General features: G+C 39.8%; 1 long non-coding RNA gene and 1 pseudogene across 1 annotated transcript; one reads left to right on the forward strand and one right to left on the reverse strand.

The window, feature by feature from the left end:
* Positions 1–72,517: 72,517 nt before the first annotated feature.
* On the forward strand, positions 72,518–214,774 carry LOC122238015. The gene is made up of 4 exons (XR_006216942.1): positions 72,518–72,715; positions 181,753–181,826; positions 213,721–213,896; positions 214,214–214,774. It is a non-coding gene; the product is annotated as an uncharacterized LOC122238015 (long non-coding RNA).
* Positions 214,775–267,381: 52,607 nt separating this feature from the next.
* Positions 267,382–267,735, reverse strand: LOC122238087 (annotated as a pseudogene).
* Positions 267,736–288,358: the final 20,623 nt, after the last annotated feature.

Genomic DNA, 288,358 nt, shown 5'->3' on the forward strand with positions numbered 1-288,358 from the left:
CCTCTCTCTGCCCCTTCCCCAGCTCACACGCTGTTTCTCTCTCTCTCAAAAATAAATAAACATTAACAAATTTTTAAAAATGCTTTGTAAAAGTGTTTTAAAAATGTTTTGGGCCTGAACAATTCACTATGGAAAGGACCCATAGTGAATGTTTATTTGCTGTGTAAAGAACGATTACGTTTGTAGAAAGGAAGTTTCTAAGCTTTCAGATGAAACCCCAGTGTTTTTTGGACCAGGAGTTAGCAGTCACTTTGGGGTGATTTAAGCACCTTTGTCCTTCTGACCATCCCGTTTAAAGTTTTGTGACTTGCAACCACTCAGTGCACAATGCAATTTACATCACAATCCAGTATGCATATACGACTGAAAAAAATGTTTTCGTGACACAAGACCCTTCATAGGTTAGCCTTACTCAGATGTCTTCTATCCTTTTCATTATCTCATTTCAAAACTGCTAGTTGCTACCCGTTGAGTTAATTATTTGACGAGGAATTCCATTTTGGTAACATCACTGCTGTCTTGGAGCTTGGATGATTCCATCTCATACCCAACTTCACTTCATATTTCTCGTATCTTGTGCTGTAGGGATGGATTTAGCACCTGGAGTTGGCACCAGGGATGGAGGGTGGGTGACCTCCGTGAAGTGAAAGATTTAGGAGCATGGGCACAGGACCATTTCACTCAAGCGAAACCCTTTTGGCTGAACGTACATAGTCGATCACAGAATGAGTTCCTCCCCATTTTTAAAGCAAGAATTTTTCCTCCCCTCTCCTCCCCTCACTTTTACATTGAGAATATGCTTTTGGCTTTTAAACAAAAAAACAAAAACAGAAAAAAGGCCTTTTGCTTTTGAAACACTTGCCTTTCATTTATGGAGACACAAGTGCCCTTGACAGGCCCAAAGGAAAGTGCTGCTCGTACGCTAAAGCAGACCAGGAGCTGATGGGCGGGCTGTCCTCCTCGGCCTGCTGTTCCCAGACACTTAGCATCACCTGTCAGATGCTCTGGGAATGCATTCCCATAGAATATATTGAAATTGGCAGGTTCCCTCCGGCCGCTGTTCAGTGCCACCTCACGCTTACCGCTGACCCTGGCAGCCATTTTCCTGCTTGCAGTGGAGTGCAAGGAGAGGGAGATAATTGTGAGTCTCAGCTCCTCATTATGTTAAGTGTTTTCTGCTCTGGTGCTTGCAAATTATCTATCTGTGCTGAAAGCATGCAGTAGCTCCAGTTAGAAGGCCAGGTATTTTCTCTACATCGATGGGTACACTTGTGGAGTCACATTGCTCTTGTCAAGAAAGATTTTCCATGCCTCTTCCTCTATGGTCAACGCGTAATTCTTGATTATGACTCTGGCCTTGGATGGGTCCTTGGACTACCTCTATGGAGATATTTGGATTTTGCAGAAGGAGGCATCAACCTTTCCTTGCCATCCACCACCCACCTGTCACCCCCTTCAACCCCATGAACCCCAGACACTCATCTCTTCCTTTAACTGTTCAGTAAGCACTTATTGATTTTCCACTGCATGCAGAATGCTATACTCAAGGCATTGAGGACTCCAATGGAGTCCAGATTGGGGTCTCCAGAAAAATGAAGGAAGGAGGGATGAAACAAAGGACTACAGGTGGTTCTTGTCTTTGGAGAAAGCCAATGATCTAGTTGGAGAACTAAAATGTGTGTGTAAAATTTCCATAGCAAATTAGCAGTGTCTTAGGACAGTTAGAAGGCCAGGTATTTTCTCTACATCGATCGGTACACTTGTGGTGTCACATTGCTCTCGTCAAGAAAGATTTTCCTTGGTTGGCATAAGTTTGAATTTTGCCTAGAAAGTGACAGGTAATCGGTCACACCTATTTATCAGGTATTTACTGTGGGCAGGCACCGTTCTAGGCACTAAGAACATAGTAGTCAGAGGTGGCCCCTACTTTTAAGAGGCTTATATTCTGTGGGGAAGATAAATAATAAACACAGAAGTATGTAGTGATAAGTGTTATGAAGAAAAAACAGAGTATGGTGAAGGACTCTTTCTTAGGTGGCGACATTTGAGGTGAGAACTGAAAAACGGGAAGGAGGAAACGCATGCCAACAGGAGGAATGGCAGATGCAAAGGGCCCAAGACAGAAGCAAGTCTGGCATCTTCAGAGAGAAAAAGGGCAGAGTGGTTGGAGCATGGGGGCTGGGCTATGGATAGTGTGACATGTGTCTGTGGGTTTAAAGGGTGGCCACGTCATGTAGGGCTCTGAGTGCGGTGGTAAGAAGTGCAGATATTTCTGGAAAACTTTGGAACGTTTCAGGTAAGATACTTCCTCTAGTGTATAGTTTTAAAGAATGTTCTCATTGTTGCATGAAGGATAAACTGTAATGGGGCAAGACACGGGGAGACCAGTTAAGAGGCTGTTGCAGGCCAGGGATGAGATTAGAGTGGCTTGAATTGGGGGTGGTAGCAGAGGGTCACATGGCCAGGAAGCGGTAGGTGGAAACTCGCTTATGTCCCGACCTGTTCCCCCACCAGGTCAGGGCAGCAACCTGCGGGAACTCACACGGATGATGGAGAAGAACAGTGCTTACAATGGAAGGCGCTACTGGTTATCTGAGGCTGGATCTCCTTTAGTTTCCCATTTCCTTTCATTTGTCTCTCATTTCTGAGGCTTACTCTCACTTTAACTCATGATCATATGATTGCATGTGAAAAATTTTGAAAGGCTAGAGGGAATGTTTATTTCCCAGGAAAGTATAAATAATCACAATTGAACAGAGAACACATGGAAAATTATTGACAAGTATGGAAAGGTGATGCCAGATCTGTTAGAAACACCCAGGAACAGATGTGTTCAGAACGATCATCTAATCTTTAAAAAATGAATAATTCTAATGTTTTTCAAAGGATTCCAGGCCATGTAAAAACACAGCTATGTCTCCAAATGAGTTTATGAGATTATCATACTAATGATAATACTTTAATACTAAAGCCTGAGATAGGGAAAAAATAGAGACAAATCTCATTTATGAATATAGATGCAAAAAATTATAAAGTATCAGTAAAAATAATCTGGCAATGAATCAAAAGAATCATACATTTGATCAAGTATTTTTATTTTAGAAATTTAAGGATAATCAATAATAAGAAATCTAGTAACATACTTTATTATATAGCAAATCATGTGATCATTTCAATAGACGTGAAGGAATATTTGATAAAGGTTAACATCCATTCCCAATTAAATTCTAAATAAAATAGCAGAAGGGAATTCTTTGGGGTGGTACATTTTATGTGACAACCGTTATTTGTCCCTTTATTTATTTTATTTTATTATTATTTTTTTTAATGTTTATTTTTGAGAGAAAGAGGGAGAGTGTGTGTAAGCAGGGGCAGGGGAGGGGCAGAGAGAGAGAAGGAGACACAGAATCCGAAGCAGGCTCCAGGCTCTGAGCTGTCAACACAGAGCCCCACGTGGGGCTTGAACTCACAAACTTTGAGATCATGACCTGAGCTGAAATCGGACGCTCAACCGACTGAGCCACCCAGTCGCCCCTATTAGTTTTAAATGTTTTTTATTTATTTTGAGAGTGCATGAGTGAGCAGGGGCGGGGTGCAGAGAGAGAGGGAGAGAGAGAATCCCAAGCAGATTCTGCCCTGTCAGCACAGAGCCCGACATGGGGATCAATCTCATGAATCGTGAGATCATGACCTGAGCTGACATCAGGAGTCAGATGCTTAACTGACTGAGCCACCCAGGCACCCCTGTCCCATTATTTTAAAAAGTAAACTTTGTTACCTGTGTGATAAAATATAAATATTCTGAACTTTCTAACCAGCTCACTGCGAACAACTGTCCAGCTAACCTCGTACGTTTCCAGAGAACTAGCTAGCTAGACAGATTTTCCTTAAATTAATCCCCAAATTCCTTTGTTACAAAATGCTCATGACATCCTCCTAATTCCTGTGATAGATACGAGAAGTTATGAGACCACCGTTGTTTACTTGACAGTAGAAAACTGTGTAACGGTCACAGGGATAAAGGCAGGCTAACCTGATGACTGACTCCTCCCCGTAGGCCTGTCTTTGTTTACACACTAATTCTCAGTATGGTTGGTGATTTCCAGTTCTACTACAAAATTAATTAAAATAAAGGCTAGGTATGAAACCCTGACAGTAAATATTATCCTAAAATCCTAAAATTGGGGACTAATCGGGATGTCCACTATCACCATTATTATTTAATACTGACTGGGAGGTATTAGTGATGTAGTAAACCAACAAAACACAGTAATTAATGTAAATATTGGAAAAGAATGAAAACTGTCACTTTTTGCTGATGATATGATTTTATATTTAGAAAAACCAAGATACCAATAAATTAAAATGGACAAAGATTAGTAAGAAAATTTGGGGGGGGGCACCTGGGTGGCTCAGTTGGTTAAGCATCTGACCTCAGTTCAGGTCATGATCTTGTGGTTTGTGAGTTCGAGCCCGGCATAGAGTTCTGTGCTGACAGCTCGGACCCTGGAGCCTGCGTCAGAGTCTGTGTCTCCCGATCTCTCTCTGCCCTTTCCCTGCTCACTCTCTCTCTCTCTCTCTCTCTCAAAAATAAATAAACATTAAAAACATTTTTTTTAAATTACAGTAAGAAAATTTGGTTACGCGACTGCTTACAAGATTCTTGTACAAGAATGAGTCATTTCCTCTATTTTAATAATAAACATTGTGTAAAAGTAGCATTTACATAGGTGACAAACGCTATAAAGTATAGCACTTAGAAATAATTTTTAAAAGAAATTAAAGCATAGGGGCGCCTGGATGGCTCAGCTGGTTAAGCATTTGACTCTTGGTTTCGGCTCAGGTCATGATCTCGCAGTTTTGTGAGTTTGATCCCTGGCGCCTGGGATTCTCTCTCTCCCTCTCTGTCTGCCCCTCTTCCTCTCTCTGCCCCTCTCCCAATCGCACTATCCCTGTCTCTCTCAAAATAAATAAATAAACTTAAAACAAAAACACAGAACCATATGAAGAAAACCACAAATCTTACTGTATGACATAAAACAAGATTTGATCAAATGGTAAGAAAATGTTTTCAAGCGAGAAGACAATATAATAAAAATGTCAATTTCCCCTGAATTAATATAAATTTGATGACATTTAGATTAGAACAATAGGAACTTTAAAAAAAATCTTTTTGGGACTGAGTATAATTATTTAAGAGTAAGAATAGGTGACTAATAAATAGTCAAGAAAACTTTGAAGACGTAGACTAGCAAAGGAAGGACTTTCTTATCAGTTATTAGAATATACTACGAAGCCATTCAAGTAAAAAAAAATATGGCAGTGGCATAGGAATAGAGAAATGGACAAATGGGTCAAAGGGGAGTACAGAAATAGATTTTGACATCTAAAAGAATTTAAAATGCAAGAAATTGATATTTTACTATGTTGGGAGAAGGTAGAAGTATTTAATAAATACCAAATCTATAAGAGATCTAGAATATTTGGCCCCCATATTATACCACATACAAATATAACCTTAAGAGCATTTAATAATGTAAATGAAGAATAGAAACTGCAATGAAAATTCTGCAAGAGAATTGCAGGAAAATAATCTAGGGATGGAAAATATCTCCAGTAGGACTGGGAATCCAAAAGTTATATTGTATATGTGTATGTGTGTGTGTGTGTTTTTCTCAAATGGCCACGATCTTATGAAAGATGGTGGAACTCACAAGGACTCAGGAGATGCAAATTAAAGTAACAGCGAGATATCACTTAATATCTATCATACTGCAAATATAAAAAGTGAAGTCAATAACACTTATTACTGACAGGGATGCAGGGAACTCAGCAGTTTTACATACTATTTATTTTCAAAGAACAAGGAAATTCTCCAAGGTACCCACAACACAGCTATCCAATTCATGAAAATAACATTGCCATATGACTACCCCGTCCATCCACAGACTCCATTCAAGTTTCACAAACTGTCCCAATAACGTGCTTTTATGATAAAAGGGTCCTGTGTATAATCATGTGCTGCATTCAATGGTCTTGTCTCTTTATAGTTGACCCTTAAATAAAACAGGGGTTAGGCATGCCGACCCCTGTGCAGTGGAAAATCCATGTATAACTTTGGACTCCCCCCAAACTTAACTCCTAATAGCTTTACCGGTAACAAAAATAGTCAACCAACATGTATTTTCCATGTTATATGTATTATGTACTGTATTATTACAATGAGATCAGCTAGAGAAAAGAAATATTGTTGAGAAAATCATAAGGAAAACACATTTACAATACTATACTGTTTTTATTAAAAAATAAATCCACGTATGAATGGACCAGCACAGTTTAAATTTGCATCATTCAAGGGTCAGCTATAGTCTTGAACAGTTCCTTAGTTTCTCCTTGACTTTCATATTCCCGGCACTTCTTGAGATTACAGGCCAGGTTTTTGTTGTTGTTGTTTTTTGGTTATTTTTGTAGAACGTCCTTCGGTTTGGATTTACATGATGTTTCTTCATGATTACATTCAGGTTATGCACCTTTGGCAGGAACACCACTGCACTGGCGTTGTGTTCTCCTTTGGATCTTACCAGGTGGCACATGACTGATATTTGTCGCGATACTCATTTTGTGAATTTTGATTGCGAGATTAATCCGGTGTCTGCCGCACTTGTTCACTGTGAATTTATTCTTCCTCCCATTGTATTCGATAAATATCTGTTGGAGATACTGAAGCTACGCAAACATTCCATTTTCCATCAAACTTTCAGCTTATTTACGCTCTTAAATCTGTATGCAGTAATGTTGCCTAGTTGTTGAGATAGAATTTTCTCCGTCATTGTTTAGTTCAATGTTCCAAATGTGCCCAAGTGGCCAGGGGGAGCCCTCTCAAGATAGCACATGTGTTCTTTCAACATATTCCCATCATTTTTTGAGGACTTACTTACTTTCTGGTACAACAATATGATCTAGGGTCAACTTTATATTTATCTTGTCCCAGCCTGAATTAGCCATTTCTCCAAAAAGACCCAGTTTCTTTTACTGGAGAATGGTGTCATCTGAGTACTAGGTGTGCCCATTGATTTGGGGGTACCACTGCTTCTAGCCTAGTTAATGGACACTGTTAGAGGGAATATTTGTATTTAAAAAAACCTTTTTTTTTTAATGTTTATTTATTTTTGAGACAGAGAGAAACACGGCATGAGCAGGTAAGGGGCAGAGAGAGAGGGAGACACAGAATGTGAAGCAGGCTCTAGGCTCTGAGCTGTCAGCACAGAGCCCGATGTGGGGCTCGAACCCACGGACCGCGAGATCATGACCTGGGCCGAAGTCGGACGCTTAACCGACTGAGCCACTCAGGCACCCCAGAATATTTGTATTTTTTGCTCTCTCTCTCTCTCTCTCACACACACACACACATCTATTAATATCTGAACTTATAAGTTAAAAACCATGATTTTGCATCAATGTCTTCATTTGCAATCTCACCTCCCAGGTATAATCTAGTTTTCTCCCCCCTTTCCATCATCATTTGAGAGTTTAATTACTTAAATTCCTTTTACACTTGTTTATTTTTGTGAAGGGTCAATAATACGTTTTACATTTTATCCTGTTTCAGTCAACACTTGCCACCTTCAATCAGAGAGACTGAAACAAAATTTTATATGAAATATTTATCACTCACATCTAAATAAGTATAGAAGAAATTTAAATATCTAGCATTCAAATTAATTTGTTATGTTTGGTGGTACCTGGGTGGCTCAGACCATTAAGCACCCTCTTGATTTTGGCTCAGGTCATGGTCTCACGGTTAGTGGGATTCAGCCCCATGACAGGCTCTGCACTCAGAGCGTGGAGGCTGCTTGGGATTCTCCGCCCCTCTCCCTCTCACACGCATGCTCTCTCTCCCTCTCTCTCTCTCTCTCAAAATAAATAAATAAGCTTAAAAAAATTTGCCATGCTTGTAGGATTTATGGTTCTGAAGTTATTAAAGCTTAAAATTGCAGGAAGACTTTTGGGACACCCTTTATTTACTTATTCGATTAGTCCCCTGTGTATAATCAGTTTCTCATCCCTGCCACCATACCCTTCCCTGTGTGGTACCCTCCTCACTGTGCCCATCCTTTCAAACTCCCATGCCAACTCTCCCTCCCACAGGGATGATGTGCTCACCCTGTTCGGGCTCTGACTCCCTGTGTCATCTGGGTGGAGGTGACCTCTTACCTGGCTTGGCTATGTTGGTCCGCTGCCCTTTGTGGACATCTTTATTACCTTTCTCAGATGACAACTCTAAGCTCTTGGCTGCCATGGCTTACCATCTCCCCTTCCTATGGTGTAGATGCCTACATATCTTAGAAGTGGGCTCATCTAGGACTGAATTGTTCAGGAGAGGAAGGCAGGAAAAAGAATGGAAGGGAAAGGAAGAGGAAGAAGAGAAATAGTTAACTTGTTTTAATCTTCTTTCAATATATTCAAAGATATAAATTTCCCTCTAAGTATTATTTAGGTACATCTCACAGATTTTAATATATAGTACTTTCATTGTCATTCAGTTCTAAGTAGCTTATAATTTCCCTCATGATTTTCTGTTTAACCCAAGCATTATTCATTTATTTCAATGAGACTTTCAATCAAACTCTAAAATGGAAATCTAAAAGCCATTTTACTTGTTTTCTCTAGGCATTTTAAGTGCCAATGATCTCTTTCTGGCTTAACAAAGAAAGTCAACAAGTATATCTTTAAGATGCCATTTTAAATATTATCACCAGGGCAACGCATTGTAAAACAGCCAATCAGCATTATAAGCCTCTTAGAGATGAGGAATTCTTTCCCCAGGATATAACAACAGTTTCTGAAATCTGGATGTCTTACAAATCTTTGTTAGAATTAACGTTGTCAGGTCAGTTTTATGATGCAGAATATTTTGCACTTTTCTGGCAGCTCCAGGAGGAAGTGGAAATATTTGCTTCTTATCTTGCAAAGACTTTTCACCAGAGTTAGAACAGTCTCTAGGTTTTCAAGGCCAAATGTTAAAATATATGAAACGAAAAAGAGGCAGCTCTGAAAAGCCCAGAGTTTTGCCTGGAATGGGTCACATACATTTTGCACGTATTTTTAGTAACATGCTTTTTAGTTTGAGTTTGGGAATGAAATGTGCGACACTTTTGCTCTTTCTTTTTCTACTTAGGTTATCAGTTTCTGAAAATGGTAACTTAAACATTTCCAAGTAGAAGATTAATTTATTTCATGGTCCTGTCAGTTATTCCATATATTTTAAAGCTTACATTATTAAATACATATGTTCATGATCATCAAATCTTCTTCATTTCCTCTTCCTAATGCCTGTATAAAATAGTCCTATTTATCCCATATGATGTTTTTCATTTTAAATATCCTTTTTTTTGTCTAGTCTTAAAATGGCTATACTGATTTCTTCTGGTTTATATCTAATTAGTTTTGTCTTTTTTCATCCCTTTAAAAAATAGATTAAAAAAAATATTTTTTAACCCCCAGCCTGACTCAAGAACTCAAACAGTAACAATGACATCAACCTATGTGCTTCTGTTTCTGCCACCCCTCCCCCACCATTTGCCTGTTTTTCTCAAAGGTAATAGCTAACCTAAATTTTGTATATTTCATTGCCCTGCTTTAAAAAATTGTTTTATTGTGTATCTATATCTATATCTATATCTATATCTATATCTGTATCTATCCACACACACATATATGTCTCAACTATATGTAAACAAAATATTGTTTTTCATTGGCTGCTTTTAAACTTTAAAAAGAGTGTACATGCTGTGCCTAAGTGTTTTGGGACTTGCTTTTATCACTTAACCTTATGCTACTTGTATTCATCCATGTTCTGTGTTCTCGCAGTTTGTTCATTTTTACCTCTGTAAAGTATTTCACCGTTTGAATATATCATTCTATCAAAGGATTTTAACTTTTTTGCTATTACAAACAGTGCTGCCATGAACATTCCTGTATGTTTCCTGGCGCTCATGGGCAAGAGTTTCTTTGGGAATACACATAAGAGTGGAATTGCTAAAGCATAGACTATGCAAATGTTCAACTTGACGAGAGAATTTTATTTTGTTCTTATCTCTTTATATCTATCTATCTATCTATCTATCACCTCTGCTGCACACATAATCACTTTATTTTCAATCATCCACATCATTTTAAGTTTGGCTTTTGTAAACAACAGTTGTTGGATATTTTTTTTGTTTGTTTGTTTTCATCATCCAAACCAAGAGTTTGATTTACCTTTGTTATAATTAGTGTTATTTACAATTTATTGTTGCTATTTTGTGTCCTGTTTTTGCTATTTTTAATTTTACTCTTTTTGGTAAGTATGTAGCGATATCTGATTGCGCTTTTAGTTTATATTTTCTTTCTTTTTTTAATTTTAGAAAGAGAGAGATTGAGAGGGGTGGGGGAGAAAGGCAAAGGGAGAGAGGGAGAGAACCTCAAGCAGGCTCCACACTCAGTGCAAGCCCAACATGGGGCTCAATCCTATGACCCTGGGATCATGACCTGAGCCAAAACCAAAAGTCAGATGCTCAATTGACTGAGCCACCCAGGCACCCCTCAGTTTATATTTTCTTAACGGCTAATTATATTAAACATCTTTTCATTTGTTTATTTGCCATTTGTGTATCTTCTTTGGTAAAATATCTCTTCATGTCTTTTTTCCCATGTTCCAACTAGATAGTTTTTTTTATTGTTGAGTTTTGTGTCTTCTTTGTATATCCTAGGTACTTGTCTTTTGTCAGATATGTGATTTTCAAATATTTTCTCCCAGTTTGTAGCTTATCTTTTTATCTTCTTAGGTGGGCCTTTCATAGAGCAACAATTTTAGACTTTGATAAAGTATAGGTTATCAATTTTTTCTTTTATGGACTGTGCTTTTGGTGTCAGGTCTAAGAATTTGTTGCCTAATCCTAGATTCCAAGGATTTCTCCTAATTTTTCCTGTAAGTATAACTTATAAGTTTCATGTCTCATCTATTTAGGTTAATTTTGTGTAAGTTGTGAAAAGTAGGTCATGATTTATGTTTTGCCTATGAATGTCTAATTTCTCCAGTGCCATTTGGTCAAAAGACTATCTTACCATATTAAATTGCTTTTTTTGCCTTTATAAAAACTCAATGAGATGTATTTGTTTGAGTCTATTGCTGGATTCTGTATTCTGTTCCATCGATCGATGTGCCTATTCCTTTGCTAATACCATAGTCCCGATTAATGTAGCTATATAATAAATCTTGAAATTGGGTAGACTGATTTCTCCCACTTCCTTCTTCTTTTTTTATTTTTTTTTATTAAAAAAATTTTTTTTTAACGTTTATTTATTTTTGAGACAGAGAGAGACTGAGCATGAACGGGGGAGGGTCAGAGAGAGGGAGACACAGAATCTGAAACAGGCTCCAGGCTCTGAGCTGTCAGCACAGAGCCCAACGTGGGGCTCGAACTCACGGACCGCGAGATCATGACCTGAGCCAAAGTCTACCGCTTAACCGACTGAGCCACCCAGGCGCCCCTATAATGGGTTTTTTAAACAATACTCAACTGTCTTACTAAGTGGGCAACTGTGTTTATTTTTATTATTTTATTTTAATTTTTTAAATGTGAGAGAGAGATACAGTGTGAGTGGGGGAGAGGCAGTGAGAGAGGGAGACACAGAATCCGAAGCAGGCTCCAGGCTCTGAGCTGTCAGCACAGAGCCTGACGCGGGACTTGAACTCACGGACCGCGAGATCATGACCTGAGCCGAAATCGGCGGCTTAACCAACTGAGCCACCCAGGCGCCCCTCCTTCTTCTTTTTCAAATTGCTTTAGCTGTTCCACTTTCTCTACCTTTACATATAATTTTTTAATAATCTTGTGTATAGATCTTTCTGAGATTTTGATAAGAATAGTTTCAATTTTACTATCTATTTGTGGAAAATTGACATGTTTACCATGTTGAGTCTTCCAATCTATGAACACAGTATGTCTCTACATTTCTTTGTGTCTACTCTGCTTTCTTTCATTAGTGTTGTATAGTTTTCAACATATAATTCCCAGACATGGTTTCCTATATTTATACCTAAATGTTTAATTGAGTGACTGTAAGTGATATCGTATGTTTAAATTTTGGTGTCGCCATGTGTGTTCATGTTAGACTATAGAAATAAAATTGATTTTTGTATGTTTATTCTGTATTCTCTGACCTTGATGAAATAATTTATTAATTCTGAGAGATTTTTTTCATTTTTCTTTCTTTCTTTTTCTTCCTTTCTTTCTCTCTTTCTTTCTTTCTAGATTCCTTGAGATTTTCTATATAGACAATTATGTCATGTTCAAATAGGGGACAGTTTTATTTCCTCTTTTTCAGTCTGTGTGCCTTTGATTTTCTTTTCTTACCTTATTGCAGTGGTTAGAACTTTCATAACTATGATGAATAAAAGTGGTATACATAGACGTTCTTGCCTTGCTTCTAATCTTAGGTAAAAGCATTCAATCTGATACTATTGAATATAAGGTTAGTGTGGGTTTTGTTAGGTGTTTTCTGTTTGTTATTATTATTTTTTTATCAAGTTAAGGAAGTTTCCCTCTATTTCTGTTTTTCTGAGAGTTTTTTTAATCATGAATGAGTATTGAATTTTGTCAAATACCTTTATGCATGGATCAATATGATTAATCATATGATTTTCCTTCCTTAGCTTGTTAGTCTGCTGGTCTACATTAAATGATTTTTGAATGTTGAACAAATGTCACATTATCTGGAATAAAATCCACTTAACCATGGTATATAATTCTTTTTACATATTTCTTAATTCTAAACGCTAATATTTTATTAAGAGTTTTATCTCTATATTCATGAGCAAAATTAGTGTCTGGTGTTCTTTTTTTGTTCTTTGTCTGGTGTTGGTATTAACATAACACCAAAATGAATTGGGAAGTATTGCCCTTTCTTCTATATTCCAGAAGAAATTGTATGGAGTTGGTGTTACTTTTTCTTTAAAATTTGGTAGAATTCTCTAGTGAACCCATCTGTTTTGTTTTTTTAAAAATAGACTTCATGGGGCGCCTGGGTGGCTCCGTCGGTTAAGCGTCCGACTTCAGCTCAGGTCACGATCTCGGGGTCTGTGAGTTCGAGCCCCGTGTCGGGCTCTGGGCAGATGGCTTGGAGCCTGGAGCCTACTTCCGATTCTGTGTCTCCCTCTCTCTCTGCCCCTCCTCCATTCATGCTCTGTCTCTCTCTCTCTCTGTCTCAAAAATAAATAAAACGTTAAAAAATTAAAAAAAAATAGACTTCATTAATTTAAAATTAGGCTTTATTTTTAAGAGCAGTTTTGAGTTCATAGAAATATTGTACAGAAGGTACAGAGATTTCTCATATACCCCCTGCCTCACGTATGCATAGCCTCCCCCATTATTGACATCTCCCACCAGAGGCTTTTTACAATTGATAAAGCTTCATTGACACATAATCATCATTTAGAGCCCATAGTTTACACTAGGGTTCATTCATGTGCTATAGATTCTATGAGTTTAGACAAATTTATAATGATATGTATCTCCAATTGTGGTATCATACAGAATAGTTTCATTGCCCTAAATTCCACACCCTCCCCACTCCGGGAGACAGTCACATCTCTTCCCAGCATTTATGCAGCACATAAGGTCACAGAACTAACTCTGGTGGCTCTTTCTTTTCTTTCTTTCTTTCTTTCTTTAAATCTACAAACTCATTTCATTTCTTTATTTATTTATAATTAATTTTTGGTTAAGTTTAAAAAAAATTCCAATATAGTTAACATACATCGTTATATTGGTTTCAGGTGTATAAATTGATTCAACAATTGTATACATTACTCAGTGCTCATCATGATAAGTGTACTCCTTAATCCCCATCACCCATTTCACCTATCCCTCCAACCTCCTCCCCTCTGGTAACCCTCTGTTTGTTCTCTATAGTTAAGAGTCTCTTTCTTGATTTATCTCTTTTTTTAATTCCCTTGCTCCATTGTTGTTTCTTAAATTCCACATATGAGTGAAATTATATGATATTGTCTTTCTCTGACTTATTTTACTTAGCATTATATTCTCTAGCTCTAATCATGTTGTTGTAAATGGCAAGATTTCATTCCTTTTTAAGGCTGAGTAATATTTCATTATATATATATATGCATATATATATATATATATATATACACACACACACACACACACACACCCCACATCTTCTTTATCCATTCATGCATTAATGGACACTTGGGCTGCTTCTGTAATTTGGCTACTGTAAACAACGCTGCTATAATCATAGGATTATCCCTTTGAATTAGTGTTCCTGAATATTTTTGGTACTTGAATATTTTGGATAAATAGCCAGTAGTCATTGCCCTTCCATGATTCCATGGGGTTCCTCCCATGATTAGATTACAGAAGGGTATATTATGTGCTCCACCTATTCATCCTTCCTCCCCGCTTAACTCGAGACAACCATTGATCTCTTTACTGTTACCATAGTTTTGCTTTTTCCAGAATGTCCTATAGCTGGATTCACATAATATTTTTTCAGGTTGGCTTATTTCACTTTATAATAAACATTTAAATCTCTTCCATGTCTTTTCATGGCTTGATAACTCATTTCTGTTTTAGCACTAAATAATATTCCACTGTCTGGATGTACCATAGTTTATCCATTCACCTATGGAAGGATATCTTGGTTGCTTTCAAATACTGGCAATAGTGAATAATGCTGCCATAAATTGTGTGCAGCTTGTTCTGTGGCCATGTTTTCAACTCCTTTGGATAAATACCAAGGAATGTGATTGCTGGATCACATGGTAAGAGGATGTTTAGTTTTGTAAGAAACCACCAAACTGTTTTCCAAAATGGTGATATTTCTTCCTGTTTTCTTTTTCTTTCTTTCTTTTTTCTTTCTTTCTTTCTTTCTTTCTTTCTTTCTTTCTTTCTTTCTTTCTTTCTTTCTCTTTCTTTCTTTCTTTCTTTCTTTCTTTCTTTCTTTCTTTCTTTCATTTCTTTAATAAATCACTTACACACAAATCCTCATCTCAAGGCCTGCATCTGGGAAAGCTGGCTAAGAAATGCATCAAAGAAGTTCAGAGGTAAACACTTGCCTATCTGGAACTTGAGGGTGTATAGCATAGTTACTGTAGTCACTGCTGAGGAGGAAGAGGGAGGAGTCATGGCCATGTTGCCATGATCTTGTCGTTATGGAGACAGACGTGCTGGGCTTCATCACAAGGCTGCTTCCCTCCAGGTATGATGTTGCTGTGGAAACACAGAGTCTGAAACCTCAAAGAACACTCTGTTCTAATCCCAGCTGCTTTATCCATCTGCTTTGGGTCTCATTAGAGAAGGAGCCTAACAAGACAAGAGGCTTTGACCACATCTCTGTTCAATCCAGTTCTCTAGAGAAGGGCCCCACCTCTGGACTTTTTCCTGGGTGAGTGGGAATCTTGGGGTATTTTTAGGTAAGGTTTGCTAAATTAGGTGGAAACAAAATCTTGTGCTGCATCGTTTTCAAAACGACTGCTGGGAATTGCACTTACTACATATTTATTACAATTAAGATCAGGTGGGTCTACCTTAGTTTCAGACTTATTTTGAAATTAGATTCTTTCAGGGGCGCCTGGGTGTCTCAGTCAATTGGGCGTCAGACTTTGGCTCAGGTCATGATCTCACAGCTTGTGAGTTCGAGCCCCACGTCAGGCTCTGTAGCTCAGAACCTGGAGCCTGCTTCAGATTCTGTGCCTTCCTCTCTCTGTGTCCCTCCCCTGCTCTCTCTCTCTCAAAAATAAATAAAGATTTAAAAAATTAAAAAAAAAAAAGAAATTGTAGATTCTTTCAGCATTTACCTCTCTGTTTCCAGAAATGGGAATGATTATGTTAACTCATGGTTAATGTCTTCTGCGGTCAAGGAAGCAAGATTTTAAATAGAGTTTTTATAGGATATGGGTATCTCTCATGGTGATGCCACTGATGCTACAGTGTGAGCATAAGTATTAATGTGGCCCAAGGTTAACTCCCTAGAGGGTGACAATGGTTCTCAATTACATGCAATTTAGTAGATACAATTTCCTGGTTAAGAGCATGGGCTTTAGTATTACATTTAATCTTCATGAGGGAATCTATAACAAAATACTACAGACTGGGTTGTAAACAACAAACATTTATTTCCCACAGTTCTGGAGGCCAGGAAGTCCAAGATCAAGGTGTGGGCAGATGTGGTGTTTGATGAGGGCTCTCTTCTTGGTTTGCAGATGGTCCCTTCTTGCCATATTCTCACATGGAAGAGAATGAGTGAGCTCTGGTCTCTTCCTCTTCTTATAAATCCCATCATGAGGAATACATCCTCATGACTTCATCTCAGCCTAATTACCACCCAAAGGTCCCACATCCAAATATCATCATATTGAGGACTAGAGCTTCACTATATGAATTTTTAGGGGGAGGCGGAACAAACATTCAATCTATACCAGGTGGTTTTAGGTTGAATTTTAAGGCAGGAAAAGAGTCATAAAAAAGAAGTCTGTTTTATTGTAAAGAGTTATTTATTCTGCCATTTAGAAATGGCAATGGCTTTTGCTTTTTGTTATTATTGTTACTCTTGTTGAAATTAAAATTTGCCAATGAATTAGAATTTCTAAATTTAATTCCTGACATTTTACTGCCTGCATTTCTGAGGGGCATCAGCTAGATTTGGGAGTCAAAATCAATTTTCAGAGAAAAGCCACAATATCAGTCCGGGTTCCAGCAGGAAAACAGAAATCACTCTAGGTATCTCAAACACTCTAGGTAACCAAATTCAATATGGGCAGTGAAGTACCTACAAAAATCACTGAGAAGACTGAAGGAGCAAAAGTCAAGAGGACAGTAACAGCCATGGTCCATCCAAGGAGGCAGAGAGATTCTGATGCCACTCACAGGTCAGAAACTGGTAGGAAACCACAGCTAGCCTATGTAGATCCTTGAAGCCCAAGGAAGTGAATTTCAAGGGAACATGGAAGCTATTATCAATCCCCCTTTTGTAAAACCCACCTATCTGCTGATGCTAGCAGAGTCTTGCATGAGTCTATCTCTGTGTTCTAGATTAAACCCTACCCAGTTTCCTGCGGGCAATTGGGTAGGTGAACATTTAGTTCTCAGGCTTCCTTCAGCCCTCGTGATATACAAGAGAACAGAGAAGGGGATGGAAGAGTATGCAGGGCCAGTAGACAATATCAGATTATCGTTCATTTTATATGCCCAATCCCCAGCATCCTACTTTTATTTCACACCACTTGTAATTATGAATTGGATTGTGATATTTGCAAGCCAGATATTTCTAACTGGTCTGTTATAATTATGCTTTTGCCCTTGTGTGACTGTATACATTGAACAGAGAAAATTCGTGATTATATGCACAACAGATTGTTTGATTTGGGGTTAACTAAAAGTCAGCATGTATTTAGTGAAAGCTGAGGACCAGAGACGCAGTGATTACAATGCTATTTATTAACTGTCCAGGATGGTAGAATGACAATAGCAATAGTGATGATGATAAAAATGATGGTGATGATAATGATATGCGGTAGATGCCATCACTCTTCACATTTTCCAGATGAAGGCAAGGTAGAATCAAGTGGTTAAATAAATTTCCCAATTTCATGCATCTAGTAAGTGACAGGGCTAGGATTGGAATCTCACGCTAGCTCATAAGCCCTACAATACACACAGAAATTCTAATAGTCAAGATAGAATTTTTGTTCATTTGATACTTCATTCTAAATTATTTTACTGAGTGCCACCAAAGTATACATTTTCTCTGATTATCCCTTCTGTTTACCCTTGTATTTTGTGATAATATTAGTGGTTAAAATTTGAGAGATTTCTATGTGCCAGACACTCTGCTAAAGGAATTTGCAGGTAATATATCACTGAATATGCAAAAACAACTTCACGGATCCTAGGGAGGTTAAGTAATCTATCCAGTGTCGCGCAATAGGGAAATGGTAGAGCCTGGATTCAAACTGTAGAGCCACACTGGCCGATATGATGGCTACAAGCCAAATGTCATGACTGAGCACTCAAAATATGGCTAGTTGGAATTACGATATAATGCATATTGGATTTCAAAGACCCTTCACACTGGTACATTTGGGAGATGGTGCAGAGTGAAGTAAAACTTAAAACTACATTTCCAGTCTTGATTTCCTAGGAGTTCATCTCAAAGGTATTGAGGCATGTTAGCTACAGTGATGGAAGAAGACTTTACTGAGTGCAAGAGACTTGAGTAGTGTGGGACTCTGAAAGGATAGTAGAAATTTACATTTGTTAGAAACGCCAATGGCATTTTGAGGTTAGTTTACAGGTCAGTCTTGCTGGAGGAATGTGTTGCAGTCAGAGATTATTTGTAACCAATCTCTCACCCTGGTTGGGGCTCCTGGGTAGCTCAGTTGGTTAAGTGTCCAACTCTTTTTTATTTTTAATGTTTATTTATTTGTTTAGAGAGAGAGAGAGTGCAAGAGAGAGTGGGGGAGGGGCAGAGAGAGAGAGAGAGAGAGAGAGAAAGAGAGAGTCCCAAGCAGGCTCCATGCTGTCAGTACAGAGCCCAAGGCAGGGCTCGATCCCCATGAAACTTGAGATCATGACCTGAGCCTAAATCAAGAGTGGAAAGCTTAACTGACTGAGCCACCCAGGGGCCCGTTCCCATCTTTTGTGTATAAAACTTGATTAGACTCCATAGTTTCGTTCTATTTTCCCACTACTCCAATACTCCTATATATGTTTACGTATATAGTTTTATAATGTTTTATCAGTTTGACTTGAGACAGAGTGGACCCTGAGGTTCTGAAAGGCAAGGAGTATGTTTTGCTTGTCTCTACCTTCCTAATGCTGGTGCATGATACACTTTCCATAAACACGTGTTGAATGAAAGAATGGCTAACATTGCCTTTTCCACACAAACAAACAAAAAGAAAGGTTTTGTATTTTTATAATCCATTAGCACTTGTTGCGAGACCCTTTCTAACCTACCGGTATAGCTTTTTAAATAAGTTGTGCTTTGGACTTTCTTAGAAGGGGAAAATAGTCACTTAAGGTGATTTTTAAATACCCAAAACTCATTCACGTGACTGATGAGACTTGGCAGTTGAATTGCACATTTCCTCTGGAAGGACTTTTCTCAGTAGGGATCACCTCTACAGAAATGCTTTACAAATGGTTTCTCTGAAGGGAGCCGCCAAACTAGAGAATACTGATGCAGTCCCCTGTAGATCTCTGTCTTGTGAAGATTTCTGAACCGAATCATGCAGCCATCTCTCACTGTCTGACCTGGCTACTCTAAGCCTTCTCAGCCATGTTCCTGGGCATGAAAATTGCCCAGAAAAATTCAGAATGAAGTGGCCAATTCAAAGTCTGCTGCCATAGGGTTAGCTACAGAAGTGGGTGTTTTTGGCTTATTTTAGCCGTCTACAGGGTCAGATTTCCTGAACAGTAGCCAAATCTCTGCTCCATACGATGCTATGGAACTAAAGCTCAAGAGTAAAATAACACCCCTGCCAATTTTGGAGCTTTGAAACCTTGACAGTAATTATTAAAAACTGTTAACAGTCCAAATTCTCTAGCAGTTTAATGCCACAAAAATTAAGCCAAACCTTCAGTCAAGGGTTTCTAATATAATTTTTCTGTGCTAAGCTTTGTTATTAAAGAATGAGTTTAACTGATTCGCTTATTATATATAAATTAACCAGGTGGGGATTGCTATAGTATTATGAGAAATTGGCTTATTTTGTCCTCAAAATGAGGAAATGTCCCTCTAGACCAGTAAACTGAATTGTTTTCCTGCTTTATACCAAACACACAATATTGATAATTGCCAGCACTCATTTTATGTTGAAAGACTCGGCTCGGTTGCTTACCTGGTGAAAAAAAATAATCTAGATAACATGTATTGAATGTTTCCTATGAGTGAGGAGCTTAATACACTTTATACTGTCTAACATTCAACAACTCACAAGATCGTCCCGTTTTACAGATGAAGAGACCAATATGTCCAAGGCTACCAGTTTGTAAGTAGCATAGCTGGTATTTGAACTCCCATCTATATGGTTTGAAAGCCTCTGCTCTTTCTAGTCTCCTAAATTGCCCCCTTTCCACTTCTTCAGCCCCTTTTCTTTGTAAATCCTTTAAATATTGAAATACAGAGATATAATATATTTATGTATATAACAAAGCCTGAGAGTAATTTTCTTTGGATATGATGAAGATAATGATATATTTATAAAATATAACTCGAATTACAGTGATAGGAGTCTCTGCTGGCTTCATGGCCAAGGCCATGGTCTCCCCAGGCTAGTTCTGAGTGCCCTGGGGCTGTATCGTGTGTCCTCAGGAACAGCAAGGGGCCCACAGGTCCTTCTGCACCACGTCCTGCCAGGTCCCCACGCAGAGTCTCTACCACACCTGGAGACCACCCCCTCCTTCCCCCCCCCCCCCGCCCCCCCCATCAGGGCCCTGACTTCAGGAGAGGAGACCTGTTGAGTTTGTGCATTCAATTTTCTTTGTAGCTCTGTTACACTTGCAGTTCAACCCTAGCTCTGGTTTTCAGCACAGACCACAGGATTAAGGGTCTCTTTAAACTCTGCCGGGAGACTATGACTTTCACAGTGTGTCTTCAATTGCTAATTAGCCCACCTGAGCCTGTCTTTTGTCAAGGTTTCTAAATCCATTAAATAGAAGTGGACAGCTTCCCAGTCATTATAGTTCTCATACTGGGCATACTGTTCAAGTGCCACATACTTCAATGCTTCGCTTTCCTTTGCTCCTTTCTACAGTCCACCACAGGAACATCTTGGTGTTTGTGATGTCGCTGCACCCTGGGGTCATTACCTCCTGAAATACCAACACGTATGTGGTCCTTATCTTTGACCACAAGGGACTCAGATCCAGAATCCCATCCAGAGGGTCTGTTTTCTAGGGACACTTTTGCTGACAGCTATTTTGACCTCGGTTCCTCCTGAAAGCAGTGCCTGAGACAAGGTCTTGCTTTCCAGATGTTGATATTGGGAAGCATGAAAAGTGGGAAGAGGAGAAAGCCAATCCAAGGTGCATTATGGTCTCCAGTATGGGACACCAGAGCTTGATGCTCCCAGGGATGCTTTGAGGGGCTGTGTAAAATGTGAGGGTCAGACAGGAGAGACTATATCTACTGCTTCTCATCCCCCATTGGCCAACGGTTGCTCCCTGGTGTTAACTTCCTCCCACTTTTAGCTGTCTGTGTGATTGGAATGGTTGGTCTGCAGGTATCTCACATGGTTTGACAGAGAAGCCTGGGCGGTATATTTGCAGCAGTTGACATAATGTGTGGTCAGGTTACATATGAGTACAGTTGATTGTATCAGTAATGATGAATCAAAAGATGGGCTGAGAGGATGTAAACTGGGGCATTAGAGGTGTAAAATCCAGATACGATCTTGTTCTGTGCCTCCAACAAATCATCACATAATAGTCACACAATAGGACATTTCTTAAAGTCTGGATTAGTCACTCTCAAATTTCACCATATATGGGGCATTACTGACCTTGTTTGGTTGGGGTGCTCCAGTCCTCTTCAGTCCCTCTCATCAAGCATTCACAGATGTTGGGGTACAGACTTGAGGTCATACTGAGCACAAATATCCAGCGCTTTTTCTTTTTTTTTTTTAAATTAAGACTTTTTTATAATGTTTTTATTTATTTTTGAGAGAGAGAGAGAGAGAGACAGACAGACAGACAGACAAACTGTGGACAAGGGAGGGACAGAGAGAGAGGGAGATGCAGACTCCAAAGGAGGCTCCAGGCTCTGAGCTGTCAGTCCCAACGTGGGGCTCGAACTAGTGAACTATGAGATCATGACCCGAGCCAAAGTTGGCCACTCAACCGACTGAGCCACCCAGGCGTCCCTCCAGTGCTTTTTCTAAACAAATGCTTAATGACATTTCTGGCTAGTGCCACATACGTGGATATATTTTTGGTGTAAGACCCATGTAGTTGCTGATGTTTTCTGAGGACTGTGGTAGCATAACAGGCACTCTTCTGTGGGTCAGGGAAAGTGGAAATAGGCTTAATTTATGAGTTGTGGGAGCAAATATGTATGGCTCCAATGATGGGAGTGAATTCAATCAGATCTGCTTGGGAAGACTTCCCCACAATATCATGGCCTTGGCAGGGGGGAGTGGGAAGGGGACGGAGAGGGAGAATATATGTTGCTTGGAGATGGTCAACAGGTGATTCTCTAACACTACCAACCCATTTTCCTTTGAGAATATTGAAGTGAGTTCACTACTCAGTGGTTCATTGGAGTTTCGTGGGATTGTTGGCATCTTTCCCACTGTGCTCCATCAGGTTCCTACAGCAATATCCAAGGCCAGGAGGGGTCATGTGGAGTGAGGGTGGCTGTGGACGGAGCTCCCAGAACAAAGAAGTGATGCAATTTGATGGAGAAGCCAGCAGAATCAAAAAGAACGAACTCTTGCCATTTGCAATGACGGGGGTGGAGCTAGAGTGTATTATGCGAAACGAAATAAGTTAGTCAGAGAAAGACAAATACCATATGATTTCACTTGTATGGGGAATATAAGAAACAAAACAGATGGGAAGGGGAAAAAGAGAGAGGGAGGCAAACCATAAGAGGCTCTTAAATATAGAGAACAAACAGGGTTGCTGGAGGGAAGGTGGTGGGAGGATGGGCTAAATGGTTGATGGGCCTTGAGAAGGGCACTTGTGATGAGCACTGGGTGTTATACGTAAGTGATGAATCACTAAATTCTACTCCTGAAACCAATATCACCCTATATGTTCATTAGCTCGAGTTTAAATAAAAACTTGAAACAAACAAATAAATAAAGAAGCCGACAGAATCCTTGTACAGACTTCTGTGTCATATCAGCTCTTGAAAACCCACAGCGGCTCTCTTAGCCTCTTGGCCACATATACTAAAGGTCTCCTCAATCCCCACCACTAGAGGGTCTGAAAGTGCTTTCCTAAACCGGATCTTGCAGCTGGCAGCAGGCTGTTCCTATACCACAGACCATCTGCATGCATGGGGAGCCGGCCTGCCACCTACCCAGCCAGGGAGGCCTCCTGGGATGCTGCTCTTGGCAGGATTGTCTTACAGCTGGACCAATTATTAGTGAGTTTCTGAATTATTCATGGAAGCGCTTCCTTTCATTGGTGTGAATTGTCATGAATTGGTTGTAATCAAAGTGATTTAGGCTCGAGAAGCAGAGAGTGAGGTACATTATTTTAGTTTAATGTGATAACTTGTTGGGTCTTCTTGCCCTTTGAGCTCCTCACAACATTGTTAGGAGAAGGAGTTTGGTGTGTTTGAAGAAGCCCTGAACTTGGAGTCCGGAAATCATGGTTCTTCCACCTGCTCTCTAGCCAGAGACTCAGCCTTGCGGTACCTTGGTGATCACCTTGCCTGACACCTTGATTCTTCAGTTGAACAAACAGAGCTTACTGGTAGAACCAGAATTAGAAGCCAGCTGGCTGAATTTCCTCTTTGCTCTGATCTACATGATCTCATTGACCTGTTGGGTATTTACTGAACTTGTGAGGACATGGCAAGAAGGCAGCTGTTCGCAAGCAGGGAGAGAACTCTCACCAGAAAGGCTGGCACCCTGGTCTTGGCAATTCCAGCCTCTACACCTGCAAGAAAATAAAAGTCTGTTGTTTAAGCCACCCTGTCTATGGTATTTTTGTTATGGCAGCCTGAGCAGACTAATACAAAGAGCTGGAATAGAAACAAAGGCTATAAGGAGTGGAAGAGACAACTTGTATTAGTTTGAGTTCTTCCAAAAGCAGACCCCGAGACAGGGATGTGTGAACATGATTTGCTCGGGAGGTGATTCCAGGAAGCAATTCTGAGAGTGTGAGGGCGTGAGAGTGGAATATAGGAAAGGCAATATGGGTTATCATTGCGGGCGACTGGAGTTCAACATCCCTGGGGACCCTCTGAAAAACTGTGTGGAATATGCCTCAGAATTTTCCTATCAGAGGTCGGGAAAACTGTGATGCTCATATACCAACTCACTGTCCCCATGTCGGCGTTAAGTTCACAGCACTTTTGGCTGATCTGAAACATGCCAGCCTAACCACGGGTTTCCTGGGTCTGAGAGTGCCGTCAGAGAGAGATGTGCGGCAAGGTGTGCGCAAGAATGTCTCAAGTCACCTCCTGAGCGGACTCACGGTACATGAGTGCAGCAGAGATAGTGTCTACTATAGCGGAACTCTCACACTTCAAGGTGAACACCAAACATCTGAGGGTCTTGTTCAAAGCAAGATTCTCATTTGGTGGGTGGGTCTGGAGCGGGGCCCAAGGTTCCTTATTTCTGTTCCCTGTGATGCCAACATAGCTAGTCTATGGCCTAGACTTCGAATAGAAAGAGTTCCACAGTGTTTCATGCATTCAGCTCAGTTCAACACGTATTTATAGGATACCTGCTGAGCTGGACACTGTGCTCAACATAGGGAATAGTGAGAACATAGGGAAAAGTTGTTGCGTCCACTTTGCAGATGATCTCAGGGTCTGTCCTGTGTCAACCTTCGAAAAGAAAAAGGTAAGGCAGTTCAGCCGGCAAAATCCTTTTTTTTTTTTTTCCAGGAATAGTGGAGGAATTGCAATTTGGGACAAACAAACAATCTGAGCTACAGGCAAGTCTGGAGAACAAAAGAGGACAGCGTCCTTTTATAGAAGACAGGAGGAAGTTGGGGGGCTGTTGTTTTGAACTTAGTTCATTGGAGTGATACTGGACCAAAGTGGGTCCGCTCCTTGGTGAGTTATAGACAGAGACTATACCAGGTGGAGTTACCCCACAAGAGTGATCTTTATTTGTGCAAATAAGGAGATCTTGGGGAATAATTTTCAAAGCCGTGACTCCCCCAACCGGGGTAAGCAGGCTCCTTTTATTAGGGTGGAGATGAATATTCAGAGGGGGAGGCCTCTGAATAGGCATGCATAAACTTGTGCATGTGCACTCAGAAAATATTCCTAGGTACACACTGTATGTTATGCTAATGAAAATTGTGCTAATGAAACATTATAATGAAGCTGAAGTGACTGTTGACAATTTATGATTTATCTGCGCAGGCCATACTCACGATGTGTCTTTTCCTGTTCCAGCAATTCATCAGTTCATTTCTAAAGTTTTTTTTTTTTTTAATTTTTTTTTTTAACGTTTATTTATTTTTGAGACAGAGAGAGACAGAGCATGAATGGGGGAGGGTCAGAGAGAGGGAGACACAGAATCTGAAACAGGCTCCAGGCTCTGAGCCGTCAGCACAGAGTCCGACGCGGGGCTCGAACCCACGGACAGTGAGATCGTGACCTGAGCCGAAGTCGGACGCTTAGCCGACTGAGCCACCCAGGTGCCCCCTAAAGTTTTTTTTAATGTTTATTTATTTCCGAGAGAGAGACAGAGCACGAGCAGGGGAGGGGCAGAGAGAGGAGACATACAATCTGAAACAGGCTCCAGGCTCTGAGCTGTCAGCACAGAGCCTGATGTGGGGGCTCAAACTCGGAAACCGGGAGATCGTGACCTGAGCCGAAGTTGGAAGCTTAACCCAGGTACCCCTTTTGGTTTGTTTCTAAAAGACAAAACTAAGACAAAACTTCTAGGAGTTTTCCTAGTTCAGGGGGGTCTCACTGGTGACAGGAGAAAAATGAGGAGCTGGAGGTGGTGCCTTCTCAGTGGCTGCAGGTGACAGCAGCTTGCTGTTGCCCCTGGGGGAGGAAATCTTCCTTCTTCCTGCTGGACCATGCGAGCCACAAGCAGCGGTATGTGTGTGAGAGCCCTCCTTTCGTGGCGTCTCCACTCTAATTTGAGTTAGGTTTCCTTCACACATTTCCCCACCGGCTTTAATTGTTCAGGATTGGAAGTTCTCACTACATATCTATTTGTTTTAAGAAACAAAGGAAGGTGGGATTCCTGAACGATTTCTGTCTCTTGGACAGAATTTTAGCCTGGAAAAATGGTAGAAACCATTAGCACAGATCTACCTGTAGGAATGTGTCCCAGTGTCTTAAAAGCAGCAATCTGGGATCAAGAGAGGGTTTTTATAAAGCCATTGCTCCCTTTAACATTTTAAAATTAAAAAAAAATCTAGAGTTGTAATAAAAATAGCAACATTTTTATAGTACCTCACCGATTACCGAGTGCTTTCCACCACATTATCTCATTATGTCCTTTGCAGGCTTGAGAGAATCTACAAATGGCATTTTAAAATAAATGTGTTGCACATTAGGGCAGGTACATTACACAGCTGGGTACATGATATTCCAGATCCAATGATAATGAAAAATGACTGTGAAGAAGGCTGCATATAAATATATGCTATGTCCTAGGGCACTCAGAAGAACTCTACATTAGCTGGGAAAAAGCAGTTCAGACTCGTTGTTAGTTTCTCACAAATTTTCCAAGGTACAAGTTGAAACATTTCAACAAGGGTATTAGGAAAACCTTCGCTCTCCATGCAGATCTTCCAGTTTGACCACTTGGCTTTTCATTCTGCTGAGAGGCTTTGGGGCATCTCTAACCCCACTCTCAGGTCAAGCCCCAAAAGTGTGGTTCATACACAATGAGTGTACCCCATGGCTATCAACCTCTTTGGGTGGGCAGCCAATGGGTTCAACCAGTCAGATAAAGTAATGAAAATGAGATGGTAAAGACATTGCAAAATGACCTGGCTGTGATGACCTTCATAAAGATTCAGGTTCATGTGTCTGCAAGGTCTGATTACATCTGTCAAATATTATTAATATGATTATGAATTATGTCTAATTTATAGTTATGCCTAACTAAAAGTGAAGATTCTATTTATAATAATATTCAATAATTTTATTTATAATAACTTCAATAACCTTGAAATATTGAATGAAAGGGAAGCAAATGGATGTCATTCATGAATATTTTATCAGTTAGGATGCTTTTTGCTATAAGAGATGGGATGTTGAATAGAGCCTAAAAATAAAAGTTTATTGTTTACATAACAGAAATCTGGAACTAAGTGGTTCCAAGGTTTGTTAATTCAGCAGCACAGTTGATATCTGCGTTCTGGGTCAGCTTCTCTGTGATTCTTCTGGTTTTCATTTCATGGTCACAAAATGACTGTCATAGCTCCAAGCATCATGTCCTCACATAACTGAACTCAAACAGGAAGGAGAGTGCTTCCTTTATGCTGCTGCTGCTTCTCCTTCTTCCCCCCTTCGTCCTCCACCTTCTTCTCCCTTCTCCTTCTCATCCTGCTCCCCCTCCCTCTCATCCCCCATCCCCCCCTTCTCCTTCTTCATCATGGAGAAAAGTCATTCCGAGAAGTTCCTAGTAAGCTCCTCTCAGGCCCTTTTGAACAGAAGTGGGTCATACACCCACACTCACACCAATCATTGGTAAAGGAAATGGAATCAGCATGGCTGGCTTGGCTAATTATGTTTAATCTTCTAGGGCTGGGGTAGAGTCCAAACTTCCTTGAGCACATTGCTTCCTCAAATCTGAACAAAATAAGTGTTTATTAGTAAGGACAAAAGGGAAATGGCTTGGAGGGCAAGCAATGTTTCCTGATCTGCACATATTTTCTATTGTTTCTTTAGAGGTTTTGCTTATTGAAAGAGAGACACATTGGGGGTTAGAATCAAAGACTAGCATTGGAAACATTACCTTTTAATAGATTCTGCAGAAGGATGAAAATATTTTGTGAGACAAGTTATGTGTCTTGCTGTTTGGGTTCCTCATGCAATGGAAGTTTTCCTGTCTGGAGCTCAGCTCCCATGTGATGGCATGTGTCCCCACCATACTGCTGCGTGCCTGGGGTCTTCAGAGGGATACAAGGAGAAATGGCATAGCTAAAGTTACTGGAGGAGCTGTTTGAAGGAAATTTTCAGGGAAATTTAGAGATTGAAAGAGAGAAAAAGTGTAGGGAGGGCAGTAGATATGAGGGGAAGGAGGATTTAAACACATGTTGCTGTGAGCAGGTACCCATCCCTTTCAGGTATTCAAAAAACACAGCTAAGAATATGTGTTAATCTAGAATTGATGTCTGTTTGGTGGCCCATGTTTCTCTTCAACATCGCTCGGTAGGGCACAGTCTCATTGTAGATCTCAAGGAGCAGGCATAGTATTCTCTCTACTGACCCCATTCCCAATTGAAGAGCCAATCTAGACCAGTGAGAAGTTTCTATGGAAATTATAGGATGTTGGAACCTCCAACATGATGCCTAAGCTCATCTCAAATTTCAAGATGGCTGCTCAAGAGTTCCCTACTACCTCACGTTCCTACATGCAGGAAGGAAGCAAAGGAAAGTGGAAGAGGCCAGGGACATTTCTGACTGGTTTCTTAAGGATGATTCTCAGTTGCAAGGCACCTGGGTGGCTCATTCAGTTGGATTTCTGACTTAGGCTCAGGTCATGACCTCATGGTTCATGAGTTCGAGCGCTGCAAGGGCTCTCTGCTGTCAGCAAGGAGCCCACTTTGGATCCTCTGTCTCCCTCCCCTCTCCCACCCCTTCTCTGATCATTCTGTCTTTCTTTCAAAAATAAATACACAAACTTAAAAAAATTAAAAAGAAGATGATTCTCAGTTGCTATTTCTTTTAAAAAATTTTTTAAGTTTATTTATTTATTTTGAGAGAGAGAGAGAGTGAGCAGGGGAGGGGCAGAGAGAAGAGAGAGAGAGAGAGAGAGAGAGAGAGAATCCCAAGCAGGCTCCATGCTATCAGCACAGACCCTGACATGGGGCTCAAATCCACAAACCATGAGATCATGACCTGAGCCAGAACCAAGAGTTGGTTGCTTAACTGACTGAGCCACCCAGGTGCCTCTCAGTTGCTATTTCATGATACATGTGTATACATCCCATCATTCAGAATTTAGTCATGTGGTCAGACTAGCTATATGGGAGTCTGGAAATGTAGTCTTTATTTTGAGTGGCCATGTCCTTTGCTAAAGATTCTATTTTTGTTAAATAATTTTTTTTTGGTAGTGTTTATTTTATTTTTGGGAGAGAGAGAGAGAGAGAGAGAGAGACATAGTGTGAGCGGGAGAGGGTCAGAAAGAGAGGGAGACACAGAATCCGAAGCAGGCTCCGGACGTGGGGCTCAAACTCATGAACTGCAAGATCATAACCCGAGTCAAAGTCTGACACTTAACTGACGGAACCACCCAGGTGCCTCTAAAGGTTCTATTTCTATAGAAGAAAGGAAGGATGGATATTGGGGGAACAACAACAAAAAAAGGAGCCTTTTCCAGACGTAAGCCCCTCTCTATAAATGGGAAATGGACTAGCACTTTTATGACACTTTGCTTTTATTCATGTTATTTATTCAGTACAGAATGTCCTTTTTTCCCCCTTGCATCTTAAATATTTCCCTGACTCCTTTGTTGTCTACTGAAAATTTTCTCACCTTCAAAGCTTAATTCAATGTTACTTCCTCAAAGGAATCTTCTTGGATTTACCAATTAGAACGAACTTCCTCTTTGCTCCTCAGCCCTTTCCTCCAATTTTTATTATAGCAAAGTGTGCATTCTGTTTCACATTATCAGCAGTTGTTTATTTTTTCCTTTAGATTGTAAATTTCCTGAGGGCCGGGTCCTGGATTTAATCATGTCCAAATCCATACAGGGCCTACTGAAAGAGAAGTAAACTCATATCTTGTTTAAGTAAATGTTATTTTACAATTTTTATCACTCACAGCCAAGTGTACTCCTAACTAATATAAGATCCCTTTACTGAAGTTAGGCATCATTCTATTTATAAACTGGTGATTAGATAAATACCACCAAAAAGGGCTAGAACGTTAAAAGAATGTGAATGAATGGAAGAAGACTGGGAAATACTCTTAAATCAGTGCTGTGATGTGTTCTTAATTTTCATGTTAGAGGGGTTGTTAGGATGTGGAGGAAAGGAGGTGGGGTATAATCTTACATACCTGATTTAAAATCTTGGTTGAGTGACTTATGGATTTGTGACCTCAGCTTGGGAAATTATTCCTCCTAAGTCAGAGTTTCCAGATCTATAAAATGGAAATGAAAATACTTACTTTGCAGGGTCGTTTTAGAATTAGGTGAGATGTTTGCAAAGAGCCTGACACTTAGTGGATACTCGTTCTTGGGCATTATTATAATCATTGTACTGCAGATTTGGAATGATTAGGGGGAAAAGCTCTGTGTTGTCCTCTCCCAGAGCCACAGAGCTGCTTATACATGGGTCAGGGGTTCTTGGAAGGAGATTTGCCACAGAAGGCAAGGAATGTTATTACTGGTAACAGAGATTGATGGCATATCATTTATACCCCTGTAATTGTGATGAAATTTGACATATCGACATGGACAATGTCCCCCCAACCTCATTTTAAAAGTCTCCGGAAGGAAAACTTAGACACAAAGTATAAGCACTTTTGATGCTCTTAATACTCACAGCAACAAGTAGGGTCATAGTAAAAATGATGAAAGTGGCAATTCCACTGAAATGTGGGCTGATGCATACCTATTAAATGGGATCCGTAGTTAAAATAGCCTGGGCTTTCATAGTTCTCTGAGGAGGAACAGTTAAATCCCAGATTTTGTCACTATTGACAGGAATAGAAGTTCAGACCGAAAGTGATTAGCGACACAGTTGTCAGAACTTCAAGGTCAGAATAAAAGATGCTGTAATTTTAAGGAAAATTGGAAAAATTTATGTGAAGACTTGGTTAAAAAATGACCTATGGACCCCCTCATCCCTAAAACATATGAGTAACTTTTTAAACTTTTGTGTCATGTAGAGTGTTCATGAAGTTTTTGGTGAACTTTGAGGCTACTACCTAACAGATAGTTAGCACTTGTCAGTTTATTATAAATGCTTTGACATAACTCCGTTGATTATTGTGTTCATTTTCTTTTTCTTTTCTTTTCTGTTCTCTTTCCTTTCTTTTTCATTTCTCTTTCTCTTTTCTTTCTTTCTTTCTTTCTTTCTTTCTTTCTAGACAGAAAGAGGGTGCAAGTGAGTGAGGGGCAGGGAGAGAGAGAATCCCAGGAAGGACAGAGAAAGAAAGCAGGGCTCACCTGAAGCGGGGCATGAGCTCATCTGATGCAGAGCTCCAGCTCACTGTAAGCAGGCTCCAGCTCATCTGCTGTGGAACGCAAACTCACAAACCATCAGATCATGACCTGAGCCAAAGTCAGATGCTTAAAGACTGAGCCACCCAAGCACCATATTGTATTCACTTTCTATTGCTGCATAATAAATTACTACAAATGTAACAGCTTAAACAGCACACATTTATTTTCTCATGGTTTCTGTGGGTCACAAGTCTGGGCACCGTTCAGCTGGGTCCTCTGCTTAGAGTCTCACAAGGCTGTGATTAAGACATCAGCTAGGCTGTGTTCCCACCTAGAGGACCAGCTGGAAGGGAATCTGCTTTCAAGATCATTTAAGTTATTGGAAGAATTAACTTCCTGTGGTTGTACGACTGAGAACTCTGGTTTCTTGCTGGATCCTCAGCTACTGGACACTCAGGTCCCGGAGGCCACTATTAGCTCCTGGAGGCTGCCTATTGTTTCTTGGTATGTGGGCTTTCTCAGCTTGCACACTGAATTCTAATAAGTCTGGCAAAAAGTTTCTAGAGAGAGTCCACTAGCAAGATAGTCTTACACAAAACAACATAATCATAGAATGAGTTGTAACTTTCACCATATTCTATGGGTTAGAAGTAAGTCACTTGTCCTGCCCACACTCAAGGGGAGGGGATTTGGCACCAGAAGTAGGGATCATAATGGGCTACCTGGAGTCTGTTGGCCACAGTTGTCAACATAGTCCTTGAGAAGGCTGGGGAGATGTTCTTTCCTCTGTTGTACAGATGGAGACACTAATGTTCTATGAGAGAGGTTAAATGAACTGGTGTTCAAGAGCATACAGTTAATAGAACAGATTAAAGCCAGAATCCCTAGTTCTGTGCTACGACCATCAGTACCTATCTTGTATATCTTTGTATCCATCCATCCACCTATTCTCACATCCAACCGTCCTAGTCCAGTGTTCTTTTCACTACATCATGATACTTGTGTAAATGTAGGTACTATTCAGCAAATTCATCTCTTTGAACCCAGCAGAATTACCTCTTTGTCACTGTATTAGACAGGTTAGGTAAGATTCCCCTATGGTAACAAATAACTCCAAAATCTCAATGGCCTTACAAAATAAAGGTTTATTTCTTGCTATTACATATCTATTACAGGTCATCTAGGTGCTTTGCTCCACTTTTCCTTTCCTTTCCTTTCTTTTCCTTTCCTTCCTTTTCTTTTTTCAATGTTGTTGACACACAATGTTACATTAGTTTCAGGTGTACAACTTTGTGATTAGAAAAGCTTATACATTATGCTATGTTTGCTGCAAGTGTAGCTGCCATCTATCCCATTACTATTGCAACATGCTCCATAGTTTCTTACCTGAGGAACCAGGCTGATGTTGCAATCACCGTCTTGAAGGTTGGCAACCCTCATTCCGGAGGAAAAAGAGAGCTCTGGTGAGTCTGCAATGGCAATTAAATGCTTTGACCTGGAAGGGAAACTATGGCATTTGCTTAAAACTCAGGGCCCAGAACCAGTAAAATGGCTCTATCCAACCATAAGAGAGGCAGGAAGTCCAATACAGCACTATTCCCAGGAATAAGGAAACCTAGAAGTAATCGGCATATAATTGGTGAAATAATTATTAACGATAGCCATGAATCTAGTCTATCATGAAATGAGTCCCTTTCACCTTTGTATTATTCGTGGCCTTAGTCCAAAAGACCTCACCCAACCTAACAATCTGCTTCTAGACCTGTTTTTTTTTTTTTTAATTTTTAATGTTTATTTATTTTTGAGAGAGAGAGAGAGAGAGGGCAGGGAAGGGTCAGGGTGAGAGGGAGACACAATCCGAAGCAGGCTCCAGGTTCTGAACTGTCAGCGCATAGCCTGATGCGGGACCTGAACCCACGAATCCTGAGATCATGACCTGAGCTGAATTTGGACACTTAACCAACTGAGCCACCCAGGAGCCCCTAGACCTGTTTCTGATAGCCTCAACTTTTGACTCTTAACTTATTTACATCCTCAGAGTTGTATCTCCCCTAAAGCTTAAGGCTTGCAACTGCCTGTCCAGCTCTGGTTTCTAGTTTTCTTCTTGATCACAATTTTTACTTTGTATTCTTAATGACATTGTTTTTGGCCATTGTTTTCTGGATAAACAACTCACCAAATCTTGCTGCGCTCCTGAGGCCCTACACCCAGACCCAGGCCTTACAAGCTAATGTCTCTGTGAAGTTGGCAAGTCATTGAGAACACCATAATGAATGCCACATGGGGAGAAAAATATGATTATCTTCTTAAGTCTTCCCCTGAGCTCTTTTCTTCAGAGATACTGTAGGCACTGATCTAAATTCAATTAGTGAGTGTTTTAAGAAAGGGCAACATCAATGGAAGAAGTGGATCAAAGCATTAGACATGACTGAACCCAGCAGGAAAGCAGAGCTGGCCATTCTCAAGGTGAATAATTATCTGAAGAAAGGTGAACAATAACAACACAACCTGTCAGTTGCACGCCCATTTTGGCTCAACAGGAAAGCTGCAACAAGTGAGCTAAAATATTAATGCCACAGTAAACTGTCTCAGAAGAATGTTGTATTAGCACAACATTCTCAGTGGGTGCCCAACGCTGTTGGAACAAAGTACTAAAGAATACAGAAGCAGCTGGATTAAATATATGTTCACAGCAGAAGAAACGTTTTTCATCCTATAGCTGTATTCTATCTTATCATTTTAAGCATTTCTGTCAACTCAAAAACTAAATTGCACTCAACCTTGTTGTGTATACATTTTATGACTCCGATAGCCCGAGAAGAAGGAAAGTTGTGGGTTAGGGGAAACAACATCTGGGAGATGTCTCCATTATAAAGGTAAAACCCACCTTTATATATGGGGGCTTAAGATTTAGCCCCCAATAGATTATTTGCTTGTCAGGAGGCGACTGGATCAAGTAAACCTCTTTCTGCCTCTGAAAGGCTCCCACTGTCACACCATGCAGCAGAGACCTGTCTCCGCAGCAGTTCTGGGTCAGCTTTTAGGGTCTCATTCAGACCTAAGCAAAAGTTCCTTCCCTTGGTTTCCCCCAGCATGGCCAAGGTAGTCTGGAACTTATTAAAAGGTTTAAAAGAGCAAAGAAATACATAAACCTTCTTTAACAAGTTGAAGTCTAGTTGGCACAGTGTTATATTTGTTTCAGTGTACAGCATAGTGACTTGACAAGTTTATATGTTAGAGATACACAAACCTTTATAAGTTATCTTATAAATAGAGGTTTCTGTCTTTTCCATAATGTGCTCGTTGCTAGAGCTTATCAGTCCTGTTGCCGTCCACTCACTGCCTAGCTGACTTGTCTGAGTTTCCCCCAAAGCAGACCCTGCATCATGGCTCTGTGTTTGATTTTATTTGGGAGGTTACCCCAGGAAGCAGTGAGAGGGTGGAGAAGCGAGGCGGGCATGAGAGGGAAGCCGAGTTAAGGAGTGGGTTGCTACAGCAGACAACCAGGGTTTAATCCCACAGCGGCGCTCTAAGACCATGTAGAGCATGCCTCAGAACTGTCCTACCGGAAAGAGAGGAAGATGGGATGTTTATCCACCAGCTCCCATCACTCACTGTTAAGAGTTGGGTCTGGGGGTGTTAACTCTCCACTTTCTTGCTTGCCCAGCACGTATGCTGAGCACATTTCCAGAGAAAAACTTCAGGCAGAGAGGTGGAGGTGTTTGAGGAAGGGAGCCAGCAGGAGAGTGCTCAGGAACTCACCATGAAGGTGCAGGTAACCTCCAGGGTAGGCCCCCGGGGAATGCGTGGGCACTAGGAGCATCAGCTTCAAGGAGCCCTAACAGGTTAGCACAACTTCACAGGCTCCCCCCATCTCCCTGCCCTGCTCCTGATCTCTCTTCCAGCTATCTTCTCTATCTCACAAGATGTAGTTTCTGGCAATAGTTCTCTTCTCAACGAATGGTGTGTGTGCATGTGTGTGAGTGTGTGTGTACACATCACACATGCACACACACTTTGTAGTTTATATGACACTCCAGATTTTACTTTCTCAGAATTTCCCATTTCCCTGCTGCTAGAATGTATCTTTGATATGGCATAATGATGAACTTTACTCCTGCAAACACTGCTACAGCTGTTTGCATTTTTAAAAATTCACTGTAAATGAAACTATAATGATAAAATGCCTATAAACATAGACACTTTTTCTTGTAATGGGGTTGGAAATTCGTTTACACTACAGATGTGTGTAAAGTAAACAAAGAACTGATCTGATGGCTCTCATCAGTTCTCCACCCTATTGGGTAGAGGGTGAAAACAAAATTTTAGGTCAATAGGGTACAGTCAGGCTGATCTTATAACAGAAACAGTCTCTTTAAATTAGCTCGGTCTCTATGGATGATTCAGGCTTTCAGATTTTCTTCATCTACCTGTTCCTCTCCAAGATGGAAGCAAAGGTGATTTCCTCATGTTGGTGACTCGGGGCGGTCCTTGCTGTGCTCTGGCTGGTGGGCCCGATCCCATCTCTGGGCATCCTGCCAATTTCTGCTTCTGATGTCATTCATTTGTCGGTATCAGCTTTGTTGGGACCAGAGGTCCTCCCAGCTATGAGTCCTACCCAGTACCTGGCTCAAACCATTTGCCCGGTAGCCCTCAGGCCAGGATCACTCTGCCTTTGTCATAGTAACCTCTTTGGAAGCCTGGCCAGTTGGCACCCACCAGTGCTACCCTCCATGGAGCGTATGGAATCATCTGTACATCTTCCAGGCTGCCTGGAAATTACAGGAGACTTTAAATTGCCCATATCAGGCCTTCCCTTTCTATATCACACTTCACTGCCTATTTTTTACTTAAAAAAATTTTTTTAATGTTTATTTTTGAGAGAGAGAGACAGAGCATGAGTGGGGGAGGGGCAGAGAGAGAGGAGACACAGAATCAGGCTCCAGGCTTTGAGCTGTCAGCACAGAGCCCGACACAGGGCTTGAGCTCACAAACTGTGAGATCATGACCTGAGCCAATGTCAGATGCTTAACTGACTGAGCCACCCGGGCAGTTCTATTTTATACTTTTTAATACCCACCTTAGATGTCTCTGTGGACGATCATGGACAAAGAAAACTCTCCGAGAACATAAAGCCAGTAGCATTGAGGACAGTAGACCAGAACATTATTTTCAGAGAGCAGAGCAAGAGGACTGCTAGACTAGATGAACTGTCAGGTGTCAGGGCTCTCCAGAGAAACAGAACCTATAGGATAGATATAGATATATAGAAAGAGATTTATTATTGAAGGATTGGCTCATGGAGTTATGGATCCTGAGAAGTCCCACAATTTGTCATCTACAAGCTGGAGGCCCAGGAAAGCTGGTGGTACAGTTCCAGTCCAAACTCAAAGACCTGAGAACTAGGGAAGCCAATGGCCAAAAACCCAGTAGCAGGGATATTTAAAGAATCAGCCTGAGTCCAAAGGTTTGAGGATCAGGAGCACCATTGTCTAAGGGCAGGAGAAGATGGATGTCCAGCTCAAGCAGAGAGTAAACTCACCTTTCCTTCATCTTTTTGTTCTATTCAGGATCTCATCAGAGAGAGCGATGCCCACTTGCATTGGTAAGAAGGATCTTCTTTACTCAGTCTACCCATTCAAATGCTAATCTCTTCCAGAAACACCCTCATGGACACATCCACAAGTAATGTTTTCCCAGTTATCCAGGGATCCCTTAGTCCAGTCAAGCTGACGTAAAATTACCCATCACACTAACCAAGGACATCACTCCACCTCCAGGGCAGGGATAACAATTGCTGTCTCATTCTCCAACACTGTGCACTGGGCACGTTGGAAGTAGCTAACTTGATTTCTGGTTTGGAGGTTGCCAGACCATTTAAATATGATCGAGAAGATTGCATAGCATTCAGAGATCCTGGAGTTTGAGCTGGATGATAACTCAGTTAGATTTTGTGGTTATCTCCTTTGAGGTGCTCATTACTCCTAGAAATTTGGATGGTGAAGGGCAGACTGACAGATATTGCTAGTTTCCTCCCATTGTTACAGGGCCTATATCATTTATAGTCTAAGCTGGGACACTTCTGAGGGTGAAAGGGAATTCTCAAAACAATTAGCCTGTGCAATTACAATTAATTCAAAACAAAAAAATCATTACCAAACGATAAAATCAATAGTTGCATATTTACCCCAGACATTAAATGACAAAACGGCTATAGGAAGTGGTATACCCCACATCAAAACCGCTCAGCCTCTATTTCTGCACATTTATTTCATGTGCATCCATTCTATTGTTTTCTATGGACTCCACTGACTGGTGGCCTATGGCACAGGTCACAACACAACTGGTTGATCCACCAAGTGCCTGGCAGGGACAGCATCACCAAATACTTTGCCCACATCACCCAAGACCAAGAGGAGTTGGTTGTCAGAGCTGCTTTTGTCTGAACACACTGTGTGTTATCACTGAGTTCCCTGTATCTAGACACTTACAGGGAGGTGTTAGCTCTGTTGCATCTGGAAAGGTGAAGAAAAGAGAGAAGTGTTATGATTGCTAGTTGTCTTCTGGGTTTTACGACGTGTTTATGTGAGACTTCATGTGTATCTCACACATTACCAGACAGGCCCATAGCACAGAAATGAAAAGTGCAGGTCTACCAAACCCTTCCCAGCTTATTTTAATACATTTGATAATTAAATTTCATGAAAATGAAAATCCAGGCCAAATATTAAAGTGTTAGGAACACAAGAACTAATGGGCAATGGACACCGCCTGGGAGAATTCCAGGCCAACCAGTCAGATTATTCCAAGTTCACTCTTTCCTCATTCTTAGGGGTAGAGTCCTCACTTTTCAGCTGAACACATGGCCACCAGGAAGACTCTTTCTAGTGGGTTGGCAATTGAGCCATCCAGTTTCTGGGCACAGAGTGCCAGTGGCAACAGTGGCGACATTCAGGGTCCAGTGCAGAAACACCAGCTATAGTATTCAGCATTTGGCAATGGCTTTATTGCATGACGTCAGCTTTGGTTCTGAGCCTTATTCTCTGGTTTTCCTGGAATGCTGTTAGTTTTCTAACATTATTTCCCCTCAAATCAGTCTCCTTAATTCTGTTCTGTTCAAATAAGTGCATTGACTGGTTTACGGAACAGACCTAGATGACATTTTCTGATGAGTAAAAAAATTTCCCTAACATTCCTTAAGTCCAGTATATGAACATTTGCTATTTTAGTCCCTTTAGCGTCCACACCCCCTTGGCATGTAACCCGGGTCCGGCCAATCACACATAACACTTCATTCTCTGGCCATGGAAGTTTGCCCAAGATGGACATGTATTTAGGCCAGGCCAACCAAAGTCTTTCCCAGGAACTAGGAATTTCATCCATGAAAGTAGGATTGATGAACACATGCTTTCTCTCTGCTCTTGGACCATGAGCTTCACAGGGTCTAGAGTGTTGGCAACAATGTCTCTGGCAAACTGATAAAGACTCTCTGTGGCATTTACTCTTGATGGATAGAGTGTGTTGGGGGAGGGGGCTCGCAGGGGAGAGGAGGGAAATGAAGGGAAAGGAAGGGAAGGGATGGGAAGGGAAGGAAAAGGAAGAGAGTTTTGACAATCTCATTTGAATCCCTGGGCCCAGATGAGTCTGAGGCCCAGAGCCAACCCTATTCTTCCTCATTCTGTGGACGAATGTTTTCCCTTTTTGTCTTAAGCCATTTGAATTTAGTTTCTGTAATTCACAATGGAAAGAACTCTGAGTTAAGGGTATATATTTTTTTCCAGTTTTATTAGCAGAATGAAGCAAAGGAGGTCTTTTTCTCTTTTAAAAATAGCTTTATCGAGTTATAATTCATATACCATACAATTCACCTATTAAAGTATAAATGATTTTTAGTATTCACAGATACATGCAACTATCACTATAATCAATTTTAGAGCATTTTAATCACCTCAGAAAGAAACTTCTTTACATATCATCGCTCATGTCTCTTATTCCCCTCCTCAGCCCTAAGCAACCTACTAATCTACTTTTTGTCTATAGATTTCCTTATTCTGGACTTTTATATGAAAGGAACCATACAGTATGTGGTCTTTTGTGACTCACTCCTTTCACTTAGCAAAATATTTTCAAGGTTCATCCATGTTGTAGCGTGTATCAGTACTTCATTCCTTTTCATAACTGAATAATACTCTGTGGTATGGATATAGCACATTTTATTTGCCCATTCATGTGTTGATGGATATTTGGGTTGTTTCCACCTTTTGGCTACTATGAATAATGCTGCCATAGATATTTGTTTACCAGGTTTTTGCTTGGCATATGTTTTCATTTCTCATAGGTGTGCACCTTAGAGAGGAATTACTGCTTCCTGTGGTAATTCTAAATCTAATCATTTGAGTAAATGCTAGCCCGATTGTTTTCCAAATGGCTGCATCATTTTACATTCTTATCTTGCAGTGTATGAGATTTCATTACTCCACATGCTTGCCAATACTCATTGTTATCTGACTTTTTTTGATTCTAGCTATTCTAGTAGGTATGAAGTGGTATTTCACTGTGGTTTTGATTTGCATTTTGTTGAGCATTTTTTCACGTGCTTACTGGATATTTGTATCTCTTCCTTAGAGAAATGTCTATTCAGACCACTTGTCCATTTAAAAATTGAGATATTTGTATTTTTTATTATTGAGTTGTAAGGATTCTTTATATATTTTGGATACACGTTCCTTATCAGATATATGATTTGCAAATATTTTCTCCCATTTTGTGTGTTGACTTTTCACTTGATGATGTCCTGTATTTTCCTGTTCTTAATGGTATAATTAAGCAGAATAGGTCTTAATGTCCTTGGTTTCATCTTTTTTTAGTATATTTTTCTACCCTTGGAGTCTAGAGTCAAGCCTTTAAGCCAAAAAATACTTAATCATTTTTTTTTTAACTCAGGAAAAGTGTAAAACCTATAGGACAAACTGTGGGATAAAAATCATCCCAGGCTGGTGCTTGGCATAGGTCTTCTAGGCTGGGAAGGGACACGGCAGGGGGGAAAAACCCAAAACATATTCAGTATCCTTCCCATTTTATCCTCACAACATGGAGAATTTCCTAGTGTGTTCAGATCACTTGTTCATAAGTGATATTTAGAAAACTTCTGGGTTGTTACCAGATTAAAATGGACAATCACCACTTGATAGCATGAACAGTGAGGAAAAGGAAGGCGACAAATCTCAAGATAAAACCCCAGGATAAAAGAGTAAGCCCAATGACTCTGTCAACGCAGTTACCTACCTTATAATGTAGCTCAATATAGAGGATGTGAGAAGCCTTGCTTGCTGTTGTGGTGGTGGTGGGTGGTGGGTGGGATGGGGGGGGAAGAACATGCAGGAAAATCTGACTTTGAACTGAGTGTTAATAAAGGAAGTCAGAAGACAGCATAGGTGACTCTAGAGCTGTGAATGCTACGAGGGCAGTAACAGAGGCACAACCTCTGTTGTGCATGGAGTCACAGCAATTGGAAAAATCCTGTGCAGGATGGGGAATCAGGAGAGAACTCATGAAGGCAGTTCTGAAAAGATTCAGCCTTTGAGCTGAGTCTTGAGGTGGTGTTGGAACTTCTGTGTACGGAAATGGAGAGGGAAAACACTGCCAGCATTTCAGGTCTGGAGGAGTGGACTCAGCTGGTCTTGAGGGCTGGAGATGAGGCTGGAAAACTGCTTGGAGCAGAATAAGAAGGTCTGTAAATGTGAGACAAGGACCCTTTTCCATAATGATTGAGACAATGAGGAGCCACTGAAAGTTATCGAGTAAGATGCATTTGGGAACTGGATGAAAAGTGAGTGGAGAGTGGAGAGACCCTGGCTCTGGGAGGAAAGAAAGACTTCTTCTGGGATGGTGTGGCCAGCTGGACTCAGACTTTGGTTTAAAGGACAGCCCTCATGGAATGACGGCTGCCCAAAGCCAGCACCGAACTCGCTATTCTCGCTGACTGAAGTTACCACTGTTGTTTCAGGAAGGTTGTGGGTCCAGAAGAAAAGATGACATCTGATAGGAGATAGGCAGCGTCTATTGTCCCCACACTCAAAACTAATCAAACGTATTAAGTCACACAGGGGCTTTACAATCAGTTCTGGGGCTTTGGAAGCGCTGGTTGGCAGAGCACAACAGGTGATGGAATAAAAGATTGCATGCAAGTGGCTTGCTGAAACAGAGTCACCTCCCAGGAGGACCCTCCCAGGGAAACATGAGAAGGGGGTGGTGGTGGTGGTGGTGGGAGGCAGGGGGCCCTCCTGCCATCTGAGCTGTTTACACATCACATCAAAGCTGCAGGAGTGGAATGGGCAACTCCAGCTAACCGGATCTCTGTGAGAGGACCACAGAGCAGAGCCCCAGCTTCTTCCCCTATAAAATGGCAGGTATTTTGAGGATTAAATTAAATCATTCATGTGCAGCACTTGGCAGAGGGCCTGGAACATAGCAAACTGTTTTCATTCCCTATGGATGCTCCTAGGACAGCATGCCTGTCGAGTTATGGGATGACTCTTTGCTTCAGAGCCGTGTGCTGCTGTCCCCAGAAGGTGTTGGGACACCTGGTTGTTTTGCATTTGAGGTCGTAGCTCAGAGGCAGCCGTGTGAATTGATTTGATGCCTCTACTTCACAGTTCTGCACAGCACTCTCTGTGGTGAGACTTCCCCTCCCTTCCCCAGACTGGCTTGACTCCTCCTAAATGTTCTGCCCTGTTCCTGGCTTCCCCTTCCTGGCCACCAAGAAATTGTGGGCCCTCTGCTGAAGGCTCAGGGATCTGGCAACCTAATCTGGGAAGGTTTTTAGGTAGTTAATCAGGGGAGAAGAAGAAAGTAGAGAACATAACTGCGCCACATTTTAGAAAGATGAGGAAAGTCTAGGGAGGCAGTAAAGCAGGAACTAAATTTGTCGGGAGGACTACTCAGGGCATTTGGGCTGTTTAGCTGTCAGGTCAGGTTACTAGCAAAGCTCCTTCTTTCCCTCTCTTGCTCGCCTCCTTCCTTCCTTCCATAGTGTAAGGAAGAAGACAGATCTTGCCTTGAGGTAAGCTGTAAGAGGGAGAGAGGCATACACACAAATGACCCCAACCGGGAGTAGTATCGGAGACTCACTTAATGGGACCTGTGAGTTCAAAGTGAGGAGCAATGATTGTGCATTGGAAGAGTTGTGGAGAGCTTCAAGGAGGACGTGGCAAAGAGGCTCATTCGAAGGATTTGTAAGATTGAAACGTTGGAAATAAAGGGAGAAGGCAACAGCTCAAATAAGGTACAGAAAGGAAGAAATGGTAGTTGTGTAAAAGAATGAATCCTTTATTTTGGTCAGAGTTCTAAGTGTCTGAAGGGAACAGTGGGCCAGATTGGGGAGGAGTCTCAACGCTAAGGTGGGGATTTGGGACTTTAGTCCATTGCATAAGGGAGTAGGTGAGTGATATCACAGCAGTGTTTTAGGAAGATTAATCCATTGGCATCGTGTAGAGTGGATGGGCGAGGGTGGGGGAGCAGGGACATGGCTTGTAAATATTGCAATGGTCCAGATAGAGCTATTGCTATACTCGGTAGCATCAGGGAAATGAAGAGGCATTAGAAATGAATGCTGTGGAGTTAAATTAGTAGAAATTAGTAACTGATTGAATATAAGGCCTTAACAGGAAAGAAGGATCAAGAATGACTTTTCTGTCTTTTCTCATCTGGGGTTGTCCAATTCTACTTGTTTCTCAGAGCTACTGGCCTCTATTGGCTGAACAAATAATCTTACATGCATCCCCTTCATTGGGCTTTGTTCTGCTCCCCTCCCCCCCCCCCCCACCCCGACACCTATTGTGATGATGGTGTACAAATCTTTGTCATTTATCATCGTGGCTATATACAAAGAGGTATTCTGGTTTTCTGGTGTACCGTGACACTTTTTAATGCCACTGTTCCCAAGGATTTCACATTTAGAAAGGTTTTCGTAATGCATTTATGCTATGGGAAAAGAATCAAGTTTTCTAGAGAGTCTTTATGCTGACATACAGATTATTAGGGTGAGCTTTTGGTGGTGTGGCAAGGGGAGGGAAGAGGTTGCTTGGGGGTATTGCTGACAAAAGGCTTGTAAGTGTGATGATTTTTCACTTGTTCACTGGATGTCTCCTTCAGAACTATAACCAATTGGGCTTGGGGCAGCAGCTGCTTGTTTCTATTGAAATTCTTGCATTTTCTCACTTCATCTAGGTCTTGTTTGAGTCTGATTGGTGACAGACAATGTGCCAAACATCCTTCTTCTTTTAAAATTTCTCTTGTCCTTGACATTCGGAATATGTTTTTCCTCCTGCCCTCTCTTCCTCTCTCTCCCTTCCTCCTTTTCTCCTGCAGATATGAAGATGTATAAATGTATCATTTCAAACTTTTTTTGGGGTACCTAAAACAACAAATGTGCATTCCTCAGTCCATGTCATGGCCATGGCTCTGTGGTTGGTCCCATGTGTCTTCCTCGTTCTGGAATCTAGGCTGAAGAGCTGCTCCAATCTTGGTCTTGTGGTGGAGGAAAAAAAGCAATGATAGATGAATCCATGCAATGACTTTATAGTTTCTACTTAGAGGTGGCACATATCACTTCAAAAATATTTTCTTTCCACTCAAAGAAAATGCCACATAGTTTAAGTTTTTCATCATTCCTATCTATTTGTCAGCCTTTTCTAAGTTATACTACAGTGGAAACAACCCCCATGTCTTGTGGGTTACAACAGCAAATCTCTAGTTCTTGCTACATACTAGCTGTGCCAGTATGCCAGCTCTGGGTCAAAGGCAGCTCTGTGAGTCTGTTCAAGTGTCTTCATTCTGGCTTCCAGGCTGAAGGAATAGCCTTTCTTTTGGCAGAGAGAAAAGAACCTCAAACTTACTCTTTTTTTTTTCTCTTTGGAATAAAACTCTTTGTCTAAAGTGTGGTAGGGCACAGTTCTCCTCTTTTATCTTCTTTTCTTTTGAGATCTTCATACTGCAACATTGGCCTATATCAGGTTAGGATAATGGAAAAGGGTATTTGCCAAAGGTGAAAAGATTTAGAGCCCCTGTTGGCAGAATACTGCCTTTATTTTTGCTATAGAAGTGAATAACTCTTGCAGAACAAGGTTTATCTTGTGGACATTTCACTTGGAGTCTGGAAGCATAGAGTGCTTTGCTCTTCCTATGCTCTATCTCCAGAAGGACTGGATGTGCAATGCCCCCTTCACACCCCCACCCCTTTCTCCAGAGGTGAGGAGAAGAAGAGGTAGACTTCTAAGTAGAGGGAAGTTGAACAATTCTAAGTAGAGGGTTGAAGAGATAGATGGAGGCAGGCAGTGAGGGGAGAAGAAGATTAAGGGGGAAGACCAGAGAGGCTGGGTTCTCTGACACCCACCCTTTGGTGGGCTTAGGATTCAGGGCATAACTAAAGAGCTGTTTTTGCCCAGCCTGAGTCTTAGTGTGTGAGTGATTATCTAATAGTATGGATTCTGTTTGGGAATTTAGAAGTGGTTGTACCTCATTGCCTTCCAGTAAATAAGGGCATAGCTACATAACCCCAGTGCATTACACAGAGAAAAGTAGGGTTGCTTTGGTGTGGGAATGGAAGACACCACCATATCCCCACCCAACCACTCTGCAGAATCCTAGGACTCTGAGAAATATAGTTTGAACACCTAAAGGATAAAGTCATAATCCTATGGTCCAAGATGACATTAAAAAAGATGACTTCTAGAAAAAAGTATTAGGGCTTTTGTTGTGGTTGCTGGAAGATGAGGTGAATTATAACACTATCCCTTGAAGAATCCCAGAAGAGGGAGGACATAGGCTAGAAGGCAAGGATTATCTTATATGCATTTGATGCTTTGGTAAAGATAAGTACAATGAGAAAATTTTGTTATTTTTGCCTTATCAAAAGGAACTGCAGCCACTAAAGGGGTCTATACACTCAGCGGGCTCAGAGAGTCAGCTGTTTGTAGAGGTGGCAGATTTGGAAAAGAACTGGGAGGAGATCAGCCAGGACACTGGGCAGAGAGGAGAGAAGCCACTCTTCCCATGCTGAGGAAGGCTTTGTGGGCAGCTGCAGCGAATAAAGCCAAGCTAGGCCTAAGCTTGTTTTTGTGGACTTATATGTAATGAAAAGGGGTCCTAGTTTCTTGTAAGTAGGTCACTCTGTATCATGTACCGTGAACTTCATAAAGTGAACCAACATGTAATGGTGTAGAGTTGTAATCCTTTACCTCACAATGGCCCTTGATGAGGTGTGTGGTCTGGGAAACACGGGACAGGGGCAAGGTAGCCTGGAGGATTGAAGAATTTCTTAGCCTTCCTGCCAGCTGTCAACTCTGGGGAAACAGGGCCTGTTCTTTCCCACCGAGTCTCCTTCAGAGAAGCATGTCTATTGTGTTTGTAGAGGGGAAAAAAAAGAACATTCATTTCTATTACTTGCTTCTGTGAAGATGTGTTAACGAGCGAGGAGGAGGAGGTGGCTTCTTTTTATGAGGATTATACTGGCAGCTGAGGGGCAGCACATAATGAAGGAGGTTTACAGATTTGCTGTTGAAAGCTGTAGATATCTATGCATACTGTTCCCAGATGAGAGAAAGCTAGGGCTGGCTGCTACAAAGGTCAATGCCAAATTTAAATGCATTTTTTTAGATCATTTCCATAGCATTTTATTCACAAACATTGAGTGACTTTCATTTTCTCAGGAAAAATAGCCATTAACATTTTTATTTCTCTCAAACGGGTTATAATTATGTTGTTATAAATATGGACACTCTAAAGAGATCCTGCTGAGGAAAAATGGGCTTTTTTTTTCTCATAATGAGGAGAAAATAGGGGTGACTGATCCTACTCAGAAATAGTTTCAAACAACTGGTTTTGCACTCGAGGTGTGTAGAAGAAGATTCCACCCAAGTTCACTTAGTAGTAGTTTTGAGCTATTAAAAAGAATAAAAAGCAACCATAGAGTTAAAAAAAACTGAATTCAAATTGGTTGTAATTATTTACACGGAGAAGTTTAAGCAGTGGATTGGAAACCAAAAAAATGGAAACTTTCCTTTAAGTAAAATCATATGGGAATAGCAAACATGCAAGACAGATCAAATAGGAGCTGCTCTGGGTGAAGGGAGGCTAGATGGACCAGGGCCCATCTTATTTGTCACCCTTCCTTGAGTCTGGAGTGACCACTGTGGGACCATTGTGGCATCCCTGGAGTTCTGAGGATTCCAGTTTGACCATGGGTTGGAGAGCATGTTTTCCTTGAATCCCAAGCCCATAGGATTTGTCCAATAGCCTCCAGGTCCTGAGAAGTAACATGACACATTTGGTGTCTGGGCATAGCCAGTGTGAACATTCCTGTGCAGCTGGTAGGGAGTTCTGGGGTTCTGGTGCAGATGGGTATTCTGGAGCTGGGTGTGGATGTGAAGTGGGACTGATACATGGTAGCAGTTGGGGAGCAAAAGGGAATGGAGATCATGTCTTGGGTGAAGGACAGTCCAAGGTCCACAGGAACTGTCCAGAATTCAGAGTCTAAATAGAGTTGGCAATGAATCAAGGGCAGAGTCTGTAGCAAAGGGTCTTCAGCTGAAGTCAGACAAGATTGGACTAGGGTCTGAAAGTGGGGACAGAGGCAGAAGCTAGATTTTGAGATATAAAGAGAAAGGCTTTATGGGGTCCTGTGGTCTTGATTGTGGGCAGAGAGGGAGATGCAAAGGCCCAGGGGGTCTGGAGAAGACCATGGCTTTGGATGGATGGGGGTTGAGCTTCTTACCCTAGAGTTTTGCTTGGGATCTTGAACACGATGTGAGTTAACAGCCTTGGGTGCCTATACCATGGGTCTGTTGCACCCTGTTTCTCTATCTTATTGAGAATGGGGATCTTATCAAAGATGGGCTTTAGAACTACTTTTGACAAGGATTCAAAGTAATTTATCTTCCTAAAACTTAATTTAAAAATCCTGAATAGTTCAAGTGAACATGTGCACCACTCATTGTATACCATATATGCCTGTGCCATTGGGATTTTAGTCTTTTGGCACTTTTTCTTTTTCATATTTTTCTGAGGACTCTGTGGGTCCTAGTGCTGTGGAGCAAGCAAGAATCTTACAGCCTAAAGTCATTCACACTCAATGACTTCTTCCAAGGCTGAGGGTAAGGGGAACACTTGCTGCTAAGTAAAAAAGTTAGTACTGCCCACCCTGTTGTGTGCCTGGGAGGGTCATTGCCTAGGATAGCCAGAGATGGCAAAAATCGTTGAATGAGGAGAAACAAAAGCTTAAGAATTATTGTTTTCTTTGTACTTAAGGTTTATGAATTATTTCCTTTTGAAAATGTGTTCAAAAAGCAGATCCTCCACTGAGGCCCAACATGAAAAGCTCTGGGATAGGTGAAAACGTGAATGTCTGAAATACAACCTCACGCCACTGCGATGGGCTCAAGCTACTCTTAGTTTTTTATCCCTCCTGCTGCCTGTGACTTACATCAAGCTGTGGAGAGAACCCCCAAAACCAATAGGTCATTTTAACATAAGACGAGAAAACACTAAATAGAAGTTTAAATTTAAAGGGAAATTATAGGGGTGCCTGGGTGGTTTAGGTGGTGAAGCATCTGACTCTTGATTTCTGCTCAGGTCATGATACCAGGGTTCTGGGATCAAGCCCTGTAGCCAGATTTATGTTGGCTGTGGAGCCTACTTGAGATTCTCTCTCTCCCTCGGTCCCTCTCCCCTACTCATACTTGCTCTTCCTCTCTCTTTCTAAAATAGATTAATATATATATATATATATATACACATATATGTATATGTACATATATATGTATATATGGAAATTATAGATCTTTTGGCAGTTTAGAGAATGGGAGCCCAAATCCCAGAAGCTGATATTTCCTTTTATTCAGGTCTGAGGCCATCTATTTTGAGGTTTCTAGGGTTGTTTTTCAAAACCCTCTGGGATACTAGGGGGACAGAAGGGTATCTGAATAAGGAGCTAGATCCTTTTGGCAAGGAGCTGGCAAGGAGATTTGACTGGCCTTTGGCAAGTTGGGGTTACATTTCTGAGACACAGGTGCTATAGGAAAGCTTGGGTAGAAGCCCCAAATCTCAGGGATACTCTGGAGTTGATCGACACAGATCTGTCCAGAGAGAAAAAAAACATTACCTAAAATCAGTTAAGCTCTAGAAAACTCATAAGACAAGAGGGTCCAGCTGACCCTGATGAAATCTGGATTCCATTTCTCAGACCTTGAGATCTACTAAGAGACTTGGGGCAGAATGTCTTTTTTTTTTTTTTAACATTTATTTATTTATTTATTTATTTATTTAGAGAGAGCAAAGGGGAAGTGCAGAGAGAGAGGGAGAGAGAAGCCCAAGCAGGCTGTGCACCATCAGTGTGGAGCCCGACCTGGGGCTCAAATTCACAAACTGAGATCATGACCTGAGCTGAAATCAAGAGTTGGACACTTAACCAACTGAGCCACCCAGGTGTCCCAGAATGTCTTAAAGTCATGTGGCAAGTTGGTGGTGGAGTCAGGTTTATAGTTCCTGCTTCCTGACTCCTAGTTCAGTGATTTTTCACTTCTACAGTGCTACCTCTACCTCCACCTGATTCTATTATGTGCCAAAAATCTGCCTTTGTAGGAACTAATCTCCCTTCCTCCATCCCTTTCCTTCCTTCCTCCCTCCCCCTTCCTTCCTTCCTACCTTCCTTCCTTCCTTCCTTCCTTCCCTTCCTCCCCCATCCCTCCCTACTTCCTTCCTTCCTTCCCTTCCTCTCTCATTCCTCCTTCCTTCCTTCCTTCATTCCTTCCTTCCTTCCTCCCTTCCTCCCTTCCTCCTTCCCTCCCCTCTCCCTTAAAATATTTGGTGCTCAATGTGTGCCTGGAAATATGCCATTTTTAGAAAGACAAAAATGAGTGATAATCAGTCTTTCTTAAAATCTTAAGCTTTAAATAATCATCCATTAATAAAGCAGAGAAAACTTCACTGAAGGAATTATGAGATCAAGCATCTTTTTAGTCATACATTTTATTGTCATTTACCAAGGGTTATCTCCAAAAGTCTAGAATCAAGTCTAGAACCAAGCACATATGTATTTGCATACTTGATAAGGTTGGCCAAATCTAATCTCAGCTGAGGGAAATATCTCAGCAGCATACTTATTCCATCCATGGGGTGGTGTGAACTTCTTCACTCACCCATTATCATGGCCCTAGCAGAAGTAGGTAATTGGCAGAGGCAAGGAATGAATGGGGGATGGAGGGAGTTGAGGGTGAGAGGGATATGGGCAAAATGGCCTGGGCAGCCATAAGTCAGAGGAGGTAGGCTGGAGCCAGGACCAAGAGTATCATGGCAGACCCTGGGAACCTAGGGTAGGGCATTCTGGGTAAGGGCTTAGTGTGAAGTCAGAGAACAATGAAGGGCAAGTGGGAGCCATAGTCAGAAGCCAAAGAAGAAATAGAAGCCGATAAGCCTGACAAACCTGGGTCAAAGACAAATCTGTAGCAGCCATGGTAGTCTCTGAGTAAGAGTGACCATGTTGAGGAAAGATTGGCTTCAGGAAACACTTGTATTCTTGCCTGTGGCTCAGCCAGATACAGACCTGAATCCTCTGTGTGGAGGCCCATGGAGCAAAGCAGATGGCACATACAGGTAGCCTCCAAGCTGTCTGAGGCTCCCTGGAGGTTGTCATGGCTACTGACTTATTAAGAAGGAGATGGAGATGCGGGTCCTGGGAAACATCACTCTCACAAAGTTGCTTTTGCTTTCTTTCCCTCTGACTGTCCAAGGCAAAGAAAATTTTCTCCATGGACATTTCATCAGAGAATCCACTTACAAAAGCCAACAGAAGAACAAATGCATAGCATGGTGACAGGCCTACAATTTGAGAGTTTTATGTAAAAAAAAAAAAAGATTCTGCAGTGTCTTCCTCATATAATAAATAAAAATCTGTATAGCTGGATATGGTGATGAAAAACAGCCCATCACAGAAGAGCACTGAAGAAAGGGAATTTTCTTAAAAAGGAATTTCCTTAGGTTTTAACTGATATTCAGGGTTGAGAGGTGTACGTGACAATGTTCTCTTATGATTCCAGGTGTTTTAAACACCATAGTCTTGATATACCCACTTTCTGGATATTAGAACCCAGAATTCAGAGCCCCAAATCTAGGGCTCATTTATTTGTTTGTTCACCGAACACTGGTTAAGCATCTAAAAGCTGGGTGCCAGGAATGCAGAGGTGAATATAATATGACTTCTGACCTTAAAGAGCATACAATCCACTTGAAGAGACAGATACGTGCATTAATAATAGTGATGAGGTATGCAAATCTAGGTAAGCCTAGGGTAAAGTTCTGGGCAAAATACCCTAAGAGTATAAAAAAAGAAATGCCAAAGAGAGAGGGAGAGGGAGAGAAATGCCTAACTCCATCTATGATGGAGTGGGTGGGGAGGGGAGGGGAACTTCTAGGAGAAGGGGATTCTTGAGCTGAATCTTGAAGGGTATCAGGGAGACAAAAAGAGAACGATGTTCCAGGCAGAAGGAAGGAAATTTGGAAAGGCAGAGGTATGGAAAAAGCCTGTCATTTTTTAGAGAGTATGGTTTGGTTGAAATCCGGGAAAATTGTGGACATGGCTGAGGGACAACCCTTTCTTAGTATCATGTTGATGTATGTGAATTTTATTGTAATGGTCATGCTGTGTTCCCCCCAAAATTTATATATTGAAGCCATAACCCCCGACCCAATGTAATGATATTTGGAAATAGATTTTTGGGATGCAATTAGGATTAGATGAGGTCATGAAGGTGGAGCCATGATAATGATATTAGTGCCCTTATAATAAAGGGAAGGAAGAGAGAAAGAGAGAGAGAGAGGGACATTGTCCTTTTCCATGTGAGGATACAGTGAGAAGGCAATCATCCAAAAGTCAGGAAGAGAGCTCTCGCCAGAAACCAACCATGTTGGTAACCTGATTTCAGACTTCCAGACTCCAGAATTGTGAGAAAATAAATTTCTGTTTTTTTAAGCCAAATAGCTGATGGTATTTTGTTAGGGTAGCTCAAGCAGACTAAGACAGATCAGTTGGCTTAAAATATTTCTTAGGGTAAACTTCACTTTTCAAAACCCTCTCAAAACTTATGCAGAACTCTAAATATAAATTTATTTTAGGTTATGAGCCTCTCTGCTGTCTAAGTTGTTGACCAAGTCAAGCAATCTCATGGAGAGAGTAGAAGAATGAATTCTTTCATTTATTTGATAAATATTTATCAAGTGCCTGTTTAATGCTAGGCATTTTTTATAGTGCTGGAGTTTCAGTGGTGACTAGGACAGACTAGCCACTGCCCCCATGTAGCTTACTTCCTAATGGAGAAGGTAAGAAGAAAAAGACAAGAACAAGGGAATTTCAGGCACTGCAAATACCATGAAAACAGTAAAACTGGGTCACATGGCAGGGGTAGGAGCTAGTTTTTTTTTTTTTTTTTTTTTAACGTTATTTATTTTTGAGACAGAGAGAGACAGAGCATGAACAGGGGAGGGTCAGAGAGAGAGGGAGACACAGAATCGGAAACAGGCTCCAGGCTCTGAGCTGCCAGCACGGAGCCCAACACAGGGCTTGAACTCACAGACCGCAAGATCATGACCTGAGCCAAAGTGGATGCTTAACTGACTGAGCCATCCAGGCACCCCAGGAGCTAGTTTTCAATGGTGGCCAGGAAAGGCTCTCTGAGGACACACCATTGGCACTGAGAGATAGATAATGAAAGAGCTGCCATGGGGCACCTGGGTGGCTCAGTTGGTTAAGCCTCGGAGTTCGGCTCAGGTCATGATCTCACAGTTCTTGAGTTCGAGCCCCATGTCAGGCTCTGCGCTGACAGCTCAGAGCCTGGAGTCTGCTTCAGATTCTGTCTCCCTCTCTCTGCCCCTCCCCCGCTCGTTCTCTCTCTTTCTCTCTCACTTAAAAAATAGACAAACATAAAAAAGAAAAAAGAGTTGCCATATAAGCCTTGTGGGGAGAGGAGGCTGGGAGTGAGGGGTAGATGGGAGGATGGGAGCAGGTCAGGGGTTGAGAGGCCATTTGTTGTGGTTTGGGGGAGAGATGAAAGTGAGTAGGACTAGGGGTGGAGATGGAGAGGAGTTTGGATGAAGGATGTGTGGATTTGGAATATCTTTTGAGGGCTGGGCCATCAGGGGGATTGGTTGGAGGAAAAGAGAAAGAAGAGTCAAGTATGACCCCCCACCCTCCCAAGTTTCTGGCTAAATTAACTGGATGATAATGCTGTCACTGAAGAACAATGAAATTAGTTTGATATTATGAGATTAAAAGAACCAATTGGTGCATTTAATGAATTTAGAAAATTCCCAACATTTGTTTGGGTGTTGGGTAGACTTGTTTTGAAGTTTGACTTCCTTCCAAATCTGCAATCACTATCATCTCCATCAATAAGAATTAGTTGCTGTCTGGTTCTAGAAGAGACTTGTAGCTTCTACGAAAAATCCATCACAGTGACAACAGTTAGGGACCCTGCCCTCTGGTTGTGTCCCGGAGTCATATGTCCACACAGATGGAATCAGATAGACAAACAAACAAACAAACAAACCACAACTTGCCGGAGAATTGCATGGCTAGACTAGATGGAGGCAGGGGGAATTTCCTATTCCTCTTAGAGTTGACCTATATGCCCGCCATTTACCTGTTTTCTCTCAGATGTAATTTGCACCCTTCCCTTGCTCTGCTCTATATCACAGGGAATTATATTTCTAGGTAGGTTTGACCAGTTGCATTCTAGGCAGGTTTGGCCAGTGGAAGGCACTGGCAGAAGATTGCAGGACAGGAAGAGGGGGGAAGTCGTGTTCAGGTATTTCCCTGCTTTTCAAAATTTCGCATTATGCCACTTTGCTTTTATGAAAGCAAACTTTTGCTTTCTGAAGGAAAGCTAACTGAAGTTTTTTTGCTAACTGAAGGAAATCTAAAGAGAATTTTCACTGTTATGAAGAAAAGGAAGTGAAAATAGCATTCAACATTTGTTTTGCAGCAAGCTATTATAGAGACAGAACACCCCAAGCAGGGAGAGGGGCCCTGCCAAGCTCCTTCTCTGGGAAGCATCTCAGCCTCTCAACATCCAGCCACCATAGCTGTGAACTGTGTCTATGAGCATCTGGGCTTTAACTGGATTTGTTTTGTGCATCCATTAGCAACATGTGTCCCTAAGGTATCAGAAAAGCCCAAGAGAGGTTATTTTTCGGGTCTGGGAATACTCACAAATTTTTCCGTAGAAAGTGATGGGAATTGCTTCTTTACAGCATTTTGACTTATGAAAGATTTGGTAGGAATGCTCTAGCAAGAGAAATCTGTATTTCTTTGTCTTTTGCTCTGTCTAGGGTAAGACTCCTCTCTCATGAGACAGATTTCTTCACAATGCCCAGCTTCTGCATGGGGGCCCCTGCCCTGGTCCTAACTCTTCTAACGTCCTGTGTTTCTGGACACTGATGATGCCACTTCCTTGTCCAATTCCTCCTGCCCCAGGTGGCAGTGAATTCCTGCTGTGGCCTCGCCATATTTTCTTTGCTTTCTGGGCTCTTCAATTACCTGTTTACTCATTCCTTCAACTTTAGTCAAATTCAGTTCCCTGTATTTTTAAGATCCAGAGCGGTTTCTGGTTTCTTAAGAGGATCTTGACTGATTATTTTGCATGTTGGGTTCTGAGAACTCTAGATGTTAGGTGATCAGCTTGTAGAGTCTGCATTTTCTGGCTATTTTCTAGCACTCTTATTTCCTCACCCATAACTTTCCATCTTGCTCTTTCCTTGTCTGTCCATTAATCTTCTTTTTGTTGTATGAGTTTGATGAGAAGTCAAACTCATACACAGTGTGAAGCATATTCACTGTTGTCTTCTCTTCTTAGAAAGCTTTACCAGATCTATACAGGGACCTCATTCCTAAACCAACCGGATGTCTGGCTTCACAGTTTCTTTCTTTTTAATGCTTACTTTATTTTTGAGAGAGTGATGGGGGAGGGGCAGAGAGAGAGGGAGACAGAGAATCACTGACAACAGAGAGCCTGACTTGGGGCTTGAACCCACGAACCTTGATATCATGACCTGAGCCAAAGTCAGACTCTTAACTGACTGAGTCCCTCAGGTGCCCCTCTGGCTTCATAGTTTCAATGTATCTACTCTGATGCTCTTCTCTAATGGATGGGTTAGTCAAGAATTCCCCAAATTAGTTTCTTCGTATGTCCTGTTTCCAAAGGGCAAACCCACAGGCACTTTCTTTTTGAGGATCTACTAGGGGTATTTGAAAGTTCCATTTAGTTTTATGATCCTTTCATAGCATAGGCCTTACAAAGTTACACACCAGGGAGAGCTGTCAAAGTTCATGCAGGCATTAACTGATTTTGCTCAGCAGTTAAGGAAAAAAAATCTCTATTTTGTTTTGGGCTTATGACATTTTCGGGATGCATTGTGGAATGTTTTTGTTTTGGTCAAGTGCCTTAGTTAGAGAACAGTAAAAACATTTGACAAAGCTCTTTTTTTTTTTTTTTTTTTTTTTTTTTTTTTTTTTAATAAGTAGAGAAAGCTATGATTAGAGACCAGAAAGGCCCTCTGATACAGCGTATTTTGCCTGAAGGTCTACTAATAGATTTCCATATGTCTGGCATAATTTTAAAGTGCAACTACCCCTTGGGGAAGGTGTAAATAGTATAATTAGCTTTTTTTCCTGGCTTCTGGATAGATCAGACTCTGAGGACACTAAGAGTTTAGAAGAAATGGTAAATGAAAGTAAGTTGATTTTTTGGGAACAGGGGTTTATCCAAAAAAGGCTGCCCAGAGAATGTTGGAATGTGTGTGTGTGTGTACATGTGTGCATGTACGTGTGTGTGTTTGCATGCCCTTTGAGTAAGCAGGTGCCAAAAAAGGATGGTGGGATGCAGTCAGGGCCTTTTAAAAACCATGTTACTGTCTCTGGAGTATGGTGTCCTTTTCAGAGGACTAAACATTCTGGCCTATGGAAGATGTATTTTATTTTATTGCTTCTTGCCTTCCTACCTCAAACAGAAATACTGCTCTTGAAATTCTTAACTTTGATAACGAGAATAATAACTTCCTGGAATGAGAGGAGTCAGGTTTCTCAACTTGTTTACACATCCCAATGAACATTTATGTACATTAATATAGTAATTTCCTCAGGGGGTTGAATGTTAATGAATCATTAATAATAAATATTCAAATCTCATTCCTGGATTTACAGGGGATGGTGGGAAACATTTAAGGGGTAACCTTGTTATCTAGGAAAAACCCCACTCTCTTACATTTAATACGCATAAATAAAATATCTTTCATCTGGGGAAATCAGGATGCTGTGATATCAGCAAGCCCCAGACTAGATGGCTGTTTCAATATCTAGCCTGTTTACTTTGGGGGAAGGACCAGCTGTTCATAAAGCAATTTACATTCAACAGGTGAACCATGACTCTAATGGATGTGAAAGATACAGTGGAGATAATCTGTAGAATGCCATTCCTTTACTGCTTCCTGGACCACCCATGGCTTTTAAAGAAAATGCCATTTACAAATTAGTTTTTAGATTTTTTAACATGTTTAATGACCGTTTGCTTGATTTTCTAGAATTAAGAAATGATTTACATCCAGCTAGCAATCAACACTGTATTTTTATTCTTTTTCCTAACCTCTGTAATAGCTGGATGGAGATTGGAGGGAGAATGGCCTTATATATTTTTGGTACTTACCCTCCTCGTTGGATTAACGCATTTCATAGAATTGTTGATTTTTGTTAGACTGGGATTTAGGAGACTCATTACAGTGATTAAAGAGGGATGACAAATGACATTTTAATAAAATAGCTGACATATATCCTGGAATAACAGGAGGTAACAAGCACAAGGACAAAATGCCCACATGCCAAGAATGGTGGAATAAGAGATGGAATGAGCCTGCATCCTTGATGGTATTGTTGAAACACTGCACTGGCCTGGACTGCATTTTTCCAGATTTCATGTTGTGGTAATTAAATGTCTATTACTTAAATTCTGCTGGTTGAGGTTGTTTCTTATAGCCAAAGGCATTCTTAACTGACCTGCTATCTCAAACCAAACTCCTTGGGGCACCTGGATGGCTCAGTCGGCCAAGCGTCTGACTCTTGATTTTGGCTCAGGTTCTTGATTTTGGTCTTGATTTTGATCTTACGGTTCCTGAGTTTGAGCCCTGTGTGGAGCTCTGTGCTGACAGCTCAGAGCCTACTTGGGATTCTCTCTCTGCCTCTCTCTCTGTACACCCCCCACCCCTGCTGTGCACTCTCTCAAAATAAATAAACTTAAAAAAAATAACCAAACAAACTCCTTCTGTCTCGTCTCCTCTCCCATCCTGTTCCTCTTCTTATATTCCCCAGTTAATGGTATCCATACAGTTGCCCAAGTCAGAATCTCAGGGATCTTTTTCAACTTCTTTCTCTTGTTCACCTGTCTTCTTGAATATAGGGACTAATTCTTACTCATCTTTTTATTACCAGTTCCTGGTACAATGTCTGGTACACAGAAGACACTCAAAACATATTTGTTGAACTAAAAAAATTAATGTGATTAGGTATTGAATGTCGTGGATTAGTACACAGATACTGAGTAAAGTGAAAAGGATGACCTTGGGAAATATTTTTTATTAGGCTAGCGTGAATTTTGATGAGCCAACCTTGCCCCTCATCATAGACTATCTTTCTACTGACTAAAATTCTTTTGTCCCCCTGATTGCTTGTTTCTTTCACATAGACATTATTGGATAAGCATTATCATATTTTTCCTCTTGAACCCTTTAAAATATTTTTATGTAAAAACCCTCTTTTGTGACATTTCTGTCTCTTAAATCACTATTATTAGGTTACAGTCCTACCTTTAACCTGGTAGACATTCTGCATCTTTGTAATGACTTCTGCTAATGTCTGCTCTATTCTTTTACATTGGTTGGTTATATTAATCTTATTCGCAGAATCTTGGGTAGGCTCTCTGTCTTTTTATGTACAGGGGATATAATGGCAATGTCATGAGGTTCATAATCTTGTGGTGAAATGAAAAGAAGACCAGATTTGAAATGCAAAAAAACCGTAGGGTTTGTGTCATAGCAGTTCCTATATGTATAATTTTAATCAAGTCAAGAAGCCTAATCAATTTTGTTTTCTTACATTTATAATGGGAAGAAGAGTTATACCTATCCTGTCCCTCTCACAATACTGCTGTGAGAATTAAGAATCCTGCAAGTGTAAGGCTTATATCATGTGTCCATTATGGGGTGTAGTTACTTGCATTTGAACTGCAAGTGCATAGACTGAACAAGGTTATTATAGATTGGGAAAAGGTGAATCTTCAATAGAAGAAAGATTAGGCAAACAATAAATATCCAAAGAGCTAGCTTATAGAATCCAGGCATACTGCAAGATCTTTTGTACTTGAGAAGTTTCCAGTTTTCTCTTTTCTATACAATGTAGGAGCAGTTACTGGAAGAAGTAATAGAAAGATAAGTTGTTTTCAGAGATATGAAGCTCTAAGTCTTGTTTGGCTTTTCCCAGGATTGCCGTATTTAGCTCCTAACCTCAGAATCTGAGGAGGGCTTTCAACCAGACCTCAGTAGAGTAATTAGAACTGAAGTGTGACTCTTGTTCAAGCTTCTCATGTTACAATAAAGAAATTGAGATGTAATAAAGAGAAATTACTTGCTTTAGATCATACAGCTAAGACCTAGAACCCAGGTCTCTTGGCTGCTGTGCTGAGAGATCCAGCCATGTTGAAATCAGTTGCAAAAAGGGTGCCTGGGTGGCTCAGTTGGTAAAGCATCCAACTTTGGCTCAGGTCATGATCTCATAGTTCGTGGGTTCAAGCCCTGCACCAGGCTCTGTGCTGACAGGCTCTGGCCTGGATCCTGCTTCAGATTCTGTCTCTCTCTCTCTCTCTCTCTATGCCCCTCCCCTGCTCACACTCTTTCTCTCAAAAAATAAATAAACATAAAAAATGTAAAAATCAGTTGCAATGTATATTGATAATGATGATGATGATAATAGTGATCACAGTGACAAGGATGAAGTAACCATGGTACCTTGAAATTTGTGGTAAACAATGGCAATTACATAGCGACTTTTGTTGTTGTCTTCTAGACAAGTGCGTGAAAACATTAATTAACTGGAGGGATTGCTGCGAAGTCTCTTGGTAACAGGCAGCCTTTAATCCAGGCAAACAGTGGAAATCAGCAGTAGCTGGATGTCTGGAATAAACCATTAATTGTATGAATTACAGTGTTTCATGGTAATTATAAACCTCTGAAGAGGTACCTATGGGATGAATATTTTTGGAGGATTTTCAGGTGAGGTCAACATGGTAATGAGAACTGGACAGGGTCATAGTGGACTTTGGTGTTTGACTCAGCAGCCATTAGCTGTATCTTTGCAGAATTATGATGGCTTTGGATACCTGTGGTTCTATGCATTGTTGTTGTTGTTAGCTACTTTGAGGCCATGGGTAATTTGTACCAGGATTGTGAGTCAAGTGCAAAGGAAGAGTAGCTACTGTAATAATGTTGTTCAAGAACCTGGATCCATTGCAAAACCTGGTGCTCATCTTTTCCCATCTCAAATTATTTATTGCTTGTTTCTCAGATTACTAGGGTAATATAATCTTTGGCCAGCCTAATAGACTCAGATTTTATTCACAAATTTTTAAATCTTATACAATATATCCTGACATGACATTTTTGCTAGGCTCGGTTTCTTTATACTCTAAATTACTTTGCAGAGGACGTTACTTTGTTACTTATTTATTTATTTATTTTAAAAGTTTATTTATTTTGAGAGAGACAGAGAAAGCACAAGTGAGGGAGGGGCAGAGAGAGAGAGAGAGGGAGAGAGAGAATCCCAAGCAGTTTCTGAACTGTCAGTGCAGAGCAGAGGGGTCTACTTTAAATCATATGTCAAGCAAACCAAAGCCACTTGATATGAATCTTTCTAAGTCTTAGGCAAGAACACACTCTCCTCAGAGGTGGGCCTTTGGAGTATTTATTTCAAATGAAGACTTGAATGAAGATGTGAATCATTATCAATATTGTTATTATTTGCTATACCTGCCTTCTGTGGGGGTAGCCATGGCTAGAGAAAATGAGGGGTGAAGATTGAAGAAGTGGGAAATAATCAGTTTTTTGGGAGGACAGAGAGATATGAGCTGAACTTTGTGTTGGCATGGACTCAACTCACTGAGCTGAGAAGACAATGTAAAAAGGTCCAGGCTTCTATCCGTAGGAAAGGGAAGAATGGCCAGACCCAAATTGTAACACAAGGTTAATATCCAAAACATATGAAGAATTCATACAACTCAAAAGCAAAACCAAACCAAAACAAACAATAAAAATTCCAATTAAAAATGAGCAAAGGACTTGGATAGACATTTCTCCAAAGAAGATATATGAAAGGTCAACAGGTACATGAAAAGATGCTCAACATTACTCGTTAGGGAAATGCAAATTAAAACTGCAATGAGATATCTCTTCACAGCTGCTAGAATGCCTGTCATCAAAAAGATAAGAGATAACAAATGCTAGTGAGGATGTGGGGAAAAGGGAACCCTTGTGCCCTGTTGGTAGGAATGTACATTGGCACAGCCATTGTGGAAAACAGTATGGAGGATACCCCCTGCCCCCAATAAAAATAGAACTATTATATGATCCAGCAATTCTATTTCTGGGAATATACCCAAAAGTAATGAAAACACTAACTTGAAAAGATATCTGCACCCCTATGTTCATGGCAACATTGTTTATAATAGGCAAGACATGGAAACAACCTAATGTCCATCAGTGGATGAATGGATAAAGAAGATGTGATATATATACCACACAACGGAATAAACACACACAATGGAATATTATTCATCCATGAACAAGAACTCCTGGCATTTTTAACAACATGGATGGAATGTGAGGGCATTGTGCTAAGTGAAATAAGTCAGACAGAGAAAGGCAAACACTATATGATCTCACTTATATATGGAATCTTAAAAAAAAAACAAAACCTCATGTAACCAAAATTATAGAGAAAGAGATCAGGCTTGTGCTTACCAGAGGCAGGGGTTGGTGGGAGGACGAACTGGAGGTAGGTAGTCAAAAAGTACAAACTTAGTTATAAGATAAATAAGTCCTAGGGATGTAATGTATAGCATAATGACTATAGCTATTGCTGCTGTATGTAAGATAGGAAAGTTGTTAAGAGGGTAAATCCTAAGAGCTCTCATCACAAGGGGAATTTTTTTCTTTATTCTTTTCTTTTTATTGTATCTATACAAGAAGATGGATCTTTGCTGAACTTACTGTAATCATTTCACAATATATGTCAGGCAAACCATCGTGCTGTAGGCCTTAAACTTTTACAGTGATGATGTCAATTATTTCTCAGTAAAACTGGAAAAAATTATAAGCAATATCTTTTTTACTGGAAAAAGAAATTATTTTACATTTATGTCATGCTTTACCACAGCTCAGGCATGCAGACCTAATCCAATCAACTCCAACAGCTGCCTGGAGAAGGCAGCTAATTTTCACACCAACCTTTTAAGGCAGGGAGTTTGTACCCCTTTCCAGAGGTGATAATAATTGATAAGAGACTTTACAAGTGCTTTGCATGAATGATAATCTCTTTTAATCCTCAAACTATACCCATGAATCAAGTGGGTTACTATCTTCATTTTACGCAGGGCAGACTGAGGCTTAGGAGTTGTTATGTCAATTGCCTGAAGGTTCACAGGCACCTGGGACAGTTTTCCTAACAGCCCGTGTGTAGAGCCCGTGTGTATGTATCGTGCTGATCCTTGGTGGATCCAGATGAGGAAATGAGGCTCAGAAAGGTTCAGTGAGTGACTCAAGATCACACTGTAAATAGCAGAGTTAGGATCAAACATAGGCCAAATATTTCTAAGTTTAATGAAGTAGTGTTCTACTTTTCTCATCCTTGTAAACTTGAAGCCCACAATACCCCTTATCAAAGGGGTATTTATTGTGGCATACTTGTCATTTGAAACAGTTCCCTAAGTGAATTTGATATACACCATCTTTTTCGACCCATATTTCCTAGAAAACAGAAACTTAGGCAAAGCTTATGTGCTAGTAATGCATTATTGGGGGTGTAGTTGAAGGATGTTAAGAGGGAAAAAGAGATGTAGGTGTGGCAGGAGGTGAAGCAGCCACGGCTTCATGAAAGAACACACCCAGGTGCTCACTTATGTGGCATACTTCCCGCTAACCCATACAGGACCATAGCACCTCAGAGAAAGGAAGGGAGAAGAATCTTTCTGACAGCTCTTTCCCATTTTCTGTCTCTTGCCATATAACATTTGTTCCATAGGGCATCAACTCCCTTGCAGTTTTGGGTTTGTTCCCTGGCTTTTGAGGACAGCTGCTGGAGGAGCCAGAGCTTCTGTGGATCTGGTTGTGTTAGGTCTGGGTGCCTGAGCTGCTGTGGCTTCTACCAGACTCTGGCCTTCACCTGACAGAAGGGGGTACAAGGGGGATGGGCAAGGTAGCTTGCAGAGCTAGAAGATTAAGTGGTCATGGACCCAAGAGGCAGACAAAGATGAACAGATCTGGAGAGCTGCATAAGCTGTGTCTGACACATTGCTCAGACCATCCTTGGAGATCTGGCTCTCAGGCTATGGTTGTGGGCTTTTGGTCTTATAAGACCAAGATGCCCTCATTTTGTTGAGAAGGGAGGTGCAAAATCAGTGCATCACAGAATCCACTTTACTTGAAATCTGCTAAAAACCCTTTAAGTGGGTTAGTGAATTAAGGTGCAGTCCCTATTGCTATAACTGATCCCAAGGACATAGCTGATATTCACCACCAGCCTTTTTTACCACTAATTTTAGATTTCCTTTTCCCTGGGCAAGTGCATTGGCTTCTTTTGGTTGCTACTCTGGTAGGAATTCTAGACCTTCCATCCTAAGTGGTCTGAGCATGTAGTTGCTTTGTCTGTCTTTTTTGCTTATTTTTTTTAATGTTTACCTATTTTCAAGAGAGAGGGGGAGAGACAGAGTGTGAGTGGGAAGGGGCAGAGAGAGAGGGAGACACAAAATCCAAAGCAGGCTCCAGGCTCCCAGCTGTCAGCACAGAGCCCAACACGGGTTTTGAACATGAACCGTGAGATCATGACCTGAGCTGAAGTCAGTCGCTCAACCAACTGAGCCACCCAGGTCTTTTTTTTTTTTTTTTTAATGTTTATTTATTTTTGAGAGAGAGAAAGCACACATGCAAGAGCAAGGGAGAGGCAGAGAGATAGGGAGACAATGGTCTGAAGCAGGCTCTGAGCTGAGAACACAGATCCTGATGAGGGGCTTGATGAGATCATGATCTGAGGCGAAGTCGGATGCTTAACCAACTGAGCCATCCAGGTGCCCAGTTACTTTGTCTTTCTGGTCTGTAAAAGTTACTGTAACTGTCCATGAACAGTTATAACTAAGCAATGCCAGTGTTAAAAGATGACCAATGTAAAAAGATTCTATAAAGAATCTTTACTGTCTTACTGTGTAGTAGCAACCAGAACTCCTCATGATAATTACTGTTGATTACCTCAGCAGGAAGTGACTTTTTCTTTGCCTGCTGGTTCATGGGCCTAAGGACCCCAGAGTGGCCAGGCAGTAACAATCATAGCTCTCCAATTCAGTGGGATCCTTACTGTGTCACTTGGTGGGAGTTTTCTCTACTCCCCCTGACTCCCCACCCCCAATGAGATATAGAAACTCTAACTTGGTTTAGCTTACCTTTTCAAGACAGGAAATATAAATCATGCTAGGGAAAGTAAGGGTTAGAAGAACTACCGCTGTTTCTACATGGCTCCTAGATCCATGTAGCCTAGCTGTGGAGATGCAGCACCATCCATATTGAATCCTGGAGAACAGTGCCCCAACAGTGTATCCCAAGCGGACTCTTAAAGTGAGTCTTCAGTAGGCTCTGCCATTATTCTTTCATGTCCCTTTCTTCTGGTAAAGGGATATGGAATAGAACTAGTGTATCCTTCAATGGAATACTACTTGGAAATGAGAAAGAATGAAATATGACCTTTTGTAGCAACATGGATGGAACTGGAGAGTGTTATGCTTAGTGAAATAAGTCATACAGAGAAAGACAGATACTGTATGTTTTCGTTCTTATGTGGATCCTGAGAAACTTAACAGAAGACCATGGGGGAGGGGAAGGAAAAAAAAAGTTAGAGAGGGAGGGAGGCAAACCATAAGAGACTCTTAAAAGCTGAGAAGAAACTGAGGGTTGATGGGGGCTGGGAGGAAGGGGAAAGTGGGTGATGTGCATTGAGGAGGGCACCTGTTGGGATGAGCACTGGGTGTTGTATGGAAACCAATTTGACAATAAGTTTCATAAAAAAAAAAAGAACTAGTGTATCCTGGGGTCATAGGCCCATTGTCACACCTCCTTTGCCTTAAAATGGATTCTTTCATTCAAGATAATATAGTGTGAAGTACCATGTTGATGGATTAGGCATCCTATAAACCCCCAGATGCTGGAACTGGCAGAGACAATGCAGTCAGGGAAGGTGATCTGGAGTAGATATTCATTCTGATAAAGATGAATTGCTGTCTTTTTAAGGTAGATGGTGTTTAATGATGAATGGTGCCATACAGAGGATTCAGCATTGGTCTGTGCATCTGGAGGGGGGTGGTAAGCATTCAGAAATGACAGTAGCTAGATTAGCTGTGGTGGGAGAGAGTCTGTGTTGTTGGGCCCATGCAGAGCTTCCATCCCTGAGACCAAAGCCACTCTTGGTTCATGGGCCCATTGAGGTATTCCCCAGAGGCTGATTGAGAAACAGAGATTGGCTGACATCCATAGGTTCATCATCTTGTCCATCTGGTCTTTGAGCTCCTTCTCTGAGGTAGATAATTTCCAGTAAACATTCATATGAGACACAAGCATCCACATTTTGAGTTCACTCCCATCAGTCTATCTGTAGAACTTTTCACAGACCTCACTGTATGTGATCTTTCAGACCTATTGCTGTCAGGGCTCTGAACAATTAACCAAACCATTTGTTAATGTTCAAGTGACTGTTTATATCCATATCTCAGGCCAATTCTCCAATCAAGCATACTGCTTGGAAATCCACCCACTGGCATGATTTCCCTTCTCCAGTGTTTTCTGGGATACCCCTGAGTAGTGCTGCAATGTGGCAGCAGTATGTTTCCAGCTAGCACCAATGGATCATGCAGACTTATCTGTGAGCTGGGTCTCACAGTGTTCATAGAGAACTCCTTGTGAAGCTGTATATGTGGATGAAGAGAAAGGCATCCAATACCAACAGGAATCTGAGTTTCCTGTTCATGTGAGTTACTCACACCTTCTGGACCTGCCTATGCCTATTCCCCAAGTACCGCTGAATTGTGACTCAGTGGGTCACACATTCCCCCTAGTCAGTAGAATGTCAAGAGTTTGTTTTCAAACAGAGAGCAATTCTCTGCTAGAGGTCATAGTCTTGCTCTAGGGCAGTAGTGATTTGTACTTCAGTGTCCTGGTTTCTTTCATCCCTCTTCAATTTATCTTAATTGTGTTTATAACTGGCTTGCTCCTTTGAACATGTCATCATCCTGTATAACATTATTGTAATTATTGGAAAAGTCCAGGGCCTTTTATTGGTAACTATTTATAGGGTGCTGGCACTTTATTTTAGATCAATTTTGTTAAGGCCATCAAATAAATTAACATATACATTTCATTTGGAGGAAACAATATATTTGCATGTCAACACAAACAGAAAAGGGGAGAGGGGACTGGGAAAGAGAAAAAGGGAAGAGATGTTTTCTAGCTTAAGATATAACATCTTTTACATTGCTCTTAACCTTGGAAGGCCATGGTGATAGACAGCATTACTTGGGGGTAAGTCTTTGATCCAGGTGATGTGTAGGCTGATCTTTACAGCAGGCTAAAGTCAGTGGCCATCCATGTTAAGATTCCCCTTAGGATGAGAAAGAACTATGAGTGGTATGTTTACTTTGTTCAGCTTATTCCACCCCATCCTGAATGTGTACAGTACTCCTTCACTAGATACTGTGTGATCCTGAATGCTACCACCCTCTTCCCATCCAGTCCAAGAGGATCTGTCTTGTGGGTTCACCCTCTTAGTTTGATCCACCCTATTTCCCCAAAGCCCTTGTCCCATAATCCCAATTCTTAATCCCTACAGTTTTTTTTTTTGTGTTTTTGTTTTTGTTTTGGCCCTGAGTATTAGTCATTGAGCTACATTTAGTTTTCTCCAGGATGAAGCTGGAATAAGAAAGGAGGGCTGGAAATGCTACTCATTGGTCCATCCTCAGGATCAAGCATCTATACTATCATTGGAGTTTTCAAAATCTCAACATGGTGCCTGGGTGTTTTATGGAGAGACAGTACAATGTAGTGATGAAATTGATGAGTTCTGGAACCAGATCACCTGGGTCCAAATCCCAGATCCACCATTTAGTTCTGTGACCTGAGGTAAGCCTTTAACCTCTGCTCCTCAGTCTTCTCATCTATAAAATGAGGAAAATAACACACCCATATTTATAGAATTGTATGAGCATTAATAAATTTATGTGTGTAAACTACTCAGAAGAGTGCCTGGCACATTCTAAGTGACTTATAAGTATTTGCTCCCATATCTTATTATATTATGCTAATAGCTAATATGTCCTTTCTGTTTTTCCAGTTGCATTTCAGAAGATCCTCTTCTCCCAGCCCACATGGTATGGAGTCAGTGTTTAGAAAGCAGGTGCGCATGAGTGGCTCAGTTGGTTGAGCATTAGACTCTTGATTTTGCCTCAGGTCATGATCTCATGGTTGTGAGATTGAGTCCCACATTGGGCTCCATGCTGAGCATGGATTCTCTCTCTCCCTTTCTCTCTGCCCCTACTCTGCTTGAGCATGCTCTCTTTCTCTCTCAAAATATATAAACCTAAAAAAAGAAAAAGAAAGCAGGGGAATATATACTCTGCTCAAAATTGGGGGTGGAGGAGAGAAACAAATCCACTTAATAGAAAAGTATTGGCAAAAATTATGGAAAGAGCCTAAATGTCCATCAACTGATGAATGGATAAAGAAATTGTGGTTTATATACACAATGGAATACTACGTGGCAATGAGAAAGAATGAAATATGGCCCTTTGTAGCAACGTGGATGGAACTGGAGAGTGTGATGCTAAGTGAAGTAAGCCATACAGACAAAGACAGATACCATATGTTTTTTTACTCTTATGTGAATCCTGAGAAACTTAACAGGAACCCATCAGGGAGGGGAAGGAAAAAAAAAAAGAGAGGTTAGGGTGGGAGAGAGCCAAAGCATAAGAGACTTTTAAAAATTGAGAACAAACTGAGGGCTGATGGGGGGTGGGATGGTGGGGAGGGTGGGTGATAGGTATTGAAGAGGGCATTTTTTTTTGAAATTTATTGCCAAATTGGTTTCCATACAACACCCAGTGCTCATCCCAAAAGGTGTGAAGAGGGCATCTTTTGAGATGAGCACTGGGTGTTGTATGGAAACCAATTTGACAATAAATTTCATATATTAAAAAAACACAAAAAAACCAAAAAACAACATTAATAAATATACAGGTCACCCCCCCCCCAAAAAAAAAAAAAAAAAAGAAAAAGCATTGGCAAGTCAGTATGTAAAGTAATAGGAGAGACTATAACACTTTGTTAGGCCTGGGAACGTGAAGACATATTAATTTGCTTAAGAGCACTAATGAATCTAGATAGCCAAGGGTAGACATATAAGTAATTTATTCTTGTAAGCTTGATCATCACTATATTAGTCATTAAATACTTGATGATTTACACATTTGGAGAAAGGAAGGCTGGGAGGTCCCAGAACATTGATAGATTCTTCCCTAATTCTCATCATTATTTATTGTTTCTATTTTCAAGCAGAGGAGAAAAGTCAAATTACTCTTATTTTTGAAGATGATGTTATTGGTATGTTGCAGTGTTTGGTTTAGTACTTTGTGAGATGTTCATGACAAGTTAAAAAATTAGGAGATCAAATTGCCTTTTACTTTATGCATTTAAAACAAAATTAGAATTTTATTTCTAGTTTTATTTAAAGAGGAATTAAAATTCAAGAATTAACTCAGCATTTTGCTGTAGTTGGAAAAGACTGAGGGTCAACCAACTAAATTTGATGGTTTATTATTACATGCATTCAGATGTGCTCCCACAAACACACAATTACTAAGAGCAAAAGAACTTATTTTTTTCTTTCTAAAAGGCTGCTGTTCAAATAAAGTTTTGAATTTCAAAAGGAAAGAGAAAAGCAAAGCCATTTCATATAGTATTGGCATTTAGCAAGTACTTAAATATTTGTTTGATATTTGAATTTATGTTAAGGTGTACATATATTATATATTAGTTAATTATAACAATTAATGATTTAGATATTAGTTAATATATATTAATATATATAATGTGTATTAATATATAAGGTGTATATTTATTAATATATATTAAAACATGTATATCTTAAGCTTATATATATATATATATACCTTATACATATATATATTAAAAATATATATATATCTTAAGTTTATTTAGAGAGCATGAAGGGTGGGGAGGGGCAGAGAGAGAGGGAGAGAGAATCCCAAGCAGGATTGTCAGCGCAGAGCTCAACTTGGTGCTCGATCTCACCAACTATGGGGTCATGATCTGAGCCAAAGTCAAGAGCCGATTCTTAGCTGACTGAGCCACCCACATGCCCTTAAGATATATTAACCTGATGTTGTAGATTGTTTACATAAATGACTGCAATTTTTCTTCCCTGTGTGCATGCCCCCTTGCAAAGTGACTCTGTGAGTCCTCCCATCAGAAGTGAAATTTATTTCCCCATCCTTTGAATATGAGCTGGTCTTGTGATTTGTCTGACCAATAAAATATAGTGGAGGTGGTGCTGTTCCACTTCAGGCTTAAGCCTTAAGAAGCCTTCCTCACTTTAGTCTCTTTGGAACCCTCTTATCACTATGTGAAAAGCCAGGCTAGTTTGCTGGGGAATAAGAGACTAACTGCCACATGGGCAGTTGTCCTGGTGACAGCTGGCCAACTGCTAGACATGTGAATGGGACCATTCTGGACCAGGAAACCTGAAGTAGAATAGCCTAAATCTGACCTATTTAGCTATGGCTATTTGGAGCTGCAAGATAAATTCTGGCCAATATCAGAAGACACATCCTGCTGAACTCAGACCAAATTGCCTGTCTACACAACAGTGTGCTAAGTAAATGGTAGTTGGTATCAGGTTTGGAATAAGAGCTAACATTTACTGAGTGCTTACTATGTGCCAGGCAGCACTCTAAGTGCTTTACGGTTATTGACTCAACTTTCATAACAACTCTGTGATAAGGTTGTAAGTGAAGGAAGTGACAAGCAGAAGTAACATCTCAGCCAAACTCATCAGCCTGATCTCCTCCCCCTGCTTGCTGATAATGGGGCAAAGGTCAAGATAGACAAAGCCAAGTCTCTTCTTAATGAGGTTTCTTTAGAGTGGTGTTGACTAACATTTCCTGTAAAGGTCCAGATAGTAAATATTTTAGATTTTTTTGGACCATCTCCGTCACAGCTACTGAGCTCTGCCTTTGTAGTGTGAAAGTAGCCATAGGCAATATGTAAACAAATAAACCTGGGGTTCCAAAAAAACAGGTAGCAAGTTGGATTTGGCCTGTAGATCATAGTGTGTTGACCCCCACTCTAGAAATTAAGCTCTAATGACATAAGACATCCATTGAATGTAATAAATAAGTTTACACTCTATGCATCTAGCATGGTACCTAGCTCTGAATCATCCTTGGGAGAACTGAGAAATAGTCACACAAGTTATTCTCAGTAGGCCTTAATTCTTCTGCAGAATCCCAGTTAAGAAAAGCACTGTAGGTGTTAGTTTCGTCTTAAATCTGGTTCTTTTTGTAGCTGTGGGGTAACTGCTATAGCCATGGACAATATTTTCACATGTTCACTCTAGTAGGAAGAAGAGATCCAGCCCAAGGAGAATAAGGAGGGACTTCTCCCGAGGCCCAACAAATTTCTCTGGTGTCTCAGCTGGAATGTGTCACTATTCATTTCTGATCCAAGCCCTAGCAAAAGAATAGGGTTTTTCTAACTGGCCTGGAACTAATCAGGTTCTGCAGCAGTTGGATCAACAGTTACTGTGCTGCTGATATTTTTAATTTGCCCTCTCACTTGAATTATAGTTTTTCTCCGTTCAAAAATAATTTTCCCTTGGGCACCTGGGTGGCTCAGTAGGTTGAGCGTCCAGTTCTTGATTTCAGCTCAGGTCATGATCCCAGGGTCATGGGATCCAGCCTCATGATAGGCTCTGTGCTGAGCAGGGAACCTGCTTAAGGTTCTCTCTCTCTCTCTCTCTCTCTCTCCCTCTCTCTCTCTCTCTCCCTCTCTTCCTGGCTTGCACTCTCTTTCTCTCTTTCTCTAAAAAAAAGAAAAGAAAAAAAATTTCCCTTAAAACTTTGAGCATATTGCTCCAGTGTTTTCTTGCCTCTGGTCATATTGATACGAAGTCAATGTCTATCTAATTTTTGTTGTTTTGAAGTATAATTTTTACTTTTTATTTTGGACACTTAAAAATTTTGTCTTTATTCTTGCCAAATTTTATCATGATTTGAGGACTAGGTTTTTTTTCATTTATCTTTCCCAGTACTCAATGGAGTCTTTCTACATACAGACTCATATCATTGTTCAGCTCAGGAAATTTTTCTGCCATTATTAAAAAAAAATACTGCATTTCTCAATTCTGTCTCTTCTCACCTGTAAACAGTATTACTAGTGTTTCTATAAAAAGTGGATATCTGGACACAGACACACAGGGAGAATGCCATGTGAACATGAATGTAGAGATTGTGGTGATGCATCTGTAAGCCAAAAAAAGGCCAAAAGTTGCCAATAAACCAATAGAAGCTAGGAGAGATGCATAGAATATATTATTCCCCATAACCCTCAGAATAAACAATCTTTGCCAAAACTTTGATCTTGGACTTCTAGCTTCCAGAACTGAAACAATAAATTCCTGTTCTTTCAGACATCTAGTTTGTGGTACTTTGTTACTACAGCCCTAGGAAACTAATACAACTCTGTTCATACTCTCCATTTGTTTTGTCATTTCAGACATTGTATTCCATAGTTAAGAAGAATTTCTCAACATCCTCTCATAGACCATTAATTTGTTCTGTAGCTATGTCCATTTGATTTGTTTTTAAACCATTTATATTTTCATTATAAGGATCTAAAATTGGTTCATTTTCATTAACAGCCTATTCTTATTTCATGGATACAACAAGCAAATTTTGTTTTTCTGTATCAGCTTTATTTCCTTTGAGATGTACTAGATAGGATTGTATTAAATTTCAAGTAACAGAAATCACAACAAACTATAACTTACACAAGTAGTGAGTTTATTTTTCCCATGAATTAAAAAGTCCAGAAATGAACATGCAGAGTTGTCATCTAGGGACTAGGCTCCTTCCGTATGTTTTTTTTAAATTAAATTTTATTTTTTTTCTTCTTTTTATCCTGCCATTTTGAGCATGTGGCTTCACCCTTGTGGATGTAAGATGACTACAAAGCATTGGGTATATATTACAGACCAGAAGAGGAAAGACATAGTAAAGAGGAAGGAAGGATTGGTATCCATGTTAGTATGACAGATGCATTTGACAAAATCCAAAATTATAGTGATTTAAAGATGAAGTTTATCGATCTCTTATATTAATTAAATCTGGAGGTCCAGAGCTGATATTCCACCACACGGTGTCAGGAACCTAGGCAGCTTTTCTTTTTGTTCTGTCATTGAAAATATGCGGCTTCTTTAATGTGATCCAACATGATTGCTCAAGATTCAGCCATCATTTCTTTATCCCAGCTAGCAAGAAAATGGAACAAGGAGGACATGAACTTACATCTCCTGGCCAGAACTTAGTCATGTGACCACACTTAGCTGCTAGGGAGATGCCACTGAATTTCCCAGTGGAGTCTCCCCCTACCCCTTAGGAAGCCATAGACTGGGCTAAAATCAGAGCTCATAACAAGACTAAAGAAAAGAAGAATGAATATTAGGAGACAACTGGCCAGCTCTGTTACAATTAGGAAAGCAAAACTTACCCTTAAATACCCAACAGACTTCTATCTCAGTGGCCAGATCTGTTTTTCCTCTTACATGATTGAGAGGTAGAGTTTTGCTAAATCATTCATCAAAATTCTGGTAGTAAGGAAGAAAAGGAGAATGGATCTTGGGTAGGCAACTAGCAAGTCAGTCACACTTGTGTATAAGTTTTTCAATTTAAACAGTGATGCTTCTTTCATGCTATTTGTTTTCCTTAAATTATTAGTGATACCTGGTTATATGATCCTGCCTTTTTTTTTTTTTTTTAAATCTTTTTGTTGTTTCTGGTGGTGGTGGTGGTGGCAATTACTCCAAGGATAACTTCCAGACTCCTTAGGTGAAAGAAATGTCACAGAACAGTACAGGAAGAACGAGGTGACACTGTTTAGATGGCCATAGCACAGGCGGCAAAGGCCACAGGCTGGAGGTGGGGGCACAGGGAAAGGCCCCCAGGGTGGCCAGGGGACACAGCAAGGACACAGGCAGGGTGGCCAAGTCTAGGGGACTCTCGCTCATCTGCATTGTTTGAATTCTTCCAGACAGAATGCCTCCAGGTGACACTTGGCAGACCATAACATCTGAATAATCATCATTATAGCGAGACTAAGGTAGGAAAGAAGCAAGTGGAGCAGGCGCTGAGGTATATTCAGAGGCTAAACCAGACGCAACCGAGCGGTGGAAAGCAGACCTGTGTGGTTAACATGGGTGGGACGGAGGCCTCTGGAGGCCCAGAGGCTGGTCTGGGGGTGTGTGGCAAGCCGGGGTCTGGGGCTGAGCAAGTCACTGGCGTGGGTGCCTTCGTTCAGTGAAGATGCCCAGGTGCTTCCAGGCTGGAGGAGGATCTTGGCAAAAGGCAGCAGGCTCGCGAATGGTGAGAGCGCCAGCGAAAGCTCTCGGGCACCCCTCCGGGTGCATACCCCCGGTACTTCCGCAGATGCGGTTACAGGAGAGTCCCTCTTGCCGGATGCAATCGTCTTCGCCCGCCTGCCTCACGTGGTCCGACTTCACGGAGCTCACACCAGGTCCGCCAGGAGGCTGCCCTTGCGGTACGAGTCCACTCCAGCTGCCCTGCGGTCTCAGTGCTGCAGACCCCGGAGAGCCTGCAGGTCTCTGACATGGACAGGTCCCTGACATCCAGCTATCGCTGCCTCAAAGCAAGGAGGCCACAACGGGGGACTGGTGACGGTCACTCACACAAGCGCAGCACGGGAACACAGGACTTTGGCAACCGCCGCAATCCACGTCACACGCAGGAAGATCACGCGAGAACGTGCTGGAGGCGGGACAGGGAGCCGCTGGTGAAGATGCGCATGTGCGGTCTCTCAGCTTCGCGTCTCGTGGTGTCCTCCTCGTGTTCCACTACCGCCGGGCTCAGGTTCTTGTCGTCGGCCAGCTTGCTGAGGCGTGAGGACGCCATGGGGTCAGAAAGCGCCATATTCTTTTCTTCAGAGAAACTGCCTCGCCACCTATGCATTGTTGAAGTGAGGGCGGTTTTCTTTCCAGTTTCTATCCCTCGGGCTCGGACGTCGGGCAGTCGGGCTTGCCCCGCTGCGGGGTATGTGTGTGGGGGGGGGAGGGGCTTGGCCACCTTGTCCGCCTCGTCTTGTCCGATGTCCACCGCACTTCCCGGGAGCACCACTGGTGGTTGCGGCATTCCGGCCTGAGCCCACATGACCCCCTCCTCTTACAGTAGTGGGTGCTGGTTTCTGAATGTGCAAGTTCCTGTTCCTGAATGTTGCATCTGCTTATCACAGACTGCTTCTAGCGACTGCAAGGAGGTTGGGAGGGTTCCGGTAAGGCAGAGAGTAGCCTGGTCTTCTGAGTGTGGAGACTTCATCTTCTAACCAGCATCCTGCCCAAGAACCCACACTCACTGCGCTTCCTGGGGCTAATGACTTCACGATTTTACTACCTGCTTAGAGGGAAGGACAGATCTCTTGGATGGTCCTTTGGAGGGCCTTGACAAATTACCCCAAGAGTTCGTTTCCGGTCCCTTTAGGGTTCTCCTTATTCGCTAACTCAGAACTGAGAGCATCCCAGGAGCAGCTGCCGCTTTTTGCAGAAGTTTTCTGATGAACAGACTTGGGGCTTTGGATGTATGTATGTATGTATGTATGTACATATGGATTTATTTTTATTTTTGTTTTTGTTTTTTAGAGAGAGAGTACAAGTAGGGGAGAGGGGCAGTGGGAGACAGGGAATCTTAAGCAGGCTCCATGCTCAGTGTAGAACTCAGTGCCGGCTCCGATCTCACGACCCTGGGATCATGACATGAGTGGAAATTAAGAGTATGGCACTCAACCTGTGGACCTACCCAAGCACCTCTATATGTATTTATTTAACCTTTATTGGAATACAGTTGACAAATAACATTGTGTAAGCTTAAGGTACACAGTATGTTGACTTGATACACTTAAATTGCAAAATGATTATGATCACAGTGTTTGGCTAACACTTGCATCATGTCCCATAATTACCATTTCCTTTTTGTGGTGAGAAGATTGAAGATATCTCTTCAGGATCCTGTTTTAATTATATTTGAATATATATCTAGAAGTGGAATTGCTGGATCACATGTTCTAGTTTTAATTATTTAAAAAAAACGTTTATTTGTTTATTTTTAAGAGCAAGAAAGAGCACAAGTAGGGAAGGGGCAGAGAGAGAAAGAGAGAGACAGAGAGAGAGAGACAGAATCTGAAGCAGGCTCCAGGCTCAGAGCTGTCAATGCAGAGCCCGCCTGGGGACTTGAATCCATGAACCATGAGATCATGACCTGAGCCCAAGTCAAGAGTCAGACACTTAACTGACTGAGCCACCCAGGTACCCCTCTAGTTTTAATTTTTTGAGGGACCTCCATGGTGACTGTGCAATTTATATTCCAATCAGGTGCACAGAATTTCCTGTCTCCACATCCTCTCCAACACTTGTTATCTCTTGTCTTTTGGATAATAGCCATTCTGACAGGTGTGAGGTGATATCCCATTGTGATTTTGATTTGCAGTTTCTTGATGATTAGTGAAGTTGAGTACCCTTTTATATACCTGTTGGCTGTATGTATGTTTTCTTTGGAAAAATGTCTTTTGATTCCACGGCTCATTTTTCAAGTCAGATTTTCCCCCCTCTATTGAGTTATATGAATTCTTCACGCATTTTAGATATTAACTCTTTATCTTAGATACAATTACAAATGTTTTCTCTCATTCCATAGGTTGCCTTTTCATTTTTTTGATTGTTTGCTTTGTTATGCAGAAGCTTTTTCATTTGATATACTCCTACTATTAATGTTTTGCTTTTGTTGCTTGTACTTTGGTGTCATATGCAAAAAATTGTTGCCAAGACCAATGTCAAGACCTAATGCTTTCTTCTTAAAGGTTTATGGTTTAAGTTTTATGTTTAAGTCTTTATTCCATTTTTTTTAAACATTTTTTTTTCAAAGTATTTTTAAGTTTATTTTTGAGACAGAGAGAGACAGAGCATGAATGGGGGAGGGTCAGAGAGAGAGGGAGACACAGAATCGGAAGCAGGCTCCAGGCTCTGAGCCATCAGCCCAGAGCCCGACGCGGGGCTTGAACTCACGGACCGCGAGATCGTGACCTGAGCCGAAGTCGGACGCTTAACCGACTGAGCCACCCAGGCGCCCCAGTCTTTATTCCATTTTGATTTATTTTTTGTGAATAGTATAAAATAGAGGTCCAGTTTCAGTCTTCTGCATGTGGTTTTCCAGATTTGCCAACACCACTTATTAAAGAGACTGTCCTTTTCTGATTGAGTATTCTTGGCTCCCTTTTCTTTCTTTCTTTTTAAAAAATTTTTTAAAAATGTTTATTTTTGAGAGAGATAGAGACAGAGTGCAAGCAGGGGAGGGGCAGACACACACACACACACACACACACACACACACACAGAATCTGAAGAGGCTCCAGGCTCCGAGCTGTCAGCACAGAGCCCAATGCAGGGCTCGAACTCCCCAACTGCTAGATCATGACCTGAGCTGAAGTCAGACGCTTAATGGACTGAGCCACCCAGGCGCCCCTCTTGGCTCCCTTTTCAGCTATTAGTTGACCATATGTGCAAGGGTTTATTTCTGGTCTCTTGATTCTGTTCCATTGGTCTATGTGAGTGTTTTTATGACATTACAATACTGTTTTGATCACTATAGCTTTACAGTTTGAATCCAGAAGCATGATGTCTCCAGCTTTACTCTTTCTCAAGATTGCTTCGGCTATTTGGGGTCTTTTGTGGTTCCATACAAATTTTAGGATTGTATTTTCTATTTCTGTGAAAAGTGGCATTGGAATTTTGATAACAATTGCATTGAATTGATAGATGGCTTTGGGTGGTATGGATGTTTTAACAATATTCTTCTAATTTATGAAGATAGGTTATCTTTCCATTTGTTTATGCCTTCGTCATTGTTTTGTTAAAATCTGTGGTTTTCAGGGTACAGATCTTTTATCTCCTTGGTCAAATTTATTCCTAAGCATTTTATTCTTTTTTATGCTGTTGTGAATGGCATTATTTTATTGTTTCTTTTTCAGATACTTTGTTGTTAATATGTACAAATGCAACTATCTTGTTGAATTACTCCTTTTGCTCTTGTATTGTTTACTTGATATTTTTAAATTGTTTACTTGTGTTCTCTGGTAGCTCTCTGAGCATCTTTGGAAAAATTAGTTTGAATTTTTTGTTGGGTAATTCCTGTATCTTTGTTTCTTTGGGGCCAGTTAATGGAGTTTTACTGTATTCCTTTGGTGGAGTCATATTTCCTTGATTTGTCATGATCCCTGTAGCTTTGTGTAAGTACACATTTGAAGAAGCAGTGACCTCTTCCAGACTTTAAGAACTAACTTCTGTAAGGGTAGACTTTCACCTGTGGGCACAGACATGCTGAAGCTTGCTGTGACTTGGGTCTCGTGGCACAGAGTAGCAAGTACAGGAGCATGTGATGGCACCGGGTCTGGAGGAGTGTGTTACCTCTTTGGCTCAGGCCGCTGGGATCCACAACTTAAACAACTGTGTGGTCCTTTGTGACTGTTGTGGGAATGGGCATGCTGCAGTGGCTGCAAGAGCTGTTGGGGTCCTCAGTAGCATCTCCAGGTCCAGTGGCTAGGGACCAGGTCAGGCAGTGGTGATGGCTGGAGCCAGTGGTGTGCACACATTCAGTTGCAGGGACCAGCTGTAGGTGCCTACGTAGTGACAGAGGCCAGATGCAGACAGACATGTTTTGATGGGGCCAGGACAAACAGCAAGGGCCAAGGCCAGCTATGGGCTCACTGGCAGCCTACGGGGCTCTGGCTGTCAGTGTGCTATCCTTTGGCTGTACAGTATCCCCCTGGACATTCATACTGTGAGAGGCTGGTGTTGGGGGTTGCACCAGGGGTGTGCAGGTACTTAGCTAGAGGATCTAGCTCTGAGTGTGCACATGGCAGTAGGTGTCAGCTGTGGGGGTCTAGGCTGGAGTCTGGTACTCACGTAGACACAGAGTCCTGGGCAGTCTAGATCCCAGGTTCATTGGGGGTTGGGGGGAAGGCAGAGTAGGAATAAGGGAAGGACCCAGGCAGCTGCTGGCATCAGCAAACATGAATACCTGTGGGGCAAAAGCTGGGGGAATATGCAGGTTGTTGACAGAGCAGGTCACTGTGAACTGTGGTCACTCCCACTGGCTGTTCTTGGTAGTCTCTGCCTTCACCCTCTTGTTCCTAACCCTCTCTGTTTGTCTCAGCTTTGCCCCCTGGGTGGGGTGAGATCAAAGCAAGACCTTTGTGTAGCACCCCAAACAATGGAGAAGCTGGTGGCCCACCCTACTCTTTCCTGGTGAAAGGAACTCTTTCCAGCTGGGAAGTTCCTGTTGGCAGTGAGCAGTGGGATTGATGAAGGAGGCAAAATAAAAGTGTCTTCCTTCTCTTCTTGTGTGGTTATTCTCAGGATTTTTGTTCCACTGTTTTGCTAATGTTTCTTAAGTGGACTCCAGAAGCTCTCTCTCAGAGCTCTTTTTGTTCATGGATAGCTGTCTATTACTGAGCTTTGTGGGACAGAGGCTAGGATCTCCTATGTGGGTTGTCATTTTGGTGATGTCACTCCTCTTGGGGCTTTAGTTTTCATTCTATTTTATTTTTTTTTATAATTTTTTTTAATGTTTATTTTTGAGGGACAGAGAGACCGAGTGAGAGCGGGGGAGGGGCAGAGACAGAGGGAGACAGAATTTGAAGCAGGCTCCAGGCTCTGAACTGTCAGCACAGGAGCCCGACATGGGGCTTGAACCCATGAACTGTGAAATCATGACCTGAGCTGAAGTCAGACGCTTAACTGACTGAGCCACCTAGGCGCCCCTAGTTTTCATTTTAAATCCAATCTAATTTTACTTTTACACACAGGTAATATATAGGTAATTTGTGGTTTCCTGAGAGTATCTCTATGCTTGATAAAAAACACAAAAGTTTTCTGTCATTTCTAGGGATTTGGGGGCAGGCCTGCATACATACTCAGCTTCTTATGTACTCAGCTTCATATGTGCCCATCTTCTTAATCCAATCCTCCAATATAATTCTCTACTATATAATAAACTAAATAATCTATGTAGTAATAAATAGGTCAGTAATAATCGACTAAATAAAACGCTGATGTCCTGTGGGGTGTATTTATTTCCTTTGGATGATATAACAAATGGCCTCAAACTCGGTGGCTTGAAACAGCAGAACTTTATTTTCTCACAGTTCTGGAGTCCAGAGGTCTGAAATCACATTATGTTCCCTCCAAAGGATTTTTGGAAGAATCCTTCTTTGCCTCTTTCAACTTCTGGTGGCTCCAGGTATTCCTTGGCTTGTGGCCACATCCCTGCAATCTCTGTGTCCATCTTCACATGGACTTCTGCTCTTTGTCTTTGGGTGTCTGTGTGTTTCCCTCTTCTGTCTCTTATAGGGACACTTGTCGTTGGATTTAGGGCCCACCTGGTTAACTGGGATAATCTTATCTTAAGATCCTTAACCTAGCTGCAAAGATCCATTTTCCCAATAATGTCGTATTTAAAAGGCTGGGGTGTTAGCATGTGGACATAACTTTTGGGGGCCACCATTCAACCAAGCAGAACATCTGGAAGTCACATTTAGAAATATTCTGGTGTTATAAATTGCAGCATTTGGTATCTTGTGGAGTAGGTAAACATTACTGTTATATAATGCATATCTGCTCCCACAGATTCTTTTAAACTTTTCTCCAATTTCTTCCCCTTTGCTACCTTATCTGTAGGGGAGGCTTACAAAAAAGCAAAAGAAAAGTGTACTCACCAGAAATCTTTAACTGCCAGTATTTGCTGTACCCTTATGTCCTGAGAAGAATAGATAATAGTAATCAAACCACCTATTCTTTTCCTAAGTCCTGCACCAGTATTCACTCCATAATCTCACACATGGTTTTCTTTTGTGAGGCTAGGGTGAAATCCATAAAATAAATTAAATAATAGTGAACCCGAGTTGGACCTTTGCAATGCAGGTGACTCAGTTACAAGTAAAGCATTTCAAATTCTTGAGGTAAAATCACAGTGGATAATGCCAAGCTGCCATTCTTTTCCCAGCAGTTGATTCTCTAGGCATTAGGTTCTCTGAGGCTTTGGCTTAACTCTGCTTGGGGGTCATTTCTTTCTTTGTAAAAAAATTTTTAACATTTATTCAATTTTGAGAGAGACAGAATACAAGTAGGGGAGGGGCAGAGAGAGATAGGGAGACAGAATCCAAAGCAGGCTCCAGGTTCTGAGCTGTCAACACAGAGCCCAATGTGGGGCTTGAACCCATGAACTGTGAGATCTTGATGTGAGCCAAAGTGGGACACTTAACTGACTGAGCCACCCAGGCACCCCCATTTCTTTCTTTTGTAAGAGGCAGTCAGAATCCTCCTGTGAACATTTCTTTTAAGTGGCCTGGATTATCGGCTTTCCTCATATACCATTTCGCGAGGTGCTTTTTTCTCTGGGGTAACTTGCAGGTAGAAGGAGTGAGATGATGGGGATAAGGTGTGACAGAAAACCTTAGGGACATGTGAAGCCCCCTCAGGGAACTGGAGATTTGGTTTGGTGTGTTCAGACCGCTTGGCAGGGTCTGATTTCCTTTCCAGGCCCTAAATACTTACTGAGTTATTTTTAACCCCTAGCCCCAGGAGGTTTAGATCCCTTAGTAGATGGAACCCGGCATTTCTGACCTAACAGTGTGGCTAGTGTGGTGATAACATGCTATGGGACAGGAAGATGAAACCATTCCTGACTAAAGAACCTGTTTTAGCAAGAGTATTAGTGCTTCCCTCTCTTCTCTCTCAGGGACACTGCCATGCAGACGCAAGGAATGCGGCGACTGTGAAGGTTGACCATAGACAAGGATTAGTAAGACTTAAAATTCTGGAGAGACAGGGAAACTGGATCTCAGGTCTATTTCTTTGTTCAAGGTTTAATGAGCTTTGAATTCAGGGAGAGAATCAGAGTGAACTCCATTGTTTAGGGAGATGATGCAGAACTTAATGGAGAAACCATTATATATTTGTAACAGGATGTTAAATGGGACTTTTCCCCTTGGGTTAGAATTTTAGCCAAAGCACAAAATGGAGAACATTAGAAAAAGGGCCACCTCTGTAGGGTGTCCTAAACATGGCATATCTTGCACAATTACCAACTGCCACCCCACTGTCCTGTCTCAGCCTGTGTAAGAAGAGGACTGGGAGAGGGAGGGAGTCATCTGAGAATTGGGTCTTTTGGAGGATGCAGTATTTGTGGTAAAAAGTTTAGCATCTTCTAGAAGCCCTGGGGTAGGGACAATAATAAGACAGTCTTTCTTGAAGATTGGGAGGTGCCTGTTAGTGGAGGAGGCTAGCTTTTCATTTCCTGTTTGGACACCTGCTTGGGCAGTGGAACTGACGACCTGCCCATATTCTTAGTCCAGTGGAGGAGAAGAGAATTATAAAGACATGACAGGACCAGGTGGGGTGGGGAGTGGCTGCACAGTAGGCTAGTGAGGTACCTGTGGGTCATCTGGACTTTGAGGAGGGTCCTTGAGCTATTTGCTGGTTTTTAGTCACCCAAGAGGCTGCAAGCTAGACCTTCCAGAATCCCAGCAGCAGAGGCCATGGGATGGGTTGCTGGTGTTTAGAGCCAAGGAAAGGGTCTTGTGACAGATTTTGAGGCTGAGCTTGATTTCCCACAGCAGGGAACAATAGTAGGGTGGGGAGGCCTTGGTTAGCATTTAAATGTTTGCTTTCTGAAGGCATAGTGGGTCAGAGGAGTTGTAACAAGAAAGAATAGTAACCTCTTCCAATCAGGTCAGGAGACATTCTTTGTTCCCCCTGGTGTTCTTTCTTGCCTCAGCCCTGGAGGAGGTAGAAGGTTTAAAAGGGTAGACAGGAGATGTGTAAAGAACAGGCCATGTCCCTTCCCTGTTCCAAGTGCCTGGAGCCACAGTACAACATGTTTTGGGGAAAGAGAAAACTTTAAGTTATAGATGAAATTGACACTTTCAGTTGGGACTGGACTGAGTTAACAAATGAAAATATTTGGAAGCCTGTGGAATCTGACCAAGATGTCATTAGGCACCAGAAAGGGGGCATCCATCCCACAGGGTTGGAAGCAGTGGCTGGGACTCTCCATGCACAGATTAAAAATTTTTTTTTTAACGTTTATTTATTTTTGAGACAGAGAGAGACAGAGCATGAACGGGGGAGGGGCAGAGAGAGAGGGAGACACAGAACCGGGAAGCAGGCTCCAGGCTCTGAGCCATCAGCCCAGAGCCTGACGCGGGGCTCGAACTCACAGACAGTGAGATCGTGACCTGAGCTGAAGTCGGACGCTTAACTGACTGAGCCACCCAGGCACCCCTCCATGCACAGATTAAACTGAATAGCTTACTACTTCTGTCCATTTCTAAGTCAATAGTGGATTCAAGTCAGGGACAAGACTCACACTCAAAACTCTTTGGAAAGCATAAAGCACTTTTTAATGTAGCAGTTAATAATAGATTTCACTTATGATTGGGTGGATGGGTAATAGTATTGATGCAGGTGGCAAGGAATATTTTTCACTTAGAACCTGATGGTTAAAAATAATATAGCATTTTCAGAACTCTTCATAAGTTGTTTGTTATTTTTAAGAAAATTACTAAACTAGTTTAAAACCTAGAAACATCTCATGTAGTACTGGAACATATCGTTTTATTTTCTATGTTATTTGTATTTTCAAAGAAGTAGCTCTTGATTGTTTCCACTGTTTTACTAATTCAATTCATTAATTTCTACTCTTATGAATTCCTTTCTTTATTTTACATTGATTTTGGTTTTTCTTTGCTTTAATACTTAATTTATTACAAGCAGTTTTCCTTTATCAGTACGCAACTTTAGTGGTATAAATTTCTTTTAGATAACAGCTTTGACTGTTTTTGTACATTTTAGGATATAATGGTATTATTATTATTTAGTATTAAACATTATATAAGAGTTAATTTTTCTCTTTGATCTAAGAATTACTTAGGAGACTGGCCTTTAATTTCTAAGTGTTTAACTTTTGTTTCTTTTAATTTCAAATCTTTATCAGTTTATTGCTTTGGGAACAGAGAGGGTAACTTACACAATTTCTGCTTTTTGGAATTTATAGACTCTCTTTGTAGCATAATATGTGACAAATGTTTATATTTTTTATAGGTGTTGGAAAATAAGTTCTGTTTTCTGTAGAGTTGAGAGTTAGCTACTAGCACTTAAATCAGACTTACTAATGACAGGATTCAGAGTCTCCTTACCATTGTTTTTGACCAGTTAATCTGTTGAAGATTAGAATGGTGAGTGAAATCCTTCCACTACTATTATACTTATATGACTTTATTCTTGCCTTATTAGATGTTTTTGCTGTATATAAAGAAGTTCATGGAAATAATATCCCTAATTTGAATTATATTCTTCATCAATGTGAAATAATTCTACTTTCCCTTGAATTATTTAAAAACACTTGTGCAGCAGATTTTTTTATTATAATAAGTATTTGTTGTAAAATTCTAAAATAATATAAACTTGCATAAGTAAAAGCCAAGGTCTTCTTGGTCTCTTCCAAGAATTTCATTCCCACTCTGTACCATTATTAAAAGTTTGTTGTATAGTCTTCCAGACTTAAAAAAAATCTCTCTCTTTCTCTGTATGTGTGTGTGTGTGTGTGTGTGTGTGTGTGTGTGTGTGTATATGTAATTTTAGATATGTAATCTTTTGAAATTCAATAATATGATATGGATAGCTGTGTCATCTTTTAATGGCTACCCATTACTTAATTGTATAAATTTACCATAATTTATTTAACAATTCTCCTTTTTAATAAGTCTTTGAATTAGTGGTTTTTGCTCTTATATGCAATTTTAGATCTTGAATTCTCTTTTTATCTGATACAGTTTTGTGAAATTCTGTTCTTTATTTTTCATGAACCTGATATACCTTTGCCCATTCATTTGAAAAATACTGCTTTTGAAAGTATGTTTTTTTAAAAGTTTTCTGTCCAAATGTTTCCTTAACCATGAGGACTTCCCTAAGCATGCTTTAAAAAATAGCACTTTCCTCCTCCACTTCACCTACTCTTCCTGATTCTTCTTCCTAGCTTTATTTCTCCATAGAGCATTTATCACCACCTGATACTTGTTTGTATATTTATTATTATTGTTTGTTCCTTCCCACCTCTCTAAACTAAAATGTAAATTCTGTGAGGACAGGAACTTGTATCTGTTTGGTTCATTACTTTATCCTCAGTTCCTGACATAATGTATGGCATGTAGTAAATACTCAATACGAATTTGTTGAATGGATATATTAATCCCTTTAGTTTAAACTTTGTCTCTTTATTTTTTTGATTATTTTATTAAAGTTGACTGATGCTCCAAAGTTTAGCTTTGGCCTCACTCTTTACCTAAAATTGTGCCATTCAAGCTGTGGCTTTGTTTTCAAGTTTTAGAAGACCAAATCACCAAATGCCTACTCTAGTGTCATTTCTGGAGTCCCTAAACTGACTGCTTCTGGTTTCCTAGCCTGTTGAGAGATATCTGAGTGATTATTGATAGATATGAATTTAGTGCTTTTGTGTTGCCTGTAAAATTGGTGTTTCTGGTGATGTTCTCTGTTCCTTTCTAGTCTTTGTTGCTTTTGGTCTTTCTTTCCCACTCAAGGAGTCCCCTTTAATATTTCTTGCAGGGCTGGTTCAGTGGTCACAAACTACTTTAGTTTTTGTTTGTCTGAGAAACTCTATCTTTTCTACTATTCTGAATGACAGCCTTGCTTCATAGAATATTCTTGGCTGCAGGTTTTTCCCATTCAGCACTTTCAATATATCCTGCCACTCCTTTCTAGCCTGCCAAGTTTCTCTGGACAGATCTGCTGCAAACCTGATCTCTCTTCCATTTTGGGTGATGGAATTTTTTTCCTTTGCTGCTTTCAAGATTCCTTCCTTGTCTGTGTATTTTGTGAATGTGACTATGGTATGTCTTGGTGATGGTCATCTTTTGTTGAATATAATGAGAGTTCTCTGTGCTTCTTGGATTTCCCAGATTGGGGAAGTTTTCAGCTATAATTTGCTCAAATAAACCTGCCCCCTTTTCTCTCTCTTCATCTTCTGGGACTCCTGTGATTATGCTTTAAGGAGTTGCAGAGTTCTCTAAGTCTACCTTTGTGATCCATTGCCTTCCTTTCCCTTTTCTTTTCAGCTTCATTACTTTCCATGATTTTATCTTCTGTATCACTGATTCGTTTCTCTGCTTTGTCCATCTTCATTGTCATGGCATCCATTTGGGTTTCATCTTGGTTGTAGCATTTTAAATTTCGGCCTGACTAGTTCTTAGTTCTTTTATCTCTGCAGTAAGGGATTCTCCAGTGTCTTCTGTGCTTTTTGTTTCAAGCCCAGCTAGTATCCTTATAATTGTTTTAAATTCTAGTTCAGACATGTTACTTGTATCTGTATTGACTAAATCCCTGGCCATTACTTCTTCCTGTTCTTTCTTTTGGAATGAATTCCTCTGTCTTGTCATTTTGTCAAGGTAACTGTTTTTTGTGTGTGATTGTTAGGAAAAGCTGTTATATTGCTGTTCCTGAGAGTAATGGCTATATTAAGAAGAGGTCCAAAAAGAAATAAAAGGAAGCTAGATCTTAGATGTGTTTTGGTCTGCTTGTTAAAAGAAGCTAGAGCCGGGGTGCCTGGGTGGCTCAGTTAGTTGGGTGTCTGACTTCAGTTCAGGTCATGATCTCATGGATCATGGGTTGCAGGCCTGTGTTGGGCTCTGTACCAACAGCTCACAGCATGGAGCCTCCTTGAGATTCTGTGTCTCCCTCTCTCTCTGCCCCTCCCCTGCTCATGCTCTGTCTCTTCTCAAAAATAATAATAATAATAAAGGGTAGAGCCAAACTAAATAAAGAAATAAGTAAATAGTAACTTTTTCTGTATCCACCCCCCCCACCCCCCCCCACCCCCCCCCACCCCCCCCACCCCCCCCAACCCCCCCCCCCCCCCGCACAAAACAAAGGAAGCTAGATCCTGTTTTCCTTAAAGCTGAAGATTTGCAACACTCTGTGATCAGTAGACTTGGCGCGTATGACAGGTCTGTGCTGGCCTTCTGGGGGTGGGGCCTGCTGCACTGATTCTCCTGTAGACTTGCCCCAGTGGAGATGTACCTGCAAGGCACAGACGGGTGGGGCTTGGTGTGAGTGGCTCTGGCCTCCACTTGGTGGCACTGTTATGCTCACTAAAGTCAGTAAGTGTTGAGGGGCAGGGGCTGGGGGGTGGGAAAGGAAATAGCATTGCCCAGCTCTCTCCAGAGCAGGGAGTTTATGCCTGCCACTCCTTAGGAAACCCTCGCAGAAGAGCAGTCACCCTTCCTGTTCCATTAGATCCCGGCCTTCACTCAGTGTTTGAGCTGTCGCCTGCCAGGCAGCACAGCACTCTTGTGTTTTATCTCAGGTGCACCTGGGTTTTGAGACTCCAAACTTAAGACATACCTGGGGCGCAGACCTGTGCTGATCCTCTGGGGGAGGGTCTCACTGTGCTGTGGCCTGGAGCCGGTTTGTCCCAGAAAACAGTCACAGGACCGTGCAGCAGCTTAGAGTTTATGGTAGAGTGCAGCAGTAGCCGGCACCAAGGCTTGTTGCCCTCAGTCGGTGTCTTTGTTCCTATGCCAGTGAACAAGGCAGCTCAGTAGTGCCCACAGGGTCTTTTGTCCCTGGAGAGGTCATGCTGGCATTCCCAAATGCATTCCAAGAAGGGGAACTGTTTCTCCTTGTGCAACCTAGGGTAGCCTCAAACCATGTTGCCTGCTCCTGGGTCGCCATGCTCCTTCCCCAGTGGAGCACCATGAAGTGCACCAGGCATGACCCTAGTCCTGGCACAGACCTCTAAAACTCCAGACTTTGTGCTCCATTGCTTATAAAAACTTGTGGTATTCAGCCCCTCTCCTTTTCCCAGTCAGTGGTTTTGGGGAACAGATTTTCTTGTGGAATCCCCTGCACATATTTGCTCTCTTTCTCTTTCTTTCTCTCTCGCTCCTATCTCCATGATCAGGGGTCTCTCCCCTCCAAGTGTCTGCACCTCTTTTCTCCCCCAAATCAACTCTCTGTAGCTCTAGCTTCTAAGAGGTGGTCGTTTTCTATTTGTACATGTGCAGTTTTGTTCTCTCAGTACTCAGATTGATTTCTTGGGTGTTCAGAATGAATTGATATATATACATCTGTGTTCAAGGGATGAGGTAAGCTTAGAGTCCCCCCTACTCCTCTCTATCTGAACTCCTCTTTCTGAGAGATGTCTGGATCTCAAAACAGCCAATAACAGTAAATCAATTTAAAGAAATATTTTAAACTTAAAAAGGAAAATCAGTGCAATGTCATGTATTATCATTGCCATTGCAAAACAACAACAACAACAACAACAACAACAACAACACCCCAACATTGTGAAGGGTATGAATAACTTCAGGCTTGAAAGATATGATATTATGTTCACACCCTTTACTTGTAGGTTCAGAAAGGAATCGCAGCGTGAGGTACCATGGTAAGATTACTGGCTGTAAGGTATCAGACCACTTATTATTGTTCCTCAGCCAAAGACAAGCACCATAATATCCAAGAGGTTTTAAAATTGCCTTGTCAAATAGTCATACAAAATATTCAAATAGGATGAAGGAGTAGCAACTACATGTTTAAAGTCTTCCTGAATACTTAGTAATACCTACAAGCCAGGACTGAGAATCTGTGGGCCTCTTGAAGATAAAATAGTTCATTTGCTGGAACCTGCTGAAAAAGTACCTTAACTGATGAACTTGAAGGTGCATGATATCTACTAGAAGGATTCATTTCTTACACTGCTCCAGGAAAGATAGTGAAATCATTGTGCATCTAATGAAAGCTAAGATGCAAATAGGAATTCAGACTGTTTTTCTCTCTTGGAAGTCATTTAGGTGCCCTATTGTCATGTTTGTAGATCTAAGGATTAAGGACACATTAAAATAGTACGTTTTTGCATAATATTAAAAAAATATATAAATGAGGGCAAAAAACTGCATTTGCTCCTGAAAATATTCTGAAAACAGCTTCTTCCAGCAATGCACAGAGATTCCATTTGTTAGGTTGCTTCAGTGAAATTGCACAATCACTATTGACTAGAGCTTAAGTCCTGAAAGAGAAGAGTAGGCAAAATTCCTTTAAGCCAGTTGCTGCTAGAGTGGAAGGGCAGCATTACTATCAGCAGTAGTCTATTTTGACTAGATTTGGCAAAAAAAAAAAAAAAAAAGTTCCTTTTGCTAACTTCAGTTGAAAGGAAGGGTCTATTGGATTTTGTAAATACGTGGTACATTGACCATGCATGGAAGGTGAATCACTGGCGGTTAATGAAGCTGAGAAATGATTATTCCTGCACTATAATGTCAACTTTAATATTTGAGAAATAATATATTAAATAATCAGATCAAACTGATGATTCAGTTTATTTTCTGGGAAAATTTTCAGATTTATCCTGTCTCAAGAATTTCATCCAATGGTAGTGAGCTTCAGCATTGGTTTTGGCCTCATTTGAATGTTGAGTTCAAACTTGACCCTTCACTATTGGGCCAATTCATATATTTGTTACATTTCTATTAAATTTTAAGTAGATACAAAATAACAAAATACAAAGCATCACTTACCTACTCCTTGATTTAAGAAAAAGAACAACACACTGTTACTGTTAAGTACCTTGTGTGCCTTCCCCAGGTCCATCCTTTTTCCCTAGAAGTATCCCACTCTTCTGAATTTTGCATCTAACAGTTCCTTACTTGTATTTACAGATTCATGGCCTGCACGCTTGCATTGTTGAATACTATATTTTTAATATATTTGTAGTTTTTCTATAACAAAATTTTTAATGTTTTTAAACATTATGTCCATGTTGTAATATTCATTTTGGCACTATCGTAATGTTGTAATGTATGTCCATGTTGTAATATTCATGGCACTATTATATTTCATGATGTGAACGTTCTACATGTTTATTTATTCATTCTACTCTTTATGTACATGTGTTGTTTTGATTTTTTAAAATTTTACTCTTTCACACAGTATTTCATGAATATGCTTACGTCATGTGTGCCAATGCATAAAGGCAAGGGTTTTTCTGATATGTGTGTGTGTGTGTGTGTGTGTGTGTGTGTGTGTGTAAATGGAGGGGGGTGGGCATGGGTAATGATGGAGTGTGAGGTTGGAAGTCAAGTTTCATTTTCTTCATGCAGATGTCCAGTTGTCTCAACCATTTTTTCCCCAATCCCGTAGGTGTCACCTCTATATCAAGTGCCATTTGTGACTTAGCCTATGTCTAGTCACTCTATTCCGTTCCATAGGCTTCTTTGTTTCTTGGGGTATTGATACAGTATTGAGTCTTCCAAGCCATGAACAGTGACATTTCTTTCCATTTATTTAGGTCACTTCTACTGTCTTTTAGTGAAGCTTTATAACTTTCCTATCAGAGGTACCACACATTTTTTCCCTGTGGCCCTTTGAAGATGTCAGAAGCACTGCTCAGCCTCTGAGCTGCCTCTTGTTGATTGGCCATTGTGCTTTTGGCAAAATTCCAGACTCTCATCTTTGGCTTTCTATTTTCTTATAGATCCTGGCCCAGTAATTTCATACTGTCTTTTTAGCTTGATACTTTAAATAACATGATTTTTTATATTCTCTCTGGGTATTTTAGTTTTCTTCAGCAGGAGAGTTGGCCCAAATTACTTAGTGTACCACCCCTGGGAGGAAGTCCCCAGATCTTCTTCTACTTGCATCCTCTAGATCTTTCCAATTTATCTCCTCTTCCTTTTCCCTTCTCTCATATCTCTTCTGCACCAAGCTTCACTTTACTCTTTGCTTCTTTCTTCCTGTTGGCTTCATTTCTTTCAGCTTCTCTGATGGCCCCTCCTTTCCCCCTGTCTTTGTATTTCAATTAAAATTATAGCATGTTTCATGATCGAGACAAACAGAAATGAGCTTGGTGGAAACCACAAGCATTATTAGCACATCCCTCAAAACAAAACAACACAACAGTCCCGCTAGGATTCAGCCATTAAGCACATTTACTTATCATGTACAGGATTCAGAAAGCTCATAGAGGCAAATCAGGAGGCAGTGTGGCAGTGTTGAGAGAACTTGGCTTCAGATTAAGATAGACTTGCACTTTAGTCTCTCTCTACCACTTGGTAACTGTGGAAACGGGCACATTGAGGGACTGTGATTAATTAATGTAAGCTGACCTCTTTTTTTCCTTTTGGTTAGTCAGTAGATCTATATTTTGTCTAAGCTGCACAATTGCCCTGATGCTCTTTATATTCCACAGTAGACAGAAGAGTTCATTTTTTCATTAAAAGAAGAGATCACTGTAGATCCTTTATCTGAAGTCCCAATAGGTAAATATTATGGGCTGTCAAATGTTTCAGGTACTTTGAATCATTTTGAAATTTGAATTGTCCAATTCTCTGGATTAGCTGATGGCGTCACATTACCTAATTAAGTAAATGTCTATTCTTTGGTATTTCTTTGGTTGACACTAAGAAAAAGAGTATGGTTTTGATGTAGGAGACTTTGGGGAGAGGTCACTGAAGATTAATAACAAAGGATTTAGGGCAGGGAGGAGGAGAGGGCTTTTGAGAGATTAACGTTTCAGGAGTTGGAAATGAATATAGCCCTTGCCAGAGATGTGTATCTCAATTTACACAAAAGATCAATTTATGAAAATTTGTATATGCATTAACTTTTAATAAGTGTAATCACATTAGAATTTCCCAAAGGGTATTAGCACATAATGAAACCTGGTTATGAAACCTTTTGTAAAATGAAATGTGTTCTTTTCCTTTTTTTAAAATATCAAATTATATTAAAATAAATATTACCTGGGCTTTGAAATGTTAACTATTAAAAATATCCTTGAAGTATAAACATCTTATTCACTTATGAAGGAGCAGGTTTTTCTAAAATAGACCAGAGTAAAAAGTAGCATATTTTCACCTACTTGAATCCTAACATATGTATTTTTCTAAGGAATATATTTTAGGTTTAAATTTTAGCAGATTGAGTATTTAGGTTTCTCTCTCTCTTTGTCTCTCTCTCTCTCTCTCTTGGTTTTTCCTTAATATAGCAGTTAGTTTTCAAAGCTGAGAACTTCTACATTTTGCTTCTTTCACTTGTACAACCTGTACATGTAGTACCATGTTCAGATAGCTGTACAAGAAACACAGATGTCATTATATTCTTACATAATATCTTATTTTTTCCTAATAATCTAATTATTTCTCCCTTCTACTCCCCTAAGATCACTGGGGAATTTGTACAATCTAGAGTCAGTAATATACCAGGATTTAAAGTATAATTTTGTTATTTTGGGAAGCTTAATTCCAAATTCTAACTCACTATCCAGTATCCCCTTTGGGTGATGTGTCCCAGTCCACAATACTAGCAAGTTTCATTCAGAGCCAAGTTGACAAGAGATGTGCTCAAATAAATTACCATCCCTGTTTCAACTAATGTGTTAGTAGGAAAATGAAATGATAAATTAATGGAAATATGAAAGGGGAAATGGGTGTGGATAGAAGGATGGGGTAGAAGGAATATTTTATATCTTATTAAGACAGGAGTATGGATGATTCAGTGCCTGAATGAAAAGCTTGCCCTTGAAGCTGGCCTTGGAAATTTGAAGCTCTCCAGAAAAGAAAATATAAACCCTGGAATCTCACTGTGTTGAAATTAACAGATAAAGTTTTGGTCCTCCCTGGTGTTTACAAAGAACAGATATTCATGGTTAATGACAGTTCTTTTTTAGGAAGTCACTTCTCTGCCTCCAAGAAAGTAATATTTATCTTAGAGAAGTTTCATCTCCACAATATCCTGTCTTGTGTAGTCCATCTGTTAAATTAGGAGTTTTTGTTACAAAGATCCATCAAGAAAAAATGACAAGGATAATCATGCAGCCAAGAATAATGTTCATTTACTTATTTTCTCCAGATCTCAAAGTGCTAATAAATGGGATAAATTGGTGAAAGAATGTTGATGATTTACACATTAACTGCACTTGAGGGTAGATGACAGTTTTCTTTGGAGCCCCTTTAAGGCCAAACTATGCAGATTTATCACATCTGGTTGCATTATTTACATCAAATAGTATCATACAATTTTATAGGCATTATAAACTCAGTTTTGGTATGACCCGATGCAGTCCATTTCTTTGAAGGTAGCATGAAATGCTAGGGAAGAAGGTGTTTCAACTCATAATGAGGATCAGGGAACACAGGAAGAATTTTCTGCCTTACGATTAGTGAAGCTAACCTCTGAAGTCCTCATGCTCCCAGAAGTAAGTGTTCCTCTTGGAGTTGGTTCATAGCAGTGGGGTGTTTGGGACTGGAGGTCTCTCAATGACTTGTAAGGGCCAGGGATTCTGAAAGTCCTGTACGACATGAGACAGTCCCACAAGTGAGGAACTGTGCTGCCTAAGTGCAAATAACACTCCTTTTTGAGAAACGCCGCAGGAAAAATGTAAGGGCCACCGGAACTCTCTGGGTACACGTTGTCTCAGTTACTAATGCTGTGTTATAAACTGCCCTGAAACTTAGAGGATTAAAACAAAAATGGTTGTTATTTCTCATGATTCTGTGGGTTGACTGGGCTCAGTTGGGGTGTTCCTCTGCTTCATGTGGTGCAGCTGAGGACATTTGTGGAGCTGTCTTCAGCTGAGGGCACAGTTAGTCTTAGAACATTAAAGATGGCTTCCATTCTCCAGGGTCTGTCGGTATGTGGCTTCTTCTTTTTCTGTAGTCTAGCCAGAGCTTCTTTATGGCACGGTGGCTGGCTTTCAAGAGGGAGTTTTCCAAAAGTGCAAAAATGGAAGCTACAAGACTTCTTACAGTCTAACCTTGGAAATCACCCATCACTTCTGCCTCATTCTGTTGGACAAAGCAACTCCCAGGGCCAGCTGGGATTCAAAAGGGGAGGGTAAATAGAGAAGAGGAGAGGCAAAGTCTCATTGCAACAGCTACCTGGATGGGAGGGTTTGTTGCAGCATATTAAGAAATGATCCTTATGCAAATGATTACATTTAATTCCGTGTGAGGTAGGAATTATTATTAATCCCATTTTATAGAAGATGGAACTGAGGTTTTGTGGGGTTAAGTGACATGCCTAAGATCAGGCCACTGTTAAGTGATGGAGCTCAAAGCCAGCTTGCCTGATCCTAAATCCTTTTGTCTTCTTTTTTTTTTAAATTAAAAAAATTTTTTTGTGTGTTTATTTATTTTTGAGAGAGAGAGAGAGCGAGAGAGAGAGAGCGTGAACAGGGGAGGAGCAGAGAGATAGGGAGACACAGAATCGGAAGCAGGCTCCAGGCTCCAAGCTGTCAGCACAGAGCCCGACGCGGAGCCCGAACTCACAAACTGCGAGATCATGACCTGAGCCGAAGTGGGATGCTTAACCGACTGAGCCACCCAGGTGCCCCTGTTTTTTTTTGTTTTGTTTTATTTTATTTTATTTTATTTTATTTTATTTTATTTTATTTTATTTTATTTATTTTATTTTTTTAATCCTGTCTTATTTTTTATTTTCTTAACTTAGAAGTTATTTCAGTGTTAGGCAAAATGAATGAGGCTTGTGAATTTGGTAAGTCTTCTCCTTTTGGTGATTGTTAAATGTCTTCTGGACTTTCAAAGGTCATGCAGATTGCCCATGGTCCCTGTACTGTAGTATCTCATCTAAGTCTCATTTCCTCAGACTGTAGTTTAAGCTTTGAATATTCCTCAATACCTTCTTCATTCAATTTATTTATTTATTTATTTATTTATTTATTTAACTTTCAAATTGCTAATTTCTTTTTCTTTCTTTTCTTTTCTTTTTTTTTTAAATATGAAATTTATTGTCAAATTGGTTTCCATACAACACCCAGTGCTCATCCCAAAAGGTGCCCTCCTCAATACCCATCACCCACCTTCCCCTCCCTCCCACCCCCCATCAACTCTCAGTTTGTTCTCAGTTTTTAAGAGTCTCTTATGTTTTGGCTCCCTCCCTCTCTAACCTCTTTTGTTTTTTTTTTCCTTCCCCTCCTCCATGGGTTTCTGTTAAGTTTCTCAGCATCCACCTAAGAGTGAAAACATATGGTATCTGTCTTTCTCTGTATGACTTATTTCACTTAGCATAACACTCTCCAGTTCCATCCACGTTGCTACAAAAGGCCATTTCATTCTTTCTCATTGCCAAGTAGTATTCCATTGTGTATATAGAGCATACTTTCTTTATCCATTCATCAGTTGATGGACATTTAGGCTCTTTCCATAATTTGGCTATTGTTGAGAGTGCTGCTATAAACATTGGGGTACAAGTGCCCCTATGCATCAGCACTCCTGTATCCCTTGGGTAAATGCCTAGCAGTGCTATTGCTGGGTCATAGGGTAGATCTATTTTTAATTTTTGAGGAACCTCCACACTGTTTTCCAGAGCGGCTGCACCAGTTTGCATTCCCACCAACAGTGCAAGAGGGTTTACGTTTCTCCACATCCTCGCCAGCATCTATAGTCTCCTAATTTGTTCATTTTAGCCACTCTGACTGGCGTGAGGTGGTATCTGAGTGTGGTTTTGATTTGTATTTCCTTGATGAGGAGTGACGTTGAGCATCTTTTCATGTGCCTGTTGGCCATCCGGATGTCTTCTTTAGAGAAGTGTCTATTCATGTTTTCTGCCCATTTCTTCACTGGATTACTTGTTTTTCGGGTGTGGAGTTTGGTGAGCTCTTTATAGATTTTGGATACTAGCCCTTTGTCTGATATGTCATTTGCAAATATCTTTCCCATTCCATTGGTTGCCTTTTAGTTTTGTTGATTGTTTCCTTTGCAGTACAGAAGCTTTTTATCTTCATGAGGTCCCAATAGTTCATTTTTGCTTTTAATTCCCTCACCTTTGGGATGTGTCGAGTAAGAGATTGCTACGGCTCTGGTCAGAGAGGTCTTTTCCTGCTTTCTCCTCTAGGGTTTTGATGGTTTCCTGGCTCACATTCAGGTCCTTTCTCCATTTTGAGTTTATTTTTGTGAATGGTATAAGAAAGTGGTCTAGTTTCATCCTTCTGCATGCTGTTGTCCAGTTCTCCCAGCACCATTTGTTAAAGAGACTGTCTTTTTTCCATTGGATACTCTTTCCTGCTTTGTCAAAGATTAGTTGGCCATACGTTTGTGGGTCTAGTTCTCGGGTTTCTGTTCTATTCCATTGGTCTATGTGTCTGTTTTTGTGCCAGTACCATGCTGTCTTGATGATGACAGCTTTGTAGTAGAGGCTAAAGTCTGGGATTATGATGCCTCCTGCTTTGGTCTTCTTCTTCAAAATTACTTTGGCTATTCGGGGTCTTTTGTGGTTCCATACAAATTTTAGGATTGCTTGTTCTAGCTTCAAGAAAAATGCTGGTGCAATTTTGATTGGGATTGCATTGAATGTGTAGATAGCTTTGGGTAGTATTGACATTTTGACAATATTTATTCTTCCAGTCCATGAGCACGGAATGTTTTTCCATTTCTTTATATCTTCAATTTCCTCCCTAAGCTTTCTATAGTTTTCAGCATACAGATCTTTTACATCTTTGGTTAGATTTATCCCTAGGTATTTTATGCTTATTGGTGCAATTGTGAATGGGATCAGTTTCTTTATTTGTCTTTCTGTTGCTTCATTATTAGTGTATAAGAATGCAACTGGTTTCTGTACATTGATTTTGTATCCTGCAACTTTGCTGAATTCATGTATCAGTTCTAGCAAACTTTTGGTGGAGTCTATCGGGTTTTCCATGTAGAATATCATATCATCTGCAAAAAGTGAAAGCTTGACTTCATCTTTGCCAATTTTGATGCCTTTGATTTCCTTTTGTTGCCCTATTGCTGATGCTAGCACTTCTAACACTATGTTAAACAACAGTGGTGAGAGTGGACATCCCTGTCGTGTTCCTGATCTCAGGGGGAAAGCTCTCAGTTTTTCCCCATTTAGGATGATATTAGCTGTGGGCTTTTCATAAATGGCTTTTATGATGTTTAAGTATGTTCCTACTATCCCGACTTTCTCGAGGGTTTTTATTAAGAAAGGATGCTGAATTTTATCAAATGCTTTTTCTGCATCGATTGACAGGATCATATGGTTCTTTTCTTTTATTGATGTGATGTATCATGTGGATTGATTTGCAAATGTTGAACCAGCCCTGCATCCCAGGAATGAATCCCACTTGATCATGGTGTATAATTCTTTTTATATGCTGTTGAATTCGATTTGCTAGTGTCTTCTTGAGAATTTTTGCATCCATATTCATCAGGGATATTGGCCTGTAGTTCTCTTTTTATGCTGGGTCTCTGTCTGGTTTAGGAATCAGAGTAATGCTGTCTTCATAGAATGAGTCTGGAAGTTTTCCTTCCCTTTCTATTTTTGGAATAGCTTGAGAAGGATAGGTATTATCTCTGCTTTAATGTCTGGTAGAATTCCCCTGGGAAGCCATCTGGTCCTGGACTTTTATTTGTTGGGAGATTTTTGATAACTGATTCAATTTCTTCACTGGTTATGGGTCTATTCAAGTTTTCTATTTCTTCCTGTTTGAGTTTTGAAAGTATGTGGGTGCTTCGGAATTTGTCCATTTCTTCCAGGTTGTCCAGTTTGTTGGCATATAATTTTTCATAGTATTCCCTGATAATTGCTTGTATGTATGAGGGATTGGTTGTAATAATTCCATTTTCATTCATGACTTTATCTATTTGGGTCATCTCCCTTTTCTTTTTGAGAAGCCTGGCTAGAGGTTTATCAATTTTGTTTATTTTTTCAAGAAACCAACTCTTGGTTTCATTGATCTGCTCTACAGTTTTTTTTTTAGATTCTATATTGTTTATTTCTGCTCTGATCTTTATTATTTCTCTTCTTCTGCTGGGTTTGGGGTTGCTGTTCTGCTTCTAGTTCCTTTAGGTGTGCTGTTAGAGTTTGTGTTTGGGATTTTTCTTGTTTCTTGAGATAGGCCTGGATTGCAATGTATTTTCCTCTCAGGACTGCCTTCACTGCATCCCAAAGCATTTGGATTATTGTATTTTCATTTTCATTTGTTTCCATATATTTTAAATTTCTTCTCTAATTGCCTGGTTGACCCATTCATTCTTTAGTAGGGTGTTCTTTAACGTCCATGCTTTTGGAAGGTTTCCAGACGTTTTCCTGTGGTTGATTTCAAGCTTCATAGAATTGTGGTCTGAAAGTATGCGTGGTATGATCTCAATTCTTGCATACTTATGAAGGGCTGTTTTGTGACCCAGTATGTGGTCTATCTTGGAGAATGTTCCATGTGTTCTTGAGAAGAAAGTATATTCTGTTGCTTTGGGATGCAGAGTTCTAAATATATCTGTCAAGTCCATCTGATCCAATGTATCATTCAGGGTCCTTGTTTCCTTATTGATCCTGTGTCTAGATGATGTATCCATTGTTGTAAGTGGAGTATTAAAGTCCCCTGCACTTACCACAATATTATCAATAAGGTTGCTTATATTTGTGATTAATTGTTTTATATATTTGGGGGTTCCCGTATTCGGTGCATAGACATTTATAATTGTTAGCTCTTTCTGATGGATAGACCCTGTAATTATTATATAATGCCCTTCTTCATCTCTTGTTACAGCCTTTAATTTAAAGTCTAGTTTGTCTGATGGAAGTATGGCTACTCCAGGTTTCTTTTGACTTCCAGTAGCATGATAGTTCTCCATCCCCTCACTTTCAATCTGAAGGTGTCCTCAGATCTAAAATGAGCCTCTTGTAGACAGAAAATAGATGGGTCTTGTTTTCTATCCATTCTGATACCCTATGTCTTTTGGTTGGAGCATTTAGCCCATTTACATTCAGTGTTATTATAGAAAGATATGGGTTTAGAGTCATTGTTATGTCTGTAGGTTTCATGCTTGTAGTGATATCTCTGGTACTTTGTGGTCCTTGCAACATTTTACTCACAGAATCGTCGTTAGTATCTCTTGTAGGGCTGGTTTAGTGGTGATGAATTCCTTCAGTTTTTGTTTGTTTGGGAAGACCTTTATCTCTCCTTCTATTCTGAATGACAGACTTGCTGGATAAAGGATTCTCGGCTGCATATTTTTTTCTGTTCATCACATTGAAGATTTCCTGCCAGTCCTTTCTGACCTGCCAAGTTTCATTAGATAGGTCTGCCACTAGTATTATCGGTCTCCCTTTATATGTTAGAGCGTGTTTATCCCTAGCTGCTTTCAGAATTTTGTCTTTATCCTTGTATTTTGCCAGTTTCACTATGATATTTTTGCAGAAGATTAAGTTACATCTGAAGGGAGTTCTCTGTGCCTCTTGGCTTCCAATGCCTTTTTCCTTCCCCAGATCAGGGAAGTTGTCAGCTATGATTTGTTCAAGTACACCTTCAGCCCTTTTCTCTCTCTCTCTTCCTCTACTGGAATTCCTATTATACGGTTATTGTTCCATTTCATTGCATCACTTAGTTCTCTAATTCTCCCCTCATATTCCTGGATTTTTTTAATTTTTTTCTCAGCTTCCTCTTTTTCCATAGTTTTATCTTCTAATTCACCTATTCTCTCCTCTGCCTCTTCAATCCAAGCCGTGGTCACCTCCATTTTATTTTGCACCTCATTTATAGCATTTTTTAGCTCTTCATGACTATTTCTTAGTCCCTTGATCTCTGTAGCAATAGATTCTCTGCTGTTCTCTATACTTTTTTCAAGCCCAGCGATTAATTTTATGACTATTATTTTAAATTCATTTTCTGTTACATTGATTAAGTCGTTTTTGATTAGTTCATTAGCTGTTGCTACTTCCTGGAGTTTCTTTTGAGGAGAATTCTTTTGTTTCATCATTTTGGATAGTTCCTGGAGTGGCACAGAACTGCAGGGCTCTTCCTCTGTGCTGTCTGAAGTAACTTGCATTGGTGGGTGGGGCCACAGTCAGACCTGATGTCTCCCCCCAGCCCACCACTGGGGCCACAGTCAGACTGGTGTGTACCTTCTCTTCCCCTCTCCCAGGGGCAGGACTCACTGTGGAGTGGTGTGGCCCCTGTCTGGGCTGCTTGCACAATGCCAGGCTTGTGGTGCTGCTTCTATGGGATCTGGAGTATTAGCCAGGGTGGATCCACAAGGTGCACAGGGGTGGGAAGGGCAGGCTTAGCTTGCTTTGCCGTCGGTGGTCCCCTGCAGGAGGGGACCTGCAGCCCTGGGAGGGAGGCAGGCAGACCCTGCGGAGGGATGGATCCACAGAAGCACAGTGCTGGGTGTTTGTGCAGTACAAGCAAGTTCGGTGATGGGAACTGGTTCCCTTTGGGATTTCGGCTGGGGGATGGGAGAGGGAGATGTTTCTGTCCAGTGCCTTTGTTCCCTGCCGAGCTCAGCTCTGTCTTCGGGGCTCAACACCTCTCCCTCCCAGAGTCCTCTTGCCCTCCCTGCTCTATGAGAGCAGAGCTGTTGACTTTTAAGATTGCAGATGTTAAGTCCCACTGGCTGTCCAAACTCATGGGGTCCAGCCCCTCTGCTTTTGCAAGCCAGATCCAGAGGCTCTGCCTTGCGGGCGGGCCGCCTTTCCACCGCCCCGGCTCCCTCCCGCCAGTCCACGTAGCGTGCACTGCCTCTCTGCCCTTCCTACCCTCTTCCGTGGGCCTCTTGTCTATGCTTGGTTCCGGAGAGTCCGTTCTGCTAGTCTTCTGGCGGTTTTCTGGGTTATTTAGGCAGATGTGGGTGGAATGTAAGTGATCAGCAGGATGAGGTGGTCCCGGTGTCCTCCTACACTGCCATCTTCTCCCTCCTATTCAATTTTTTTAAACGTTTATTCGTTTTTGAGAGACAGAGACAGAATGTGAGTGGGGGAGGGGCAGAGAGAGAGGGAGACAGAATCCAAACCAGACTCCAGGCTTTGAGCTGTCAGCACAGAGCCTGATGATGGGCTCGAACCCATGGACTGCGAGATCATGACCCAAACTGAAGGAGGATGCTTAACAGACTGAGCCACCCAGGTACCTCCCTTCTCCTATTTAAATGATGACATTCTTTTCCCTGTCCTGCTGTCAGCTAATACAGAACCAAAGAGCAGCTAATAACATAACTCACGTTCATCCAAGTATAGTGATTGCCTGATATTTCTGCCTACCTAGCATCCATTTTCACATCTGGTATCAGAATCCCGATTTTCTTTGGGAAATCCATTTCTTTTATTTAAAATGGTGCTGAATGCAATCCCTACTTGAGGATTTGGCAGGTGTTGAGGGCTGGGTAATCAGAGGCCGTTATTTCTCTTGTTATGGTGATTGGTTCACAGATGGGCACGTGATCTGAGCTAAGTCAATGATAAACCTCTAAATTTCAGTCTGGGACTTTTTTCTTTAAAAAAGAATAAAATATTTATTTTATTTTGAGAGAGAGTGTGAGTAGGGGAGGGGCAGAGAGAGAGGGAGAGAATCTCAAGCAGGCTCCAGGCTGTCAGCACAGAGCCTGATGTGGGGCTTGATCTCATGACTCTGAGGTCATGACCTGAGCCAAAATCAAGAGTCAGACACTTAACCCACTGAGTCACCCAGGCACCCTCAGTCTAGGAGTTTCTGAGAAGATGTGAGGTAAGCCTGGCGCAATTGGGAGCTCTCTTGTTCTGTGTAAGGCAAGAGCATGCAGGAGAATAAGGTCAAGAAGGGGAAACAGAGGGGGAGCGGTGCTGGGGGCGAAGTGGTCCCATAGCATCATTTGGGACTCTGGAAAGGGCCAATGCCAGATCTGCCCCTGGATTTTTCAGGATGTTAGTCAATAAATTCCTTTTTTTTTTTTTTTTTAACTAGTTCTAATAGACTTTTCTATCAACTACAATGGAAAGAATCCTGACTGATAGACCATTTATGGTGACCAAAAGGACTCTCAGAAAGACACCTCACATAAATAAGCCTATGAAAAGAAATTATAATAATTCACAATTCCACTGTGATTCAAACAATGGAGATCCTAAGGTTGTGTAATGATAAAACTTCAGGTATGTAGGGTTGACCCTTGAACAATAGGGGTTTGAACTGTACAGGTCCATTTACTTGCAGATTTTTTTTTCAATAAATACAGTATGGTACTGTAAATGTATTCTCTTCTCTATGATTTTCTTGATAACATTTCCTTTCCTCTGGCATGCTTTGTTGTAAGGGTTATAGCATGTAATATATATAATATGTAACATTTATGTTAATCAGCTTTATATTATCAGTATATTATCAGTAAGCTATTATTATTCAACTTTGGGGGAATCAAAAGTTATGTGTGGATTTTTGACTGTGTGTGTGGGGGGTGGCACCCCTAACTCTTGTGTTATCAACTGTATAGACAAGTGTGATGTGAGATCAGGAATTCTATCAATTAGAAACAAAATAGCAATAAGTGCTGCTAGATCATATTCCTTAGCCAGCTGAGATTATGAATTGTACACTGTATTTCTGAATGCAAGATTTCTGGTTCATTGCCCTATACATAGTAATTACTAAAGCAATAACAACAACCGGAACACCGAAGTCACTGAACGGAGTCTTTCCTGAAGAGAAGGGAAATAAGGTTTTTCTCATGTTCCAGCTCTGATAATTGCTAGTGCCTGCTTGGGGCACAGACTGAAGAAGCCTCGTGAAGCCTCTCATAGGCTGTGGGAAAGGACGAAGGAATGGTAGGGTCTGCTGTGGGTGAGGGGAGGGTGCATGGAAGCGGCCCTGGGTCTCTCATATATGTGGTGATGACAAAAGAAGATAGAGGAGAGCTGCCTTTTTATTTTTCCTGTCTTACTTCTACCCTACCAATTTTGGAGGCTTCCTTGTTAATTATAGTTAATTTCTTTGCTAACTTACCTAAGCCTGAAGTCCCAAGGTGAATATTTGGAGGTCACTTGGGTGATTTGGTATCCCATATCAAGAGGTAAAATATACCAAACAGAAATATTTTCTTTAAAAGTTGATTTATTTATTTTGAGAGAGAGAGAAAGAGTGAGAGTGAGCACACAGGTGGGGCAGAGAGAGAAGAGGGAGAGAAGGAGAATCTGAAGCAGGCTGTATGCTGTCAAGCACAGAGCCCAACATGGGGTTTGATCCCACGAAGAGATGAGATCATGATCTGAGCTGAGATCAAGAGCTGAACCTTAACCGACTGAGCCACCCAGGCACCCTGCCAGCAAAATATTTTCTGTCATTTTATTTGGTTGGCTTGAGTTTGATATAGACTGAGTCTCAAGTGACCAGTGGTGGCCTGGTTACTTGCCAAATCCTTTTCTTCTCCACTCTGATCTTTGGGGGAGGCAAAGAGTCACATGCCAGCTTGAACTGGTAGAATGTACTGGCAGCTTTTGTTAGAAGCTCACTGGAGCAGTAAGAATAAGTTTCCCTCATCTCCCCAAGACATCCATGTTCTAATCCCTGGGACCTGTGGATATGTTATGTTACATTGCAAAGGGGAATTAAGGGTGCACATGGAATTAAGATTGTTAATAATTAACATAGACTACTTTGGGTTATCTGGGTGGGCCCAATGTGATCTCAAGGGATCTTAAAATGGAGAAGGAGCAAATGAAGGGGTTGGGATGATGTGGTATGAGAGGGACTCAGCCTACCATTGTGGCTTTGAAGATGGAGGAAGGGGGCCATGAGCCAAGAAGCTGGAAAAAGCAAGGAAATAGATTCTTCCCTAGAGCCTACATAAAGGAAGGCAGTCCTGCTGAGACCTTGGTTTTAGCCCAAGGAGTCCTCTGTCAGAGTTCTAACCGGCAGAATGGTGAGATGATAAATTTGTATTGTTTTAAGCCACTAAGTTTGTGGTAATTTGTTAGGGCAGTGACAGGTAATGAGTACAGATTTCCTTGCAATGAGAGAAAACTCTCTTACATGCAGTTGGAATTGAAGATCAGGGTTAAATGGGACTTCGGAGGACTTTAGCCCATACTTAATTCCCCACATATGAATTTCCTCTACCATATATTTGATAAATGGTCTTCCAGGCTGTGTGAACCTGTCAACAATGAGAATTGGCAATTTCCAGAAATGGTTTGTTCCAATTTTGGATGGTTTGAACTGTCAAAGTTCTTCTGTACAGCAAAAGCATAAATGAGCTTTCTTATAGCATAACTTCTTTATTTTGATTTTATTTTCTAGAATTGTACAGAGATCATCTAATTATCTTGTTCATAAAAGATAGCCCTTTACGTCTTTGAAGATTTAACCATGATCCTTAAAGGGTTCTCTTTTTCGGACAGAATACCCTCATGCTGTTCTTGTGGATCCCACAGTACACAACCTCTGTTGACTAAAACTGCAACAAACACTACAGGTGTGGTTTGATCAGAGAGTCTGTGGAGGCCTAATTATCTCCTTTGTTCTGGATCTCAAACCTCTATGTTGCATGTGCTTTGTCAGGAGCATCTCTACCACATGCCCAGAGGTGTATAAATGGCTCTTTCTCTCACCATACTGTAATCCCCCCTTTGGTATCTCCAAAGCTCTGAGTGGTCTGTTCTATAACTAATAGATGCCTGATATGATGTTTATTCTTGAAACATGCCATGGTTTTCATATCTTTCATCTTCCTGATCTCATTTCTTGCATGACCTGTGCAAGAGAGGAGATAAAACTGATTCGGCAATGTACAGGAAAGAGCAAGAGTTGCGTAGTCAGAGACCTGGGTCCAAATTGATTTTATGTTTTCCTGGCTCTGAACTGTTGGTAAGTTTCTTAGTCTCTCATGAACCTCAGTTTCCTCATCTGGAAAAAGGTGAAGAATAATTCTTACAGTGCTGTGGCGAGGATTAAATGAGATTGCTTATGTAATATACATGTATGCCCTAGTCCCTGGGCGTAATTTACTCACTTTATCTCCTGCTTCTGAGGCTCCCTTCCACTTTGTTCCTCCTTTTACCTTATACAGTCATAAAACAGTACAAAATTGAACTGCATAGGTTCATCCAAGAGAGTTCAGGATGATTATTGTGAGCTGGAGCAATGGCTGACTTCTGGAGGGTGGCAGAAACCAAATGGAACCTTGCAGATTGGGCGGGGCTGACTGGGGAAGTGTGTTCTCTGACTTTGAAAGGTATGTTCATTTTCAAGCTTTCTCATAGATGAAGACAAAGCCCTGAGCATTCCCCGTAGGAAGGAATGTTTTGTTTATAACTCATTAGTTTTGAAATCTGGCTGAAAAAAGGTAGGGCATGGTTTACATGCTGTGATGAGACAAACAAAACCGAAGAAAAACAGGCTAAGGCTTAAATTGCCTAGGGCCTGAACCAAGACTTTCTCAAACATATGCAAATGAGGAAGAGTTCCTTTTTTTTTAAAATATGTTAATTTATTTATTTTTGGGAGAGACAGAGCATGAGGGGGGGGAGGGGCAGAGAGAGAGAGGGAGACACAGAATCCGAAGCAGGCTCCAGGCTCCAAGCTGTCAGCACAGAGCCCCACACGGGGCTTGAACCCACGAAGAGAGCATGACCTGAGCTGAAGTCTGATAATCAACCAGCTGAACCACCCAGGTGCCCGGAGGAAGAGTTCATTTTCCATTTCCTTAAGGCAAGTTTTGTTTGTTTGTTTGTTGTTGTTGTTTTTAAATTTAGCAGGTCTGGTTTAGGTAATGAAGACCACATCACCAGAATGATGGGAAATCAGACTAGGGAACAATCAGCATGGCAGGGAAATGAGTTCTGGGAAAGTTCTAGGTTGTTGAGAGAAGCTAGACCCTGTAGGCCTGTCAGTGTTTTGTTTTTGAGTTCTCCAAAAAATCATCCTTTTTAGATGGCTTGGCAAGCAATTATTTTATTTTTTTTCTCATAAAATCATAATCTGGGACATCATTTTGGAAGGCATGCCAGTAGCTATTCTTTGGGCTGCTCTGCCTCCGCTAGTTTTATTTTTAACCCTCTCATGATTATTTCTAAACCCCTTAATCATGAAATCTCATTTTCTTTTATTAGGAGGGATTTATTCACAAGGCTAACTCAGACCTACACAGCATCCTTTAATACACATTACTGAATGCTGACACGGTTCTTCAAGCATTAAGAAATGCTTTCTGATACAAGATACACAAAGTATGTGGAAAAATGGAGACACTCATGCCTGAGATCATAATCTGACATATCAATTCAGTTTTATATATGCTAAAGAAATCCTTCTGACTATAGCAGTGAATTCGACAACAATGGGATGGACAGTTACCTCCTACTAGGTGCCAGGTAATGTGTTAGGTGCTATGACAAAACAGTGAACATACTAGGCAAGGTCCCTGACCTCAGGAAATTATGTTTCAGTATGAGAGATCACTGCCCCCCACCCCCGACATACGCACTAGTAAATTGATAAACAATTGAAGTAATTGCAAATTGTATACATACTATGATGAAAGCAAAAAAGAAAAAAGGTTGAGATTAATTGGCTGTGCTATAGACTGTTTGAGTCCCCCTCAGATTCAAATGTTGAAGCCTAATCTCCAGTGTGATGCTATTTATTTGGAGGTGATTAGGTTGAAAGGGTGGAGTCCTCATGAATGGGATTAGTACCCTTATAAAAGAGACCCAGCAACTTCCCTTGCCCCTTCCACCATGTGAGGACACAGCCAGAAGATGCCCATCTATGAACCAGGAAGCAAGCCTTCACTGGACACTGAGTCTGCCAGCACCTTGATCTTGGACTTCTAGCCTCAATTGTGAGAAATAAATTTCTGTTGTTTCTAAGCTACCTAGCCTGTGGTACTTTCTTATAGTAGCCCAAACAGACTAAAACAGTGTGTGAAGGTGGGGGGGGGGGCACCTACTTGTAATACAGTGGCCAAAAAAAGCTTCGTGAAGATTAATATTTAAACTAAAACTCAAAGAAAAGGGTTTATCTTTTAAAGTATGGGTAGAAGGATATTCAGGGTAGAAAAAATAGCATATCCTGAGGCCCAGAGGCAGGAGAGATCTTGGCATATTCAACAAAACTGAGAAAAGGCCGAGGGGTCTGGAATGCACTGAGGAAGGAAAAAAAAATTAGGTTGACGGGATTTCATTAGATCAATGGTACTTGCACTAATTCCACCCCCAGTAACAAATGCCACTTTGCTCTTCTTCTGTCCATCTGCCACTTCCAAATTTTCCCCGACCCCTGCCAACCCAGGGAAACGAAAGAATCAGCCCACTGCAAATGCTGTCAGCCTGCTTGGCTTCTATCTCTGCCACCCAGGGTCGAGGCTGTGGGACTTCGATCTATAAACTGAATTTCCTCTCAAAACCTTAGACCAGTGTTGACTTCTGGTAGCAGAGTTTTAAGGAACAATTGCCCAGGACTTTGACATAACTATCCATTGATAGTCCAGCTCTAGTTTTATGTCTACTCTGATAAATATCTTCTGCCTTCTCTTGAAGATCTGGTTCCAAACAACTCTTGTAAGTGCATTCATTCATTCATTCACTTCGTTGATTTGGTTTTTATTGAGGGACTTCCTCAAGCAAGGCACTGTCTTAGGGCCTGGGAGTATATAAAGAGAAGTAAGATGGGTTCCTCCATGGGTCCCTCCTCTGGGTCCTTTCAGAGTAGCAGGGAGGCAGGCATTATGGTAAGTGCGGTGACAGGGAGAATAGTCTTTAGGGTTCAAGGAAGCCTTGCTAGAAGAGAAGCACAGGGGACAAGGTGAGAGGTACTGGGTAGCGACTGGGTAAGAGCATTCAGGCAGAAATGATGGCAGGAACCGAGGAGATAAGAAGTAGCAATGGTGTGTGTGAAGAAATCTTAGCGTGACCAGATCCTTGCCACATGTCTTTCATGCAGGATTTGGACTTTCATTGTTCTTCTTAGGCAGCAGTTGTACCCCTGAACTCGGGTCCTCTTATCCGTGCAGATGTTTCTTGTGCAGACTCTGTGCCCCTGGGAACCTGCTCTGGTGTCCCCAGCAAAGTGTTCTGCCCACTTATTGGAGCACAGTGGCCCGTCTTCTGCTGTGGTCTCCAGACCCTACATTGCTCTTCCTCCATACACTTAGCGGGAGGTTTTCTGACTCCTGGGGTGTTCTGTCCTCTTCTTGCTATTATTAGGTCATCTGGGGGTTGAGTCAGAGGGGCTCTGGCCTGATTGCACCCCAGAGGACGTTTTCCTTGGCTCCTTGCTGTGGGAAGAACACAGCTTGTTAAGAGCTGGTTTCCATTGGCCTCCTCTCATCTCTGCTCTTGGGCAGGGTCATCTTCCTTGGAGAGTGATGAGGTCAAGAGGAGCGAGAGGCAAGGAGGACATGTAGGTGACAGAGAGCATCTCTGCCTTTCACAACAAAAAAAGGGTTATTGTTAGAAGCTAAAGAAGGAAACTGAAAGGCCACAATTAAACTACCAGTGCTGCCTCCTCCTGTGTGTACTCCCTACAAAACAAACAAAATGACACTGGGCACAGCCCGCTGGAACTAGTGCACAGATACAGAGGACAGAAATCCCGAGGACACTCTGTGCATTTGACTTGTACATTTTTCTTCCCAGAAAAGCCTAGGCAGGAGATGCTGGAGAGCAAGATTTGGAATAATCACCCTGAAGGAAACACAGCAGGGAGAAGGGACTAGGACCTCTGAGAAAAAGTAGACTTTCAGGCAGATTTTAGCAACAGCATATGTTTTCACTTCCCTTGATTCATTTATTCATTCGTTCACTCATTAGTTCATTTAACAAAAATGTATTCGTTAACTTTTATGCCAGGCACTATGCTAGGTTTGGGGAATATATTTCCTAGCAAAAAAGCAAATTTCTTGACCTCTCAGTGCTGATAGATTGAATGGTGCGTGCACATGTGCATATGTGCATGTGTGTGTTTGCATATGTATGTATGAGTGTGATTAGAGGAACAGATGTTTTAAAAAATGCAATAAATAGCAAAAATAAGCCATACAGTGTTCCTTAGGTACACATATCTTGGGCAGATGACCTCCCCTAGAGGTGAGGGCAAGCTTCTTGGAGCGCAAAATTACTACGCTGTGTCCAGACAGCAAAGTAGGAGGGGGGAAGAGCAGGGAGGGAGAGTATTTTAAACATCAGAAGTAACATGTGCCAAGGCCTGGAGTTCTGTGAAAGGACTTGATTCTTCAGGGAGAAATCATCCCTGGCATTATAGTTTATAAGGAAAGTGATGCTCAGGTGTTGTTTAACACCTTTGAGGATGCAATAAGCGAGGGTGTACTGTGAGAGAGCCTTAGGTTGGTACAGGAAACACTCAGACGCCCACATCCATGTTCACCAGACCCCACTGATTTTAGCCTTAGCTGTGGTAGCTGCTCCATGGGAATGCACATGCACTGTGGGCTGCCGGACTCCCTGCTCTCAACTTGGGTTTCTCCTTTTTCTAACCGAGGTCCGTCTCTGGGTCCAGGTGCAGCAGGAGCTTGCTAGAGTTGGTGTCCCTGGGGCCAGGCCTCAGCCACTGGGGACTGGAATGTGTGCCACAATCCAGCTGGCCCTTTCCAGAAGGCATTCTTTACCCTTCTTGGGAATCCTGGTCCAACTGAGCCCAGGTTGCTCACATCGGTGACCTTGATAATGAACCATTGTGTTGGCTCTCTCTCCTTTTATGACTATCCCCAGTCTCTGTCGCCTGCTTCCTGCGATCATAGGCCAGGTAAGACACCTGTGCCCAAGGTCTCATCTTTGCTGTGCCTTTGAGGCAGCCTCAACTTAAGATAGTTGGCCACCTAAATAAAGTTAAGTGAAACTTTCCTCAACTTTTGATTGGGTCTTCTCTTTATCAAGTGCTATATCATAGCTGTGTTCCTCAAGTAACTGTAAGGCCACTTTCTCTAAGGAATGCTCCACTGAGCCCTCCCATTTTTGTAGGTAGGTGAAGCTAAGGCTGAGCTCACCTCAAGAGAAGTCCAGGGGGCACCTGGATGGCTCAGTCAGTTGAGTGTCTGACTTTGGCTCAGATCATGATCTTATGGTTCGTGAGTTCAAACCCGAATCAGGCTCACTGCTTGTCAGCATGGAGCCTGCTTCAGATCCTCTGTCCCCATCTCTGTCTGCGCCTCCCCATCTTCTGCTCTTTCAACAATAAATAAAACACTAAAAAAAAAAGCCCATGATAAAAGCTCAGGATTTCTGATTTCAAATTAAATACCTTCTGTACTGCTCTATTTTGGGATATCATACTTCTCCTCAAGGGAGTGACTAATTCTGCATACCATTCCCTGAGTTTTATTCAGCATCTTTTATCAAATGTCATTTCCTTATAGGAATAATCCAGTCAAACATGAAGCATTTGAAAACACTATCTGGTCCCCATTCCTAATGTTTTGGAGTTATCTATACACAAAACACAGCACTATGTTTTGGAGAACTCTAAACGAGAGAATCCGGAAATCATCTTGTTTCAGATGTGCTGGCTTTCACCACAAAGTCCATGTACTGAGACTCAAGGTCATTGCCTGCCATTTCAGAATAAGACTCAGCAGTGTAGTGACACATTTTTAACACATCCTTCTCCAGTTTAGAGAGATGCTCTAGGTTTCAAATGGCGTCTTTCCATTTATATTTTGCAGGAGAAATGCAGTAGTTTCCCCACTGTTGAAAACATGCTAAACTCCTGGGCTGACTGCAATTTGACTGGGTGTGCATTATCCAGCTTCTTGTAAATTCCCATCAGTAGCATAGCAGTGAGATATGTGGGGTCTGCTCTCTCCTTTCTGAAGTCTACCTTAAGTGCCTGATTTGTACTAAAGGGAAAAGAAAATCCCCTGGCCTAACTAGTATATCAGAGAGAAGAATAAAATAGAATTTTTGGCTCTTAGGGCCATTCCAGTTTGTCATTTTGTGAAATTAGAGACATATGCGTGATGTCTGTGTGTTGTGGGAAATTCTGTCCCATATTCCAGCCAACGCTGGGAGTTCTGGAAGAGGACAGAGAGGAGAAAGAGAAAGCTATTTGGACAAGTCAGAATATATGCTAATTCTGTGACAAAAATAGCATCAATCTGCACACATTAATTCTAGGCAAGTCTCATTCTTAGCCTGTTTTCTTTTCTTTCCTGGCTTTCATAGTAGTAAATGAATTTTAAACTGGTTGCTAATGGAAGAATATTCAGAGGTCATGTGGCTTGTCTCTTACTGCAGAATATCATTTTTATCACAAGCACTAGGGGGTAGAAAGGACTACTGTTGGCCAAATAATCAACCTGTATTTCAGGGAGATCATAACTAATTTTGATCTACTCGGATTGTTGCCTAAAAGACTCAAGTGGTGTGGAAGGGGGTAGGTGGTCATTTGTAGGAAAGGGACTATTGTATGGAAAGTGTTGGAATTTGAAGAATGGGGTCCACACTCCAGGGTTTCCATAATCTAATGGGTTTCTCTTCAACTAATTGTATCCCTTATGGGTATCCTGAGACTTCTGTGATCAAGTTCTAGGGCTGAGCTTAAAGAAATAAGGTTGGGGGGTGCCTGGGTAGCTTAGTCAGTTAAGCATCTGACTCTGGCTCACGTCAAGATCTCACAGTTTGTGAGTTCGAGCCCCGCGTTGGGCTCTGTGCTGACAGCTCAGAGCCTGGAGCCTGCTTCAGATTCAGTCTCCCTCTGTCTCTGCTCCTCCCCCACTTGTGCTCTGTCTCTCTCTCAAAAATAAAAAAAAAACATTAAAAAAAAGGAATTAGGTGGATCACTATGTCAGAGTGGAGAAAGATATAGATAGTGGGGTGTTGTAGGGTGACTGGCAAAGTATTGAGGAGGCTCAAGAGGGGTTCAAGTGGAAGCACATAAAAAGGATCTAGGTACTAAATGTTGAAGATTCAGGAGCTTTTAAGTCATTGAGGCACGGCCTGGGATGGCTTAGCCTGGTCCTGCCATGTACATGGCAGTTAGATTTCAGATGAGAGAGTCAGAAAGTGGAGTAAAAACCAATCAAGATCTGAGGAATCTGGGAGTACTGACTGAAAGAAGGCAAAGGAAAGCCTTAGCAGGAAAAGACAGAGAGTCAGTTTAAGGTCAAATTACAGACAAAAGAGAGTGAGTCAATTTTCATGGCAGGGAAGTGGAATGTAGCCTTGTGTTCTTGGTCCAAATTCTTTTCTTCTTCAAGCCTCAGTTCCTCATTTGTGAAACAGAGATAAAAATTCTTCCTACATCTTATGTTGGGAATGAAATTTAAGTGGAATCATAAGGTGAAAGCATTTTGTAAACAATAAAAAAAGATGGTTATTGGGGCACCAGAATTTGGCTTAGGTCATGATCTTGTGGCTCATGAATTCGAGCCCTGCGTCCGACTCTGTGCTGATAGCTGAGTCTGGAGCCTGTTTCAGATTCTGTCTCTTTTTCTCTCAATGCTCCTCCCCTACTCGTCTCTCTCTCTCTCAAAAATAAACTTAAAAAAAAAAACCCGAAAAGATGGTTATAATGGAACTTGGTGATACTCTCTCACAGGACTAATACGCAGGGCGTAGGTGAACATTCCTTTGGTGAACCACACATTTTGATGGCTAGAGGAAGGACTCCCCACTCCCCACTTCCCACTCCCTACTACACTATGGTAGATCCTGAAAGGGGCTTATTGGCTGGCTACTCTGAAGTTCCAAAATAAGATACCTTCTAATATTTGCATTTTTGCTTATTCATATTAATTTTTCTTCATAATATCCCATTATAAAGTTTTAAAAAATAACTTCAAGGACAAGGACTTCAGAATGGGATAAAAACTGTTGGTCTTTTTCCCAGAAAAATACCTGGACAGGGTCATCCCTACTTTACTGTCACTGATGCTTCGGTTGGGCAAAACTAAGCAAATAGCTTCCTTTGCAGAATCCTTCTGGGTACACTTCTATCTGGCCACTGTAAGTATGATATACAGTGGGCAGGCCAAGGAGTGAATAATTTGGGGTAGAGAGGGTTTGGTTGGATCCAGAATACTGCCCTTACAGGAGGGGAATAAAATGGAAGATAAGTGAATTCTTAGTAATTGATGTGAAATTCCTGCTTCCCTCCTAGGCTACTTGTGAAAGGCCTGACTGCTAGGTGGGAACCACATAATAAATCATACAGCCTTGAATTCTTTGGTTGTTAACTGGAAAGGACTACTTATATGGAAAGAGGACTTTCTTAATGGGCTGAATGGATAAAATAATAGCAGCATGTCATTCTTTCATGACGCCTCCCTTGAAATATTTCCCTACTCTTTCTTTAATTGAAGGATTCTCAGTAGAAAGCAGTTAAGATAAAGGGTTTGGTTTTGATCTATAGTTCAAGTGCAAAAGAGATCCTAGTGATACCAGAGGAGCCATATAAGTAACTGTCATGCCTGCCCTTCCAAACTTATCTGTTCTTCCCTATAGAATAATGGGTTTCCTGGAAATTGATCATTAGGAACCAAAAAGCTTCAAATACATCACAGCTCCTATTATGGGTCTGTTTTTTATTCACAAAACTTCTGGCACCAAATGTGCGGGTTTTCCACACCATGCAATTTTCCAGTTTGCTGCAGACACTGACTGGATGTCCTACGGTTTAATTCAGTTCTGATGCTAACTACCTGGAATTTAGCACAGACCCCACAGGTTAAGGGCTCAGTTGTATGAGAGTGGCCCCCCCCCCCCCCGCTTCAGACTCCAATCACATGTATGGGTTTCTAGGTTACCCAGACTTCTGTTCCATTTGGGTATGAACTGGGGTTTTCATGACCCCCTCTTCAGATTTGGAATTTTGGTATAATGGCTCAGAACTGAAGGAAACATTTTACCCTTGTTGTTGGTTTATTATAAAGGATACAAATGAACAGTAAGATGAAGAGGTACATAGAGTGAAGTCCAGAAGGGTCCTTGGAGCTTCTGTCCTGGTAGAGTTTGAGGTGCACCATCCACATGGCATGTGTTTGTGTTCTCCAGTTCAGAAACTCTCTGAATCCTGTTGGTTGCATTTTTATGGAGGTTTCATGATGTAGATGCAGATGATTAAATCATTAGCTTTGGAGATTAACTCAGTCTCCAGCCCTTCTCCCTCCCACTGGGGTTCAGACTGAAAGTTCCAACCCTCTAATTACAAGCTTGATTCCTCTGGGAATCAGCCTCCATTCTGAAGCTATCTAGGGGCCCACCAAGAGTCACTTCAGGAGCGTAACCTCAGGTGTGGTTGAAAAGGGCTTATTATAAATAACAGCAGATGCTCCTCTCATCCTTATCAATCAGGAAATTACAAGGGTTTTAGGAGCTCTGTGCCAGGAATTGAGGATAAAGGTCAAATATATATTTCTTATTATATTATAATAGAACAGTTCCCTACTTCATATTTGTTAGTATATAATTGTTAGTAATTCTTAAATAGATTCAAGAGACAATGATCAGCTTCCATCTGAAATGACTTCTCTACAAATTTGTTAGTTTACCTCAAATATTTCTATCACTGGGATCCTATCTTGAAAACAAGGTATTGAACATCTATACTCAAGTTTAATATATTTTTAAGAAGGCAACTTATCAGCAGTCATTAATACCTTATTAAGAAGTATTTATTTACATTGGCTTGGAAGGAAAACAAAAAGCCTGAGAATTTTGGTGAGGCAGAGTTATGAGGAAAGTTTCTGAACTTAGCAGGATGCCTCAATAGATTTCCTGCTAATTGAATTGGAGGAAAGATTTCATTGATCACTGGTTGAACAAGATGCTAGTCATGGGGGTGGGAGGATGAGATGTGTGGGTGTGAGACAAATATGATATCGTTTCTGATTTTAACAACCTCGCTATATATCTTATCATAAGCAGATAATTTCCATATAGTTACAACAAGGGAACACAGAGGTACCAGGTGCTATGGGAACTGGCAGGTCATTCAACCCAGTCTGTGAGTTGGATGGAGTCACAGAAGGCTTCCTGTAGAGATGAGCCCGACCTGAGTTTTAGTTTCTTTTTTCTCAAAGTGAGGTTTATTGAGGTGGAATTTACATAGAGTAAGATTTATCCTTCTTATGTGTACAGTTTTAGGAATTTTAACAAAAGCATAATGTTAAATAACCACTGTCCCATTCAAGATACAGAATATCTCCATCTGCCTAAAATGTTCTTTTAAGTGTCATTGTGGTCACTCCCTTTTCCTCCATACTCAGCCCCTGGCAACCCCTGATCTGATTTCTAGCCATGTAGTTTTACCTTTTGTAAAGTGTCCTATAAAGGGAATCATAGAGTGTGTAGTTTTTTGTGTCTGGCCTCTTTTATTCACCATAATGCTTTTGAGATTCATCCGTGTTGTTGCACATGTCAGTAGTTTGTTCCTTTTTATTGCTGAGTAGTGTTCCATTGCGTGCATATACCATTATCATTGTATTCAGCAGTTGAAGGAAATTTGTGTTATTTCCAGTTTTTTTGCAATTATAAATAAAGGTGCTTATAACAGGTGTTTATAACAGTTGTGACCAGGTCTTTGTGTAGACATATGTTTTCATTTCTCTTGGATAAATACCTAGAAATGAGCTTGCTGGGCCATATAATAAATATATGTTTATAAGAAACTTCTTGTTTCCACCAGCAATGTATGAGGACCCCACTGCATAATGAAGGGAGCTAATCTTTAAAGAAGGTGCAAAGAGAAGTAGGGAAGACATTTTTGGCCTAGAGCTATTTAAGCTAAAACTTGTTAGAGAGGAGGAGTTAGGCAAACAGGCTGTGCTGGGAGCATTCTAGGATAAGCATGTGCAAAAGTCAGCCCAAGAGGCGTCTAAAAATAAGGATGCAGGGGCGCCTGTGTGGTGCAGTTGGTTGAGTGTCTGACTTGATTTCAGTTCAGGTCATGATCCGAGGGTCATGGAGTGTGAGCGTGGAGCCTGCTTAAGATTCTCTCTCTCTCTCTCTCTCTCTCTCTCTCTCTCTCTCTCTCCCTGCTCTGGGTAATATTTGTAAGAGCAGTTTTAGTGGAGTGCTATGGGTAGAAGCAAATTTATTGATGTTGAAAGAATGAATGGGATGAGAGGAAGAAGAGAGATGTGTGCAGACCATTCTAAGAAATGTTAGGTGTGAGTGGAAGGAGAGAAGACAGGAGATAGAGGTGGTCCACAAGGTCTAGGAGACTTGTGAAGGGTGGAGAGACCTGAGCAGGATAATGGGCTAGACAGGAAGAGGGTATAGATGCAGACTAGGGAGATGGTAAAGCAGGGGATTAGCCTGGGGGAGAGTGGGAGGAAATAAGGGCAGCCTTTGACCTGGTTGTCTGGCATCTCCTGCTTGGCCTTATAGGGAAGGGAGGCAGGTGTGGAGACTGTGGGAAGCCGAGGTGGTCATGTCTGACCTATTTACTACTTCCTTATGGTAACCAAGGAAGACAAAATAGAAAGTGGATTCCAGGTGGGGAATTTAGAACTTCTGTCTAAGCATCCCTAAAAAAGGCAGATTCAAAGAACTGTACAATAGATTTACACTTAAAAAGGTCTGTTCTTGGTAATGCAAGCTGGTGTAGCCACTCTGGAAAACAGTATGGAGGTTCTTCAAAAAACTAAAAATAGAACTACCCTACGACCCAGCAATTGTACTACTAGGCATTTATTCAAGGGATACAGGTGTGCTGTTTTGAAGGGACACATGAGCCCCCATGTTTATAGCAGCACTGTCAACAATAGCCAAAGTATGGAAAGAGCCCAAATGTCCATCAATGGATGAATGGCTAAAGAAGATGTGGTATATATATACAATGGAGTATTACTCAGCAATAAAAAAGAATGAAATCTTGCCATTTGCAACAATGTGGATGGAACTGGAGGGTATTATGCTAAGTGAAATTAGTCAGAGAAAGACAAAAATCATATGACTTCACTCATGAGGACTTTAAGAGAGAAAATAGATGAACATAAGGGAAGGGAAACAAAAATAATATAAAAACAGGGAGGGGGGCAAAACAAGAGGCTCATAAATATAGAGAACAAACTGAGGGTTACTGGAGGGGTTGTGGGAGGGGGATGGGCTAAATGGATAAGGGGCACTAAGGAATCTACTTGTGAAATCATTGTTGCACTATATGCTAACTAATTTGGATGTAAATTAAAAAAAAAAGAATATAGGGCAAAAAGAAAGTGTTTTACAAGATCCTTTGAAAGATCCCGGTCTAAATTATTATTGAGGAGCCTATTTGTAGTCATTCTGAAAGCATAGAGTCATAAAATAAACCACTTGAAATAACTAATGAAAAAAAATTAGTCTGTTTTGTAAATATCATACAAACGCAGTACATAAAAATGACAGTCCCATAATACATTATTGTATTATTGTTACATTAATGTATTTTGTTGGATTGCCTTACAATAATTTATTTATTCATACACTTTTAATACAACTTAGAGGCTGCTGTGTGTGAAGCTATATGTAAATATCTTGTATGGGATATTACCTTCTTCAGTTAATGTGTTTCTTGTTACTTTGTGCACACCAGAATAGAGTTCCATGAGGCCAGTGATCATGCTCTTATTGACTGTTAAATCCTCAGCATTAACACTGTGACTTGCACTTATTAAATACTTCAACTATATTTATTAAAATAGTATGTTTTTGCTAACATTATAGGGTGAGCATTTCTCCCATGTCATTAATATTATTTAAAGGTATTTTAATGACTTCATAGTGTTTTTTGGCATATGTATACTGCCATTTATTTAATAATTCCTTGTTGGGGGAAGGGGAAAATGGGTGATGGGCATTCAGGAGGGCACTTGTTGGGATGAGCACTGGGTGTTGTATGTAAGTGATGAACCATGGGAATCTATTCCCAAAACCAAGAGCACACTGTACACACTGTATGTTAGCCAATTTAACAATAAATCCTATTAAGAAAATTAAAAAATTAAAAAATTAAGAAAACACAAAAACAAAAAACCAATAATTCCTTGCTCATTAGAGGCACAATGAAGCTTTTATAATGGTCTAATGATGTTAATCATAGTCGTGATGACCGTTGTTTATTGAATGCTTGCTGTTATAAGCATTCATTGCTGTGCTTTGTACACATTATTTTATTTTATCTTCCCAACATCCCAGTTTGATATGTGTTATTATTATCCCCATTTTACAGCTGAGGAAAATGAAGCTAAGAGAGGTTTAGTAACTTAACTAAAACTCTGAAGATAATGAGTGGCATAACTGAACCCTATCCTCAGTCTGTTGACACCGAGCCTGTGCTTCGTGATTCTTCTATGATGCCTCAGAGGCTAGCTCCTGTTGTTCAATCACAAAACATTTACCGAGCACCTATAATGTGTGAGGCAATGTGTGGGCACAAGAGAGGGAATGGTAGAACAGGCTTAAACAGCCTTCTGGATGTAGACAAAGATACAAGGTGTATACCAGAAACAGGAAAGGGAAACTTAACTCATGGTTTCCCAAGAGGTTAAAAAAATCCAATTCACTTCAATTGTGAAAAGTTTAGTGGCCATGATTTATGTTCCAGGCACTGTAGTGGGCACTCGGGGCACTGCTGTGAATGAGATAGACTGGTGCCAAGAATACAAATCCACTGGCATTAAATCCACGAATACAAAAGCAGAAGCTATTAAAGCAGGGCATGCTCAGTGCACTGTAAGAGTGTGGAGCAAAAATAATAAACCTTGTCTCAGGGGTCAGGGAGGGTCTCCTGGAAGCAATGTTATTTTAGTTGAAATTTGGAGGTTAAGTAGGAGTTAGCCAGATGGAAAAGGAGAGGGGTCACAGTGGTGGGAGCACATTTGAGGGAAGGCTGGAACCAGAGAGGAGCAGGACAGACAGACTGAGGGAGAGAAAGAAGTCCAGTTGACTGGAGCAGAGACAAGGGTGTGGGACAGGGTGACAGGAGTGAAACAAAAAGAGTGTGGGAGTAGCTGTGGCCAGGTAATGCAGAGCCTAGAAGGCCATGCTAGCGTTTTTTTCGTCCTCCTAAGAGGTGATGGGAATCCACAGGAGGATGTGAAGAGGGGTGTGATGTGGTCAGATGTGTGGAGACAGTTTGCTGTGCTGCACTGTGGTGAATTGATTGGAAGGGACAAGGTGAGCGGATGTTGCAGTAGCCCAGCAGAGGTGTGCTGCAGACCTGGGGCAGAGCAGTGTGGGGAGGTGAGATTGGATGCGTTAAGATAGGATATGTGCTAGATTGGATTGAGTGATGCCCGGAGAGAGAAATATGGGGGGAGAGGGTTCATCCCTGACTCTTGCAATTGAGTAGACCTGGGGTCATCTACTGAGATGGGGAAGAAGAGAGAGTTTGGAAGGATGGTTAAGAATACAGTTCTGGACACTTAAAATTTTATTACCAACATGCCAGTGGAATGTCTAGGAGCTTATTGGATCTATAGATGAAGAAAAATATATAGGAGTTATTGCTATATTGATAGTACCTGAATCTGAAGCAGGGTGTGTCAGCCTGGTAAGAGGGTGTTGAATAAGGTGTATAAAATGGTTTGGGAGAAAGAAGGGCTGATAGGTTAAGAAGGCAGAGGAGTGGAACAGCAAAAGAGACTTCAGTGAAAACTAGTTGTGGGGGGGAGATATTCTGGAATCCACCTGATGAGAGTACTTTTCTCACAGAAAGGAGAAATCAAGTGTTGCATACCCCGGAGAGGTGAGAAAAAAACAATGGTTGAAAGTTGCCCATTGGATTATACAACCTCTAGGGCAACAGTGACCTGGGCAAGAGCAGTTTTGGTGGTGGTGAGAGAGAAGCAGTTGGGGGGAGAGAGTTGAGTAACTGGTGGGATGGACACGCTGGCCTCCAAGGTCCTGGAGCCCATTCCCCACGGCCTGCACCCCACTAGGTGTGGGGGAGATGGGTAGTTAATGAGCGCTGGTGAGCCTGAGTTGTGGCAGCTGCGGTCCTGGAGGAGCGCTGTCATGAATTTTCCTGTTGGCCATTATAATTTTATGGGGGTAATTTGTTTTGCTTTGTGACTTTTTAAGAACTAGCACTAAAAGAAAAATGAGAGGCTTTCCAGGGACAGCTTCTTTGACAGCTCAGCAGCACTACACACACCCTGAGAAAGTTAAGGCTTAAAGGGGATGAGAAAAACTTACAGGAAATTTATTAGTTGTGTTTCAAGCTGTGCACAGTGCAACAGACTAACAGTATATTAATGCCTTCCTGAGAGGCTGCCATTCACCTAGCCACAAAAATATGGGGATAAAAATGGTCTGTGAAGTGAGAAACTCACTCAGGATATATAGTAGGGCTATTGGAAAAAATGACCCTAACACTCATGAGAAGCTTCTGGCTTTTTATTGAGAGTTATTCTTCAGACAGGCTAGTCTGTTCTTAAAAAATTGCTGGGAGGAGTACTGTGGGGGCTCTGCATCAGAGTTGTTGTGACCCTGTCTTGTCTGAACAATGGGAATTGCTGACCTGGGAGCGTGTATATGTAATATATATATATATATATATATATATATTACATACACACACACACGACAGATATATATGTCAGATGTTTTTCTTGACTTTGATATGTGCCATTTTTTCCTTGTATATTTATATTTCTAATTAGGTTTCCCTCAACCTGCTATTAAAATAAACTTGCTTTGTCTAAGCACACCTATGTGGATTGAGAAAAAGGTAGTGCAGCTCTCTGGGTAATGATGAGAAGCCAACTGGGGCTAACGTTTTAATTTTGCTGTAGAGATTCCACAACATGGAAAATCCATAGGCAGATGATCTGAAAGCTGGATCATGGGTGGGATCATCCAAGTGTGGCTACAGAGTGTGTAAGGGGAGGTCACATAGATCTCAAGAACCAGGAACTGAGCTGATAGCTAGGGTACACGGTGTGCCCGGACTATGGTCCAGCCAAATTGATCATTTTGAGTATCTTATTACAATAATGATGACAGGTGAGTAATTTAGTCTTGAAATTCCTAAACCGGTTCTGTAGGATCAGTGCCATGGCTGGTTGCTTTAAGTGAGTGTCTTCATGGAAGCCCAGAAATTATTTTAGCATCTGGGAATATGAATTGAATGAACTCCGAGACCCACCAGATATGGAAAACAAAGAGTCTGTTGGGATTGGTTAAACAATTGGATGGGGGCCCTGAGCCTTCAGGCCCTGATTATTGGCAGTCTTAGCTGTGAGGACAAGGACCAACTTCCTAAATGTCTCTAAAATGTTGTATAGCTTGGAATTGACAGGAGTGAACATGGGGTACATTTTCTTAAAAGTGAGTGGTCAGTTCTGAGTCTTTTAAGTGAAAAACTCCTGATTTTATTCTAAAATGCCATCTTCTTAAATAATTTTTTTTTTGATTATCTTTTTTAGAACTCTCTTGAGCCCAGACATTCTGTTGTGCTTAAAGGAGCTTCCTTGATGGAATTAGTTTCAGAACACAAAGTTAAAAATGAGTTCTAGATTTAAAATGGGAATATGTTTAGCAGCCTGAGCTATATACTACGTCGTACTGTGGCTTTTAACACTGTTTCTTCACAATCTCTCCTTTAAAGTTAAACTTTTTTTTTTCAAGGTCTGGAATAACATTTTTATTCCAGTTTTATTGAGAAATAATTGACATACATCACTGTACAAGTTTAAGGTATACAGCATGGTTTTATTTACATACACCGTGAAATGATTACCATAGTAAGTTTAGCTAACACCTGTCTTCTCATATAGATAAAATACAAAGAAAATAAATAAAAAAAGAAAAAAAATTTCCTTGTGATGAGAACTCTTAGGGCTTAAATCTTTTAACAAATTTCCTATGTATTACACAGCGGTATTAGCTACAGTCATTATGTTGTACATTACGTTTCTAGTACTTACCTTTTTAAAAAAGTTTTTCTTTTAATCAGTTGGTACTCATCACAACAAGTGCACTCCTTAATCCCCATCACCTGTTTCTCCCATCCCCCCTCACACCTCCCCTCTGGTAAGCATTAGTTTGTCCCCTGTAGTTAAAGAGTCTGTTTCTTGGTTTCTCTCCCTCTTTCCACCCCTTTGCTCATTTGTTTTGTTTCTTAAATTCCACATGAGCAAAACCCTATGGTATTTGTCTTTCTATGACTGATTTATCTCACTTAGCATTATACGCTCTAGCTCCATCCATGTTGTTGCAGATGGCAAGATTTCATTCTTTTTTATGTAAAGCCAAACTTTTAAGAAATGGAATTTCTATAAGTTTGTCAAATGCCTTCAGATGAAAAATCTCATCAGAGTCCTAATGGACATGAAAATAATGCCAACTTTCAGGTTAAGCAGCTATCCAAACACTAAACTATAGTTTCTGATGCTAGGAAATTATTTGATGCTCCTAACAGTGTAGTTTTGGGAAACTAATAAAAATCAAATGATATCACCACTATGTAGTTTGGCTAACTTTGAAATTTGTCTTAAAATTGGATGACAAATAAGATCTATCTACTATATATTGAGCTGAATAAAAAATACAATCTTAAGGAAGGTTAATTCAGTAGGAAGCTTATTCACACAATTTTGGCTTCAAATGTCAAATGAATGTCTTAGAAATGAGATTGGGTTAAAAAAGATTAAAATGCTTTTTATTAAAAAATTATAGCTTTTTATATGCATACACAAACATACATGTGGATATATGCAGAGAGAGCAAAGGGGGAGGGGAAAAGACAGGGAGAGGGGGAAATCATGCAGATTAGCAAGGAAGTAAGACAGCACTGCAGGTAGAGTGAATTTACAGGTGCACATCTAATTGCTGATTTTCTGAGCTGTAATCTTTATTCTATCAAATCATTCAAGCAAACATTCCTTTAGTCCTCCTGGGCTCAGTGACATTATGATGCATCTTGAGAAGTTGTAGGAGATTTGCCTTGTCCCTACTGGTCTTTGGGATAATTACTTTGGATGATTTTCCTTAATCCTTCTCTTGGTGATCTGCAAGGTGCCACATTATGCCTCTTTGCTGACACTCTGCTTGCTTTTTGTAAATGCTTCCTGCTCTGTGCTCCTTTGTCAGAGACCCTGAAGCCAGAAGAGGAATAGTAATTGTCACTAATTTCACGACTTGTTCGCAGAGAAGAAATGCCATAGACCAGTCTCATATTCAGAATACTTCATTGTGTATTTCTGGTGCCAAGTGATGTACTTCAGGTTTAAATGTAATGCATGCCTTTCCAAATGGTGGGAATTAAGGGAGAGTTTGATATACTTTACAAGCACAGAGGCATTCCAAAAGTTGGGTCATTTTTCAGAGGTATAACTAGTGTTGCTCAAATAGGAGGAAATGCAGAGGAAGAGAGAGATGTTGAAATTTTTCTGTATTAAAAAGTTTTTTATTTTTTATTCAAGAATTGTAGAATCTGAGGGTTGATAGGGCACTTTCGGAGACACCTCTAGCCTCACATGCTTTAACCCCCTATTTTTACTCCTTAGAACGAAAGGATTAAAAAACAGAGAAAAAAAATGCCATACCTAAAAGTCAGAGTCACGATTTTTAAAAATGAAACTGAAAATCTGGTTTCCTGGGAAGACTGATCAGGAGAGTTATTCCAGATAGATTTTGTGTGTAACTCTTGAACAGAGCGTCTTTTTCTGCACACATTTCAGCAGTTCTAAATAATTGAATTTTTGTATTTTTTCCCCCAGAATCTGAATACCTTGAGAAAAGTAAAGTCTAGCCATGTATATGGTCCTGGTCTAGACCTACTGCTGTTTATTATTACTTATGGTAATTTTTTCCCTCCTACAGCGTGTTGGACATTACAAACATTGGTGTCTTGCTTTTATTGGCTTGAAATGCTACTTTAAGTGTGCATGAACTCATTTTCTTTGATTTGTTTTTAAAGTTTAATGTGTTTATTTAAGAATTCAGTTGCTTCCTGAAAAATGTAAATGTAGCTAGACTTCCACTATGTAGTACTAGTTAAATCTTTTGTTTAATGAGATCTGATTGTGGATTAGATCGCAGATAGTTTAAGAAGGTCAGAGTAAGAAACATGCTGGCTTGTCTGGCTTATCTCTGTGTGTTACTGCCCTTCCTCCAGCCCCTGGTCTACACCTACATGCTTGAACACCCATCTTCCAGTGCAGTCCTTAGCACACAGGCAATGCTCAGGTCATTTTTGCTTTACTCCTCATCACTTCCCATCACTTCAAAATTTTTGATTTGTCTGTAATCTGTACTTGTACTAAGCCACTTAGCATCACAAGGAGGGAAATGTTGTTTATGGCCACTGACTGACCTGATTCTTATCTCAAGATCTCATAATATATGCATTGATCATTAAGAAAAGGCTAAACAGAATTTTCAGCCTTACCACTACTGACATTTTGGGCTGAATAGTTCTTTGGTGTGTGTGTGTGTGTTTTCTGTGTACTGTAGAATGTTTACCAGCATCTCAAGCCTCTGTCTACTACATGCCAGTAAAAACCCCCCAGTTATATCAACCAAGATTATCTCCAGATATTGCCAAATGTCCTGTGGAGGGCAAAACCAAACCCCAGTCAACAAATGTTGGGCTAAGAAAATATGTATGTTTGTATGGAACATGTCTTCATGCAGAAACAACATACCAGGGGACGTTTCTTATTTACCACTTCACCTCCACTATCTAGAATAGTTTCTGGTACATGATAGGGTTCAGCGGTTCTATAGGTGTTACTATAAAGAGGACAGAATATGATAGTGACCTGTTAGTTTTTATTTCCTGGCTTACAGTAAGTGCTCAATTAATATATTTTTTTAATGACTACATGATAAACAAATGAAAGCATGACTTCCCACCTAGGACTTTAGACCTTGAGAGGAAGGTAGATCTAAGCTGGGTATTACTATCATTAATGATTCTTCAAGTTGGGGTGTCACCTTCCTGCTCTCTTTAGAAACATGTGGGTGCCATGGCCAAGTTACTCCTCATGCACAGATGAAGGCAGTTATCTTCAAATGGAAGTCTTTGGCTCACTGTTGGATTCTGAAATTTTGATTTGGTGGGTCTTGGCTGGCATTTTAAAAAATAGAAATAGGGGGCTCAGTTGGTTAAGTGTCCAGCTTTGGTTCAGGTCGTGATCTCATGGTTTGTGAGTTTGAGCCCTGCGTTGGACTCTGTGCTGTCACTGGAAAGCCCGGCTTCAGATCCACTGTCTCCCTTTCTCTCTGCCCCTCCCCAACTCTCTCTCTCTCTCTCCCAAAAATAAATAAACTTTAAAAAAAAAACAAAAAAATAGAAATAGTATAAAATAGAAGAGAAAATATTAGAGTGCATCACACCTTGTCAAGGTGAATATTGTTCCTTAGCATTTTTATTTTAGTTATTTTGTGTTTATCTAGATCCTGGTTTGTAAATGAAAAAATGTTTTTTTCTGTGGGCCCCTCTCAGAATAATTTGAAAGGTGGAGCAGCCCAGGATGTGGAGACCAGAGCAGAAAACACTGTGTCCCAATAACTTGTTTGATAAATGAAGAGTAAGAGAATGAAAAGAAGAGTGTAGAGCAATACCAAGGAGACAGTGGCTTTGGGAAGAGATGTCTGCACCTATGACAACACAAGGAGGCATGGTGGTCTTTTGGAGTGAAGTGGTGAGGGGCGATGGAAAGTGAAGTCAGATAACCATGGGTTTAAGTCTAGAAAGTAGTGACTGTTCCCTTTGTGTGTTCTTTTTTTTTTTTTTAAAGCATAAAGAATACAGCCGTTCTGTCTGCAGAATTTCTTTTCTTGGCCCAATGAAAAATGATATCAGCGTATTTTTCACTGGTCTTCTATTTATCCAGACTGAAGGAGTCTGGTGTTACATTAGTCTGATCAAATGTACCTTGCAACAATATTGACTCAGATGATGGCAAATGAAGATATTTCCTCTAAGGTAAAAGCCTGTCACTCATGAGATTTAGGACAAGTATGGGCTAGCTGGAAATACCTCTTTTAACATTGTTAACATGAAGAACAAATGGATTTGAAAAACATATGTGCCCTTGGTGGATCTTTTTCCTACATAAAAGACATTTATTTTGAATTCAGAAGGTGATTGATTTTATAGACTAAAAAATGCTGTGAATAAATTAAATAAACCAAGTACTGATATATTATTCATGAAAAAGATGATAACCAGATTTCCCTTTTCATTTTATTTTAAAAGCCAGAGGGATAAAAAAAAACTACCCAAAAAACCTCTAGAATTAACAGCCAGGAATATTACAAATGAGGTGTCTAGATTAAGCAAGGAATGCTAAAAAAAAAGGCATTTACTAATTTGAGTATGCTCCTCGGAAAGTGTCTATACATAGAGCCACTTTCTTTAAAAAAAATAATGTGTGCAATGTCTCAGAGAGTGCTTGGATCCTTGGTTTTGTACAGGTTTCCAACATCATAACCAATACTAGATAAACTGCGCACATAGGTATCCTTGCCAGGGTCTCAGCTTAGTCCTAGAAATCTTTTCCTGATGTATTTCTTATTTTCCATCCTGATTTGCTCCCAGACCTCCTCTTATTTTGTTACTACTTTTTTTTTTCAATTCTATATTATCCCTTAGTCCTGATGATTAGCATTTCCCCTTACCTGATTCTAACTGTATTTTTTCACTGCCTCATGTCTCTTTGGATTTTATTTTTTCCAGACCTAGTGTATCTTTAGAGAGTCTTTGTGTTTAGTTTCCTCATGGATGACATTCCTGTAGGACTCTTCTTTTTCTATTGAGCAGAATTTAAACAGAGACAAGAGATATGCATACAGCATGTTCACAGCATGTTTTAGAGCACCACGAAAAAAATAAAGAGTCTGTTGAAAGTTGACAGGTGAAGTATATGCTTATAGATAGAAATCATGTGGGCTCTTTGTTTTTACTCTGAAAGCCCTTTGGGGCCAGAGAAAGATCAAGTCAATGTGAAATCAGATGAAAAATAATGAGAATTTAGCAAGGCGTTTGTACACAAGATAAAAATGTAAAAATCAATAGTTTTTCTCTGTTCTAGCAAAAACTGCCTAAACATGGAAATGGGAAAGAATGGTCCCATGTTTGACAGAGCAACAGTATCTAAAAAAATACTTAGCAATAAAGATAACAAGATACAGGACCTATCTAAAGAAAATCATAAAATTGTTATTGGAAGACAAAACAAGAGCTGAATAAATAGAGGGATAAACCATGTTCTAGGATAGAAGGGCTTAAAATAACAAAGTATCAATTTTATCAAAATTAATAGATAAATCTACAATTCTCAGTAAAATTCCAAAAAGGTTTTTCTTTTTAGAGTTGGATAAAATGATTTTGTTGTTTATATGGAAGGATAAATACTCATGAATAGAGTAGGAATTTTGAAAAAGAAAACGCCAAGCGGCTGTCTTCTCAAGTATCAGAACATACTATCACACCATAGAAAGTAAATCAAAGTTATTGACAAAAGAATAGACTAATAGCCCAGAAGATCTGAATGGAAAATCAAGAAGTAGAACCTAATACACATACTAAGTTTTATTCTAGGCATGGGAAAATTAAGAACATATTGCTATTTAGAGGAGAAAAAGGATAGTTTTGTTTTGTTTTTTTTAGAGATGGCAAAACTTGATCTTTCATGTAGAGGAAAACAAAATGAAACCTCTCTCACATTATATACAAAAATGCATTCTAGTGTCAAAGTATAATTTTTAAAAAGTTAAAAACATGACTCATACAAATATAGATTGAACACAAGTCAACAATTTATTTAACTCATTAATGAGGGAACTGGTAGGATGGTAAAACCAGTTCAAAGAACATATGGAGAACAGATTTATATGGTTAGTCAGGAGAGGCAGGCTGGAACAAGCTTACTGAGAGACAAAACTGGTTCAGGTCCTATAGGGAAATAAAACTGTGCCTTATTTTTTCTATTGGACGGAAAAAATTTGCATCTCAGGAAAAAAAAAAAACTACAAGTCAACATGAAAAGTCATAGAGTCTGGGTCCATCAATAGTAAATAGCAAATCAAAACTGGTATATATCTTAATATCATATAGGTTAAAGTTTTAAATTTAAATAATAAAGCAATTTAAAAAAGTACCTGTGAAAAAATCCAAGAGATAACTACATGTATATTCCAGAGGTGAGGAGATTTTAAACAAGACCGAACATTCAGAAGTTTTATAAAAAAGGAAAAAAAGACTATAGAAAATTGCAAAAGGAAAAGGTTTTGCATGGAAAAAGATACTATAAACAAATAGATAAAAAATAGATTTGGAAAAATATTTGTAATGTAGAGGGTGAATAGAACGCTACTGTGAAAAGAACTCTTACCAATTGACAAGGAGATAAAGGCTTAATGGGAAAATGGGAAAAAGATATTCAGAGGCAATTCATGAAAAATAAAGATGCTCAAACTGACTCGAGTCCAAGGAAATGCTGGCTGAGGTAACAGGGGGCTGGCCTTACACCTCACAGAATGCAGGAACTTTGAGTTCCATCCATTGCCCATGGGCACGTGGGAAAAAAAGTATTTACATATTCCTTTGAGGGAAATGTGTATTGTTATAGGCTGTTTCCTTTTTTGAAAATAAGCTAGAAATATGTATCAAAAGTAAAAATACAAATATTCCTTGACCTACCAAATCTTATTTCTGAGAAACTGTTTGAAGGAAAAGCAGCAGGAGGTTAGTATATGTTCAAGGATGTTTATTACAGCATCAACTGGGGAAGAACTGGGAGAAAATGGATGCACCGTTCTCCACCAGGGGAATGGTGAATAAATGACAGAACATTCCTCTCATCACAAAAAAGAATTGGACCCAAGCCAGGTGATTAGAAGGAATTTCCATGAGTTATTATTGCATGAGGAGAGCAAGACACACAAAAGTCTGTGAAATACAATCTCATTTTTATAAAACAAAAATGTGGTCCCTGCTATATGTGTATATACAGTTGTTCAATACAATTATATAGGCATGAAGGCAAATGTAGAAAGATAAATATCCTAGGCAGTTAAGATGAATAACAATGAGGGAGGGAGGGAGAGAGAAAATCAAGCAAAATAGGGGAAGAAAAATTTAAAACACTGCACTAGAGATACAACCCTAGTATGCTCACATCTATGCACTATGGACAACATTTGTGTATAGGTAAAAGGATAATTTTTAAAAATGGTTCTGACTCTCATTAGAGGGAAGGATACTCACATAATAGGTGTCCTTGAAAGAAGAGATGAGTAACCAAGACTGGAAACATCGATGCTCTCTTGGCCTCCTCATTGCTTTAAGCCCTTTCAAGCTGTGATTTCAAAGCTTTGGCATATTCTTGGATGTGTGACCTTTCCATTCTCCCTCAATAAAAGTTTAGGCCCCAGAGACTGAGGAGAGATGAATTCTTTTGTGTAAAGAAAGAGATGGGGAGGCGGTGCCTGGGTAGCTCAGTCAGTTAAGCGTCTGGCTCTCGATTTCAGCTCAGATCATGATCTGACAGTGATGAGAATGGAGCCTCATGATGGGCTCAGCACGGGGCATGGAGCCTGCTTGGGATTCTCTCTCTCCCTCTCTCTGCCTCAACCCCCACTCGTGTTTGCTCTCCCTCAAAATAAATAAATAAACTTAAAAGAAGATAAAGAGATGGATTTGGGGGGAGGGTGGGAGGTGGGTAAGAGATTCTAAAAAGGAAGTTCATAGAGGAAGGCAGAGCCATTAGAACATTTGCCTAAGCACCGAGGCAGTGCAGCCAAAGGACTCAAATACAGGATGCCTCAAATTGATTCTAAATCTGTTTGCTATAATGCCCCCCTGCCTCCTGCACTCATGTATCTGGAAAGATAGCAGGGCATCACCAAGGGAAAAAAATGGTGGAAGCAGTTGGAGGCTATCAAGGTGGGAAGGTAGAATAGATATAGTAGGCTGGTATCAATGGGCCTTTGATTGTCCAGGACGTGTCTTAGAAGGTCAAGAGCAGGACATAAGGCAAAGTGGGTTTGAATATTTTGGGGGATGGAATGGTCTCTTTGTGAGATTACTGTGCATTCTCCCTCCCTCTCTTCTTTCCTCCTTTCTTCCTTTCTTCCCTTCCTTTCTTCCTTCCTTCACCAGATGCTGTGATAGTACATAATCATGGAATATAGCAAACAGTAAGACACCATGGTTCTTGTCTTCCTGGAGTTCACACTCTGTCAAAAGAGACAAGTGATTATAGAAAAAGTGGGTTATGGTTATGGTGAGTGCTGTGAAGAAGTATATGGGTGTATGAGAGTTTATAGACAGGGAAGCTGGGTTAAAGTCAGGGGTTGAGCACTGAGGTGGTCTCTATGAACACCTCATCAGTCCTACTTGCTGACTATTCTGCAGAGGCCTTAAGAAAATAGGATAAGAAATTGGGAACAGGGGGAAGGGCCAGGGAGGAAGTAAATGGATAAAGACAGGCTGGTGAGGTGTTTGGTTGTAAGAATGCTCAAATTACATTGCACTTTTGCTTAGGAACCCTCCTTAAGGGAAATACAACTGCCTTTAGTGTTGCCAGCATTCAGTTACTTTTTCTATAGTTGGACATGCTGGCCAAGCCTCTTGTGTCTCTAGGGAAGAGGGAAGCAGGCTGCCATTATTGAGCACCCCCGATGTGCTAAGCCCTGCACTTGGCACAAGTTACCTTATTCCTCACAGACAACTTTGTGAAGTAGGTATCCTTAGCACCTATTACATATGTGAAGGATAAGAGAAAAAAAACCCTATAAATTATACATGTTTAAAATCGTTTGGTTTGATTTGGTTGCTTGGTCAGCAACCGGCCCTTGGTTTTGCGGATGGGTTGGGATGTGGAGGGAGAATCTGAAGAGGCCTCGGTGAGTTGCACGACAGAACTTTCCTGGGGAAACAGCCTAGTGGGGAGGAGAAGCTGGGCAGGGTGGAGGAAAGCCAGATGGGGTGGGGATTTTGAGGTGGGCAAAAGGTGAACTGTAACAAATTCAGGGAGGCGGAGGGCTTCAAGGAGAGAGGTACAAGAGAGAGTTCGAGGAAATCTGTCTCAGTGCTCTCTGCCTGTGTCACACCCCTTTCCCCTTGCCCTCTGTCACGTTAAGATCGACATTCTTCTTTAAGACCTTTGGATTTGTGTCTCTTTGAGATGCTGAGATGAATGAGCATTAAAATGGGCACATGGAGGCCTGTCTCATTTGGGTTTTGGACAGATAGGAAACCAAGGTTCCGATGGTGTAAGTAGGGTTCCAAAAGTCACCTCATCCCTCTGCCTTTCAGTTTCTTTCCCTGTAACATGAGAGACGGACCAGGTGATCTCCATGATTTCTTCATGCTCCCAGGTCTTCAGGGGAGAACAAGCTGACTTCTTTTCATACTGGTTAGGACAGCAGCTTTGCATCAGTTGGGCCTGGGTGATTTTCAGTCCAGTGCTCACCGGTGGCTGCCATGGGAGGTGCTGAAAAGAATCCTGAGGCTTTGAGTTAGAGAGGTGTTCCATCATAGCAGGCCTGGGAGCCAGAGCACCGCCTCTGTTTTCCCAGCGTCAGGGGGACAACAGGTCTGAACAAGCTCTTTCTTCCTAGGAGGCCCTGCACCCCCCAGCTGACCTGATAGGGGCTGGAGGAGGCAGACCCTGCTTGTTACCCTCTCCAGGACCTCTCATGGAAAACTGCTGATCGCTGTCAGGGGAACTTGACAACATCCTGACTTTTCTTTCCATGAAAACCTAGAATACTCATTTTCTCATAAAGCTTCCTTTAAACGTAACGTTGCTTTGGGTGCCTGGTGGCTCAGTCGATTAAGTGTCAGACATTGTCTCAGGTCATGGTCTCACAGCTCATGAGTTCGAGCCCCACGTTGGGCTCTGTGCTGACAGCTCAGAGCCTGGAGCCTGCTTCGGATTCTGTGTCTCCCTCTCTCTGCCCCTCCCCCATTCATACTCTGTCTCTTTCTCAAAAATAATAAACATTAAAAAACAATTTAAAAGTAACATTGCTTTTCAGATTTTTAAAAATGTTTATTTATTTATTTTGAGAGAGAGAGCGCGCGAGCAGGGGAGAGGAAGAGAGAGGGAGACAGAGAATCGCAAGCGGGCTCTGCACTGGCACTTCCAGTACCAGTGCAGAGCCCGATGTGGGGCTCCAAGTCATGAGAACACAAACTATCTGTAGAATGTTCTAAAATTTGAGAAAGTGTCTTAAGGAAAAAAATTAAAATTTTCTGTCATCTCACATTGAGAGATCATTGCTTTTAATATTTGGTGTATACAGTTTCTGTCATAGTTCTCTGCCCACTCTATTGCATTCATTCATTTAACAAGTATTCATTGAGCATCTGTGATGTACCAAGCACTATGCTTAGATACAGCAGTGAATAAGGTGGAGAGGTTTCTGCCCTACTCAAGTGTATATCAAGTTTACGTTTTTATAACATTGTTATCATACTATAGATAGATTTAATATCCTGCCATTTTAACTTGATATTCATCACCAAGGTGCTTATAGTCTTTATGACATCGGTTGTAACAACTGCATATGGTTTCTTGTAGGCACTCCTTCCTCTCTCTAACCTTTTCGCTGAATGACTCATTCCATCTTTTTGTACGTCCACTTACTGGCCACTGCTGATTTTTCTAGGGATGAACATCAGAGCCAAGCTGAAACAAAATGCTTTTCTCCAGAGATTTTGAATGTGGGACCAGTGAGATGAGCTAGAATTTGCAGTCTGGGAATAGAAGTAGGAGGAGACTTTGGGGGGTAGGCAGGGGTCAGCAGTTACCAAGGGGTCAGCTCTTACCAAGCTGGGGGAGGAGAAAAGGAGGCTGAAAGATAGACATTGACAGGAGTGTGTGTGTGTGTGTGTGTGTGTGTGTGTGTGTGTGTGTGTATGTATGTGTGAGGGAGGGGGAGAGAGAGAGAGAGAGGGAGAGAGAGAGAGAGAGAATGAGTTGCAGATGGAATATTTGTATCTGCTCAAGTTCTTTATGAAGTCCTAAGCCACTAAGTGATAGTATTGGATATAGGGCCTTTGGGAGATACTTAGATTTAGATGAGGGCCCTCATTATGGGATTAGAGTCCTTATAAGAAGAAAAATCAAGAGAGAGTGGTCTCTCTTTCTTTCCACATACATACACTGAGGAAAGACCATGTGAGCACACACAGTGAGAACGCGGCCATGGCTACCTGCAGGCCAGGAAGAGAGCTCTCACTAGAACCCAATCATTCTGGCACTCTGAACTTGAACTTCTGGCCTCAAAAACTGTGAGAAAATAAATGCCCATTGGATGAGACATCCAGTCTATGGTATTTTGTTATAGAAATCTGAGCTGACTGAAAGAGAGAGGGACAGAGAGACAGAGAAAGGAACGGCCTTAGATGTATCCCTGTGATCCCACTGCCAGGTTGTCCATTTTCTGCTCAGCCCTCAGCCTGGCTTCCTGGCTGCCCAGCTTTTGAGTACCCAAGTTTGCTGATCTATTCTGCTTTTGCCTAACCTGGTTTGACTAGTTTCTGTCATTGGCCATCATAAAACTTGGGTTAGAACAGAGGAGTACGTACTTTTTAATTTATATCATGGATGTATTTTGAGTTTTAGTTAGTATAGTTTTTGTGGGTTTAGTACCCATGTAGGAGGTAAGGGGATGAAACAATGAAATGAACAGGAAGCCCACACCATTTAGGTAGAATTTGTTCTAGTTCTTAGGGATCTCCTTGAAGCCAGAAGTTATAGGACTGAGAAATACTTTGGAGCCACCACCAGACTTCTTAAAACCGTAGAACTCTTTGAGATAATGTTGAATCATACATAACTCATGTTAAAAATAATAATTCACTGAAACTTTTGTCCAGTATACTCCCCTAAAAATCTTAGTTCTCATGAAAAATGAGAAATGAGCGAGAAGAAATTATCATCCTCAGGAAAAATATTGGTGGTGGTAAGGATAACCAGTTAACCACAATGGAGCCCCCAGTAGACTCCTGCCAGACCTGTACTGGAGGGAAGAAAGATTGAAGAACATGATTTGAAAATCATTGCACTCCTGGATTTGGTCCTGGTCAGAAATTGGCAGCTCTTGGGGCGCCTGGGTGGTTCAGTCGGTTGAGCGTCCGACTTCGGCTCAGGTCATGATCTCACAGTTCATGAGTTCGAGCCCTGCATCGGGCTCTGTGCTGACAGCTCAGAGCCTGGAGCCTGCTTCAGATTCTGTGTCTCCCTCTCTCTCTGCCCCTTCCCCGCTCATGCTCTGTCTCTCAAAGGTAAATAAACATTAAAAATAAAAATAAAAATAAAAGAAATTGGCAGCCCTTGATTTCAGGGACTTAATTTTGCCCCTGCTTTGCTCACCCCTCTGCCTATACACAGAAAGCAATTGGAAAGGATTGTATTTTTATATTCGGCAAGACCGTGTTTTATATGTGCAAAGCCCAAGGGCTCAGATGCTTGTTTCTGTCACATTCTGGCTATAATCAATGTGCATCAGTGACTTTGGCACAGGTGTTCCCTTGGAAAGATGTCAGCAACCACAGTGGCCATAAGGGGATCCAGGAGGGTCCATTTGCTTTCTGCTCACCCCATTTCTTTGAATGTAAAATGAGGTTTAGACTATCAAATTACTTAATAAGTCATGCAATACATCACTGCTGTTGGAAATCCCTTAATCATGTAGTTTTATGACGCTATGGAAATGTAAGGAAGAAAGAAGAAAATCCCCACTGATGTGAGTGGAAAAAAAATGACAGGCCTGAAGATTCTAGGCAGCCCGGGGAGATGTAGACATTTCTAACGTGTAATGGCTTGTGGGAGAGGATTAGGTGTCTGATTTTACTTTCAGAGCAAACATGCAGGAGCAGCTGTATCACGTCGGCATCAAAGGCACACAGGCAGTTCCATGACCAGGCCTCATTGGGAATGTCACGGTACTAATGAGTTCCATTCACTCCTAAAAATACATGCCAGCTTCTTCCTGAAGCTGAACCATTTGATCCTCTTCTCCCGTCATCATCAGGGGGCTATGTTTTGTGGGAAGGACATGGTGATTCCCACACCAAGTGATGAGGCTGAGGAGGTTTGCTTCCAGTGGCTTCTGCATTTCCCACTTCCTGTGTTGGTGTCCTTCAAGCCCCTGGACCCCAGGACTGTTGTTGCAGGCTTCTAAGAACAGCAGGGCCAGTGCCCTGCCCATGTCCCTCACCCTTACATTAATGAACTCCATCTTGGCTCCCACTTGGGGGCAGAAGAGAAAGAGTCTACCCTACCTTAACTCACCAAATTCTATATTTCAGGTCCACAATTGGCAATACCCCACTGCTAGGAACCAGTTATCTCTGTATGTTAGAATTGTTTCAGTTGGAAGTTCCAAACCTAACTCAGATTGTAGGCAAAAGGGGGAATTTGTTGTTTTATTTTAGTTAAAGCCCATGGGTACATTTTCACTTAAGGCTAAGTCCAAGGATAAAAACAATGTCACTAGAGAGCTATCACAAGAAGAAGAATTGGGTGCTGGCCAGTTAACAGACACCTATCAGTGTCTCTTGCATGCCCCACAAACACTATGAACAAGACAAACAGGAGTTTACGATGTAGTGGGGATGTTCCACAACATGTGCAATTGCAACATGGCATGATGAGTGTTAAAGTGGCAAATTACAGCATGCTAATAAGAGGGGCACACAGCCCAGCTGAGAGCACAGTAGGGTCGGGGATGCCTTTACAGAGTAAAGGATATTTCTGTAAAGTAAGTGCTAGAGTTAGACAAGAGGGAGTTATGGAAGGGGGTGGAGGGGAGAGGTGGCGAATATTTTCTTTCTCACATGAAACTGCCAGGTCAAACCATCTAAGAATGATGGTGTTTTCTAAATAAGAAATAAGGCTGCATTGTGTAATAGGTATAAATATACTTAGCAAGATAAGGACTGTGCCAGGAAATCCAGGATGTATGGTCACCATCCCTCTTCCCTTTCCCCTGCTATTAAGAAAATAAACAGCCAATCTCACGAGTGGGCCTTACTGCCAGTGGTGAAAGGGAACTAACATAAATTGAGCACCAATCATGTGTCAGGTGCTTTGCTGACATTTGCTTATTTAATCCTCTCTGCCATTCTATGAGATCAGTACTGTTTCTAATTTATAGATATAAATGAAACAAAGTGACAAGAACCAAAAAACAATCTAGCAAACAAAACCCAGGAGGATGCAGAGATTTAAACAGTATATTTAAAGTGACGCTGTTAGTGAGTGTAGAAGCCAGGATTCAAGCCTACGCATGCCGGGTTCATTCCATTTTTGCCAGTGAATATTCTGTTTTATTGGAGTCTTCCAGGACTGATTCTCTGGTCTTAATTGTTTAACTAATGCAAGATTCTAAGAATAAAAATTTAAATTCCAGCAGGCATAAATTTGTTTTTATTTTGGGAAAACAATTGGAAAGGTGTCTACCTACCTGGTGTGAGTATGGTGAATAAAGTGATCATATTCCCTGGCCTCCTCGGGCAGGGATTCTCAATTTAGATGCCACCATATTTTGCTGAGTGTGGTAGATTGAATTCTGTACTTCTCACTAGCAGAATTATACAACTGTATATTGCCATGGCTTCATACTAGGTGGAGTATACTTCTTTCTTCCCCCTCACCTTGAGCGTTGGGATTGACCATATGCCTCGTTTTGGTCATTGAGTTGTAGTCAGATGTGACATGAACAGATACTTGAAATGTGCCTCTGTTGTTAGCTTGTTCTTTGTGCATTGTGGTGAGTACCCCGCTAGAAGAAATGCTCTACAGGGCGCCTGGGTGGCTCAGTACATTGAGCACTGACTTTGGCTCAGGTCATGATCTTGAAGTCTGAGAGTTCAAGCCCCGGATCGGGCTCTGGGCTGACCGCTCGGAGCCTGGAGCCTGCTTTGAATCCTGTGTCTCCCTCTCTCTCTGCCCCTCCCCTACTCACGCTCTGTCTCTGTCTCTCTCTTTCAAAAATAAAATAAACATAAAAAATTTTCTTAAAAAAGAAGAAATGCCCCTTTTGCCTGGGCTCTGAAATACGACACGTAGAAAAGATCTGTAGCTCATAGCCTGGAGCCATGCCCAGTTGCCCTGGAACATGAAACAGGGCTGCTCAGCTGAATCCAGCCTATATTAGCCAAACTAGTTCACAGCTACAAGAGGAAGAGAATAAATGCTTGTTATTGTAAACTGCTGAATTTTGGGGTGACTAGCTAGACGCAGCTGACTAGTACAAGTGGTAATTTTTTTTTTCTGCAACCAAGCTTACTTACCATCTTAAAGATATCCATCAGATGTAACCTTGAACTGAGAGGGTTGTAGGGTACATAAAGAAGGGAGTGCAGTTTGCTGTTAGCAAGAGGTAAAATGGCTTTGGAAAGACATTGAATGCTTCCTGGAATGTGTGAGAACTTTGTACCATGGCTTATAGGGAAGCAAATTAAAGGCAACAAAGAATACTTCTAGAGGAATGATGCTCTGCTATAAGAGTAAATGGATAAGTGAGTGAGTTTTTATAAATCTTGTGAGATATTTTTCAGTCATAGTAATGATTGTGTTGTAATTGTTTCTGACTTGTTTGGTGTTGCTTTGAGGCTTTTAATTCCTTCTTGCATGTGGATAGAAAATTTTGTACTCATAAGTGTGCTGCAAGGACATAAAGTTGAGCATTATTCCTCATGTGTAATGTGTTTATAAGTTGTTGCAATAAGCTGTTCTTAGTTGCTTTACTGATAAAGAGAATGATCTACTTCTGTTTTACCCAAAATAGTACAAAGGTGCCTGCAAAGGCTCTTGCTTTTTTGCTTGGAAGTTAAATATGGAAGCTTTGGGATTCTTAAATTTTTGTTGAGACACTGGATTTTTCCTGGCTTATAAACACTCAAATATTGGTATTTACTGTTAATTTACCTTGGAATATGTTAAACATACAGACCTTGTTTTATTCATTCATTCAGCATGTACATTGAGTGCCTTCCCTATAATGAGTACTGGACTAGGTCCTGGGTGTGCAGTGGTGAAAAGAATAGGCATAATCTTTGCCCACAAAATGCTTTACATGGCTTTTAACTCAGATTGCATATTAAAATAACCAAGAGAGCATTAAAAAAATGTAGGTGCTTGGGCCTACCCAAGAGATTTTGGTTCCATCAGAATGGGAGAGGACCTAGGTATCACTATTTTATTTTTTATATTTTTAAATTAAAGTTTACTTATTTATTTTGAGAGAGAGTGTGCAAATGGGAAGGGGCAGGGGGGGCAGGCAGAGAGAGAATCCCAAGCAGGCTCTGTACCAGCAGTGCAGAGCCTGATGCGAGGCTCAAACTCATGAACCGTGAGATCATGACCTGAGCCGAAGTTGGATGCTTACCTGACTGAGCCACTCAGGTGCCCCTAGTTATCAGTATTTTAAAAAGCTACCCAGGTTCAGATATGTAGCCAAGGTTGAGAGCTGGGGTTTAGCACGTAGTTAACATTTCTTACTCTGGACAAGGCACTGTACTAGACACTGAACATGTAGGGACTTGCTTTATCCTCGCTTGAGTCTGGGAGGAGCAGATACTACAACACCAACTGTATGAGTGGTTAGATGACTTTTGTAAGGCACGCTGAGTATGTAACAGAGCCAGGATTCTAACAGGGACCTGTCTTAACCACTATGCTGCACTGTCTTTGAAATATAGTTGATGTAGACCATTTACAAAAAATTAAAATAAGAGTTAATGCAATAAGAGCTTTGAGACATTGACATCTAATCAGAAACTGGATAAAGCATTCCTGAAATAATGATGTAAATCTATGGAAAAATATGAAGTGATTTCCTAAAATTTGATTTGTATTTAATTTTTCAAGAATTCTATCTGCTTGGAAGTTTAGGTTGTCATGTGTAAACCTCTTATTTTCATACTTTTTTTCTCCATCCCTCTCTCCTTCCCTCCCTTTTTCTATCCCATCCTCCCTCCCTTCTTCCTTCCCTTCTGCCCATTATTTTTCTATTTCTTTCTGACAAGGAGTCTGGCCTGGAGAGAACTTATTAGTCCAGGTTGATGTTGAGTGACTGTGTGTGTGTGTGTGCATGTGAGTATTTACCAGACTTAGTGATTGAAAAGCTCCCCAACTCAACCTTGATTTGAGAAACTTTTAAATTACCATATAAGTTCTGAAACTTGTATAAGGCTGAAATTTGTAAATGTACTAATCCAAATTTAATATTATGCAACCTGATGGTTTCAGACAAGAACATCAAAGCTTGGAATTCTCTTCCTTACATGGTCCTGTGTTCTGAAGAATTGAACCTTTTACATCCTGTTTCAAAAACCAAGTAACCTTAAACCAAATGCAAAACATTAAAGTGCTCTGAGAAATGAGTGCTAAAACTTTTCCAGAGAGGTGTTTGTAGGACAGACAACAGGAGCCATGCTCATGCTCTGAGAAATGAGTGCTAACACGTTTTTGGAGGGGTGTTTGTAGCACAGACAACAGGAACTATGCTCGTTCTTTGGTTCTCAGCCCCACACCCTGCCCCATCTGTTGACTAGGATATGACACCAGTACAGAAAGAGACAAATGGACATATGCTTAAATGGTTTCACTGAGCCAAAATCAAATTTTCACCCATACCCTTGCCACTAAGCCTTCCAGACCTACATTTATAGACAGCACTGTCAAATGCACATCGAGCTTGTCATCCAAGATAGAATTGTATATTTCAAAAACACTACTGACAACTGTTTTTCCATCAGCTGCTGCCTAAAAATTTTGTACCCACATGCATATGCATGATCATGAGTATGCCGGGACTCACATGACAGATAAACCACACTGCAGATGATCTGTGGTCATTGTGACCCTTTATTGAGAATTCTGTACAAAAATAACTTTAAATTCAATCAATAGATCTGAATTACTAGCTTCTTCTACGTTTCCTTTCACGGAGAAGTAATTCGTAGTTATGTCTTCTTTCTTAAACTGTAAATATCATTTGAAATTAAGAAATCCCCACCTCTTAAGTGAATTGTTTTCTTTTTACTCTCTCAGCAAAAACTGTACCTAATTTTCCTTGTGTCTAATTCGTAGAACCACATGGCTTTTTCTTCTCTGTTCTTTTTAAGCAATGACTGTTGAGTGGAGATGGGAGCCATAGCCTTGGGAAAGTTTCCTAGCAGAACTCAACACCAAACTCTTTCTACTCTAATTTCTTCCTTACAGAGAAATGCTACAGTAGCAAATTTTATCTTGGACAGGTAGAAATTGCCACTTGCTTCTGAGGAATCTTTTAAAGCAACCACATACGTTCCTGTCACCGCATGTATGCTGGTTGTAAAGTTTTCATGAGAATTCCCTGGGAATATTAGTTTAATTTATTTAATTTTTATGTAATCTTTGTTCTAGGCTTGAGTTTGTAGCATTTACCAACAAGCTATGGTTTCTCCCTCACCGTTATTTTTTTTTTCCTTTTTAATATGCCTACTTCTATGCCATAAATATTTCTTTTATGGTTGGGCATACTCTGACTCTTTATTAGTAGCTTCTAGGACTTTTGGCATAGCCAGGCAAAACAGGAGCACCTAGCAAATAGTTGGCAAAAAGCTAGTCACTAATACATTAAAAATCAGGGGATAGATGTGAAAAGTATACATTTGGTCTGTGGCGTCATATATGATTGGCCAGTAACTCTACCATATATCTGATTGTGTTCTTCTAAGTTCTTTTGATGCTGCAGTTTATGTACATTTAATTTTCTCTTCTTAAATCTGGATTAATTCATAAATAAGTTTATTGAAGATACTTCTACTTAGGAATCCCTGCACCAGACCCTCAGCTTAGGGGCGAGCATCATTTTAGTCCTACTGTGTGTGTGCTCTCACTGCCTCTTCATTGTCACCTTCATCAATCCCAACATTGTTAATTTTGTCATTGCCACCACTTACTGAGCAACTAATATGCTCCAGATATTACACAAGCACTCAAAACTATTTCATCTATTCCTACCCCAGTCTCTGGGGTAGGTATTACTATTTCTATTCCACAAGTGGGAAAATGGAGACTTTATGAAGGTTAAGCCATGTGTCACGAGAACACATCTAATAAGTGGCAAAGCTGGAATTTGAACATCAAAACATCCCCATGTCTGAACAGCTGCATCAAAGGGGCAAAAGTCATGGTGGCTGGTCAAACTCACTCTGTCAAGCTGTCATGATAGCTGTGATATGTGAGATGTGGGCAGGTGTTTCCCATAGTGCAAAGAAAATGTTTCTATGATGCTAATTAATTTAGAATTATTACATTTGCCACTTGAGAATTTTAGAAGGAATTTGAATATATTACTTGAGATATAAGCTCAAAGAAAGCTCTAAAAGATGAAGGTGCAATTTATGTGGATGTTTTTTGCAAACTGGAACATTTAATACACTAAATCCTTTTAATGCTACCACATTATTCACAACAGAGTATAGAAGGAATGATTTATGCTTGTAATAGTCAAAGCAAATCTGGGTATGCATGGAAAGCTAATGGTGTTCTTGTTTCAAATGCTGGGCTGGAAATTAATTTCACCAAACATTACACTGCAGCCAAATACTGTGTAGCATCCCATTTACTGATATATAAACTTGATGAATTAACTTTAAATTGATGCTATTCCAAACTATTTCTTTTTCCTATTATCTTGGTCCATCAGCTGGCATTGGCTACTTTCTAAATAGTTCAATTTGCTTTCTAAAATAGTTCAACTTTTAAAATTGAGCAGAGTAATTTATTTTGTATTCTTATATGAATTTCAATGGAATAAAATGCTATAGGAAATAATACCTTTAAAAATGTATGTACATATGTCAATATGAGAATGTTTAAAGGAATATATACCAAACTACTAATGTTAATAGTAATTATCTTAGAACATAATTATCTTGGGGTTTTTAGAACTTTCTATTTTTTCTACAATGAATTTAAATTGTGTTGATAACAAAGAAAACCCACCTCAAAGATCTTTGGGAATAACTGAATATAAAGGGAACGATAGGTCAAGAAGAGAAAATTGGAGCTAATGTGGATGTTAGAACAAGAGTAGGTGTGACCTCAACATCTAGATGTGTGCCTTTTCAGCTTGAAATTATGGCCCTATCTCAGGGGACCATACTTGGTTCCTTGGTCTTAGTGGGAAGCACTTAACACTCTTTTTGCCAGTTCTTGTCTTTCATTGGGATAGATTCCTAACTCTTTGCTGCAAGTGCCTACTTCTCATTATAGAGGTTGAACACTTCAGTCCTTGTTTTCTCTGCTTCCTCACAGTCTGAGCTTAGCCATGTAAACTCCCTTTGTCAGGGCCCTGTGTGGAACTTCTAGAAAGTTGCCAAGGAGAGACTTCTGGGATAGATTATCCTCCTGGTAAAAAGAGATGGGCAAGAAGAAACTGCCTTCTTCATTTGCCTTTGGATATAACTGTGACGTTGCAGGCTCCTTGCACCATAAAGGGATAACCTTGACATCAAAAGCCAACCAGCTGAGATTAGTAGAAAAGAAAAGATGGGAAAAACTATGTGTCCTTGATAATGTCATTAAGCTACTACACCAATACTGGAATTGCTCTGCCTCTAGACTTCTTGTTAGTTGAATGAATAAGCCCTATTGTTTAAATCACATTTCATTGTATATTCTCATGTAACCATCTCCTCCTCCCTCTCCTTCAGGTAAACAAAAGTGTCCATGTATATCAGTTCATACAATCACGTGCTCAGGAAATAGGGTGAACATTTCATTCCCAGATACCTGATCATTACTTTTCCTTGTAATTATTTGGCTAAAGGGTCTCACTGCTATGTCATTGGGTCAGATTTTATGCGCCAAATGAGGAAGATACCTGGCCACTGAGACCCGGGTAGGGCACTGTGCTAAGATACACAGATGAGTCACTTGGGTCTGGGGTGAGGAGGGTGTTCAGAAATAGATGTTGGGGAAATGAAGATTTTTTCTCAATGCTAAATAGACCACATTAAAAGGAAGTTACCCAAAGATTTTCCCACTGCCAAGCATTCAAATTATTTGGCATTTTGGCAATCATGTTGGGACACAGTAGAAGGCCATAATGGAATCTATGAAAGATCACAGTTTCATTACATATGACATTGAAAAAGGCTCTTTTTATTTATTTTTAAAAACAATTTATTGTCAAATTGTTTTCCATACAATACCAAGTGCTCATCCCAACAGGTGGTCTCCTCAATGCCCATCACCCATTTTCCCCTCTCCCCCACCCCTCCATCAACTCTCAGTTTGTTCTCAGTATTTAAGAGTCTCTTATGGTTTGCCTCCTTCCCTCTCTGTAACTTTTTTTCCCCCCTTCCCCTCCCCCATGGTCTTCTGTTAAGTTTCTCAAGATCCACATATGAGTGAAAACATATGGTATCTGTCTTTCTCTGACTGACTTATTTCACTTTGCATAATACCCTCCAGTTCCATCCATGTTGCTGCAAATGACATGATTTCATTCTTTCTCATTGCCAAGTAGTATTCCATTATATATATAAACCACATTTTCTTTTTTTTTCAATATATGAAATTTATTGTCAAATTGGTTTCCATACAACACCCAGTGCTCATCCCAAAAGGTGCCCTCCTCAATACCCATCACCCACCCTCCCCTCCCTCCCACCCTCCCATCAACCCTCAGTTTGTTCTCAGTTTTTAAGTCTCTTATGCTTTGGCTCTGTCCCACTCTAACCTCTTTTTTTTTTCCCTTCTCCTCCCCCATGGGTTTCTGTTAAGTTTCTCAGGATCCACATAAGAGTGAAAACGTATGGTATCTGCCTTTCTCTATATGGCTTATTTCACTTAGCAAAACACTCTCCAGTTCCATCCACATTGCTACAAAGGGCCATATTTCATTCTTTCTCATTGCCACGTAATACTCCATTGTGTATATAAACCACAATTTCTTTATCCATTCATCAATTGATGGACATTTAGGCTCTTTCCATAATGTGGCTATTGTTGAGAGTGCTGCTATAAACATTGGGGTACAAGTGCCCCTATGCATCAGTACTCCTGTATCCCTTGGGTAAATTCCTAGCAGTGCTATTGCTGGGTCCTAGGGTAGGTCTATTTTTAATTTTCTGAGGAACCTCCACACTGTTTTCCAGAGCGGCTGCACCAGTTTGCATTCCCAACAGTGCAAGAGGGTTCCCGTTTCTCCACATCCTCTCCAGCATCTATAGTCTCCTGATTTGTTCATTTTGGTCACTCTGACTGGCATGAGGTGATATCTGAATATGGTTTTGATTTGTATGTTCCTGATGAGGAGCGACGTTGAGCATCTTTTCATGTGCCTGTTGGCCATCCGGATGTCTTCTTTAGAGAAGTGTCTATTCATGTTTTCTGCCCATTTCTTCACTGGGTCATTTGTTTTTCGGGTGTGGAGTTTGGTGAGCTCTTTATAGATTTTGGATACTAGCCCTTTGTCTCATATGTCATTTGCAAATATCTTTTCCCATTCCGTTGGTTGCCTTTTAGTTTTGTTGGTTGTTTCCTTTGCTGTGCAGAAGCTTTTTATCTTCATAAGGTCCCAGTAGTTCATTTTTGCTTTTAATTCCCTTGCCTTTGGGGATGTGTCAAGTAAGAGATTGCTGCAGCTGAGGTCAGAGAGGTCTTTTCCTGCTTTCTCCTCTAGGGTTTTGATGGTTTCCTGGCTCACATTCAGGTCCTTTATCCATTTTGAGTTTATTTTTGTGAATGGTATAAGAAAGTGGTCTAGTTTCATCCTTCTGCATGCTGTTGCCCTGTTCTCCCAGCACCATTTGTTAAAGAGACTGTCTTTTTTCCATTGGATACTCTTTCCTGCTTTGTCAAAGATGAGTTGGCCATACGTTTGTGGGTCTAGTTCTGGGGTTTCTATTCTATTCCATTGGTCTGTGTGTCTGTTTTTGTGCCAGTACCATGCTGTCTTGATGATGACAGCTTTGTAGTAGAGGCTAAAGTCTGGGATTGTGATGCCTCCTGCTTTGGTCTTCTTCTTCAAAATTACTTTGGCTATTCGGGGCCTTTTGTGGTTCCATATGAATTTTAGAATTGCTTGTTTTAGTTTCGAGAAGAATGCTGGTGCAATTTTGATTGGGATTGCATTGAATGTGTAGATAGCTTTGGGTAGTATTGACATTTTGACAATATTTATTCTTCCAATCCATGAGCATGGAATGTTTTTCCATTTCTTTATATCTTCTTCAATTTCCTTCATAAGCTTTCTATAGTTTTCAGCATACAGATCTTTTACATCTTTGGTTAGATTTATCCCTAGGTATTTTATGCTTCTTGGTGCAATTGTGAATGGGATCAGTTTCTTTATTTGTCTTTCTGTTGCTTCATTGTTAGTGTATAAGAATGCAACTGATTTCTGTACATTGATTTTGTATCCTGCAACTTTGCTGAATTCATGTATCAGTTCTAGCAGACTTTTGGTGGAGTCTATCGGATTTTCCAAGTATAATATCATGTCATCTGCAAAAAGCGAAAGCTTGACTTCATCTTTGCCAAATTTGATGCCTTTGATTTCCTTTTGCTGTCTGATTGCTGATGCTAGAACTTCCAACACTATGTTAAACAACAGCGGTGAGAGTGGACATCCCTGTTGTGTTCCTGATCTCAGGGAAAAAGCTCTCAGTTTTTCCCCATTGAGGATGATGTTAGCTGTGGGCTTTTCATAAATGGCTTTTATGATGTTTAAGTATGTTCCTTCTATCCCGACTTTCTCAAGGGTTTTTATTAAGAAAGGGTGCTGAATTTTGTCAAAGGCCTTTTCTGCATCGATTGACAGGATCATATGGTTCTTATCTTTTCTTTTATTAATGTGATGTATCACGTTGATTGATTTGTGAATGTTGAACCAGCCCTGCATCCCAGGAATGAATCCCAGTTGACCATGGTGAATAATTCGTTTTGTATGCTGTTGAATTCGATTTGCTAGTATCTTATTGAGAATTTTTGCATCCATATTCATCAGGGATATTGGCCTGTAGTTCTCTTTTTATGCTGGGTCTCTGTCTGGTTTAGGAATCAAAGTAATACTGGCTTCATAGAATGAGTCTGGAAGTTTTCCTTCCCTTTCTATTTCTTGGAATAGCTTGAGAAGGATAGGTATTATCTCTGCTTTAAACATTTGGTAGAACTCCCCTGGGAAGCCATCTGCTCCTGGACTCTTATTTGTTCGGAGATTTTTGATAACTGATTCAATTTCTTCACTGGTTATGGGTCTGTTCAAGCTTTCTATTTCCTCCTGATTGAGTTTTGGAAGAGTGTGGGTGTTTAGGAATTTGTCCATTTCTTCCAGGTTGTCCAGTTTGTTGGCATATAATTTTTCATAGTATCCCCTGATAATTGCTTGTATTTCTGAGGGATTGGTTGTAATCATTCCATTTTCATTCATGATTTTATCTATTTGGGTCATCTCCCTTTTCTTTTTGAGAAGCCTGGCTAGAGGTTTATCAATTTTGTTTATTTTTTCAAAAAACCAACTCTTGGTTTCGTTGATCTGCTCTACAGTTTTTTTAGATTCTGTATTGTTTATTTCTGCTCTGATCTTTATTATTTCTCTTCTTCTGCTGGTTTTAGGGTGTCTTTGCTGTTCTGCTTCTATTTCCTTTAGGTGTGCTGTTAGATTTTGTATTTGGGATTTTTCTTGTTTCTTGAGATAGGCCTGGATTGCAATGTATTTTCCTCTCAGGACTGCCTTCGCTGCATCCCAAAGCATTTGGATTGTTGTATTTTCATTTTCGTTTGTTTCAATGTATTTTTTAAGTTTCTTCTCTAATTGCCTGGTTGACCCACTCATTCTTTAGTAGGGTGTTCTTTAACCTCCATGCTTTTGGAGGTTTTCCAGACTTTTTCCTGTGGTTGATTTCAAGCTTCATAGCATTGTGGTCTGAAAGTATGCATGTTATGATTTCAGTTCTTGTATACTTATGAAGGGCTGTTTTGTGACCCAGTATATGATCTATCTTGGAGAATGTTCCATGTGCACTCGAGAAGAAAGTATATTCTGTTGCTTTGGGATGCAGAGTTCTAAATATATCTGTCAAGTCCATCTGATCCAATGTATCATTCAGGGTCCTTGTTTCTTTATTGACTGTGTGTCTAGATGATCTATCCATTGTTGTAAGTGGAGTGTTAAAGTCCCCTGCAATTACCACACTCTTATCAATAAGGTTGCTTATGTTTATGAGTAATTGTTTTATATATTTTGGGGCTCCCGTATTCGGCACATAGACATTTATAATTGTTAGCTCTTCCTGATGGATAGACCCTGTAATTATTATATAATGCCCTTCTTCATCTCTTGTTACAGCCTTTAATTTAAAGTCTAGTTTGTCTGATATAAGTATGGCTACTCCAGCTTTCTTTTGACTCCCAGTAGCATGATAAATAGTTCTCCATCCCCTCACTCTCAATCTGAAGGTGTCCTCAGGTCTAAAATGAGTCTCTTGTAGACAGCAAATACATGGGTCTTGTTTTTTTATCCATTCTGATACCCTATGTCTTTTGGTTGGAACATTTAGTCCATTTACATTCGGTGTTATAGAAAGATACAGGTTTAGAGTCATTGTGATGTCTGTATGTTTTATGCTTGTAGTGATGTCTCTGGTACTTTGTCTCACAGGATCCCCCTTAGGATCTCTTGTAGAGCTCGTTTAGTGGTGACAAATTCCTTCAGTTTTTGTTTGGGAAGACCTTTATCTCTCTTTCTATTCTAAATGACAGACTTGCTGGATAAAGGATTCTCGGCTGCATATTTTTTCTGTTCAACACGTTGAAGATCTTCTGCCATTCCTTTCTGGCCTGCCAAGTTTCAGAAGAGAGATCAGTCACGAGTCTTATAGGTCTCCCTTTATATGTTAGGGCACGTTTATCCCTCGCTGCTTTCAGAATTTTCTCTTTATCCTTGTATTTTGCCAGTTTCACTATGATATGTCATGCATAAGATCGATTCAAGTTACGTCTGAAGGGAGTTCTCTGTGCCTCTTGGATTTCAATGCCTTTTTCCTTCCCCAGTTCAGGGAAGTTCTCAGCCATTATATCTTCAAGTACCCCTTCAGCACCTTTCCCTCTCTCTTCCTCCTCTGGAATACCAATTATGCATAGATTATTTCTCTTTAGTGCATCATTTAGTTCTCTAATTTTCCCCTCATACTCCTGGATTTTTTATCTCTCTTTTTCTCAGCTTCCTCTTTTTCCATAATTTTATCTTCTAGTTCACCTATTCTCTCCTCTGCCTCTTCAATCTGAGCCGTGGTCGTTTCCATTTTATTTTTCAGCTTGTTTATAGCATTTTTAGTTCCTCCTGACTATTCCTTAGTCCCTTGACCTCTGTAGCAATAGATTCTCTGCTGTCCTCTATACTGTTTTCAAGCCCAGCGATTAATTTTATGACTATTATTCTAAATTCACTTTCTGTTATATTGTTTAAATCATTTTTGATCAGTTCGTTAGCTGTTGTTATTTCTGGAGATTCTTTTGAGGGGAATTCTTCCGTTTGGTCATTTTGGATGGTCCCTGGAGTGGTGCGGACCTGCAGGGCACTTCCCCTGTGCTGTCTTGAATAACTGGAGTTGGTGGGCGGGGCCGCAGTCAGACCTGATGTCTGCCTCCTGCGCACAGCTGGGGCCACAGTCAGACTGGCGTGTACCTTCTCTTCCCCTCTCCTAAGGGCAGGATTCACTGTGGGGTGGCATGGCCCATCTGGACTACTTGCACACTGCCAGGCTTGTGGTGCTGGGGATCTGGCGTATTAGCTGGGGTGGATAAGCAAGGTGCACAGGGGTGGGAGGGGCAGGCTTAGCTTGCTTCTCCTTAGGTGATCCACTTCAGGAGGGGCCCTATGGTAGCGGGAGGGAGTCAGACCCGCCGCTGGAGGGATGGATCCGCAGAAGCACAGCATTCAGTGTTTGCGCGGTGCAAGAAAGTTCCCTGGCAGGAACTGGTTCCCTTTGGGATTTTGGCTGGGGGATGGGCGAGGGCGATGGTGCTGGTGAGCGCCTTTGTTCCCCGCCAAATAGCTCTGTCGTCCGTCCGGGGCTCAACAACTCTCCCTCTCGTTGTCCTCCAGCCCTCCCGCTGTCTGAGCAGAGCTGTTAACTTATAACCTTTCAGATGTTAAGTCCCGCTTGCTGTCCAAACACACTTCGTCTGGCCCCTCTGCTTTTGCCAGCCAGACTCGGGGTCTCTGCTTGGCTGGCAGGCTGCCCCTCTGCCCCGGCTCCCTCCCACCAGTCCATGTAGCGAGCACCGCCTCTCTGCCCTTCCTACCCTCTTCTGTGGGCCTCTTGTCTATGCTTGGCTCCGGAGACTCCATTCTGCTAGTCTTCTGGCGGTTTTCTGGGTTATTTAGGCAGGTGTGGGTGGAATCTAAGTGACCAGCAGGACATGGTGAGCCCAGCGTCCTCCTACGCTGCCATCTTCCCTAGAATCCTCCACATTTTCTTTTTCCATTCATCAGTTGATGGACATTTAGGCTCTTTCCACGATTTGGCTATTGTTCAAAGTGCTGCTGTAAACATTGGGGTACATGTGCCCCTATGAGTCAGCACTCCTGTATCCCTTGGGTAAATTCCTAGCAGTGCTATTGCTGAGTCATAGGGTAGATCTATTTTTAATTTTTGAGCAACTTCCACACTGTTTTCCAGAGTGGCTGCACCAGTTTGCATTCCCACCAACAGGGTTGGTGTTCCCAAGAACAAGAGGGTTCCCATTTCTCCACATCCTCTCCAGCATCTATAGTCTTCTGATTTGTTCGTTTTAGCCACACTGACCGGTGTGAGGTGGTATCTCAGTGTGGTTTTGATTTGTCTTTCCCTGATGATGAGTGACGTTGAGCATCTGAAAAAGACTCTTCTTAAAACAAAGTTTATTTTTGAGAGAGCGTGAGAGAGAACAACAAGCATGTGTGTGTACGTGTGTGCATGAAAAGGAGGGGCAGAGAGAGAGAGAATCCCAAGGAGATTCCACTCGACATGGGGCTTGATCCTACAAACTGCAGGATTATGACTTGAGCCAAAATCTAGAGTTGGATGCTCAACTGACTGAGACACCCAGGCGTCCCTGAAAAACGTTCTTAATGTTCACCATCATTACATCCCAAAATTTCCAGAATACACCTATCCCACAGATTATAGATATATTTTTGTCTCTATTGATTGAAAACATACAAATAATGACAAGAAGTTACTACTAATGTGGTAATGGTTTTAATTTAATTTTTATTTTACCTATCCCAGCAATACTTACATTCGTTAGAAAATAGTTCCAAGAAGTAAGAGACAAATCATGTTTTCAGTTTTTAGACAAGGCTTATTGCACATATTCATCTGTGGTTCTCCTTAGACCATAGGATGGAAGCTGCCACCCTAAAGGCATTTCCACAGCCACCTGTGGATGAGAAAATAGCATTATAATGGGGAGACTAAAAATATGCATTATTAGGTGTGGGAGTAGGACATTGGGGCTGAAGTCTTGTTTTAAGAGAACTATCCAAAAGAATTTCCTTAATCTTGAAAAAAAAGAAGAAAGAAAGAAAGTCAACAAAACAGCTTCAAATTTTTATGTGCCTGTTCTCTTCCTCTCATTGTGTTGTATCTTCCTCTACATGATTGTATTCAGTATTTGATTTATGTATCACATACAACTGCCTGATAAATAGAATATAAACAAAAAAAGTTCTTTTTCTCATGCATCTCAATTCCAGTGTTGTCTAATTGTGTTTCTTAATTTTGACCCTAGAACATTTTGGGCTAGATAATTCTCTGCTGTGGGGGCTGTCCTGTACATTGTAGGATATTTAGCAGCATTTCTGGCCTCTATCCACTAGAAGCCAGTAGCATCCCCAACTGTGACAATCAAAAGTGTCTTCAGATATTGCCAAATGTTCCCTGGAGGGCAATTCTTGGTTGAGAACCACTGATATAATATAAGCTATCAAACTCTCTATAATGATTCTTTAGTTACTTAAGTAAACAAAAAAACAACAAAAAACCCTTTGTATAAATGGAAATATGCATAAATGGTACTCAGCAACAATAATAGTCAATAGTCAATTGTTGAATGCATACTATACTGCAGACACTGTGCTAAGTACTTTACATTCATTATGTTGTATAATTCTCACATCAAAAGTATGAAATAAGTTATTAATGTATCACAATCCCCTTCTTCCCCCCTCCCTCTTTTAAACCAGTTGAGAAAATTGAGAGTAGGCAATTTGCTAGAATGTGATGAAATTAGTATGTGAATTCAGGCAAATGGACTATAGAACAGTGCTCTCAACACCTAGAAGATAATGCCTCTCTGAATAATGTATGGCCCAGGGAACAATAATGTCCTGATCTAAAGGAGCAACATCCAGGGTGTGCAGTAAATGAAAAATTTGTTTCCTCTTTCTCTTTAAAATTTGTTTTAAATGTTTATTTATTTTTTGAGAGAGAGAGAGAGAGAGAGACAGAGTGCAAGTGGGGGGAGGGGCAGAGAGAGAGGGAGACACAGAATCCAAAGCAGGCTCCAGGCGCTGAGCTCTCATTACAGAGCCAGACAAAGGCTTGAACTCATGAACCATGAGACCATACCTGAGCCCAAGTTGGAGGCTTAACCTCCTGAGCCACCCAGGTGCCCCCATTTCTTTTCCCTTTTATTTCCACATAGAAGGACATCTAATAGCTTCAGTGCACCTTCTCACTCCCCCTGTGGGGAGAAGGAGTGAATTACCTGACTGGGGCATTTGGGACAAGAACCTAGGGATGCTCAGCTTTGTCTCTTTCTCCTCTATTTCTCTTTCAAGTTTGGTTGCCAACTGAAAGCATATATTCTGCTCCCTTTTGCAACTCCTGCCATAAGGGAGAGGGAACGGGCCCCAGGTGGCACTTGGCTGGTGGTGAAGTCTGTCTAGTCTGGGGTTTGGTTTGGGAAGCCTCTTATCTCTGTGTATCTGAGTCATGTTTCCTACTGTCAGCTTTAGCAGCAATGAAGGTGGTGTCTTGCTCTGTATTTTATGCCTGTCTTTCTCTTAATTTGTGCAAAATTCTACTGGGGAAGAAGAGTGTATTAGTTTTCTATTGCTGTTGTAACAGATTATCACAAATGTAGTGGTTTAAGACAATACAAATTTGTAATCTTATAAATCTGGAGATCAAAAGGTGAAATGACTCTTACTGGGCTATAATCAGTGAGTAACCTGGCTGCATTTTATTCTGGAGAATCATTTTCCTTGTCTTTTCCGATCTCCCGAGGCTACCCACATTCCTTGGCTCATGGCCCGTTTCTCCACTTTCAAGTCTGTTAGTGTAGCATCTTCAAATCCCTGTCTGACTTTGAACTTCTGCCTCCCTCTTCCATCTTTTAAAGACTCTCGTGATCACCTTGGGGCCACCTGGATATTCCAGGATTATCTACCCATCTCAAGATCCTTAACAAAGTCCCTTTTGACATGTAAGGTAATATATTCATAGGTTCTGGGAAGTAGTATGTGGATATCTTTGGGGGGGGCATTATTCTGCCTAGAAAAGGTATTAGTGAATAATCTCCTCAATCCCCTGGCTATATTATCAAAAGCCTCTCACCAAGAAATGGACTCACAGACACTTATCTGTGATGGTTGGTTTATATTTCAGAGCAGTCCAGTGTAATCTAGGCCCAGGGCTAAGGCCTAATTTCTACTTCCTGGTCATTACTTTTGCTTGTAATTGTTTGGCTAATGGCTCTCACTTCCATGGCATCAGGCCAGGTTATATGCACCACATGAGGTAGAAAATTCATAATGACTTGGGAAAGTCAGTGCTGTTTAGTGGAGCCGACACTGTGTGTGCTGCAAGTTATCACTGGCTTCCTTAACTTTTTAGTGGTAATTTTTACTCATTTCCCTCTAGATACCATAGGCAGGAATAACAAAAATAGAAGTGCGTGTGTGAATGTGTGCATGCGTGTGTGTGTGTGTGTGTGTGTGTGTGTGTGTGTGTGTGTGTGTATGGCTTTTGAAGTAGTGACTCAATCCCATGTATTCATCATGTATTTATTTCCCAGAAGGGATAATATTCCCCATGTCTCTCCTCTCTTCCTGGGAGCTGGAATGTTCTGGTTCGTAATTGCAGTTGTGACTCAATAGCCCCTCTTATAAAGAGTCAGCTGAGTCGGTCACGATGGAAAGTTCTGTGTGTAAGGATGTGGGTCCAGGGCAGCATATTGCCAGCTTTTTCATATAGAGAGCTGTGAGCAGTGACTAGAGGGTAGGAGAGGTGGCCATAAGGAGAGGATGACTAAAAGAAAAGTGCTATTAAGAGTCTTCTCCTGTGCTTACTGTGAGCCAGGAGGGATGACTATCTAGGATTAGCCAGTAGGGACAGGATGCCAGGAGGGCCACTGCTGAAGATGGTGTAAGGATAGGCTGTCAAGGTGAGGAGGTGGGAAGGTGGTTGAAAGGATATTCATAGATAGGATGATTGAGGCAGAGGGGAAAATGATGTCATTCATTGGGGGGAACTTGAAAACTGTTTGGTGAGTAACTCTAGACTTAGCCATGAATGAAGTGTTTGCTGTGATCACTCATTTGCATGGTTCCTAGTGTTTTTCTTAGAGGTGGAGATGATTCGGAAAGGAGCTGTGGTAGATTGAGTAGAGAGAATGAAAGTAATGAATGGCCCAGGGAGGGAGCTCAGAGAAGAATCCTCGAGCAATGATATCTGATGTGAATATTAAGTGACTTCCTATCTGATGTTGTGCTAATTCTATATTTTCAGCAAAGCCTTAAAAAACGTAGAAGGATGGGGTGCCTGGGTGGCTCAGTCGGTTAAGCATTTGACTTCAGCTTAGGTCATGATCTCGCAGTCCGTGAGTTCGAGCCTTGCGTTGGGCTCTGTGCTTACAGCTCAGAGCCTGGAGCCTACTTCACATCCTGTGTCTCCCTCTCTCTCTACCTCTTCCCCACTTACACTCTATCTCTAAAATGAATAAATGTTAAAAAAAATTTAAAAAATCAAGAAGGTGCTGAATCTGTGGTTGGGGTAAATAAGGCAGGGGATGGCAACATGCATAGTGGCACTGGGTTGACCTGAGGTAATGTGAAATTGGGCTATTGTGAGAAGAGATAGTAACTATAGAAGACTGTTTCTCCTTCACACTGTCCCAGATCTTTGAAAATGTTGGGAGTGCTGCTGGATTTCCAGCAATTGGGGGGTAGGAGCATAAGTTATTTTTGTTTGAGTAATAAGGAAAAGGATGGTTCCAGAAGGTGGAGTGCTGGGGGGCATTTGGGTTATATTACAAATTTCCTAATGAAAGGGACTAGAGGTTTAAACTAGTATTTTAATATAGCATAACTGCTTACTTGTAATGAATTATAGTGTGTAATAATATAGTAAAACCATAAATTTTCCTAGCTTTAAGCAGGTACCTCTGACCACATTTGCAAAAATATGAACATCAAAAAATGACAGTGATGGATTATAACATAATGAACTTTATTTATTTTAAGTTTTCATTTCTTTATTTTGGGACAGAAAGGAGAGTGAGTGTGTGAGTTGGGGAGGGGCAGAGAGAGAGAAAGAGAGAGAGAATCTCAAGCTGGCTCTGCACTGTCAGTATAGAGTCCCATGTGGGGCTTGAACTCATGAACCGTGAGATCATGACTGGAGCCAAAATAAAGACTGAGACACTTAACACCTAGGTGCCCCAACATATTGAATTTTTTAAAGTTATTTTTATTTTTTAATATAATTTATTGTTAAATTGGCTAACATACAGTGTATACAGTGTGCTCTTGGTTTTGGGGGTAGATTCCCGTGATTCATCACTTACATACAACACCCAGTGCTCATCCCATCAAGTGCCCTCCTCAATGCCCATCACCCATTTTTCCCTCCCCCACCCTGTTCCCCCATCAACCCTCAGTTTTTTCTCTATGTTTAAGAGTCTCTAATAGTTTGCCTCCCTCCCTCTCTGTTTGTAACGATTTTTCCCCCCTACCCTTCCCCCATGGTCTTCTGTTAAGTTTCTCAAGATCTACATATGAGTGAAAACATATGGTTTCTGTCTTTCTCTGACTGACTTATTTCACTTAGCATAATACCCTCCAGTTCCATCCATGTTGCTGCAAATGGCATGATTTCATTCTTCCTCCTTGCCAAGTAGTATCCCATTGTAGTATTAACCACATCTTCTTAATCCATTCATCAGTTGATGGACACTTAGGCTCTTTTCACAATTTGGCTATTGTTGAAAGCACTGCTATAAACATTGGGGTACATGTGCCCCTATGAATCAGTACTCCTGTATCCTTTGGATAAATTCCTAGTAGTGCAATTACTGGGTTGTAGGGTAGTTCTATCTTTAATTTTTTGAGGAACCTCCACACTGTTTTCCAGAGCAGCTGCACCAGTTTGCATTCCCAACAGTGTAAGAGGGTTCCCATTTCTCCACATCCTCGCCAGCATCGGTTGTTTTCTGTGTTGTTCATTTTAGCCACTCTGACCTGTGTGAGGTGGTGTCTCATTGTGGTTTTGATCTGTATTTCCCTGATGATGAGTGACATTGAACATCTTTTCATGTGTCTGCCCAACATATTTAATTAAAATTTTTTTTAATGTTTATTCATTTTTCTTGAGAGACAGAAAGAGAGTGAGCAGAGGAGGGGCAGAGAGAGAGAGACACACATACAGAATCTGAAGCAGGCTCCAGGCTCTGAGCCGTCAGCACAGAGCCCGATATGGGGCTCAAACTCACGAACTGTGAGATTATGACCTGAGTCGAAGTCGACCGGTTAACCGACTGAGCCACCCAGGCACCCCTCAACATGTTGAACTTTAAAAGAGTCATTAAATTTTATAGTGGTGGTGGTGGTGGTGGGTGCAGTAAAAGCTCTTCTTTACAAAAGAATACCAACTAATAGATGTGGAAGGAATGATGAGAAAATCACCGTTTTGCCATCAACATTATAATAATCAGTGCAGGCAAGAGTCATTAATGGATCCTTAAACCAACAGCTGAAAAGTTGTCAGGGGAAAGAATATTCACCATGTGGTCCAAGAGTTACACTTTATCCAAAGGATTTGAAAACTTATATCCAAACAAAACACTGTATACAGATGCTTCTAGCAAGTTTTATTCATAACTGCCCAAACTTGGAAGAACCGAGATGTCCTTCATTAGGTGACTGGATAAATGAACTGTGGTACATCCAGATAATGGAATATTATTCAACAGTAAAATGAAATGAGCTGTCAAGACATGACAAGACAGGGAGGAATCTTCTATACTACTAAGTGAAATAAGCCAATATGAAAAGGCTATGCATTGTGTGATTCCAAAATGTGACATTCTGGAAAAGGCAAAACTTGGAAACAGTAAAAAAGAGCAGTGATTACCTGGGTTAGTGGGGAGGGAGGGATAAATAGGCAGAGCACAGGGAATTTTAGGGCAGTGAAACACTCTGTATGGTACTATAATGGTGAATAATTGTCATTAGACATTTGTCAAAACCTATAGAATGTACACAGAGTGAACCCTAATGTCAACTATGGACTTTGGGTGATAAGGATGTGTCGATGTAGGTTAATGAGTTATAATAAATGTGCCCATTGGGTGGAGGATTGATAATGTGGGGAGGCTATGCATGTGGGGGAGCAGGAGGTATATAGGGAATCTCTACCTTCTGCTCAATGCTTCTGTGAACTTAAAACTGCTTTACAAAATAAAGTCATATATGTATATATGAATATTCACATCATCTTGAAGTATCATTTGTTATTTATTTCAATGGGCGAAAGTACCTTAACAATAAAAAATATTGCACACTCCTTAATTAAGCAATCAAATTTAGCATCATCAATAATGAGACATTTAGGGGCGCCTGGGTGGCTCAGTCAATTAAGCATCCAGCTATTGATTTCGGCTCAGATCATGACCTCATAGTCATGAGATCAAGCTCCACATCAGGCTCTGTACTGAGAGTGTGGAGCCTGCTTGGGATTCTCTCTCCCTCTCTCTCTGCCCCTCCTCCTGCTCATGTGCATGCACGTGCATGCTCTCTCTCTCAAAGTAAATAAATCAACTTAAAAAAATGAGACATTTTATATTTCCTAATGTGATGTAATGACACAGCATCACTTACATAATGTTGCCAAAATCTTGCCAAAAATGTTTAATTTGAGTTGAACCATAGGGAAATGATTAGGCAAATACAGGTTATGGAACATTTTCTAAAACCACTGACCTTAAAAAATGCCAATGTAATGAAAGACCCCCAAAAACTAGGGGTGGGGAAGAAGGAGTAGGATGATAGGGAGAGCTGTTCTGGATGAAAGGAAACTGGAAAGATACGGTAACAAAATGCAATGCATCATCTTTGATTAGATCCTGGTTATTTAAAAAAGAAAACAGCTTTAAGGACTTTATTGGGTCAGTGGGAAAAGTTTGAACATGGACTGTATATTTGATGATATTTTTAAATACTTTGCATGCCGATGATATTGTGCTTATATAGGAGAATGTTCTTATTATTGAAATATAAATGCTAAAATAATTAGGGTTGAAGTATGATGTTTGTATTTTTCTTTTTTTAAAAAAAATGTTTAGTGCTTATTTATTTATTTACTTACTTTTTGAGAGAGAGAGACAGAGTGTGAGCGGGGGAGGGACAGAGAGAGAGGGAGACACAGAATCTGAAGCAGGCTCCAGGCTATGAGACTGATGCGGGGCTCAAACCCTCAAACCATGATATCATGACTTGAGCCGAAGTTGGACACCCAACTGACTAAGCCACCCAGGGACCCCTGCATGTTTTTTAAATGCTAACACACACACACACACACACACACACACACACACACACACACACACACTGAGAGTGAGATAAAGCAAATGTGGCAAAATGTTTAAAATGGGTGAATCTCAGGAAAGGTATGTGATTGACCCTTGTACTATTCTTTTAATTTTTCTGTATGTTGGAGAATTTTCAAAATAACACACTCAAGGTATTATCCAGAGTAAGATATCTGAAACCAGGTGGTTTCAATAAATTATCAAGACACAATGTTAGTATTCTGTCAAGATTATTCCAGTAATTCTGCAAGAGTATCCTGACAGGTATTGTATTACGTGCCAGTACCCCCCAAAGGGCAAAGTGTAGCAAATGAATTAGTTAATGTCTGCTGAGTGCTTGGGACACTTCTGTTATGGCTGGTTTGCAAATGCCGACATTAGAGGGTTTAGACAGGAAAAAAAAAAAACACCCAAAATGAAACTTCATGCGTTTAACCGAGTGATGTTATTGACAGCCCCAGCTGCCAAATACCTAACCCTAATGGGACATTGGGGAGGCTGTGTTGGTGACTTTAGCTTGTACACATGGTCCCATTTGTGTCACAAGGACAGGTTTTTTGGGGGGGGGGCAATGAAACATGATAGAAAGGTAGAAAGAAATAAATAGAGTGTTAATCAAATTAAATGATCTCACTTGTAATAGATAAATTATTATTTTTATATTTAGCTGAGATGTGCATTATTTCTGTGATATAGATTCTGAGTAAAGGAAGTTTAAAGAGGTAGGTTGTTTTTGCCTCTGCATTGGGAAAGACTTTACTTTGAACCATAATTCTATACATACACCATGAAAACCAGTTAAGAAAATGAAGAAATGTAAAATAAGTGGACTGGTAGAATCTTATTTAGTCAACCCTCCTACATAAAAGTTCCACGAGATCTGAAGTAATCTAGAAAAGTATCACTTACAGTGTTCTCTGTGATTCATCATGGGAAATCTGGCTGGGCCTAAGACCAGCCGCCCATGAGGAATTGGTGCTGGATTGGAGGGAAAAGCGATGGTTCATGTGCTTTTCCTTCTGGTCTCTCGAGTTTGTTCTTACCAAATTCGTGGGCTTAAACATTCTCATAAATTTCCAGGGCTGTCCTTGTTCTGAGGGGATTCTGATGGTACAGTGTATTCAGTGGGACTTGACATAACCCTGTTCAGCCAGACGAAAATCTGGAAGTTTGGCCTTAATTCTTGGGCCCCAAGGGCCACACCTCTAGGGGAAGTTATTCAAGATCTGCCAGCACTTGGTACTGGAGAGCGTACCTGGAGAGTCCTGGTGGAACAGAATGTTTTGACATGTCTCTCTTTCCAAGGGGTTCATTAACATGAAAAACTTGCGTTTTTGTTTTATTAGCAAGTAATGTGTGCCATGGCATTGACTTCTATAATTCATCACTCTTTTTTATCATTTTAACTATTTTTTTTTATTTTTGTGGTAAAATACATGCAACCTAAAATTTATATTAACCATTTTAAGTGGAGAGTTCAGTAGTTGTAAATATATTCACATCGCTGTGCAGCCAATCTTCAGAGCCCTTTTGTCTTGCAAAACTGAAACTCTGTACCCATTAAGCCCAACTTCCCTTTCTTCCGTGCCCCCCAACGCCTGGTAACCAGCATTCCATTTTCTGTCTCTGTGAATTTGACTACTCTAAGGGTCTTATAGAAGTGGAATTATACAGTATTTGTCATATTGTGTCACTCACAACTCTACCCTCATCCTTGTCCTTGAGCCTCACTAACTCCAGTCTCTGTGATGTAGTGAGGATATCTGTTGCTCAAATTACTTTGTCATTTTTTTAAACTGAAAAACAAATTAAACTATGGAATATATTTAATTTAGAATGGGTGATAAAGGTATATGTGCATCATAGAAAAATGACAGGACTCCATGCAGCAATTCTGCATTTCTTCTTCTTCTTTTTTTTTTTTTTGAAAACAATCTTTATTGAGGTATAATTAACATACAGTAGACTGCACATAATTAAAGGGTATAATTAGATACACTTTTTGGATTTACTCTTTTTTAAAACTTTTGTCGTGGTGGGAACACTGAACATGAAATCTACCCTCTGAACAAAATTATAAGTGTACGTGCAGTGTTCCTGGCTGTAGGTGCAATGTTGTACAGGAGATCTTTAGAATTAATTCACTTTATTTAACTGGACCTTTATGCCTGTTGACCAGTAACTCATTTCCCTCTCTCACAAGCCCCTGTCAACCACCATTTCACTCATTGATTTTCTGAATTTGGCTGTTTTAGCTACCTCATATAAGTGAAATCATGTTGTATTTGTCTTTCTATAATTAGCTTGTTTCACTTAGCATAGTATCTGCAAGATTTACTGATATTCTCACATACTGCACAATTTTTTTTCTTTTTAAAGGCTGAATAATATTCTCTGGTTTTGTATGAACCATATTTTCTCTAGCCATTCATCCGTTGTAGGATATTTGTTTCTGTTTCTTGGCTATTGTGAATAGTGCTACAGTGAACATGGGGTTCTAATATCTCTTTGAGATCCTGATTTCATTTCTTTTGGTTAAATACCCCAAGATGGGCTTTCTGGACCATATAGTAGTTCTATTTTTAATTCTTTGAGTTATCTCTATACTGTTTTCCATAACAGCTGAATCATTTTGCATTTCCACCAACAGTGAATATGGATTCCAATTTCTTCACATCCTTGAAGATGCTTTTTGTCTTTTATTTTTTGGTGGTAGCCATCCAAACAGGTGTGAGGTGGTATCTTGTAGTTTTGATTGATTTGCATTTCCTTAATGATAAGTGATGTTGAACATTTTTTCATATACCTGTTGGCCATTTTATGTCTTCTTTGGAGAAATGTGTATTCAAGTCCTTAGCCCATTAAAAAATCAGGTTATTAGTTTCTTTTGCTGTTGACTTGTAGGAGTTCCTTATATATTTTGAAGGTTAACCATTTATCAGATATATTGTTTGTAGATATTTTCTCACATCCCATAAGTTACCTTTTTACTCTGTTGACTGATTTCTTTGATGTGCAAAGACTTTTAATTTGATGTAGTCCTGTTTATTTATTTTTGCTTTCGTTGCCTGTGCCTTTGGTGTTATATCTATGAAGTCATTGCTCAGACCAATGCCATGAAGCTTTTCCTCTGTTTTCTTCTAGGAATTTTTACAGTTTCAGGTCTCATATTTAAGTCTTTAATCTACTTTGAGTTGATTTCTATGTATGGTATAAGGGCCAATTTTATTCTTTGAACTGTGAATATCCAGTCTTCCCAACAGCATTTGTTGAAGACATTATAATTGTCATTAAAGGGAATTTAATATTGTCAAACACTCTTTTTATACCTATTGGGATAATCATGTGATTTCTATCCTATATTCTCTGTCAGGTAAATCATATATACTGCATTTCATTAGGGCCAATGTTTGGAGATTTACCTTGTTCCTTTGGTCACAATGTATTTAGAATATGTTTGATCTTTCATTTTCTTTAACTTTCTGTGTTGGTATCTATGCATTAGACAAAGCAGCTACCTCTCCCAGTATTCACAATCTGGCTTCTTACAAAGAGAAAACCTGCACCAGTCAGCCCAGCCAGAGATTTCTGGGGCCTTTCTAATCTCCCAAATAGCCCAACTCACTTTCTTTGTTCTTTGCAGGCCCCAGGTATCTGGTGTATATGCAGTTCCATCTGGACACTGGGACAGATGAGACCAAAGCCAGTTCTTTGGGTAGCCTCCCAAAGATTTGGCTCATTGGATGCTCCATCCAACCCAAGTTTTTCTTCCACTCATTCTCGGTTGAACTGGGAGGGAATGCTAGGACAATCCCTGCCTAACTCTCTGCCTCTGTTCTCACTAGCCCACAGGGAACTAGATAATGCCAAGTCCCATCAGCATTTTGAGACAGGCAAGTGAGAAGCAAATCTTTTGGCAGGGAAAATTTGTTGCATTGGGTGCCTAGACCAACTCTTTCCCTCCCTAAGGAGAAACTGGGAGCTGTGCTTTTTGTCTGCTTCTTCTTTGCTGGGCCAAAGGAAGAGCTATGGAATTTACCAGCTTAAGCTGATATGTCCATTCTTCTCTGGGTGGTTAGACTATGCTGGACCCATCAGAGCTTCATGACTGGCAAGACAGAGTCCTTTGTGGAGCCTCCTCAGAAGATTTGGGGGTTGGACATATACACCAACTTTTTCTCTCTCCTGGGAATAGATCTAGGGGATCTCTTCCTAATTGTATGATGCTCTGCAAGTAGGGATTTGGTTGAGCTGGTGTCCCAAATCTCCCTACCAGCTTTGGTGAGTACGGTTTTGCATTGGCACAGTGTACAGGATCCTTTCACTTAGTTTCTGGATTTCTCCCAAAGAGAATTTGTCTGTGAAATGGTGCTGAATCAATGTGTTTGTGGGAGAATGGAGGGTCCAGGGCTTCCTGCACTGCTATCTTGCTGATGTCACTTTAAAGATTGACATTGTTTTGTAGGACTGGCTTGTTTTATAGGCCGTGTTAAACTATTTCATCAGAACAACCAAATGAAAATGTGGGCCCAGCTTTAGGTTTCCATGTAGCTCTTGATAGCATTTCTTTCTTCTAAAAATTGGTTTTGGGCTGGAGGACTGACCTTTTTCCTTGACTTCTCACTCAATAGTTCTTTTCTGTCTATTTACATAATTCTATCTGGCACCACTATGTAATGCCAAACCCCATATTAGCACCCCCAGGTTCTACTTGACACTAATTCCCATATCCTATATTTACCCCTGCCTATGTCCTCTAGTAGGATCCTACCATGTCTGGGTAGATTTTCTGGAGCTTCCCTGTAATCAACAGTGCTGTATCTGGTTCGGTTTTCTGGTGTTGAGCCCTGTCCACTGGTTCGAACCTTTCGGGAATATCCAGTGCTTGCTTTGTGCTGAGATTTCGCCAACCTGCTTGGTTGGAGTTGGCCTCTGGGGCCAGGAGACTTCCCTCCAGCTTTGTGCCTTCAGCATGGACTTCTCCCAGTCCTGATTTTCTCCAAGTGGAGATATTGACTTGGAGGACTCCATACGTCAGGTTAAATATCAAGACTTTGCAAAAGTTTTTGAAACCCATTGGGAAAAAACAGTTTACACTAGAGGAGAATTGAGAAAATTGTTGATCAACTCCATTCACCTCTTCAATTTATAATGATTGACTTCTTCAGGAATAATAACGAAGGAAGAAAGAATAAGAAGAAGGCAGGAAGAGAAGAAAGCAAACAGGAATAAGATATAGGAATGTAACATCTGTGGATGTTTTGAAGTTATTGAACCAGTGGAGTTAGAACGAAATGGAGTTAGAACTTCAAAAAATGGTGTATTGAGTGGCCACCATGTTTATTCTCACCTCAAGCACTTAGCAGCAAAACCTGATAAAGCTTCAGAAGCTGGAACCAATGCTGGAGGTAGAGGCCACTTATGATCACTTTGGACTCCATTTCCTTTATCTCTAGAAGGATAGATACTTAGGGTAAAATCTAGCTCTTCCAGTTTGGACCTTCAAGGACCAATATCAAAATAAATGCATGGAGAAACACACTGGCTTTCAGGAGAAAGGCTTTTTAAACAGTGTTAACAGTATGTAGCAACAGAAACCACCTTTAGCTAATTCCAGCAGAAAGAGGGTTTATTGTTAGGGAATGCAGATGGTTGTAAACAAATGAAAAGATAATAAACTTCCCTTATAATAAAGTAAATAAAATTTAAAACTACACTAAGATATAATTTTCACCTTATCAGACTGACAAAATCCAGAAGTTGGACAACATATTTTGTTGGCAAGGCTTTGGGGAAAAAGACATTGCCGGTAGGGGTGCAAAGTGATAAACCTCAATGGAGGGAAAGTTGACAATATTTATCAAAATTACAAATGCACATATCCTTGGACTCAACAATCCCATTTCTGGGAATTTCTTCTAAAGGCATCTCTTCATACATAAAAATGACATATGCCATGCTGTTTACAATAGCAAAAAAAAAAAAAATTGGGGACAAGCCAAATAAACATCAATAGATACTGATTAAAATAAACTGTGGTACATCTGCACAATGGAAATCTATGCCACCATAAAAGAGGATGAGAAAGACTTCTATATATTCATATAGATATTTTACTAAATGAAAAAAACCAAAGTGCAACAGAATGCACATATATGCGCACATTGTGTATATGGGCATAGCATGCTACCTTTTGTGTAAGAAAAGAACATGATAGGAATACTTATTTGTATTTATTATGTTTACAAAAAGAAATGCTAGGAGGATACATGAACTTAAAAATGGTTACCTAAAGGTTGTGAGGGGTAGCAGGGTGCAAAGGAAAAGGAAGTGAAGCATTTTTGCCTACCTCGTTGTATTGCTTCGAATTTAGAACAATGTGAATGAATTTAGAATATTGAATAAAAAGATGATGTAATTTCCTACAGGTCCTAGATAACCAGGCTCAGAGGCTAATCTTTGGAAACAAGAGACCAAATCACTCTGCCAGCTCTGTGAGATAAGCTGTGCCAAGTTCATTCTGGGATAGCAGCAATGGTAGCCACAATGACGTCCAGTTTCTAGAGGCATGAAGGTTGTGGTTCTAGTGCAGCCTCCTGTGTCCAGGGTTCAGTGTCAGGGGTTAATAGGTAGTAGATGCCATGTGTCTGTGTTCAGCCCTGGTGTCTTCTCTGTGTCTCACAAATGGATGCCAATGTGCTAAGATACTGATCCCCTCAGCGTTTAGTGTTACAGATGATTCTGGGTCTGAAGCCCCCAAGCTGGTAGTTGGTAGCAGCAAACAGCCTTAGCTATTGGTTCTGCTGTGCACTACACATGACATACTTTTCTATGTATGCTTTATTTTGAAAAGATTTGGAAGCAATGGATTAGAGAACAAGTTTTAAAAGAAAGGACTCTCAGCTTGCCTCCAGTGAGGATAATACATCACAAGGATCAAAGCATTCAAATTTGTTAAATTTGAGACATTCGTTTGTTCTGATGTGCTTAGAGTGGATTTGCTGCTGTTGATGTTCAAGTAGTCAATGCTCTGCACCAGGGGCTGGTTTCCAAGGAAATGAAGGCTCCATTAAAGCTGCTTTCCACACAAGTGTTAAGAGCGCTTATCTAAGGGTTCATGATTAGCGAAAGTCTCACCAGATGTACAGGGGAATTTTGGGAAGGATAATATTTACTTCTATGTTCTCTCACTTAAAGGAACATACGAGGAAAATGTTTTAAGGAAAGGGGAGGGGAGAGCCAGTGTAAGGTATCTCAGACTAGCCTGTTGCAGTGTTCCTTAAGTCCCTTAAGGGTATAAGGATATAGTCCTTATACGTGGATATAGTCCACGTAATTCAGCCTTCCCAGGCACCGAGTTGGAGGAGGGGTGGATATTTGATTTGGAGGGGCAAATGGAAGGTACCCAGCACAGTCTCTAAAAATACAAGACAGTGTTAGTCACAGATAGTTGTGTGGGCTTACTGAGAGAGGAATGTTATTAACAAATCTTCCCTGGTCAGTTTTGACCTTTGTTCTCTGTTCTCTTACTCATTCATAGTATTAAAGTATTAAAGGATAGAACAAGAAGAGGAGTCCTCTTCCCTGGCTCCAAGCCCATTCTCATGTTCTTCTTTTTTTTTTTTAATTTTTTTTAATGTTTATTTATTTTTGAGAGAGAGAGAGAGACAGAGTGCAAGCAGGGGAGGGGCAGAGAGAGAGGGAGACACAGAATCCGAAGCAGCCTCCAGCTCTGAGCTGTCAGCACAGAGCCCAATACGGGGCTCGAACTCACGGACTGTGAGATCATGACCTGAGCCGAAGTCAGCTGCTCAACTGACTGAGCCACCCAGGCGCCCCACTCTCATGTTCTTGATAAACCTTTTCTGGATTCCACTCATCCATCCATCCATCCATCCATCCATCCATCCATACATCTTTCCAAACATTCATACAACAAGCATATGCTTTTCAAGCATTGGCATAAATTATTTTGTACAAGGTTCTGTGCTAGGAACTTGAGTATAAATAGAGGAATAGGACTATTTTCAGGAAGCTTGCAGTCTTACAAGAAGACAGATATGCAAATAAACTAATGCTATGTGATAAGTGTTAATTATAAATATGCATATAAAGATCATCATGGAGAAAGAAAGGCCTAACCTTTAATAGTGTAGGAAAGGTAATGCTGGAGCTTAGATTCATAACAGAGCAGAGGCTCCCCTTATGGCCCCTTTTAATGAAATAGAAAAAGGCACTCTGTCTGAGCAGACAGAGAAGGCAAAGGTGCCCCATCCAGCCAGACACAGTCTTGAGCCAGACGTGTGATTGGTGACTGAGATTTAGGCTGGTTTTTACCTTGTTGGCTAGGAGCCTTTATGCATCCTTCAGATTGCCTACCCTTATGGGGCAGCCCTCTCCCTCAGCTGTAATGTTCCAACGACTGCTACGTCAGAGTTAGGGCTTCTCTTCATTGATTTAGTCTAATACCCAACTAGAGAAGTAGATGCATGGGTGTGTGGGTTGGTCAAACTGTTACCAGTTAAATTCCCTCCCTTGCTTAGGGAGACAAAGTTAAACTAAAACCAGGAGTCAAAAAAGTTTTGGAGCCAGGTGGTATTGACCAGTGGTATATTATTATTCTTACTGCTTTATAGGTGTTCCAGCAGGTTATAAATAAACTGAACCCCCTCTCTTTTCCTTGTCTTCCCACCATAGGTCATACAATGATACACATTTGCAAATTTCCTATACAGTAACTATGATATATGTTGCCTTTATTGTATTGTATTGTATTGTATTGTATTGTATTGTATTGTATTGTTTATTGACAACAAACCATCAGGCAAAAGCATATAATATAAGGACTTATTGACAGGGTTTCGTTGGAAATTTGTGCTAGAGGTAAAAAAAACAAAAAACAAAAAACAAACAAAAACCCACAACCAAAAAACCAGCCCCTACAGTTGTTTGTGAGTAACTTCAGTGAGATGTAGTCTCCCATTATTTTATTTTGCAGTATGTTAGTGTTGAATATTGGGGAAATTCTTAGCTGATGTAAATTAATAGCACCCTTTGTGGTGGCCTGGTCAGGGAACAAAAACACCATGTGAAATTGGAAGAGTCCTCCCTTACACATTTCACTATATTTGCAGCAGCAAGAGTCTGGTATCCACTTTTGAAACTCATTTGTTACATTATAAAATATGTTACATTATAAAATACAATACAAAATATGATACAGAACCCTATGCCTGGCTTGTCTCTATATGGTGCCAATAATCATTGTCTTAATTTTTTATTTCTTTTTTATTTTTATCTTTAAAAGTTTATTTATTTTGAGAGAGAGAGAGCGAGAGCAAGGGAGAGCATATGCACAAGTGGGAGAGGGGCAGAGACAGAGGAGAGAAAGAATCCCAAGCAGGCTCCACACTGTCAGAGCAGAGCCCAATGTGGTGCTGGATCCCATGAACCACGAGATCATGACCTGAGCCAAAATCAAGAGCTGGACAACTGAGCCACCCAAGTGCCCCTCAATTTTATTTTTATTTAAAAGAACTCTAAAGGATCCAAATCAGCTTTCCAGCCTCAGGAGTAGGGATGGGTTGGTAACAAGTGAGGACTGTAGAAACAGGGGAGAGAGATGTGAAGATTATCACTATAGGCTGCAGTGACAACAACTTTCTTGTGGGAAAGTCACATGGACTCTTGAGACTTAGCTGTCTATAAAATTACCCAAATTATGCTAAAATTTATTGCTATCTCACCGTCACTGGTTTGATGTCAGTGTCCTGCATGCTCAAAAAATCTGTTTGGGGAAAGCAAGACAATGCTCAGTGAACAAATGGATTCAAATCTGGGACAACAGATTCTTTTTTTTTTTTTTTAAAGTTTTTATTTAAATTCCAGTTAGCTAACATACAGTGTAATATTAGTTTCAGGTGTACAGTATAGTGATTCAACACCTCCATATATCATCCTGTGCTCATCACAGCAAGTGCATTCCCGAATCCCCATCATTTATTTCACCCATGCCCCCACCAGTCTCCCCACTGGTAATCATCAGTTTGTTCTCTATACTTAGGAGTCTCTTTCTCGGTTTGCCTCCCACCCTCTCTTTTTCCCTTTGGTCATTTGTTTTGTTTCATAAATTCTACATATGAGTGAAATCCTATGGTATTTTTCTTTCTCTGACTGACTTATTTCGCTTAGCATAGTATTCTCTAGCTCCATTACAAATTGCAAGATTTCATTCTTTTTTTATGGCTGGGTGATATCCCATTGTGTGTGTATACCACATCTTCTTTATCCATGCATCAGTCACTGGACACATGGGCTGTTTCCATAATTTGACGATTGTAGATAATGCTGCTATAAACATCAGGGTGCCTGTATCCCTTTGAATTAATATTTTTGTATTCTTTGGGTAAATATCTAGTAGTGTGATTGCTGGATCATGGGGTAATTCTATTTTTAACTTTTTGAGGAACCTCCATACTGTTTTCTAGAATGGCTTCACCAGTTTGCATTCCCACCAACAGTGCAAGAGGGTTTTCCTTTCTACACATCTTTGCCAACGCCTGTTATTTCCTATGTTGTTAATTTTACCCATTCTGACAGGTGTGAGGTGATATCTCATTGTAGTTTTGATTTGCATTTCCTTAATGATAAGTGATGTTGGTCATCTTTTCATGTGTCTGTTGGCCATCTGGATTTCTTTTTTGGAAAAATGTCTGTTCATTCTGCCAATTTTTTAGTTGGATTATTCAGTTTTGGGGTGTTGAGTTTTATAAGTTCTGTGTATATTTTGAATTCTGACCCTTTATTGTATATGCCATTTTAAAATATCTTCTCCCATTCCATCAGTTGCCTTTTAGTTTTGTTGATTGTTTTCTTCACTGTGCAGAAGCTACTAATGGTTGATGTCAGAGAAGTTACTGCCTGTGTTTTCTTCTAGGATGTTTATGATTTCAGGTCTCATATTTAGGTCTCTAATCCATTTTAAATTTATTTTTGTGTAGGGTGTAAGAAAGTGGTCCAGTTTCATTCTTTTGCATATTGCTGTCCAGTTTTTCCAATACCATTTAAGAGACAGTCTTTTTCCCATTGGGTATTCTTTTCAGCTTTTTGAAGATTAATTGACTATATAATTGTGGGTTCATTTCTGGGTTGTCTATTCTCTTCCATAGATTTATGTGTCTATTTTTGTGCCAGTACCCTCCTGTTTTGGTTCCTACAGTTTTGTAATATAACTTTAAGTCTGGGATTATGATGCCTCCAGATTTGGTTTTCTTTTTCAACATTACTTTGGCTATTTGAGTTTTTTGTGGTTCCATATAAATTTTAGTATTGTTTGTTCTAGCTCTATGAAAAATGCAGTTGGTATTTTGGTAAGGATTGCATTAAGCGTGTAGATTACTTTGGGTGGTATAGACATAATAACAGTATTTGTTCTTCTAATCCATGAGCATGGAATGTCTTTCTATTTCTTTGTGTCATCTTCAATTTCTTTCATCAGTGTTTTATAGTTTTCAGACTACAGGTCTTTTACCTCTTTGGTTAGGTTTGTTTATTCCTTGGTATCTTACTGTTTTTGGTGAAACTGCAAATGGGATTGATTGCTTAATTTCTCTTTCTGCTGTTTCATTATTGGTTTATAGAAATGCAGCTGATTTCTGTATATTGATTTTTCCCCTGTACATTGATTTTGTATCCTATGACTTCACTGAATTTGTTTATCAGTTCTGTTAGTTTTTTGGTGGAGTCTTTTGGGTTTTGTATATGTAGTATCATGTAATCTGCAAATAGTGAAAGTTTTACTCCTTTCTTGTCAATTTGGATGCCTTTTATTTATTTTTTTGTTGTCTGATCGCTGTGGCTAGGACTTCTAGTACTATGTTGGAAAAGTGGTGAAAGCAGACATTCCTGTCTTGTTCCTGACCATAGAGGAAAAGCTCTCAATTTTTCCTTATTGAGAATGGTATTAGGTATGGGATTTTCATAGATGGGTTTTATTTTTTAATTTATATTTATTTATTTGTTTAATAAATTTATTATTTTTAATGTTTATTTCTGAGAGAGAGAGAGAGAGTGTGTGCGCAAACATTCACAAGACCAGGGGTAAGGGCGGAGAGAGAGGGAGACAGAGGATCCAAAGTGGACTCTGCACTGATAGCAGAGAGCCTGATGTGGGGCTTGAACTCACAAACTGTGAGATCATGACCTGAGCCAAAGTCGGGTGCTCAACTGACCAAGCCACCCAGGCACCCTTATTATTTTTTTCAAAGATTATGTATTTATTTTGAAATGAGAGAGAGCATGTGTGCATGCAGGGGAGAGGCAGAGAGAAAGGGAGAGAGAGAATCTCAAGCAGGCTTCACACTGTCAGGGCAGAGCCTGATGCAGGGCTCCATCTCATGAACTGTGAGGTCATGACCTGAACTGAAATCAAGAGTTGGATGCTCATTTGACTGAGCCACCCAGGCATCCCTTATAAATGGCCTTTATTATGTTGAGGTATATTCCCTCTAATCCTACTTTGTTGAGGGTTTTTATCATAAATGGATGTTGTACTTTGTCAAATGCACTTTCTGCATCTGTTGAAATGATCACATGGTTCTTATCCTTTCCCTTATTGATGTGACATATCATTAATTGATTTGCAAATATTGAACCACTCTTGCATCTTGGGAATATATCCCACTTGCTTGTGGTGAATGATTTTTTTTGAATGTATTGTTATTATTTTGTTGAGGATTTTTGTATCTGTGTTCATCAGAGATGTTGGCCTATAGTTCTCTTTTTTTTGTAGTGTCTTTATCTGTTTTGGTATCAGGATAATGCTGGCCTTGTAGAATGAATTTGGAAGTTTTCCTTCCTTTTCTATTTTTTGGAATAGTTTGAGAATAGGTATTAACTCTTCTTCAAATGTTTGATAGAATTCACCTGTGAAGCCATCTGGTTCTGGACTTTTGTTTGTTGGGGGTTTTGATTACTAATTCAATTTCTTTTCTGGTTATCCATCTATTCAAGTTTTCTATTTCTTCCTGTTTAAGTTTTGGTAATTTATAAGTTTGTAGGAATTTATCAGTTTCTTCTAGGTTGTCCAATTTGTTGGCATATATTTTTCATAATATTCTCTTATAATTGTTTGTATTTTTGTGGTGTTGGTTGTTATTTCTCCTCTCTCATTTGTAATTTTATTTATTGGGGTCCTTTATCTTTTCTTTTTGGTACATCTGGCTAGAGGTTTCTCAATTTTATTAATTTTTTTCAAAGAACCAGCTCCTGGTTTCATTGATCCGTTCTATTGTTTTTTTAGTGTCTCTATCATTTATTTCTGCTCTAGTCTTTGTTATTTCCTCTCTTTTTCTGGCTTTAGGTTTCATTTGTTGTTCTTTTTCTAGCTCCTTTAGGTGTAAAGGTGTATCTGAGATTTTTCTTGCTTCTTTGGGTAGGGCCTGTATTGCTATCTAAACTTCCCTCTTAGGACCACTTTTGCTATATCCCAAACGTTTCGAATTGTTGTTTTTATTTTCTTTGTTTCCATGTATTTTTTTAAATTTCTTCTTTCATTTCCTAGTTGACCCTTTCATTATTTAGTAGCATGTTACTTAACCTCCATTTATTTGTGGTCTTTCCAGATTTTTTCTTATGGTTGACTTCTAGTTTCATAGTGTTGGGATCAGAAAAGGTACATGGTGACTACAGTCTTCTTGTATCTGTTGAGGCCTGTTTTATGACCCAGTATGTAATTTATTTTGGAGAATGTTCCATGTGCACTTGAAAAGAATATGTATTCTTCTGTTTTAGGATGGAATATTCTAAATATATCTGTTAATTGTATCTGTCCAGTATGTCATTCAAAGCCTTTGTTTTTGTTTAGATGATCTGTCCATTGATGTAAGTGGGGGCATAAAGTCTCCTATTATTATTGTATTATTATCAATTAGTTATTTTTTGTTTGTTATTGTTTTATATATTTGGGTGCTTCATGTTGGGTACATATTTACAATTGCTATATCTCCTTGTTGGATTGTCCCCTTTATCATTATATAGTGACCTTCTTTGTCTCTTGTTAGAGTCTTTGTTGTAGAGTTTATTTTGTCTGATACAAGTATTGCTCCTCCAGTTTTCTTTTGACATCCATTTGCCTGATAAATGTTTCTCTATCCCCTCACTTTCAATCTGCAGGCATCATTAGGTCTAAAGTGAGTCTCTTATAGACCGCATAGAGATGGGTCTTGTTTTTTGTTTTTTTTTTTATCCATTCTGACACCCTAGCTGGCACAACAGGATTCTTATTTGGAAAGTATAATTTCAGGTATAATTTGTGTTCATTCACAAATTTTGAGAATGATCTATTAACGTCCATGTTTCTTGCCTTTTCTTCAGGGGGTAGTTCCCTCTATACTTTATGATTCTCTCCACTGTATAGGGCACAAGTTAGTTATTTACTGGTTAATTTGCTCATTGACAACAAACAACAGCTTACATTGAGTATGTGGAAAGTCCACATTGACTAAATTAGCTGGATAATTGCAAATACTTCACTGCTCCTGGAGTTATTAAAAGAGAACTCTCTCATCGTTGGAGAGTCATTGGCTGTCTTCAGCACCATGACCTCCAGATTGCTTTCATCACCTACTTTTCAGCCCTGGCATGATTTAAAAAGTTAGGAAAAGGAGAGGAAGTTTTTGCTTCTTAAATCAGTAATTTCTGACTTGGTTTAAACTTGGCAGGCTTTGGAAAAAAGAATAATTTATTTAATGAATGTTTGATAAATTTATTTAATTTATTTAATGAATGTTTGAGTCCTGCTATGTGCCAGTAATGAGAAGATATAGCAGTGAATTTTCAGATGAAGGCTCAGTTGACATAAAACTTACAATCTAGAGGAAGGAGACAGATAAGAAACAGTTATAAAAATAAACAGTGCTGAGTACCTGGGTGGCTCAGTCCATTAAGCGTCTGACTCTTGATTTCAGTTCAGGTCATGATCTCACGGTTTGTGAGATGGAGCCCTGTATTGGTTTCTGTACTGTCAGTGCAGAGTCTGCTTGGGATTCTGTCTCTCCTTCTCTCCCTGCCCCTCCCCTGTGTTCCCTTTGTCTCTGTCTCTCTGTATCTCTCTTTCTCTCTCTCAAAATAAATAAATAAACTTAAAAAAATTAAACAATTCTGTTTTAGATAGTGGATAAATACCTTGAGAAAATGAAGGCTACTTTAGGTGGGGTGGTTAGGGAAAGGCTCTCTGCGGAGGTGGCTTTTCCCTTCTTAAACTATGGATTATTGGATGCTTTCTATGCTAGGTCTGTCCTACAGGTTTTGTTTATATTAACTCATTCAATCCACACAATAACCCTACAAAAAAGTATAATCATCTTCTTTCTAAAAATGAGGAAACTGAAGGACACAGCCATTTGGAGGCTTGCCCAGGACCACACAGATGGTAAGTGGTAGAGCCAAATTTGAACCCGGGGAGTTCTGTGCCTTCAATTACTAGATCCTATCTGCCAGCCACATAAAGAGTTGGAAGCAGCTCTGCTAGGCAGAGGGAACAGCAAGTGCAAGTTCTTTAGCAGGAAGAGTTTGTGCCATCTGAGATGCAGACCAGAGACCAATGTAGCTGAAGCAGAGGGAACAAGGGAAGAAGTGGTGGTAACAGGGGCTCAGAGCTGCACAGAAACCAGAACTTATAAAGCCTTGTAAGCTCCTCCTCTTGGTGAGGAGTTAGATTTAATTCTAAGGGAAGCCATTAAAGGGCTATACGAAGGGAGTCCTGCCTTTAGACCGAGTAAGAGTGGTTCCTTTCCTGGGCTTTGTGCTTTAGTGGGTCTCACATATGGCACATACACATATAAGCTCGTGCACGCACACACACACACACAAACACACACCAGAGTCTTCAACTTTGAGGTATTGCTCTGTGGTGAAAATAGTGGTATAAATAGTAATAGTTTATATGGTAAAATTAAAGTGTTTTGTAATGTTTTCTGCAATAACAATAATTATATGCAACGCCACTAAAATATTTAAACATGATATATACATTTTGAGGTTTGTTTCTGAATCTAAATGTTGGTTTAAACTGAACAGTTCTGGTTGTTATCTGGGGAAAATTTCATTAAGTTGAAATTAATTAAAAAAATTAATAACTCAGTAAAGGAGATCTAATTCAGTATTACTGTGAATAGAATACACACGTGAAAAATATTGATTATAATAATATAATTATAGATTTTACTGGAGTGAAGGCAAGAAAAGTGTCTTATTCCGTAAATAATAATTTATGAGCTATCTATATCCTTATTTTATCCCTCATCCAAACAATGCTGGCCCAACAACAGAATACTCAGATGTGTGTAATAATAATTAAATTCAGTCATCTTGGTTATTTTGCCAATTTTTAAAATTAAATTTTTATTATTTTCAATGTTTATTTTTGAGAAAGCAAAAGACAGAGCATGAGTGGGGGACAGAGAAAGAGGGAGACTTAGAATCTGAAGCAGGCTCCAGGCTATCAGGACAGAGCCTGATGCGGGGCTTGAACTCCTGAACCACAAGATCATGACCTGAGCCGAAGTCAGACACTTAACTGACTGAGCCACACAGGCACCCCTATATTTTGCCAATTGTTAATCATGTAAAAACAGCATGCGTATGTTTTGATTTCTGTTTTTATTTTTTTATTTTTATTTATTTAAAAAAAATTTAATGTTTATTTTTGAGAGAGAGAGAGAGAGAGAGAAAGGAGACAGAGAGAGGGAGACACAGAAATTGAAGCAGGCTCCAGGCTCTGAGCTGTCAGCACAGAGCCCCACGTGGGGCTTGAGCCCATGAACCATGAGAATGTGACCTGAGCCGAAGTTGGCCGCTCAACCCCACTGAGCCACCCAGGCACCTCGATTTTTGTTTTTATACATATAGATACACTTGTCAAAGTAGGAGGATGGAATATTTTTTATTTAATGGGTTTTTAGTTTCATTGATGAATTTAAACATTTAAATAAACAGTATGTGGCTTCCATTTGTCTCTCTACCCAGGCCCTGCATATATAAGGAGTGGGCCTTCAGGGAAGTGACATGATCTGATTCATGTTTCTAAAGGGTAAAAAGAAGTGGAAAGCTAAACTCATTTCTAAAAGTGACATCTGATTTATGTTTTTAAAAGATAAACAATAAAGCTGTATTTATTTCTGAAACACAATTTGAAAAGAAACTTTCCTTCATCAATTTTTTTCCTTGGAAGTTCAGCTTAGAGAGAAGTTAGACACTTTTAGTATGGAGAAGAAGACATAGGTAGCTTGGAATAATACTTGTCTTACAATGTGTCAAATATAGATTCTTGGACATTAAAAACTCCACATTAGTCCTCTTATGTTTCCTATAGCAGTGGTTCCCCATGGTGCACATTATAAATACTTACAGAGTTTTTACAACATACCTTTGCCTGGTGCTCCACCCCAGAGATATGAGTTAATTGGTCTGGGTGGGGCTCTTAAGTCTATGAGGGCTCCCAGGTGATTCTAGTGTGAGGCCAGGGGTGAGAACTGTTGCTTCAGTGGCTCCTTGCTCTATAAAACTGGCCACTTTTCTCTCTTATTTGGAAATTTCTGTGAGTTTCACCCACCTTTTCTTTTTCAGTATTTTTTGGCAGGTGTCATCTCTTTATTTTTCTTGCAATTCTCTTCTTTTAACTGGATACAAAGGAAATTCTCCCTTTATTGGACTGTAATTGAGGTTGCTTAGAAAAATAATAGTCATATGAGCACATGTAGGTTAAAAATATAATGGACTTAATCAGATGGCAACCTCTGTGGGATCTGAGCCCCTAACCTTTTATACCAGCCTCAGGGAGATGGCATATGATATGATTAAAAATATTATTGGACAGAATAAATATATAGTATGTATACATAAATACACAATTCTGGATTTACGTTGCTCATGAGAGGCTGTTAGCAAATCCCAGGACTAAAATATACCATCCATGCCAAGGTTTCTCTGAATATATTTCCTGTTGTACTCAGGACGAAGTTCATTCCCAAGCTTTATAGCAGACTGAGTGATAGTGCTATCATGAAGGGCAGAGCACCTGAACCCATAAACAGGGTGCAACATAGGGATATAGGACTGGTTAAGAAGGACTTGCACGGGAGAGAATCATAAAACTGCTTTTGAGAAGCCTCTGCTAAAAAATATGGCTGCTGTTGGCATGGTTGTTGCCCAGATTTCGGGCTGAACAGCAGCCTTTTATGATCTGAGGCAGTAAATTCCCTTTATTAACACAAACAATGAGTCTCCCAAAAGGACAGAGTTAAGGAAGCTTCAGAACACGAGAGGTCCTCTGGGTGAGGCTTTCTCCCTTCCCCAGATCACCATTTCTGGGGTTATGCTGATTTTTTGTTTATAGACTCTTATAGCAGTTTACATTCTGGTTTTTATTTTTTTATTTTTTGTTTTTTAGAGAGAGGGAGCAGGAGCAGGGGAGAGGGGCAAAGGGAGAAAGAGAGAATCTTTCCATGCTAAGCGTGTTGCCTAATGTGGGGCTCTATCCCATCACCCTGGGATCATGACCTGAGCCGAAGGCAAAAGTCAGATGCTCAACTGACTGACCCACCCAGGCACCCCTGAAGTCTGCTTTTTGGTATTTTCCCGTTTCATTGAACCCTTTTGCTGTGTGTTGTCTCTTCATGCATGTTATTAATTTCTTTTCTTAAAATCTTTCTATCCCTACCACCACTCTTGCAGTTCAGACTACCAGACTCTCCTGCCCAGATTGCTGTACTAGCTCCTACTGTACTCCCTGCCTGTCTTTACCCTTCTAGTCCATTCTCTACATTCCACCATCACGATCTTTCTTAAGCCTAAATCTATTATGTAATTCCCCTGCTTAAAAACCTCCATTATTCCTCACTACTCTTAGGATAAAATTTAAATCTCCAAGTGGGCTTACAAAGCACTGTATAATCCATCCTCTGCCTGCCTCTGTCACTTCTCTCACCTAATACCTACCCCCTCCCATCTCCCTACCGGTTTAGGGAGATCCACTAACCTCCTGCATCAGAATTACCCTAAGATGCTTGTTAAGAAAGAAATCCAGATCCCTGCATTCCATCCAGTACTGGTGGGACCAGAATCCCAGGGAGCTCCCAAGAGGAGGCTCCTAAATACCAATCTAAGAAACATTTGCTAGGCCATTGAAGGGGTGAATGTGAATTGCAAGCCGCCTGGATTACAGTGGGCAAACTCTGCTTCATTAGCCAGGTCAGCTATATAAGAGGATGATTTCAAAGGTGAGAGAGGTCTCGTGGGGCAGCGGTATTGCTTGCTGTCTGTGGCAGTTGTGTGTGCTATTTCCTTTAGAAATTTAGAAATCTGAGAATCCTTCCAATACTCTTGAAAATCTCCTTTTAAAATACAAACTATCTTAGAAGCTTATGAACTGGTCTTAACTTAGATTGTCAGAGATTTGGGTAAAGTACAGAGAAAAGAGGATGAGATTTGGAGTCAGATGACCTGATTACAACTTGAATCGATTTTTGCTGATATTTCAACCTTGGGCAAGTTTTTCCAATTTCCTGATTAAATTATAGTTTCCTTATTTGTGAAATGGAACTAATAGTATTGTTAGGTTTAAATGAAGTGAGGAAATGTTTTGTAAACTGTTAATTGCCATCAGCCAAGTTGGTATTCTGTCTTTGTTTCTGTCTTTGATTGAAGAAAGAGGAGAGTAATGGGTCTAAAAACGGGATACTTAGAATTCAGAAAATATTTTGAAGTGAATTTCATTGACATCACGATGTATCAAAATTTGTGGGATACAGTGTAGAGAGGAAAATTTGTAGCACTAAAATTGAAAACATTTACTCTTCAAAAGGAAACTTACCATAAAACATAAAGCACAGACTTGTATCTAGAATATATGAAGAATCCTATAACTCAATAATAAGATGACAAATGACCCAATAAAAATGGGGAAAGGATGTGAACAAACACTTAACCAAAGACAATCTATGGATGGCTAATAAGCACATGACAAGATGCTCAGCATCAGTAGTTACTATGGAAATGCAGACTGAAACCACAATGTGATACCACTACACATTTAGCCACTAGAATGGCTAAAATTACAAAGATGGACCATACCGAATGTTGGCAGGGATGTGGAGCTCCCAGAACTTTTATTCACTGCTGGCGAGAATGTAAAATAGTATAGCCACTTTGGAAAATAGGTTGGCAGTATGGTGACCCACTTGGAACCCCAAAGTTGGTATAAAGATTATTTTAAGTTGGAGATATTTGGGATTCAACAGATGCAGAAAGAAGCCTTCTTGGAACTTCCTTTATTTGGCTAAAAGTAGGCAATTCTGAGAAGTGAGAATTGCCATAAATTTCCTCTTTGGGGTAGCCTCTATTGTTAGGAGAGAGATCAAGAATAAACCTACCATAAATCTCCTCTTTGGGTGACAATTACAGCCACTGGGAATAACTAATGTTAGAAAAATTTCCAATCCACTGAATAAAATCCATGAGTCCACATTGATATAAATAAGTGAATAAATAGATATAAATGGGAAGTTGTATTAAAACAGGGTATTTACATAGTTTCAAAGTACCTCCCCACAAAATACCTAGTAATTATAGGGGAAAAGAAAATAACCTCAGGTGGAAAAGCCTGACAAACACCACCTTCATCAAATGATCTAAGTGAACATCACCATCATGAGAACAAATTAAGAGCGTGTGACATTTGATAGGGTGTGATGACAAGTATTTCTGATATTCCTGCCAAAGATATGTAACTTTAATCTAATCACATGAAAACATCAGACAGTGCAAAATTAAGGGGCATTCTTTTATTTTTTACTTATTTTTTAATGTTTATTGTTTTTGAGAGACAGAGAGTGACAGAACATGAGCTGGTGAGGGGTAGAGAGAGGAGACACAGAATCTGAAGCAGGCCCCATCCAGGCTCTGAGCTGTCAGCACAGAGCCTGATGGGGAGCTCGAACCCACGAACAGTGAAATCATGACCTAAGCTAAGTCAGATCCTTATCTGACTAAGCCACTCAGGTGCCCCTAAGGGACATTCTTTTAAAAGAACAAAAACAAACAAACTGGCCTATCGTCTTTACAAAAAAAAATTTTTTTTAATGTTTATTTATTTTTGAGAGACAGAGAGCAAGCAGGGGAGGGGTAGAGAGGGACGGAGACACAGAATGGGAATAAGGTTCCAGGCCCTGAGCTGTCACCACAGAGCCCCATGCAGAGCTCAAGCCCACGAACCCTGAGATCATGACCTGAGCTGAAGTTGGATGCTGAACTGAGCCACCCAGACACCCACAAACTGGCCTATAGTCTTAAAAAGTGTCAAGGTCATGGGGTGCCTGGGTGGCTCAGTTGGCTAAATGTCCGACTTCAGCTCAGGTCATGATCTGGTGGTTCATGAGTTCGGGCCCTGTGGCCTGGAGCCTGTTTCGGATTCTGTCTCCCTCTTCTGCTGCTCCTCTCCCACTCATGTTTTGTGTGTGTCTCTCTCTCTCTCAAAAATAAATAAACATTAAAAAAAAACAAATTAAAAAAAAGTGTCAAGGTCATGAAAGTCAAGGAAAGACTGAGGAACCATTCCAGACTGAAAGAAAATAAAGAGACATGACAAAGAAAAGCAATACATCGTTCCAGATTGGATCTTTTTGCTGTAAATGACTTACTGACAAAAAAGGTGAAACATGAAAGGAGTCTGCAGATTAGATGGTAGCAATATATCAGTGTTAGTTTCTAGGTTTTGATAGGTGTATTTTAGATATTTAGATTTAGATATTAGCTAATTCCCTTGTTTGTAGGAAATGTACACTAAGGTATTTAGGGAAGACAGGCATTATATTGGCAACTTACTCTAAAATGGTCTAGGAAAAAAAATTATTTGTACTATACTTGAAATTTTTCTATAAATTTGAGACTGTTCAAAATAACAATTTGAAAAACTTCATACAAAAGAAATCATCTTATAGTATGGAGTCCTGTGGGGCAAGAGACGTCAGGACGCCAGATATGATGCTTTTGCAGTAGACTACATAAAAAAGACAGTTGTTTCAAGCAGAATAGTAGTAAACAGAAATCTTTAATATGTTCAGGAGAGGCAACTGATGATAAGTGGAGGCTGAAAGGAAGAAATAATTCAAGGACTATTTCACACCATTTTCTTGAGATGGGGAGACTGGGAAAGGAACGGATTTGGGAATGAAGTTAGGAGCACTGTTCTAGGCATGTTAAGCTGGGGATGTCCATGAGATATCACAGTGAAGGTGCTGAGTAAGCAGTTGAAAACATGGGTCCGGCACTTAGGGGACAGTATAAATTTTTGAGTCACCAACACATATGTGGTTTCATCATAGACCTAATAAGATCACTGTTTCAAACAGATTCTTGGTACAAAACAACCAGATTTCCTCTAGTGTAAAAGTCAAGCAGAGCCAGTTCTCCAACTTTCTTCTTAATAATGTGTTGGCTACTCTGGGTAATTCTACTTTTTTTTTTTGTCTTTAGAGCAGTAGGTTTTCCCTCTGTGATACCCTCAACCTCAGCATTTGGAATTTACTCTTTAAAAAAGTTTTTTTTTTTTAAGTTTATTTATTCATTTTGAGAGAGAGAGAGTGAGCAGGAGAGAGGCAGAACTTTTTAAAACAAATATTTGCAATTTGATAGAGAAAATGAGAGAGGCTGTTTGTCCCTCACTTTTATATTTTCATTAAATCCACAGATACGAATTTCCTGTGACCTGGGATCCTGAGAACAGGACTCTTGGGAGGGAACCATGAAAAATCAGTTCTGTTGGTGACATTTCCACCTTTCTCTTATTATTTAGAAAGTTCACTATGAAAAGATCTCTTAGAAATTCTCCCAGAAAAAAATTTTTTTTTCTATTCTGCTACTTTGCCTGCAAGTGAAGCTATAGTCCTCTTGGGTGGACATCATAGCCATTTCCCATTGTTGGTTATGAGGGCCTCCAGGAGGAAATTATACGAGTTTACATGTAAATCAGGCAGTGAGAACAGACCGTTTAGATTCAAAAAGGCTGTTTCCATGGAACTGATAAAAGACAGACAAGGGGAACATTTCTATGGTCCAAAAACACGTTCTAAAAGACAATTTTCTTTTCACATTTCAACAGTGTTCTTCAGAGTTGTAGCGAGGGTCCCATGTGCCCACTGCTCACCTCTTGAGGCACTTTGAACAATGTCTGCCTGATGGCTATTGCACCTGTCTTTTATTCTGTAAGGATTCTTAAGAATAGTGACTGTAAGCCTTGTCCTACATGATATTTACTTTTACTTGTATTGACCTGGGTTTGACTTTTTGAATAAGGACTTCACCATCTGTCTTTACATAAAACGTTTCCAGTTCACCCTTACAATAAATAAATGACAAGAAACTCTCCTTTTCTTCCAAACAGCTCTTTAAATCTCTCTGTGTCCTTAAATCTTAGAGCCTCCTTTTCTTCAGAAGAATCAATACCTCAAATTTCAGGTGTATGTGCACACTCTGGAGTCAGGTTGTTAGGGATCAAACCTTGTTCAAACCTGTGAATCTGTGGAATCGCTTGGACTATAAGTCACAGTTTCCTCATTTGTTAAAAAGGGATATTGTGAGTGTCAAATAAAGGACTCTTGGGAGTTCTTAATGCAGAGCTGGCACTTGGTATGTGCTAAATATGGTAATTTTGTCATTATCTTCATTATTATTTCCCTTACTAGTCTAAAACCATCCTCCTCAAAGGGCCAAGATTCTGATCATGCAGCAGCTTGAGCTAAGTGATAATTGAGCTTTTTCTGAGCATCTTCTAGAGACCTCTGCCTCATTCTTATCATGCATTTTGTTATACAGGACTAGTCTGTAGCCAGCATGCCCATGTGCATTGGCCACCATCACTTCTGTGACTGGTTGGTGTCCGTAGTATGAGGTAGTTATGTATTTTGAATAGCCCCATGATTATAAATGTTACATTTATAATGTTGGATTGAGAGTTCCCAAGGGCAGAGATTGTGCTTTATTGATAACCAGTGGGTTAAGACCATGCTTAACAGATGGTAGACTCTCCATAAGTTTTTGATGAACCAGAATAAATTGTGGGATCTTGAGGTGTCATGGTGGACTTGAGGTGTTACACAAAAGCTGGCCACCTTTTGGCTGGACCTCTCAAAACAAGTCATATGGAGGAGTTTTGTCTAGGGAGGAAGGTGGCTGTGAGCCTCTATCTCGAGTCATATCCACATGAGTACCTCCAACCATGTTGTACTCAAGCCTATAGCAATTTTCCCAACAGCTTTTCATCACAATCAGGGCATTCACTCTCAGACTATGGAGGTTTGCTTTGGGAGGCATTTATTATTTGGCTCCTTTGAAATGTTTAGCAATGCAAACAGGTCATCTGCTGCTGCTTAATGACATATGAACTGTCACAGTTCCCTTTTTGCCTCTTTCCTCCACTTCCGCTCCCTCCCAACCATCTCCAACATGTGATTAATTCAAAGGTGGCAGACAGCATGGGGGCTCTTTATCTTCCACAACCCCTGTAGAGCTGGAGGATAGTAGAAATTGCAAGATGGTTTTCAAAATGTAATTGAGGAATGATACAAAATCCCATCTTGTTCGACTTGTTGAAAATTCCTGCATATGGTCTTTTAACACCGAGAAGGCTTCCATGTATAATAAAATATTCCTTTCAATTCCAGGGTCTTGTAGTGAGGGTGGGGATGGGTAGTTTCTAGGCCAGAAACTTCTCAGGGCAGTGGTTTTCATTTGGGGGTGTGGAAGTAGGGCCTTAAGCCAAAACCCAGTCAGGTGAATGAGGAAAGTGACTGTAAGCAGTACCATTAAGATACAGTAAAAGTGAATTCATGTCAGAAATGAAGGTGTCGAGGCTGCTGCATCCTAAAAATTAATACTAGTGGGAGTGGAGGCACCTGGGTGGCTCAGTTGATTAAGTGCCCGATTCTTGGTTTCGGCTCAGGTCATGATCTCGCGGTTCACGGGTTCGAGTCCCGCATCGGGCTCTGTGCTGACAGTTCGGAGCCTGCTTGGGATTCCCTCTTTCCCTCTCACTCTCCCCCTCTCCCACTTGCTCTCTGTCTCTCTCAAAAATAAATAAACAAACTTAAAAAAATAATAGCATGAGTGCCAGGGTGACCTCTTTGAGACACCTCTGAACCTCAGGACCCACTTTAAAAACCATTATCACCAAGATAAGGAGACCATTTAAGTCGACATGAATAGGGTTAAAACTGGCCAGGAACACCTTGTACCTCAGAACAAATTCAGATTCTTGCAAACCAAGAGAAAAATGTTTGTGTGTGTGTGTGTGTGTGTGTGTGTGTGTGTATAAAAGAAATAGAGAAATGGAGATTAATAAGGAGAAAAATGGAAATATATTTCCTGAAGGCAGTTGTTTTCTTTCTGGAGAAAAAGACTGAATAAATGGAAAGAATGTTGGACCAGGAATTAAGTGACTTGGGTCTGGGAGTGGAGCTTGGTCTCTCTGAGCCTATTGCTCACTGACCCAAACCTTAGCTCCATAAGCTGTGAATGACCTCATGGGTTATTGTAAGGTGATAACAGGGGCATAACTGCCTTGAAAGTAAAGTTGATAAATACTGCAAGCTATCGTTGCTATTATTACAGAAGTGAAATACTACAATTAATAACTAACAAAGGCTGATATCAAGGACCTACACACACCATCTTAGCCAGGACTTTATACGCAAAACTGTATCTATCATGACTGAAGTACATGCCAAGTCTTGTGGATATTGGATCATAACAAAAAGGTAGAATCATGTTGCTAAGGATTGTACACCAGCAATTACCTCTTGAAGGGAGATTGATAAGAGAATTAACTCAGCATGCCAAGAACCATCTGAGAACGTTTTAGAAAACAAACACTGTAAGATCCCCTGTGATAAAAATTTAGTAATAAAAGTTGTATTTTCCCCTTCCTTTCTGCCTGCCTTCTTTCCTTCTTGCCTGTCTGGCTGCCTGCCATCTCACTTCGCACTCTTTAACTCACTTCTTCAAAGAATAATTGAGTACCATCTCTGTAAGATATTGTGCTGGTCTCTGGGAGGACTACCAAATAAGTAGGGCATGATCCCTGCCTTCAAGGAGCACCCTGTCTACTTTGAGGAGCATTGGAGGTAGAGCCACTGGTCTTCATGAATCACTTGTTGCATTGCAGTGGATCGATAAGATTGAATCAGGGCTGGGCACAATATGTAATCATGCCTTAGTGTGATTCTCTCTACCATAAACACCATCCCTTTTCCTCATTAGGTGGTGAACTTCTTATAGATCAGGTTAAGCCACTGCTTTTCTGAATGCCTTCATGGCTAACCCAGACAGAGTTAGCAACCTCTTTTTCTTTATTTCCACAGTACTTGGAGCAACATAGACCCCAGTTCACAGATCTGGACTCTGCCCCCTTACCAGTTACTTACCATTGACCTAGGTAAGTTACTTGATCTCTCTGCTCACCAGTTACATTCTGTAATATGAGGCTGATAATGCTCCCCAGAAGTGGTGGTGTTGCAAAGATTAAATGAGATAATGTAGTTGCCTAGAACAGATGGTGATCCTCAAAACAGGAGTTCACTGAATGAATAAGAACATTTATAATTCTCTATTAAAAGTATTTGTGAAGCTTGACTCCTGCCCTAGACTCAGTGCTCCTTAAGAGCAAGCACCATGCTTCCCACTTGAATCTTCGAGGCTTTGCCCATAGAAAGTGCTCCATAAATACTTGATTTATGAACAAAGTAAAGAATGGATGAAAAGTGGTTAAGAGTGGGTAAGTTAAAGAGATGGCAGAGCTAATTTGCTGATATGTTTATGATTACATTATAATTTTGTGAACTCATTAACAAAGTGGGAGTGTAGTGGGAGCAAGTTAATTGATTTTGTTAGAAAACTTAGAGAAAAGTCTAAGTCTACAGCCCAGAAATGCTGCTGGTAAAGCTGACTGTCTTGACATCTGGAGTGAATTAACTTCTAATTGGAGAGCTCATGGGCCTTAGGAGCTGCCAGGATGTTTGGGTGAAGAAAGTAGTTTTTAAAAAACATGGCACATTGTCATGTCACCAGATTGTTTTCTTTCCTAATAACAGAATATTTTAATGTTTTGGGGGCCAGAGTACTCCTCCTGCTATAATGAATTTATAATAGATTAAGATGAGTTATGCAAATGTGATCATCATAATTACAGTGACTTTGAGTTTATGATCTCCTCTATTAATTATTCTTCAGTGGTTTAACAGTACAAGAGTTCAAGATATCAAAAATCACTCTGCTATTGTGTATTACCACCCCCCTCTTTTTACTTCCTAGGAATAAATGTTTATTAAGTGAATATATATCAAGGTGAAAATGTCCTCATTTTAAAAACTAGCATCATAATTTCTCATAGGGAGGGAACAAACTTTGATTAGGAAAATATCTTTGATAAATTACTTGGGGGCAAAGTGAGATCCTGTGAAAACCGGATGGCAGGAACAAAAAAGCATGCAGAATTGACCAGAAGTTTGAGGAAGGGAGGGTAGAGACTGAGATGAGAAGGGGGGTGGGGAGGGTAGAGAGGGGAGGGCTGAGCAACAGGGCAGAAGGCTAGGGCCCAAGTTAGAGAAACTTTCTTGGGACTCGTGGAAGCAGAATTATTTCAAACTAAGTTTCAAGTTGTTTCCACTACTGGACTGTAGCCCTATTTCTGGAAACCTTCAAAAAAAAATCTTTGGGTGGAAATTATGGGCAGCTTGAGTCCACTTCTGGGTTGATATAGCCCCAAACAGGGGAATCATGAGCAGCAGATAAGAGCCAGAGGGAAACTTGAATGAAGAGGTGGCCTTCACTCCCCATGCCCTGTCCCCAGCCCCAGGAGTTTGGACTTTACACAATTCTCTGGAAAGATTAATTTTATCTAGATCTTTAAAAAAGGTAAAGAAGTGGCTAAGAGTGTGAATTCAAATCCCTGTTGCTATCCCATATTGCCTTGGGCAAGTTACTTAGCTTTTGTAAGTCTCATCTGTAAAATGAAGTCATACTTTTCAGGGAGGATTAAATTAGATAAAGCTAGTAAAAAGTGCTTACAACAGGGCCTGGCACATACCAAGCATTTCATAAATGTTAGGAAGTAATATAACTATTGTATATGTGAAAACAATTCCATGGTGTTTTTGGTCCAAATGATGCTTTTGCTTAGGAGATTCAGGCAGTGAATCCTGCCAGAGTTCATACCTTCCAAAGCAACGGTGAGGGCAAGTCTCAGTTCTTAGTACAGACTTCTTACTATCTTTGCAGGGTAGCACCACACATGCCTCATATGCAGAAATTATCTTCCTTCCTTAGATTGGTAGCTTTGACCATGGCTTACCAACCCATAGTTCCAACTTTGTGACGGTGACGATAGCATTTTGGAACCATGCCTGGATCATCATACTAATGGTCCCTTATATTTATATAACCTTTTAGAGTTTACAAAGGGCTATACACACCAGCCGCTAGCCTTATAAATAAAGGTGCCCTTATACTCACTTTGCAAACGAGAAACTGTGGCTCAGAAAGCCTGGCTATCCACAGCAGCAGACCCACAGTGGCTGTAAAGTAGAACTCAGGCTTTTTGGACACCTGTTTCATTGGAATTTGAGAATATGAAGGGATGTTCTTTATCATCTAAAGTAGCACTAATATCTGTAAACCCCTGCCCAGAGAGAGAAAAGCAGAAGATAGTTTTGAGCTATTTTGCATATCAAAGGACTTAGTTCTCCCTCTTTACAGATCTGAAGTTTATCTGCCCAAATTAAATGCAGACTTCTAGTGCTAATCTTATATATTTCCTTTTTTCGAATCTCTTTGGAATTTGTGATTTGCTTTAGACAGTCGACCAATTTAAAAAAAGAAAACCGTAGACTTTATCTTTGGAGAAATTCTAGGAGGGTCTCCTTTATGAACCAAAAATACTCTCTTCCCCTGAACTTTCCATCTCCCCTCTTCTCAGGGTATTGCCCTGACCCTGGTGCCTGAGTGCGAGCTTTTCTCATTAAAAGCAAAATGCCAGTGGCTGCTTCAGTTACTTTAAATCCACTGTCACCTATTTTTATCTTGCTTGTATGATCATGAGATAACAAAGCCATGATCCATAACACTTGAGAAGACAATATTTGGGGACGAGGAGCTAGTGCATGCTGGAAAGAAGGGCAGACGAGGAAGAAAAGAAGCCACAGTGAGGAGGAGAACTTTTTAACTGATGAATAAGCCTGATGGGAGGAGAAACCAGAAATTTGCTTTGCAAAATCTTACTGTAAGTACCTGTTAAGGAAGCTGGGCCTGAAGCTTAAAAACTCAAGTGGAGCTAGAAACCCAAGACTAGGATAAATATCTGCTGGAATTATTGTCTAACTTTGGGAAAACATAGAGTGAGGACGCTGTACCAGAGAGAATGGCTGGTCAGTAATTGTAATACCTTCACTCTGGTGACCTGAACAGGTTAGAACAAGTTTAAACAGGTGTATAAGGTGTCATGTCCACACACTGGACAATCTTAAAGACCTAAAGATCCTGGTGTGTGAGTGTGTGGTGTGTGTGTGTGTGTGTGTGTGTGTGTGTGTGTGTGTGTGTGTAGGCTGGCTCACACTAAAAGGGGCGGGGGGTGGAGGTAGGAAAAGGTCAGAGAGGCCTAGTCAAGTGGGACCTCAGGAAACAAATCCCAGAGAGCAGTTCACTTCTATAAAGGACAGGTTACTTAAAAAATACATGTGTAAATTTGTGTTCTCATTTAATAACTTCCCGGGGTCTCTCTCTCTAAGGATGTGTTAGTATGTAGAGAATGAGAAACCAGACACTAATGGATAGGGTTTTATTTTGTTGCTTTTTGTTCTGCAGCTATAAAAGGAGTATCTTCTAACTGGCATTGCAAGCTGATTTTCAGAACCATGCTTTAGTATGATATGTAATTAATGACTGCAAAGTCTTTTCAACAAAGAAAGATGGCAATACCTGGCAATGTTAATTAAGTATAGATTTGAAAGATCCTCTTCTGAAGGTTTGAAATCAAATGCCAAATGATGTAGAGGGTCTTCAAACGCAATTAAAGAAACATATCAAGTTGACCTTCATCATCTTCACTAATTAATATTTATGGGGTGCCTAGACATCTTGCTTGGTGTTGAAAAAGGAAAAGAATCCGGAATTTTATGATAGTTGATAAAATACTTATGAGCTCAGTGACATGGTAGGAAAGGGAATAAATGAACCATTTGAGTATAATATGAACCATTTGAAGAATTTTGAAATTTGTTGAGACCTCATTAGCAGGATCCTGAATATATCTTCTCAGAACTAATAGGTTATGCTTCTAATGTATCAATTTACTCCTTTAAGAAGAAATATCTAGAAGAAATTGAATCGGTTATCAAAAATCTCCCAACAAATAAGAGTCCAGGACCAGATGGCTTCCCAGGGGAGTTCTACCAGACGTTTAAAGCAGAGATAATACCTATCCTTCTCAAGCTATTCCAAGAAATAGAAAGGGAAGGAAAACTTCCAGACTCATTCTATGAAGCCAGTATTACTTTGATTCCTAAACCAGACAGAGACCCAGTAAAAAAAGAGAACTACAGGCCAATATCCCTGATGAATATGGATGCAAAAATTCTCAATAAGTTACTAGCAAATCGAATTCAACAGCATATAAAAAGAATTATTCACCATGATCAAGTGGGATTCATTCCTGGGATGCAGGGCTGGTTCAACATTCGCAAATCAATCAACGTGATGCATCACATTACTAAAAGAAAAGAGAAGAACCATATGATCCTGTCAATCGATGCAGAAAAGGCCTTTGACAAAATCCAGCACCCTTTCTTAATAAAAACCCTTGAGAAAGTCGGGATAGAAGGAACATACTTACACATCATAAAAGCCATTTATGAAAAGCCCACAGCTAACATCATCCTCAATGGGGAAAAACTGAGAGCTTTTTCCCTGAGATCAGGAACACGACAGGGATGCCCACTCTCACCGCTGTTGTTTAACATAGTGTTGGAAGTTCTAGCATCAGCAGACAACAAAAGGAAATCAAAGGCATCAAATTTGGCAAAGATGAAGTCAAGCTTTCGCTTTTTGCAGATGACATGATATTATACTTGGAAAATCCGAGAGACTCCACCAAAAGTCTGCTAGAACTGATACATGAATTCAGCAAAGTTGCAGGATACAAAATCAATGTACAGAAATCAGTTGCATTCTTATACACTAACAATGAAGCAACAGAAAGACAAATAAAGAAACTGATCCCATTCACAATTGCACCAAGAAGCATAAAATACCTAGGGATAAATCTAACCAAAGATGTAAAAGATCTGTATGCTGAAAACTATAGAAAGCTTATGAAGGAAATTGAAGAAGATATAAAGAAATGGAAAGACATTCCCTGCTCATGGATTGGAAGAATAAATATTGTCAAAATGTCAATACTACCCAAAGCTATCTACACATTCAATGCAATCCCAATCAAAATTGCACCAGCATTCTTCTCGAAACTAGAACAAGCAATTCTAAAATTCATATGGAACCACAAAAGGCCCCGAATAGCCAAAGTAATTTTGAAGAAGAAGACCAAAGCAGGAGGCATCACAATCCCAGACTTTAGCCTCTACTACAAAGCTGTCATCATCAAGACAGCATGGTATTGGCACAGAAACAGACACATAGACCAATGGAATAGAATAGAAACCCCAGAACTAGACCCACGAACGTATGGCCAACTAGTCTTTGACAAAGCAGGAAAGAACATCCAATGGAAAAAAGACAGTCTCTTTAACAAATGGTGCTGGGAGAACTGGACAGCAACATGCAGAAAGTTGAAACTAGAACACTTTCTCACACCATTCACAAAAATAAACTCAAAATGGATAAAGGACCTGAATGTGAGACAGGAAATCATCAAAACCCTAGAGGAGAAAGCAGGAAAAGATAGCAATCTCTTACTCGACACATCCCCAAAGGCAAGGGAATTAAAAGCAAAAGTGAATTACTGAGACCTTATGAAGATAAAAAGCTTCTGCACAGCAAAGGAAACAACCAACAAATAAGGCAACCAACGGAATGGGAAAAGATATTTGCAAATGACATATCAGACAAAGGGCTAGTATCCAAAATCTATAAAGAGCTCACCAAACTCCACACCCGAAAAACAAATAACCCAGTGAAGAAATGGGCAGAAAACATGAATAGACACTTCTCTAAAGAAGACATCCGGATGGCCAACAGGCACATGAAAAGATGCTCAACGTCGCTCCTTATCAGGGAAATACAAATCAAAACCACACTCAGATATCACCTCATGCCAGTCAGAGTGACCAAAATGAACAAATCAGGAGACTATAGATGCTGGAGAGGATATGGAGAAACGGGAACCCTCTTGCACTGTTGGTGGGAATGCAAATTGGTGCAGCCACTCTGGAAAACAGTGTGGAGGTTCCTCAGAAAATTAAAAATAGACCTACCCTATGACCCAGCAATAGCACTGCTAGGAATTTACTCAAGGGATACAGGAGTACTGATGCATAGGGGCACTTGTACCCCAATGTTTATAGCAGCACTCTCAACAATAGCCAAATTATGGAAAGAGCCTAAATGTCCATCAACTGATGAATGGATAAAGAAATTGTGGTTTATATACACAATGGAATACTACGGGCAATGAGAAAGAATGAAATATGGCCCTTTGTAGCAACATGGATGGAACTGGAGAGTGTGATGCTAAGTGAAATAAGCCATACAGAGAAAGACAGATACCATATGTTTTCACTCTTATGTAAATCCTGAGAAACTTACCAGAAGACTATGGGGGAGGGGAAGGGAAAAAAAAAGAGGTTAGAGTGGGAGAGAGCCAAAGCATAAGAGACTCTTAAAAACTGAGAACAAACTGAGGGTTGATGGGGGGTGGGAGGAAGGGAGGGTGGGTGATGGGTATTGAGGAGGGCACCTTTTGGGATGAGCACTGGGTGTTGTATGGAAACCAATTTGACAATAAATTTCATATATTGAAAAAAAAGAAATATCTATATACTATTGCAGAATCTTTGACTAGTATTTGAATGTCAGCAACTACCCCCTCTCTGCTCTCTATAATTCAATTCAATTTAATTTACCTATGTTATATGTATCATCTACCAAAGTCCAGTGCTAGATTTTTGTTGGGAAGATAGAAATTAATAAAATAAGATCATTTTCTCAAAGAAAAGATCTAGTAGTTAAGAGACTTGATTCTTGAGGAGTCTGGCTCCTGCCCCCTTCCCCCCCCACAACCCCCAAAAGCTGTGATATTCTTTGCTTACTTGACAAGCCTCACATGTGCTCCCTATGCCAGACTCAGTGCATAGTGAGTTGAAGTGTCTGAAGGGAAATGCAGTCAAGGATTCAGGTTCTTCTGGGCTGATCATGTTCTTTGCATATTTCCCTTCTTGGCCCAGGTACCTTCATTCCTAGGTCTCTTTAACTGGGACTTTGGCTGAAGTCTTCTTCAAATGCCTCTGTCAAGGGTTCTTATGGGTGGAAGTCAGGGGAGGAGGAAACTTACAAGACACTTTTTCCCACTCTGCCTGTATTCAGTATTTTCATATTCCTAGCTCTCCTTACCTCCCCCCAGGGTCCCTATGGCCCATAAAACTGCAGAAGTCTTTTGTTTGGGGTCTCTCAACAGTGAGGCAACCCCTATATCTGCACTGATTCACCTGACTCTGGATGGGTGTGGCATTTCATGGGGGAAAGTGGTATGGGGGAGGTGGTACTTTCTCTCATTTTAACTTCTTATATTATCTGATTAAGGACTTCACCATTACATTCTCTTTGGCTTGTTGCTTTAATTGGCTTCTTTGACACCTGGTGGCTCACCTGAGCTCCTGACAGGTACTAATCCATCCATATTCCACCACTTCCTAGCTATGTAAGATTGGGCAAGTTACTGAACTTCTTTCCCAATCTTCAGTTTTCCTGCTGTAAAATAAATGTAATACTGTAATAACACCTATTCCAGAGGATTGTTGGGAAGACTGTATGAGATGATGCTTGTGGCCTGCATACAGTGAGGCTTTTAATAAATGTTATTATAATATATACTATTATGTAAGAATCTCACAGCCTTCTGGGGAGATTCAGCTGTGAACAATCACTCATTGATTGATTCAGCCATTGAACAATCTTTCAACATGCCTTTTGTATCTACTATGTATCAGGCTCTGGCTGTAGAGAAATAATATGCATGTGTTCTCTTGACTCTCACAGAGGCTGGGAGTCTAGAGGGAAGACATGTGGCCCAACTGAAAAGGAAGTATGTACAAGATGACACAAGAACTTTTGAGGGTAAAGGCAGTTCATTGGTGAGGATGTTTTGGCTGAAAGAAGTCAAAACCCAACTCAAACTGTCGTTAATAATTTGAAATTTTATTATTGCATGCTACTGATGTTAAGGTCAGCTGCCCAGTGATGGCATCAAGAACCCAGATTCCTTCCATCTCTCTGCTTCAACAACATTGCTTTCATTCTAAGACCGTCAGTAAGGCACAATATCCAAGCATATTTAAAAATTATAATGTACAGAAGAAAATATTTCATTCCGTATCTCTTTTTATGAGTGAAGAAACTTTTCCTGGAATTCCACCAGCCAACTTGTCTCATCTCATTGTACAGACATGTGTTATGTGCCCGTCCTGCACAGGTTGCTGCCAAGAAGAATGAGATTACCCTTAGAATCTGGAGCAGGGATGACATTAGCCTCTCTCAAAGCACATGATGCATGGGGAAGGGTGGAGACCTGAATCAAATGAAGGCTATGTTAGAAGTGAGGGACAGGATGCATGTTTGTCAGGAGCCAACCATGTTCTCTGGAGGCACCCAGATGTGCATGGGGGAGTGAAGGAAAACTGACATATTTTTGCCTTTGAGTTAGTACCCTGAACTGAGACTTGAAAGATGTAAACGTTGACAGGTAGATAATGAGGAGTGGATTGTTTTGGACAGTAAAGAGTATGCTAGACAGAGGGAGGAATAATTGCAAGGGTGAGGAAACATGAAGTAGTATGGGACCTTTACTTCCTCCCAGGACAGAGTAATAGGAACTAGATTTACTTTCCCATTTAGAGCAACTAATAAAACCAGAGAAAATATATAAAACTACAGTTTTCAAAACACTGAACACCAGGCAACAAAGGATAGTGATCCCTGAGAAATTGGAAGCCAACAAAATTGCTCATGCAATTGTTCCGTTTACTGTTTTGAGAGAGTTTCCAGGTCATGGCACAGGGAGGATGTAGGATTACAGAGAAAATATTTTCATGTTTCTGCACGGTTAGGGATTTCTGAACAGATTTTGATGAAACTTGGAATCTGACCCTAGAGCAAGTCTTAAAAGTTAATTTATAACTGTATAGAGAGTAAGAACTCCTGAGAGATTTACCTAATACCAGAGATACATATTTATATATCAAGAGGGGATTAAACCTGGAACTTGGAAACATCTCTGAACTGTAAATCTGGAGACACTGGATTATTTTTTCCCTGGAGAGATTTATTTACATTCTAAAAGGTTAGAGCAGGATATTTCCAAGGAGATTCTCAGATGTGGAGGGGAGGCAGCAGCCTCTTTCTCCTGTATGCAAGTATAGGAAATTAATTTTTCTGTTTCCCTCACCTACGGGGTGAGCTTGCCATTCACACAGGACAGATTTTCATATCTAGTTCTCATCATGTTGGTTTGGAGACCTGGGGGAGTGACACTGCAATGTTACTCTATTGATCTTGCTGTGAGTGTAATAAGGAATATGTTTCTGATCCAAAAGCCTCAATGTGCATTAAGGACAGCATTAATAAAGATGAATATTTAAAACATAACAGAGAATATTTAAAACATAACCCTGGCAGAGGTTGACAGACTTCCTAAGTTGAGGAGATGGAATTGAGAGTCTGGGGAGACCAAGGAGGGTAGAATTTGTAAAACAAAATAACAAAGGGAAATATCTACACAGAGGGAGAACCTGGATATTCACAGGAGCTTCTCTTTGAATAGGCAGTAGATTACTGATCAGTTCACGTGTGTGAGAAAACTACTCAAGGTGGTTGGAAGGGGAAGCAATCCAAAAGGATTAAGAAACAGTGCCTGGCACTAACACAGTTCCAGAAATGTTGTATATTCCCACAAGCCAGACTGGAAAAATTCATGGCTTATGGGAACATTGTGTTGAATACTCATAGTGGGGAGTAATTTGGTCCTAGATGGGAGTACCACTTGGGAGCTGCATAGCAAATCATGAAAGCAAGATGCAATAAGATCAAACTATTCCTGGTAACTAAACTGTATCCTAGACACAATTAATGAATATTTATATGAGTACAAAAATACCCAGCACCCAGCAAATTAAAATTCACAATGTCTGTCATTAAAACAAAGATTACCAGGCATACAAAGAAGGAAGAAAATATGACCTATAATGAGGAAAATAATTAATCAATCTAAACGAATCTGGAACTGACTAATTCTAATTCTAAATAATAGAATTAGCAGACAAGTACATTTAAAAATTATAATTATATTACATATGTTCAAAAAGCTAAGCAGAGACATGGAAGATATAAGAAAGACCCCAATTGAATTTCTAGATGAAAAGTATAAGGCTTGAGATAAAAAATAATACAGTGTATTTATTGGTAGATTATACATGAAAAAAAATTAAGTAAATGTGAAGACTCAGCAATAGAAACTATCCAAAATGAAACCAGAGAGAAAAAATTATTTTGTTTTAAATGTAGAGTATTAGTGAGCTGTGGGAGAACTTCAACTAATGTACATGCTAATGTACATGCAATTGGGAGTCCCATAGGAAAGAAGGGGTTGGGGGTGGGGAACAAAAATATTTGAAGAAATAATTGCTGAAACATTTCCAAATTTAGTAAAAACTATAAGAAAAATCTAAGCACAAGAAATATGCAGAAAGCTACATGAAGGTATGTAATCAAATTGCTGAAAAACGATGATAAAGTCAAAGTCTTAAAAGCAGACAGAGAAAAAGACATGTTAAATATAGAGGAACAAAGATAAGAGTGGCAGCAGATTACTTATCAGAAACAGCAAAGGAATATAATATTATTACGTTTAAGGAATTATAAGCACTTGGTATTGGGGGAGGGCATGAAGGGATGGATAAGGGGCTGTGGCAGAAGATACGTCTGCATAGGCTTGTTGAGATCAGATAATAAAAAGTGTTTGGTGCCCTATTGCAGGTATTAGAATTTTTCTTGGAGGTCATAGGGAGCCATTAAAGAATTTGGGGCAGGAAAATGTCATCGGATTTACATGTTTGAAAGATCACTCTAATGACATTGATTACACAATTGTATTAGTAAATGGATGAATGAATGAATGAATGAGTGGAAGAGGGTGGTTTGGAAAGTTGAGAAACCGGAAGAAGAGAGTGGAACCATTCATTTCATTTCATTTCATTCATTTGTTCACCACCTGTTTGCTAAGTTCTCCCATATACCAGACTTTAAGCCAGCTCCTTGAGATACTATGGTGAGCAAAGTGACTATTTATATAAAAGGTATACAACTCTCTAAGTATGTTGTATACATCTTTCCATGTCAATATGAGTAGATGTTTTGTTCTTTATAATAGCTGCATAGTATTCATTCCTTCATTCATAAATTCATTCAGCAAACATTTATTGAATGTATTTTATGTGCTTGGCTTTGGGCTAGGCACCAAAGATACAGCAATGAATAAAAAGATTCCCTATGTTCATGATGCTTATATCTTAGTTGAGGGTAAGAATAGACATATAATAAATACATAAAGGTAGATATATGTACACTATAAGGGTTTACCAAAGATCATCCCTTTTGTACAGCCAAGATCTTCTCTTCACTTTGGACTTTATCTTCAAGGCCAATTTGTTGGAGCCCTGCTTCAATGTCATTCCTGGCATCTCTGAATTTTGTGTGATGAATAACCTCTTAATCATATATGTTTCCATTAAGTGTAGTTAGGAAAATGAAGTAATTCAAGAAGATTTGAATTTCAGATTTATTGTTAAGATAATCATAATCACATATGAGCAAGTGTTTTTTTGAAGCGATAATTTCACTATTTGTTTATATGTTGAATTTTTATCAGTTTATTGAAGTATAAATGTATATTTATTATTATAAGAGTAAAATAATTAGTGATGGTGGTCAACGTTGGTAATTTCCTGTAAAAAGCAAACATTAAGTATTTTCAAATGGTTTCATAGGGAAATAGATTGATGGTTAATACAAATGATGCAGTACCTGCATAATTTTAGTAATAATATTATATATATTTGTGCTAACAAATGTTTATAAAAATAGAAATTATTATTACACGACTCATAGCAGTAAGAGTAGTAGTAATAGTACTAATGATGAGGATGATTAGGCTATATCATTATTCTAATCCTTGTAGATTGTATGCTAGTGTTGATAACATTAAACAAAATAATTTTTAAGAACTGCATTCAAGTTTCAGTTAGTTAATTCTGTTTAGGCCATGAGTGTTTTATAAAAATGGCTTCTTTCTTAACAGAAACCCATGGGGGAGGGGAAGAAAAAAAAAGAGGTTAGAGTGGGAGAGAGCCAAAGCATAAGAGACTCTTAAAAACTGAGAACAAACTAAGGGTTGATGGGGGGTGGGAGGGAGGGGAGGGTGGGTGATGGGCATTGAAGACGGAATCTTTTGGGATGAGCACTGGGTGTTGTATGGAAACCAATTTGACAATAAATTTCATGTATTTAAAAAAAATGGCTTCTTTAAGATTCCTCACATCCTGTGAGGATGGGTTAAAAGCAGAATATTAACTTTGGCACCTCAAAATTTCACAGAGGTAAAAGACTCTCTAATCATGTTTTACAATATCCATGAAAAATAATCTTCAATTAAGACACAGGAAAGAATACAAAGAAAATAAAATGTTAGAGAGAAATGAGGTACCTAAAACATTTTGTTTGCATAACTAATCTAGAAATGCACTCTGTTAGAATCCTTTCAGGAAACGATTCCTTACAGTTATGAGTCTATGAAGGCTAAAGACTTAAATAAAAGAATTGTTAAAATGATTGTTATAGCCTGTTTACAATATTCAGTAGTTAAATATGAAGGATATTTGAGGTATGCACATAAATCTTAGATAAAAGTTCCTTCTAGAAAGCATATTACTGAAAATCTCTTTTGCTGAATTATAGTATCTGCTTTGAACACAAAGGCAATAACAGCATTAAATGTACTACTTTTGTAAATCATATATCATACATTTGGGCATGCAGAGACAACCAGATGTCTTTTAAAGTTTGACAGTCTGGTGGATTAATGATAAATTAAACTTTGTTTCTCTGTACTAGCTTGCCAAAAGATGTCAGGTCTCTCAGAGCCAACAACATAGTGAATTTGATTGAAGAAATATTTATAAATAGAAAACGAGAAAAGAAATATGTGATTGACATTAACAATAGAACAGACATGGTGAAGGGGATGTGTGATTCAGGAATTTCAGTCACTGTTTTCTTCATAACCTTTAGTTATGTGTTCAGAAAGTAATTACAGCACTGAAGAGTATAATAGGATTACGGAACCATAAGCAGGAAATGGTGGGCCACTGTCAACGCTGTTCAGCCAAAGACAACCATCATGACCTATAAGGAATTTTTGAACTACCTTGTGAAGGACTTGCACAAGGTATTCAAATAGGATGGAAGAGGAACGGTTACATTTGGCAGACAAAAATATCAACATAACAGCATTTGCTAGCAGTCAAAGGGTTGCTTGAAGAGAAAGTAATTTGTTTTTAGAACCCACGGAAGAAATTATCAATATAAAGTATATTGAATGTGCAAATATTTCTTCTATAATACCTTATATAATCCTCCCAGCATTTGACTAGAGAGAAGGTGCTGATATAGGTGCTCATGCAATAAAAACCGAGATACAAATGGAAAGTCCGAGCTCATTTTGTTTATCTAAAAAGAAAGTTACATTATTCTGTTGTCATATTTCTAGACCCAGGGTTTAAGAACATATTTAAAACAATTTAATTCCAGTATAGTTAAAATACAGTGTGATACTAGTTTCAGGTGTAGTGACTCAGCAATTTTATACATTACTCAGTGTTCATCCTGATAAGTGTACTCTTAATCCTCTTTCCTTATTTCACCCCTGCCTGGTAACCATCAGTTTGTTCTTTATAGTTAAGAGTCTGTTTTTTAAGCTTATCTCTTTTTTCTTTGTTTGCTTGCTTTGTGTTTCTTAAATTCCACATATGAGTGAAAAATCTTGGTATTTGTCTTTCTCTGACTTATTTCACCTAGCATTATATCCTCTAGACCCATCCATGTTGTTGCAGATGGCAAGATTTCATTCTTTTTTATGACTGCCATACCACTTCTTTATCCATTTATTGATGGACACTTGGGCTGCTTCCATAATTTGGCTTTGGTAAATAATACTGCAATAAACATGGGGTGCATATATTTTTTCAAAGTATTCTTTGGGTAAATACCCAGTAGTTGAATTACTGGATCATATGGTAATTCTATTTTTAAGTTTGTGAGGAACCTCCATATTGTTTTCCACAGTATCAGTTTGTATTCCCATCAATAGTGCATGAAGGTTTTTTTTTTTTTTTCTCTACATCCTTGACAATGCTTGTTGTTTCTTATGTTTTTGACTTTAGCCATTCTGACAGGTGTGAGGTGATATTTCATTGTGGTTTTGATTTGCATTTCCTTCACAATGACTGATGTTGAGCACCTTTTCATGTGTCTGTTGGCTAACTGTATGTCTTCTTTGGAAAAATGTCTATTCATGTCTTCTACCTATTTTTAATTGACTTGTTTTTTTTTTTTTTTCAGTGTTGAGTTGTACAAGTTCTTTAATGTTTTGGATTCTAACTCCTTAGTGGATATGTCATTTGCAAATATCTTCTTCCATTCAGTAGATTTTCTTTTAGTTTTGTTGATTTTTTTCTTTGCTCTGCAGAAGCTTTTTATTTTGATGTAGTTCCAGTAGTTTATTTTTGCTTTTGTTTCCCTTGCCTCAGGAGACCTATCTAGAAAAATGTTGCTATGGCCAAAGTCAGAGAAATTACTCCCTGTGCTGTCTTCTAGGATTTTTATAGTTTCCATTCTCATGGTTATATCCTTAATCCATTCTGAATTTGTTTTTGTGTATGATGTAAGAAAGTGGTCCAGTTTCATTCTTTTGCATGTAGCTGTCCAGTTTTCCCAGCATCATTTGTTGAACAGACTGTCTTTGTCATGTTGCATATTCTTGCTTCCTTTGTCAAAGATTAATTGACTGTATAATTGTAGGTTTATTTCTGGGCTCTATATTCTGTTCTATTGATCAATGTGTCTATTTTTGTGCCAGTACCATACTGTTTTGATTACTACAGTTTTGTAGTATATCTTGAAATATGCTATTCAAGAGTATGTTATTGCTCTGTGAAAAAAGCTGTTCATATTTAGATAGGGACTGCATTTAATCTGTAGATTGCTTTGGGTAGTACGGATATTTTGACAATATTTGCTCTTCCAATCCACAAACAGGGAATATCTTTCCATTTGTTTGTGTCTTCAGTTTTTTCATCAATATTTTATAGTTTTCAGAGTACAGGTCTTTCAACTCTTTGGTTAAGTTTATTCCTAGGTTTTTCAATCCTATTTGGTGCAATTGTGAATGGGCTTATTTTCTTAATTTCTCTTTTTGTTACTTCATTATTATAGTATATAGAAATACAGTGGAATTCTGTATATTGATTTTGTATCCTGTAAACTTACCGATTCATTGATCAGTTCTAGTAGTTTTTTGGTGGAGTCTTTAGGGTTTTTTATATATAGTATCATGTCATCTGCAAATAGTGAAAGTTTAGCTTCTTCCTTACAAATTTGGAGGCCTTTTATTCCTTTTTCTTATCTGATTGCCTGGTTACCAGGTTATCTGGCTAGGAATTCTTGTACTATGTTGAATAAAAGTGGTGAGGACAGACATCCTTGTCTTATTACTGATCTTAGGGGTAAGGCTCTCCATTTTTTACCATTGAGTATAATGTTAGCTGTGGATTTTTCACAGATGGCCTTTATTATGTTGAGGTGCATTCCCTCTAATCCTACTTTGTTGAGAGTTTTTATCATGAACAGATGTTGTACTTTGTCAAATGCTTTTTCTGTATCTATTGAAATGATCATATGGTTTTTATCCTTTCTCTTATTGATGTGATGTATCACATGATTGATTTTTGAATATTGAACCACCCTTGGATCTCAGGAATAAATACCACTTGACTGTGGTGAATGATTTTTTAAAATATATTGTTGGGTTCAATTTGCTAATATTTTGCTGAGAATTTTTGCATCTATGTTCATCAGAGATATTGGCCTCACATTCTCTTTTTTTTGTAGTGTCTTTGTCTGGTTTGGTATTAGGGTAACCCTGGCCTTAGAGAATAAATTTGCAAGTTTTCCTTTTCTATTTTTTTTTAAGAGTAGTTTGAGAATAGGTATTAATTCTTCTTTAAATGTTTGATGTAAAATTCACCTGTGAGGCCATCTGGTTCCGGACTTTTATTTGTTGGGAGTTTTTTTTTTTTTTTTTTTTTTTTTAAATTTTTTTAATGTTTATTTATTTTTGAGACAGAGAGAGACAGAGCATGAATGGGGGAAGGGCAGAGAGAGAGGGAGATACAGAATCGGAAGCAGGCTCCAGGCTCTGAGCCATCAGCCCAGAGCCTGACGCGGGGCTCGAACTCCCGAACCGTGAGATCGTGACCTGAGCTGAAGTCGGACGCTCAACCGACTGAGCCACCCAGGCGCCCCTGTTGGGAGTTTTTTGATTATTGATTCAATTCCATTGTTGGAAGTTGGTCTATTCCTACCTGATTCAGTTTTGTGAGGTTTCTTTCTAGGTATTTATCCATTTCTTCTAGGTTGTCAAATTTGTTGGCATATGATTTTTCATAATATTCTCTTACAATTCTATTTTTGTGATGTTAGTTGTTATTTCTCTTTCATTTCTGATTTTGTTTATTTGAGTCCTCTCTCTCTCTCTCTCTCTCTCTCTCTCTCTCTCTCGGATGATCTGACTAAAGTTTTATCAATTTTGTTGATCTTTTAAATTAACCAGCTCCTGGTTTCATTCATCTGTTCTCTCATATTTTTTTTTAGTTTTTATTTTGTCTATTTCTGCTTTAATCTTCATTATTTCCTACCTTCTGGTTTTGGGTTTTGTTTGTTCTTCTTTATCTAGCTCCTTTAGGTGTAAGATTAGGTTGTTCATTTGAGATTTTTCTTGCTTCTTGATGTAGGCCTGTATTGCTATAAACTTCCCTTTTAGGACCACTTTTGCAATTTTGGACCATTGTGTTTTCATTTTCACTTGTCTCCATGTATTTCTTGATTTCCTCTTTGATTTCCTGGTTGACCCATTCATTGTTTAGTAGCATGTTAGTTTACTTCCATGTATTTGTGCTCTTTCCAGATTTTTTCTTGTGGTTGATTTCTAGTTTCATAGTGTTGTGGTCAGAAAAGATGCATGGTGAAAAAAAAAAAGATGGATGGTGTAACTTTGATTGCTTTGAATTTGTTGAGACTTGTTTTGTGGCCTAACATGTGATCTATTCTGGCAAATGTTCCATGTGTACCTGAGAAGACTGTGTATTCTGTTGTTTTAGGTTGGAATGTTCTGAGTATATCTGTTAGATTCATCTGCTCCAATGTGTCATTTAAAGCTACTGTTTCTTTATTGGTATTCTGTCTGGATGATCTATCCATTGATGTAAGTGAGGTGTTAAAAGTCCCCTGCTATTATTGTATTACTATCAATTACTTCCTTTTTGTTTATTATTAGCTGTTTTATGTATTTGGGTGCTTTCCTGTTCAGTGCATAAATGTTTATAATTTAAGTTTATTTATTTTGGTGGGGAGAGGGGCAAAGAGAATCCCAAGCAGCCTTTGTGTTATCAGCACTGAGCCTGACATGGGGCTCAATCTCATGAACCAAGAGATCATGACCTGAGCTGAAATCAAGAGTTGGATGCTTAACTGACTGAGCCACCCAGGGGCCCTACAATTGTTATATCTTCTTGTTGGATTGTTCCCTTTATTATTATATAGTGTCCTTATTTGTCTCATTACAGTATTTGTTTTAAAGTCTATTTTGTCAGATAAAATATTGTTACCCCAGCTTTTTTTCTACTGCTGTTAATATGATAAATGCTTTTCCATCCCTTCACTTTCAATCTGCATGTGTCTTTAGGTCTGAAATGAGTCTTTTGTAGGCAGCATATAGATGGGTCTTGCTTTTTTATCCATTCCATCACCCTATGTCTTTTGGAGAATTTAGTCCATGTACATTCAAAATAATTATTGATAAATATGTACTTCTTGCCATTTTCTTACTTTTCCTATGATTATTTTTGTAGTTCTTCTCTGTTGCTTTCTTCTCTTGCTCTTTTTTCTCATGGTTTGCTGGCTTTCTTTAGTGATATACTCAGATTATTTTCTCTTTATTTTGCATATCTGTTACTGGTTTTTGGTTGGTAGTTATCATTAGGTTTGTATATAACATCTTAGGCATATAGTAGTCTATATTAAGTTGATAGTCACTTATATTTGAACCCATTATCACTCTCTCCCCACCACATTTTAGGTATATGGTATCATACTTTACATCCTTTTATTTTGTGAGTCCCTTGACTGATTTTTATAAATACCCTTAATTTTATTACTTTTGTGTTTCCCGCTTTTCTTATTCCTGCTTATGGTCTTTTCTTTCCACTGAAAGAGTCCCCTTTAACATTTCTTGTAGGACTGGTTTAGTGGTCATGAATTCCTTTAACTTTCCATTGTCTGGAAAACTCTTTATCTCTCCTTCTATTCTGGAGGATAGCCTTGCTGGATAGTATCGTAGGCTGCAGGCTTTTTCCTGCCGAAGAATCAGCTGGTAGCTTCATAGGGTTTCCCTTGTATGTAACTGTTTTCTTTTCTCTTGCTGCTTTAAAAATTCTCTTTATCATTATTTTTTGCCATTTTAATTACTATGTGTCTTGGTACAGACCTCCTTGGGTTGATTTTGCTGGGGACTTTCTTTGCCTCCTGGATCTGGATTTCTGTTTTCTTCCTCAGATTTGGGAAGTTTTCAGCTATTATTTCTTCAAATAAATTTTCTGCCCCATTTTTTCTCTCTTCTTCTTCTGGGATCCCTATAATGTGAATATTGTTACACTTGATGGTATTCTTGAGTTCCCTAAGTCTATATTAATCTTTTATTATTATTTTTTTTTCTCTTTTCTGTTCAGCCTCATTACTTTCCATTACTCTGTGCTCCAGGTTGCTGGTTTGTTCTTCTGTTTCCTCTATTCTACTATTTATTCCCTCTAATGTATTTTTAATTTCAGTTATTAAATTCTTCATCTCAGATTGATTCTTTTTTATGTTTTCTATCTCTTTGTTAAAGGTCTCACTGAGGTCCTCCACTCTTTACAAGTCCAGTGAGTATTTTTATGACCACTAATTTAAATTCTCCATCAGGCACATTACTTACCTGTGTTCCACTTATCTCTTTTGCTGTGATTTTGTCCTGTTATTTCATTTGGTACATATTTATGTCTCCTCATTTTGTTTAACTCTCTGTGTCTGTTCCTATGTATTAGGAATGTCCACTCCATAAGGGCAGAATTTTAAAGTGATTGTGTGAAACAGTGAATGCATGCAAAAATATTGGAAAGTTCAGATATCAGCAAGGGCAACAATCTTACAAGAGCTTATGAAATTGTTCAGAAAGCATCTTTCTCAGGCAATACCGAGTCCAACCAATGTAGGATTGGTTCAGTGACATATGTCACCATTTTCAACCAAACCTTCAAGTCTAGGAGTTGAGGTAAGTCTTTATGTGAGCTACTGTTAGACAAGAAGAAAAACCTTGGTGGTGACATCGCTATCAGCAGTGGCCTAAATGGAAGAGCTTGACCTCAAATACCACCCTCAGTTAAAAATGAGATCCCTTTAGTATTACAAATATGCAGCACAGTTGCTGTAGTAGCCAATAAGTGATAATTCTTATACTATAATATCAAACTTTAAAAACATGACTACTAGTTTTTTTAATAACAGAAAAAATAATTTAAAGAATTTTTTGGAGAGAAAGAGAGCACAAGTGGGGGAGAGGGTCAGAGGGAGAGAGAGCATCTTATTGTTTTCAATTTTATTTTTTAAATTTACATCCAAATTAGTTAGCATATAGTGCAACAATGATTTCAGGGGTAGATTCCTTAATGCCCCTTACCCATTTAGCCCATCCACCTTCCCACAACCTCTCCCCCTCTCTCCTAACCCTCTGTTTGTTCTCCGTATTTAAGAGGCTCTTATGTTTTGTCCCCCTCCCTGTTTTTATATTATTTTTGCTTGCCTTCCCTTATGCTCATCTGTTCTGTGTCTTAAAGTCCTCATATGAGTGAAGTCATATGATATTTGTCTTTCTCTGACTGACTAATTTCGCTTAGCATAATACCTTCTAGTTCCATCCACGTAGTTGCAAATGGCAAGATTTCATTCTTTTTGGTTGCTGAGTAATACTCCATTGTATATATATACCACATCTTCTTTATCCATTCATCCATTGATGGACATTTGGGCTCTTTCCGTACTTTGACTATTGTTGATAGTGCTACTATAAACATGGGGGTGCATGTGTCCCTTTGAAACAGCATACCTGTATCCCTTGGATAAATACCTAGTAGTGCAATTGCTGGGTCGTAGGGTAGTTCTATTTTTAGTTTTTTGAGGAACCTCCATACTGTTTTCCAGAGTGGCTGCACCAGCTTGCATTCCCACCAACAATGCAAAAGATATCCTCTTTCTCTGCATCCTCGCTAACATCTGTTGTTGCCTGAGTTCTTAATGTCAGCCATTCTGACAGGTGTAACGTGGTATCTCATTGTGGTTTTGATTTGTATTTCCCTGATAATGAGTGATGTTAAGCATTTTTTCAGGTGTCGGTTGGCCTTCTGGATGTCTTCTTTGGAGAAGTGTCTATTCATATCTTTTGCCCATTTCTTCACTGGATTGTTTGTTTTTTGAGTGTTGAGTTTGATCAGTTCTTTATAGATTTTGGATACTAACTCTTTATCTGATATGTCGTTTGCAAGTATCTTCTCCCATTCTTTCAGTTGCCTTTTAGTTTTGCTGATTGTTTCCTCTGCTGTGCAGAAGATCCCAATAGTTCATTTTTGCTTTCTTTCCCTTGCCTCTGGAAACATGTTGAGTAAGAAGTTGCTGTGGCCAAGATAAAAGAGGTTTTTGCCTGCTTTCTCCTCGAGGATTTTGATGGCTTCCTGTCTTAAATTGAGGTCTTTCATCCATTTTGAGTTTATTTTTGTGTATGGTGTAAGAAAGTGGTCCAGGTTCATTCTTCTGCATGTCGCTGTCCAGTTTTCCCAGCACCACTTGCTGAAGAGACTGTCTTTATTCCATTGGATCTTCTTTCCTGTTTTGTCAAAGATTAGTTGGCCATACATTTGTGGGTCCATTTCTGGGTTCTCTGTTCTGTTCCATTGATCTGAATGTCTGTTTTTGTGCCACTACCATACTGTCTTGATGATTACAGCTTTGTAGTATGTAGCTTGAAGTCTGGGATTATGATGCTTCCTGCTTTGGTTTTCTTTTTCAAGATTGCTTTGGCTATTTGGGGTCTTTTCTGGTTCCATTCAAATTTCAGGATTATTTGTTCTAGCTCTGAGAAGAATGCTGGTGTTATTTTGATAGCATTGAGTATGTATATTGCTTTTGGTAGTATCAATATTTTAATGATATTTATTCTTCCTCTCCAGGAGCATGGAATCTTTTTCCATTTTTTTGTGTCTTCTTCAATTTCTTTCATAAGCTTTCTATAGTTTTCAGTGTATAGATTTTTCACCTCTTTGGTTAGATTTATTCCTAGGTATTTTGTGGGTTTTGGTGCAATTGTAAATGGGATTGATTCCTTGATTTCTCTTTCTGTTGCTTCAACGAGAGAGAATCTTAAGCAGTCTCCATACTCAACACAGAGCCTGATGTGGAACTCACTCCCATGACCCTGGGATCGTGACCTGAGCCGAAATCAAGAGTTGGACACTCAACTGACTGAGCCACCAAGGAGCCCTAGGAAAAATACTTTTTGAGATGGTTTCATATTTACTGTTTAGCCCATGAGTTCATTTTATGTTGTTTTTAGTGGAATATTAATTTTAATAGATAAAAATTATGATGGTTTGGGCTGAGACAGTGATAATGAAGAGAGTGAGAAATGAATAGATTCTGAATACATTTAAAATACTAGAACTGAGAATATTTGTTGGTAATTGGGTGTGGGATGTGACAGAAAGAGGGAGTCCTGGATGACGAAGTTTTCTGGCTCAAGCAATTGGTTGTTGAATAGAATTGCCATATCCTGTGAAAAAGAAGACTGCCAAGAGATATTTTGGATTGAGAGTGCAAAATGATAGATGCAACAGTTGGTTCTAACACATTAAGTTCAAGACTTTTAACTGCCTTCTCAGCATCTCTGCTTGACTGTCTTGATGTCTCCAATCCACATGTCCCAAATGGAATTATTCATCTTCTCCTTAAACTCGCCTTCCTGATGTCTTCCCCATATCAGTTAATGGCAACTTCATCTTTCCAGCTCAGACCACGAACTTTAAAGTTAACCCTGAGTTTTCCTCCCTCTCCCTCTCTCTGGTAACCCTCTCCCTTTCTGTCTCCCTCCCTCCCTCCCTTTTTTCCTTCCCTCCTTCCTTCTACATATCCAGTCTGTCAGAAATCTTGTGGTCTTTACATTTAGAATTAAATCCATAATTTGGTCAATTCTCACCATCTTAGTTGCCAGAACCCTGCTTCCTAGCCACCATCATCCCTCTCCAGAATGTTACAGAGGACTCCTAATTGGTTTCCTTGCTTTACCTTCCTCCTCTACAGCCTATTTTCACCATGGCCATTAGAATTACATTAAACCATAAATCAACCAGATCACTTTTTCACCTCTCTTGGGTCTTTGTTCAGATGTCATCTTCTCAAGGAGGTCTCTCTTGACTGTCCTGTGCAAAAAGCAAACTTGCACACATACTCTTACCTGCCACACACCCCATCCTCCTTACTCTGTTCTAGTTTTACTATTGTGGTAGCACTTTTCTTCTTTTTAGTTAACATAGTTTGGAATTTATTTTAACATATTTTAAATGCATTCTGTGTCTCCTTCCACCAAACTGTAGTATAAGTCCCAAAGACAAGGATTTTTGTCTATTTGTTTATTGAGGTATTCCAGGTACTTGGAACAGTGCCTGGCACACAGTAGGTGTTCTGTAAATACTGACTATTGAACACTGGGGCCTGACTCTCCCCAAACAGTAATTTCTTTAATCAGGGTGACACTAAGACACATGAGCAGTCCAGGCTATTAATTTGGTTCCCCTTCAAATGGACATTTTTAAGAAAATTTATTGTGTGTTTAGAAGGGAGGCTGAGTTCTTCAGGGCTGTATGTGGGAAGGACAAAACACAGGAATGGGGCTCAAACTTTCCTTTCTTATCCCAGGCAATTCAGCTCTGGCCGTGGATGTATCCAGAACAATTCAGAAACAAAGCTCTGGAGTTCCACTCACCTTCCCTAGCACACATCTTTCACTCCAGCATACCCTCTGGGGATCTCACTGTGCCTACTCCAAGGGATGGGTTTTGTTTGCCATATCCAGTATCCTCCCTAAGAGGCCATGTGGCAGGTGGAGACTTTTCCATTTCGGACTATTCTCTGGGGAGTTTTAATGCCCCTTAGAAGTTGGTGATCTAGGCAGCCAGCCACGTTTCTGAACTTAGTCACAGATTTGCACTTTCAGGGTAGCCGGTTTAGTCCCATCACTTGAAAAGCCCTCATTTGCTTTCCCCAAACATCCTGCCTGGGAGACCTCCTGCTTGTCTCTCTGTAGGTCTCAGCAGAAAATAACAATAGCTGTGAGAGGTGTCACTGTGTTGGAGAAGGAAAGGCACTCCCTACAACCTAGGTTTTTCTCAATGGCAGAACGTTCTTGTCAGTTTATCTCATCTGTTTGGGAATATATATTCTCATTTCTCCTCTCCTGCAGGTGCTCCAGCTGGGAGCCCCTTTTAAACTATTTTACTCATGATCAAATCTACTTTACATCTTCAATAACTTGTGGCTTCTAGAAAGGTTTGAGGTAGAATCCAATGTTAACTAGAGTGATTTCTGTATTAGTTCTTTTTCCTTGTAAAAATGGGGCGTTGTTGGGAGCCTGGGTGGCTCAGTCGGTTAAGCTTGCGACTTCGGCTCAGGTCATGATCTCATGGTTCATGAGTTCGAGCCCCATGTCAGTCTCTGTGCTGAAGCTCAGAGCCTGGAGCCTCCTTCAGATTCTGTGTCTCCCTCTCTCTCTGACCCTGTTCATGCTCTGTCTCTCTCTCCCTCAAAAATAAATAAATATTAAAACAATTTTTAAAAGGGGGGCATTGTGAATAAAATTAATATTTGAAGAGTGAAATGGGTTTCATGATAGGCAGGTGACACATTTTCTCTGTAAAAAGAGGGTGAAACCTTCTTTCCTATAGCTTAGAATTATTTTGAAGCTCACATGAGATGAAATAACAAATGGGTTTAATGATAATCTTTTCCATTTTGTAGTGGAGATTCTCTACTGGTCTGGAAGGAAATCAGTACAGGGAATAGAAATATTTATTCTAAACAGGACTTCAGGAGGAAAAGGGGAATGGTTTTAATGCCTTTGTTCCTGAGGAAACTAATTGCCCCACTTTGTTTCTTTTCATTGAGGGTGAAAGAGGGGTGGGAGATAGGGGATATGTAGGAGATAGGAGTGGGAGGGGGTCGCTTGGATACCATGGGAAAAGGACAGCCAGAGCACTGAGGTCCCCATGGAGACCCTGCTGACCCTGTTGTACCACCTCCTGCCACCTGCCCACCCCTGCTCCTACCTCAGGCTCAGAAAGAGGGAGACTGGTAGGGGAGACCAAGAAGGGAAACTCACAGTCTTCAGGAGTCTGAAAATCGTGTTATCAGAAGGAGAAAAGAGATTCCTAACCCCTATTTTTCTTCCTCCCTCACCTCTCATAGATCTCCAACCTCCCTCATTTCCCACCAACCTTCTACCCTGTATGGCTTTTACTAGTCCTTTTTTACTCATGAATCTTTAGTCACACACACACAAATTGAAAGTAGCAAAAGCTTGGGGCTGGTTAAAATGTTTCCAGATACTTGTCTTTCAAGGGGTGCCCTCCAGGGAAAATTCCAGTAAACTCCTGTTACTATCACTATTTTTCTGTGAATAATCACCCACCTTCAATCATCAACTTCTTTTTTGAATCCACATTTCACTGGTTCTGGCTTCTAACTGTTAATTTGGGTTGTCAACCCCTGTGAATTATGAGAGGGGCATCATATGCCCTTTTGAACAAATTATTTTATTTTACTTTATTTTTTTAGGTTTATTTACCTATTTTGAGAGGCTCTGACAGCACAGAGCCTGATGTGGGGCTCAAACTCACAAACCGTGAGACCATGACCCGAGCCAAAACCAAGAGTGAGACGCTTAACCGACTGAGCCACCCACACGCCCCAACTTATGAACAAATTCTAATCAGTGCAGTTCATTGCTCGCTCTTTCTTTTCCTTCCTTCCTTCCTTCCTTCCTTCCTTCCTTCCTTCCTTCCGACACTGTGGAGTTTAAGAATCTTATCCTTAAGGGTTCACTTAGAGGACAGAGTCTAGAAAACCCTGTTTAGGCGGGAATTGTAGTTCTCCCATGAAGAGAACCTGACAGGAAGCCAGGGAATGAGTCAGGGGAGAGAGAAGAGGAAAATAAATTTTGTCTTTAGAATCATTAGAAGTAAGGTTTATGATATGGGAAGGTGTGTGTGTGTGTGTGTGTGTGTGTGTGTGTGTTTGAAATGAATTATCCCCCTGGACTTAAGAAGGTATAAGATCACAAAAAATAAAGACAGGAGACCCCTTCCTCTACTCACGTAGGGCAGGTAGCTGTGAGAAGGCCATAGGAGGAACAGGGAAACTTTCTGGAACTCCACCTGGGCTGCTTTGGGAAAACAAACACCGTGTATCTTTTTTTTTTTTTCTTGTATGTTTCTTTTCCTTGTTTCATGGTAAGAGGCAGTGCGCTTGTGTTATTTCTACTCCCCTAACTTGGTAGGTCTTCCTCAAAAGAGCTGAAGATGTACCAAACCTGAGATTTGGCTTTGAAAAGTTATTACCCATTTTCTTCTATGTTTTACTTGAATTGAGATAATCAGCTTGTGTCTCCTTCTACCCAAAATGAATCACGAGGGTTTCTTTCTGACTTTAGACCCAATGGACAGAAAATTAAACTTCCTAATTCACCCCAAGTACAAAGCAATTAAGAGCTAAAAAGGGATTAGAGTTTTGAAAATCACAGGAGCCCAATCTGACTCTTGCTCTTAGCTAAAAACATTTGAAAAAGCCCTTTCATCCTGAAAGCAGTTTTAGGAACGTTTTTCTTCAGGTTAATTGGATGTCTTACTGTCTCTTTTCTTCTAGGGATTCTCCTTAGAGCATGGTTTACAGTATTTGCAAAGGGTTTTTGTCACCAATTTTGGTATTTTTAAAGGTACTATGGTGTAGACTTCTGTCACCTCCCTGTTTTCTCTTGTTATACTGAGACATTAAGGGAGGAAGTGATTGCATTAAAGGGAAGAGACTAGATTTGCTGTTCTGAGACCTCTGTGTAATCTGTACCAGGACCTGAAATCAGCCGTTGGGCTGATTTCTAAAGGAATGAGAGTATGAAATGGTAACAGTTCAAAAAAATGGGTTTCTGGTTTCCAGTCCAGCATCCACCATGCAAGGATCTTAGAAATGGTTACTCCAATCTTTATAACAACAAAAAAATGTGGAACTAAAAATTAACAACCCTTCTTAGATCCCCACGGAGAATTTTGGTCACAGGGCAGACTTCTGCCCCCAAATTAGAGAGGCATACAGATGCATATAGAGAATCACAATTAACCAGAGAAGTACCCACAAATAGAAATCTCTACATGAACCAATACCAGGGTAGAAAATTGAAAGTATAATTAGTGAATTCCTGGAGGCTCAGTATGGACAAATTTGAGAGTTAAAACTCCAGATCTAGGCTTAGGGGCTCCCCATACTTTTGTGAGTTTTACCTCTAGGACCTCAAACACATTCTCACAGTCAAGATAGGAGAAATTCCTTATACTTCAGTAGGAGGAATAACCATTTTGAAATATGCTTAGAGCATTCTGTTCTTAACAAGGCCTGCATCAAGAGAAACTATTTCACCAGATTAGGGAAGGGAAATAGCAAATTCCAGCCCTTTTGTAACCTTGCTGTCTCACCATGGGGAGAAAAAAAAAAACAAAACTGAGAAATATTTGTGAAGGTCCCAGCCTAAGGGGACAGGCTCACTAAGAAGAAGTCTAAGACCTAATCATAGGATTATATAATGCTTCCTCTTCTCCACCCCCCCCAACCATACTTTACTACATTTCAATAAGACAGAATAATAATGTATAATAATGGAATTTCAATGGAATGACCTGCACATCTCAGATATTATTTAAGAGGAAATCTCTAAGGAAATCTAAAGACAACAGGGGCTTACAGAAACAAAGATACCAGAGGAAATTTTAGCCTCTGAAACTTACAGCTTCAGAAAACATTAATTCTTAGCCAGATAAACAAAACATCACATGGAAGGCCTATTTACCATGATTCCTTTTACTTAGTACATCATGTCTAGTTTGCAACAAAAGGTTACAAGGCATACTAACAGACGAAAAGCCAAAACAACACAGAGTTTGAAGAGACAGAGTAAGCATCAGGATCAGTCTCAGGTATGGCAGAAATTTTAGAATGATCAGATCTAGAATTTAAGACAACTATGATTAATATGCTAAGGACTCTAAGTGGACAACGTGCAAGAACAGATGGGTAATAATAATGTCTAGGACTTTTAGTGGTATTAGAGGAAGGGATAGGGAAAAGTATGTGTGTTCCATCTTTGAAGTGGAAAACTTAACTGTAACTTAAAAAAAAGTATTTGATTTCTCTTCATTGTCAATTTCCTCTGAATTTCTATGTATTTATTTCTATTTCTTTCTTGAATTTTAAAGACTTTCCTCAGAGATATGATCCCTGGCTGCCTATTCTTTTTAAGATCGAGTACTGTAAAACTTGAAGTTATGTCAGGGAGAGGGGTGGGACCAGCCACTCACTGCAAGGTTATTGGGCAAGGATATAGCCATTCTTGGAGAGATGATGTACATGTATTGAATGCCCACATATATAAGGTCTTTTCTATTAGGATTATCCTTTTTTTTTTTTCCAGAGAGTCATCCTCAAATATACTGCTTGGGGCTAAACCTGTCAATGTAGTAACCTGACGAAGGAAGAGAACTGAATATTCTGTATTCAGACTTCACTTAATCTGTCTGTTTTTTAGTATAGCTACTCACCCTGTTCTGGGTTATGCTATAGTTCCCATGTCTAGTGCAGGGTGAAGGTAGGGGACTCTTTTCTGATCACTGATAATCAGACCACATAGGTCACAGGTGGGACATCCATTGTTCCTGTCTACACAGTGTTGGGAGACAATTCCCTACTAATCATGGTTTTTGAATTCTACTGTCTTGTGAACAGACGAATTAACAGCTTTTTTAATGGATGATCTTTTCAAGGATGTTTATATAGCAAGCGGCTTTGGAAGACAGAGATGGGATCTCTTCCCAAAGCAGAGAGATTTGTTTGCTGCACACTATAATAAAGGAAATGTCATCTTCCAGGACAAAGGTTGGGCAGATTTTCTTGAAGTCTCTTTAACATATGGGGGCTTCCTAAAATTGAGAATCCTCAGCTGTGATGCAACCCCCCTGCATGTGCAGCATTCGCTCATGCTGTTTTGTGTAGTCCCTGTAGGACTTGAGGGACAAGGTAAAAACAATGAACATGAAGATCATGCTGCCTGCTGTGCTGGGAGTAGTAACATCATTTGCCTCTGACCCAGGAGACTCTTGTTTTCTGCTAGCATGAGTGGAACTGCGAACATTTAACTTGTAAGTTTTTACAAGTAGATTAAAATCTCAGGTGCTCAATTCTGTGATTTTCCAGTGTGACAATACCATGTTTGCGACTCAGGAATCTTTATGAGCTTGCTTCTGAGTTTGTCTTCTTCTATACCTCATACAGTTGTTCTAAATTCTGGTCTTACTGCTAGAAGACTGGTTTGGATGCTGCTACTCTGGGACCCACAGTCTATTTTCTTTCTTTAGCTTGGGAATATCTCTTGTAAATATGGAGAGAAATCCTCCTCCTTTCATGGTTCTTCAAGTTTCCCCTTCTGCTTCCATAAATTCCCATATCGTAAAGATTTAGCTTTTGCAAAACAAAAGCCAGAATGTCTTCCAGTACTTTTTAGCTTCCAACCCTACCACTCACCTCTTCTGAGACAAAGAGCAACCTCTCTGATGTCTGACAAGTATAAAACAAGAAGGGAAAATACAGGGAGAAAAAGACTCACATGAATTACTATCTGAAAATGTTATTCAGACACATTTATTCTGTGTTTGACAAGTGTCTCCCGCTCTCACTGAACAGTCTTTATCACATGGCCAGAATCCAAGGAACCCACCCACCCTCCTGCCAACTTTTACATAGGGGTTTAGTAATTCTATAATAATTTTTTAAAAAGTCTGTATAAGGAAAGAAACAAGAACAGTGATGAGCACTTTGCCACCCTTCCAGATTTCCACAGCCACTTCTTTCCTGCTTTATTCCCATTAATGTTTGTTCTAAGGGATATAAATTCTCTAGAGGCCCACACAGGGCCCAAGCTTGATAGATCCTGGAAAAGTTAGAGCCATCAGGTCTCTTCCAAGAAGAATAGAGTCCTCTGAGAATAAGACAAAGCTAGGAGCAGGAAGCAGGTGAAGGGCACTGGTTTTCTTTCTTTCTTTCTTTTTTTTTTTTGGAAAACAAAAAATGGAATGAGGAATGGATGATACAGCAATGTTTAGGTTTATTTGGCAGACTGAGGAGAGGAACTATGGTTACATGATCCACTGAATTTGAGCAGTGTGGAACTAGGAAGGTTAAAGAGAGAAGAATTACCCATCTTTCATCTGCCCCTTGGGGAAGGGACCTTTGACCCCAATCCAGGAAGAAAATGGCAGTAGGGAGGTCATGCCTATAAGTCAGATAGAGCTGGAAAAACAAGTGTGTAAATGAGAGTTGGGAGGAGGATGTTAAAGGGCTTATAATTATGTTACTTTTATGTCTCCCAACTGGTCCTGTGACTTCCTTTAAGAAATTATCCTGTTTGACATTAGGCTTTAAAAATAAGCTAATGTTTTACCTATTATACTTCAAATGGAGACATTCAGTAAATTCACCAAATTTAGATATGTAGTGAAGAATTTTTTGGTCTATGTTTTGAGAAAAGTTATTATTTCAGTATTTTGACAGTTAAACATTAATGCATCCTGAGCTGTTTTACCTGAGTCTCAATTTCTAGATTATCCTGTGGCTATTGGAAGATCATTTTCCCTTGGGGACACTGCATATGGAACGATCAGATTTCACTACCTTTACATATATCAGCCTCTGACCTCCAACCTGTGGGCAGAAAATTGGTTTCCTTAATTGAGCTTGCCTGCAGAGAAAGGAAAGGGCTAATACTGGTATATGATTAAGAAGGTGAAAGGAAAATTCTTCATGAGTCTAATCTAAATGCCTCCTTTTGACTAAAACGTTTGATTATTTCTCATATTTTTGATAGATTATGGGAATATTTTCCAAGTTTGGTTGATGTCTAGTTAGTCTTTTCTCAGTGTGGGTTATTGAAAGGAAAGGTGGAATTAAAAATCATAATTTGATTTTGGTTCTTGTCATTAATGTAACTCTTCCTAGTGGTCCCAGGCTTCTTGCTTCCTATCCTTCCTCTCTGGGTGTTGAGTCTCCTGCTTTGTCCAGGTCCATGTTTCCTACCTCTGTTGTAGCATAATTCTTATGCATTTTTATGGCAACAAAATATATCCCTTCACACTGTCCTAACTAGTCCTACTCCTCACTAGGAATACAGAAAGGAAGAATGGAAGCAGGTAATTGGGGAAGAAAAATCCTGTTTTGCCTCTCTAGAATATCTGGATTTTATATTTCCTCCTGAGTCCTATCCAGACAACCTAATGGAGAACCAAGTGCTGGCAGGCAGGAGAGGCTGTGGCAGGGGCAGACACAAGAGACAAGAGATTTAATTCTTAGGGGCTGTATTAGTCCACTAGGGCTATCATAGCAAAATGCTATAGACTGGGAGGCTTAATGGAAATTTATTTTTTCACAGTTCTGGAGGTTGGAAGTCCAAGATCAAGGTGTCAGCAGGGTTGATTTCATTCTGAGGCCTCTCTCCTTGGCTTGTAGATGGCTGTCTTCTTCCTTTGTCTTCATATGGTCCTTTCTCAGTGTGCCCATGTTTTCTCTTTCTGTGTCCTAATCTTTCTTCTTATAAGGACATCAGTTATATTAGATTAGGACTCTCCATGTGACCTCAATTTTATCTTGATTAACCTATTTAAAGGCTTTTTCTCTAAATATAGTCATATTTCAAGGTACTGGGAGTTAAGACTTCAATATGTAATTTCGGAGGAATACAATTCAGTGTATAAAGGGGGCTGAGGATGGGGGTTGGGGAAGGATACAGAGCTGGGAAAGTCATGCAACTTCCTTTGGTGGTTGGTTGAAGGATAGAAATTCACCTGTCTGGGGCCTGGGATGTTTATAACCTTAAGTTTTATAGTCTCAGCCCTTCTACCAGTACAATTTAAGAGCTTGGGGTTACACATGTACTACATATACCTTAAAAATACTTGTGAAAGAAAGGTGAGAAGGAGTAAATATATAGCCATCAGAATGGTATCTCCTTAGAAGGAAAAGGACTGAGCTGATAGATCAGGTAGGATGATTTGGGGCGAATTTTTTTCTTAAGTTGCTAAAAAGATATATATCTTTTTCTCTACTGTCCTTTAAAATAGAGATTACTGAAAAGCACAATGACTTATATCTTGGAGGTGAGAATTAATATTTCAATAGTTTTAAAGCAGTGGTTCTTTCTACCTCTAGAGATTCTCATTTAATTTCCCTGGGAATCTGTGCTACTAGTATTTTAAAAAATCTCCCCTGCTATACTAATGTGTAACTAGAGTGGAGGACCAATAAAAAATAGCCTCTTTGATTCTCTACTTTCATCTCAGACAGCAGCACAAAAACTTCTAGAATCTGGAACGGGAGAAAATCCGTCCCCTAGAGCTTCAACGAAGAGGAGACCCATGCATACCCCCAGAGAGAGTCTATGTTTTCTTTTTTCTTTTTTTGTGATATACCCAAGACCCACCTTGGACTCAAGGGACACAAATTTGGTCTTCTTCAGGTTGGTTGAGCAAAAAGTGAAGGTAGGAATAATTGGGATTTATAAACATAAAACATGTTTTTTTGTTGTTGTTCTTATTAAAAATGTAAAATGTCCCCCTTCCCACTTAGTACAGGTTTACAGACATGTTTCTGAGGGCATTTTGCTCATCCCTTGGAAGTGGACATTCCCTCCTATTCCATGTTTCCAGTTGTCTGAAGGAGGGATGAGTGTCAGCGCCCCACATCTGTGGCGAAGGAAGATGAGAAGAAGCTCTTGCTCTCCAAATAGCATCCCTGTTTCTAGGTGGGATGCATATTATATACTTTCCTCCCAAGGTCTGTACAGAAGCTGGAGATGTCCTGGGCCACCTGGATGCATGGAGACATTGGAGAAAACAGATCCATGAGGTCAGTGGAGTTTGTGACCAGAGAAGAAAGGGAGATGGGAGAATTTTGTTTGGAAAAGAACAGACTTGATTTTGCCAGAGGACTGCATGACTTCTTCTCTGATAGCAGCACATGAACCTTTAGTTTTAAGAGCTAGCAGGGTTTGGGTGCCTTCCGTGGGGAAGTGAGCCAGGACTACAGCCCTAAATCTAAGACAAAGGACATGTTGCAATCAGATATCAATTCTGAAGGAATATAACATTTTTTGTTCTTATAATAAGAATTCAGATATTCATTGATAGTTGTAGTGAGTGGGATGGGACAAAAGACACCTGATGTTTTCCTTCATCTCTTCTCTAGAATAGGAACTTTCTTAAATGCAGAGAGCCAAATAAGCTGTTGTTTGGATTGTTTTCTTTTGCTTTTAAAAGTTATTTTACTTTTGCACCCATTTTCTATCTTCTCTAATGTTTTTCAAGACTGATATGTCCTTTAACACGTGTTTATTTTGAAAAGGTGGTTGTTTATAATTCTGGAAATAAATTTGAACTTTGGAATTAAAATATCTGGTGTGTTGATCCTGACATATCCCTGATGACCTACACTTGAGGCTCTGCAGAGTTCGTCACAGCACAGTGTGGAGCAGGAGAAACCCCTGCATTCAGCAAAGGAGGGAGTTTTGCACAGGGGGCCCCTGTCCATGATGTTTCCCCTCTGGAGGTACAGAGAATTAGAGAATTAGGATCCTGAAGAGAGTTTGAGTGTGAAATGGTGATTGCATGTATGCAACTTCAAAATCTGTAAGAATCCAGCTCCCATTCAAAATGTGGGATGTTTCCCAGGTAAATGTGTTGCTTGTTTTGGGTTTGAAGTTATCCCCTATTCCTGGTATCTCTGCCTGAAGTGTTCTTAGGGCTCAGGTTACCCAGTAGGGCTTGGATGGTAGTATTTCCCCCTTTCAGGGATTGGCCCAGATATTTTTTCCTCCAAGTTTATGGGTAGGGAAAATGCAATGAAACTGTGCTGATGCTGCCTGTCCCCTTAATCTACAAAAGTAATTAATCTATTTTTTATGTGGTCATTTTGACAAATTTGTCATAACCTATGGGGCATTTTAATTTAACCTAAAGCCAAACCATTAAGTTTTTAGACATTTTTCACCCCACCACTCTAACCTATCCAAACCCTAGAACTTTGTCCTTTACTTCATACTATTCTATCACTTCCATGGGTTATTATGAAGAAATGTCTGTATATAGTACTGGTTAATTGAAAAAAAAGAACTGTTTTGGGGCACCTGTGTGGCTCAGTTGGTTAAGCATCCAACTTTTGATTTCGGCTCAGGTCATGATTTCAGGATTGTGAGATCAAGCCCTGCATTGGGCTCCGTGCTGAGCTTGGAGCCTGTTTGAGATTCTCTCTCTCCTTCTGTCTCTGCCCACTCTCTCACTCTCTCAAACAAAACAAAACAAAACAAAGAAACAAAACAAAACAAAAACCCCAAAACTGTTTTATCATTTTGGGTTGGTTAGTTGGGTAGTGCCCAGATGTCTGCATTAAATGTCTTGTTTCCATCCTTGCTACAAACTTAAGTCCCCAGGGTTTGTGCAGGGATGCCACCTTGCCTTCCCTAAGGACTGTCACCAGAGTTGGAGTCTGTCTGAGATGGTTGGCGACAACTGGATCAACTGAGCTGGTCCCAGAGCTCTGAGAGCAGAGAAATGTCAGGAGCAAGAAGTAGATAACAGAAATCTGGATTTTGGAGAGACCCAAGTATGGCATTCATCAGTGATGATGTGGGAGAGTGGAGTGATGGTAAGAGGAGTTTGGACCATTCTTTTCTCCCTCCTCATCATTCCTATGAATTTTGGTGGAAATGATTCATAATACAGGAAAGAAAGCATCTCTTCTTTCCTCCTTGGAGAATCACTTCTGACCTTGGATAGGAAAGGGACCACAGGAAATAGATTATTCATAGATTGCATTTATGTTCTGGATCTGTGTTTGAAAGATATGCCCAGATTGTAAACCTTCCCTTGCTGTTTCTGGGAAGAATCAGGGAAAAAATGGTGGAAGGGGATCTCCCTTTGCTCCAACTGGTAGAAGCTCCTAGAAAGATAGAAGCTAGGACACTGAGTATGACATTTTGATCTCAAAAATTTAGGGCTTGGTTGTTTTTAAATCTTGTTTTGCTTTTCAAATTAGGACAATAAATGAATAAAGACAGATAAGCAAAAGTGCCTTTGGTTTTCACTGGGAAGAAATTTGTTATTTCAAATGTTAATAATGAAAAGTCTAAGTTAACTCTCCTTATATATTTGTCCTGATTCTCCTGTTTCCAGAGTTTCAGAATAAAGAGTTTAGCCTTGAACCCTTCACCACTCGCTATGGAAGAGAATCCTCCCTCAGGGACATCATTCCTGAGGGAAGGAAAATGAGTGACAGACAAAAGCTTCTGAACCCAGATGTAAATCCCATCTGTGACATATCCAAGCCTAACCCCTGACCCTTGGACAGAAAAATGGGCTTTTATTAGAGCCCACACACAGAATAATGAAAAGACTAATGTAAATTCAAGATTAGTGAAAGAAAGTAAAAATTTAGCAGGAGCCAACCCAAGTTTTTCCCATTGCCCAAGACTTTTGAAATGAACTTTTCCTTATCTTGAAGAGTAGAAGGAGTGTAATACCTTGCCTTTATAAATCACAGGTAGGAATTATAAAACAGTAATTTGTAATCAGTACTTAACCTCAATATATTTGTCTGCAATGTTTCTATCTTTTACCCTTCTTCTTCCTATCCATCACAAAAATGAGAGCAGCAAGACTCCCCCATCCTTTTAGGTATTCCGACTTGGGTGTGGTTTAATCTTAGACCAGTGGTATATACACAAAGGAACATCAAGGTCAAGAATCCAGTGTTCTCTAGTCCTTTGTTCTGAATTTTCATAGTGAGGCATGTCTTTTCTTTAAAACTATATTTATGGCTTATAAAGTTAAAGAGTGAAAACATGCTCAACAACAACAACAAGACCATATGAAAGACAGAAGGGCTTGAGGAAAAACTCTGTCCAGGGAAATCTGCCTGAGAGCTCATCCTGAATCTAGGACTGTGTTACAACCCCAGGTTCCTATAGCAGGTATAGAGAGTATGTGGAGGCAGAAGCAGCAGTGGGAAGGACACATTTTGTTCTTGACTCTGGGATGTATAGGAGTGACCCTAGGGTTTTTCTTATGCTTGAGTAGAGAACATAAAATTTAATTTTCATGGTGTAGGAGGAGTTGTGGCTTACAGAAGAAAATGGAATATATTCTGTTTCTCACTTCTATCTTGGTAGAGTAGCGAGAATTTCAGCCTGAGTAAAAGGTCAGCAGCACACCAGGTTTCTGAAGGTGAAATCATGTGGAACATTGGGCTGGACTCCATTTTGGACAACCAGTAAGTATTATAAATCCCTTGAGGATTTAGACTTATTATATATATGAATATATATATATATATATATATAATATGAATAATATATAATATAAAAGATATATTTTAACCTAAAAGTACAACATATGCATTTCTTTCTTTCTATTATCTTTCTATAAAGTGAAAGGCTTTTTTTGTGAACGTGTGGAAAAGATAAATAGGTATACATATATATTTAGTAATTTGTCCATGCACATAAATAGGAGAAATGTTTTACCAATGAGATATTTAGTAATGTCCAAGTTAACTCCTCATGTACTTTTCCTTGCAATTTTCCTTTGGTTTCTGGGATACATCATGGTTACACAAAAATCCTTTCACTATAGTTCCTGCTTCCCATCCTCAGAATGATTCCCTGAAGGCTTTCTCCATAATGGACCAAGTCTGACCTCTGACCCATGAACAGAAAATTGTACTCCTTGATGTGATCTCTGCATACATTATTCATTGAGCAACTCTAAACCTTAAACATTCTCTATATAGGAGCCCCACTTACATCCTTTCTTACGTCTAGTATATTTTAAAGTCTCTTGTTCATTGTATTTTGTTTTCTATTATATTGTTTATTTTACTTTGTTTTCTTTTGCAATCACTCTGTTCTAAATGATTTGATTCTAATAGTCTCAAGACTTAAGTTTTATAATCCTCAGCATCTGATGAGTTTGTCTTTATTTTCCCAGTTCCCTGGGGTATGCATGATGAATTTTACGTATGGAGAAGAAGAAAAAAAAGAAAGAGTTGATGTCTATGTTAGTTCTTTTTTTCTTCAGTCTCAAAGTCCAGAATCTATAAAAAGAGCCCAAGAAGCAAGTTCTGTGCACTTGTAAGAATAATACTAGGATTAAAAAGCGGGCGAAAGAAATTTGTATGAAGAAAGGGGTGAGCGAGAGGAGGAAACATTAAGGAGAGTTTCAAGGCAGGGAGGGAGCAATATATTCCATTTTGGGGAGTAAGAGAGGAGATGGGAATCCTCTGCAACATACTTTGCTTTTGGAGTGAGGATAAATGACACCACTCAGGTGGGAATGGTCCTTAGGAAGCCCAGTGACTGAGAATAATCCTTGAGTATACCATTTGGACAGGTTGATGTGAAGGAGACCCAACTATAGCTGTGTGGGTGGAGCCAATGGGTATGAGACTGGTGGGTGATGAACTTGTAGACTTCCTAAAGTCATCTGTCAGCTGAAATAGCTGTTAGGAAAAGCCTTTCTGAGAACACTTCTGCAGCAATGAACACCTGTAGGGCTCTGGTCTTGACTTCTAAATATCATTCTCCACTGAAAGAATCCAGAGCTCCTTGGGGAAGTGGCTGACTCCAGGTATAGGGCAGGAAAAGTACACCATGAACTTGGAGCATTTTTTGTGCCAAAAGGCAAGAAAGTGCTCAAAGAAGTGGTGAGGTTGTGTAAAGGACACAGAGGCCAATTTGAAGGGATTTCCATGGAACAATCTGAACATCATAATGACCTTTGATAGTAATGGACGATAGCCCAAAGAATAAAATAACAGTCTTTGAATCCATACTGATAGAAATAAATGAGTAAGTCAATAAATGGGCAAGAAGAGAATGCTCTTCTTTACAGTAGAATTAATAAAGACAGAAAGATGGGTAGAGCTAGAAAAGCACCTTCTGGCAATCACTGTAGTAATAATTGTTTCAGGCAAAAGTCACCAATGACTCCTAAAACCAGAGGGTGAAAGTATGATGAAAGACGATATACTTACATAGTTTCAAAGTATCTCCCAACAATATACTTATTGGCCAGGATTCAGAGAAAAAAAATAGTATCTTTTGAGCAAAGAAAAATGTTTCAAAGAAAAAAAATAGGATCTTTTACAGTGGAGAAACCTGCCAGAAATCATCTTTACCCTGTGATAAGATTAACATCATCAGTAATGGGACACTTAGACATTATGTGCCTCCTGAGAAGGGCATAATAGCATTTGTATGATATTCTGACAAGAGTGCATTCCTGAATCTAATCATGATGGAATATCAGACAAACCCAAATTAAGGAACAGTCTGCAAATTAACTAGTTTGAACTCTTCAAACTACCAAGGTTATGAAAGGCAAAAAAGCATAAAGAAATATTTCATACTAAAGAAGACTAAACTAAAGAAGACACCTGGAACTAATGGTGTAACATTGTGTGTCAACCACACCTCAATTAAAAAAAAAAAAGAAGACCAAGGAGACAAAACAACTAGCTATAATCCATAATCTGTGACCCATGGTTTGCTCTTGAAACATTTATTTCTTTTTTAACGTTTTTATTTAGTTTTGAGACAGAGACAGAGCATGAATGGTGGAGGGGCAGGGAGAGAGGGAGACACAGAATCGGAAACAGGCTCCAGGCTCTGAGCCATCAGCCCAGAGCCCGATGCGGGGCTCGAACTCACGGACCGCGAGATCGTGAGCTGAGCTGAAGTCGGACGCCCAACCGACTGAGCCACCCAGGCGCTCCAGCTCTTGAAACATTTAAAGCACAGTAGTGGACACTTGGCAAACTTTGCAGATGATCTGTCTATAAATTAGATAATGAGAGTGGTATTAGTAATGGTATTGCGTCAATATTAATTTCCTGATTTTGGTAACTGCAGTGTGATAATGTGTAAGAATATTGTTATTTTAGGAAATACAATAGAAGCATTTAAAGGTGAAGGGACATTCACCTTTGAATGTCTAAAACTTCTGTCTAAAACTTACCTTCAAGTGTTTCAGAAAAAAGAGTATATATCAACGGATTTAAAAGAATGATAAAGCAAATGTGATAAAATGATAATATTTGAGGAATCCTGGTATTGCACATTGCACATGAGAATTCTTTGTATTTTTAAAACTTTCCTGAAAGTCTGAAATTATTCAAAATTAAGTTACCCTCTAAAAGCTATGTGGAGAGGCAGTTTTATGAAATAGTCCACTCTAGAGCCATAGTTCATGCAGCTTTCATGAGGTTAGGCAGGGGATTCTGTGGACAGGAGGCAAGCTGAGGCTTTCAAGACAGGTTGCCCTGCCTACTGGGGAAAATGACATTGCTTTTACAATAAAAACCCAAATGATTAAAAAAATAGGATAATATTTACTCCGCAAGTTTAAAGGCAACAAAAATATCAGTTTTAACAATGTGAATTGTTGATGAAAATAATTAAAAAAATGTAAAAGCAGTCTGCAAGCATGTATTTGTTATCAGTGGGCTCTAACTAATAATGATGTCCAGATTTACTCATCTCCTTACCATTAATATGTTGTCGGGGTCTGTCAAGTCAGACAGAAACGAGAAATACGCAGAATTCAATCAGATGTTATTTAAATATCTATAGATTTGTGGTGGGAACCCATGGCAAAATATGAAAAGTGTTCAGAATGGAACTTGGCAGTAAATGGATTAGTTAAATCTAATTAAGTGCTGAAACAATCTTGGTGGGGATTTGGAGACTCAAATCAGATTGAAGAAATAAAAAATGTGTAACTTAAATTCATGGGGCCATGAAAATGACCTATTTGGAGGGCATGGACTTGGATTCCCTCTTGGCAGATGGTTCTATAAAAGGGTTACACTTGTCCATTTGTGGCCTGTGGAAAGTCAATCCTAGCCAAAGCCTTGGCCAATGAGCAACCTTACTATGCCAAGACAGTCACCGCAATTCACTTGAGATAACAAATTCCAACTTGCTTCTGTTAGTATATAAAATTCATTTCACCCAAGGGAAACATAGATTAGTCTTAGAGATAATGATTTAAGCCAGACCCATAATATTAATAATTTTTTGTTAATTTACCTAAAATAGGTACACATGTGGATTTAAAGAGAATTGAATATATTATAAACACATTGGCTTTGCAATTCCAATTTAAAATATGTAATTCAGTAGCTGATTTAGACATATGATTTTTAAGTTGAAATGCATAAAATATTTTACTAAGCTTATAAATAGTATTCACTATTTACAAGAGCTTAGAATTCATCATATTTTAAATGTCATATATTGAATTTAGTTGAATTTTTAAGTGCCTGGAAGCGTTTTCCTTATTGTGGCATTGAAAAGATGGTTTTAAATAGACAATTATACTAAATATGTAAATATACGAAAAAAATGTTTAGAGGACCTTAAGTTTATAAAAGAAACCAAAAAAATTGAGTTGATCAAAGATTAATCAAACACTTGATTTGACTTCTTGAGAGTAATTCTTAAAATTATCTTATTTTATTATTTTTTTCCAGTTTTACTGAGATTAATTGAAATATAACATTATATTAGTTTAAGATATACAATATAATGATATATATATCAAATAATTATATTGTATATCTTAAACTAATGTAATATACAAATATATATAAATATATATTTATATATATATATATATATATATATATATATATAATGAGTACCGCAATCTATTTACTTAATGTCATCATCTTTCATAGTCAAATTTTTGTGTGTGTGATGAGAGCTTGAAGGTCTACTCTCTTGGCAACTTTCAAATCTACAATATTGTTGACTATAGTTACCATGTTGTACATTCCATCCCCAGAATTTATTTATCTTGTAATGGAAGTTTGTACTTTTTGACCACCTTCACCCATTCACACACACTCCAGCCCTATCTATTGGCAACCACCAATCTATTCTCTGCTTCTATGAGTTCAGGTGTTTTAGATTCCACACATACATGAGATCACACAGTATTTGTCTTTCTCTGTTTAACTTACTCAATAGCATAATACTGTCAAGGTTGCCCATTTATAAATAAACATTTAAAAGTAAACTGAATTTTAATTAGGAAAAAAACCCCACCCTGAATTGAAGTAGCAACTCAAAAAAAACCATCCCAAAACCCATACATTGATACCTACAATAAATCTCATATAGATAGATTTATGGAGGTTTATCTTTGAAAGGAAAAGTGAAATTATAAGTAAAACATTAACAATAGTGAACTGAAATACCTACAAGGATATTTAAAGATGTATAACATAGGGGTGCATGGATGGCTCAGTCGGTTAGGCATCAGACTTCAGCTCAGCTCATGATCTCATGGTTTGTGTGTTCAAGCCCTGCATCAGGCTCTGTGCTGACAGCTTGGAGCCTGGAGCCTGCTTCATATTCTGTGTCTCCCTCTCTCTCTACCCCAACTCTGCTCACACTCTGTCTCTCTCAAAAATAAATAAACATTAAAAAAATTAAAAGGTGTATAGCATATATCAAATGTGCAAATGAAATTTTTTATTGGTGAAACAAGATATATAACACATGGAAAATGTACATGAATACTTTGCTTCACCAAACGTAGGTTTTATCCCTAAGTAGTCATATCATTGAAAATAAGAAAGGAATGAATAAGATTATAACACAGACATAATACACATCATTATCATTCAGAAATGTGGAATTCTGGCATAGATGAAGTACATGGAAATCAAGAAAATGGATGCCAGGTAAGTCCAAAATCCTACATCAAATTAATATAGAACATCTGGGGGGAAAATTATTTTTTGGCAATTGAAGTCACTACTTTTACATGAAATAACAAAATACAGACTTAAGGTGAAATTTATATACTATTGAGCATGCACTTTAAAAGGGAAAACAGAAAGGATTAGAATCAAGGAAATGTAACAACTATTACCTAAGGCTAAATCTAAAATCAGTACATAAGTAAATTCCTTTAAAAAGAATACAAAATAGATGCCTGTTTTAGTTAGGAGGAAGATTAAGCTGTATGTAAAAAAGACCCCAAATTACAGTGGGTATTTCTGAAGAAATAATATAGAAGTAGTAGATGATTAATTTTATTTGATTAGAACCTTCTGAATGAAACTGAGAGGGAATAAGAATGTGTCGGCATAGAAGGGTCATTGCTCAGAGATTGAAGAGGGAGGGTTGTTTGGAATAGTAAAAACAGCAAATATTAGGAATTGTTTAGAGGCTAGCTTGAACTCATTTAATTCTCACAATGACTATGAATTAGGTACCATTAAGATTTTCATTTTGTAGATGGGGTAAACAGGGCACCAAGTTATTAATTAATTTGCTCAAGGTCACTCACAGCTAAAACTGAGATTTGAGCCTAAGCGTTTTGTCTCCAGTATCAGTGCATGTAACTGCCACACTGTGCTATCTCAGTAGCCTTTTCTTAAGAAGGGAAGTTTTCTCATGTTAATCCCAGACCAGTCTGTGCAGTAATTCAATGTTAGGAAACATGGCTGTTGCATGTAAAGCATGCACTAGGGTAAGAACTTGATTAATGAGTTAACTAGGGGAGTGCAAGAGTGAAGGAGTTTAAGAAGAAACAGTTAAACATTCAAGGCTGTAAACTGTCTGTCCTATAGCAAGGAGCATCAAACCCTGGTTCAGAGAGCCTAAGCAGCAAGGCCAGATACTTCCATTGCTTTTCTAGTTCATTAACTCAAACAGCGCACTTAGAAAATTTTAGTGTTGTGCTTCAGTCTTCCCATCTGTAAAGTGGAGATAAATACCTATGTTTCCCCACAGGCATATATTTTAGTAGGAATAAAAGCTTGAAAGCCTTGGGAGATTATAATGATAGTGTCTAGAGCAATACCCTGAGTATTTAGAGCAATTACCCTGAGAACAATAGTTCCTTATTACTGGAAGGTTTTGCTTTCTGCAGTTTGTTAACTGTGGTCAACGGAGGTCCACAAGTAGCTGATAGTTTTTCTGAGAAATGGTCAGGGGGTCAATAGTAGCCTAACTATGTCACAACCCCAAATTGTTCATCTTACTTCCTCACATCACACGGGCATTTAGTCATCTCACATCATCACAAGAAGAGGGGTGAGTATAGTACAGTAGGATATTTAGAGAGAGAGAGCACATTCACATAATTCTTATTATAGTGTACTGTTACAATTGTTCTATTTTATTATTAGTTATTGTTGCTCATCTCTTACGTGCCTAATTTGTAAATTAAACTTTATCATAGGTTGGTATATATAGGTGAAACATAGTATATATAGAGTTCAGTACGATCCATGGTTTCAGGCATCCGTTGGGGGTCTTGGAATGTATCCCCCACCGATAAGGAAGACTACTGTAGTTACATTGGAGAGTGCTAAGAAAAGGATTGCCCGGATAAGCACGTCTGTGTTTGATAAATTCCAGAAGACCAGGCAAAAGTAGGCCACAATGAAGAGATGAGCGGAGAATGTAGAACAGCATATTTCTTACTACTACAGGGACTGCCAGTTGTTCAGTGATTGGTTGATGAGTCTTGGAACATGAGCACAGCCTGACTTCAAACTTCCTAAGCACATAATCAAGGCTGTTGATAACTTGTTGGCCTTCCTACTCAAGATAACAAACAGGAAGTTTCTACAACCCCTACCCAGTAGGACTCTGAGCGTGGTAACGCCAAGCTCTCTGGTTTTCCTTGAAACTGTTGGCACTGAAACATTTGGGAGGTGGTTGGCTTGGGGTTGAGGCAGTTAAGAATCATTTTGAGCAGTCTTTCTCTGCGCATGGATATTTCACTATGTGTGGGAGGTAGCATTGCCAAGTGGTGAGCATAGAGACCTGGGATCCTTCCGTGTGACCTCGAGTTCTGGTCCCTCCCATCAGCCAAGTGACCTTGAGTAAATGACTCGTTCAGACTTCAGTTTCTCTGTCTGTAAAATGAAGATAACAGGCCCTACTTAGTAATATTGTTGGGAGGACTAGAGGAGCATGTAAAGCGCTTAGCTCACAATAAGGGCTCAAATTATGTTAGCTATTATTTTTAACATTCATTTTTGTTCTTTATTATTTTATTTTAAATATGAGTGTATAATTGCTCTTAGGGGGCCAAGGACCAATTTCATTGGCATTAGATTCTAACCAACTCTATTACCACTTCAGAAATAAGACTCATCAACGCACTGAGTGTGGCCCAAGATTTTTGCCTGCCTACTACCCACTCAGCAAGGAGCCGCAGTGAGTTTGTGGTAATACTAGCTATCCACGTGTCTTCCATGAGCATTTGCAAAATGATGATAAATTACCCAAACTGTGGCAAAGTCTCTGTACCTATTGCAAGACCTAGGGGTAGGAATGTGCGTTAGCTAAAGCAATCCATAACAATTTTGAAGTTACTGGCACATGTTAAGAAACAGAGTATCTTGATCCTTCTGAGAAAAGTTTGCAAATGTTCTGCTATAATTGTATGTAAATCTGAGACTTGGCATCAGCATATTTCCTCTTAGCAAATGTGTCTGAATAAATTGATCCACCTTGTCTAAGACAGAAAGGGTATCTCCAACCATTAGTATTCTGCCTCTGGGTTGGTTTTTTTCCAGCCTGGTGTAATTTCAGGCAGCAGGCCATTGTCCCAAATGCATTTCTGATTGATTTTCTGCCTAACAACTGACAACTTAACTTTTCAGCAGGAGGTCTGAGCTCAGGCCTCCTTTTTAATGCTTCAGAGTGTAATATGATCCTGATGGATGGTTCTGAAGAACAACTGGCTTTTGTGATGGAAAAGAAAGTGTAGGACTTGGTTCCCAAACACACGGATTTCTTCCATATGGATTACATTACTATAAATTAGAGAAGGGTAGGGGTGAGGAAGAGGTGGTTGCTTTTGTGGGAAAGGCCAGGATTTAATACTATTATCCTCTTGCTTATAATTTAAAGAGTTCTGCTCTCACTTGAATCCACTGATTTAAGAAAGTGTTTGGTGAAAGTGGGCGCAATCTACTTGATTCCTTAGGTAACTTTACAAAAGGCATTTAAAAATCCCATTTTAAAACTTGATTCTAACTAGATATCAAGAGTCACAATCTGCTTAGTGGTCAGTTTTGTTGCTTAATGATACAATTTGTATTTTGTTTTAAATAGATTTGATCCTAGAGATTTGATTCTAATTGAGCAGGCTACTGTGGGTTCCTGAGGATTTCTCCAACAAGAACAGTTGTGTTTGGTATGTGCATCTGAGTCGTTCGTGAAGGATGGAAACTTCTTGGACAAACCTCCAAGTCAATCAAAAGGATTACCAGGATTTTAATCCCAGATATCAAATCCCCAGCTGTTGGTAAAAATGTATGATCTATGGTTCTAAATGACCACAGTTGAGTGACACTTTGATTTTCACACAGGCTCCTTTTAAGTGGCAGATGGTATTCCAGTTAGTTTGACTGCAAGTTCACTGGAGTCTGGGTTCTCCTTGGGTGGCAAACCTAGGAGAATCTATATAATGGCAAACTCACATTAACTGGCACCAGTGGATTTGCAGAGCAAAGTCTAATTTCCTTGGCCTTGTTCATTCTGCTTCTCAGCTTTTCCCTATTTTCTTTCCATTTCTGAATCCTTCCAAGTCTACCTCATAATCTACTGTGAGGTCCTCAAGGTGACTTCGACCCCAATCATCTCTTCTATTTCTTACCTCCTAATGCATTTGTGGTGTGTACCATCCGACTCAGTTTATAATAATATTATGTTTCATATATTTCTCTTATTAATATATGTACATTGGCTCTTCCGCTTTTAACTCCAGTTCCTTGAGGGTAGGGACATTATTTCATACCATCCTTGTAACTTCTTCCTTTCCTTGATAGTGTCCAACTCAGTGCCAAACATCCAGCAATTAACTAAATATTTCCATACGGTTTAAAACATAACTCTAGAAGCCTTTTGAAAAATGTCAGTAACTTGAGAGTTTACATTTTAAGCCGTAATCAGTTGACCCCTTAATTGGAAATGAGCACTTTCTCTGGGTAACTTGTATATTCATGTGGGAGGGCAGCATATATAGGGCTATGGGGAAGAATGGAGAATGGTTTTCACTTACTTCATACTGTCGCCTCTCTTTACCCCAGTCTTTGAGAGCAGATATAGTGGATCAATCCAAGGAAGCAGACATCTCACTAGGTATTTCAACATAGAGAATTTAGCCTAAGAAACCGGTTAAGACAGAAAACTGAAAAAATGGAAAGGGGACACTAGATTATCACAGAGATAGTAACTGCAGGAAACAATCCCACCCAAATGATGTGGTTTGAAGTCAATGGTCAGCAAAGAATTCTTGAGATGGTTTTGGTACAAAAAGGTGTTTTTATTAAAGCACGGGGACAGGACCCATGGGCAGGAAGAGCTGCACTGGGGTCATGAGGAGCAATTGATTATACACTTTGGAGTTGGAGACAGTAAAGACAAAGGAAGTTTCCAAAAGGATTATCAGAAGCTAAAGAAGACTTATAGGATCCTGGAGGCCTAGCTATTATCAAGCTAAGGTTGTTTTTCCTTCTAGCAAAGCATTGATATTAAGACAGTTGGGAGTTCTCGAAGAATGTTATACTCTGCCTGCCTCAAGTATTTGTTAATTCCAGCAGGTTGTAAGGAAATTTAATTTTATCTGCATTTCTTTTGCCTTTGTTCTCCATATCATTAGCCCTGGGTGAACCAACTGGAAGAGGTTTGGGTGATGAGAACCTAGAAGCCAGGAGGAGAGGTCCCACAGAACTGCACTCAGATCTCTGAGGAGGGCAAGGTGAGATGGTCTGAGGATGGCAAAGAAGACACTGGGGCCTGGGACCAGCTGCCTTGCCAGGGCAAAAAGCCATTGCTGAGTGATGCTGACTGAAACAGCAAGCAAAGGGAAGACTAAGACCTTCTTTCTTCTAGTCTCCCCGACTCCCTCTAGTGCCCCCTGTTGGTAAGAGCCTATCAGGAACAGCTGGCAAAAGAAGAACATCGCTTTCAGAATCCCAGCCCCAGCACCAGAGTAGAGCAGAGCAACATGGATTGGAGCTGAGAGTTAACAGCTTCATTAACTGGCACACATGAGAACAATATATATTGCCTTCCTATCTCGTGAGGGGGTGAGGAGGATGATAAAGATAACAGAGACACGCCTGAAGCACAGGGTCCTCAGTGTTTGCCAGAACCTAAAGCCAAGGAGGTGGGCACAGCCCTGCCAAAACAGTCACACTCAGAGGGAGCTCTGAGCTCCATTTTTTCTGCCTCCTCCCCCCCCCCCCAAACTTAGATTTAAAATCTACTTGCTCTGCCATCTCGCTAGCCTCCAGTGTTTGTGGAGTCTTCTCTACCTTCCCTGGAGAGAATGTGATGGAAACGTAAAGGTGACACTTTTGGCATGTTGCACTAATCTGGAGGAGTGCTGGCTGATTAAATCAAATGTTAGCATTCCCTGAAATTCAACTATTAGAGAGTCCTATTAATAGCTACTCACAATTGGCTCCAACAGGGAGACCCACTCTGAGAAGTGTGATTATTCCTTCATTATGATGTACTGACTTCATATAGAACCTGATACCTTTATTAGAGGAAGGAACTCATTTTACATTAAAGTAAGTCCACACTAGAGAAAACATCTATCCTGCGTATAAGAGTATGTTCAAACACGCTACATAAGTTTCTGGGTGGAATTCTCCAGAAAGTGAGGAGTTGGGAACTGTGATACTATGGCAGGGTCTTGCCCAAGGTGGGCACAAGAATTAATGCATGCTTGTGGGTGAACTATGTCTACACTGAGCACACTGCTGTGGCTGCAGGCACATCTTCCAGTCAACCAAGTGTGAACTGATTCAGGTTCTAAAGGGATCTTGGTGGGAATTCCATAATAATGGAAGTGTACTCCCCCACTGTGGAAAATCACCCTGCATTTATGTTTTCTAGGGTTGAAACTTTGGTATAATGGCTTCTATTCAATCAAATAGTTGCCATGTATAAAACACCGTTTTAATTTCCTTCATGAATTAGGTCATTTACTTCTCACAACTCTAAGAGCATTTTTTTGTTACTTATCTCCATTTTGTAACTAAGAAAACTTAAACAGAGAATGATTAAGCAACACTTCCACGGTGGCAGAGTGAGGGTGCAAACCCAGGAAGTGTGACGTGCAGGACCACGCTGCCTCACAGGGCTGCCCAGCTCACGTTGTTAGCAGGAGACTTACACACAAAAAGACAGTAGTAATACTGGAAAAATTTACCAGTTACTCCTGGAAGAATGTCCAACATGTTCATGTTGCAGGACACATGGGCACTCTTGAAGGTAATTCTCCTATCTAAGAAGGAAGAGAAAGAAGGAGTAATAAAACAATTGAGCACCCGCTCTGTAAGCAAGTCTGTGTTGAGCATTTCACATATGGCCTAAGTTGGATCTTATCAGACCCATTTTTCAGATAAGAAGCTTGGAGGCTCAGAGACGGTAATTTGGCGAGATTATTGAGTTAATAAGTGACAGAGCTGATATTTGAGTCTATTGATCTTGGATACTCACGTTCTAGCAATTGTTAACATTTTGAGTTTCTTTCAAAAATTATTTAAACCTTTGAGAGGTGTCTGGGTGGTTCAGTTGGTTAAGTGTCCGACTCTTGATTTTGGCTCAGGTCATGATCTCCTGGTATGTGAGATAGAGCCCCGCTTGGGATTCTCTCTCCCTCTCCCTCTGCCCCATGCTCACTCGTGTATGTGTGTGTGCACGTGTGCACTCTCTCTCAAAATAAATAAATAAACGTTTAAAAATTATTTAAACCTTCAACAATACTTATACTTCAGATAATAAAGATCTTAGAAAACAAGTGAGAGAGGAGTAGTTTTTTTTCCATTCAGCTTTTAGTTTTGTTTCTTATTCTTGACAAAAGCCATGGTAACTACTCATGACTCTAGCCAGAGCCCCCATCTGTCCTCCTTGATGTGTTTATTCTAATTGGAATCCACAGAGGTCATTCTTTTGCTGTATCTATTAACTGAGCTTGCATTTAGAACATTGCTCTATTAGAATTGTGGAGATTATTAACTTGGATTTTTCAAATCAGATTTCCTGCAACTCTGCTCAAAGCAACCTTATTTTCCCAGTAGAACAATCATGTATTTTCAGCGAGCGGTCATAAATATTGAAGAGTCAGTTCCTAGCTAATTTAAAAGAATAAGGGATGGAACATCCTTCACATTTCATTCTGATCTAATTTTGGTTGAATAAGTGTTTGCAAAGGTCAGTCTGAAAACAATGTCATAAAGAGCTCCAAGAGGAGTATTTACAGGTTTGGCTGTGTGTGTGTGCGTATGTGTGCCTATGTGTGTGTGTGTGTGTGTGTGTGTGTGTGCATTTCTATATTTGTAAAAGAAACGATACATTAAAGAATGAAGGCATTAAAACAACCAGAGAGAATCAAATGCTCACTTCTTTTTTCATAGTACTATATGATGATCTTCGATATTCCCACCAATCACTTAAAGTTCTGCAAGCTTCTGAGGGTGTCTGGATTTCCAAGGAAGGATTACATGCCTCCATTTGGTTTTATGGTCACTTATGTTTTCTTATGGTCACAAGCTCTTCAAACTAGAGATTATACAAAGTTTATAGATTCACTAATATTATTAACAAGGATATTTTAAAACCTAGATGACCCCATCCCACAACTTATTTGAATGAAATGAAATTTATTAAGCCATGAATGAAATAGGGTCATCTGTCTTATATTTTAATATTCTAACATATGTCTTTATCGTATTGCTGTGGGGCAGCTGTTATTAATGCCAATTTGAATGGTTTTCCCACTTAACTTTGCCCCCAGTCCACTGCTATCTACCTAGTGCAAACGTGTGTGTGTGTGTGTGTGTGTGTGTGTGTGTGTGTGTGTGTTTTAATCGAAAACAGGCTTCTTGCTGGTACATGCAGTTCCTTTGCTGGAATTAGAAAAAGGCGCCCCCTCTGGGTGGACAGATGAGGAAAAGTTGCTCTTTCCGCCACGTCCTCTCTCAGTCCCTTTCTATAAAACCTGTACAACTGTGTGCATTTGCTTATAAACTGTGAAATATTTATAAGCCCTTAAAACTGATGTCTGAATTAGTAAATGACCTCATAATTGGTCTCCTTGCCTTCAGCCTTTTGCCATTACAATATGTTTCATATATGCTTCATTATCCTTCATCTTCCAACATTTTTTGCCATCTCCTCTCCCTCTGCAATGTTGTCAGAGTCTCCTTATGGCTGGGGCTGAAATGCCAGTGCTCACCTGATGTTCAGAACTCTCCAGAAACCTCCTTTTGCACCCTTAACTCCTCTTCTTCCTCGGTGTGGACACTACACTTTTGTCAGACTAGTTTAGGTAGCATTTACCAACCACCCCTCTTGTCAATTACTATCCCTAAGATCTCATTCCTGTAATCTGGAACAGCACTACCCTCCATTTGCTATGTCTAGCTAGTTTAAAAGAATAAGGGAAGGGGCATCCTTCAAGCCGTGTATTCTGGCACCGTGTTTCTGTCAAGGTACAAAGTTAATTTTTGTTACAACTAAGTGTACATAACATTTTGACAATGTGAAAGATTTTGCCGAAGCACAGTACGTCCCTAAGTCTATATCAAAGAAAGGGTTGATCTAGCAGAACGTTCAAGAACTTTGCTTCATGAGAACATGATCAGGACAGTAAAGAGGTCTCCTCTCGGAGGGATACTTGCTGAATCGTGAATGAGGAATAAGGTGATAATTGTAGAAGGATTTTTTTATTTACTAAAATGTGCTTTAAATAGAAAATGGTGTTTACTTTTTGAGACCTTCAGCTATGTTGGTGAAAAATTTCAATACTAGAAAAGGAACTATGAACACCAAAGAGGTTCTACTTCTAATCTGTCTCAGACTTTTGAATCCTAAAGGACCAGATGAAAGCTTGCCTTGGCTTCCTTTGCCCTTTGCCCTTGACGATTTCTTCCTCCCCTAAACACCAATAGCACGGATCTTCTGCATCTGCACGTGGAGTAGATGATGTCAGTGCTCTGTCCGCCTCCCTGCACCTAGCCCAGAAGTCACCTCTTCTACACACTGATGCCTTCCTGCATCTCCCCGCCTGAGGATGTTCTCTCATCTGGGTGCATCCTTGGTCCATGCATAAAATTGGTCAGAGGTTTTGGGGAATTAACATCCCAGGAGCTACCCTCAAAAAGGATAATAGAATTTGACAAATACTGCATTTGCTCGCCTTACACTGGGATGATCTTCAAGCATGTTTCACACAATCAGGGTCTCCAGTAGAACTGAGTTCCAGTTAATCACCATGGTCATCTGCTCAATCATATACCCCTTTCGGCTTTCCTTCTCCATATTGCTACCCCACTCCTTCCCAGCACTTCCTGGAGCCCTCTTCTAGATAAATTGTTTGCACCCACATTCCTGTTCCTCATGCCTTCATTAGTATTATGTCCCATTTCCTTCTTTCTTTCCTTCTTACATGTTTTGTCTTCTTAAGGATTAATCCAGCCCCAACTCTGAAATATCCATCCTAATACAGCAGTGTCACGGTAACTGGTGAGGATGTTTTTATTGATTGAATGAACACTGTGGAATGAATCAAGTCTTGGTGGACTTTTCTGGGAAATGATTCCCATGGAATTTTGAGTATAAAGGGATTTTATTTCTAAAGTACCAGATTTCCTCTTGTACTACTTTCTAAGAAAGGCTTTTAAATATCAAATGATTTGATAGGTCCTTTTTTTTCCATACCTAACTGCAACCTCTGCAGCTTGTTATCCTTCTCGTTTTGATTCAAGTGCTGTTATTAACCCTCTTCCTGTTTATGTATTTCATCCTGCCTCCTGCCTCCTGCCTCAGTCAGAAGTTGACGGTCAGAATTAATGCAGCCAGGGCATGATGGGGGATGCTAGGTGTCCTCAGCTTTAGGGGCTGTGCATTAATAGCCTGGAGAGCCCTCAGACAGGGAGCTGGCACTTCCTTTCTTGTATAACAGCATTATGCACATTACACCACCAGTTTCCTGGCAGCATCTCGAAAATCTGATTAGAAACCCATCCAACGCAGGTATTTTTCCACTGCATTTCAAGTCCATCTCTTTTGTCACAGAGGAGATTTGACTAGAAGAGGGGCAGGAAGGACAAGTTGGTCAATTGCCATTTTAGAGTGCGGAAGTACACAGGATGGAGGAAGATGAAAGACTGCTTTGGAGCCATTCTCATTTTGTTCTCTTATGACTAGTAGGTCTTCAGGGTGATTTTAAAGTTTTCTTTTATTTACCTTGTGTTCCTATCATGAGCCTTGTTAAGGTGTGAAATACACAGATTCTGTTATTACTCGCTGGCCAAGGCAGTGTCAGTTCGTCCTAGTCAGTCTCTCTGAGGCAATCTAATGGTAAATGTTTAGTTTCAAACCTTGAGTTTCAGTCTTGGGTATGTTACAGTGTCGTGTGGTCATCGACCTAAATTTTTAGTGGGCCAACTGATTGGAATTCTCAAATGTGACATACACAGAATAATACTCACCTGAGTGTGTGTTTTCCTTTTGCCTTCTCTCCTCTCTCCTCTCCTCTCCTCTCTCCTCCTTTCTCCTTCCTTCATCTCCCTGCCATTTTTTTGAAAGCTTCTTTAAAGATTAACTTATTTTGCAGGAGAGTGGGTAAATTACTCCTAGGAGTAAAACTTGAAATGTTTCTCATTATTTTTGATTAGACTCCTGCAACTAACTAGCCCAGTGGTATCTTGCACATAATAGGCTCTCAATAAATGCCTGTTGGACAAATTGATCACATGAAGAATGGAGCCTGGCAACCCAGTATGGGATAAATACCTACATTTACATAACTGCCCACCTATCTTTTGGAAATTATAATGCTACAATTGCATTTATTTACAACAATTGAGATGGTCACATTTGAATTTAGAAATCAGAGGCTTCGTGTCTGAGTTTATGATCAGCTATGAAGGACCTAGAGCAACTATTTGCTTTCAGATATGCCTTAAAAAAATTTGTACGTTAGATAGAGTCAGGAAGTTGTGTTCTAGTCCTGATTCTGTTATTAAAAATATATAATTGCTGGGATGCCTGAGTGGTTCAGTCAGTTAAGCATCTGACTCATTGTTTTGGTTCAGGTTGTGATCTCACAGTTTGTGGGTTTGAGCCCCACATCAGGCTCTGTACTGACAGTGTGGAGTCTGCTTGGATTCTGTCTCCCTTTCTCTCTGTCCCTCCCCCTTGCTCTCTCTCTCTCTCTCTCTCAAAAGTAAATAAATATTAAACAAATATAAAAAAAAATTTAAAAAGTCTATAATTGCTTTTGCTTTGGGACCTTATTTATAAAATGTGGAGATTAACATCAATAACCTCCACTGTCTTCCATCAAAGAGTCAGTGACTTTATAAGCTTTTGCAAAGAGCAAGAAGAGAGGGGCTTTTAAAATTTGTCTTCAAGAAAAAAGTCCAGTCTTCTGTAAACGAAAAGGAAGTTACTAACAGGCTGTAACCCGGATAGTTCTGAGTGTTCTTCCACTTGACATGTTGTTCTCTCCAGTCACCTGCAGAAAAAGAATGTGATTTCTACCCTTGCACTGTTTGCTAATTATATTGAAAAGATGGGAAAGAGAGAAAAGCAGAAATGTGTTTCCTGCAACATCTCTTAGGGGGAAAGAGAAAATGAACTTATTCTGATGTTTTGTTGTCAGGAAAACATTTACTTAATTCCCTCATCACACACCCCAATTACTCTTATTCTTTTTCGGCTCCATAGTTCTGCTCAGGCACTCAAATGGATCTTCCAGATGGTTGCCTGGTCTAAGGTATGACGCTTCTCTCCGTAAGCAAGCTTTTCCCTCTTTCCATCCCACATACAATATGTTTCCTATGTATTTGGCCTTTACGTTTTTTCTTTAAAGTTTTAAGAATAATAGCTGATGGTTTTGATTTGTTCCTTAAAGTAATACTTGACACTTGCGAGGGGTGTTTTATGTCTGTACCCAGTGCTGCCACCTTCTCAGGAGAAATCTGCTTTAGAGGTTGACAGGGAATACTTCTCTCAGTCAGTGCTAGGGAAGTGGCAGTGATAAACCCACTGCACTTGTCCTGAATTTTCATTTGGTTAAGACTCCATAGCATCCCTGGTCCCTCCCTCCTATAGAACCCGTGTTAGAGGAAGAAGAGACTCCAGGCCATGAAACCGGCCCACGTCACTCCACTGACGGATGTCTCCCACACCTCTGATGCCAGGGTATTTCATCTTTTCTTAAAGGATTAAGAGAAGGGGTTTGCTGAATATGACGGGTGATATTTATTGCAGTCTTTCAAAGAGCATCTGCCACTGAAATGCAGGTAGGAGAATGAAGCCAAGTATAACCGGCTCTCAGTGAGAGTCAGTTCCCCATGAAGATTTATGCTCTCAGACCCTGATTTAAAGCCCATTCGCCCTTCTGTGGATGCACAGTCCACCACAAACACAGCCCCAGCCACCCCTACCAGCACCAGAACTTCCACTACCCCTAGTCTGACAACCATCACCACTGACCACGGCCTCATTACCATCACCTCTTCACCTTACAATCCTCATATCATTTCAAGTCTACCTTTTTTCCAGAACATCAGGACTAAAATGTTATGATGACACTGTCTAAAATAATAATAATAATAATAATAATAATAATAATACCATCTATGAGGTGCTTATGATGTATCCATATATATAAAATGTATATTTATAAGTATATGTGTGTGTGTATACATATACATATATATATATATATATATATATATATATATATATATAGTAATGTTTATTTATTGAGAGACAGAGCATGAGCAGGGGAGGGGCAGTGAGAGAGGGAGACACAGAATCTGAAGCAGGTTCCAGGCCCTGAGCTGTCAGCACAGAGCCGGACGCGGGGCTCAAACTCACAAACCACGAGGTCATGACCTGAGCTGAAGTCAGATGCTTAACCAACTGAGCCACCCAAGTGCTCCTACCCATATTGTTTTGTAATTGTTAACTAACTGAATCCTCATAACTACTTTATGAACTAAGCAATATTATTAAGTACATTTTGCACATGTAGAAACTGAGTCTGGTGGTGTTAAGTAAGCTGCCCAAAGTGGCTGGATCCTAACACAGGCTCAGAATCAGAATTTTTAGCCAATATGCCAAACAAAGATTTCCCCCCCCCCCCCACTGGGAATACTTGGATTTGAAGTTTGGAAGAGTTTGCCACACACAGACACACACATCACTACCTTGGCAACAGCTAGTAAACTTACTACATTTATTTCCCTTTGATCTTGTCAAGTTAGGGTAGACTGTGTATCAGGAATGGATGGCAAAGTTTTTTTCTTCCTCAAGTCCAGTGCAGATTGCCTGATTCTGCAGGACACTGCACCCCTCTGCAGCAGCTAGGGAATCCCAGCTCTCTGCAGGATTGCTGATGCAAGGGGAGAGAGTATGGAAAACTCACCTACTTTTCAGAGCCTGAAATGGGGGGTGACACACTCCACATCTGTTCACAGTTATTACACAGAGCCAGGCACAGGGTCCCAACCTAGCCACAAGGAGACTGGGAAGTGTAGGGAGGGAAAGCACGTGGGATAGTCGAGAACACCACCACCTCTGTTTATTGGTGGAAAAACATAACCTGTTCAAGTAAATAATTCATATCCATAATTGGAATGCCACGAGACCCTGAGCAATCCTGTGTCAGGAATCCAAATATCTAATTAACTTGTGACAATCCTTTTTTCGTCTGAAAAATGTACAGACTTAATAAATTCTCATGGGATATCATAGTCCCCCAAGGCTTGGGCTTTGGCATTTCCAAGTGATCTTTTATATAATGAACAATAAGGGGGAGGAGAGAAGGCGTGAAATCTTTGAAATTTTTATATCTTGCTCCATGTCATGTCACTTGCTACTCTTTGATATTTCTAGCTATTAGAGAATAGAGGAAGTCTCACCTCTCAGAGCTCCACATGTGAAAAGAAGAATTATAATTGGATCTCCATACTGTCATTTATGTTTGGTATAAAAGAGGAAGATATGAGCCTACAGGGAAGAAGAAACCAGGTTATGTCTTTAGAGCTTGCTGAAGGACAAGCCTCTCTTTATCCCAACATTCTTGATTTGATGGAGTGAGTGATCTTTACTCTTCAATCTTTAGAAATAGTTCAGGGAAATAAATTTTTCCAGCAGAGGGCTGAAAAATGAGAACTGGAAATATTTGATCATTATTTAACATTATTTTGAGTAAAGAATAAAGAGCACTGTGTTGTAAACTTCTCTGACTAGAATCTGTTGTCTAGAGTTCTAAGTCTTCTATTGACTGCCTCAAACTAGAGCCTGGCAAAAAGAAAGGATTTGATTCTAATCATTGGGTAAATAAAGGGCACTGGAAGTTCTTAGTGTGTGTTTGCAGTCTTTGTGGACAATACCATGGAAGGAAGAGCCACTGTGCTTACACACTAGCTGTGTCAGGGTCAGACCGCATGGATTACTGGTCTGGCCCCCTAAGGAATCTTCCATGTTCTTATGGCCTATACCTTGTTCGTGGGGGCTCTGCTAAATGAGGAATGAAAAAGGCATTTTTTCTGGTATCATGATATCCCATGAGAATTTGTGAAGTTCAAATTTTGCTAGGGCTGGAGCCACATCTCTCGGTTCCAACTTAGCAACTTTAAATCCTGGAATCCCAACAACAACAAAAAAGATACAGTGCAATCTAGACTAAGGGTACCCCACCTATCTCCTAAACAGAAAAGTTCCTGGTTTCACTGCTTATAGATTTTCAGCTATAATTGCCTACTCTTTCTTTCTTGGAGGTGGAGATTTTGAGAATGCACAATTCTTCTTTATTCCTGTTCCTGTGATCATTCCCATTTGGTTTGCTGGCTAGACCAGAAAACTGCTTTCTGTACTGCGAAGACATCTCACGATACAAACTATTTTCAGAAAGGTAAGTTACGTGTGTATGGTAATGCACTTATACTAGCTTGCTGTCTTTATCTTAAGGCTTTCTCTCTAGCTATCACACTTACTTTATATTGCCTTTTCCAGTTATTCTATCATAGCTTTATTTTTTCTTTCACCATCAATCCCTTACTCTAGAATTGCATGAAAGTCTCCAGTCCTCAGTCTTGTGTACTCCTGGCCCATCAAGTCAGGTTTATTCTCAAGAGAAGTTCTCTGACTCTGTCAAATTCTTCTCTATACAAGTGCCTTACACACACACACACACACACACACACACATGCATGCACACACATTTTTAGTATAAATTATACATTCTGCATTGCTAAATAATAGACTTATTTCACTAGTGTCAGTAGTGACTAAGTTTTAAGTTGTATCTGTACATATAATAGGACCACTTGTGAAAGGAATCACGAGTACAGAAACAGGCTATGTGCCTGAGAGGGAGCAGGCCCCTGCCAATAGGAAGCTGGATAAACATTGCTACCTAGAGTTAAATGGCCTTAGGGGGAAAATATAGCCCATGAACCAGAATAGATAAGGAAGCATCTTTCCTTAATGTCCAATGAATCTTATTCCCCTTGAGCTTTATTGAGGTATAATCCACAAATAAAATTGTAAGATAAAGAGTACAACATGATGATTTGATATTAAACTTGTAGAAACAGAAAGTAGAAAAGTTGTTGCCATGGGCTGGGGAATGGGGGAAATAGGGAGAGGTTAGTAAGGATACAAGCTTTAATTTGTAAGATGAATAAGGTCTGAGGATCTAGTATATAACATTAGACTGTAGTTGGCAACACTATTATATAATAGAAATAATTTTAATTTGGTGTCAGAATAGGAGCATGGGAAGAACTGGTGAGGGAAATTTGAGATATCTAAGGATCTTGGCTAAGAAATATATAAGCTTAATTAAGATTGAGAAATAGAATAATAAACTAGTAGATGTTAATGTAAAAGCTTAGCTGCGCTCAGCTAGTTTAAGCAAGTCTGATACGCAACAGTAGTATTTTTTCTGTGTAAGATTTTTATTCTGTCACTCTAGTTGCCATTTTTGTTATTTAGAATTTTCCTAATCTGAAGCCTAAGGATCAAATTAAAACAAAGCCTCTCTTTATAAATTTTAAAGTGGTCATGAGGAGAAGTATTGAGCTTGTGTCTCACACATAACTAGGGCCTACCAGGGGCAGACAAGAGTCATGGCCACATGCTCAATCTGCCCGTGAACCGGCCACTCTGTGGTGTGACTGCAGCCACAGATGTTCCTGGGTCATAGCCAGTGACAAAGCCAAGCAGTTATACAGTACTGGTCTGTTTGTGAGAATGTCCCAGTTGGAGGAATTCTTTACTGAGTGACCACTTTGCCACTGTGTATGTGAATACAACTTAAGTCTTGTCAAATATGGTTATTTCATTAACATCACTATTGTGTTTGTGGTAGACCTTCTCACTGGACTTGGTTTTGCATTCCTGTTGGTTAAGGGATAGCTCTAAACATCAAAAATTACTCTTAAAAAGAAGAGATTTCTCTTTTCCCCTTTGTCATTTCGTTTCTCTAAAACTAAGATCTCTTAGTTTATCAACTAGGGATTCTTTTTCGGCAACAGGAAGATTAGTTAACTGACTCAGTCATATTTTCCCATAAATGGCAACATGAGCTGTCCTGAGATGTATTTTTAGATACTGGATTAGTCTTAGAATGTGAATTCTGCACTGTGGGAAAGAATGACATGACCCTGCTAAGATTTGAACTCTGCTTTCTGTCACCATGGTTACCATTTGATCATCCTAACTTGCATTCTTGGAATCCAAAGGAACAAATCTAAATAATATCCTCTATAGAAGACAGGAGTCAAAACATAAAATATGTTGTCCTTTATGTGAACAAATACAAACCATGCATGGACTAAAGGACAAAAATGCCCGTGGAACAAAAGGGAGGAGGGATATATTTTGTTGGAAAATGCAAAATTTCAATTGGTTATTGTAATTTACTATTTCAGAAATGTAGGTTACAGAACTGCTTAGTAAAAGCAAAATATGATGATAAATGTAGTGGTCCAAAAGTTTCATCAGGTGGGCCATATGGAGCCCATCTTACCTGTATCTTGTATTTTAAAAAATCTAATATAACACCTAGCCCAGTATCTTATTATCTGAGTGACTGCACTGGAATCATGTTTTCTTAGCATTCCTGATTAAAAACATCAGCCTCAAATGGAATCAAAATAAGCTTTATTAAAAACTGTAAACATGATCTTAAAATATGCTAATTCTAAAACATCTGAAGCATGGCCATTTCATAAGTATTCATCTAGTCCCTACCTTTTGTGAGCATGAATCTATGACATCAATGCTAAGATTCTTATTCTCTCAAGACTACTTTTCAGTGATTACATTTCAGAAAAAGAAAAACAATCATTTTAATACAACCCTCCTGGCCCCCCAGTAAATAACTACTTACAAAGAAGCAGTCAAATTTGTATCCACACAGTTGTTAATGTTGAATGATCATCACCTAACAATCATCACCTAACACTCATATTTTATTATTTTATTTTATTTTATTTTATTTTATTTTATTGTTCTATTATCTTTTTAAAAATTTCTAGTTAGTTAACATACAGTACAATATTGGTTTAAACAAAAGCAAATATGAACTATTGGAACTTCATGAAGATAAAAACTTCTGCACAGCAAAGGATACAATCAACAAAAGTAAAAGGCAGCCTTGGGAATGGGAGAAGGTATTTGCAAATGACATATCAGATAAAAGGTCAGTATCCAAAATTTATAAAGAACTTATCAAACTCAACACCCAAAAAACAACCCCATTAAGAAATGGGCAGAAGAAATGAATAGACAGTTTTCCAAAGAAGATGTGTAGATGGCTAACAGAAACATGAAAAGATGCTCAAAATCACTCATCATTAAGGAAATACAAATCAAAACCATGATTATATGACACCTAACATTCTTATTTTATAGAACAGAACTTACTCCTTACTGGTAATCATAAAAAAGTTGCATATTTGGATATATTTTATAGCTCAGCCTCTTCTTTGAAACTAGTACTCATTAGATAAGAAGACATGTTGAGGATACAATTTCTGCTTTCCTGAAAAGTCAAACTTAAATATTCCTACTTTTCAGAGGTTTGGGAAGTTCTAGTTGGCAAATAGGTTGAGTAGACTTGTCCTATTCTGAATCATTAGCTGACCATGGCATTAGCATGTATTCATGCATATAAGGCTGTGGCTCACTATGGAGTTTAAATGAATAAGGGTCCTGGTTTGTCTTAAGGGGAGGAGTTGAACACATGTTGGAGGCTGAGCCAAAATTTCCTTTCTCTGGGCTTAATGACTTTTATTCAGGAAGCAGTGGTGCTGGACAGTTCCCTCCCACACAAGTAATGAGTGGCAGGAGGAGCAGGTCTAGGATTTGGGATGATAAAAAAAAGGTGATATTATTGTGGTCTTGGACAATAGCTTGTTCCTTTGCTTCATCATCCATTTCAGGTTGAAATGATATTTTTTCATTTTTATCTGACCCTTACCTATTTTTGCAATCTTCTTGAATAATAAAAAATGTGAATTTTGGTACAAGGGGTTTTGAAACAGTGCCAATAATTTCTGGAGTGGTCAGGAAATGAGATTTCTCAATCCATGCTCAGGTTGCCCTAATGTACAAAGCATTCAATACACATACACTACTGGTCTTCTCCAGGGCCTGTGATTCCACCATTCAGTTGCTCCAGCGTGTGTGTGTGTGTGTGTGTGTGTGTGTGTGTGTGTGTAGAAATCTGAATTTTAACAAGCAGTTCAGGTGTTTCCAATTCAGGCAGTAACTAAGAAACATTGACTATAAAGAGAGAGCTTCTATCCTGCATTTGTCTGTTCTACAAGGAGATTATTCCAGTTAACTATTGCTATGAAACAAACTATGCCAAAATGGAGTGGCATAAAAGAGCCATTTTATTATGATTATGGGTTTTCTGTGTTTCATGATGCCTGAGGCCTCAGGTAGTGAGGTTTGAAGGCTTAAGGGGATTCTACTGCTTCAAGTTGGAGTCATTTGGGGGTTTCTTTACATGCCTGGTAGTTGAAGTCTGGTAGCTAAGACCTCAGCTGAGCTGTTGGCTATAATACCTTCACACGGCCTCTCCATATGTCTGTTCGCATGGGATAGTTTGGGCTTCCTCACAGCATGGAAGCTGGAACCTAACAGTCAATATCTCAAAAAGGCAAGGGGGGGGTAGTGTGTGTTATTTATCTAACCTACCTTGGAAGTCACATACTATCACTTCTATCATACACCATCAGGTTAAGAGAATTAGAGATATGTCCAAGTTCATGGGCTGTCAAGGTGGCATTGTAAGAAATGCATGTGACATGGGAGTGTTGTGGCTATCTTTGGAAGATAAAATCTTCCATTGAGATGAATCATTGAATTGAGAACTGTAAAAAAATTAGTAAGGACAATTAGAAGGCCAATATAGTTGAAAACATTATAATAGAAAATTTTTCTTGCTGTGAATGAGTTAAAATCTTTTTACCCAAATGAATTACATCTCACAGTACTATAAAACTCACAAATCATATTACTGAGACATTTCATCAATCTTGAATAAATATGAAAAACAGGAGACACTGGCATCCTGGAAGATTAGTATATATTATTCTGTCCACAGGAGGAAAATGATAGACTCTGTATATGGCAGTTCAGGTACGATTCTAGAGTCTAGTAAATTAAGGTATACATATATATGTATGTATATATATATACATATATGTAATATATATATGTATATACATATACATATATACATATATACATATGTATGTATACATATATGTATATACATATATACATATATACATATGTATGTATGTATACATATATGTATATACATATATACATATATACATATATATACATATACATATGTATGTATGTACATATATACATATATATACATATACATATGTATGTATATACATATATACATATATATACATATACATATGTATGTATATACATATATACATATATATACATATACATATGTATATATACACATATATACATATATATACATATACATATGTATATATACACATATATACATATATATACATATACATATGTATATATATACATATATACATATATATACATATACATATGTATATATACATATACATATGTATATATATGTATATATACATATATACATATATATACATATACATATGTATATATATGTATATATGTATATATACATATATATACATATACATATGTATATATATGTATATATACATATATACATATACATATGCATATATATACATATATACGTGTGTGTGTGTGTGTGTGTGTGTGTATATATATATATATATATATATATATGTATGAAGCAAGTGTGATACCACTTTCTTATATATCCATGGAAGATATTGCTAAATAATCACCTCATGGAATTCTTGACTGCTATGTTTGGACAGGACCTACAATCATTGTCAAAATTATGCTGTAAGCAGCCACTACCAATTAGTTGTTGGCACGTTGAGTTGAAACCTACTTCTTACTTAGAAACAAAAACCCCTAGAGCATCTGTGACAGTGCTTCACAAAATTCTAGTGTGCATAGGCATCATATGAGGAACTTTCATAAAAATGCAGATTTTCAGGCCTAGATATTCTGAGTCAGCAGGTTTTGGATAATTTTCTTTGAAATACTTCAGTATAGACTGTGTGATATGAACATGTGTGTCTGTAGTTACTTTTAATCTGTATCCTTGTCATGGTTAGTTGCCTTAATCGGAGACCTACACTCTAGGGTGGTTGGCTAGTATTTTATCAAAAGGAATTCAAACCAAAGGAATTCAGTTATATTCATCTCCAATGAACACTGGAAATTTTGGTATTTGATGAATATCAGAACTGGGTATTTCTTGATGAAATTACTAGTTTTCATAATATGTGGATTTTCTGGAAATATCGTAGAGAGCCTCACTGTCCTTACATACACAGAGTGTAAAAATATAGTGGAGCCAGCAGTCTGCATCCTCAGAAACGGCTTCCAGATTCCTCCATGGGTTGTTTCAGCTGCTAATTTGGAGACATCTTGGTCTCCTGACTGTGACTAGAGAGCATGCTGAATCCTGCTGTGAAAATTGTGCTTCCTTTGCCTCCAGTGAGCCGTCCAAGGAAGGTTCTGTTGGAGTGGTTAGAGGAATTGAGCTCTGGAACTCCAGTGGATTTTGCCAAACTTGTGGCATGATGGTTGCATGTTTGCTGAGCAATGCTGGTGTGTGTGTGCCAGGTTTCAGTCTGAGACTTGCATTCCGGGGGGTAGCAGAGAGGAAACTCAGGACCTTCACCTACAATTAATTGTTGGAGGTGCCTGATGTTTCCTAAAAATCCCCTGAAAATTGTACATAACCAAGTTGCAGTAGGTCAGAATCTGACTTACTAGAAGCACTTTAAGTGATTCTGATTTGAGACACACTGAATTAACTTCTATCTCCTTCCCTGTTTCAATGGAGGACCAATGGATATTTGGCAGTGGGATGTGGGAATGTTTCAAGCTTTGGATGAGTGGCCAGATCTTCCTGAAAAACAAAACAAGTCCTTTATGATCTTGGGATTTAATTAATTAAAAAAAGATTTAAAACTAATATAATATTACCTCAATGAATAAATTTTAAAAAGAGGTTTAATGTAAAGTATTTGTTCTGGTTAATAAAAAGGAAACAAGCTTTGTGAGCCTCAGCATCTGCCTAAAGCCCACATCCAGATAAAGTTTTCTGTAAATGCTTCAAAATGAACCACTGCAGAAAGCCCCCATCTATGATCTAATGATTTTTGCAAAGTCAAAGTAAGTTCACAAGCAAACACAGTTAAGTGAGCTCTGTTCTTTTTTTTTTAAATTACTTTCCTATCTTCAAATGATATCAGGAAGCTAGAGATATCTGGTGGAAAATAATGGGTTTCATTAAAATGCTGTGCTTATAATTCTATTATTATTGTTTGTGCCTGAAATTATAAGTATGACATCGCAAAGCTAGTCTAGAGAAAAAAATCACGCCTAACATTATTTTTGCAAAATTTCTCATGATGAAAAAGCATTGGAATGCTTTTTGGAATAAGTCTTATAGGGATAGATAAACATCAGTTCTTAAAATATTTAAGCCTATTCCTTCATACTCAGATAATAACGTAGTCGAAATAATGTGCCCCATGCATAAGAGGAACTATATAAATTGTTTGTTAACCAACTTTTTGATTGATATAGAGCAAGTGAAGGAAGTATTTTTATGTGGCAAAAGTTGAATATGCACATAGCAATGATATTACAAAACTAGTGTGTGAAGCTTTCTGAATATAAAAATATAGAAGCTTCTGAATCTTGAGAAATCTTCCCTGGGATTTTAGCGTAGGGAACATTTTAGCGTAGAAAGGAAAGATTTTAGTGTAGAAAACAAAATCGTTAGGGACCCTTCAGCCTCAAATGGAAAAATGACAGTTGCTGAAAGCCAAGGGGGCCATTTTCTGCCTGGGAATTTGTATTGGAGAGAAAAATGGAATCATTAAATTGATAGAGGGGAGTTTTCAGATTTTTAAAGTGGCTTTGTTTTTCACAAGATCATAATAGGTTTCATTGGATCCATCAAAACCTTTTTTTTAAAAAATATTTTTAATATTTGTTTTTGAGAGACAGAGAGAAAGAGAGCAGCGCACGAGCAGGGGAGGGGCTGAGAGAGAGGGAGACATAGAATCTGAAACAGGCTCCAGACTCCGAGCTGTCAGCACAGAGCCCGATGCGGGGCTTGAACTCACGAACTGTGAGACCATGACCTGAGTTGGAGTCAGCGCCCAACCGACAGAGCCACCCAGACGCACTTCCATCAAAACCATTTGTATCTCAGCATTGTTCAGTAGCCAATGAAGTCATGTGTATCCTTATCTGAGACAGTGTAAAATTTTATGGTGGCTACTAAGTCATTAAAGAGGATGAATCTTGTGCATAATTTAAATAGATGTAATGACAATATATTTGAGTTATTTGGATATCACCCTCCCCAAGGAACCTATTTCTGTCACAATTGGTGAACCTAAACACCCTCTCAACTTCTCAAATACTGCAGATGATGATGACCACGTGGTTTTTTTTTTTTTTAATGTTTTATTTTATGTTTGAGAGAGACAGAGTGTGAGTGGGTGAGGGGCAGAGAGAGAGGGAAACACAGAATCTGAAGCAGGCTCCAGGTTCTAAGCTGTCAGCACAGAGCCAGCCCGATGTGGGGCTGGAACTCACGAACTATGAGATCATGACCTGAGCGAAATCGGACGCTTAACCAACAGAGCCACCCAGGCGCCCCTCGACCAGGTGTTGTTTTGTTGCTGTTTTTTCTATGTGGCTTTCTTTTGTAATATTTAGAAATAGAGCAAATGTGCATTGAGAAAAACCTCTTTTTTTCTTCAGGAAATAGTAAAGGCTGCTAATTTGATATAACAGACTACCTAGTTTGTTGATTTTTAATACTGATTATGCATCTAATGTGAAATAAACTATTTAATTTATCCGATTAATAAAAGCATGCTGGTGGTTATTGGTGACATGAAAGTCAAATAACAATTGGACCAGAATTTTCATTTCTTAATCAGTTGCTTGGGGTTTTTCCCTTCTAAAATTGTGAGCTATGTTAAAGAGTTTCCTGTTTTGTGTGTTATGGTTCCCCAGAGAATAGAACATTAAGGACAAAAATAGTTTAACAATGAAAAGAGACCGGGAAATGAAGGGGTGATGTGGGTGTACTATGTCAAGAAAAAGGCAGAAATGCTGGTTAGCTTTCTTGGATAATAGTAAACAAAATACGCTGTTTAATCACACTATTCTACTGCATATTTCTTTTTTTAAAACCAGTAATGACTTTAGTAATGAGAGCAGTGTTTGCTTTGAGTTTTTTTCTTTCATATTATTTCTTTGTGTCATTGCATGTTGTGTTTAATAGAAGCTGGGTTTGTGGTTCTTTTAAAGTGGCATTTATAGAGACTATTTATGTAAATTCTCCACTCTGCCATGGTAGCCTGATTCTTCAGATGGCCCCTGCTGTTTCAAAGGCTGTTGTGGACCAAGAGCAGTTCTGGAATTACTCAGCTGTTGAACTCAGAGGGACTTTGGAGATGATCTTGTCCAATGCCGTTTCACAGATGATGAATCTGAGGGTGGAAGAGGTTGAGTGACTTGGCTTCTACTTGTTATTGGCAGACCCTGAGTTAGAGCATGGTTTTGTCAGTCCTGATCCAATGATTTCTTTTTTCTTTTTTTTAAATGAACCTTTTATTTTGAGATTGTTGTATATTCACACGCAGTTGTATGAAACAGAGATCCTTTGTACCCTTTACCCAGTTTTCTCCCATGGTAACATCTTGCAAAATGATAGCACAATAGCACAACCAGAATATTGACCTTGACACCATCAGGATATCAAGATACAGAATAGTTCCTTCACCACAGGATTCCTTGTGCTGCTCTTTTACAGCTACACCCACTTTTCACCAAACCCACTCTTAAATCATTGGCAACCACTGTAATCTCCTTTCCATTTTTATAATTCTGTCATTTCATGAATGTTATATAAATGGAAACATGCAGTATATAATCTTTTGAGATTGGATTTTTTTCTACTCAGTGTAATGTTCTAGGGGCTCTCGGAGATTGTTGTGTGTATCACTTTGTTTCCTTTTATTGCTGAGTAAGTAGGGATGTAATGTATCAATGCTTTTTTCCATGGACTATTTCTGTTCCAATTTTGGGAAATCCCAGCCATTTTCCACGTTCGAGGTTAAGAAACATACTTATGAAGAAATAGTTTGATTTTGACAATCTTCCTTTTATGTTTGGAGACTTAAGGAAAGTGATTGTAAAAACAACAGAGATCCATGTAGTATAAAGGGTGTTTTGATGGTGGCCTAGCTTCCTTTGTTTGGCAACGAGAGTGAGGAGGCCTTTTGGGAGGACCCTCATAGTTTGGAAGATGATTCCTGAGGTATGATTAGAAGGAGGGTCTACCAAACACTGTGTCTGCGCGAGGCAGCCTCCTCAGGAGACCAACATTTCGGCTATTAAATGGGGCAAAACAATTGCAGATCTCATCTCCATGTCACAAAGGGGGTTTGCAGGTGCCAGTTGTCATTACTGAAAGTGGAGTGTGGCCAGAAGACATGATTTAGCACCTGTCTACTCTCTAAATGTGCTGTGGGTTTTAATGACCCGAAATAGTTGAGATTTGGCTCCTGCATTATGCCATAAAGATAGATTCATCAGGAAAGCGAAATGCTTGTAGGTGAAAAATGTGTTTTAATTCTTGAATTAAATTTTAGTTCAAATCACAATGGGCTGCATGGCATCTGGGCTGCAGACATTTGTCAGTACACTCAGTGATAAGAACAATTTCCAGATTTCAGAACTGTCAATTAGGAGATGGGAGGTCACAAAGCCATACCAACCTCCCTCTGTGTATTTATGTGTTCTAACCATTTGAAGATGATTTGAAGGGACAGTGGTGAAGGAGGAAGAAATGGCCTAGGGAATATTGGAATTAAAGTATGGGGTTGGGGGAGCACACTTATTTGAAGAACCATTAGATAAAGAGATAGAGACTTTGGAAACATAAATCAAGGGAAGGGGGGAATATGATATAGTTTACAGAGTCTTACTGGCAATCTTTAAGAAGCATTCCTTAATGTAAAGTGAGGTACGTATGCCCTGTGATACCTAGATTGGAGTAAGAGGGTGAGGATGTGGGGGGTATGGACAGGGACTTGTGCAGGAGCATGAGGGACCCTAAGACTCTGTTGGATAGATCTCAGGCACTAGAAAGGACTAGAAGGAGCTGGAAGGAAAGTACTGATTCATTTAGATTTTTATTTTCACATCAGCAGTTTTAATTTGAAGTTGCCTGTCTGAGACTCTGTAATTTAATGTCTTTCTAATGCCGATAGATTTTCTTGCCAGTGCTGTGCAATCCATTGTGAAGCTGAACGGGTAATCAGACTGGTATTAAAAATGAACAGTTTGGAGAGTCATTTCTGTAACTTCTGAGGTCAGAAATAATTTATCATTCTTCAGAAAGCCAGGCTGCCTGCTCTGATTTTAGTTAGCCATCCCTATGGTGAGGGCTGGCTTTGAATTTTGCCCACAGACACTTAGACATGATTTTTATGTAACATGTTCTTATCTCTAGTGTCCCTCATTCCAAGAGGCCTGTTCTCATAAAGGTGTCTCCAGTCTTTCTGGAGGATAAAGTCACAACATCAGAAGTCACCAAAACATGTGGGCTGCTAGTCGGTTGGGGCAGCCAGGTGTGAAGTTTCAGGTGAGATTATGACAAGTTCCCTGGCACTTCCCACATTATACAGTGAGGATGAAGGTTTGATCTGACTTGCTCTGGGGGTTGTACCCAAATCACTCTATCCTCTCCTCTCCCTACCTCACCACCACCACTCAAGTGCTGAGGGCCACTTCAGGGCCACCCAGCCAGCCACCGTGGAATTGCTGTTGAGTATTTACGCTGTTCCTCACTTCAGGCTTCAGATTTAACAACAAAATTTGTTGGTTCTGTTAAAGCACCCTAGAGAAATTGGTGTTCTTCAGGGGTGCTTCTATGGTCAGGTAGGGTAGGTAAATATTCCAGCGAGAGTAAAGTGAGATGAATGGCTTCTCTGGGGCCACTTCCAGCATGGCCCCTGACATTGCAGTCACAGAGAGGAATCAGTGCTAGTTTCCCAAGGAGCTCTCTGTACTTGCCCAGTCTCCCAGGAAGGGAGAGGAGCTAAACAGCTAAAGGGGGTTTTGAATTGATGCATGCTGTCTGCTTGAAAGAATAGCCCCTCTCCCACCTCTTCTAGTACTGAGTTTTCACTTTTTTCTAGCCCCCAGTGCCTTTTTATAGGAAAGAGGTGTATAAAAGAAGGAGCACAGAATAGAGAGTAAAAACATACCCTCTAATAAACTAGACTGTTTGGGTTTGAAATCAAGCTTTGCAACTTAGCTCGGGCACATTATTTAGCCACCCAATGCCTTGGCTTTTCCTCATTTGTAAAGGAAGGGTAATAATACCTATTTTGTTGCATTTTTATATAGACAAGTAAATTTGTAAACATATTCCAATGATCTGTTACTGTCTTACTGTAAACCTAATGTGTTAAGACAATAATAATCATTTTACTGTTATTGTTCATGGTCCTAGTAGTTGATTTTGGTTCAGCTGGGCCATTCCTATTTAGAGCCTATTATGCAGTTGCAGTCAGAAGGTTGCTGGAGCTGGAGCCATCTTGACCTCAGGTGGGGCTGCTGGTTGGAACACTTCCGTCTGGGCTCTCCATGTGGCTTGGCATCCTCACAGCATGGAGACTGGATTTAAAGAGCAAATGCTCCAACAGAACTAAATGAAAGGTATATCATTTTTTATGAACCAGTCTCAGAAGTCACATGGCATCACTTGTTCCACATGATGTTGGATAAAGGAGTCATAAAGGTCCATTCTGGTTCAAGGGGAAAGGCCCTAGATCCTACCAGTCCATGGGAAGAGTATCAACATCACTCTGTAAGAAAATGTATGGGTTGGAGTAGGTTGTGGTAGCCATCTTTAGAAAAGCCAATCTTCCACAGAATGTGGACCACTTAGAACAGTATCTGGTTCATGAGTGCCCAGTGATTATTAATTATCATCATTTATTAGATTCCAAGCCTGCTGACCTCAAAATGAAGTATTCCATTACTTCTTATCCAAGCCATATTTCGAAGGAAAGTCTGGGGGACAGTTACTCTTAGTCCTGTGGTTTTAATGATGCTACTACTTATCTGTGTCCAAGGCTCTGTGAGGGAGAAGTGGATCTGAGGCTGTTGTGTCCTTTGGAAGTGACCCTTGAGGGGAAGGCTAAGGAGGAAATTCAAGCCAGCCTGGAAAATGTATCCAGGCGATTTGATCATAGCAGGGACGCAATGATGTTGGAAACCAAGTACACTTTACTCCAGTGCACTGCACCCATACCCTCTCCAAGTGACCCAGCATAATTAATTTCCAAAAGGAGTTGACTACAGTGTCACACTCATATTCACTGAGGCTTGTAAGCTTAGGATAAAATTGTGTAAAATTTTCCTTGGCACTGGGCGGGATCCCTCTGAGGCTGAATGCCTCTGAAGCCAATCACTTCATGGACATTCTGGGTACTGTTTGTCTGATTTTGGGGTGACCCTCATTTGAACCCAAATCTCAAAGACGAGTGGATTACATAGCTTAGTCATGGAAACACCAGTCCAAAGCCAGAGCTTTAGGACTTTTGTTGCAAGTAAATGAAACATAGGAAAAGGCATCTTGCATGCCATCTGCTTCTTTATAGACCAAATGGCACCAATAGCAAGCCTTGGGCCCCAGGCAGTATTGACAGACTAGAGCAACTCTCTCCAGATGTGTCTGGATCCTTCATGACTCCTTTTACCTTTACTTAATAAAATATCTTTCAACTTAAAAAACAAACAAACAAATAGTAACCTTGTTCCTCTTCTTTATAGAGGAAGGAATCTCTGTGACTCAAACAGGAAAGCAAAGCAATCAAAAACTTTAGAAAGGCTTTAAAATATTCTAAAGTGAAAATCACAGAGGAGGCTTGCACTGCCTCTATAGATATCATTTGACTATGTAAATTTACCTAGGGCTTTTGGTGACTTATGTGTAGCTCTTCTAAAGATCCTAATGGAGATTTTAGGATTAGAGTAAGCCACTTGTTATATTTGATGGTAACTCAGTAGTTCATTGCTATTAAGTCCTTGTAGATGGATTGTATTGGTTTAGGACTGATACGTAGGGAGAGAGTAAAAGCAAACAGCCCAGGCCTCTAGTCCTGCAAATCAGTCAGTATCACATTGGCTGGTTCTGCCTGCTGATAACACCAAAGACATCCTGGGAAGAACTGCCTTTGTGCAGGTTGGTTGAGGGAGAAATGAGAGAATCAGAGCAAGTCATGGGTAGGTGAATGATTCTAATGAACTCATGCTCATAAAGCAGAGGCCAAGAAAGGATGAGGAAGAAATAAGGAACAGGAATTGAAAAATAACAATGGAGTTTATTATATGAGATGGCATTGCCATTTGAAGACATCTTCTTATTGTCCTAGGCCAAAATTTCAGGCTGAAATTCTTATCCTAAACCAAACAAAGATTAATTATGAAATATTTTTGTAGCATCTGTGTCTTGGTTTGGTTTCACCCCAAAACACATTGACATTAGGATCTGAGTGCAAGTAGTTTATTTGCAGGGCAGTCAGCACAAGTGAGAGGGAAAAATCAATAGAAAGTGTGTTAATGAGCTGTGGACATTTGGATTTCAGTTCTGCTGGGGCCCCTTTGAGGAGCCATGCATAGCACATCTCAGAATTGTCTTACATAGGGATAGGGAATCTGGGCAGTTTAATCTTTGATTCCAGTCTGTATTGATTGAGGTTTGCCCTTGGGATGTAAATTACCTTCCTTCCTTCCTTCCATCCTACCTTCTTTTCTTCCTTCCTTCCTTCCTTCCTTCCTTCCTTCCTTCCTCCTTCCCAACCTTCCCTCCCTCTCTTCTTTTCTCTTTTCTTTTTCCTTTTCCCCTTTCTTTTCCTTTCCTTTCCTTTCCTTTCCTTTCCATTCCTTCCCTTCCCTTCCCTTCCCTTCCCTTCCCTTCCCTTCCCTTCCCTTCCCTTCCCTTCCCTTCTCTACCTTTCCCTTCCCTTCCCTTCTTCCCATCTATCTATTATAGGCTTGTGTGTTTAGCTAGCTAGCTAAATGAATGAATGAATGAATGAATGAATGAATGAATCTCAGTGGAACTGTATTTAGAAAAGCATAGATGGTTTGTCCACACAAATTATCTTATGAAACAGTATTATCCCATCTATATGAAAAAAGGGGAGAAAATATTTTATCCTGTCACCATCTGGTCCAGATATCCTGAGAATTGTCATTTGCAACATACCAATAATTCAGGTCCCCAAGAATTAAGCAATGGGGTTAGAGGATAACTTTAATTCAGTATAATAAAGCTGCATCTGATGAGGCCCTGCTCAGTGCAAGAAATAAAAGAAGGAGTTTTGCTTATCATGTTGCTTTCCAGAATAGATCTAAGAATCAGCACTCAGGAGAACAGGTATTCTGGCAAACACTGATGACTCTTCCCTTATATGATTATGAGCACGGAAAGAGGAAAGCAAGAACAGCAATATAAAGCCTATGGAAAGGTGAAGGAAGGGAAATATTCTGAAGCTGCAAAGAAGGTATATACCTCCAAGACTGGAGAAAATATATATCTAAGGATATGTAAGGTATTTATGGCTAAAGAACCAGAGGAAGACTTTTTTAAAAAAATTAGGAATTCTCAGTAATATTCAAGAAGACTCAGATTCTATGAAATAGAAATAGAAAATCATAAGGAAACAACAGATTGAGATAGGAAGAAAATACATGTATAGAAAAAGTAATATAAGCCCCCCTTTACAAAAGGAGAACATGAAATCAGCAATATGTGTCTTCTTTTATAAAGAGAGTCAACGTCAAAGAAAACTAAAAGGCACATCTTTTGAACCTAAATGTGCTGTTCATTTAGATGCTGTGCTGCAAACTCTTGTTTTATAAGGACACTGAGTTTTGAAATTAGTTAACTATTTTATAGTTTTGTTTTTAAAAAATATTTATTTATTTTGAGAGCGAGAACAAGAGCAAGAGAGAGAAAGAGAGAAAGAGAGAGAACAAGTGGGGGAGGGGCAGAGAGAGGGTGAAGAGAATCCTAAGCAGGCTCTGCGGTCAGTGCAGAGCCCAGGGTGGGGCTCCATCTCGTGAATCATGATAGTGAACTGAGCTATCAAGAGTCAGTTGCTTAACTGAGCCACCGAGATGCCCCTATTTTATAGTTTTATAGTCCAATGCTATAAAATGAAAATTTCAAATAACATACTTATGGAATTTTCTTTACAAAATTTTTTTAATGTTTATTTATTTTTGAGAGAGAGACTGAGTGTGTGCGGGGAAGGGGCAGAAAGAGAGGGAGACACAAAATCCGAAGCAGGCTCCAGGCTGTGCGCTGTCAGCACAGAGCCTGACGCGGGGCTTGAACTCAGGAACTGCAAAATTATGACCTGAGCCAAAGTCAGATACTTAACCTACTGAGCCACCCAGGTGCCCCTGTTTATAGCATTTTCTTGAAGAGTGTGTGAAGAAGTATTTCTTGTATTTTCCTTTTTTTTTTTTTTGGTTCTTTCCACTACTTCTTTTCAAGAGCAAATCTCAGTGGGGCATGTTATCTACTGATTCTCCGAACAGCTGCCCCCTCCCCTGAATTTGCTACCTTGTCCTGCCCTCAAGTTGAATTAAGTGACCACATAGCTTCTTCCTCACTAGTGACCCTGTGCTTGTCTCAGAGCTCTGTGTGTTTGCACCCAGAGCCCATGGAAACATTTCTTGCATTTAAGAAATGAACTGAACTCATTCACCATGAAGGGTGGACAGTTACATTTTCAAACACTTCTCTCCCAGGGACCCAAGGAGACTAGAACTTTGTACATTTGCCTGCCCTTACACCCATTTAAAAAATTTAAAATGCATTAAAAATTATGCTAGTCTCCTTTGCTGCATGAACTTCAAATTGCATGAAATGCAATAAATCTCATTTTAGATTTAAAAAAAAAAAGGCTTTTTAAAGCCTTTGTTGCTGACTAATTAACTAGAGGAAATGTTCTCACCACTTCAATTTGATTATCCTCTCTTCTTTATCATAAATGACAAAGTCCTCTATTGTGTATTACTGTCATTCAAAGTAAAGTGGATGCCCTTGTCAAATTATTTTATTAGAGAGCACTTGAGTTTATCAGTCTGAAATTTAAATATTACACTTTTTATAAATGTGAACATTGGTGAAGCAAGTTTTAGATGATTGTATAAAGGTGTGAAACTTGGCTAGTGTAGAAGATGATAACAATTTATTCATGGTAACCATGCCATTCATTTTATATGTAAGAAACTCACATCAAACTTACTGGATTTTCTTCCTTTCTCCATTTCTGTTTCTTTCTGGATTTTTGTTCTCAGTGTAGATACACAGTGTAATTCCTGGAATTTGAGACAGCAAATCCCTCTTGTCCTTTCCCTATCATGGTTTAAAAATAAAAGTGCTCCCAGGAATGCCTAAACCAAAAGCTTAATGGTGAGGCACTGGAAGTTAACAAAGAAACTAAGAATGCAACAGCAGTAAAAAGTAGAATTCATACTGCAGAAATCTGATTCACACAGGAGAGATTTTTCTCAGGTTCATGGGAAAAAAGGTAAACTATTATTTATTTATTTATTTTTATTTTAGAGAGAGAGAGAGAAAGAGAGAGAGAGAGAGAGAGAGAGAGAGAGAGAGAGAGAGAGAGAACATGCAGGAGCGGAAGAGGGGCAGAGGGAAAGAAAAAGAGAATCTCAAGCAGGCTCCGTGCTCTGTGCAGAGCCCAACATGGGGCTCAATCCCTTGACCCTGGGATCATGACCTGAGCCGAAATCAAGCGTTGGATGCTCAACCGACTGGGCCACCCAGGTACCCCCCCAAAAAGTAAATTAGAAAGAAACATTATGAAAGTGAGTATTTCTGACATGGAAGTAGAGATTCTGGGATTTATCTTCAGAATTATAAGTCTTCCTTGGGGGAAAAAAACACAAGCAACTAGAGCAAAAGTCATGATCAAAGAAAAATTCTTGGGAACTTGAGAAATAATGAGAAAGAGAGCTTGAGCTGTGGATTGGGGGATGTGGAGAGAGGGAGAGGAGACAGGTGTAGCCTGATTTGACTCCCCATAGTCCAGGCGAAGTCAGTGCTCACTGCCCAGCATAGGGCCACAGTCGATGGCATGCTGGTAAAACCTCACACTAGCTTGTGAGAGCTGCTTTTTAAATTTTCAGAAATTCTGTGAGCTGGTCGTTAAACATAGCCATTGTTAAAAATGAAGTGATAAAGTTACGGTTAAGTAAATGATATTAAAAATAAAGGTAATAGATACTCAAAACTTATCACTCCACAGTTATTTTACTGTAATCTGTGCCCTTAAGGTTATTGACATCTGTTGTACAGAGGAAATATTATATAATACGGTGTGTCTGCACATCCCTTCCCAACTCTTTGCTCAGTGATGTCACAGTGGCGGTCTTAAATCATCCATTGTGGGAGTATTTACACCATTGGTATCAATGCTACAAATCAGGGTTTCGTCTCTTACTTTGCTGCTTGTCTAGACTGCAACATTAATAACAGAGATTAAACCTAAAAGTGAATAGCAAAAAAGAAAAGTTGAGGAAACATTCTTCCACTATTCAAAAATTATCTATTAATAAAAGAATTCACTCAGGTCACTGACAGATGAGTGAAGTTCTAATGTAAGTTTTTCCCTTTCTTCTTGTTAATGTAAAAGAAACTATCAACCAACATCATGTGACGATCACCCCAATTTCTTGACTGCAACCATGGAGTGTCTATATAACAAGAGTTCAGTAAAAATCAAGGAAACATTCAATGAGAATTAATTAGCTCTACGGGGTTTAAAATAAAGAGGATTATATATTTTATTATTATTTATCATTTGTGTGCAATACATCTTACTTGTCAGTAAAATTTATATGGTGAACATAAATAAGTATATATAATACATTCTGTTTGAGGGGAAGCTTATTTTTATGTAAGTAGCCACATTCTCTCAATTTTCATGGATTATAAAGGACTGGGGAAAAAATTTCTCAAGCAACAAAGTGGACAAAACACTATACAAACAAAGGGAACAAAAATGATGCCTTTCTCGGGTGATTTTCTTTGGAGACCCAAAATGCTAAGGCATAATGAGGGCAGCTACAGAATTTTGGGAGAAAATATTGTGATCAAAGAAGAAACATCCAGTCAGGATGTCTTTTGTATATAAAGACCACAAAATGACTCTCTGTGATGTCCATGGACTCCAAAGCTATTTCATTTGCATATCTTTCTTGAGAAACTTACTTGACTATATTCTCTAACTGACTGAGAAATAGATCAAAAGGAGGAGGTCAAGAATAGGAAGACTAAGAGGAAGCACCAAAATAAGCTAACAACAGAAGAAGAAATAATTGCTGTAAATTTGGCTACAAGCCAAATGCAACTAAAACATTAAAATTTCTTGAGTTTTAGAATATAATAAAAATAACTTAATAGCAATTAAAAAGAAGGGATAGAGTAATGATCTTAATTTGTTAGTGATTATACTGATTTCCTGACTCAAGATATCTAATCTATTGAGAGAGCCAGATCTTATAAACTCTGTAATGTTATGTCTTGAATGTTTTTAAAAAGAATTTGCTCCAAGTTTCCTAAGAAATATCAATTTGTCTTACCTTGTTCTGCTTGCCATTTGTTGTCTTGGGTTATATGTCAGTTAAGATAGCTCTACCTATGGTACTTCTGTTAAATGACTTCATTCCCTCCAATTTAGAACCATATTGTGGCTCCTAGACTCTTCCATTTTCAAATATGTCTACTTTTCTGTTCACCATAATGATCACGTTTATTAGTTTTCAAAGGTAACCTTGTTCATTTATTCTTTAAAAATTTTATTAGGACAAATTTAAAATTAATATATTCTTGAGAGAGAGCAAGCATAAGTGGGGAAAGGTCAGAGAGAGAGAGAGGGAGAGAGAGAGGGAGGGAGAGAGAGAGAGAGAGACAGAGAGACAGAGAGACAGAGAGAGAGAATGCCAAGCAGGCTCCATGCTGTCTGTGCAGAGCCTGATGCAAGGCTTGATCTCACGAACTGTGAGATCATGACCTGAGCTGAAATCAAGAGTCAGTCACTTAACCAACTGAGCCATGCAGGTGCCACTAAGACAATTTTTTTAAAGAGCAGTTTTAGGTTCACAGCAACCAGCAGAAGTACAGAGATTTCCCGTATACGTCCTGCTCCCCCACATGCATAACCTCCCCACATTATCAACATCTCCCACCAGATGGGCACATTTATTACAACTGATGAACCTACATTGATACATCCTTAGCACTCAAAGTCCACAGTTTATAATATGATTTACTTTTAGTATTGTATATCCTAAGGGTTTGGACAAATGTATAATGACATGTATCTACTGTTGTAGTATCATACAGAGTATTTTCATTGCTCTAACGATCCTGTGCTCTACCTGTTTGTTTCTCTGTACATCTCCAACCTCTGGCAACCACTGATCTTTTTACTGTCTCCATAGTTTTGCCTTTCTCTATAGTATGTATCATTGTCAGAGTGGCTTATTTCACTTAGCAATATGCATTTAAGGTTCCTACATATCTTCTAATGGCTTGATAGTTCATTTATTTTTAATTTTAATTTTTTAAAGACTTTTTAAATGTTTATTCTTGAGAGAGAAAGAGAGCATGAGTGGGGGAGGGGCAGAGAGAGAGACAGAGACAGAGACAGAGAAAGACAGAGAGAGACAGAGACAGAATTTGAAGCAGGATCCAAGCTGCCAGTGCAAAGCCCAACATGGGGCTCGAACCCACCGACTGTGAGATCATGACCTGAGCTGAAGTTGGACGCTCAACCAATTGAGCCACCCAGGCATCCCGAGAGCTCATTTATTTTTAATGCTGAAGAATATTCCATTGTTTGGATCTATCACAGTTTGTTTATCTGTTCACCTACTGAAGGACATTCTAGTTCCTGCCAAGTTTTGGCAATTATGAATAAAGCTATTATAAACATCTGTGCACAGGTTTTTGTGTGGACATACATTTTCAACTCCTTTGGATAAATACCAAAGAGTGGGATTGCTGGGTTGTGTGGTAAAGGAATGTTTATTTTTGTAATAAATTGCCAAACTGTCTTCTATAGTGGCTGTACCATTGTGCATCCCCACCAGCATTTGGTGTCAGTCTTCCAGATTTTGGCCATTCTAATAGATGTGTAGTGATATCTCTTTGTTGTTTTGATTTGCATTTCCTTCATGACATCCAAGGTGGAGCATCTTTTCATATGCTTATTTGCCATCTGTGTGTCTTTTATGGTGAGGCATCTGCTAAAGTCTTTGCGTCCTTTTTTTTTTTTAAATTGGGTTTTTTGTTTTCTTACTATTGAGTTTTAAGAGTTCTTTGTACTGAGGTGTCTACATTTTTTCTATTGCTCCCTTTTCACCAGGTTATCTATAATATTTAAGCTATATTATTTTCCTAGCTTCATTTTTTTCTCAATGCCTAAAACCCAGGCAACACTTAATAGGTCCATCTCCCCCCCAGGTATAACTTCGGGATCTCTTCCCTACAAAGTGTCAGGTGGCATGTTATTCAGGTAGAGGGGATGAGGCAGAGAACCGAATATTACAACAAGCTTTGCTAATGTTCTTCATCTTGCCAGTGAGTGCCTATTGATGCAGGAAGAGATTCTAGACCCGCGGGTGTCCGGCTCTCACTTCAGAGATGAGGAGATGGAGAGAAAGAGCTGTCAAAGGGAACCACTGGTTAATCACAGTTGAAAAGGCCAGAATCTAAGGTTTCTGACTCTCAACTCATTAACAATTATGCCTTGGTTTTTTCTTAGAAATGAGAACTACAAATGATAAGGAATTGGGTGAAGAGGAAGGAGATAGTGAGGGCTAGAAGGGATGAGCCCTCAGTGCTATCATCAAACTTGTGGTTAAATGACCTCATTTGTACCTTTCCACCTTGTTCATTATCCCTCCACTAAGGCTACTATCATCTGGTCCATATTTTACTATCAAAGCCATCCTCTCATATAAGTAGACTTTCTTGGTATGTGATTCTTTACAACCCTTGAAAGGGGTTCCTTTGTTTCTCCTGACAATTTCTATTACTCATTGCTAAGCATTAGCTGCCTTATGTTCCTCTCAATGGGCTTCTCTCTAAGGGGCATTAGCTAGAGGCATCTTTAAACGTATACCACATACTTTCTTTACTTCCCTTTCTTTTTTGCTCTTTCAGGGTTTAATTCAATCCACAATTGTTAGAGGTTCTTCAGAATTTACATCCAACACTTCCTAGTTTGCGTGATCTTTAAAAAATTAACATGATTTTTAAGTGTACAATTGAGTAGTGTTGAGTACATTTGTATTGTTGTGCAACAGATTTCCAGAACTTTTTCATCCTTGAAAACTGAAACTCTATGCCTATAAAACAGCAATTCTCTCTTTCTCTCTTTGGTTCAATTTTACATTATGGGATAACATCATATAACAAAACAATTGTTTGGACTGCCATTGAAGAAGGAAACAGCTTCCAGTTCCTAGAACCTAGTTTTATGTAAAGATGAAGATGTTAGGATGATTATGTTTAAATTAGGGGGGGAAATATAATCCAGAAGAAACTTTCATCTCTTTGGGTGCGGTAGTCATTATGTATGTATGTGTGTGTATGTATGTATGTATGTATATACAGGTGGGATGGTTCTTGGCCTCTGAATCATCAATATTTTAAATATAAAACAACCACAGCCATGAATAATGTACAGCACATAGGACCCAGACCATTTTTGTCGCAGTTCTTAAATGCATTTGTAGTTCTAACACCCACTGCTCCTGTTGTTCTAACTCTATGCAATTTCTGTCTATGAGGCAGCCCTAAATCTTTCCATTCCCAGAGGAAGCCTGCCATCTGTTCATCAAACTTGGAGTAGTTGGAGGGAGCAGCTGCAGTTTCTATCTGAATCTGCATGTGTATATGTTAGTCATTAAGAAAGAAATTTGTGCTCATTTATGTTTTGAGTCATAACTCTGCCATTGGTTGGTCCCAACAAAACTGTCCATGTCAGTCCCAAGGGAGCAAGATCTGTGTTCTGTTCCCAGAAATACTCTTCTGATAGATTTTGGGCAACTCATGTAAAATCACTTTGACTCCATCTAAAAATGGAAAATGTCTTGCTTGTTGTTGTTGTTGTTGTTGTTTTAATTCACCCTTTTTTCTTGTTGAGAATAAACAGGCAGCTCTTTGATCTTCCTTATTGGTTTGGAGAGAGTAGCTTATGTTCAGCTCTGGGGCCAAGTTCTCTTTGAAGGGTCTAAGGAACTATCATGGCTGATAGCTGAGATGAGCTTTGGAGATCAATTGGTCCAGTGCCCCTCAATCTTCAGATTTGCCTATGATCTTGTTAATTTGTGCAGTGTCTTTATATCACCTATTATGTATTTTGTATGTATTTAAATAGATTTCAGATAAACTTATTTTTAACACTTATTTTTGTCCTATGTAATAATATCTGTACATTATAGTTTAGATATGACATTAAATTTATATTACAAATTTAAAAATACAGAATTTATAAATAAATGTATGTCCCCAAATTGCATTAAAATAAATGCACTATTCTTTTTGAAATAATTTTTAAATTTTATATTGTGCTATAATTGTCAGATAACATTATATTAGTTTCAGGTATACAACATAATAATATATTTGATATGTTTATGTTATGAAATGATTACCAGAATATGTCTAGTTAACATCCATCACTACACATAGTTACACACTTTTTCCCCTTGTGATGAGAACTTTAAAGATCTACTCTCTTGGAAGCTTTCAATATATAATACAGGATTATTAACTATAGTCACCATGCTATATACATTGTATCTTCATGACTTACTGATTTTATAACTGGAGGTTTGTACCTTTAGACCTCTTTCACCTGTTTCTTTCACACACACCCCCCCAAACCCCACCTCTGGAAACCACTAATCTGCTCTCTGCAAACACACAATTCTTCTAATAAAAAGTAACCGTGTATCATCTAAAACCAGTGGTTTGTGTATCACACTCTGGGAAATGCAGATCTAAACCAGCTCTGACAGCTTTTGCATGTGGAAAGTGAACTTCAGAGTGTGATTTATGAAGTCCCTTAGCCACTTGGAATCCAGAGCTTCTGACTTCAGTTTCCTAACTGGGAAATGTAAATGGGAAAGGCATTCTGGTGATAAATCTATCTGGAATTTTGTCAGGAGAATTCGGGAAGATGTGATGGCTTAGAAACATAGTTTGGGAAGACTGTGGAGGACCTTGGATGTTCTGTGTAGGAGCAGAACTATCTCCCTGGGCTCCAAGGTCTTAATCCTGGGATCCAAGGAACATCTAAAACTGCATGTGATGGCTAGTGGATTTATGCACATGGATATTTTGGTGGGGCACGAAGAGTCCTCTATAAAAAGTTAACAACCACTGCTCTTGGAAATGTGATCTATTTTAGTTCTCAAACAGAGGAATAAGTGCATTTTAGAACGATCACTCTGGTGCAGTATGGGACATAGAACAGAATGAGGGTAGCCAGAAAGAGTGAGAGCAGGAGGTGACTGAAGCTGTCCTAGCAAAGGGTGCCTGAAAGGGCCTTCAGGAGTCACTCTTTTAGATGGACCTAAGAACATACATAGATATAGGTAACAGTGATCCAGAGAGAACTCACATTGGTTTTCTTCATTTATTTTGTGAGGATCACCCTCAGAGCCAAATTGTTGAGTGAAAAAGTTATATACATAAATATTATCCAAACAACTCCTGATTTTTGTGTATGATCAAGAGGCGGATTAGGGCAAAGGAGGGAGAGAAAATGGTGGTAAAAGAAGGGACTTCTGCACCGTCAGAGAGTTGCTAATTTTGCAGCTAATGGGGACACATGGAAAGTAATATTTTCTGGTACTTCTGCCTGAAGGTTAGTAATTTTAACACAGCTGTTGGCCCTTACCTCTCTGAGAGCACTGTGCTGCCCTGAGGGTAAGAAATGTATTTAACAAACATAGCAGCCCTGTGAGTCCGGCACCGTGCTTTTGCAGAGTATTTCATTTGGTAAGCATGACTGAAGAAAAGTGCTTCTGTAGAACATTGAGCAATACAGAATGAGGATTTATTCATTCATTTACCAAATGTTCGTTGAACATCTATTATGTTCATGGCACTGATAGACACTAGGGCCACAAGAGAGGGAGAAGTCATACATAGTCTTATCCTTAAGAATCTCACAATCTATTAGGAATAGCAAAACAAATCAATGCATTTATCTACATACATATATGGAAATTTGCATAGCAAGTTAAATTAAGAAAAATAATCATACACCTGATGATTAACTATTTACCATCTTACAGTAGTTTTTCTAAGGAAGAGCACCAGTACTTTTTATCCCCCCAGAGATTATCATCCTAATTTTTCACTGCAGTTTTATCGTAAACCTGAAAAAGTAGACTACACAAGGGATGATAGAGAAGGGTGAACATAGAAGGAGACAGTCATTTGGGGACTTGTTGATTAATGACATAGGCTTCACTTTGAATAAATAGCTTTGCATCTGGCTCAGAATGCTACTGATGGAAAGCTACCACAATTATTATTTAATACTTTGGAGGTGACATCTATGTTCAAGAGACTGCTTCATAAATAACAGGCTCCCATAAATAATGAAGACCTAGTCTGCTTCAGAAAATTGGAATTGAAAGTCATAAGTGGCTCAGAGGAAGATAAAATAAAAGATGGAACTTTCAGGAAAGCCATCCGTGAGTGGGCTGGTTGGACTTTGGAAGTGTTGATGGAGCAGACAGTACGCCTCAGTCCGGGAAAATCAGAAACAGATTTTCTTCTCTTTATATATAAGGCATCAAAAATCCCACTGAACCTTTTTGACTTTTCAGCAATACCTTTAATAACTTTCTCAAAGATGGCATTTGTAGTTGATCTTCTGTGTTACCATCCTTGTAACTACAGAACAACTTTTTCATGAGAGTGACATGAATAATGTCAAGCTCAGTCTGTTGGTAGCATTTGCATTGGGTAGCTATTGCTGCAAATCAAATGACCTCCAAGTTCAGTGGCCAGCAATGGCAATCATTTAATATTGTAGCTCCTATGTCTACAAACCAACTCTGGGTTGGTGGGAGATTAGGCTTGGCTGGACTCTGCTCTATGTGTATCTTGTCCTCCTCTTGGGACCAGTGAGCCTGGATATGTACTACTCATGGAGGTCCAACAAAGCAAGTGGTAAATAAGCAAAGCCTCCGAGGAGCTTGGTGTATAGTTACTTCCCTTTTGCTCTATTGGGCACAAGTCATATGGCTGAACCCAATGGGAAGGGGTGGGAAAATATACTTCATCCACATAATGGGAGGATCTATGAAGTTACATGCAAAGGATGTGGCTAAAGGGATGGTGAAGAATTGGGGGGGGGGTGTCTCCTTCCTTGTGGCAAGATGAGAAATACTTAGGTAGAAATGTCAATTATATTGCTTACTGATTAAATGTCTTGCAAAGGTTGCTTAATCTTTTTGAGTCTTAACTTACTCGTCTTTAAAACTAAACTAGTAAAATGTTCAGATTTTTTGGTAAAACTCCTGGACTTAAACTGAATTATCTTTTTTTTCTTTTTCCTAATCTATGTATATGGCCATATATTTGCTATCATCACATTCTGATAATGATGCCCATATATACTCTCTTGTGCTGCTCAGGGCTTCCTTTATCACCTTTCAAAGATATGTTACTGACTAAAAATATTTAAAAAAAGGAAAAGAAAGGAGGGCATACTTTTTCTCCATGTCCAGTAATGCAAAGCTGGGGAGGGGAGAGTATTCTTGGCCTTCAGAGTGACTATCAACACCATGTTAACTTTCTTTTTGCTCATGTTCCTACCCAGAAATCTGAAGGATTTACTTTACCTGAATAACCAGTGCTTTTCCAATATATCCTCCAATGATTAATATCAGAACTCTATTTGATATCAGCTATGACAATACTGTATGCCCTACTTTCTTGCCCAATGCAATGTGAGGTCTCCAAGGGAATGTATAACTTTTGCACAAAAGATCATTTTATAAAGGTATATACTAGAAAGGCAGTAAAAAGTTGTGTTTAGGAACATAAATTAAGTAGCGGAGTGTGTTGTATGCTTTTCCTCATTTGATCCTTGAAACAGTTCCATGAGGTACTATTTTACATACCCATTTTACAGATGCAGATTGTAAGGCTTAGAGAGGCTGGGTAACTGGCTCAACATCATCTATCTAGTGAGTTGTAGAAACTAGTCCCAAGTATAGAGCTAATCCTAAAGTCCATATTATTAACTGCTTTTTTTTTTTTTTAAGAGCAACAGTGTTATAATCTGGAGTTGAATTCCTGATTTAAGATGTACAATGAAATAAACCATAGATATAATCTGTGATGTCAAAAAGAAAAAATATAACAATAAAGACATCTAAAATAATTGAAATTACTTTCCTGAGTCTATAAAATGTATATAAATATTGTGCATATAAGCCTCCAACAATTATTAGTGATGCATATTTCACATCATAATTCAACTGTACAATATCTTTGACCTGTTGTCAGCATACTAACTACAAGAATATCACTTAAACATTCAAGTCAGTACAATTTTCTTGCCTTTGGAAAAAATTTAAGGCCTTTCTGGAAATGATTTGAATGGTCTAGTTCTCTCCCTCTCTCTGTCTCTCTCTTTTTCTCAGAGAGAGAGAGAGAGAGAGCACGCTAAAGCAGGGGAGGGGCAGAAAGAGAGAGAGACTCTCAAGCAGGCTCCATGCTCAGCACAGAGCCTGATGCAGGGCTTGATCCCACATCTGTGAGATGATGACCTGAGCTGAGATCAAGAGTAGGACACTCAACAGAGTGAGCCACCAAGGCACCTAGTTTAGTTTTCTTTTTAAAGCAAAGGGGAATCTTGAACTGATAGTTTCCCCTTTTCTAAGTTTCCCTGCAGCAAGTGGAGGCCTTCTAAATTCCTTCACTGACCTTAGGTTGTTTGCCAAATTGAAATCATTATTTTTATTTTTTAATTAAAGTATAGTTGACACACAATGTTACCTTAGTTCCAGTTGTACAGCATACTGATGCGACTGTGATCATTATTTTCCAAATTAGCCATTGCTGTACCTAAAGATTTGAAAACCTGGTGGAGATTTTAATGATGAAAATCTGGTAGAAGAGATATCCCTCTAAAGCAATTTTCTCTCTCTCTCTTTTTCTTGTATTTTATTCTTTGTTTTCTAACATCTTTCTTTTAGCCCTTCTCCTGCATCAACTCCTCAATCAAGGAGAAGGTTATATTTTGGGGTCTGTGTATGGAGGCTATTTGAAAGCAGATTTTATGACTATAAGTTTTCTCTTAGACCACCTGGCAGCCCCTTGGGTCTTACCTTCATTTGTTTTCCAGAACAAAGGCCCAACATAATTCACCTTGCCTGCAACACAACCTGAGAGTGAGCAGACAGTTAGTGCAGCGTGAATATTTTATAGGGTAGCAGAAAGTGGAGAAAGATTAGTACCCAGAACATGCCAAATGAGGGGTGAGTTAGCTACCACAATTGAGAACCTAAAAACAAATGGGGAGCAAATTGTTTTCTTATTGGATATCATGACACCACCAATCCTGTTTTTCATCTGTCAGTCACCACCACTCATTGTCTTCTGCACCTTCTCTCAGCTCTGCTTCTCAGTGTATGAGTTCCCCGGGATTGAGACCTGGGCTTTCTTTTGGTTCACTCTACCCTTACTTTGTTTGGAAATTGTGTACTCTAACAAGGTTTTACATGTAAATTACATTCCCACAGTTTCAACTTGTTTTCTATCTCCAGCTTGGATCTTTATTCCAAACTTCAGCTCCTTATGTACAGATGCCAACTTGATCGCCCCACCCAGGCATCTCAGGAAGCGTCTCAAACTCAACATGTTTGAAACTTGCTTATCCCTTTTTAATCAGCCCCCTTTTGGTTGGTGCTTAGTAAATGCTAACTCCATCTTTCCTCCTGGTTGCTTCTGCCAGATACCCAGGAGTCATTTTTCCGAGCTTTGTTTTCTCTTTTAAAACAGCAATTTAAAGTTTACTCTACCTATAATACAGGCTTCTCTGGCATGCTTCAGAACCCATTACAAAGACAGTCTGTTGTACTTGTCTGTCTGATTTATGGGTTGGTGCAATTTCTGGCACTAGGGCATCATCTGAGTTTGGACCAGAGAACAGTGATAGAATGGGCAGAATAACTTTAGAAATAGTTAAAGCTAGAGACCATTATGTTTCTAGGACAAATGGCTATCATTATTATTTAATGTTTGCGTGATAAATTAGAATCATTAGCATTTAATTTTTAAATATGATTTAAAATTTAATATTATGTTAATATTTGGGTGATGAATTTTTGTTGTAAATGCAGTTGTCAAAAAGAATATGCATTGATACAGGCTGTCATTAGGGCCTGGAGTTGTGGCTTGTCAACTTGTCATAAGCCAAATGGTTAAGTTCCTTATCAGTGTTTTTGGTCACATGGTCTGTGCTTTCTCCTTCGGTTTTTCACTTTCTCAGTGCGGATGTCAGATGTCTGACCAAACTCCAGGGAAGGAAGAAGAGGCTGTCCTTTTGTGTCACAGCATTTTTGCAGAACACAAATGCCACGTGGATGACAGGTTGGAGGTGAGGATGCGTTGAGAGGTGGATGAGGGCTGAGGGCAGTGAAGGGGACACAAAAACCTTTATAGGTTGGGAGTCACCCTCAGTGTCTCCTTCCCACCACTCACTCTCCACATCCAACGCGCCACTTAGCCTGGCCAACTAAAACTCAAACCCACCAGTCTTCTCCACCCCACCAGCCACTGTTGCCTTCCTGGAGCCTTGCACTAGCCATCCAGGGGTCTTCCCTCTTATTCTGACCCACCTTGAATCCGTCCCCTATGCTGCAGCCAACATGAGCACTTAAAAGTCATACATAAAACCGGGGCACCTGGCTGGCTCAGTTGGTTAAGCATCTGACTTCACTCAGGTCATGATCTCATGGTTCATGAGTTCAAGCCCCACAACCGGTTCTGCATTGACAGCATGGAGCCTGCTTGGGATTGTTTCTTCTTCTTTCTCTGCCCCCCCCCCCATCTCTCTCTCTCTCTCTCTCTCTCTCTCTCTGTCTCAAAATAAATTAATACACTTAAAAATCATACACAAAACTATGTCTTTTCCCTTATTAAAATCCTTTCATGGTTTCCCACTGAACTTATGATACAATCCAAAAGTCTTTTTTTTTTAATTTTTTAAAATTTATTTTTGAGAGAGAGAGCGAGCGTGAAGAGTTAGGGGCAGAAAGAGAGGGGGACAGAGGTTCTGAATCAGGCTGCACACTGACAGCAGTGAGCCTGACGTGGGGCTCGAACTCATGAACCATGAAATCATGAGCTGAGCCGAAGTCGGATGCTAACCCAACTGAGCCACACAGGCGCCCCAGTACAATTACATTTCAAAATTCTTAACGTGTCCTACAAAGCCCTGCATAATCACTATTTCCCCAGATTGCTTCTCCAGCACTTGCCTTTCACGCTACCCACCGCCACATTTTCTTCAACATACCAAGGACTTTCCCACCTCTTGATGAGGCATGCTTTCTGTCTGCCAGGATGCTTTCCTCCTGCTCTCTATAGAGCTAATCAATTCTTCTTCCTCCGGGTCTAGGCTTAATTGTCACTTCCTCAGAGGGACAGTTCCTAAACTTACTGATCTAAATTGCCATCCTCTCTTATATTCTCACATAATACTTTCCCTTATAATCCTTATCAAAATATATAATTTCGTATTTTTTATGTAGTAACTGTCTCCTATACCAGTCAGTGACTCCAGCCAGCAGGAGAAGGGTCCACTTTGTTATCATGAGCACACATCCAGGTACCATCCATGTGGTAGGTTGGCGATAAGTATCAGTTGGAAAAAAGTTAATCTAATTTTTATTGTAAAATATATATATTTTCTGGAAAATCTAACTTTAGGAGGATCAAATTATTCTTTGCAGAATTTATCACCGAAGTCCACATATAAAAGACATTATTAGGTGGTATAACAGACAATGTGTTTAATTAGGATTTAAAAGAAATATGAAAATATTCATTAAATTGATATTAAAAATGTAATAGTGGCTGATTTTTAATCACAAAAAGAAATACTTGTGTAACTGGTATCTTGAATAGGCAGGACTCTTGGGATATATTCAAAAAGCATATTTATTTTTTATTTCCCACGATCTGTTTCACATATATCCAATGGAAGAAGTATTTCCTTTCCCAGTTTACTTTCCATAGTAATGATAAAAATAATTGTATAGTTACAACCTCAGTTTCAATTCAGAAATTAAGATATCCATCCCAAGTAATGACCCAAACTCTGAACTTCATTTAAAGTTAAGATGTTTCTGGGGCACCTGGGTGGCTCAAATGGTTAATTGTCTGATTCGGCTCAGGTCATGATCTTGCAGTTCATGAGTTTGAGGCCCTCTTCGGGCTCTGTGCTGACAGCTCAGAGCCTGGAGCCTGCTTTGGATTCTGTGTCTCCCGCTCTCTCTGTTCCTCCTTCTCTCTCCCTCTCTCTCAAAAATAAATGAAAACATTAAAAAAATTAAAGTTAAGATGTTTCTGTCCTTCTGGTTGGTAGTTTTCTTCAGGCGGAAAAGTGGGGATGGGTTTGGGTCACCCTCTCTCGCCTTTCCCCAGTTGGGCCTTCATTCCTCCTTTTTTATTTTGCTAATTGTGTTTCCTATCCTTACCTGTATTGATGTGGTTGGGAGAGGGGTGATAGAGGAAGGAGAGAAAAGAGGGACAGAGAACTTTTTCTAAGACGGATATTGTTGTTAGATAGCTGTGCATTTATTTATTTATATTAAAAATTTCTTAAACTTTACTTATTTATTTTGAGAGAGAGAGGGCATCCGAGCATGGGAGGTGCAGGGAGAGAGAGAAGATTCCAAGCAGGCTCTGCACTGCCAGCACAGAGCCTGACATAGGGCTCAAACCCACGAATGTGAGATCATGACTTGAGTGGAAATCAAGAGTTGGATGCTTAATCGACTTAATCACCGTGGTGCCCCAAGATGGCTGTGCATTCTTTATGCTTGGTTGGTGTTTAATATTCTCTTTCTTTCTTCCCCTTTGGAGGTCCCCTCTGAGAATTCTTGAATGCATGTCCTGTGAGACAGGGAATATATGTATACATATACATACATACATACATACATATACATATAGTGGAGAGGAACAGAGAAGGGAGGAAAGGAAGGGGGCAACTGATAAACAGAAAGATAACATTATTTTAAGGAATTGGCTCGTGTGATTGTGGGGACTGGCAAGTGCAGATCGGTAGAACTGGCTGGTAGGATGGAAATTCATGCAAGAATATTATCTGAAATCTCCAGGGTCTTGAATCTGAAATATCCAGGGTGGAAACTCAGGCAGGGTTTCTATGTTTCAGTCTTGAAGAGAATTCCTTCTTTTTTTGGGAAACCTCAGTCTTTGCTTTTAAGGCCTTCACCTGATTGAACGAGGCCCACCCACATTATGGAGAATAATCTGCTTCTACAGAATTAAATGTTAAACCCATCTAAAAACTACCTTCACAGAAACATCTAGACTGATGCTTGATGGAGTATCTGGACACTATAGCCTAGCCAACTTGACACATAAAATTAACTGTAACTATTTCTGGTAAGACCCATCACACCTACATGATACTCTTTTGGGCAAGGTTTCAAAGGGCTTCAGCCTGGCTTTTTCTCAGGTGCCATATCAAATCTGAAAGAAACAGTCATACATCACTTTCCAAACAAGTTTTACTTTTTTTTTTTTTTTGCTTTTTTAAGTAATACCTTTTATCTTGTAGCTTTATTGAGGTATAATTCACAACTAAAATTATAAGAGATTTAAAGTATGCAGTATGATAATCTGATATTCATATACATTTTGAAAGGATTCCTCCATCTAGTTAATTAACACCCCCATCATCTCACATATTAACTCCCCTTTTTTTTGCTTAGAATACTACATATACTATATTTTTCCTATACATATATCTATGATAAAGTTTAATTTATAAATTAGGCACAGTAAGAGATTAAGAACAATAACTAGTAATAAAATAGAACAGTTGTAACAGTATACTGTAATAAAGGTTATGTGAACATGGCCTCTCCCTGTCTCTCAAAATATCTTATTATACTACACTCACCCTTCTTTTACACTCACCTTTGTGGTGATGTGAGATGATAAAATGCCTATGTGATGAGATGAAGTGAGGTGCATGGCGTGTGTTGTGACTTAGCTTTAGGATACCATTGACCTTCTGGGGATAGTCAGAAAGAGGATCATCTGCTTCTAGACCATGGTTGACCACAGGTAACTTATACCCATAAGTGGGATTGCTGGATCATATGGTCTTTCTATTTAAAATGTTTTGAGGAATCTTCATACTATTTTCCATTGGGGCTACACCAATTTACATTTGCACCAATAGTGCAAAAGGATTCCCTTTTCTGCACTGCCTCACTTGTTATCTTTTGTCATTCTGATGATAGCTATTCCAACAGGTATGAGGTGATATTGTGGTTTTGATGTGCATTTCCCTAATGATTAGTGATGTTGAACACCTTTTCATGTTACCTGTGGACCATGTGTATGTTTTCTTTGGAAAGATGTCTATTCAGTTCCACTCTCCATTTTTTTTTTTTTATATATGAAGTTTATTGTCAAGTTGGTTTCCATACAACACCTAGTGCTCATCCCAAAAGGTGCCCTCCTCAATACCCATCACCCACCCTCCCCTCCCTCCCACCCCCCATCAACCTTCAGTTTGTTCTGTTTTTTTTTTTTTAATTTTTTTAACATTTATTTATTTTTGAGACAGAGAGAGACAGAGCATGAACAGGGGAGGGTCAGAGGAAGAGGGAGACACAGAATCTGAAACAGGCTCCAGGCTCTGAGCTGTCAGCACAGAGCCCGACGCGGGGCTCGAACCCACGGACCGTGAGATCATGACCTGAGCCGAAGTCGGACGCTTAACTGACTGAGCCACCCAGGTGCCCCTGTTCTCAGTTTTTAAGAGTCTCTTATGCTTTGGCTCTCTTCCACTCTAACCTCTTTTTTTTTTCCACTCTCCATTTTTTAAAAAATAAAATTGCTATTTTGTTTTTTTGTTTTTGTGTTTTTGTTTTTGTTTTCTTTTTTGTTTTTTGTTTTTTGTTTCTTTTCTGTTGGGTTGTATGAGTTCTTTATATGTTTTGGATTTACACTCTTTATCACATATGTGATTTGCAAACATTTTCTCCCCTTCCATAGGTTGCCTTTTCATTTTGTTGGTGGTTTCCTTTGCTGTACAGCAACTTTTTAGTTTGGTATAGTACCACTTGTTTATTTTTGCTTTCGTTGATTTAGATTTTGGTGTTAAATAAAAAAAAAAATCATTTAAAAGATCAGGGTTAAGGAGCTGACCCTCTATGTTTTCTTCATTGAATCTTATGGTTTCAGATCTTATATTCAAATCTTTAATCCATTTTTGTGTTGATTTTTGTGTATGTGTAAGAAAGTGGTCCAGTTTCATTCTTTTGCATATGGCTATTCACTTTTCTCAATACTATTTATTGAAAAGGCTATCCTTTCCTCATTGTATATTCTTAATGCCTTTGTCATAAACTAATTGACCATAATATGCATGGATTTGTTTCTGGGCTGTATATTTTGTTCCTTGGATCTATGTGTCTGCTTTTATTCCAAAACTGTACTATTTTGATTACTACAGCTTTGTAATATTGTGTTATCAGGAAGTGTGATGCTTCCAGTTTTATTCTTCATTCTCAAGATTTCTTTGGCTATTAGGTGTCTTTTGTGGTTTCATATGAATTTTAGGATTGTCCTATTACTGTAGAAGATGCCATTGGAGATTTTATAGGAATCACATTGAGTCTGTAGATTGCTTTGGGTAGTATGGACATTTTAACAATGTTAATTCTTTCGATCTGTGAGCAAGGAATATCTTTCCATTTATTTGTGTCTTCTCCAATATTTTCCACCAATGTCTTGTGGTTGTTAGTATACAGTTCTTTTACCTCCTTGGTTAAATTTATGCGTAGGTATTTTATTCCTTTTGATGCAATTGTAAAGGGGATTATTTTCTTAATTTCTCTTTCCAATACTTCATGATTATTTACATACATCAGATTCCAATAAAAGTCATGGCATTCAAAGTCTTGTTACTAGCCCTGTGGCTCTTTACCATTCCTGTTCAAGCTATGTGGATGTGGGTTATAGATTATGAGCCATCTTGAAGATTAGTAATGATATGAGTAAATCTAGGAGATGTAGGTAACGTGGTATCCTTTTAAATTTTGGCACCATTTATAGTGACTATAAATTGAACCCTTCCTATCAGTGTAACAGATAAAGATCTCATCCTATCCAAGGCCTTTGTCCTCTGGTGGTTAGGAAACTTCAGCAAACTAAGAAGACAATTCCCCTCTACCCCAGTTATTTGGACTGACACATTTGCTTCCTTACTGGGTAAGCTGGATATTCTCTTATTCTCTGTTTACTCTTTCAGGCTCAGTCTTTTCTCTACCCTTCTCTGCTCCCCTGAAGGTTGACATGTATCTACTGGATCAACCAGGCTCCCATTCTTCCAGAAGTTCAGAGGGTGTCAGAAGAGATACAGGTAAAGTATTTCTTTCCATGTCTCCCTCCTGCCCTGCTCAGGTTGGTAGTGGCTGAGTTCTCCTTCCAAAGACACAGCTCCTATCACGTGACTGTCCAGTAACTAAAGGTTTCACTGCTTTCTGGCAACTGCTTCGTCTCTTCAGGTCTAGGCATGGCATTCAAAGTCTTGGTACTAGCCCTGTGGCTCAACCATTCTTGTTGATTTCCACCACACTTTTGTGAATAATCCCTTACCTTTTCTTCATTACCCTGTTTGAATATGCCGTCTGTATGCTGCCAGCAACCTGATGGATTATATAACTCGTACCAGGAGAGACCCCAGAAACGAACTCTTAAAATGGACTCTGACTGAGATTCTTACTTATTTGATGAATACGTGAATAATTTTTTTCTTCTGGGGGAAATGGGAAATGGGACATTGGTGATTGATAATATGTAGTGTCATCATGAATACTCAAAGTATCACAGTAATAGCATATGATAGAGTTCAGGTGGAGGGCAAAATAATGGGAGACCAAGTTATCCAATTCCTCTGACACATTTATTGAATAACCCAGTCTTTCTTTACTGATTGAAATGGTCTCCTTTACCATAAACTAAATTCTTTTATATACTGAGGTCTGTTCCTGGGCTATTTTGTTCCATTTATTTGGATGAATCTCACACGATCACTTTATTTTATTGACCCTTTATGTGAGTTGAGGACACAGCACTGATTCATAGTAATAACAGCCTCTGCTTCAATAGTGCTAACTCTACCAGGCCCCGTTCTAAGTGCTTTGTGTGTGTTACCTCATTTCGTCTTCACGGCAACTCTGTGAAGAAAAGCTGCAGATCCGTGTTCTGCAGATAGAAAATGAGGCACAGAGAAGTTAAACCACTGGCACCAGGTGCCACAGCCAGAGAGCAGAGGATCTGGGTTTGAATTTAGGGAGTCTGGATTCAGAGTCTGTGCTCCTAAGGACTATGCTACATTGCCTCTAACTATGAGGCAGTGAGGGCCTTTCTTCTGGAGACTAAAAAAAATATAGTCTAGATGCACTGCTCCTGATGACCTAAAGTAATCAGATCAGACTTATATAACCTAAAAAAATTGATAGTTACTATATCTCCTCGACTGTCTCTTTCAATTACATGTTTCTCAAGTAACCTTCTAGTTACTGTCAGACTTTATCTGTATCAGACCAGGAAATCAATCCAAAACATTTTATACCTGCCCATCTTCCCTACTGTTCGTATTATTGAGGGAGCCAAATAATTTCAACTTTTTCTACTGCTGGTTTCTCATAAATTGTGGCTGGCATGTGTATATTTATGAAGGTTCTATTGCATTGCTAGATTCTCATTGTGTTGTTATAACAGATTACAGATTGTGTTGATAAATGCTGTGATGAGACATGATAAACACAGTCCATTTAGACTTGGTAAAATTCTCTTCAATTTCCTGGTCTCTCCTAAAGGAAGGATTAGAATAACTGAGTCACAGTGTTGGGGTGAATATTGTAAGATCATGTATATGAGAGCAATTAATATAGTGCTTCGCATGTGTAGGCATTCAAATCACGTTGGCAGAATCTGAATCATTCCAGGCTATGGTTCCTACAGGGCTCAGACTAAAGACAGAGAGGAGGTGCAGAGTGATATCTATTTATTGGGCATTTTCCATGGTCCAGGCATTATGTTTGGTGGTTTCCACGCATATAGTTTGATATTAGTAAGTGTTTTTATAAGATGGCTTCTCCGTGTGGTACAATGCCTGAAATTAAAGTCCTATTCTCTATGCTACCCTGATATCTGGGGAAATCAGGAGGGCAAGGGGCACTCTTGAATATCCTAACCACGAGTTCCCCTCCCACTGTCCTGCAGGCAAGGTCCCCAAGTCAGACAACCCTTAGCAGCAAATGGACAAGGTACAGTTCCCACATATCCCTGATAGCAGGTTTCAGTTCCCTGCCAGCCCACAGAATTATTCAAATGAGCCAATTGTATCCTCCCATGGGAAGCAGCTCTCTTGATACTACAAAGCTTATGTCCCATAGTCCTTGGTTGTTCATTCTGTTCCTGAGCACAACCCTTGTATGGCCTGTGGAGCATGTGGTGTCCTCCCTGCCTCTGGGCTCAGAATATGTGTGACTACTAAGGCACTGTGATCTCATGCATCCAGTGTTGGGTGTTGTGGGTTGGCCACCCCCGTAGCCTTAGGACAGGAATCCCTCTTTTTACCCACTGGGTAAATAGGAGGTGGTCAAACACCCTAGAAGAAACTGAACTGAATGGGTTCCACTGAATGCCCTAGATCATTCTTCTCAAACTTTAATGTGGAAACCAATTACCCGGAGATCTCATTAAAATCCACTCTGACTGAGCTTTGGAGAAGGTCCTGAGTGGGGCCTGGGATATTGCATTTCTTTGTTTTAATTAATTAATTAATTAGTTTTTAGTTTTTACTTTTTAAGTCTTTTTTTATTTTTGAAAATATTTGAAGTATTTAAATATTTGAATATTTTTCAAAATATTTATTTTTTGAAATACCGCATTTCTAACAAGCTCTCAGATGAGGCAGCTGTTCCTCAGACTGTGCACTGAATAACAAGACCCCAAGGAACACAGAATCCAGGCCTAGGAGACCTGGAATGTTTCCTGCATCACTCATCAATGACCTTCCAATCATCTAGGAATCCAGCACATCAAAGGATGGCTGATAGTACTTTCCACAAACTGGGACATTCAGCCTGAAGGACTGGAAACTGAGCAGGATCTATGTTAAGATGCTAAGGTGGAACAATCCAGTGGTACCAGAAGAAAGAAACTGCTTAGAGATCACATGACCAAGACACCCATAAGTAGCTGGTAGAAAGGTACTTACCCATCCAGAAAGGACAAGTGCCTTGTCCTAGCCACTCTGTGATCAAAAAATTTTAAAGAAGGAGATACTGGTCTCCGTAAAGTTTATCAGACTTCTTAGGATGAAAGAACTTTGCTTATTTCTATTAGCTTTTTAGTAAGGATTGCTGGGAAAATGTCTGACTTGGGGGAAGGGGAAATGAGACAGAGGAGTTGTTGAGAGGTTTGCTAATAACAAGCAAACCAGCTACTTCTCATAGAGGAGGACAGGAGGGAAAGGACAGAAGCAGAAAGAGAAGGGCTGGATGAAATCAAATCATGTTTTCTCCAGGAAGCCTGACCTTAGTGAAATCTAAAAGCAGAGGCCCCAAAGGAGTCCTTCTGTTCCCAAGAGACAGTGCATATTAGATTGGCCTTATGCTTAGCAGACAGGCCTTGATGCTAATTTCTCTTGACCTTCTCATGTGATTCTTGTCAGCCCAGCCCTCATTTGTTAAGCTTGCTTTAATTATGTGCATAATGGCTCATTATTTTTTATAAAGGAAGCAGCAAAGGAAACAATTATGCAAATGAATGAGGTTTGTTGTTCACTAAGGAGTTGGGGGCTAATTGTGCATTGGTACAAAAACACTACCACCAAACACAATGCCAAAAAGTATCTCCCTAATCTCTATCTCTGAGGTCTCTTTAAGCACAACCAGAACCTACAAGATAAACTTAGTGTCTAAGAACAAAGATAAAATGCCAGAGGAATTCACCTAAGGCCAGGGACTTTGGAACCACTGATCTTCCTTGCTAAGGTTGAAGGTTTATCTAAGTTGTCCAAGATCAGGCTTCTCTAAGCAGCACCTCCTTTTTTGTTTGTCTTCAGTTGTCAGACAGAAAGGGATTTGTGTGTTTGGACTTAGTATTCTTCTTTTCTCTCCTTTGGAATGTCTCTCTCTCTCATTCATTCATTCATTCATTCATTTTGCCTGTTTTAATTCCCTTCCTGACTCAGCTTACTCATCACAGGTGGCCTTCTTTCAACCTTAAATGTTTCAACCTTCTTTCATCTTTGATATTTTACCTATAATAGACTAATTCCCCCCATGTAAACTCTAATTCTGATTTATTAGATTAGATCGGGGGTAACGTCATATGCTTCCCTGTTTCCCAATATTTCTCCCTTAGGGCTTTTGTAACATTTGAAATTAATTGCTGTTGTAAAATGACCTAAGCTAACTTGGTCATTTATAATTATTATATCTTTGCCAGAACTCACAACCAGCAAGGATATTATACTGAAGGCAAGTCCCAAAAGGGATTCTGCACAACAAATGTCATCAAGCAGGCACAAAAACTATCACACAACCTATTCTGTAAGCTCAATGAAATCCTAGCTTTCTTTTTATGCACCCAGACAAGCTCCTAATTCAAGGGTTTATTTGAGGCAAAGGTGAAGATATTCTAGCAGCAAGATTCAGCTATATTTCTAATCCATATCAAATAATACCTAAATGGTAAGATATGGAACCAGAAGAAATACCAAGGCCTAGGGCATCATTTCAAAAGATATAAGGCTATTAGGTTTAATAGATTTCTATATTTGTTTATGTAAGGGTAGCAGGGCTTATACAATATTTTCAGTCATTCCATACAACTGGAAGGTCATCTATTTCACCAAAGAAAAATGACTTCCAACATCCATTATACTAAGTAACAAATTTTCTGATGTTGATCAGATATTGAGGTAATTGTACTCTGGTGGTTCCTGGAGTGTGGATCTTGATTAGAGTCTTTCAAATGCTAACTAACCACTCCTGGAGTCTGTATTTCTGATTAGGGCAGTTCAGATATTAACTAACCACCTCTAGATATAAATTAAAATGCCCACCTATATATTACATAGTCTGTGAAGTAATTTAAATTAAAATTAAGACAACACAGCAGTTGTTAAATCTGCAGGTTTACTTACTGGAATGTAAGCTCAATGGATGGGGTGGTAATTTGTTCATATCATATACCCAGATCTATACAGTTCTAGATGCAAGAAATGTTGGAATAAATGGAGATCATCTGCCAACCTCTGACCCTTCCCAATTTTGCCTTCTTACTTCTCATTTTCTTCTATCACTTTCCTTCCTCCTTCTTTCCTTTCTTTCTTCCTTCCTTCCTTCTTTCCTTCCTCCTTCCCTCCCTCCCTATTTCTTTTCTTTCCTTTTTCTTTTCTTTCTTCTTCCCTTTCTGTCTCTCTCTGTCATCTTTCTCCCCTCCTTTTTTTATTTACATGGGAAATCATGTGGCTTTTTCAGAATTCTGACAGAATATTCTGCCATTGAAGACTAGAGTGTTTGAAGACTTGCTTTATCTTGATTAAATTGCTTTGAGGCTGTATTCTTTCTTTGTTTCCTCATCTGTAAAAGGAGGATAGCAGTGGTGCCTGCTTTGGAGGGTTGTTGGGAGAATTTGTGGAGTGTTCCCAGCGTACTTAATTCTCCCCCCACCCCACTTCTAATTTGGGCCCAGCCCTCATTTTACTAATTATGTGATTACTTTAATTTCCTCAGCATGATGTCATTTATTTCTTTCTCCAACTGATCTTGAGAAGGTGAACACATAGCATGTTCTTTGCTGGGTGTATTGACATGTGTGTGAGGTGGATGGGGCAGGAGATGACAGGCCAAGGAGAATTACTTTGCTCCCCTCATCTTTATTTTCTAGTGGGATTTTCTTAGGCAAGCCAATTAATCCATTTCAGTTTTTTGTTTTTCTATCTATGAGAGGGAGTTATGATGCCAACCTCATATACATGTCATGAGGATAAAATGAGATTGGTATATGTGAAAGACAGTTGACCCAGCCAGATAGATGCTCAACAAATGTTAATGGGATTGAATGATTCTTTCTAGCCAATTGTAACATCAGGGTTCAACCAGGAAGCTAACCACTCTGAGCGACAGATAAGGGATTTATTACAGGAATTAAACCCTATTCAGTTGTGGGAGGTTGGGGAAATGAATGTCTGAAGGGTGAGTTGGTAGATCATAGAAGACACCAACCAGTCAGTCTGAAAGCCAGGCACATCCAGCTGCCAAAGCGAGACCAAATGGGGAGTGGATGGAGAGGTTCTATGAGGAACTATTGCCTGTCTGGATCCATAGCCACGCACCTGTTGATGAACTTGTGATCTCTCTTAAGCAGCAGGGTGTGTAGTCAGGAAGAAGAGCTTGACCTTGAGTGGAGGAGAGTGACAACAATATGGAACCAGCTGGTACCTGCATCTGTGTGTCACCCACGTCTAAGCCTGAAGGCTTTAGAGAATAATGGCTGCTGCTTCATTTCTACCTTTCAGATTTCACACAGATTCCAATTTTGACCAACTTCAACCTCATATAATATACAGGTGTAAGAATTTTGGGAAATGTAGTTTCAGCTTTACCAAGCTGACCCAGAAAAAGAACCATACCAATATTTTACATTTTACAGCTAACCTATTTTAGATCTGATTTAAATTATCTTTTTTTAAAAGAAATAACAGGAGTTAGCCTTTAATCATGATCTTAAATCTATGGAATTATAGGAGTCATATTCTAGAGGAGTCAGACCCTTTACTTTGCATTTGAAATACGATGTCACATAAGAGAAGGATTTTAAACATAATCCTATATTAGTTTCCTTACAAATGGGGAAGGGAGATTTCATTGACTATAAATTTGGGTTTAAATTTCAAATAGCTGCTACAATGACTGTATCCAAGGGCTTTCCAGTTTATTCATTTGTTATTTATCTCCTCCTACTAGATTTTAGGTTTCATTGTCTATCTTGCCATTTCTTTTCTGAGCCTCTTGGGACTCCTGGCATGCAAAGTCTGGACTCTCAAACCTATGCTTCTAGATTTCCAGTGGGTCCAGAACACTTGTAGATAATGACTAAAACAGTAAATGCCATCTCTGACTTGTTGAGGAAAAATGAGTGTTAAGGTTCTTGAGTATATAAGGTTAGGTCCTTAAATTTTTTTTTTCTGATCCTTAATATTTTCTTAAGATTTGCCTCCCTGGAAAAAAAAATTTGCCTCCCTGGGGTGCCTGGGTAGCTCAGTTGTTGAACATCTGACTCTTCATCTCGGCTCAGGTCAAGATCTCATGATTTGTGGGATTGAGCCCTGTATAGGGCTCTGCCTGATGATGCAGAACCTTCTTGGGATTTTCTCTCTCTCTCTGCCCCTCCCCTGCTCACACACACACACACTCTCTCTCTCTCTCTCTCTCTCAAGATAAATAAATAAACATAAAAAAAATTGTCTCTCTTAGTTGAGGCTAATAGCACAACTGTGAGACTACTTACTTCAGGAATTCTGTAGAGTTTAAAGCATTAGTTCATCTTTCTTGTTAAGCAACAGGAGTTGAATAAGATGCCAGCACTGTCTCAAGAGATTTAAAATCTAGTGTGTCCTGGGGGCACCTGGGTGGCTCAGTTGGTTAAACGTCTGACTTTGGCTCAGGTCATGATCTTGTGGTCTGTGAGTTCGAGCCCTGCGTTGGCTCTGTTGCTGATGGCTCAGAGCCTGGAGCTTGCTTCAAATTCTGTGTCTCCCTCTGTGTGTCTGTCCCTCACCCGCTTATGTTCTCTCTCTGTCTCAAAAATAAATAAAGAAATATTAAGAAAACCTTACTCCTTTCATTAAATAAATAAATGAATAAATAAAAATAAAATCTAGTGTGTCTGGAGGGAGAGGGAGGAAAATGGTAAAATAACTTCGGGAGTGAGTTTCTCTGGAGGAAAACATGGCCAGTGGCCAGTTCTTAGGAAGAAGACAGAAATTGGGGGAAGCCAGTAGAGAGCTGCCTTCAGGTGTCAGCCCTCGTGAGAGTTCATCAAGCAAAGAGAGCAGCCAGGGTGTTTATTCCCAGTAGAGGAAACTCAAGGAGAACTGAACGTTTTATCTTTTAACGGCCTGGTTGAGTGAATGGAGAAGTTTCCTTCTTTTAACTAATTGAAATCTGACAAGAATGGACAGAGGAGAAGACAGAGAACAAGCAAAACAGGCTGAGTTTGTGATTGTGAAAGATAAATCATTAAGGGAATGAAGTTTATTTGTAGCATCTCCATTTATCCTCTGGGGTCCCTCTAATGCCCTTTGTCTGGGGTCTCAGTCACCTTATGCTCTCTATGCTTGCTCTCTCTACTGTCATGCCATACCTTGGCTCACCGGAACTCTCTTTTCCCCATTAACCTGTACCTGTCTTGTCTTATTCTTGGAGGCTCTGTTTATTTTCTATTTTATTTTTTAATTGTTTTAATTTTTAAATTTTTTTTAAATTCATTTTTGAGAGACAGAGAGAGACAGAGTGTAAGTGGGGGGAGGGGCAGAGAGAGAGAGGGAGACACAGAATCTGAAGCAGGCTCCAAGCTCTGAGCTGTCAGCACAGAGCCCAACGTGAGGCTCAAACCCACGAACCACGAGATCATGACCTGAGCCGAAGTCGGATGCTTAACCAACTGAGCCACCCAGGCACCCCATGATTTCAGACTTTTAAATAGTCCTTGACATTTACCACATTATATATGAGGGAAAATTGCTTGACAGTTTTTTGTTTTATTTATTCCTGAAAACCTACAACCTAGGAGATCTTAGTTCACTTAGTTACATCACAACTTTTTAAAGTCAAGATGTAAATGGGAAAATATACATTCAGATTAGTTCTGAAGGAAGACCAGCCATGTTTACAGCAAGTAAAAGAGATTCAATTGGAATGTGGAATCACTTACTGTTTTATTCACATGGAATAGTTGGCAGTGAAACAGGTCACAGGTTTTGATTTTAGAAGGAAGAGAAAAAGTTGTAAATACAAATAGTGGTTACGTAGTGTGTTATGTTCAATGTATTATGCAAAAAATTGGGCAGCAAATGAAATCTACTGATGGCAGGTAGAACACAGATAGCCTGGGGCATGCTGTGGTGGTGGTGTAATTGTTAAGCATTTTAATAGTGGTACACTTGGATGATATGCAGCCTTGACTTTGGCCTCATGAGACCCTCAGCAGAAAATCCAGTTAGGTCTGCCTGGTCCTCTGACCTAGAGAACCATGAGGTGGTATTAAATGGTTAAATGTGTGGTAATTTTTTCATGCAATGACAAAAAATTAATACAACTTAATACAATGTGTTCCAGAGGATTGGAGTTAAACTCTAAAAAGACTCAGTGGCCCACAGCCTTAATGCAACTTTTAGGCTAATGGTCTGAAGCAAACTGGAACATTCTCTCTAGTAAGGGGCAGATTATTGTGTCTTGCACTTCTCATTACCAGGAAAGAACACAGTACCTGATAGGAGTCTTTGATTTCTGGAAGCAGCATACTAGGAATATTGATTCAGCCCATTTACAAGATGACCCTTAAAGATTGCCAGCATTATGTGGGTCTCAGAACAGAAAAGGGATCAGCAGTAGGTCCAGGCTGATGGACTTTTCCGTAATGGGTTTGATGCCTCTTCCAAATATGCATTTGCCTTTTCTGCCTACAGTACCTTAGCCAGCACCACAGACCAAGGGCTTAGAAAAAGTTTGATCCATAAACATGGGATCCCACATAAAATTGTATGGGACCAAGAGACCCATTATATAGCAAAGGAGGTGAGCAGTAGGCACATGACCATGATATCTATGGTTCCATCATATGCGCCCCCATCCACAGGCTGCTGGACTGACCAGAGCACTGGAAAAGTCTGTTGAAGGTCTAGCTCATGTGCCATCTTTGAGAGGATGCCCTGTGCAGAGGAAATACTCTCCTTGAAGATGTGGTATACACCTAAATCATTAAATATTATATGCTGCTGTGTTTTAAGATGTAGAAGTCATGGATCCAGGAAACAAGGGGTGAAAATAGCAGTGACCCTGCTTACCATTTCATCCAATGGCCCCATTAGAGAGTCTGAGCTTCCCTTCCTCACAACAATGAATTCAGACACTTTATCATCTTGGTTCTTAGAGGGGTGATTGGTCCACTAAGGAAAACAGCAAGATCCTATTAAAGTAATAATAGGATTAAGCACTTGGTTACTTCAAAGATCTTGTCTTAAGAGACCAGCAGGCAAGGAAAGTAGTCACCATACCGGCAGGAATAATTGACCCTGATCATCAGGCAGAGGTAGAGCTGCTGTTCCACACGAGGGGTCAGGGAAGTATATATTTGGCGTTCAGGTGATCCACTTTGACTGCTCTCGGTAACTGCCCAATTCTGATGATTAAGTGTGGCAGCAGTGGTCAGTCCAGCAGCCTGTGGATGGGGGCACATATGATGGGACCGTAGATATCATGGTCATGTGCCTACTGCTCACCTCCTTTGCTATATAACCACCGCCTGGGAAGGTCATGGTGACCAGTGGCCCATTGCCTCTCTTATTCAGAAAATAAGTGTCTGTGTCATCTCAGCAGCCTAGCCACCTAGACCAGCAGAGGTGTTAGTTGAGGGCAAAGAGACTCAAGAATAGATGGTGGATGACAAGCAGGGTGAGTTTGTTACTGCCTCAAGATCCAGTGCAATGGCAGGGATGGTAGTTTTTCCTACTAAGCTTCCTCCTGTGAGATTCTCCCAGGAGGAGAGACCAAACAGAATATTGGAGGAGCTTCTCTCAGGATTTGCTGTATGAAGCTAGTGGATCCAAGTGGAGCGAGGAGTTGTGTACAAAGGATGCCATTGTGTGTCACCCAGATCCCCCGCCAGGTCGGTTCATTCATTCCTCCACCTGGTAGGAGTATTGGTGGCAGATAGCTCTCAGCTGAGTTCCTCTTCTGGAACTTTCTATAGGCTGGAGAGAGCTGTCTTGCCTAAAGTTATGCAGAGGGGAACCTGCAATTAATACCCCAATTTGAGACCGCTCTGCAGGGTCATTTCAGCCCCAGAATTCCCTGTAGGATTGGCTGAGACCTTTGCCGCAATGGTATCGTAATTCCAATACACCCTCTGCCCAGCCCTGCTTCCTTCTTTCTCTCTCAGGTGTTGATCTCTATGTAAATAATCCCCCAATAAACCTTTTGTACACAAATCTCTGTCTTGGAGCATGATTTTGGGGTTGATGACCTGTGACAGAAGGTTGGTGCCAAGCTATATCCTACTAGAAATATATGAAATAACGGTTCATCACAAAATTTCTGCTATTGGATACCTTGGGGTGTTTAAAGTTGGGGATTCAGTTTTTGTGGTCTAAATTTATTATGCAAAAAGGTGCACTGGCTTTATGTAGAATTTTAAAAATTACTAACAAGGTTGAAAATAATCTTAAAATGTCTGAGGCATGAAGATGGTTGGATCCGGTCTTTACATGTCATCCAGACCAATGGCCATTTCTTTTTGTCTTTCATACTTCTTTTACATGGTGCACAGCAGGAGATTTTGAAGTATGCTGGTCTTTTCTACCATCAAATAAGACACTGTCCTGTCCTCCAATGTCCCAAATTCCTAGAAGAGCCAATTCATAAAACTGGGTTGGAAATATGCTAAATATAAATGAGTTTTTTATTAGAGGCCCGTAAACATACTTCATGACTTCTCTTTGTTTGTTTAAGCTTTTCAAGCTTGTGACTTCAAATTTTCCAAGGCTGGGCTATTTTTTCTGGATACAGGGATACGTATTTCAGGACAAAATGTGCAGACATAGCACTCAGCATCCATGGCCCTGTACTGGGATCCCCTTCAGACTGACAAAAACTTCAACTTTTATCTGACTTCATTTTGAAAGATTAAACACATGTAAGGGTATTTGGAAACCTTTTCAGAAGCCAGAAATACTTTAATAACGCTCCAAACTGCTACTGACATTTAAAAACCTGATTATGCAAAGAACTTCATCTCTGGGACACGGAATTACCTACTTCCAAAAATAACTCATCTTTTTCCAGCTCAGAGAGAGGTGATGTTAGTAGGATTAGTTAACAGACCAGAATCCCCCTTTTGAGCAAAGACATCAGATGTAATTAAGGGAATATTTGGAAACAGACACCACCTGACTTGGGATGGCTTAACTTGAGAAGTGCAGTCTTTACAGGCTTATCATAAGTAACGCTTTAACCATACTGAGCAAATTTTGTATTTATGCATACGTAATAGCTGAAGCTGATGTGCTTTTAGAATAGCCTTCAGTCAATGCAAATAATTAGTGATGACAATATGGTGTGCCGATTTTAAAGGTGAAAAAAGCTCTTGGTGACGTGAATTCATGATTGGCTAAAGAGCACGCTCTTCAACTAAGCCATAAATTCTTGGCTTATTAATAGGTATTGGTCGCCACCTTTTAAAACTCTTACAGACAGAGCTTGGGAAATCATTGAGAAGAGGAAATAAGTGATGTAAAGGATGGCTTAATCATTCAGGAGGATGATAACTGGCTGGCAAATTTCAGATTTCAGGGGAAGCTGGAAGAGCTGATCTAAGGGACGGAAGGCTGCTCTGGAGTAGTTGGCGGACATCTTTGAAGGTGAAGATGACTGAGCAAGATGGTGTTTCATGTTTTTGAAAAGGGAGCCGGAGATACTGTAAGAGAAGTTACCTTTGGAACTCCTCCCTGAGAATTGACCGTTCATGCTCGTTAACTCATCAATGGAAAATTTTGCCCCAGGTGAACCGGATATTGAACCTTGGCAGGGTCCCTAGAGCAATGACAGCTGTTGATGCTGATTATAAAGATACCTACCAGGAAAGGAGGCACCTTTGGTCCACATTTTGCTGGACTCACATTTTCAGGAACCAGTTAGCTTATGCCCCCCCTCCCCGATAATTTCAAATATAGATTTATGATACGTGTTTGGTTTAAAAAAATTTTTTTTAACGTTTTATTTATTTTTGAGACAGAGAGAGACAGAGCATGAACGGGGGAGGGGCAGAGAGAGAGGGAGACACAGAATCTGAAACAGGCTCCAGGCTCTGAGCTGTCAGCACAGAGCCCGACGCGGGGCCTGAACTCACAGACCGCAAGATCATGACCTGAGCCGAAGTCGGCCACTTAACCGACTGAGCCACCCAGGCGCCCCACGTGTTTGGTTTTATATATTAAATAGGTATCTGTCAAAGTGGGTATCCAAAGTGAGGGATTTTACTTTTTATGATTAGCATTTGGCATTTTAATTATATGAAATAGATTTTTGGGAATAAAACTCCAATTCAAGAGGCAACATGGGACTCTTAGCTGTCATCCAGAGACTTTATTGTATATCATGGGCCAGTCATATCTGCATTTCTAATTCCAGTTTGTCATTCCTTCTGAGACACAGAAGGGGAAGAGCAGAGATGGGGGTAATGGTTTTTGAGCGCTACACATAAAGGATCTTATTTAGTCTTTATAAACATGATTGCCAAGAAATGATTGCCATCTACACTTTTTTTTCTTAGGTGAGGAATCTGAGGCTCAGGAAGATTAGGTAACATGCCTGGGGTCTTTAAAGTGTGTGATCGACAGAACTGAGACGTAGCTGCAGGTCTATTTTCATATGCTGCTTTTGCCAACAACCTATCCTACAAGAAGATGAAGGTAATAGCATTGAATTACTAACTTGAAAGTAACTATCGTGACTTTTACTTTGTTTTATCCCAAAGAAGTCTAGCTCAGTGCTGGGTACTGTAAATGACCACAGGGGTAGGTGAGGAGCTGGGCAAAGCATGAAATTTGGAGCTGTGGCACCCAGGCTTCAGAGCCAATTCCCAGGGCTTCCCGGATTCACCACTAACCAAATACGTACCCTCAGGAAAGTCAGCTTCCTCAGACTACCTATCTTTTCGGGTGGTTGTGGGGATTAATTGAGTTGACGCTAGTAAACCACTTAGGATAGTGTCTCATACATGATAAGTTCTCACTGGATATTAGTTTTTATTACGATTGATCAGACGGATTGTACCGTAGTGTAGGTATGTGAACTTGAGTAAGCCTCCTTTTCCTCCTCGGTAAAATATGGAAAACTCACTTATATGGCTATCATATTTAGCAAACATATGCTTTTATAGTCTTTGATCCGTGCTCTGTGCTCTTCAGGTATTAATTTATTTAACTTTCATAATAGGCCCACGGGGCATATACCATTCTGACCCCCATTTTACAGATGAAGAAACTGAGGACCTGAGAGGTTAAATATTGTCTTCAAGGCAATACAACTGGTAATTAGCCGAGGTGAGATTCAAACCCAGACACTCTAGCTCTAGAGTCTGAGTTTGTCATGTCTAATCCATGCCACAGCTGCAGTGAAACAACATTCGTAAAGCATCTGTCCATTTCCTGGCAAAGAGCAGAGGCTTAGCAGATGTCAGCTCCTCTCTCATTTTCTCAGTACATACCCTTCAAAATTGTCGTGGAGTGCAACATATGCATTTATTAGCTGGCCAGCGTGCCTTCCGAAGATGCCCACGTTTGTGTAATAGCAGCATCCCTGGACTCTTTAGGGGTGCCAGACAATATGTGAACATACCTCTCTCTGATTAGGCCCGTCCTGGATCGTCCTTTCTGTTGCAACGCTGGAGTTCGAGGAAGCAGGACGTCAACATGCACTCATGCGTGTGCAGTGATCTCCTGCAGGGCAGTTGTCGATGCTAA

Source organism: Panthera tigris, chromosome B1, assembly GCF_018350195.1.
Source record: "Panthera tigris isolate Pti1 chromosome B1, P.tigris_Pti1_mat1.1, whole genome shotgun sequence".
In the NCBI taxonomy this organism is placed as follows: Eukaryota; Metazoa; Chordata; class Mammalia; order Carnivora; family Felidae; genus Panthera; species Panthera tigris.